Source organism: Melozone crissalis, unplaced genomic scaffold, assembly GCF_028551555.1.
Source record: "Melozone crissalis strain CALT ecotype California unplaced genomic scaffold, PUWL_Pcris_2 ptg000013l_1, whole genome shotgun sequence".
Lineage (NCBI taxonomy): Eukaryota > Metazoa > Chordata > Aves > Passeriformes > Passerellidae > Melozone > Melozone crissalis.
Window position 1 is genome coordinate 19,162,505 of NW_026535791.1, and position 288,358 is coordinate 19,450,862.

Sequence of the window (288,358 nt, forward strand, 5' to 3'; positions counted from 1 at the left end):
CTCTATTTTGTGCACATTGAAAGCAAATGCATACCTCAGAGTCCCAAGAGTTGACAGCTCTCTTGAGCTTTACAGAAGAACAATTTTTTTCTCCCCCACCCCACACTCTGAATAACTCAAATGAAATGATATGCTCTCTTGGGCTTTCATATTTCCTAACTATATATAAATAAAACAGATGCCTTTTTTTTTTTTTTTTTTTTTTAGAGCAGGGTTCCTATCATTCTACATTTGTCTGTAAATCACATCAGTATTTATCTTTGGTGTTATCGAAAAACCTCAAACCTGTGTTATAACTGATAAAGTACAGCAAATAAAAATTATATATTAAAAGAAAAAAAAAAATCTGCAAACTTCAGTCTAGCTTTCCAAGTATCCCCAGCTGTCTCAGGATTACTAAATGTGTTTCTTCTTTCCATGTGTTGTGGTTTAACCTCAGCCAGCAACCAAGCCCCACGGAGCCACTGACTCACTCCCCCACCAGCAGGATCAGGGAGAGAATCAGGAGGGTAAAAGATAGAAAACTCTTGGGTTGAGATAAAGACAATTTAATGGGGAAAGCCACTGCTTCCCATGGTTCAGGAGGTTCCTGTTATGCTGATTCCTGTAACACACAACTCAAATCACGGTTCACAACAACTGAAAGGCACATCCATTTCAATCTCCACCCCTGGCTGTCTTGGGCCCAGTTATCTGGTTTAACATTGCAAAGAACTCTTCCCCTTGTTCCAAACCTGTTTAACAAGGGATTGAAGCTGGAGCCCATCATTAGTACAGTCTGTATCGCAGTCCTCCATGGGCTGCAGGGGCACAGCCTGCCTCACCATGGTTTGCACCACAGGCTGGAAGGGAATCTTTTCTTCCCCTGCTCCACTGTGGGGTCCTGCACTCAGGAGACACTCCTCCTTGAACTCCTCCAACAGGGATCCTTCCCACAGGCTGCACTTCTTCACAAACTGCTCCAGCATGGGTTTCCTGTGAGGTCACAAGTCCTGCCAGCAAACCTGCTCCATCTCAGGCATCTCACAGGTCACATGTCACATTCTCCTTCAGGCATCCACCTGGGATCCTCCACAGGCTGCAGGTGGATCTCTGCCCCCTCATTCACACACCCCAGTCCCTTCATCTCCAGTTCACACTGGAATTTCAGTCTGTCCAGTAGAGCAGCACAGAATTACACACCATGTAAATTACTTGGTTACAGATACTAAATTTACCTCACTCATGATTTTCATACTGTTTTTGTAGCGTTTTTAGTGTCCTGTTTTAAAATCATCTCAACTATTCTTGCAACCATAGCAAGTAGATGGATTTTTTATTTTGAGTCAGATATTTATTTCAGCAGTGTATTTCAGTATCTTCCTGGGATTCATAGGATTTTATGTTTAGCTGTACTATTCAGTTACAAGGATTTCCTTGAGGACTTCTATCTTCAGGCAACAACCCCAGTCTTCCAGTGGTTCCTTACTAGCCTCTGAAAGTGTTAAGAAAGAATTCTACCTGATTTTTAATATTTTCAAGCTCTTCCATGACCATTTTTCCCTCTAGTACATCAGCAAAGGTTACAAGGACGCTGGAATTCAAGTGAAGTTTAACTCAGTTTGCAAGGGACAGTTCGATTTTGCTCTTATACTCACTGGCAGAAGTACCACGTGCTTCTGGACAGGGAAGCGATGTAAGGAGAAACTGTTTGCATTTATAAAGCTTTAGCTGAGTACTATTTCAACCTTTTTCCTGGCAACTCCATAGGATATGAGTATATCCTCACAGGATATTGAATTCAATAAAGCTATTCACAGTCCAGTATGTCCCTGTGATAAGCTGAGAATGAGACTGCTTCTGCCAGTCCAAAACATGACAACAGAACAAAATCTCTCGGTGGCAGGGACCAAACAGCATCATGTATTCTTGAAGTCACATCAAGCATCCTGCCTGCAAAAGGTAATTTAAAATTTAATTTCTAGCTAATAGACACAAAATCAACCTCATAATGTATATTATTCTCTAATAGTGCCTTTTTTTGGTTAGAAATTTCTTCCAGATAGATACCAGTACTTATGTAAGATACACAGAGCATCAAATTTCAGTCTTTATGCAAGTAAAATCAAGAAAGATTTCTGTGTTGGTTAAACATCCAAGTCCAGTCCTTAGGGAGAATGGTGGGGGCAGTCATAACTTCTCCTATATTGACAAATGCTGAGCAGCATAGCTCATAACATATTCTCATCAATATGAGAATCCATCAAGACATGTATTTTGAATTTTTTTCTTAGCCAAGTCCTTTTCTAAACAGCAGATTTGATTTACTCTAATACCCACATCATTTGGTAATTTTTATTTTTTCTGTATTGAACACTATTTCATTCTGGTACTGCCTTGACAAGTAAAAATGTCTGCTATAGCATCATAGAATCATTAAGTTGGAGAAAACCTCTAAAATTATTGAGTCCAACCGTTAACCCAGCACCAACGTGTTCACTAAATCATGCCCCTATGTGCCACACCCCACTGTTGAACACTTCCAGGGATGGCAATTCCACTACTTCTCTGGGCAACAGTCAGTATAACTGCTTTAGGGAGAAGAGAGAAAAATATGTATTTAATCTTGCCTGTAACCTTTTATTTTTCAAGTATTAATATCCCCTGATTTAGGTGATCCTAAGATAAAAAAAATTATCTAGAAATAAAAATGGAGATTGATATCCAAGGACTTGTGTTTGTTATTATGAAGTGAAGTTTGACAGGTTCTGTCATGCTTAGAGTGTTGTTTGACTCTTTGGAGCATTGCTTGACTGAAGGCTGCAACTTTGGATTAATCTGGACATACTAATTAAAGGAAGATGCTTCTTTTATTTGCTGTCAGTATCTGGCAAAGCTGGCTGCATTCCAGCACACGAGTAGATATCAATGTGCATTATCGAACATGGGTGTTTAGATATTTTTCAGGTAACAATAGTTAATTTTCTGCTTGAGGACTGAGGTTCTGTTTTTCAAGCACTGTCCACCAGTTTAGCGTGACAGGTAGAGTGCTCGGCCTCCACCCAAATTTGTGAGCTCTACTTGAGGAGTAATTAGAGTTATTAGGGTAGGTATTTTGGCTTAACTGGTGGTTCTCCAGGGATTGCATGGACCCAGTGTTGGCTCTGAGGTTAATTGTACTCGTGGGGTCCCTGGTCCTTTCCATCACAGGGCTGCCTTGGGGAGATCCAGATGAAGAAGTGCGAGGTTGAACCAAGAGTGGAATGATGAGGAGCCCACTGATGTGCCTTGCTCCTTGGACCTTTTTTATTCCTCTATTTTTATTTCACTCCATTGGCTGAAACTTTTGTGTGTGCTCCTGAGGAGAAGAAAAGAAAGGTACAGACTGTAGCATCTTAGTGACCTTTCCATGAAATACTTTTTGAAGTATTTTTTTGAGAACACAAAGATGGCAAAATGCAGCCTTGCCTATAGAGGTGGGAAGTCTTGAACCAAGCATGCTGACTGAAAAAACCATCAATTCTTGCAAGCAACCAGAACAGGTTATTTACTATATATATTTCTTTTCAAGATTTTCAGATTCCTCCAGCAGGCCACAGGAAAAAAATCCTTACAAAAATCTCATTGATTTGCATTTCCAAATCCTGTTCCCAGAAATAATTTAGGAGTAAAATGACATCAACTGTCAAGGAGACTTATGACTCAAAATGTCTACCCCCTTCTGAAAACGAGGTTTAGCTTCAAAATCTGCTAATTATGGGAAGTCTAGACTGGGCAAAATACAAGACTTTTTTTGAGGAAGAACAGATTATAAAGACTACAATGTGAATGTTTTGATAAATATGGATGGTAAATATCAGAAGGTGTTTTAGTTTTTCTCACAGCTGTCTGTAGAAATGCTTTCATTTCTTGAAAAAGAACATAAAGTAAGTAAGTGTTCATCAGTTAAGTAACAACCCATACTTAGGACCTTTAAATGCTGTAAGGGAAAGTTATCTGATACTGAAAATATTTATCAGCAATTAGTTTGGCCATTTTCCTGCTGTATGTATGTTTTTATTATGGCTTTCAAAATCATACACACCCAGGGCCTATGGAAATAACAATTATTCACCTATTGCAAAGAAGATTTTTTTAAGAGAGGCAAAAAAGGATTATTTTGATTAATTTCTCTTAACTCAAAGGCTTTGTATAAATACAGGGGAGAGATATGTCTCTTCATCTTCTCTGTATACTTGCCAACAGTTTCCAAAATTTTTTCAGACTTTTTAGTGAAAAATGGCATTAGCAACCACAATCTCTGTTCTCCATAACATATTCAGCAACAAAGACTCACAGAGAAAAATCCTTCTTTGTCCTGCATAACCTGTAGTGCGTGCACTGGCACGTCTGTTATCAGTGCAGTGCACTGTGCGACTGCAAACAGTAATACAATCAGGTTTTCATTTATATTAATGTGGCTAAGCTCTGTGTTTGATCATGTTAAAAGATATGCACTTGCTAAATGTAATTCCCATATATTAATATATTACCTACAAAAGGCCATTGTTTACGTAATGTGATTCACATGAAGATTCTGAATGAAAATTTATCAGTGAGATTGGGAAATATTCTCATTTAGTTTTAGGTTAGAAGAATTAAAGAAAAAAAGGATTCACATGAAATTGGTAAATGTACATCAACAGCAGATTTACTATCAGCATATCAAGACAAAACTCATCACCAAATCCCACAGTCCTGTTCAGGAATACATCCATTATTATCAAGTGAAATCTGAACTTTGTATTTCTCTTATAGAGAAATAACCTCCTTCATGCATGAGGAACTTTGGCAAAATAAAATCCAGATTTCAGCACTGTGGCCCAACATGATCCCTATATTGCAATTAGAATTGTACTGGAAATGGATTTTCCAGCAACTGATGTTCATAAGGTTGAAAGTAACAAGCAGCCTTTTCTACAGTAAAACAGGAGTTAAAGAGACATCCTCAAAAGGCATAAAACCTGGCTCAGTGTCTTCCTTGGCTTGGGTGGACTCAAAATCCCATTTCCCAACAGGTCCATCTTGCACTTTTTTTAATTGAGCATGAACAAGAAAAAAAGGCTCAGATGTAGGGATTCACATGCTGAGATGTCCTACTCTCTCATGTCATAATCTTGTGCTTTTCCTCACTGGAAATTTTTTTGTTTAGGTACCAGCACTGTCTTCAAAACCTTTTAAGAAATAGTAGGAATTTATCCAGAGACTAACCATGACCTCAGTAAGTGCACTCCCCACTGAGGTATGAGCAGAAAGGAATATATGCACATACTGTAATGCAGCTCTCCTGAGGACACAGGAAATTGCATTCTTCTGGATACCTCCTTATTACTGCTTTCCACATATAACAGGTGCTTAATTTGTAACAACTGGGGTCCTGTTAGTAAATTGGAGCTCAGTTCCCAGTTACTTCAAAAATATATCTGAAAAGCATTTATATCCATGTTACTTGGCAGAGGATGAAACCATACTGATGTGGTTGGTACTCAGTTCTCTGTGTACCTCCATTTACAGGTAAATATCATCCTGCCTGCCCAGACAGAGTTAAAGATTTTAAGATGTAGAACCAGGAGAGCAGGGAAAGCTATGGGAGATGGAAAAATAATCAGTATTATACCATAAGGGTGTTTTTCTGGACAAGTTAGTTTTTGAGAGTAGTTTAACTAGACTGAGAAATTTTAGTCCGTCTTACTAGACCTAAATTTCGAGGAGATAATGAAGCCCTAATGATGACAGGTTTTAATGGGAATGAAGATTAATGAAGTAGTTACCAACAGGTGGGTAAGAGTCTCTGACGAAGAAAGGAGTGTATAAACTGAAGGAAGTGTATTGAGCTGACTGGAATGTATCAAAGCTTCAGGAAAAATTTTCTTTGAGAGAGGAAGGAAATATCCAGAAAAGGTTATTTTTATTTTTAGCTCTCTTCTCTGCATGTGTGTAACTTTGAAATAGAGAGTGCTTTGTTCTGAAAAAAAAAATTCTGAAAAAAACTGCAGTTGGCTCAGCAGTCACAAATCCCTGAAGGAAGAAGGGCTCACAGATGCCAGATGCACTTGTCATGCTACCAGAGCTGGAGAAATGGGAATGTCTGGCCAGTGATCCATTTCAGATTTCATCTTTTGAGAGAGTGGCCTGGTCACTGAGTACATGGAAGAAAGATGGAAACAGTCCAAAGGGAAAAATCTCCCAGAGACAATAATGCTCAGTGTTGTCCATGACAATTTTTAGCTGGTAACAAAGACAGCTGAAGGAACCCCTGTCCCCAGGCACTTGTTCTGCATCTCACCAGCCCATCAGTTTTACAAACATTGCTTTTACTGGGGCTGCTCTGTAACCTAAAGCATCAAAACCATCAGGCTAAAAAGAAACCACCCAGTATGGACTGGGAACTTCTTTAAATCACAGCTGGTCTTTCTCCTGGCCACTCAGACACACTCAACATCGCAAAGAGGGAAGGAGGCAGCAGCGTTAAGGTCTGAGGGAGCACCTACAGGTGGCAGAGGGGGTTGGCACCCTGTCAGCCCACCCAGACGGTGTGGTTACACCCTGTGGTGCCCGCATTGCTCATGGTGTGCACCAGGTCTGGCCATGTATTGCAAACTGCTGCATGTGTTTAAGTTTCAGCATGTATGGGTTGATGGTTTGCCACGGATTTGGGAAAGCTATGGCCAAATGACCTTGGGATTAATGGAGACGCAGTTTAGCTTTGTCGAGAAAGTGAAGAAATTTCTTTTTCTGAAAGCATATAATACTCCTGATTTTTTGCTTGCATTCCATAAATCACCATTCATTTACAGAAAAGCTCAAAGCAAGAGATCCAATTATCTTGGAGGTAATTAAAATCTTATTCTTATCCATGAGCAGGGCAATAACCTGGGAGGTCCCCTTTTATATTTTATGGAGTACAACATAAAACCACTGAAGCAATATCAGATGACTCTTTGACAACATATTATGTGGTGCTGCCACATTACTGGAAAACTACTGACATTTTTTAAAGGGAAAGTTGTGGTGCACTTTTCCATGAGATACTGATTAATATGCTATTGAGTCTATAAATAAGGTGCCAACCAGCAGCAGTTGTGACAGCATTTCTGCACCTTGCTAGGCTGGGGCTGAGATCAGTAAGTCAGTTCACATAGGCCAGTTATCTACGATGTAACAGTAATGAATGGTGAAAGGCAGGATATGAGTTGCTGTTTAGAGGGAAGGTGTTCAGAAAAATAAGGACAAAATGAGAATTTCTTCATACAACTTTAGCCATGTTACAAACATACTCAGACAGAAAAATGAGAGAAGTGTCTAAGTGCAAAACAAGCAATAAACCTGAAGATAATAAAAAGCAGTGAGTGGCAGTCCAAGGCCATACACTGCATTTTATCATATGTGCCAAAAAAAACCCCAAAACCACAGAAAAATAAGACCCTAAACAACCCTCTTTTCTTCTCTTTAGGCTTGAGGTAGTTAGTCCTGTGGGTCTGTGTCTTTTTTTATTCAGCCTAGTTTTGCTATAGATTTAATGAATTTTGAGTACATAAATAATAGCATAACCTTTTTTTTTTTTCTGTGTTCTGGACAAGATTCTAATTTTGAAATATCTTCAGGTTCCTCTCAGAGGTTTATACTGTGGAAATAGTGAGGCTGCAGTAGAAACATTGGTGGAATGAGAGAAAAAAAATAATGAATGAGGTCCCTGAAATGCTTTGATTTGGGAAAAACTCAAACACATGGTTTGATCAGGCAGCTGTCTGTATGCAGTTTGTCATTTCTAAACTCTGTTTTTCCAGGAGATTAATTAAAGTCCATGCAGTGTTTTTGTCTCAAATAGATGTAATGAAATGGGGGAGATTCCTTAAAATTACAGCATATAGTGGGAAGTCTAAAATGAATGGACACTATAAGAAAAACTAACCTCTCACAAATTATTCATATAGACTGTTGAAATAATAATATTTTCAGTATCCCAGACAGAGGTTTGTTAATAGTGGTGTGTGTTAAGTTTTCTTATGGCAGTTGTGTATCCTAACCAACTCTAGTTTATAGAAAGCCTTATTCACATTTCAACATTCTATATCAACAATTTTTGTGTCATTTCTTTTGCTAAAGTTTTGCCATTGGTCTTCTCCAAGGAAACCATCCTCAGGTTGGTCTGGTGCATTACCACGTCCATGGCACTTCACTGGACTCATTCCAGCACATCTGTGTCAGTATTGCACTGGGGAGCCCAGAACTGCCCAGCATTCCAGAGATGTCCCACTGGGACTAGGCAGGAAGGATCACCTCCCTCTGTCTCCTGCCAGTGCTCTTCTTGCCACAAGGGCCTTCCTTGATTTCTTTCTAACTAAAAGAACAAAATCAAAAACAACCAAAACACACACACACACACACCAAACAAACAAACAAACAAGCCTTCCCCCTTTTTTTACAGGTCTTTAAGAAACATTACATTGTATGCAACTATCAGGAACAATATCTTGTAAACTGCAATGGAATGTAGACACAGCATACAAATTTAGGAATCATCATACTTGAGGATATTGACACTTGACACTCATTGATTTTGGGCTGTGTGTATATTTAAAGAATAATCTGCACCACATAGAAGCTACTACCAAGTGCTTGTAGGATACCAAATGATGGTAGGATATCATCATAAAATATCATATGGTTCCTAATATGTTTTCTCCTTACAGATCAGCCCTGAAACTCTAAATTCCGCCTCTTTATTTTTGTTTGGCATTGCTGCTTGATGTTCTGGCTGGACAATTTTATTAATAGGATTATGTGTAGACTTCCTTTAATTTTGCTGGTTTATTAATCTCAAGAGTGCCCTGTGACAGTCCGTTTAACAGGATGGTCACACTTTTCTGATTTCCCTACTCAATCAAACTGTTCTTTATTCAAATTCGGAGTTGTTGTCTTTTAGTGTGCCTGGATGTCCTTTCAGTCTTATAGGGAAAAGAATGAAGAAGATAGCAATTATTTTCCTCTCCACTATTCATTACTTACATTCCTTATTTCTTGCTTCCCTTGTGATTTAAATGCTTTTGCATTTAAAAGACTGTTTTCTTTTTGAGATTTTCTTTATGAGATTTTTTTTCCTGCATTAATCGTTCTTGTTGTCATAAGGGCTTTGTTTTTGCAAATGATGTCAGCAGAATAATTTTATGGCATTTTAGATTTATGCTTCACGCTTGTATATCAAAGTATATAATCAGTTGTGTCGATGATTGACTGATTACTGTTTTCTGTGTAAACATGCACAGAGGTATTCTTTGTATTTCACCCTGACAGTGAAATTGTAGGATATTTTCCTTTGTTAAAGCATTACAAAATCTGTTTGCCTGCTTTTTGGTATTTCTTACCTTTCCTAAACAAAAATTCCATTCTGTTCTTCGTTATTTCCTTGTTGTTTACCAGAGGGACATCAATTAAAAAGATCAGGCATTATGAAAAGTCATTATTGCTTAAAGACTTTTAAATCCGTGTTTTTGTGACTCCCTTGTTACCTATTTTCATATAAACTCTTCCAAATTTGCTAAGCTGATACGAATTGAGATAAATTAGATCATTTGTAGCCTAGCCTTTACTGCCAAATTTGGATCTGCATTCTGTGTGCTTCCCTGTACAGAACATGGCATTGTGTGCTGGTCCTCTTGGAGGATGAAATCTCAGATTTGCCGTCAGTCCAGACAGCTATTTTGCTTCCCCAGCACAGCTAGCAGTCATTGCTTCCCTCATTTTCTTTCCACAATTGTCAGCAATTACCTCCCATGTGCTTGTTCTCTCCAGTGCTCTCTGTGCCAGCAGTTTGATCATAGCATCCCACACTCTGAGAAATTTTAAGAATACATACTTGAACACACCCCTGCAGATGATGGTAGCAAGAATCCTCTGCTTCATAGTGGTAGCAAGGTGCTTCATTAAGCTCACATTTCCTGTTTACAAGGAAGGTGGGGGTTGATTCATCTTAAGTGACAAACTTGTTGAAACCTTGTTGAAATATTACCTTGACTCATTTTAAGTCAAATAGTAATTCTCAATTTGAAGATCTAATGAGACTCAAACAGGGGAAAATATTTGTACTTGTGTGAACTGTGGTTGATGCAGTATTGAAATAAATGGTTGATTCTGCAGTATTTAGACCTTCATTTGCACTTGATCCACATTTTCTTTTAAGAAATAGTTATATTCTAGAGTTCAGTTCTGTCTGTGGGACTCTTTGAAAGATTGGCATTTCTGTAATGTAAAGTGGAACTTTGCCAATTCTTATCTGAACTTTCCAAACTGCAATGGTTTTGAACAGAGTCTGCTTTCAAAAAAGCTCCCAAGTTTGGCTTTGTAACAGCGGACAAGAGCTTAAACAGGAGAAAAAAAACTGTTGTACATCAAACTGTACCTGTGAAAACCACCAAATGGAGATTTTTGGAAAGCAAGGCTGGAATTACACTAGGAGTCCTGCAAGCTGCTGGGCATTTTTTACTATGGAAAATCAGGTATCTTACTTCTAATTTAAGAATTCATGATAATGACAACACTGCAGTTGTTTACAGAGACCTCATCCCAGGCTGTGTTTGCCCAAGGCTTTGCTGGCCTGCTTAAATTGGTAGGTTTGGTTTTTACTTGCAAGACTCCTGCCTGCTTCCAAACACCACAGGTGCTCCAGGGAATGAATGGATCTTCTGTGGTTTGAAATGTTGTTAAATGTAGATTGATAGAAAATCTTTCATGAGATGCCTTGCAGCATGTGTGTGAGTAGCTGTTTTAAGGTGGGTGGAACATGGCTGAGGCCACAGCTTGGAGGTGGGCGACACTTGAAGGAGTAAAGTGCTGCTGCATTAAGGATTGTCCAGCACCCACACACAAATGAAAAATAAGTATTTAAGCTCAGGATTAGGAATCATGAAAGAACAAGCAAAGGTCATGGAGACCAGATGTTTCACCACAAGCCAGCTGTAGTTCACTAGCCAGATAAGCAGAGTGAGGGAAGAAGGTGAAGGAGGGATTCACATTGTGTTGGAGCTAATCTGACTTACAAAAGCGTTAGCATGGCTGCAGTACTATGTGGCTGTATTCATATAAATAATACACAAAATAAAACTTTATTTTAAAACTTCTTTACAAATAAAATTGTGGTTTTGTGTATTTATTTTTTTTAAAAGCTTTTGATTTGTTTAGGACATGACTCAAACTTGCCTTCATACACAGCAACTGTAAACCTGCTCTCTACTCAAGTTAGGGCTCAAGCAATGAAAAATTACCATAAGTGTTTCAGGACTGTATAGCCCTGTACAGAACAGAGTAATAAAATATCACCTTATGTGATGTAAATTCTCAGCATTAACTTTTCTGGGAATATAAGTATACAGTTGTCATTTATCATCCTGAGTTCAGGAGAAAGTGGATAAACACCTCAATCAAGCCACCTGAAAAACAAAAACAACTCTAAAATCTAGGCAGGGCTGATATTATGGCTAACTTCATCTGAGGAGCTGGTGCACAATTTATGCTTCTGGAAATAAATGAACATACACAAGAAATAGCTAAACCTCATTCTAACCTTTCTTCAGCCTAAAATTGGTTGGACACCAGTCTCTGATAAACTATGAGAATGATCTTAGTCCATTGGAGCATTTGGTGTGCAAAGACTTAAAAGCTCTCTTGTTAAATGTATAGCCAGGCATGCAAGAGAGCTCTTTGCATAGCCGGCAAAAAACCCACTACCCAACAGAAGCAGCAGAGTCCAAAAACAACAGCAACAACAACACAAGAACAAAACAAACAAATAAATAAAAACCCCAAACCCTAACAAAAAAAAAAAAAAAAAAAAGGCAAGAAAAAAAATAGGAAGAAAAAAATAGGAAAGAAAAAATAATAGGAAGAAAAGAAAAAAATAATAGGAAGGCATTCTTTAGTCTTGTGCCCAGGACACCTAGCCAAAGTGACAAAAATCAGGTCAGGTGTTTACATATTACACTTATGTCATACCCTGAAATGAGAAGCAGACCCCAAAATCTCTCTTTCTGTGTAGTGCCCTGAGTTAACTCTGGACTGCCTCTTTATGCCCATGAGCAGATGTGGTGCCTTTTGCTACCCTGGCTGCACAGAATGCCAGCTATGAGACATGCTGAGAACACCCCTCTAGTGACTAAAGCTCTGTGGGATGTTACATTTCCTTCTGTTGAGTCTGAGAACCTCCCCATCCTCTTGAAGTGAGACCTTTGTGCAGAACCTTTGTACTCCTGCCACAGTGCTCTCCTCCCTTTCCTGCAGATAAAGCTCCTGACCCTGAATCCTGGCTGAAGGAGGGAGGAGCACTCAGTCTGCACTGGTCTGACAGCCAGTTTCTCACCATCATCTCTGCTTCCATCTCCCATCCTGCTGTCTTTTCCTGTATTTGCTGTGGGCTGAGCAGTGGGTGGCAGGACTCTGTCTCTCTCTGTGTCCTTGTCCTTTATTTTCTGTGTCTGACACGCCACAGCAGCCAGCAGAGCTGCTGGGCCGGAGGGTGCTGGGAGGACTTCAGAGGTGGAAGGGTAACAATTGGACTCAATGACCTTAGAGGCCTTTTCCAACCTGAATTATCCTATGATTCTATGACTAAGGAGAAGGAGAGATGCGGCTCGACCACCACTGGCAGCAGGGGAACTTCCAGCAAGACTTGGAAAATACAGAAATGGCAATAGCCTAGATTGTGATAGCTTCTATATAATGCTGGCTGCAGCGTTCAGAGAGTTTCAGTGAGATCTTTTCTTCTGTAAAATGATATGCAGGATCAGCATGTGAGTTCTTGCTGCAAGCACACCAGCTTCACTTGGAGGTGCATTGTGCTGTGCTGAGCAGCCCTCACCAGTGACATGGTGGTCAACAGGGAAAAGCTGTATGAAAATTGCTGGCATAAAGGAAATACTGTAAAATAGACTCATCTAGGTTATCCAGAAATAAGAGCATTCTTGCACAGTAGCTGCTGGAAGGGAATGTGATCTGAGCAGTTCTGCTGTGGTAGCAGCACTAGAATGAAGGCAGGACTGGAAGACTTGGTGTCTGTTCACAGCATGTCAGACTGATGCAAACAGACAAAATGGGAAGACTGTCTGACAAGAATTCATGCCTCTGAGGACATAATCAACTGGAGATTTTGAAAATAAAATTAATGGCCAAAAAGACTAAAAATTGAACACTTTGGGGGCAGGGGAGGGGTAAAAAAGGGGGGGAAAAGTCAAAAATCCCCTGTCAAACAGGAGGGAGGTTGGAAGAAGGATAAATCAGATGGCTCTGAGGAAAATGAAGTGCACATGTTGCATTGCTCAGAAAGGATAGAAGAGAGGCATTACCATGAGCCAGTAGAGTGAATGACCTCCACAGCAGATGTGAACTGATATGATCTGTGAAGATGCACTGTCACAGTGCAGAGCTGGACTGAAAACTCCACTCATCGCATATATGTTAGAAAACCTGGTGGTGCATTCTTTCCTCTGTGTAACAAAAAAGGCAAAATGAAAGCATATTACAAGGCAGAGATTGGTTGCCAGAATGAGAATTGAACTGGCATCCTGTTTGCACTCGCAGTGTGAGGACAGTCAGTGCCAGATCAATCACTTGTTCAAGCAGAGTTATGGATCTCCCTGGGTGTAAAATGTAGAGTGTACATCCAGGAGGAGATCTAACCACAAGGCCAATTATTTTTGCCCTCAGAGTAAAAATGACCTAAAGACCAATTTAGACTCGTTGGGAAACAGGATATCACTTCCCCAGTGTTGAGTGGATGGCACTAGGAATAAAAACACATTATTGCTAATTGACTGTGAGTTCCTTCATTTAACAAGGACCCTCTCAGGCTACAAAATGTAATAAATTGGCCAGGCCAGACTGCAGAGGAAGCTGGGGGACTGTTGGAAGGATTGGGCTGGTACAAACACCCTGGAGGTGTTTTTGTCTGTCCTGTGCCCTGTAACATGGTAAATTAGTGAGATAAATTTAGGAAGTGTGTTCATCCTCCTGCTTTGAGGAAGAGCCTGCCCTCCCTAGAGTACCTTGCACTGGTGTTTGTCTAACCTTTTCCTTGAAAATCATTGATGATGGGTGTCATGCCTGGGGAAGAAGGGGGGAGCAGTTAATTATACATTTCCTGATACTTTTCATCTCCAAGAATGACAACTTGCAGCACAATCATCCTGTGCTGGCTCCCTCTAAAGTGTATTCACCAGCTACTGAACCTCTTGAGGGCTCAGATCTCTACACTTTGCCTTAGGATGATCATTTCCACAGAGGCAGTGCTTCCCAGTTTATCATCTCCACCCTGGTTCATCCCATGACATTTGGCTCATCCTGTGAAACTAGGCTGTCTTTGTAATGAAACAAATTACAAGTGTAATTATCCAGTTGTCATATATCAAAGGAATAGATACACAGGCTGAAAGAAACAAGATTATAAGTGAAGTAAAATTCATCTTAACAATGGAACACATCCCTTGTTTCACTGCTGGTCTGAGATGCAGACTGCCTGCTGTTTCTCCTCTTTTTAGCAGAAGACCTCTAGGCTTCAGGATTAGCAGCTTCTCTCCAAAGAAAAGACATTAAAAATCTCCTGGATTTACAGCACTCCATGCACAGTGTATTGCAAAAGTGTTGGTTGTACATTTGTCCAATTGTGTCAGTGCCCTGCAGCATACTCTCACTTATTTGTTATTTAAAAGGTGTACCACAGGAACAGATGATCTCTCATGGATTGTCTCTAAGGTCAGGCTGCTTCTCAGCTACTCTAGTGTGGGGGCACAGTGAGACCACAGCATTTCTGTCATTCCTACTAATTTGGTGATATTCAAATCCACTTTTGCAGAGTTGTGACCTGAGTGAATCTGACCCTGTCTTTTCTTTCAGTGAGTTTGGACAATGGCTGCCTTTAGTCCCTTCATGTGTGTGCATTAGTGTAGGCATAAGAAAATCATAAAGTATATACATACACAATAAGTAGGTATCTGAGTGAATATATCAATAAATACGTCCCAAAATGCAAAAAAAGGGGCAAATTACAATGGTAATTCATTGTTTCAAAATAGGATTTCTTAACAGTACACTATTGTATTAATCAAGCTTTCCACATTTTTATTGTTCTATTAATCCTTTTAAGTATTACTCTTTGTTTTTACTGAATAGCATCATACTTATTTCATACTATGTCCCCAACTTACAGAACAATTTAAGACTTTAATCCTATTATTCCAAATGCTTGCAAGGCCTCATGGTCAGGTACCATCTGTACATTTTCCAAATGTAACCACTCCTGCAACGCAGCCAATTCAAAGTAAACTTGTCATAGAAGTGGACCCATGGTCAATCTCTCAGGATCTGGTTCTCCTGAAAAATGTTCTCCTCATTTTATCAGTGTGTTGCTTAGAGCAGCTCACCTGTGAGGCCTTTTTTGAGCAGATGTGAAGGCACCACATGGCAATTTCACTTAGATAAAATCACATGGGTTTTGGTTATTAAAAAGTAACATAGATTAACATTAGGAACTCTAGTAAAGTCAGACTATCTCAAAAGACATACACCTTCTGATCCATCACATCCTGTCAGAGAATGACGTCTGTCACATCCTGAAGTTTATCCTTCACAGATCTCTGCTGTTGGCTGTCCACCCTAGCCTCAACCTTTAGGCCAGTGTCTGTCAAACTGCACATGGTCCAGGACACCTCTTTCAGTGGGATGGAGTTGGTCCATGATTGGCATCTGGTCCTTAAGGAGCCACACTTTTTGTTGTCCTCTTCCCAGCATCCAGCCTGCCAGGTCTCACCTCAGACCTACCTGCTCTGCTGTGTGAACATGTCTAAGGAGATCATAAGGGTCAGGAATGCTATTCCAGAGCTTGCCAGTTGCTGTGGAGTCATTTGTTCCTGTGTGTCATCATGGATGAAATTTTAACTAATTATTCTTGGTTGTCCAGGCTCTTTTTGTTTAATCAGACAGGGGATATATTTACCTTCCTCTTGATCACTTCAACCTGCCTTGAATCCACAAGTTCTTGAAGACCACAAGGATTACAGAGTTTGTTTTTTCTCAATTCTTGCATACATAAGCAGGCATTTCTTTGAGGAATACTGACAAGAATTCATCCAGACTATTTAAGTGTTATTTCTTTATTCTGTTCTTCTCCTATCTTATGTTTCTGTCTCCTTCTAAAACCATTGTTCTAGGCAGCTGATCACACACAACAGTTTTTATGAAGACTGGTGCAAGAGATTTTTGGACATGAAACTTTTTCTAGTTTCCTTTCATATCCTTTGTTCCTTGTAAAATGGCTTTTCCTGATTTTATCCCTTTCTTCTTCCTTAATAGTGGTATGATCAAATAAAGTAGATCTAGAACTAGAGTTTTACTTATTTCTGCAGCCAAACATGGAAGTCCAGATCTAAAATCCCATCTCTGTGAGATGTTGAAATGGAATCTTCAGCACTGACATTTTCTCTGACCATCACAATGAGTGTGGTCTTTAATGCTTATAGAAAATTGGTTTGGGTCACCTAGAAATTTTTTTTTATTTCCAACTAGTGCAATGTGAACTTATCATATTGTAGTAGAGAGGGGGGAAAAAACCTTTCATGAATAATCTTGAAAAGTTGCCTATTTAAATACCAACTGAAATATTCTTTACATTATAATTGTCTTAGAGCTGCAGTGAGTTTATTACCTTTCCAAAACACACAGCTATAGCACAGCTGACATGTTGCCAACCTGCAGGGAAGGGCAATAGCCAGGTAGGCTGTTGACAAGACAGAGAAAATGTTGGCGAAGGACAATGGGGCAATCCTTTTCATGAGAGAAGTGTCACTCATTCTTTAATGTCCTTGCAGAGCAGACAAGGCCTCATTTTTTACAGTCTCATATTACCATAATGTCTCTCTGTTACACGCTGAGGAGTCGCTAACAAGGCTAGCCCCTGCCCTTTCCTTATAATTACTTCCAGGTTAATGCATCACGTATCATTCAGGTTCATCTGCCCAGCCCATGTTTTTCCCCTTCTGGATTCCCATTCTGGCCTCTTTGTGCCTCAGACATGGACAATGTGAATATCAGTCTTAAAGCAGATTTTTCTGCCTCAGACAACTCTGTAATTTACATTTTGATTTATTTAATTTCACAGACTCTGCAAGTTACAGAGCTGGGAACATTTTGGCCTGCAAAACCTTTTTCAAATAGCTGAAGCTGTATTCTTATCCTCCTTTCAAACCATCGGACACCAGGTGCTGACCCAGTCCCATTAACCAATTATATACACGTCACACAATTAATCTTTCATTGCGATTCGATCAAGTTCATTCCCATCTGCATATTATTCTTTACAATCCCACTGTGTAAAACCTGCACAATTTTGTCACTGTTCATTTTGCCCTGCTCTGTGCTGCTTCAGGCTGGGAAGTGAAGTGACTGTAAATGTAATTTACAGAACCATGGGCTGTATAGAAACTCTTTTCAGCATGACCTGATGCGACAGGTTGTAATCGTTTCTTTGGAACCACTCTGGTTTGTCAAGTAGACAGGCTTCTTTCTTTAAATATCCAAAATAACAGATTTGTTTGAGCAGGATTAGGTAGTATTCAGAGCTCTATTGCTGTCTTGTCCTTTGTCTCTTTTGTTTCACACAAACCCTTTTTCTTGCAGCCTTCTGCTCGTACTGAGCTTTGGAAAGAAAAGGAAAGGAATCCTAGCAGGCAAAACTAGGACTGGAAATTGAAATCTCCACCCCCACCTTCACCTATTTGAACTGAATTCAGTAAAAGCCTTTGCCATATTTGGGGTGCAGCACCACATTCTGCCTCTTGTGACTGAAACAGACCTCTGTTCCCATTTCCCTCCCACATGCCAGGGACAGGGCTCTGCATCAGCATCACATCTGCTGAGAACAGGGCAGTCAAATATTGTGGTTTGGCTCCAGAGAAAGAATAGCAATGTGGGACACACATCTGGGGGTGATTTGCACCAGCAGATCAGCTCAGGTGTCAGACAATTATTCTGACTACCATATCATGAGGGAGGAGGAGGATGAAAGCCCTATTTTCTTAGATGGACAAAAAACATAAGGGGGCAAGAGAGATTGTTTACTTAATCCATCATCCTGCCATATGTCAAGTTCAACTCTAATTATGGAAATCCTGATAGATGATTGACTAAGCAATTATAAGACATACAATGTGAGGACTGTGCATCCTCTGCAGCGAGGGGTGGGTGTGATGGTAGCAGGATGAATGGTGGAATCACTGCCCTTCTCAATATGGCTAGGAATTCTCTTTTATTGTCTGTCTGAAGCACTGTCACTTCAGTTTGTTTGTGACTTTTGTCCTAACCATTAAAGGTTTGAAGAACAGAATAGTCCTGTTTGTGATCATTTTCCCTGCATTATTTTGTCCTTACTCACACCTATGAAACGGCAGCCTTGTGACTGGTTTTCCTTTTCAGCAAAGGCATGCAAGAGAGTTAAAGAGCTTTCCTGAAGCTGTCTCTTGATTGCTTCTCCGCTGAGTATCAGACCAACAATTTTTCTCAGTCTTGATGGATGCATCAGTATTCTTACGAACCAATTTCTTGCTATCTTCTATGTCCTCTATTAATTGAATATCATGTTACATTGCTGCTTTTTTTTCCTTCTGTGTCTTTGAAATTATTTTTGTTTTTGTCATTTGAAACCTGAGTTATGTTTGTCCCATTGTGCAACCTCTATGACTCTCAAATCCAACTTACTCATATTTGTATCTGCTAACATTTTTCTCTACAGATAGCTACCTCTTCCCATCTTTTATGTGCTTCATAGGGATATTTTCTTAGGAAATGCCATCTTTAACACTTATTTACTTTGGATGAAAATCCCAGATGATTTTACCATGCAAACCTCACTATTCACTAAAGTGTCCCCTGGAACCCTAAAGGTTGGTTTGGTATTCTCTTTCTTCTGGTAAGCATTATCCATCTGAATGTGTTACACTGATTCAGTTATGATTTGATCATGCATCTACCTTTCCATCATCTCCTGTTCAGGTACTTGCAGTAGAATACACGAACTGAACTGCTCTGGCCAGTTTAGCATCCTCCTCTATGAACCCTATGGCATATCCTGATTTCCTCCCATTTTTAGGGCAGTCTGTTTATAGAATCATAGAGCAGTTTGGGTTGGAAAGGACCTTTAAAGTTCATCCAGTTCCAACTCTCCTGCAATGAGCAGGGGACACCTTTCACTACATCAGGTTATTCAGAGCCCTGATCCATGTCACCTTGAATGTTTCCTGAGATGGGTTGTCTACCACATCTCTGGGAAACAACTTTCAGTGTTCCATCACCCTTTTCATAAAAAAAAAAATTCTTCCTTGTATCTAGTCTGAATCTACCCTCTTTCAGTTTAAAATGATTACCCTGTGTCTAGGTAAAACAGGCCCTGCTAATAGTTTCTCTCCATCTTATAATCTGCCCTTAAGTGCTGAAAGGCTCAATAAGGCCTCCCCACAGCCTCTCTCCTCCAGGCTGAACTGACTCAGCTCTCAGCCTGTCCTCTCAGGAGAGTTATTCCTGCCCTGTGCTTGCCTCCATGGCCTTCCTCTGGGCCCACTCCAACAGGTCACTGTACTGAGGACCCCAGGGTTGGATGCCATCCTCCAGGATGGGTTTCCATCTTTTCACTATCCTCTATTAAATGCAAACACACTCACTAAGTCACTGTCACAGATATTTTTTCATAGAAATCCTTTCTTTGGGATTTGTCCATCTTCTGGGAAGCTGAGGCCCCAGAAGAAGAATGTAAACAATTGTTATCGGCTGCTGTGAAATGTAGCAGCTGCACCTGTGATTGGCTCATGTTCCATGTTTACAATTAAGGGCCAATCACAGGAGCAAGCTCGGGGACAGATTCCCTGGACACAGAACTTTGTTATTCATTCTTTGCTATGCTATTCTTAGCTTAGCAGCTTCTGCAACTTTTCTCTCTATTCCTTTTAGTATAGTCATAATGTATTATATATCATATATTAATAAATCCAGCCTTCTGATCATGAACCAAGATTCTCGTCCATCTCTCTCACCCTGAGGAACCCTCATCAAGTCGCTGCAATAAGTCACCTTAATCCTTACCCAACTGCTCATTAAGCAACAGCCCATAGATGAGAAACCAGCATTCCAGTGCCACCCTAGAAGTCCATTTCTGCTGTTACTCAAAACATGATTCTTGTTAGGAACAATTGGCACATGACAGGGTTTCCACCCATGCTCCAACTCCTTGTAGTCACTTTTGTTCTGCCATGGTCATTCCTGTCAGCATTATTAATACCATAGGGATGAGCAGCACAGGAGCACTTGGTGTTAGCTTTCCCTGGATGCCATGCCGGGTTGACAGATACATTCCTCTGTTGCCCTCAGGAAAGAGGCAGCAGTCACCACCACTGCTATTTTGCTTCTTGTGGAAATGATGATGAATTGCTGAGCCTTTCGAGTGTGTGGCTTTTCCTGAAGTGCCAGTGAGACTGGTGCTGTACCTGCAATGTGAGGATTGGTGCCAGCACATGGTGTCAGTAGGAGTCAGGCTCAAAATAAACAAAGGGAGATGCCGAGGGGGCAGTAAGAGAGTTGAGTTCCTTGCCAAAGGACGCTGTGCACAGGAGATGTTTACATGACTGGAAAAGCAGCAGAAAGAGAGATCAGATGAGTACTAGACATGTTTACAGAACTGAATCGTTTCCATAGCACATAGCTTCCAACTGCTAGACACAGGTAAGTCCCTGCATTCCCCTTCAGGGAGCAGAGATGGTTTGTTTTTGTTGCTATGTTCCTTTACCACTATTCAATTACCTTTAGAAAATATCATGGTTTCTTTTGTGAGCTTCTGGCATAAAGGTTTCTTTGCCTTCAGTAACACAGCAATCTTTGTTTAGGAATAAAATCTCATTGCTTTTTGTCTTGACACCACATCTGCAGCAGTCTTGGAGGATTGTGCACTTTGCTTTTCCCATTACTTAAAAAAAAAAAGTAAACATATCAACACTAGGTATTTTGCCATCTGATAGCAGCTGTGCCTTTCAGAAGCCCTCTGTGTGAAAGTAGCGCTCTTCACCCTTTTGGAACATGACACAATCCCCCCTCTGCCTTCCCTGAAACAGTGCAAATCTGCGTAAAGCCCGAGGCTTTCAGTGTGCTGCTGCACCTATGGTCTACAAAGCATCTTGGAAAGCTGTAGCAGGGCATTATCCAGTTCTGCATGTTGAAATAATTAGGTGAGATAAAGGTGAAACTGGGAGGTCAGCATTCTGAGATGACCTTGTTTTTGCAAGCTTAATTTATTCTATTTTGTTCACAGGGCTCTCTCAGATAGTCTCTAAAAACATAGACAGCAAGTCCTTTGCTATGTAACACTAAAGCTGTACCTTTTTTGCTTTTATTAAAAACCCTAGAGTCATATTATAAACCTGCAAGATGAAGTTCAAGGAGTTATTCTTGTCATCAAGAGCCTGAGGTGTACATTTTATAATAATATAATAATAATAGCCTATTGTGCATTTTATATATATTATTTTTAAGAGAGAATTTTCACAGCTGCAGGATATGAGATAGAAAACATGTGACTGCATGCAAGTGCAATGCCAGGACATTTGTGGAAGTTGATTATTCCAAAGATACATAGGCTATGACTAGCTGTTGTACCAGTCAAAGTCTGATGCAAAGCACAAAAACACACAGGAGGAAGAACAAAACAAGACACCTTCCTGTCAGGTGATTGCTACAAATTTATGCTGCTGGGAACTTTTGACCTGCAGTGCCTGCTGCTTTGATGGTGGGTTGGTTTTAAGTGGATAGTTGTTTTGCCATAGGCTTAGTGAGTGACTGTTGGTGGGTGGGTCAAAAGTGGGAATTTAATTTCAAGGTCCAAACTGAGCAGAAAATCCATGGGACAACAGGCAACACCACCACAGGGTCTAAAACATGCAGTCTGTGGGATCACGCTGTACATGTAGTAGCCTCCAGCGCATCATCAACTGAAAGGCAGACAGAAGGGCCCTGGGGAAAAGAATTGTCCAGGTACTTGTGTTAGGTTCTGAAGGAAAAAAGTTGTGCTAATACCATTCAATGAGAGAATTTTCCACCAAGAGGACTCAATTCACCTCCTTCTTTTGTGAACATGAGAGACATCTGGTGTCTCAAGCCTGGCAAGAGAGAATAAAGCACATGGAGTTCATGACATGATGCTGAGCAGGGGCTCCATCTTCCTTTTATTCTAGATTTAGGTGGCACACTGGTTTCTCTGATCATTTGCAAATGCTCAGTTATATCTGCCCACACCTGAGCTGGTCCCCTCAGGCTCTCTTTCTAGTTGAAGGAGGCAATAGACATGGCTGCAGACTGCCTTCTCTCTTCCCAACATGTGCAGTTGAAAGAGTTCAAATTGGCCTGTCCTGCATAGGAGGAAAGCTGTGATGAGTGATAAAGAAAAGCTGAGATGAATGATGATCTCTGTTGGGGATTTTAACATCAGCAACATCTAAAGTGAGGTGATATGAAGCCTGCACAAGAGATTGCATATTGTTCCAGGCAAAAAAGAGTTTTCCTTTCACTTTTACTATTAGCAAGAGCAATTTGTATAAAACACATTTCACTCTCCATTATAGCTGGACTGTGCACAGGGAGCTCAGGCTTCAGTGGCAATGCTCCCCTGCAGCCCTCAGCCTGATGCTGCTAACAATAAACATCTTCTTTTGTTCATGACATCTCCCAGGGAAACATGGAAAGGTGTCATATAGCAGACTTCTGGGCCCCATTTTTATATAATTAACTGGTTTGCCACCTATAATGCTGTAATTAAGCTTTCATGTGTAAAGCAGGAACATATGCTACTGTCAAAGGAATGTGAATGAGACATGCAGGCATTTCACGTTAATTTAACTATACCACTATTAACTCTCTTCCACTTGTTAGTGGTGACCAAAGGCAGAGGCTACTGGTGGTGGCTGTTGCTTGCACACAAACCCGGCAGGGCTCTCAGTGATGTGCACTGTGCTGAGCACTAACAACATGACCTACCTTAAAGGTAGGAGTTGTTTCTGTCCAGTGTGACTGTCTCAGTGATGCAGGGAGATTTCCTGTTACGGGCCAATACTGCATGCCTGAGTTAGTTGTGGATGGACAGGACAAGCGTGGTAACAGACTTTGTTTTTATAAGAATACTAGGTTGTGGATTTCAAGTTCACCAAGTCTCTGAGTATAACAGTACTCTTCAAGGAGTCATAGCATGGGCTGAGGCATTGGCCCATTGTCCACCACGTTATATAATTGTAAATCTGTCCCTGAAATAAGTGTGACCTATGCCAATATGCCCATGCAGTTTGTGGGGTGACAAAACAGACAACACAAAGGCTGTGTGTCCTGGGACATGGCCTTCAAAATTGCTTGCCCTTTGCTTTGCTCCCAGTTGGCTCAGCCATTGACTGGAATGCTGCCTTGTAGACCATGTGTTTTCTGCTGTGGGGTCTTTATGATTTTGGCTCATTTAAGGAAAATTAGAATTGTACACAATCCTGACTCCTGCGTGACATAAGAAATCTGATTATAGGATCATTTTTGCTGGTTAAAATTTCAGGCAGTAATTCAACTCTTCTATCCAGCATGATATTTATTGGACTGCAACAAGAAAATTATAATTATACTAAAAAACTGCACAGATTGGAGCTGGAAGCAATGAGACAATAAAGCCCCACAGTATCAGCTGTATAGCTGCCTCCAGGCTAGAACTGCACTTTGAGTCATCCTATTTAGGAGCTGTCTCCAGCACTCACTGAAGTCAACAGGAGCCTTTGATTTCTTCTCAGTAGGTGCTGGATCAGACTGTTACAGTCTCCTTTTAAAGTCTAAGAACAAGGGGGCAAAAGGCAAGCTTCGTGAGCCACATTGCACCAATGAAATAATATCACTTTAAGAAGAAACATGCTCCTTGGAGGAACATAAAATTTGCAGGAGGATGAGAGTTCAGGGCACTGCAATTACTACATAATAGTAAAATTTCATCAGTGAGCAAGGACAAAGCTGAATTTCTGGGGTAATGCTTGATGTGCAGCATGGGAGAGGTTTGTCAAAAACAAAATCCATGGTTGGAAAATAGGCAGCATTTAGAAATAAAAACCACAGCAATTAGCAGTGCAGTTTGCATGCAAGGGGCTTGAAGTTAAAAAAGTATTATATACTCATCTAAAACTTTATGGTGCTTTGAGATGTATCTGCTGTATATATGGTGGAACATGCCAATCATTTGGCAAAAAATTGCCCAAAAGTTCAGTGAATGAATTAGTTAGTTGGAGCATTATCCATTTCTTTCTGAAGGCCAATCACAAAGGGGTCAAGTTGTTCTGCCAGGAAAATGTCCTAAGGGGAATGTTTTATATTTTACCTTTGTCAGCACATTGGAGAGGATTTTGCTCAAGTCACCTTTGTATATTTTATTCATTAGGGCGTGATCCTGAAAGGCTGCACTCACCCTTTGATCAGAGTAATTCCATGCAGCCTGAGGATGACGAATACTTGCGAGGACATGCTGGGGACCTCACAGGATTAGGTTTTGGGCACCTGTGTTCATATACTGGACTTCTGAGCTGAAAATGGGGCAGGTTAATAATTTCAGACAAGGTGCTGAAACTGCTAATCAAAGCACCAGTGCAAAAGGTATAAGATGAACATTGAGTCTTCTTGGTTTTATCTAATTAAAAGCAATTTTAACTTTAATGTAGGTTTGTGTATTTAGTATTAAAGATATTAGAGATGGAAATGAAAGGAATGATTCTGCACAGCCTCTTTCATGAAAGACTTAATTTGTTCTTGCCTGCTGATTTTGATGCTTTACCTAGGTGCTATTCAATTTTAACTGTTTATAAGATAATGGAAAGATTTACTGTATCACAGCCCTTCTGCAAAAAATAAAAACATCTAATGTCTCCTTGGGGATTTGGTAATCAAAGAATAGAAAATTGTATTCTGGAGCCAAAGTTAATGAGAGCTCATTCTGTTCCTTCTGGACAAGAGTGCCCCATGTCCACTGCTGAGGGGACAGGGAGAAAGCTGGCTCTTCCAGCCATTGTCCAGAGGCTTGAGCAATTAATCTGTGGTGTGGGGTTGCAGGCTGGAAGCCATTACATCCCAAGTGAAAAAATTCTCATACTGCCATGGTTACTGTTCCTTCTGATTCTCCACAATGTCAGTGGATTCCAGGATGGAGATGAAGACAGGGGTCTGGTTATCTTGTCATGATGCTGCAGCACAAAAAGGCAAGGTGCCACCTTGCAGGAAAGGTGCCACCTTCCACATGGCAGGAAAGTTTTCCTGTCCAAGTGTTTTTAATGCAGTGCCCTGGCACCTTGGAGATAAATTTGTCCATAATCAATTCCCTCTCATTCTAAAGCGGTGGAAATCTCTCACCCCATTTTTCATTTCAAACCACTTTTTGTGGCTCCTCTGCCTCAGTGGTTGTCTTTCAGGAGCAGTGCTCATGGGTTGTGCTCTGAGATTCATTACTGAAGAAGTCGTGAGTAAAATTGATGGGTCTTACATTCCACTATCAAGGTGACTTGTTTGACTGGACTGCTCTGCTTTTCTATCCATTAGCACAAAGTACCCTTCGTTAGGAAGGAATTTGATCAACAGACTGCATAATTGCCATTTCTGTCTTAGTTAATGGAAAGAGTCGTGTTGCACTCCATGTTTTCAACTATGTGCAACAACCCTCACATTAAAATGATACAAATTAAACAGAGCTTTTACAAAAGCCTCTTTTTAAACTAACAGTTAAAGACTGCAAAGTTAAAAATGGCTTGCTTTGGACAGAAAATTTCAATTAAGGGCTAAACTATATATAAGAAGGCAAAATAATTGAGAATTTAAGCTCCTTCTGTGCAGCTTGCATGGAGTCATTAGACTTGGAGAGTGGGTGTAATAGCTGTCTTTAGGAGGCATAAGGAATATGTGCACATTCTGGTGCTGTTTTGACACCTGAATAATTTAGAAGACTGTCTTTTTTAATTGTACTTAATGTGTGGCTCTAGAACCATGGGGTCTTTTTATGGTGATCCCATGATTTGAGGCCACATTTGCTGGCCATGGTTCCTGTGTCTCTCCACAGTCTGAAACACTGGGAGGGCAGAGTGGCATCTGTGCTGCCTTCACTGTGCCAGCCAGGGCAGCTGCCAAGAGCAGCATTGTCTGGCACAGCCATAGGGAAGGTATGGCCACCATGTGGAATCCTCTCTCTCCTCATGCTCTTCTTTTTGCTACCAAAGTGAAGAGGAGCAGGGCTGGTGCTTGGATTTAAGATGAAAATATTCTCAGGTTTTATGGTAGCTCATATTTATCTCTGCCAGACTTTTCCTTCCTTTGATTCATTTGAGGGCTTCAAGAACTAACAGCCCAACAGCATTGCTTACTCTGAGGATATTCTGATATATGTCTTTGAAAAGACAAGACACCTGTGGCCATACCAACTCTGGATCACCCACCATCATTTCCTTCATGACCTTTATAGATGTCAAATGAGACTGGGTTTTCCCCCCCCTAGTTCTTTCATTCTGCAGTGAATGCAATTTCAGGTCCCAGAAGTGAAATCAGGCAGCACATTAATCAACTCTGCTCCCCAGTCTCTGCACTTCTGTCTTTCCATAGTTTATTTTTTCTGGCTAATGTAACACAGATTTAAAAATAGGGGTACATTATCCTCCCAAAATACATACAATTCTGGTATCAGCAGTGGAATAAGCTCATTTAGATTAAAGGAACCATTTTCTTTCTGTGGAATGAAAGAAATGAAATACCTTATCTGCCTGCTTGGGTTACATTTCAAGTGTTATGCCTCCTACAGCATATAGGGCTGATGTCATATGCAAGTCATCTGCTTAGTGTCCTTCTGGTATGCTGCTAGAAAACATTTCCCTTAACAATTCTTCAGTGTATGCCTTTGCATGGATCACAAAAAAGAAAAAGCTGCATTATGGAAGAAGAAGCACAAAGGAGTTTAAATGTACCCAGCTAACATATGAAACTTAATGGCTACCTCTGCAGCGGGGAGGGAGAGAAAAATTGTGCCTGAACACCTCTTGTTTATTTTGTACTGCTGTCAGAGTGACCAGAATGCTTTATCAAACATGTTTTTACAGTGAAGGGTAGAGCCTTGTTCTAAATACTATACTTCACCTAAAACACACAAGAGTGCAATACAGAAAATGTGTTTGGAAAGGAAGAAAATGTGCTTGCTTCTTGTGTTAAAAAATGCAAACCAAGTTCATTAGTTGGTGCTGTAGTTAATTTAATAGCACATGGTAATTTTAGAATTTCTTAGATATAGGAATCTTGGCATAAAATTAGATTGAAAAATTGATAAAGTGCAATTTGTCTAATTCCTTTTATTTAATAAACTAGACAAACAGTTCCTCAAACTTTCAAGAGAAGCTATTTTTCTGCTGCGGTTCAGTTGTGTAGAACCCATACATCACATTAAAAAAAATTTAGAAAATGGTATAGTAATGCTTTATTTCATTCTGGAGAAAGCAATGTTGTCATGTAATTGCTTTTTTGCTGAGCTCTTTCACTTGACCCTCTTTGCTTATTATAATGTTTTAGGTGCCATAGCTTGGGGTTTATTGACCCCTGTTTGTTGCCCATTTGTTTTATAGTTACTGAGTATTGTAAGGCTTGGAAAGATTAGTGTAAAAATTATAATTTGATCCTATTCATTAGAAATGGTTGTGGAAAAAGTGTTAGCAGTAAATGTCGTCCTTCTCAGCTTTTATTATAAAAGCCTGAAGGGCTGCAACACCTCCAGCTGGTCAGCATTAACTCGCGCAGTTCTGGAGAATTGACTTGGGATGGGTCGGGCTGAGGAATGGTTGTATGAGGGAAAACAAAGAAAACTTTGTGCTGGAGAAATAATATTTGTAGCAACTGCATATGAGACATTTTTTTCCTACATGTGGTCCTTTCAGTCTCCTAAGTAGTAGTGTTGCCATAATAATTGGGAGCTAAAAATAAGTATTTTCAGGTTGCTGGTCCATGCCTCTTCAATGAAGCACCTGATCCAGAGCACTATCACATTCCATGGCAGCCACCAGGTGCTGGCACTGTTGGACTTGTTTGCCATGAAAGCACTTCCTCCACTTTTGCTTCTGGGCTTACACACACTGGGGTATTACCCACAACCTGTGAGTCAGGTGTCAAGCTTGGCTGCTGCAAACACTCCTGCCTTGCTAAGGTCAAAACATTAGAATATTTCATACAAATTTAGACTACCACCACAAACAATACAGTGTCTACAGGAAGTAAAAATTGATGTAGTAATCAAAATTCTTTTACTGAGTGAAATGAAAAGTCATCCAAAATGCATGTGAAGTATCAAAAAGATGTGTTAGACCTTTACAGTTATACTGGCAAGAAAAGTAATGGATTTTTGTGCCTTCTGTCTGCTGCTCAGGTAGGGAAGGAGCCCTGCAAGATAACTTCAAATGCTTTTATCTGAGTAGTCGTGTTTGACTAAATCAGGAAGCTGTTTTTATAAGGACTTAATTTTCAGGTGTGAATTATAGAGAGGGTGTGGCACAGTATGTGAAATCTTTGTCCATTTCTAACAGAAGTGGTTCATGGCTCAATACTTCAGCCGTAGGAGTAGGCTCGATACCTGCTAAAAATGACTAGCACATACCAATAAATGTCTACCCTAAGTATTCTGAGATTGAATTAACTTTAAATTTTAAACTGAATAAATGAATTAATTTTTAAAATTAATTAAAGCAATTTACTCTATATAATTTACAAGCCAAGTTTTATACTTTAATAAAAACATAAAATTATAGAAATCAATGCAGCTATAATACTTTCAAGTTTTTTTTTTCTCTGAACTCATTAGGCAATACTAGCATTTTTCATATCAAAAACATCCTGTGTATAAGTTTGTGTCTAATGGAAATTAAAGAAAGATAAATGTAGAAAGAAAGCCTACTGTGTACTTCAACTGGACGATGTACTTTAACTCTGAATAGATTAAGTTATGATGGTACAAAGAAGCACAGAAGGAGAGAAAAACTGGATAATGTATTTACATGTATTCTAAGAAGTCGCACAGCTTTTTATTTGCCTTGTTACAGAAATAAAACTTCTGCAAATTAACTTGATGACTGCTTGAAAGGATTAATTCAGAAACACAATACCTTAGAAGGACTAAAAGCCCTGAAATACCTTTCTAAAAGCTTCCCAAACTGTAAAAAAATGTAGCTTAAATTCTGTAATTTAAAGGTAAATATTTATTTTAAAGGCTTCTAGCAGCATTTTGTTCATTGCAAAATTCAGTAGATACTTTTGTAACTTTTCTTTGCTTGATCAGCTATGCAGTAGCATCCTGAACTGTCAGTTTTCTGACGTGGAGTTTCACCCATTAATTCAAATGAACAGGTTTACAGAGTTAATGAAAATAATTTTTACTTCCACCTACACTACCATCCTCCAAATGTAGGAGGAACATCCTAATATTTAAGGTATGGCCTCTACTTTTAGCCCTTTTATTTTAGCACATCCCCAGCAACTGAAGAGATCCAGTGTACTGCTAACTTTTATTCCCCTTGAACAGGCATTTTCTTTGTGTTTGAAATGTCATTTTATGTAGTCAATCATATTGGACTTTTTAGATAGCAATTTTTACTGCACCCTGTAAATAGAGGTAGTAAGTGTTAATACTGGAGGTGCAGAAGACCTTAGTAGAACAACTATCAGTCGCTGCAGTTTGAGTTATATATTCAAGACATATTTCAAGTTACCAAAGGTGTCTTTTGTATGACAGCTGTGCCCATTGTTTGCAAGGGGAGCTGAAGAAATGTCTGTCTTACAGGCCTGCTCTGAATCCTTCCCTGAGTTGTGTTTATACCTCTCTTTTTTCAGCAAAGGCGGGAAATGTAATTAGTGCATAATGACAGCTACAACAGTCCCAGAAAGAGGAGATTGATTCCCACCATGGCTGAAAACCCCCCTATGCCATGTGTGTAATCAGGCCCAGTTTTTGAGTTCTAATTAACTTTATTAATGTTTAGTGCAGGAAGTACAAAGGCAACTTAAACAAGGATATAAAAAGCACTGGAGCATTGAAACACGGGTTTCATGTAACTGACTCTTAGTGAAAGACATATTTTTCAGCATTTTGTAAAGAAAAATAAAGTAATTTAGAAGAAAGATATTAGATTCTTAATACACTCTTATATTAAGGAAGCTTTAAATAACAGAGCAAAGAGACTAACAATAGCTCCCTACTTCGTAACACTGGTAGCAGCTCTTTCTGATGTGCAATTAATAAATACGATAGCGAACACGCAACCCTGTACAGTGACAGTGGGATAAAAGAGATGCAATCACTTGCAAGACTCCTGTTATGCCAGCAGTAAGACTTTATGGGCTACTGGAAAATGAGTTTGTGAAAAACCAATTGAAAAAATCTTCTCCATTACATGTTCCTTTTATAGAAACATATTAATTTCGCATGTGGAAAGATAAAATATTACACTGGTAAATAACTGTGAAGACATTTTCCCCCACTAAAGACACAATTGCAAAATCTTGCAATCAAAGCAATTGTATATATTATTTTGATATAATAATCATAATAACCTTTAAAGCAGCGACATATTAATTACACATAAAGTATATTATTTGCATAGATTTTTTGTTTACTGCCCATGGATTACCATTTGGTAAATACATCTATAATTCATCAAGCTTTGGTGCTCTTTGATGAGCTCAAACTGGAATATAGCTGATACTGTATATTACTGTAATTGAAAAGAACACTATAATGATACATTTTTTGGTGCTTTAGCCTCCTAAATATAAAAATTACAGTAGAAAACATAAGAATACCTTTTTTGTTATTTATTGACCCTATTCCCAGGCATGATGATTTAACAATACTTAAAAGATATTCCTATTTTCAGAAGCACTCAAAACAGATGGTTAGCAGCCTGTCCACTAGAAAGATTGTGCTTTGGAACAATTTAGTATTTATCTTTTTCTGATACTTTTCATATGATTATTAAGTAAAAACATATAATAAAAAACAGTCTTGCAGTTATACAAAACTATAGTATTGTTTTGTATAATCTTGCTAACAAAGTTTAGAAGCAGATCCTTCATCCACAGAGAAGTCAGGAAGTCAGAAATATGTAGCGTCAAAAATAGAAAATTATTATTTCTTTAAAGATGTAGTGTAGGCTATTGTTTTTAACTTTAATCTGGTATATGATTACTCTATAGTGCTCGCAGTCTTGCCAAGAGAGCTTCTACTTCTGGAATGGCTTCTCCCCTCGGAGGGGACCCAATACGATCCATTTTCTTTTCTTTGCCACCTTCTCCATGACAGGATTCCTTTCTCCCAACAGCCCTGTTCAACACCTTAGAGCTTGTTTCCACATCATATGTAACTTCTTTGGTGACTGGGCTTCTTGTCGAGTTTAAAGTGATACTGTGGTGTGAACACGGCTTCTCTGGCTGGCCTTTCTGGTTCTCTGCAGAGACAAATCAAACAAACCTTGTTTCATATTAAAACATTCAGTTTCAATATTCTGTAATATAAAAAGACCTCTTGATCAGAAAAATTTTACATGCAGATGATGTACTACAAGGAGTAATGAATGCCAAGGAGGTAAGACAAAATATATTATCCAACTTCAAAAGCAGTGGACTGGGTCCCTTGGAAGTGATACAGACTTTACATGTCTTCATTAAATTAACATCCATATTTCTTACAAAATCACAGATATAGCATGACAGGATCCTCCTTTCTTACTGGAGTCAAAGAGATACCTAGCACGTCTTCCAAGGTTTTACCTCATTAATTACATTTCCTACATACTTTTTAATTGTTCAAATTTTAAAATGTATTTTAAAATCCATTTTAATTTAATTAACCATTGTTATACCTTTTCTTTCCTTGGGGAACTTTTAGGCAAGCTAAATAATTTCAAGAAATTGCATAATTCACTATTTTTTGCTAAACATCACTGGCATTGCCTGTCACACAAAGTTGCACTCAGTTAATATCCAGGCAGGAGTTTTGCAGGTTTGGCATGTATTAATAGACAGATTTCTTTTTCTGTCACTCCCCATCCCCCTTCCAGATCAAGTGACTGTTTTCCAAACCAGCATATGAGTGGCTTCTCTCATAGATCTCAAACTTTTTAAAAACAGGCCTACTCAATATTCATGTAACCTTGAGCAAGGCTTGAAAATGCCTTCAACACACTTGACATGACATTTAAAGTTTTTTGGTTATTCGGTGAAAGATGTTCCATCATCCCAATAGTAATGACTTTGGAGCACAGGCAGTCACTCATGACAGTGTGTTTTATGTGAGTCCTGAAAATTCCTACCGAAAACAGCTTGTACATTAAAAGGCAGCTGCTGAAGATATTTACTGCACTGTCATTCCCTGACCAGGGGCTCTTGGTGATGGATGAGGATTTTACACACTTTCTTGGACAATCTCAACGAATTTTGTAAGTACGATCACCTTTTGGGAGGTGGGAAGAAAATAAATGCCTCCTTTCCATCATCTTCTAAATCAGATAAGCAATTCTTAATTAAAATTTCTTGAGACAAATTTGACACTTAGCTGAAAAACGTAATTTTTTTTTCACTATGGAAAATAATTTGACCTTGAATATGCAGCAGCACAGTGTTCCTGAATCACAGGAGGCCAATGACTGGTTATGAACATAGCTTTATAATTACATGTAATAAACCCGTCACATATAATTAAAATATCCCCTGTATGTGCACTCTTAAATGTCCCATTCTACTTAAATGTTTATGCTTACTGATTCTGAACACAGATTTGCAAGCAGATAAAAGTGTGCTACCTGTGTCAATATACAAACTACCAGCTGCACCACAGACCTTCCTGTTTACATTCAATCTAGGGGCAGCAGGAAAAATAGTTGGTGTTTAAAAATCAACACTTTTAAGTATAAGAAAACCCAATGTCATATCATCATCAGAGGTGAAGCATAATTGTTGGATTTTAAAAAAGTCTAAAAGAAATTAGGCACTGAAAGTAAGCTTCTCAAATGCACCATCAAGGAAATTTTAACTATTTTCCACTTCAGCAGTCTTCACCCAAAAATGTGAGGATGAATTAGGTGTGGTGAATTAGACTGTATAACAGACATGGGGAACTCTTATTAACTGAGGCCTCAAAGTAAAATCCAGCAGTAAAATCCCCCAATTTTGTCATAGTGTACACAGGGCAGAGTAGAGGTGCCTTAGAGTGAGACTCACAACCGCAGCCTAAGCAGGGAATTGCTGCAAGCTAGCTATTAATAAGTAGTAGCTCATGGGATCTGTCTAAACTCCTTCACCACTTTGAAACTCAGTAAGTAATTGAGGCTTTCACTTCAGTGTGTCCCACAAATTGCTGCCTGCAATCTGGAATTGTTGTGTAGGGATAGGAGAGAGTAAAGCTGAAGACAGCTGTGCCTTTTTTTCCCCTTAAAACAACAGCAGTTGTGAATTTCTAGGCACCAACTAATAAGTGCAGCACGTAACTCAAATGACCAGCCTTTCCCTTCACTCTGAAGGGTCCTGAAAAAAATGAAAAATGGCATTAGGAAAGTGCCTTAAACAGTGTTTCGTTTATGTGAGTAGTTTTTGTTTTATCTCCTTGATGATGTCAAGATTCACCAGAAAAATCACAGAGTCACAGTAGTGATTAGCAGCATTCCTTAATAATGAGAACACTTTGGTCTCAGACATGTTACAAATAATATTGAGCAGCTAGAGTAAATGAAAAAAAATAGTGCTTGGACACATATTTTATCTAAATCCAGTATCATCATCTTGAAGTTGTTATTTAGCTGCTTTCTAAATCAGGTGCCATCTTTACTGCTTATGTTCTTCAGTCAAGGAGGAACTTCACAGAGCCTAAGTGCAAGTCCAGTATTAGCAGATGTGGAGGTAGATAGTGCCCTGCTTAGCAAATTGGCTGTTGTGAATTTCATTCAGAAACACTGAAATTTGGCTTGGCTCAGAAAGCATACATACACATTTACTTACAGCCCTAGATTTCACTTCAGTAAGTGTGCATGCAAAGAATTAACTGCTGTATTACTTGAGGTATATGTGCTGCTCGTGGCATTCTTATCAGAGCGAAAGACGACTTTTCTTTAAATCAAAGTGTAAAATTAGTAAAATTACCACTATCACTAATTCCTCAGTTTTTTATTTTAGGACAATAGAAATTAATTTGTGTTAAATTCAAACTCTTAAGCACCCTATACTGCTTCACACACTGATTCAAAACTCGCATGCATTGGTGTTTTGGTACCACATCCATTCCACTGCCTTGACTTGGGATTGTAACCTCACCTTCCTCAAATCCTGTGCTATGGTGGTGAAACCAAAGAAGTTAATTTTCAGCTTGTCAGTGTTGAGGTCAGTGGTTTAAAAAAACCAGTGCATCTTGCATGTGAATTCAGAACTACATGGCCGCAAACTGCTGCAGGTTAGCACACAGCTTTGACCACAACTGTGGAAAAATCAGACTTCCTTAGTCCCGTACGATAAAGACTATAAAGCATATAGTTATTTACTTGCAAAAAAAGCCAGAAGTCAAGATTACCTGACAAAGTAAGTACAAGAATAAACAGCCATTAATTTACTTCTATTAGACATTAAAACCTTGAACCACCAGAGTAATGACGTTTTGGAATTCACATATATACATGTGAAAGCAGGAAACCATAACCAGTCATAAGCATGAATTTGATCTGTTTCTGAAAACAGTATTTGATATGGCTGCCCAAACAGCCAGGACATGTCTTAGTCACATTGGCCACCTAAGCTTCCAGAAAAAGGGAACACACAGAAAATCCACAAACCATACCAGTCTTAACAGACTTTCCTAAAATGTTTTGAACCATTACATCATAGACATACATAAATTCGTTTTCTGCTTTTGACAATAAACTATATTTGAAACAAATTATGTATTTACTCACATGTATTGGTTCAAATACACTTCTAAAGAACTGAATATAATTAAACACACAGAAGGTTAAACAAAAGCTACTCATGAAAAGGCACTTCTGCATGAATTTCTGTTAAGAAGAAAGCTTACATTTCTGGAGATGCACTATTTGTCCACCTACTGTAGCAAGGTGCACCTTCTGGCAGTAGCACGACAAAAAGAAATCAGACATTAAAAATCACTGGAAAAAGGCAGAACTTATTAATTTCCCATATATACTGGAAGTAGTTGAGACAAGTTTCTACTGCTTGGTCACTTTGAACAATCGACATTTGTCATTCACCCATATCATAACAATCACTATGCAGATTTTAAAAAAAAATCAATAATTTTGAATTAATAATTAAGTTTTCTAAATGCTCAGGTGATAATCTATAATAGTTTTGACTTCATTGCTAGTGAATGTTCCCAAGCACGGGTTAGGCAGAGATCATATTGTCTACTACAAAAGTCTCAGTGTCCAGATTCCATGATATTTAAATCTTTTCTTTCCCTTGTTCAATATTGAACTTTTGTGGGTCCTCCAGACCTGTTCAAATGCAGTTTTTGCAGACATTAATTGCTCAAACATTGCTGTAAATCAAAACCATTCCCAAGCCATATTCACAAAACCTAGAGCCAAATAGTTATTATCATATAGACACAAGACTTACAACAGCAATGCTCAGGAAATTCAGATGACAGAGAATTGTGCTTAAAATAGCTGTCCACAGTCGAAATGATGTCCAAACACAGCACAACTTATACAACTTATAACCGTATGCTTATAGCCTATTAAAGGATACATCATATTCAGAAAAAGGAAATTGTGCCCTAGTATCTGAACAAAAAAACCCCAGTAGTATGAGACTTGCCTGCTGTGAACTTGGGGAAAAAAATATGATCGGTTGGAGATTTTAAAATCCTACACAATAGTGTTATATATTACCTTTAATAGAGAACAAAAATGATTGCAAGAGACTCACTAAAGTTGAGATAGATTTTTTTAAAACAACTAATAAATATTTAATATTAAAAAGGATGCTGAAAAGCTTTATTTCATCACAGCATCTCAGTAAATGTCTTGATACTAAGGACATATTTTGGTTTTATGTAAATACTAGTAGACTGATTGAAAAATAAAGTTGCAAATACAATAAAGAGAACAGCACTGCGTGGCATTATATGCTCGTATTACAGTCATACATCTAAATGTAGGGCATGACAAAACTGTAACATAAAAAGAACAATTGCAGTTACAACCTCATTACATCTCTTACCAAGTTAACAGGGAAAAATGCTCAAAAACCCAGTGGAATATTTCTGATCTCGCTGAGTTGTGCCTCACATGCTACTTCATATTCCTGAAGCTATGTCTATGCCAACATTTTCCAAAGCCCACCCATACTGAAAATGCAAATTATTTTTACATTTTCAGTCATGACTTGTCATTTAAGTCATATCCTGGACAATACTCTGAAGGACTGTCCCCATACCAAAGGGCTTTAGCTTGGAAAAGGTAACAGCCTGAGCCATAACTCTTACCACTGGCTCCCCAGTTCGGTGCCATAGTTTGTCTCTCGTTCCTCATCCCTGATGCATGGAACTGAAATTCTCAAATAGCAACACCATGCTGATGCTGTACTCATGTATTTTCCCAGCAAAACATCAGGGGAAAAGATCCTTCTAAAAGCTTGCCTTTTCCCTCAGAACCAGAATTTAGACATAACATGAAAGACTGCTATTAGCTAGGAGGTCCAACTGTAGTACATAAGATCATTCATGAAAAAATAGGATAGCTTCTTTCTGGATGGTTTAATGGAAAATATTTTAAATACTTTTTATTGATTTCATGTTTTTGCAACAATATCTTTGACTGACAAGGGTAGGCTTGAAGAATGTCCCTGGTAAAAGGAGCACTGTGTGTCGCTACGACTTATTTCAGTTTTGAACCTGCAGCTTCAACCCTAATCCATAAAGGAGTGTGAACTGTACTCAAAAGAACTTTGCTTGATAAGCAATTTCTTACACCTCTGTATTTCATACCTAATGCTCACAACTCTACTGATCTTAAGCAGGCAATAACTCATGAGACATGAAAAAGTGTTACTGATATTTGGAACATTTCTTTTTTAAACTATGCACATATCATTTAATATTTGCTGCTGTTCTTGAGTGTTGCATTAAAAAGGTGAGAAACACAAGGAATAAACACTATCAGTAAGCTCAATTTAGATGAGACAGTTTTCAGAAATAGTGAATATAGGGGGTTTATGCACATTTCAAAGGCAAGAAATGAGTACATCAACACACTGTGTGACTAATACGGAGAATTTATAGAAACTAAATTTCAAAGACAGTCAATTACAAACTGTGAGCAAAGAAATCTTTGACAAGAGGAACTATGCTGGACCAGCTCCCTTTTACTTGGCCCCAAAGTAAAGCCTTTAAAAATTATTTTAATCCCTTTCCTCCTTCTATTTTCTCAAAGACTACTTTAAGTTCCTGCTGATCACTCCATTCAAAGTTTTAACTATCTTTTCTGAAGACTCGTTGCAATGAGTTTGAACCAATTTCTCTGTTTAAACTAATATATTCTCGCCTGTGATAAGACAATGACTTTTTTTTACAAGAAATGCAACTTTCATTTACTAGGATTTTAACAAAAGTCTTGAGCACCTGTCAAGATGATAAGAGAACAAGAGTGTGGATCAAGCTGCTGACAGAAATCACCCAAGGTCAGTGAGAGAAGAATCCTCTGCAAGTGTCTTCTAAGACAACTGTTTCAGACTTAGGAGTTTGGCATCCTTCCTATTTCACCCTGAATTACAGTTGATTTTCAGTGTCTTTTAATGCATTTTTCCCCAAAAGAAGGCACATTTGGCAGTTTCTAGGAAAACTGCAAAATGGAAATTTCCAAAACAGAAATCTGCTTTGTGGTCATTAATGATTTTTAGAGCACATGCTTTGAAATATTATTGAAAAACTAAATTCTAAATATCCTTATTTCAAAATGGATAAATCATAACTTTAGTATTAATAACTAATAAATTCATCTTCTTATTTATGTCAGACAAAGGTGGTTAAAAGGTAAATATTGATCTACATGAATACCAAAGGCATGGGGTCTTCAGGCCCCAGAAGGCAGAAACAATCCGCAGCCTAGGTGTTTATAGGATTTCTCTCAAGGTACAAATAGGACAAACATCAACTTTTTCTCTTAAGTCAAAAAGTAGCAGGGAAATGACAATAAAACTGGAAGTTAACATATTTTACAGTATTTTAAAGTCCTGAAATGTGGTTTATTACTTGTTTTATTTTGTTCACAGGTATATTGCAGCTTGCATTCCAAAACTGTCTTTAGAGTTAACAGTCAAAAATGATGAATGTCTAAGTTAGTGACCTGTGACAAGACACACAGAGGTCCATAGTCTAAAGCTACCCTCTTCAGCTGATGATAATTAATGTAGATCACACATACTAAAATGCCTTCGAGCAGCAGACACATTTAGTCTCCAAACCTGTCTGCAAACCAGCTCCCTATAGATGAATACTGCTTTCAAGGTGCACTTCGATAAAAAAACTTCAGGAATATGCATAAAGACTGCTGTCATCAAAGGAAAGCCACTAGCAGATGCAATAGGGAATGATAAGCAACATGCTGATGAAAATAACTGAAATGGAAAAGAAACACAATTTTGTCTTCTTTTACCAACCGTTGAGGAAAAACACAGTAGGAAGCCTCCTTCCTCTGGAAAATAAAACCCACAACAAATCCAAACAACAAAGCAAATCTTAAAGACTGACCTTATATTTATGAGATTCTACTCACTACAGTTCTAAATGTTGTTATTGCTTGTGTTGAGTACATACTATTTAGCATATACATGGAAAAAAAAATGCAGACAAACAAGCAAAACCCATAAAACCCCACAAAAATCATGCCCCATTCCTGGAGAGGTTCAAGGCCAGGCTGTATTGGGTTCTGAGCACCCTGATCTAGTGGGTGGTGTCTATCCCCATAGTGTGGGTGTTGGAATTAGATGACCTTTAAGGCCAATTCTGACCCAAACCACTCTATGATTTTATGTCTTGTCTTGGGTTGGCTATATGATGCTTGTATCCCCAGTGGTCTGTTCTGTTTATGCTGGATATTAAGTTTTGCACCTTAAAGTTTGGTTCGAGAGCGAAGGGGCAGAGAAGAAGCGCACAGTTTGTTTTCAGACACTGCACTCCTTCCTCCACATTCCAGCTCTCGGACTGTGCTGTCTGCAGATGGACAGAGGGACAGAGCTCTCCTTTGCTCCTAGTTAGATTTTAGCTAGCTGAGGCAGAGAAGTTCCCCAGACTGTGGCTTTTTTATTTTTCTTGGAACTGTTCAAACCTGCTCTGGACTGAAAACCCAGAAAAACACCGGGAGCTCACATCTGTGTCCCACCAGGGCCCAGGACGTGGCAGTTTCCAGCACAGGAGGGACTGATAAGAGACTGAGTGAGCCAAGCTGCAGCCCATGACAAGGACTTTCTGAATTTGCCATCTCTTCAGAACAGTGAGAGGTTTTATTGATTCATATTATTCATTTTTCCACATTTGTGAGTACTTTGTTAAATAAACAATTTTTTCCGCTTTTCTGGAAGGAGATTTATGTCTCCAAAACTGGGGGGGGGGCACACTTGAATTTGCTTTCTGGAGGGACCCCTTCGGAAGTTTCCTCCCAAATTTGCCATAAACCAGGACATGTATCTATTTCTAGTAATTGCCTTTAAAGTTTGACACTATTAATATTTCCTATCCACTACTCTTGATATCAAATGATTACAAGATATTCCCTAGCTATTCCAGTTGCTTCTACAAATCCATACAATTTTTATTTCTTATTTTTTATCCCAAACTTCCATTCCCAGGTTTATACCAGTAATGAGAGTACTGGTATATTGAACTGATTTAAGTTTGAATACAAATACTTTGTAATATCAGATCAAACCAATGAGAAAAACCATCTTTCTCTCATCATCTGCTGCTCTTTTCTCCTAAGGAATCAAACTACTTCTGAGCTAAAGGGAGATAAATCCACAGAGTCCTGGAAATACTTTTGGGAATGGCATAAAGAGGAGAGGCTAGGGCTGAAAATAAATTAGGTGGGTATTAGTTTTAACAGTTGAATAGAAACACAGTCTCCTCACATTGCTGTAAGAGGCCCAGGACCAACGTCCTGGGGTAGCTCTTGCCCACACAGGTCACAGTCACAGTGGGCTGTCGTTCACTATTATTCAAAAGATTGCAAGAACAGCATATGGCTCTCAGGCTGCTCTACCTTTAAACGTTTTTAAAAGAGGTCTCTGGAAGAAGAGCAACAGAGAGCACTACATGCTGTTAATGCTATGACAGGGAAGGGTGTAGTGATTTACTAACCTGGACAAGTATTTATGAGAACTCTGAATTCTAATCTGTGCTTCTTTATAGCATGGGTGCTTTTTAAGAGAACAGAAGCAGACCTGACTGTGAAGTTTAACTTGTGTAAACTAACATCCAAGATTGCCTTCATAAATACACTGGATGGAAATGGAATGAAGCCAAATCATCCTAGTTCATGTAACTTTCATATTATTATTATTATGGTTGTTACTTTCCTCTGACAAAGCTCTGCAGAAAATAATTGATAGCATGCTAACGAGCAGACTGTAATCGTGGAGCAGGAAATAGTACATATTCAAGAAGATTTCTGTGCAAAAGTAAATATTGGGAAATAAAGGCAGAAGAAAAGTTATTCATCTCTCCCTCACTCTACTAGATTGCATAAATATATTCCTTTGATAATTCTTCTCTCTTTATATGACGCTCTAATTAATGCTATGTGCTTTTACCTAATTATTCCCTCTCTTTGGGATGGACTAATTTGGCCTTGTTCATGTGTGGCGAGAGATGGAACATAAAACAATGTTTCTACTCTGCACATGATCCAGCCATATGTGTATTTGACACTAACACTGACACTGCAAGTGTGACAAACTGCTCTGAAAAGGGACACTGATTTCAACAGTCTCTGAAAGAGAAATTATTATTTTAAAATGGCTTTTACTGACTCCTCCAAATACCACTGAATTATCACAAGACAAATTCAAGCTACATTATCATGGGTAATTAATCCGGTCAATGTGAATTCAAAATGCTGTGTTTAACATCACTAACGGTATGCACTTTTTATGCAATGAACATATTTACTGCCCTATATTTGACCAGTTAAACTCTTAGCAGCCACTTTGGTATGTTAAAAACAACAGAAGCTAACTGTAGTACTTCCTCCTTCTTTTCCTAATCAATTGCACTCAAATACTATTTAGTAATCACCAGCTAACAAAGGTTAATCTTACCGTGTAGGAGGGTTTTTTTTTTTGAATTTTCAAAAATCTAAAATGCAACACACCTTTGCACGCACAGAAAAAAAAAAATCTTTCTCATGGAGGGACTTAAAATATTACATAGAATATGAAAAACTGAACTACTGAAACCCTGAAGCCTTTATATTCACTGAGAAAACAAGGCAGAAGGCAATAAGACCTCCCAAGCCACGGAAACAGAGTTTTAACATAGACTTAAACATAGACTTGTTTTTCTTTTGTCTGTTTTGACTTATGATGCAGTCTTGCAAATGAGTTTAGCTCAAAAGGTGATATTAAAAACAAATGGTTAGAGATCATCATGGTATATTAATTATGCAAAAGAACCCAAACCGAATTTAATCAGGAGATTCCAAACAGGAAAAATTGTCTCTCTCTTTTTTTTTTTTTTTTTTTTTGACAGAGACGGTTAAGAAAACATTTATGGTAATGCCAGAGCATCTGCTGATTAAAGTCAAAGCTGCAGGATGCCAACATTAAATCACTGAACCATCTTGACAGCTTCTGGGTACTTGAATTTCATTCTAATAATAAATTGCTGTGAAATTTACACAAATCGGAAAATTAGCCAGAAAATGTTTACAAAGACCATAGGTAAGAACATATAAAGCAGATATCAAATTGATTTGTATCTGAAAAAAACAGAGCTAAAAAAAATATTAGGCACTCAGACCTGTCAGAGCTGAATTTAATTGGTAAATCTCTAAAAGACTAAGTGCTTTAAGAACAGAATATAATTTTATCATTCATTTCCTAATGATTTTGACCTATCTCTTTTGTTCGGAATTGTTAGCATGCTTGTTTGTTTAACATAAACACAGATGAGCCATTTGAACGCAGCCTCCAACATTTAAAATCAATTTTTAATTCCTGACACCTGAGGATTCCACACAGAACAATATACCTCATTGTAAAGCTTTAATTGATGCATCTATGTGCTGCAGAGGGTGATTACTTGAATAATAAGTATGAGACTTGTGATCTGGTTGCTAAGCAAATGTGAGAAAGAGGAAAAAGTCCAAGAAACAATGTAACAATGAATCAAGGTGCGATGACAGGATAATTATTCTGTGAACTGTCATGTTGAAGGACTCTCAGAACATTGACCTGCACTTGATCACATATCAGAAGATTGCCTGAGGGGTAATTAAAATAATAATACACAAGCTCAGACATTCACAAAGAAAAAAACCATAAGTTTAACTTATTTCTCTATAGCATGCATGGTCAAATACATTCTCACGTTAAATGTAAATGCTTGAAGAGTGCAAGAATTCAGAGAAAAACATATTACAGCAAAGACCACTGAAGTTTATCTGAATTAGCATGAATGCTTTTCTTTGTTCAATTACTCTGGGCATTCAACTAAATATTATTCATACTATGACACATAAAAGCATAAAATCTGTGAAAGGGTTTTCTGAATGAAGTTGGGAAAAATGTAGTCCTTTTAAGGTATGCTTAAGGTTAGTCTCTTTAAGATATGCAAGGGAACATGTTCAAAAGGAACTTTTCCTCCTTTCCCTGAGATTTTATTGCTGAGCATGACATCATATGGTAGAGAGCATCAGTCAGCCATGTCAGTTATCCCCTTCCGACCTCTTTCCCACCCTGAGCCTCCTGGCTCTGTGTTTTTGTGTGTGGACAGACAGAAAGTCACGATACCATGCAAGCACAGCTCAGCAACAGCTGAAACACTGGTCTGGTGGCATCACCAGTCACTAAGACAAAGCACAGCAGCTTATGAGCTGCCATGGAGAACAAAGAGGCCAACCCTGGCACCCCCAATAAAACCAGAGATGGTGTAACAACTCTATGCCATTGCATATATGAATTTGATGGAAGCTGTTCACATGACAGATTTCAGACTTTAAAGGCAAACTTTTACACAATTCCATTTTTTCCTGTTTAGGCTTTTGTTTAGTTGTTTACTGTATCAGTTTATATTGCCATGCACCCCACTGCAAGCCTAGACTTTAGTTCCAAGCCCATACATGATCATATCTAAGCAATGACAATTTCTTCTTAAATAGTGATGTGGAGAATCTTCACTGCCTTTAAACCAGCCATTGCCAGTCTTGTTTAGGGGTGAGCTTTGCTAATTGTGTGAAATCATTAGTGTTTACTACTTTGCAGCTGTACTGACTATAGATGCCAACCTGGTGTAGACAAAAAACCCTCAACCCATTAAACAACTTATTTCCAGAACCAAATTAGTCTGTGATGGAAATCACTTGACTGCTCAGAAATCTCCTAAATTTTCCTCCCCATTATTCCATACATAGCTAAAGAAACTAGAAGACAGCCATGGGAAGTTCTCTGGATACTCTTCAAAAAATTTAAGACCACTCAAAAAACTTGAAAACATTTTTTTAGGACACAAGATGCACACACAGATTCACGTGTGTATAAATTCATTCAGGCTAGAATGTCTATAGGTTACTCCTAGTTATACACAAGCACAATCACCACACAGTTCTCATAAAGAGAATTTTTTTTCTCCCACCGTGTTCTAAAGAGATGATAAAAACACCTTTTAGGAAACACAATATACCTAATAATTATTAAAATGACACTTATTTCTAGAATAACTATATTGTGTAAACTCATTGCTAGCTCATCAGTTAAATTAGTCACTCATACCAAACACGTTAGAAATATATTCTCAAGTCTTTTCTAGCACCTTCATTAGAGATCATTTCCAGAGAAAAGCTACACCTGAGTAGCTTTAAATGCGAAGGAAAAAAACAAATGGAATTGAAAAATCTCAAAATGTTCAGCCGTTCACTTGTCTAAGGAAAATTTATTAAAATGCAAATTTCATGCATGTTACTATTAATTTTAAAGCAACATCCTATAGAAGAAATATAATTTTCAGTTTTGTGTAATAAAATAATACCATATACAATTGGTATTATTATCTAGATTCTCATTGTTAGTCAGCAGTGTTAAGAATAACAATTCAGCTGACTCCAAGGAGATTTGTAACAATTTTGCAGCAAAAATAGTAGGCTAGATATTTATGTGTTTTTATTTCAGAAACATAACTGAGGAAAACTTTGTGGAAGAGAGTGTGAAGGGAGTCTTAGTCCTCTATGTCTAAGAATTCAGTTATGGCACTCGATAATTTATCTTATGTCTCTTAAAAACCTTTGCTTCTTCTGAGTTTAGTACCAAAACAGATTTCTTCCAGAAATTAAGCTTAAAATCAGGACAGTTTCAATAAGCTGAAGCAGATGTATAAATTTATAACTCTTTGCTTATGTAACACAATACAGCTTAAAGCAAAACGTTCAATTACATTTGTGTAGATGCATTTCCTTTTTCTTTTTGTGTGGTAATGAATACTTTGAAATATTCTCAGTTAAATTTAAAACAATAAACTGCAAATTTAACTGGCCTTATTATAACTACAACTATGAAATAGATATAACTCATTGACTATGGATACATATGTTTTGCAGGTACTGTAACAAACCCGACTCTTCAGTGTTATATAAAATTGTTTGTAACAAGAGCATGCAAAGTCCTGTGCGTCCTTGTGCCTGACCAAAGGCCCTTGATGCAGTGCGAGATTAAGTGGACAGAATGAATTTGTGCTGGTTGCCTCAGGCTCCCTTCACATTCAGCGAGGAGAAACAAGCACTTTCAGACTGTGCTTCATTTCACCCTAATGTAGACATTTTAAACAGGTAAAGGGAGCCCACACTTCAGACATCTAAAAGTAACTTCTCTGTCTGGAAGATTTAGACTTTTGACCACAGCAAAATCTGCATAAAAGGTGCATTTCCTAGTCTGGACCAAGACAAGGGATTGTTGAGATGACACCTCCCCTATGGGGGAGGACAGGGTGCAGATTTGGGGATTTTAAGGACTGATAGAATATGAAGTATACATCTCACCACTTATTTAACAGAAGCTGTAAAATTTCACAAAGCTTTTTCTGGCTACATGAAGAATATAATTTAAAAAGTTACAGTTGCTACAGTGAACACTTTGGATATAAGCAGGGGAACACTCTTTAGTATGCAATATGCTGACAAGAACTGTAGATGTGAGGCACCATTACTGAGCACACTGCTCAGCAATTACCTATCACCATTTTTTCCTTTTTAAATATCCTTCATGTTCACTAACCTATACCTCCAGTAGACGTAGCTATTATAGTTGTTTAGGTTCTTCTCTCTGACAGATTTGGAATACCCAAACTTGTGTATAGCTTGGCAAGTTTCTGACAAGCTTGAAACTTATTCTGGATTTTAAAATCAGCCTATGCAATAAATTATTTCTACTTCTGCATTGGTACACGGAATCCTACCCTTGAGGTGAAAATCATCACTTCTTTAAACTGAAATTGGCTTAGATTTAGTCCTGGTCGTGCAAACTTACAAAACTCTAGTTATACAACTAGAGTTGTATACATCAAAACACAAGAATTTCACATCTACAGAGGATTAAGGGTTTAAGCTTAGTCTTTAGAGATGATACTTCAAAAGGGAAGGCAACCCTGTGATTATTAGATATTACTTCTGGAGTGTATGCATTTTTGTTAAGTAAGATAGATTAGTAGGTGAAAGAATTAAAGTAACAGAGATTTGAATTCCATGAAAATGTTTTATGAATTCTCTCTCTAAAAAACCAAGATAACTCAAAAAACCCAAAACACCCATAGCACCCATATTACAGAATATTTTTCTCTTACTTGTACAACATACTAAATATTATGCTAAATTTGAATTATTCCATAAAGCATAAAGCTAAAGAACTAGCAAAGAAAAGCATTAAGAGTTCAACATGGTAAAAAAATTAAAATGTCAACACACAAAGCTATTTTTGGTATGAAACAAAAACATGCCGTTATTTGAGACTCAATCATTTGAAAAGACTATTTTCAACAATCTTTTCACTGTTTAACAGACTTTGGTATATATTCCATCACTCATTCAGAAAATAATCCAAATGACCTACGCCCATCAGAATTACAACAGAAATACCATTTTCCTCATCAAATTATGCAAAGCTCCATAGTCACTGGTGCATATAGGAAAGACTGTGATACACAAAGATTCAGCTGAAAGGTATTTCAAATTTAGGAGACAACTCATTTATAGGAAAAATCTATTTGTGGGTGGCTGAGGTTGTTTTGTACCGTACTAATTACACAAAATACAGAATTTCTGAGAGCGATACAAAGTGTGGAATGTTATCTATGGATCCTACGTACCCACTAGTGCTGTATTTCACTATAATGAAATCATTGTAGAGCATGGGAGTCCTGGTGCAGAATCATTACGCCTGACTCTGCAGAACAATAATGGCAAAGAGATTGCACTGTCAAGGGACTAGTCAAGGGAAAAAGGCAATCTTCAGAGCACAATTAAAAGCACATACTTTAGGTATCTATTGGCTTCTTTCGATTAGAGACAGAGCCTAGCTTAGATTAGTTTTGAATAGATAGTGAAGGCAAGCAAAACAGATCCCATGTAATTAAGCGGAATATATCTACACCTGAACATAAAGTTTATTTACCAGCTTTACATGTGTCTATACCTGTCTGAGAACTGCCAGCTTTGAACAGTAATTTCTCACCAATAGTATTCAAAGGATGTTTTTTTTTCAAACAGAAGTGGTGTAACTTGGAAAGAGAAGTGCGCTGAAGTAGTTAAATAGAGTATATGAGAGACAGACACCTGTAGGAGCAGCACTGTGGGCAGCTGGATGGCTGCAGAGCGTGCACCGATGTGACTTCCTGGCCAGAAAGACTGGTCAGTCTTGGACTGGGAGTCCTCACCTGCCTTGGGAAGACAATTCTGCTGTTCAGAGAAAAGAGACTCTTGACTGCTTTAGGGGTGACGTGACGTCATTCTTGTCTGAGTTCAGGAACAATGTCTGAGTTCAGTTTCAACTGCAATTCCTTCTTGAGGATTTCATTCTCAAGCAGGTCCTAATGAGATGACAGCTTGCTCTCTAGCCCTGGGACCTTCACTGGTTTAGTTTCTATCAGCTTCTTTCCTTTGTAGTTTCACTTGCTTTTAAGTGACATTTAAGTCTTCTTTAAGAAGACAGATTAGTAAGCTAACGGTAATAAAATTACTGCAAGATACAGTTCATTTTATCGATTTATATAAAACATTGGCTACATGTGAAACTGAATTAGATGAGAAAGCATCTTAGAAAGAACTGAGCACTTAGGATGGATGAGAAAGTTTTGGAAAAACATTTTCAGCTGCACCCAAGAGCGTGTAGGTAAATGAAGGACAGGGAAAGGCAAGACAATCAAATTTCTGATTGTGTAAGTTTAGGACACAGAACAGCACTTGAATTCTGTGCACTTATTTGACTTGGAATATTGAAATACACTGAATAGGAATGCTTAACAACAGGAAGTTACATTAGAATGCTGGGTCCAATTTAAGAAACCAATCATTCACCTGCACTTTCTGAAAAAAAAAGAAAAAAATGTTTGAATTTTTTTTTGAAAAATATAAATCAAGAAATCAGATAACTATAAAATTAGCTCTTAGATGTTTTGTATTTTTTTTAGTGATGATTATTTTTCTTTAAGTTTCATTAAACATCCTTTATTATTACCAAAGAATGATATTTTTTTATTGGATGAAATAATATTAATCCAGATGTAGCACTGGTTAAGCATTTCATTCTCAAAAAGATCAATTACATTTTCTTGTTATATTTACAAAAATATCAAAAATATCAAAAATAGCTATAACACAGTAAAGCAGAAAATTCACTAATGTGCAATCACCATTCCTGAAACTGTTTTTGCTTAAACGTACGAAGTTGAAGGTTAAAAACTACAATTACACATGGGTTATCAAAGAAATATACAGTCTCTATGGAGAAAACCATTCACCTTCTCAGCCAAAATTTAAAGACTTTTTAAATGAAGTCTTTGTGCAAAATGTTTCATTAAGTAATTGCCATAGGATTTCACAAAATAACAATGAAATGCAACAGCTGAGAGAAGATATTGTCACATTTCTTTCTTACAATTTGGAGAAAATTTTATTTTTATCTTTGTAGTTACTTGACTAACAGATTTTACTCCCATAAATCTGAAACATTACATTTGTCCTCATTTGCAAATTTGGTCCTCAACATTTAATATCCTGTGTGTGATAAATTGGAACTCAAATATACAGTATTGTCCCTTCTACTTCAAAAAAGCACTATTTCATAGCACCCTAGCATAATGATTGTGGGACATTTATCACAATGCACTGGTAGCCAGAGTTTTCTAACAAAAGCAATTGAATAGCAGAATAGTGGAATAGTCGATTATTGAAGTCTGTAAGGAATAGCTAAATGGACAGCAGCAATTAATAAGATATGCAGTAGGACACCTTTTAGAAACAGGTGTTAGGAAATATCTAGTGACCAGTATTTGTTAGAGACATAAGACATCTTCTGGAGAAATGAAAAAAATGTCAAAGACACCCCACTCTGCCTGATGTTGTGTAGGAAGAATCTTCAAGTCTTTCAAGATCAGCTTTCACCACGCTGGCCATGAATCAGTTTATTGTAACTACCTCTGCGCTACCTGATGACGAGGGAAAAAATATCATTCTTCTCATTTTCACTGCATTTATTGTTTTGAAGCAGTTAAAAGAAAGGCAATTTTCCAAAATAAACAAACCCATGCATGGCTACTTTCTTTCTCTGAACCTCAAAAAACACCATCAGTACTGCTGCTTAAATAACTGGTCATTTAAAAATGCTTGATTTAGGATTTTTTACTATATATATAACTTTCAGTTTATTTCAGTTAAAAGAAATACCAGACACTTATTAATGGTGCATTGCTAAAATATTAAAATAGGGGCAGTTGAAAAATCCGTCACTTGGTGCAGTTACTGTTTCACAACAGGAGCAGTAATTTCTTGAAGAGTGACGTTTCCTTATGCCACAGCCATTCTTCACTTACAAAAGCTGTTACTTTGAGGGGAGGGGACAAATTCTTGCCATCTATTACTATGCAGTCCATTACAATGGGTTCATTCATATTTATAATACAATCTGTGATGTTGATGCAATCACTTTAGACTTCACTGTTATTTCAAACAAATCCATAACTGAGAAAAAGGCAGGCTGCTGACAGGAGTTAATGTGGGTTTTACTCTGTTTACAATTGCTTTCTAATCTACTAAATGGCTGTGAAAATTGATGCACTGTTAGAAGTGCTTTTATACACTACTACAGATAAAGGGCTGTTATACTGCAGTAATCTCTGTAATGCTAAATTGAATTTTTGACAGTGTTTTTTTCGTTTTTCGAATTTGAATGTGACAAGGTTGGCTACTGCATTTACAGTAAGCTTAATTTCATCAATGCAAAGCATTTTCCCATTTTTATTGAGATGCCTATTATTGCTATGAATAAAAGAAGTTATAGATAAAAACTTGTAACTATTGCAATATGTACTTTAGGGAAAATCTCTTAGTGGCCAAAGTATGAGACAGAGTCACTAAGTTTTGCCATTAAATTTGTGACCTGTTGATGCTGTGCAAGTGAATCCTTAGGAGGTAAAACACAGTAGTACTGCTTCCAGAACTGCTCAGCTTGCCATTGAGGTAAACAGATTCTCCTTAAATATCACAAAATAAAATTTAGGATTAGGTGATTTCCTAAAAGTAACTTTCCAGTGGGATTTTGGGGAGACATGCAAAGATAGTTGCTTAGTCACATGACCAATGGAAACAAAGTTATAAAGAAGTCCAAAGAAGGTATACTTTAGTTTATCAGCCTAAATGCAAAACCACCAATAAAATAATACAGCCTTTTATCTCCCCGATAAAGAGAATGCAAAAATACCAAGGCTCTTGCTGACATGAAACGCAAGTACAGAAGATTTAGGTACTGTAGAATAGGTGCCCTAAAAATTCCTGACACTTATCTGAAATGTCTGGTGCCCCACTAAAACCTGAATATGAGGAATGCAAGACAAATGACTATTTATGTTAATCAAGGAGCTTCTTATTTTTTATATGGATGTGAAAATATTACTAAAAATTAATTATCAGATCTTCTACATGGCACCTGATGGAAACAAGTCCTTTATGATCAAGACATTTGCATATGTCGTAACTTCAAAATGTACTTATATGTTTTAATTCACAAAATTTAATAAAGAGATAGAGCTCTCTCAGATAATGAAAAAGCTTAGGTTGGTGAAGACCTCTATAGAGGTCATCTGGTTCAAACCCAGCTTCAAAGTGAGATACAGTTGTTAAGTCGGATCATAAAATTTTTCAAAGGATAGACTGTTAAAGATTCAAACTTCATAATTTAACCTTGGTGACGTTTAATCACATCACCTGAATTAAGTAGTCAAAGATAACATCAAAAATGTTCATCCATTCCATGTAGGACAGCATGATTAGTCTATGCAGAGCAGTAAGTAAAGTTCACCTCAACAGCCTGTCAACTAATGAACACAAATGTACAGTAACCAAGCTTCATGAACAATACAGCTCACAGAGCAAAATCTTTTGGGGCTTTTTTCCCTATATGACTTATTTCTTTTTTTGAGTGTGTAGTTTTTCTATTGCCATTTTCAAATTAAAAAAAAAGGCTTAGGAATTGAATTCTAGAATTCTTACTGACTCAGTTGACGGAAACCTATTAAATTTAAGTGCTACTGAATATATTGAATAGATTCTGAAACATAAATGAAAGTTTGGGTTGTAAAGGTGATAATTTTAGAAGATTAGAGAGTCATAAGAAGTTACTTCTGGAGCTGCTTGAAAATGTGCTAGGTATGGTCATGTCTTATAAGCAATCTTTCACTGATTGTTCAGAAGAATCATGTTGATTACAGGTCCAAATGTTATTTACTCCCCTATCAAATTTAAGAAAATATTATACAAAGGATTTCTACAGAAAATGGATCATTTTGCTTGACTAGAGCTAAGAAAAAGGGAAATCTGCTGCATACCTGTCATTTTCTAAGATTATTTTCTCAATAGCTAATGCAATGCCTTAGAAACAAAAACATTTCTTCAGATAATTGGTGGACATCCTCTAAATGCTGCTAAGAATCATTTCATCCCTACTTGTAGTTATTTCTGAAACATAACCAAAGAAGTAACCTAATTTAGCACTTCAGCTTACTCCAAATACTGTCACTTTCTGCAGAAGTTGCTCATGTTCAAGTCTACAATTGCAGTTCTGGTCAGCAACATGCTTTGGACAGTGTTGATTTCACATTTTCAAACTACTAAAACTTTCCCTTAAAACTATACTAGAACAAAAAGCCCACAACTTATTATAAAAGCTAGTTTTGTGTTTTGGAAAATTTACAGAAAATCAGTAAATGTATCAAACACAAAGGAAAGGCTGGAGTGTCTCTCCTACAAAGGCTGAGAGAGCTGGGGTTATTCAGTCTGGAGAGGAGAAAGCTTAAGGGAGACCTTAAAGAAGCATTCCACTACCTCAAGAGGGCTTATAAAAACAAGGAGAGGGACTTTTTATGCAAGCAGATATTGACATGGGGCAATGGCTTTAAACTGAAAGACAGCAGATTTAGATTAGATGTTAGGAAGAAATTCTTTACTCAGAGAGTGAAGAAGAATGAACAGGTTGTGCAGAGAGACTGTGCATGTACATCCCTTGAATGTTGAAGACCAGGTTGTATGGGGCTCTGACCAACTTCATCCTAGTGAGCGGCATCTGTGCCCATGGCAGAGGCATTGGGACTTGATGATCTTGAAGGTTCCTTCAAACCCAAACCATTCCATGATTCTATGATTAGTTGTTCATTTAATACTTCAAAACTTTCAGCATGATTCTGGAAGTTTGGATTTCTTATTTAAGTAGAGATGTGAGAACAACTTAATAGAAAATATTACTTCTGTGAAAGCATAAGCACCTCTGCTCTTAGCAGTCTGACATGCATGGGACAGACCACAAATCTGTTTACAGAAACTCTACCTTACCATATACATAGCAGGGAACTTCTTATTGGTAAACTGTTCTAAGTGTAACAAACCTGAGGTACTTGCAGGTTGTGGAAAAGACTTTGAGCAACTTCATGTTACACACAAAGTTTGTATTCTTTGTGTTATACATAAAATTCAACTGGAGCAGAATTTGAGCATATTTAACAAAAACAACCTCAACAATTAGAGAGAGGTTTGACACATATTTCATAAATATAACTACTTTAGAAATAGAACAAGATTATAAATAACTGTAGTTGCAAATAAGTTTTGAATTTTTAGCTAACCTGTCAATATGAAATGGACCTTTTCTTGAACTGCATCATATAAGTGCAAGATCCTGCTTTGTTTGGAGAAGAAGAGATAGGAATATGGCAGCCAGGTCATTTGAAACTTTTTAAAAATTCCTTCTCTTGTACTAGCAAATTACAATTTTACTGCCTGAATGTTGCACCTTTTAATAAATTAATTTCCTGAAATGCTATTCAATGAAAACATACAGGAAATGGTGATTTATGGGCAAATACAATTAAAACCACAATAAGATTTCAGCATGTAATATTGCTAATGTTTAAAGATAAGGACACATACTTTTGTCAATAGCCTTTAGTAAAATTAATTTGTAAAAAATGCTATTTTTAAAATAAATATAGCAAGGTGTTTTTTAAGTACTCATATCTGTTTAAATTTTGGGTTCACACTATTTCAAAAATAAAATATCAGATGAAGCCTGTCCTAAAAACTACGAAGTTTATAATTTAACACATGTGACACTTGCTTTTTCCCTATATATATATATAGCTTATATAAAAGAGAAATTGAAATTAAATGCAGCTTTATAATTTCTATTTCTTGTAATAGTGTCTTAAAGACAGCAAATGGAACCAAAAATCAATCAAAAATGTCAGCAGTGTCTTTTGAGGTACACATTGTTAGTATTACAGAAGCTGTAATTTAAAAGCATACAATTTAAGTCCAGATTGCCTGATTTACTTTACTGACTCCCTGATATAGTTTAGTTGAACACTGAATTTAAATAGAGGAGCTTGAAGTCAGGAGGGACTTATGTATGTGCTTATATGCTGTGCTGAATCAACATCCCACTGCAACAAATCACAAGTACAGTATGTTTAACAAGCAGAACACAGCAAGCATATTTATCTGTTCATAACAAAGCCAGAAATGACACCTTTTCTTTGCATTTTGGTGAGTAAGCAAGCATCAGCAGGCAGGAATAACCTTACTTTTCCTTATCTACTTTACCTTAGAAATAATTATTTAACATAACAAACCAAGAGCAGAGTGTATGTTTTGAAGTTGAAAGGAAAAGGTCCAAACTGGCATGCTTTAGCTGTTTATTAACTGCTTTTCTCCTAATGAATTGCCCTGTTGCTCTGCATCACTCTGACTGCAGTGTAACAGCTTTCATTAGTCATTATAAATATGGCTTTGTGCCACATTATTTACATTCTTATAGTAAATAGCTAGAACTTCACGCTGTAATAATTCAGACTATTTCTGCACTAGCTAAAAAATAATCTGGCAATGCCTAATATACAATTTTACCTTAAAAAACCTGCAGCCCAAATATGAAAGTTTTTGCATTTGTAGGTTTTTTGGATACAATTTTATCACCAGCATAATTCCACTATGGCCAAAATTCTTGCCAATAACAAGGCTAAGGGAATCAGAATTTCATTGCAACTAGACTTTGCAAACTGGGCTTCTCTTCTGGTAGAACTGTCAAAAGAAGAAACTGATATTCAAAGTTTAAAATATTATTATTGCTTGAAAGCACTGTAAATATGTTTAAAAATGAGCTTAAGAAAAATCTGAATCACAAATATGAACGATAGTAAATATTAATCAGTAATAGGATTGTTCTCATAATACACAACTACTTTCTAGGTATTTTGGTAACATTTCATTAAAAAGTTTAATTTTCTTCTTTAACTTGTCAGCATATGAAAAAAAAGAGGACAACAGTTATATGAAATACTGATTAATTGTAGAGATTCTTTGTAAAACAGCTTTCTATTCAACACATTATTTACCCAGGTCAATCTAAAGTCAGTGAATTTCAGACATAACTGACCTATGAATTCTAGTGAGTGATTTAGGTAGACAAGTGAAAAATCTTACAATTTTTTAATGTACTGTTTTTGGAAACCAAACTGTTTCCCTTAAGCTGAAAAAATATAAGCAACTGAACCCGTATTTACATTGAACAACAACTATTACAGAGAATATTTTTCATTACTAACACTCTTGAAAACCCTAATTTTGATACTACTAAAAAATGAATGCCTGATTCTAACAAATATATAATTATTAAATACATATAAAAATGATGATGTCTATAGACATTTTACACATATGCAGATATTATGCATGAATATATATTACATCCAGATTTCTTGACTCAACAGGCTTTAGTAAAACTCTTAATGCCAAGATAAGTTCTGTGAATAATCTACACCAATACTTTGATAGTGACTTTGCAAAATCCCAGCTGTCAGTCTAAGCTCAGTTGCAAAAAGGCACTTCACCTTTAACTAATTTATTCTCAGAAAAAAAGATTTATCAAGTGCATTACAAAGATTCAAAAATAATATTTACATATTATAATGGGAAAAAGTACAAAGACACGAAAAAATGTCTAGAAATTATGTTGAGTCAACAAAAAGGAAAATAAAAGATAAGAGTTCTTTTGAAAATCCATTTTTAACCTTCCTAAAATAAGAAAGCAAACTTCTTTTGTTAAAATATAAAAATCTTCTCAACAAACAAGTTTTATTGTATTTAAAATATTCCTCTCTGTCTAGTTCACTTTATATTAATCTTCTCAAATTCAGGTTGTATTCAATATCTCCCAACCCAGGCTGCTGCTTAAAAAAAACCTTGTTCAGGGTTTTCTCAGCTACTAGTTTTCAGCAAGTAGAAAGCAATTCTAATTTGATGGATGTGATATTAGGTCTATTTAGTTTGTCATCTGGCTGCTTTTCTTCCCAATTACATGTTGGCATCACAATCCTTGAAGGGGATTCTTTCGCCTCATAACGGATTGTGAGCCATACATCACAACTGTGGCATCTACAATGCATCTATGTAATCTCTTTGGCAACACAGCCACTTAATTCCATGGCAGAAGTCATTCTCAAACTGCTTTTATATTCTTTTAAATATCTGAAATATTTATCTGACAAACTCATACATACAATCTACAGACTTCCTCCTGAATGCTGTATCATCTTCCACCCAGTGAAGATGAAAACGAGGGTGTCAGTTCTGGTCAGTATTAGGGTTAGGATTGGAGTGAAAATGGTTAACTGCTCACTTATCAAACTCTCATAAGGTAACTTCAATGAGGAATATTATATCTTCATCTCTAATGAAAATATTGCGCTTTGTACTAAGAGTGAGACCAATTTGACACCACAATGCTTACTCTCTAACATTAGAGGATTACACACAGCTCAGGAAACAAACACCCTGGCAAACAACCTCCTTCTGTCAATGTACTGCAATATTCTACAATACCCAGGACAGTCAGCATAGAAAGGTAGAAAAAACATATGAATAGGGAAATTCTTCACTATATTCAAGAAATAAGTTTTATATGACAAAGATAGCCTTGTAGTATGTCAAAATCAAGGAGAGCTTACCATTTTTGGTGTTCATATAAATCATTAACTAAAATGGCCTCAGACTGAAATCATCTGAAATGTTCTGCATTTCCCAAATGCCACCAAAAATGCAACTTTTTGACACTTTTCTCATTTGATATATTAAAAAACAATTTTTCAGTGTACTATCTACCTTCAATTCTGGTCCAGCTGAAGGCCAAACAGATTGGTATGAACAGCTACCTCAGCCATTTGACATGGGAAATGAGAAAATTTATCAAGAAGAAATCTTACCAGAAAATGGATTTTTAAGTACTCCAAAAATCTGAACTGGTGTCAGACAACCTGTCTATGCTATCTTTTTGATTGCAACTAAGAAATTAAATAAAAAGTAGTTTTCTCTAGAAGAACATATATTTTTTCTGAAAAAAGAAATTTTCAAGCCATTGGATATAGCATTTTGCTCATTCTTAAAGAGGGAAATTATTACTGCTGCTTATTAATATAAATAGGTTGGAACATCAACATTCCAATTTAGATTAATGCTAGAAATAGTTTATATCCTCAAAAGAAATGCCTTGAATCTGGAGAAATAAATACAGGTTTTGTTAGTTTTATTGTAAACGCTGTCCACATTATTTTTTGCATAGAAGGAAGTTCCCACACCAGGAAATACTAGGAATGAGTGGACTCAACAACATTGGCGTGTTTTAACAAAGACAATGTAAAAATATTGAAATCCCATTATCACAACACAGAGAAAGTACAGAAAAAGTAGTAAGAAATCAACTTGAATTCTTACTAAGAATTCACAAAGACTTCAATTATTTGAAATTCAGAAAAGAAAAGCAGAAATCACAGTCTTTGGAGAGAATTAGTAAGGATGAATATATACAATTGCGTAAAGACAAAATAATAGCATCACAAAAATTGGCAAAGAAAGAAAAAAAAAATCACTCTTTAGGTATACTGATAAGGAGGACACCAAATAAAAGACTTGGTTCATCCTCAAAAGGGAAGAAAATCTTCGAGTGGATGAGACCACCAAATTGCAGCTACACTTGAGAAATTTTTTTAGAATAGATTTGATTTAAGAAAATTGAAATAATGTTAAAGCCATGATTCTAATAATAACAAAGGACAGAAGTGTCACAGAATTGCTCAACACAAGTCAAAATATCAGGCTGTTTCTAGGACGTATGAAGAAGAACATCACCTTTCAAAAAACATGAACTATGTCTTAGCTCTCCTGTTCATCAATTTCAGATTTTTGTCTAGTTTTAGACACTGAACTACAAGAAATAAGTTGACTTTTTCCTTTTAGATAGTTGAAAATCCTAATCTACAAGAGCAGACAAGAAAAAAGTATCATGTTGTTATGTCTAGAGACAGCAAAATACCAAGGAAAACATGGGATGATAAAGGTACTTCAGAAGTCCACATAAGTCTCTTATTGCCTTGATCAGTGCTAGCTGTCTTCCTCTGCAGTAAGACACTCAATTCAGTAATTCTTTTTTCTGAATATATATAAAGAAGCAAAAATGAAACAAATATGCAAAAAAAGAAAAAAACATGCTGCTCTTTTTGTCCAGTGTGGATGTGCTTGTCCAATTTTTTCGTAGAAAGCTTCATTGAGAATGGCATTTGTACCCTTGAGCTCACAATGTTAAAGGGAAATAGATTAAATAAACTCTTAACTATCCATTAAGCTTTATGATTCTTAAATGTAGTGAAAGGAAGTAGAGCTATCTGCCATGCGAAAAAGTGATTTTATTATTTCTCCTGAGTAATATAACTATGTTATTTAACTCAGAATTAGGGTAACAAAAACAAGGAGTACAGCAAGAGCAGTAATAAGGTATATATGGATTTGTTGAAAAATCCCCTGCAGCTCATCTGTCACAGTGAACATGAAACTTCATGTAATTCTTGTTGTAGTATCAATGAGAAGATGTGATAGACCATGTGCTAACAGTTAAATTACATCTGTGAACCAGCTTTACAAAATAAACATATTTCTGACATTTATTAACAGAAATTCCACAGTGGTAATAAATAGAGGCAAGAGATACAACTCTAAATTTACTTATATCTCTAAAATAATCAAATAACTTTTAGTTAAAACTCATTTTTCTGGGAAGTTGAACATATATAAAACCAGGACATAAGAACAATCTTGGACTGCAGCATCACAGTGAAAGCCTTAGAATCAATGCAGCCTACATTTTCAATTGTAGAACAGACAGTGATATTCTAAGTATTTATAAATACTACTTGTATTAAATCTACTTGAGTTACATTAAAAAAAAAACTAAACAACTGATTTCATTTGGAAATGGTTGCTATATTAACATTAGAAGTCTGAATTAATTTAAAAAACAAGGAAACCAATTACAATTATGAGAATTTCTACCACAACAAGCTTAAAATGTATTTATATGCAAAAATGAAGTACAGGATGTACTACTGTGCCAGTCATGCCTATCAGAAGCGATAACACCTCTCCTTTTTATCCCTGCAGTTTTCTTCCTGGCTCCTGAATTTCCTTCTAAGTACTATATTTAACCACTTGTGTCATTAATTTAACACCCAGGCATTTAAATCTACAGATCAGACCATGCATTCACTTCTGTTCCCAACTACAATATTTTAATGTATAGTTTCTTAAACAGTTGTTTTTTACATGTCTATGACTGATCCATAGTTTATGATTAGCCATCCTGAATTAAAATTACCCGTCTCAATCAAAAATGACAGATTATTTTCTTAACTACTCAGAATTTCCAACAGGATTATTAGGAATAATTATTATCCCTTTCTGGTAGGTTTTCCCTCAGCTTTTCCCCCTGAAGTAAGACTCTTAACTGTAAAGTCTCCATAGATCAGGTGCCTGAGCACTAGATCACTAATAAACAGCCCTTCCCTCTTTTTTACTATCCATACAGTACATTCAGATCCTTTTCTAGCAACACACAAATACACAGTATATTATTCATAGCAGTTTTGGCAGCACAACCCACAGTACTTTTCTATAACTGTTTCATTTCATTTGGAATACACCTTCACACAGACATGCTTTATATTAACACACTGAAACTGATGTGGAAGCAGATAATGAATTGTAGTCGAATACTTGAAGCATTAACTCACAGGCATCTCAAATTAGAGACGATTTGGCATGGCAAGGGCAGATTTTAAGATATTAATATATTCATAATGCAAAACCTTATGTTTAAGTGTGTGCACCTACACACAGAGGCAGATGAGAAAAGCCCACTGGCCTGGTGAAATAAATGTCTTAGTGTAAAACTCCTGTGATAGGTGATCACCAAGTTGGCCTTTTTAGGCTTGCAAAGTTTCAGTACACAGACTCCTTAAATAATAGTGTGAGAATGGAGAGTCATTGTTTATAGTCTCCTGTTCTTTCAGGAAAACAGAAAAAAAGGTGAAAGGGAAAATTTAAGGAAGATAAAGAATGATGGAGACTGTTTCATATCTCAGGAAGATTCAGCTAGCCATCAGTACCTGATTAAATGTTTTACAGTGCTTCAAAAAGGACACAGCCAACTTAAAAATCACATTTGCCCAACTGCAATTCAAAGAAATAAGATAAAGGAATAATTCTTCCCTATAAGGGAACATTCTGCATTATTTACCTTGCTTAACTTACCCATTTCCCCTTTTCCATTGGACTTTTGCAAAGCAATAATGGACAGAAAAGCATGAAAAATATAATAATGAAACCACAAAAAGTAGAAATGGCATACATAATTACATACAAATGCATGCAATTAAAATTTCAAGCTAAAATATATCCCCAGAAAACTCCAAGTACAAAGTATTAAGCTACAAATATATAATTTACTGCAGTATAATGTGGCCTTACCCTTCAAGTTCAGGAAAGGGGGAGTAAAATTAAGACAATAAAGAACCACTGACAATAAAGATATTTTATAAGGAAGAAATGAAATTTAACCTACAGATTCCCAGACAATATTGCAGAGGCAAACACTGAAAGCTTTCTTTGCTCCCCTCCCCACCAAAGCACCAGTTAAGATGTGGACACCTTGAAGTGATTCTATTTATCTTTACTTATTTCTAGGTAACAGGATTATATAGAAAATAGCTGTAAAGCTTGTTTGTTCACTGCATAGGTGCAGCAACAGCCATTTTGTGAAAAGATCACAGTGGGGGAAAGCTGGTTTACTATCACCTGACAAATGCAAGGCAGCTGAATATGAAGTTTCTGGAGATGGTTTCATTTTGCTTCTTGCTTGCCCAAGTAATCATGCTCAACTTCAGCCAAGTTTCTTAATGCAGAATACAAGGGGATGAAGTAGATGAACTTTTTTTCAGAGGACACTGAGGGCAGGATACAAATGAGTTCTGAAGTTTTTCAGGTCATCCAGCTCACCCACCAGTTTTGATTTTTTGCTACATACATAATTATTTTATTCTTTTTATATTCTTCCACAATGTGAAGATAAATAGGGAGCCTTTAGTGTCTTTTGGTACACTTCTTTCAAAGCTCCCTCTGAATTGCAGTCCCATCATTATATTCTAGCTGAAAAATATGCAAGTTCCTAAGGGCTTTTGACACACAAGCTTCAGAGGCAAGAAGCACCTTGGGAAATCTCAGAGGTGATTTGGTCTCATGCTATATCAAGTCAAAGAACAGTCTGATGAGATACTATGTAAATGTTAATGAAATGCTCTCTGAAATGTTAATGGTCTAATCCAGGTGACCAGAAGGAGAGTTTCTGAATTAGTACACTTAAGAAAAAACAGAAGTTATATATTAGCTTCATAACAAGTTGCTCAAGTAGTGAAATTATGGAAACAAGCTACTCACTTTATCCATCTGTAACTAAGCTCAAACATAGTTTACAGGATATGTTATAGAAAATTTTACCTTTTAATGGTTTAATATCTATTTAATACAGATAATGGTTTCAGAAGAGAGTATTATTATGGCTTATGTCAAACGGTAGTACTTAAAAAAGAATGGGTTCACAGTACCTAAGGAAAGATGAGAAATTTCCAGAATTTCTACCCTTAATGTTAGAGGCTACAGTATTGTTGTTACATTCTAGTGAATTGTTTAAAATTTTGTTAAGAGGACACAGGGGTCTAAAGCAGCACATATAAAATAAAAGAGTACTGGTGGAGAGAAATACAAGTTTAATAACTGAAATGATTTTTTCAGATACTTTTTTAGGGGATGGCAAGAGGTAAAGGTTAGAAACCAATAGTGTAATGAGCATAGCAAGAGTGCAGAGCAGCCACTTTTAACTCTGAGTCTCAGTTAGCCTCCTCAGTGCAGTGCCAGCTCCATAATGAGCCAGCAGTCCACTCAGCCAGGGAACTTAGTGTATTAAAGGAATCATGGCATACAGAAATGCACTGCTTGTGGAAACAAGCATAGAGATCAGCATTAATGATGAAGTGAGGCAGATAAATAGTGAGACAAGGATGCAGACACACTGGTTGAGATACATCATTAAGCACAATCATCTTTGACAGAAGCAGTTTTGATATTTCAGTACTCTGGTTATGTCAAACCCATGAACTTCAGCATGTTGGAAATGTGTCTTAAAGGTTGCAGCTAATTAACCCAGATCATCTTCTGCAAGTTTCAAACTTGTTGTGGTACAGATTTTCAGGGTATTTTACAGCTTAAATTGACTGCATTTACAGCATTACTCTTGAATATAAATATGGCATAAAAGTAGAGCAATCAAATGCATAATTTTCTATGTTATAGTTGTGTAGGGTTTTTACTCAGTATTTCTACATTTAATGCAGTTGCTCAGTAATCTGCAGGAGCAGATTTGTTCTGATGCCTTGCAGTAAATGTACCTAGGTAAAATTTAAGATGATAAACATACTGTATGAAGTGCAAATAATTTAGACTCAAGTTCTTCAGAAAATTTCTTCTCACAGAGATTTTGGGTATCTCTTCCTAGAGTAACACTTAGGAGTTGGAATAGGGAACTCACTACAACTTTTTCCAGTTGTAGAAACGCAAGAACTTCAAGATTATTCCGATATTTCTGCCTCTAATCCTTGTTTCAATGTTTTTTGTCTCTTCAGGCTCCTTGCAGAATTCACTATTCCTTTTGTGTTGTCTTTAAATCTTACCTTTAAGTGTTTTATCTAAACACCCATGTAGTTGAAGTAGCTTTCCATGTCTTATCCACCTGATACTCTCTTTAAACTACAATCTTTTCAGAAACAGTATGAAATGTGACCTCTCTTTACATCCATCAGTTGTCTTTGCTTTCTTCATCCTATCTATAATATTATTCTGCAACTAATATCCATCAGTGTATGAAATAAATATTTTTTGCTTTTCTTTGACTGTGGGGATGTTAACAAAACTGAAAAAAATTAGGAAAGCTATATATATTTAAAAGATCTATCAATATTTGACATCTGGAGTGTAAAGATCTTACAATTTTTTTTCTGTAATACAAACACAACTGATAAACATCTCTTTTTGAGAGATCATTTTATCCAAAAAAGATAAGCCTTTTAAACAAACAGGAATTGACAAGGGAAAAAAAATTGTGTGGAGAAAGTCACAGTTAAAAGATTTAACAGATTCCAGTTCCTTCATTATTTTCAATGATTATGCTAAAATACTTTCACTTGCTGATTAATAGATGGAATTTTAAAATGTCCTCATGTAAATGGGACCAACTACCCAGCCTACTAGAATGCTATTTTCAAAACTGCACTAGTTACTAATCTCCACGTGCTCTTGTGTTTAAGCTGTTAACATTTTTTTCTCCAATATTTACCCTACAAAACATATACAACATATTGTATATTTTTGCATATATATTTACATTGCATGCAGTACAGATCTGTGTGTATTTTACACACACACACATATCTACGTACACATACACTTTCTTCTTGTCTTCCTTTTGTTAGACTAAACAAGCCACACTGTTTCAATCACTTAATTTTAAATAGCCTATTCGTCTGTATTTACCTAGCAGTTATGCTCTACATTAACTCTAGTTGAATTAATTGTTTTTGAACACTATTATCTCACTTTTTATTTGCAAAAATACTTCTCTTGACCCAGACAGAGAATTACTGACTTTTTTGTACAGATGCACAGCAGTGGAATTAAAAATAAGTCTGCTCTTTACACTTACTTAACTGTCCAAGTCCTTCCTAGCTCATGAATCCTCTGTTTATATAAAGTATATGATGCTTTCTTATCTCTCTTATACTTATTTTATGTATATGAGAACTTATCTCAAGTTCTCATATACATAAAATAAGTATCATTACAGAGTTTTGTTTGGGAATCAAGTTTGTATCTAATTGTATCTAATTAATGTTTAAAATAAGGAAAAGGCAGAATGTATCCATAACTTCATATTTCTTAAGATAATTCTCTGCTGTGTGTTTTCCAATTCTATAATCCTTACCCTTTTAGGAAATGGAAAAGAAGACAATCTGTGTTTGTTAATTAACTCAGCTTGCACCACACTTGAAACTGTTCAGAAATTGAAAATTCACAGAGAAATGAGTAAGGTTTTCTGGATACTACATTACAGATTAATTTGGGGTTACCTCAGAATTAAGTCCCCAAAGCTTTATTCAATAGTCCTATTAGGTCTTCAGTAGCCATCATTATTTTATTTCTTTAAAACACAAAACCCAGTCTATTACAGAGGATCAAAGTGTCATAGTGATATTCTACAATCACACTAGGCATAACTGGGACAGATACTATATCAGGGGAAAAGTTTCATCAAAAGACCAAACTGAATGAATTCCTGTAAGCTGTTCTTCAAGGCAAAGAAAAGAGAAAAAGGAAGTCTCTTTACCCATGCAAATCCTTTTAGGTCATAAAACATCTACTAAATTAATACCACAATATAAAATAAGCCCATTTCCAGACTAACCTCAAAACTGCATGCTATCAATAAATTGCTTCCAAGACTGAAAATTCTGATTTATAAAATGTTTTGACAAACATGCACCTTTAAATCATACAACTTGGCCTCTGAGGAGTCATGTCACTTCTTTTTCACATCAATTCTCTGCACTGCTGCATTGCCACGATCTGTGGTGGTCACTGGAGCTCAAGTCAGACAGAGCTATCAAATCAATTATAGCAGCCTGCCACTGTCTTACACCGACAACAAATGATTGATAACAAAACCTGCCTACTTTCAGTTCTCATCTGACAGCAACAAAACAGTCCCTGCCTGCTTTTACTGGCATTTGTCATAAATCAATAGCAATTTCATCACTCAGAAAGGTGCTGTCAACTCTACTCAGTCCATCTGGTTTCACTTTACTGTTATAATTTTTAACGCATAAACTATTCAAGAAGGTTAATGTATAAAACTGGTTTTGTTTAGAATCTCCTATTTACTGACACCAGAGCAACACTTAGAAAAGATAAAGCATCAATTATTTTTAAAGATGGTAGGAGGAACCAAGAGAATCATGCTCTGTAATTTTAACAATTTATTGACACCTAGCTTTGCTGGGAATTTTGTCTTTATTAGGTAACACTATCATCTGATCCAAAAAGAAATTGCTCTTTTGACCTGTTATTATGGCCTTACAGTAATTATACCTGAAAGTTGAACAGTGAATCATTTAAATGAAACTCAAACTTTCCAAGCATGAGATAATAGATAAATTCTGTATTCTTCCTACCATGCTCAGCTAGGATGTTAAATACTAAAAGAGAAGATCTTTAATGTTCTACAAAGATGAAAAATAATAATTATAATATTTTTAAACTATTATACTATTTTAAAACACAAACAGTAGTTAAAAATATAAGTTTGTATTATATTACAGAATTCACTTGTATACTAAGTGGCACAATGAATTGTGTGGCAACAGCAATGCTACATATCTTAACATATGGATCTGCTTCACATCTAAGTTTCCAAGCTGATCTGGAAAGAACTGAATCACTAAATGAATTGCAATCTTCCTTTGCTAAAAGCAGTTGGTGAACGGTTCAGCTCTCTGGTTTGTGTGAAGCTCTAAACCATGGTATGTATCAGGTTACAGTGTATGCTTAAAAAATAAAACTCTGTCACACTCAGTTTTCTAGTAAACCACTGTTCAGATGTTTCTGCAGGGGGATGCTGTTTTAACGTGTCTGTGTTTTGAGATGAAAAACGTTGAATTTCCACTGCAGATAACAATGATATTTCTATAGTGGAACTTAATAGCACTGTTATTATGTACATTGGTAATACTTGCATTGACTAAAATAAATCCTTTTTAAAATCACTTAGAAAATTTATTTCTGATCCATAGTATTAATATTATATAGTTAAATCAGAGAAAATAGTTCCATTAGCACCTAAGTCTTACAGAACAGCGCACTAAAGTATGCACTAGTCTTGGGGAGAATATTAATTGATCAATAGATAATTCCACTTTTCCTTCTGTAAAAAAACCCTCACACTATCACAAGACATTCCCAGGATTCCCTAAGCTAAAGTGTAAAGGATTAATAAAAGAACAAGAAAATCCCCTCAGACTGATTCCTGGCAGTTTTTGGGACATCCAGTTCTACTGAAAAAGCAAACCAACAACATCCACACCAACCAAAATCACACAAATCAGCTGGTGGAAACTCCCTTTCTGATGTTCCCCTGAGTGCTCTGCCACTTTTTTTTTTTTTTTTTTTTTTAAACAAGAGGCTCCTCTCCTACATTATGGAAAGTCAAAAATTTCACCTGCTATCCAATGAACACTTATGCCTACCATGTTATCTCATTGCCAACAATTACTTCAGTCTTTAACATGCAGCAAGTCAAAAAGAGTAGGAGGTTTTGGGTTTTGTTGCTGTTTTTGTTTGTTTGTTTGTTTTAATGTATCACTATGTTAGATGTACCGAACTCTAGGAATGCATTTAGAGAAATGGGTGGGTTGTTGAGGTGATGGAAGATCCTAACATAGCAATGTAAAACCCAAGAAAGAATGAACTGATGTTCTCATAAAATGTAAAGACCAGGAAGGACATGTTCATTTGGGATGAAACCCGAACCTAAATGCTGTCTTATATCCTTCTGTTAGTGTAGGAAAATATGGTAGGGACATGACAAACATACACTGTGCTCTTCAATGCTTATCTTAGCCATAACTAATGGAAAAAAAAAAGGGAAGAAAAAAATAGAAATAGATAAAATATCCAGGAAATTACTGGTTAGTACTTGCACACCAGACCTTAATACATATTGATGATCATTTGACAGAAAAATACAAGAGACATTTCCCTGAAAGTGTAGGAGAATTTATCTTGCTTCTGCCTAAATTGATTCATCATCCTTTTAAAACAATTTCTCCCGTGAAGGCCCCCAGAAAAGGGCAGTGAGGGAGATGATCTGGAAAAATATGAAGCGAAATTAGAACAGCAACTTTTTTCAGAAGTCACTGTGGTAATTTTAATCCTGTTGCAAAAAGAGAAACTCCAAAAGAAAAGAAAGAAAAAAGAGGAAAAAACCATGAAGAAATAGTATTGGTCCTATGATCTTGAGAACTATGTCAAACACAGTAGCTTTTATTCCCAAGGTATTCAGGGAAGGCGCCTTGGGATTCATTTTCTCCAAAGGCAGATAAAAAAATTGCCACTTATTGTGGCATGTTTTCACAGGTTATTACAAAAAGAAGGGTTGTATAAAAGATGTGAAAAGAAAGGCTGCAGGCATGTTTTCTTTTGATTCTACTAGCACATCATCTACAGAGAAAATCCTGTACCTCACACAAAAGGCACATAGATCAATCTATATCTTCTTAGATTTTATACCCTGACCTAAGGGTTATCTAAACTGTAGTAACTGAGGCCATAAACCTTGCAACTTCACCTAAAAAGTAAGCTGATGATCCAATCCAGTGTTTGGATGTCTTGATTAACTCTGTCAAACCCATTTCTCACTGAGACCCAAGTTAGACTTAATCCATTGGGACTGTTCCACTACTCATAGATATTCATGCATGTGATTGGGAAAGAACAGCTAGGCTTTATGGGTAGGTGACTTGTTTATTTCTAGAAAATTCACAAACATTCTCACACAAAGGAACAAAACTGAATCTGTGTTCTCATCTCCTGGCTAAATGATGAAGTAATCTGGGCGTTGAGCAACGGCAGTAACATCCATCTCCTTCTTTCTCAATTGCTTTTCTTTCTTTCTCTCAGAAAAGCAAATATTTCATGCCAAACGGAAAGAAATTTCAGTTTTCAATACAATGCAGAAAAATGCACATTTGGGGTAAAATTTATTTTTTCCCTTTGCCTTAGCAACAGAAAAAAAAAGCAAGAAAAAAAGAGTAGGTATCATAGCTCTACCCCAGACATTTCTCTCAGGCAATACGTTCTCAGACTCCCCATCAAATAACCCATTCCATTACTCCCCCCTTTCCCAAAATACATCTACTGTGTCAGAAGTGTTTCTTGATGGCAGTCAGCCTGCTGTTCAGTGACAGACTCACTTACAGAAGAGTTACCACATTTATTTTCAGCCTAGGATTTCTACTAAATCTTTCTGGGTATCACATTACAACTTTAACAACAATACTCCCCCTTCCTCCCCACCACACAAAAAGCCCTGAAAAATCCCAACCAAGCAAGCAAACATCTCCTGCTCCCAAATTCCCAAACCTAAGCCAAACAAAACCCTCATTTAACAGTCAGTTTCAAATGTTTTCCTGGAGTTCAAGGAAATAATCAAGTGATAGGATTGGATGTTACAAATAGGTATATATGTGCACAGACTGGAAAAAAAAGCAGAAAAACAAACATTCTGCCTTTTAAGCTAGTTGATATGGTACAATGGTGATACAAATCTTGGTCATCTAAAAATACTGTAACCAGTTTTAACTGTGAGCAGTTTTAACCTTCCAGAAACAAACACACATGATGTCCTTCTTTGATGAAATTTTAAAGGTTGAATGTAATTGGCTATTTAAAGGATTCTTTTCTGGTAAGCAAAGACAAGTGTCTTAAAATCTCCATTTAGAGTTAAGTACAACTCACATTTGAAACGACAGAGAATGCCTATTTGTGCAGGAAAAATGAAGTGTGCTACTACTATAGAAATGCATTGTTATGTAATGACCTCTTGACAACAAATAACAGGGACAATATCAGTTTTAAGTTGTTTTCCTGGGAGGCAATTAGAGCGCCTGTGCTATTACTAGTCACCTGTATTTCTAAATAAATAAATTTAAAAAAATCAACTGCATCATGGCAAGTTTCCCTGGAGCAGAACCACTGTTTGTTTTCTATATGTACCTTCTAAGCCCTGCTGCTCTTCACCAACTGCCAGAAAGGAACACCCATGACAGTAAAGCTTTGCTGAATGTGCAACAGCTTTGTAAACCCAGCAGCAGCTTTGTTTCACCCTCCCCTCGGGGAGCCAAGGTGTTTGGCCAGAACAAGGTCTGGGGAGTCTCTAACACTCGTCTGGCAGCTGCAGCCCGGGCAGTGGGAGCTGTGCTCATCCCTCGGTCCTGCCGCCATCGCCATGGCAACCTGGCTTGCCCGGACCATGGGCGGCTGATGCTCCCAACAGCAGCCTTGGGCTCAGGCACCCTTCACGTCCCTCCTCCTTCATTCCTCACTTTGATTCATAACAACCGGGTTTTCTTCATCCTCCCGTTCCCCTTCCTCCCAGTTCATGGCACATCCAGGTCAATTTTAATAAGTAGGAACAGCTGAAATACCTTTACTTGCTCCTTCCCTTACAGAGACATAAAAATACCTGGATTACAGCCAGACAAGCAAACCCAAGAAGTCACTCCAAATATGCTAATTTTTTTCACAGGTGGCTTACATTTCTTTCACAACAGCTGATGGGGAGAAGAAAAGATTTATCCCTAAATAACAGAGCTTCTATAGCAATGGAGTAAAAGCAGCTATAGGGGTGGGCAACAGTCTGCATGGTGAGCCAAGATAAGAGGAAACATAATTTAATTATCCCAAAGCACAGAGAGTTGTTAATTTGAGCTGAATCTGAATTAACTGAAAATACTGTACCAGAAAATAAACCACGTAAATAAAGTGTTTCAGAAGCACTCTTCAAAACTTTTATCCCAAACAAAACAGCGAACTTCAAGCTACTTCTTCCTGTTGGGCCACACATTTAAGTCAGGAAGCTGCTGTGAGTTGTTAAACCTTTGAAAACACCATAGGCTTGTTACTTTTTTATGGTAATGCCTTTGAGTTTATCAAATGCAAACTCCACCCAGAATAATGGTTATAAACAGTTCTTCAGGTGACTCATGCTAACACAGCTGGGCCACTGAACTGGCTAGTAAACAAATACCCATCCCAAGAAATTAGTATATTTCAAGACTTGAAGAATCAGTTTGACTATGATGTCACCTGCCACATTTTTGTACCGTATGTAGGGGAAAAGTAAGGAACGTAGATACTTCACTAATTTCTTTCTGCAAAGGAAGTGCTTTATTTTCTCTTTTTTTTAGCATGGGGAGAACAGCTATTATCAGAGTAGGTTTTAAAAAGTGACTCAGAAGTTAAAACTCATTCTACAAACTAATTTCTAGCACCACTGTTTGAGTGAAATAATTTATTTCCATACTTCTCTTCATATATCAAATTATCAAAGGAATGAGCACAAATGAAACAATTTCTAAAAATTAACAAGAAAAACCTATAAACTTTTCTTTTTCTTTAAACTAATAGACCTCTGCCCCAAGTTTTAGTTCCAATCATTTCTATTGTATTAGAACTGAAACTTTTAGGTAAACTCCAATTGTGATGAAGAAATATGAAAATTTTTATCAAATGTGTCTGTAGTGGCACTTGGGTAATTTTTATACTATCTTGTTGTGCCTCTGGATGATAGTCTTATTAACTTGCTTTAAGGATTAATCAGTTCAACAAATAATATCAGTTAGACTGCAGTACTTCTTGTTTCCTTAAAGTGCTAAAAATGTAATTTGCCAACAAGGAAGAAGTAAGTACTATTAATTGGAAACTTATTTTGAAAAAAAAAAAAATCCCAGAAAAATCACTGCTTCTGTTTGATTGATGCACTGTGATCCAGAGAGTTTCAAGGTTGACTCAATTTTTTGTTAATAATTAATGGGATTTTATTTACAAAAATGTAAAATGGAAAACAAGTACAGATACTTCCCATGAATTCATAATACAACAAAGTATCTCTGGTGCATTGATCAGTAATGAGTTATTATATGCACTCCAATCATAAATCCCAGTGGAAAGTTTAGCTGATAGAAGTTCTATTCTTAGGCTGACTTAATAAGCCTGGACTGATTTACTGAGTAAATTGAAAGATATTTCAGCTTTCTTGGGTGAATTTGTTCACTCCCACATACCACTTCTATGCAAGTTTAAGAACTAAACATCAAACCCAGCACTGCTCAAATACCTCAAAGTTAAGTAACTCCTCAAAGACAACAGGTAAAACATCTGTTAAAGTATGTTACTTTCATCAAACAGGGGAAGGATTTCAATATGTACTGAAAATGGCATCATCTCAAAGCTCAAATTTAATGTCTGTGATGCACCAAATATGAACATGTTAAAAGACATTGAAATACCAATTATGATACTTTTAGTATTATGCAGTGTGAAAATTACCAAACTCTTTTTGTCCAAAGATATGCAGCAGAACTTTATACTGCAGAGAAGCAGCTTCATCACAAGAAAACACTTCAAGAGCAATATATTTTTCTCATCAGTATACCTCATGTAAGTGCAAACAGTATATCATTAGCTCCAAAATCTGAAAATCTTGTTTAGGACAGCAATACTGCAGCACTGTTTTCCAAATACAAAGCACCATGAAGTAAACTTCTCCACTAGCTTGTTCACCATATTCCAAGAAAACGAACAGATTATAAAATTTTATTGCACTCAACTTAGTTTTTGAAGGTAGACAATTTGATGTAAAGAGAATTCTACATTACTAACTAAAAAAATTAAGGCTGAAATCTGCAATTGAAGCCAAGAACATAAGGCAGTGCGGTGCACTCTTTACTAGCAAACACACTGGCAGCTTAAGAAAAGCTTTCCCATTTCTCATATTTTCCTGTTGTTCTCCCTAACTTGTTTAGTTTAGCTTTGAAAAAGCCAGGCGCTGGTAGATAAATTTTAGTCAAACTTTATTTCCATATGAAATACAGCTAGTACTTCTGTTAAAAAGTGTTCTTGACCAAGTAAGTAAGTTTTCTTATCACTTGCAGAAATGTGTTACTGTAATGCAAACATTGAAATAACTTTCACTATGTCAGTGCAGGCTAAGGGCATAAAGATTTTTAAACTAAAAATAAGAAGCAACGCCTGTTTGTTTGGTGACTTTTTTCAAATGGGCTAAATTAAAGCAAAGAGTTACTAAGTATAAGAAAAAAATACCCTGCAACTACTCAATGCTTTGGCATTGTAGAAGTACAGCTGAAGAAAATCTCGTTTGACTGCATGGTGCAACCCCAGAGGTAGATGATCTTAAAGAGCATCTTGTAGCAATATCTGAGCAAAACTGGATTCTGAGTGCCACCCAGTTTTGGAGGGGAGGTCTAAGCACACGATGTTTGAATCCCGCCCCACCACATTTACCTCAGAACTTTAAAAGGATGTAAACTGTATGGCTATTTAATTTTAAAATATTTTATGACTTTTTGACAGCACATTATTATAAGTTATTGCTGACCTGTCTCTCATTTAGCTTTAAGCAGTTAGGACATAATTTTTTTTAATGCATGGCTTTGGACTTTCAGTTACCAGAAAAACAATAAAAGTATATTTTGTGTTACTACTGCTTTCCCAGAAAACATCAACTGGAGGTGTTTTGCAGCCTTTCTGGTTGCTTAGTTCCTTCAACATGCACAATTTCACCAAAGCCTTATTCTTAATGTGATTGCAAAAGACTTCTATAATAAGTAATATTCTCAATTTTAGACCACAGTACATTTTATAGTTTATTGGCACAGGTCGAAAATGTCCTTTTTATTAAGCTAAACCTGCAGTTACAGACAGAAATAGGAGTAAAATGCTTTAGAAACTAGAGTTAAGTGGTTCTGTTGAACGTGCTAATGTTCTATAGGACTGATAAATGAGTAATAAAGATGGGTTAGATAAAGGATGCTACGAGATGTGGTTGGGGACAAGAAAATCTATCATTAGGCATCATTCACATGGTTTCTGATGTGAATAGAAAGGAAGAAAAAAGATCTGCAAAGGAAGATCAGAACCTAAAGCAAGAAATTAGGATATAACCAGTAGTATCTACAATTAAAAAGTCATTAACAGTTTATTTTTTAACTTCTAATATTAAAAATAACCCTTTTTCTATTTGATGGGCATTGGAATGTGGAAAAGGAAGAAATTAATTCCACTTCAGCGTGCTTTGTTTTCTGTCCCATAGGAAGCAACTATTCCAAATAATATAATCCAATCTTAGACTGTAAGATTCCTGTATTTTTGACCCCACTGAAACAAATACAAGATTTTATAATAGCAGATCTCACTACATAACAAGTTTTCAATAAAATGATCTCAGAGCAACTGCTGTTAGGTGGATAAACAGAGACTGGGTAAGCTCAGCGGAGAGTAATTGGCTGTGTCCTGTTTTCAGTCAGCAGCTGGCAACAGAGAAAGAACAGACTTAAAGCACTGGGGTAAGCTCAGAGACTGATTAGTCAGGAAGCTATTGCTAAAGGCAGCAAGGGTAGGAGCTATCCCAGGAGCTCTCTCACAGCAGTTTTCTCTGCCCTGTGAGACACAACTGGAAATCCCTTAATGCACTCTGCCCTTCATTTATTTTTGCTACTGGACATTTGAGAGCATTTAAGAATGTTACTTTTTTGAGTAGTTGCCTGATGATGGATCACACAGAATTAAAATGATTTTATATTTCTTAGAGAAAGGGGAAGACTACCATCTACAGTACAATTATAAAACTAGGGATTACCTGATGGCAAAGTACTTTTTATTCTGTGCTGAATGGCCAAAACAGAGTTTGCAGCTACTCACACATCAGTCCTGACTTACTCTTTACGCTGAAATTAACAACTCACCTCACATTCCAGGAAGGCTGCATAACTTAAAGCCACACTGCTGATCTATTTACTTTTAATTCAGTTAAATAAGTGTAACACAAATTACACAAGCATACTGTATAGTAAAGGAAAAGAGACGAGTATCAAAATACTAGAATTTGGAAGCATAACAAAGTTAGCTATCCAAAGTTAATGTAAATTTTGTGTGCATGCATGTAAGAGAATTAAATGTTTTTTTGCCCCTCAGAAGCACTTGTATCATTCATTGCCTAGGACAGAATATGAACTTAAAGAGCAACTATTCAGCTATTCAAGTTATTGTTTCATTTGCAGTATTGAGTGTGCTGTGTCCTGTTTTATTAACTTCATTAACAGAGACAGAGAACTAAAACATGAACAATCATTATCAGGTCTCTCAGCCTCAAGCAGTTTAAATTGGAGGCATGAAGTCATCAATTATTAACAATTTATATAGCTAACTCCTGTATACGGTGGGTATATGCCTCTCTCTAGCCACTATGAGGAGCCTAAACACTCTAAACTGGGCATCTATTTATGAGGTATTTCATCTCTTCAAGAGACTAAATACATAGATTAATTTTGGAGGTCAGCTCAAAACCCTGATTACTCTGATTTACCAGAGTAATTAACGTTATAAAGCACTTCATGTTTTTAGTGCTTTGATTCTACCTTTCAATGCAATTGTAGATGTCTGTAAAGAGAGCCTGGAGATCTCAGTTTAAGAACCAAATAATGCAAATTGTGACAAATTTCACTCATCTACCAGAAGGGTGGGAAGAAGGATCCTGTAAACTACAGGCCTGGTAGCCTGACTTCGATGCTGGGGAAGGTTACAGAACAGATTATCTTGAGTGCCATCCCATGGCATGTGCAGGACAACCAGGGCATCAGGCCCAGCCAACACAGGTTTAGGAAAGGCAGGTCCTGCTTGACTAACCTGATCACCTTTCATCACCCAGGTGACTGATGAAAGGCTGTAGATGTAGTCTACACAGACTTCAGTAAGTCCTTCAACACTGTCTCCTACACCATTCTCCTGGAGAAGATGACAGACCATGGCTTAGAGAGGGTGCAGTCTTTGCTGCCTGGATGGTCAGGCCCAGAGAGTGGTGGAGAAAGGAACTAAACCCAGCTGGCAGCCAGTTGCTAGCAGGGCTCAGCACGGGGACCAGTCCTGTTTAACACATCCTTAATGATGATCGGGATGAGGGCATCAAGTGCAGCCTCAGTCAGTTTGCAGATGACACTGAGCTGGGCAGGAGTGTTCATCTGCTGCAGGTCAGGAAGGCTCTGCAGAAGGATCTGACCAAGATGGATCAATGGACTGAGGCCAAATGTATGAAGTTCAACAAGGCCAAATGGTGGGTCTTGCACCTGGATAACAACAACCCCTTGCAGCACTACAGGCTGGAGGCAATGTGGGTGGAAAGCCAAGTGGAAAAGGCCCTGGGAGTGATGGTTGACAGCAACTGAACACAATCCAATGTGTGCCCAGGTGGCCAAGAAGGCCAATGGTATCTTGGCCTGTGTCAACAATGGTGAGGCCAGCAGGACCAGGGCACTGATTGTCCCCCTGTATTCAGCACTGGTGAGGCACTCAAGACCTCTGTTTATGGGTCCCTCACTGGGAGAAAGACATTGAGGTGCTGCAGTGTGTGCAGAGAAGGGCAATGGAGCTGGGGTTGTTTATCCTGAGAAAAAGGAAGCTCAGGGTAGACTTTATCTCCCTCTACAACTCTATCACCTTCAGCAAGGTGGAGGCTGGCCTCTTTTCCCAGGCAATTAGCAACATGACAAGAGGATACAGCCTCAAGTTGCACAAGGGTAGCTTTAGGATGGACACCAGGGAGAAAATCTTCACTGAATGGGTGGCAAGGCTTTGACATGGGCTACCCAGGGAGGTGGTAGGGCCACCATCTTTGGTAGTGGTCAAGAGATTACTGGATGTGGCACTCAGTGCCGATCTTCAGTTGACATGGCAGTGCTCGATCAAAGGTTGAACTCAATGTTGTTGGAGGTCTTTTTCAACTTTAATGATTCTATAGAAACCTAAGCAACCTAAAACCAAAGCCACTTCCCACTCACCTCCACAAAGTTTAGGATCAGAGGAAAGGATGGGCCACTCTATTAGTTTCTAGCATTTATTTTGACATAGCTGTCATTTAATGTTATCTCACTTAATAAATACTGACCAAAACAATGTCCTCCACAAACTCCTCCCTCAGCCTAATTGCCTAATTTGGCATTGTGTTCGTATGAGTTAATCAGCAGGTTTGGAAGCATTAGATTGACTCAGACAGCTCTTGAGCTACTGATGGCAGAGTGAAAGATTAGATACCATAAAGTTCACTTTATCATGGAAAAGATGGGTCAAAGGAGATATTTATATAAAAGCATAAGAAAAAAATATATATATTCAGTCTCCCTTGTCTGGTAATGACAGCAATAAAATGCACCCACTGAAATAAGAATATGTCCCCAGACAAATGTTTTTGTGCTTATGCACCAAAAAGAAAGCAATTTCGGCAAGGAATTGAGAGTATTTGGGGATTAGTCTCTGTTTTTGAAAAGAAGGCAACATTAAAAAAAACCACCAAATGTAATTATGACTACAGTGAAAAAAAAAAAAAACAAAATCAGAAAATACCAACCTTATACAAAGCTATAAAAGCAGCAGAAGCCGTTATGTATTAATAGGTTTTATATTCTGATCCCTTCTCTAGAGCCTGGAGAAAACAATGGGAAGATCACCACCTTTAAAACTTATGTTTCTGGCTAATATGTAACTGTAGTAACTCAAACAGCTGCCTTTCAGCTAAGGTACACAACTCTGATATGAATTTCTTCTATTGTAAATAAATTTAGTTACCAAGCTAAAAGACCAGTAAAACTTAGGTGCCAAAGTTAAACTGAGTAATGAAAGCTCTCAATCAGCTGTGTTTAACCCTGGTTCATCAAGATATATTGTTCCCTCAAGAAGAGGATTTAAACCATGTTTTCTATATCCCTGGAAAGTTCCCTTCTGTTCATTAGCCCCTCTGCTCAGAGAGTGCCACTATAAATAACAAATGTTAGTGAGTCTACTGATTCAAATAATCATAATGGATGGGGATGGATGGTAATGATTCCTGCCACATTCTTGGACATGCTTCTGAAACTGCATAGCTCAATTAGGTGTAGTACACACATGTCCAAACATCTTCTGAACCCCCCAAACTGGGCTGTGATATCCAAATTTGTTCTTGACCTAAAAGCTATCCTGCCTCAAGTACACAAAGTAGACTGTCTAGAGCCAATTCAAGTATTTTTATGTGCACTGTATTATAATGTACCATGTACACTCATCTCTTTTCAAATACAAGGAAACAGGCTCAAAGCCTAAGAAAACAGATAAAAAGAAATACCTCTGGAATAATTATTTGTCTGTGCTGAAAATCTGCTGAGATTTCATTCCATTTCCCTGTTTATGACACTCAGTAGTCCCGATGTTATCTTTTCAATTTCTTATTTTATCATTTTGCTATGCTACAAGGAAGGAAAAAAATCAAGAACTGCAAGCTTGAATAGTGTAGAATAAATTGACTCTTAGTTTTCCAAATCCCAGTCTTTAGATTTTTTAACACCTATGGCAAATATGGTCAAGCTTATAGGGTCAGGAAACAACTTTCCTTTTATTTCTCTGGTTTATGGAGTTAGATAATATCAGGAGACAGAAAAAGCATGATGAAAAGTCTTTCTCCCATGGAAATAAAGACCATCACTATTACAATAAAAACTTCTTTTGAAGACATCATGACAAACTATTGTAACAGAAAGACTATGCTACCAACTAGACAGTTACAGTCTCACACAGAAAGAAGCTACATATTAGTTATCCTCCAAGAAGTAAAATCATCTAGGAAATTGCATAGACTTCACACAGTTTTTCTGTTTGGTTAAAACAATTTTGCTTTATAAAGTTGTTGGCTTCTTTTTTAAATCAAAAGATTACCATGCCAAGGATAAGAGCCAAACTACTTCACAGTGCATGCTGAAAGGGAGTAGATTGATTTGCCCAGTATCTTCCAAAATCCAAATGATCTTTCCCTAAATGACTTGAAGTGCAGCTTCCCATCTTGGATTTGTAACATACTCACACTATCCAGATCATTCAGTGGAAGCCTGTCTACCATATTTCCTCCAGCCATTCAAGCAAGAGCTGCATTTGACTCTTGTATTTCCTTCCTTTATCACTCATGATCTCCAGGTCTGAGCCACCAAAAGGCAATCTGAGGATTCAGATTATTTTGCTGGATGATTGATGCAGACATTGCCTTAGGTATGTGTGGTAGAAATACACAAGATTAATCTATTTTTTGTTTGAAACAAGATACTGGATTTATCAAGCAACTTACAGGCACAAGCACTAATTCTGATACAACTGAACTGCCAATTTCCCTTTAGAGTATTCAAAAACTTGAAAGTAAATTTTCCAAGTGTTCCCACCCCAACAAAAGGGAGAAGTTAAAGATACCCTTGTTTTCTCTGTATGTTTGCATCTTTGCAGAGTAACTCCAGTAGTTCTACACAACATTTTTGTTCTGTTACAGCAACCACTTAGGAAAAAAAAAATGAACAAAATTCTCCCAAAGGAGGAAAAAATCCCAGAACATTAATAGAACACATTCACTTACATGGCAAAAATAGATGACTTAAGAAAAGTGCTTGAAGAATTTAATGAAAAATATTTTGTGCTTTCTATAAATCTTTTGAATCCTGACTGACTAAACAATGTTGCATTAATCAGACATCACTGGAGTAACAGAACAGGCTCAGGTCAGGAATCATACTTTGTTAGGATCTCAGATTTTGTCCCCAGTGAAGTCTTTAACCAGAGAAAACCCATTTTTAATGTCTTGCTGATGAAAATTTCCTGCCTTCACTTGTGGTTTATTGGTGGTTTCTTTATGAAAGATAACCCCTTTAAGAAAATATATATGTGTGTATATCTATCTAGCTATTTTTAAAAACCCACAATATAAAGAGCTTTATGGCTGTTGTTTAGCAAATTTGCTACTCAGATGAAATTTCTAAAAGCCTCTGAAGAATGAGGCAGAAGTTTAGATACTATTTGTTCTTAACATTCAGAAAACAGAAGTGAAACAGACTGGTAAATTTATACCTAAAATCTTGTTTAACAAATATGGAAGAGACTTGAAAAGTGCTCTGAGAAGTGACAGAATCTCTTTGCTATACCTATCAACTTGGTAATTGTTTTTGAATGGGAAGTTCTGTGTGACTAAAATATGAAAAGACAAATATGGGTAAATTGCTGGCAATTTACAGCTCCCTTTGCAGATTTAAGATTTTCCACTGATAAATGTTCAGCTGACTGATTTGAATATATAACTTGCCTGCTGTAGCTTTTGGAAATCCGGTTACCTACCTAGGCAATTATGAAGCTGACATTTATGGTATGTGCAATTATGGAATATACTGTGTCACTGCTTTCAAATGTCACCTCTTTGCTACTGTTCTTATCTTGCAGAACGTGTCCTCGCCTCCCTTGAGAGCTGTGATCTTATTCAACTAATACCAATGAACACTGGCAAAATATTTACAGAAGCAATTAGCTCTTCTGAGTGTCTAATTTGACGTCTTCAAAGGGTCACATGATAAGGTCCACCTTGTCTCAGGATAGTACTTAAAATTTTTACTCTGAAAAAAGCTTGGGCTCTCCTTTTTGTCTACATTATGTTCACATATAATGGTATATGATAAGACACAGGGTGCAGGATATGCATGCAACCTCACTCGTAAGAGTTGATAAGGGAAATCTCACAAGACTTTAACAAAATACAGGCATTTTTTATAGGATTACAATTCCTCCTCATCTTTCTAAATACAGGTTGCCAGTGTGTGTTTAGCTTATACAAAGGGCAAGATAGCATTTTTTTCTCTCTAGATGAGTATCTTCACAGTAATAATATGCAATTACTACTAATTGGAAGTACCCTTTTCCACTCTTGGAAGTCTCCAACCATTTTTCAGCATTTGGCACTTTAAAATAAATACATGTTTAAATAAATGAGTGGTTTATACCTCTCCATGTCAGTCTTTATTTCAAAGAACCCTTTTTTTAGAAAAGGCCCCCCCCCCAAAAAATTATCATTTTCCATTCTAAACTCTTCTTGCTGGCTGCCATCCTTTCTGAGTAGGAAATTTTCTTCATTCTAACATTAAATTATGAGTGTGAGAGACTGCTAAAAACTCTGCATCAAAATTAATCTTTTTCCTAGATATTTTGGAATGAAATTCTTCAGGGATATTTTTGTGATGATATGTGTTTTCAACTGCAACAATGCAGAAATACTTCTAATGACAGAAATAAAAATGTGTGAATTCACTTTCCTTGTCCGGATATTATTTTTTCTTTCCCCACATGCAAAATTGACTTTTATGGTCAGTTCCTTTGAACTCTGCAGTATGCTCTAGGAAAAAAACTATTATAAACAGTGTAGATGATTCCAGGGGAATTACTTCTGTTAGAATAAGCAGCAATTTTACTTGACCTATGAAGTCAATATTGAAGTGAAGGTTTGGTCTTAAAATGGCAACATCTGAGAACCATTTTTTAATAGAAATCCTATTAAATGTTTTCCTTTCATAACAGTGCCTACAGTTATTCCATGTCTTCTACTGAGAAAACTTGTCTATTGAGTAAAACTTCACAAAGCTTAACAAAAATTTTCTCCACCAGAGGTACTGATGTTTTGTGATCACATGGCTAAACATGCACAATGCCTTGAAAGCAGTATCTACTGTGAAGGACTGCTAATGCTCAAGAGGGTGCCTTTACTGCTAACATGTTCTGGGGAAAAAGTCATCTTCATGGGTAGCTTCTTCACTGTTAGGTACTTCCTAATGCTCACTACATACAGTTGAGGAAAAGACAACCACATACACAGACTTAAGGAAAAATTAGGTTGAAATGCCAATCATAGCTTGCTGTCACATACAATGATGAAATAAAAATGACCTCTATGTGGTCACATAGTTTCAAGAACTAAGATGAGCTTGAGATCACTGTCAGCTTTGCTTGTCAAAAATAAGGTAGCAGAGACATTAATATGACTATCAGATGACAGTTCTATTATAAATATGAGATGAAAAGAACCAAACACACATGAAAAAAGGGTTTCCTTATGCTTAATTGGGAGAGAATGACTTTACTATATAAGGGTTTTATTTAACAGAAGTCTTTAAAATGCTTCAGACTAGATGTGACATGAAAATTATTCTATTGTGTATAGATTTACTGAACAAAAAGCTGTAATAATTACAATCTCTTACAATGGAAGTTTGATCTCAATATAGAAACAAGACCTTTTTGTCACCTTTAGAAATGTTGTCCACAATGCAATTACTGATTGTGACAGAAAGATTTCTTTCAAGCTCTGCAGTCTCAAAAAGCAATCTGTATTTTTTGCTTGCATTTTATTATAGCTTTTCTTTACTCACAACATTTTTAATATGATCAACTTGTAAAGATAAATTCTTTCTGCTGCATTTGAGGTATGCGTTTACATGCAATCAAAGCTGCATCTCAAATTTGTATTCATGCAATTCAGGTAGCATTAGCTTGGCTAATGCTACAGCAAATAAATGTGTAGCCATAGCAGCAGAGAACTTGATGCAGGCTGCAAAACCTGACCAAAAACTTGGTCACAGAATAATGCAGCTTTCTGTGCTGCAGTGGGCTCTGCCCTGCCTTGGATATGCTGCTGCATGTATCTGGACTTTAGTAGTTTGAAGTAAACATACAAGCTGCAAATATGCCTTGACTCTTGTTGTAAACAACTGAAAAACTCAGATCAGCCACAGCTATTAGCTGCTTGAAATGATCTTCTAATGTGCAACATCCTGATTGCTGAAAATTACGTGCTTTCTTCTGCTTCCTAAATAAAATAAAAGAGCTCCTCTGTTAGATGTTATTGAATCCTAAGCACACCACTAAAACTATACCAATACTTTGCTTGTGTCAAACAGTGCTCTGAATTGGAATTACAGCAAAAGCATGTAACACAATACTTACTGCAGTCCGTGGTCCTTTGCAGTTAAAGCAAACTGTAACATTAACACATAGTTTTGCACATAGATGTAATTCAGTAGGTAATTTAAAAATAAAAACCACTATGAATGGGAATGAAATATACCAATCATATCTATATCCATTAAAATCTAGTGTATCATACTTGCATTCTTAAGGCATTAAAACACTTCTAAGACTTCGCAATTCTTAATGTATATTACTTCTGTTAGTCATGCAGCAGGAATTCTTCTCCACAAGAAATATTGTGACTTGATGGGCCTTGTCACAAGCATTAAAAATACAACTGGTAATTCTGGTCACACAATTAGAGCAGATTTAAACTTGACAAAACCTACATATCATAGAAGCACAAAGTTGGAAGAGCCTTTCAAGATCATTGAGTCCAACCCATACCCTAACACCTCAACTAAACCATAGCACCAAGTGCCACATCCAATCTTTTTTTAAACACGTTTTTTTAAACACATATCAGGTTAGAAAGAGGCAATCTGTTCAAAAACAGAAGAAAGCAGTAGGATTGAAAATAAAATAACACACATTTGGCTACCATGGAATGTAGCATGAGAACAAGCAGTCTTTTTTAACTAGAAGTACAAGCTGAACACTACCAGAGGTTTCAGGGGAGCTCAACAGATCACAAAGAGATAAACAGCCCACACATTAGCCAGCATTTCACTAAATTTATTATTGCTCTTTTTTTTTCCTTAAGTAGTCTATTTAGTTAAAGGAAGCAATTCCAGTTCCCAGTTCTAGACCTGAGCAGTGTTGGCTGGCTCCTCTGTATTATTTTGTTTCACAGGGTTTGGCTAAGCCTGAAAAGCAAATGCTAGTTTGATACCTTGTGTAGCATTGTACTGAGGGTGACACTGGCAATGGTTAGAAAAATTTCCTTCCTGCTTCCATTTATATGACAGCTATGGAGAAAGTGTGCACTCAGGCTGTATTTCTCCCCCTTGTCATGCCTCATGAGACATGGAACCAGTTTCCTGTCTTGTGTTTGTGTGGGATAGATTTAATTCCCTTCCTAGGAGCTGGTACAGTGCTCTGTTTTGAACTGAGTCTATGAAGAATGTTGGTAACATACCAATGTTTTAGTTGTTGCTCAGCAGTGCCTAAGTCAAGAATTTTCAGGATCCCATGCTCTGGGATGTTCACATGCTCTGCACGTGCCCTGCTCAGTGGGCAGAGGCACAATAAACTGGGGGGGAGCACAGCTTGGCCTGAACTAGCCAAAGGGATTCTCCATTCCACATGGCATCAGGCTCAGCGTGCAAACTGAGGAAGTTGGTCAGGACATGTTGATTGCTAGGAAGAGAGTGGCTCAGCATTAGCCCACAGTGGTGAGCAATTGCATTGTGTATCACTTGTTTCTCTTGTGTTTCATTCCTCTCCCTCCCTCTTTTTACTCTTCCTCATTATTATTATTTTTAGTAGTAGTAGTAGTAGTATTCTTATCATTACCCTATTTCAATTATTACACTGTTCTTTTCTCAACCCATGAGCTTTACCTATTTCCATCCCACCAGGGAAGACAGAGTGTGTGGCTGTGAGGCACTTAATTGCCAGCTTGGGGTTATAACACTATTTATGCTTGGATTTGATTTGGTTACCACTTTTTTAAGAGAAATATCTTTAATCAGAAGGATGAAACTAGACTTTTTAAAATTTGGTTGGTTGTGTTTTGAAACAGACAAGATTAGTTAGAACTTGATGGCACCTGCTCAACAGAGATTACTCCACTCTAAAGGATTCAGGACAGCCACTTCAAGTCATGGCTTGTAATTCTTTTTGACTGTATGATGAATCCTAGGTATGAATTTGAAGTGTGCATTAATAGAATATATCTACTATAAATGAATCTGTCAGTCTCAGCAGAATAAACAGTAAACAAACCAGTAACAAGCCAACCCAAACAGCCAAAACCAGTACAGAAGCAAACATGGAAAGTGCTTGAATTGCTACTTAAGGAATTTCAGCAATCTCCCCATATTTTAGCTTTACAGCAAGATGGGGTTTTTTTTTCCTATGATATAAAATTTGGCATCCATTTGAAGTTTTGGGCTGGAAAAAAAAATAGCAAATTAGGAACAACCAAGCCAATACTTCTGTCCAATAATATATCCCAGTTTTTCTGAAGCCACAGACTTCTTGCTTGTATGGTATATACATAATAGACCACTGTATAGAGCATTTATCACTTACTATACACATATAGATAGAAAGAACAAGCTATTGAGCATCAAAGTTCAAGAAAACAATGATACAGAGAACAGTACTGACATACATTGTTGAACTCAGAAAATTAAAGAAACTTTATCATTATAATTCCTATCTTGACTGACCACATTAACTTTTTAAAGGTTATTAATATTATTATTATGCAAAATTGAATTTGACATTCAGAGTCTAGCATTCATTCTAGACAGTAAGTAACTTAAATGACCATATACTTTTACTAAAAAGGAAAAAAAAGGCTCTGAACTCATCATAATCTACACCAGGTTTGGTACTCTATTTGGCTCAAGATAGTAAGATGTAACACAGACATTGTGACAAGTGTCAACAAATCAAAAACATGCTCATTCCTTAAAATCAAGCTCGGATCTGTACTAGCCTGTTTCTCAACCAAAAAGACAAGTAAAAGAAACATTGAATTCATTTTAAAATGTCTTAGAATGAGACTTTCTCAAAATGTTCTATGGAAAAACTGACTTTGGTAAAAACAACAAAAGATCCAAGAGTTTACTTTTACTCTTCTCTCCAAATTAGATATCTGAACTTCAGACTTTAGCACCAAATTATATCCATCTGCTGTACAAATCCATCCATGGTTTAGACTAAGATTTTTCAGCATTAAAATTTTGGTGAGTGTGAGTGGTTTTTTTTGTTGTTTTGTTTTTTAATCTGTAACATGGCCATAATGTTTGACCAAAGGCAGTTAAGTTTGAAAACTGGAAGCTACAAGTCTGTCTACAGACAGCTACCTAGATGGAATGTGCTGATAAGAACAGTAAGAGCAATATCCAATACGAGCAGTACCAACATGAATGCTCTTACAAGCAGAACCACTTAGAGGATAAATTCAGATGTGCTCTATAGTCATTACTTAAATATCGATATGCTATGTGCTAGACAAGTACCTGTCAAATATACTTGATTTCTCTTTGATCCAATTTCAGTAATTATCGACAAACTGTCCTTTCAGCTCTATTTTCTTCAATTTTGTTTTTATTTGCCAAATTGAACAGGTTTGGGATTTTTTTTTGCTACACTTACTTAGAGAAATAAACACTTACATATGAGGTAAAATTAATATAATCAATTCTGCTTCATAAATATAATCAACATCTGCTTCATAAAACCTGCAGTGCATATAAATATTAGAAGAATAGTGCAATCTGCTTTAAAAACTAACAAAGAAGATCTTTTTCGTCCCATTATTCAACTTTCTCTTCAACAGAAGGACTACAGATATAAACTTTTTCCTGACAGCACTAGTCATGAGTAACTGATTCACTCTGGACTCCTCAAGCTTAATTAAAACACAGTCAATATAGCAATATTCTGTAGACTATCTAACAAAGCTAACAGGCACCCACACTGCACTGAAACGTGCAAGAACAAGTCCTACTGATCACAGTGAGATAGTTTAGCAGTTTACAAATAAACATCTACTATATCCTCATTGAGTCAACACTCCTTTTGAATTAATACTGATAAACAATAGCTTAAACCATTCCACCTATAGCACCAAGAAAACCAAGACAAAGAAACACAGAATGAATGCCAAAAGTTCTCAGATTCAGTATAATAGGCACTTATTAACTAACACTTGAAACATTACACAATCTCTGCTTTCTATTACAATTCCATGAAAGCTAAAAAACTTGCATAATGATTCTTAAGGATTTTAAAAGTACTACAATTTAAAAACATAATCAAAATTTAAATAAATAAAAATTCCACAAAAGATAGAAGAGCTTTGCAGAGGAATCAGTAAGTATAGTTTCAGGTTGTAATATTCAGATGATTCTTAAAAAGCAAGTTCCAATATGGTTTAGTACTCCACTAATGCACAAAACTGAAAAAAATAATCACAGCAGTTTTGAAAGCACAGATCAACTACATAAGCTAAGCTAAGAAGTGCATGCAATTCATGAATATGGTTCATTACCATGGTTACAAGCTTTCAGCACAGGCCGCTGTGTGGTTGGACTGAGATTTTGTGGTGTGTCTGCAAAAGCAAAGAAACAATGGAAATGAAACACCTGTTTGAAAGCTACCAGAGTAGCTTTTACAAGATGACAAAGCAGAAGTTTAGGAATTTAACAATTACAAGTTAGGTATTTCTTGAAATAAATGACAGTTATATCCCGGACTCAGACTCACTTATGGAGCAAGATAACTGTCATTTCCCCCATACAACTATTAAACCTAAAAAGTTAAAGTACATTTGGCTGTATTGAAAAGTCTTGTCATAATGATCTGGCTATAAAAAGTTCAGTACATTAATTTCCAGTCTTATTGACATAAGCAACAGTCTGAACATCCCTGAAAATTCATTGTACTAACGAATTAAATCTGACAGTATCTAAATTCCAGAGCACTGAATGCTTTTAACTTTCTCTGGAAAATAAAATCTAAAATAGAATATTCACCTCTGGACCTTGGTGTCCTTTTCCTTCGGTCTCGAAAAGCTGCACCTGACTGCAAGGCCTCCAACAGGCTATCCATCACTCCAGTCTCCTCACCTTCTGCAAAGGAAAAAGAAAGAACCCTCTTGGTTACCATAGCAATATCAAAGCATAAAGAATAACATCAACAAAAACCAATAATAATGGATACCAGTATTATTATTAAAATAAATCATTTCAAACTTTGACCAGTACTTTAATATTTACAAATTGCTCTCTTGCAATTAACTACAATAGATTTGGTTTTCTAGAGACCGAACTAGACCAAATTCTATTCCACTCATTTCACATTCCTCTTTCTCTATATGGAGAGTCAAGCACAGTTTTAAGCAAAATGTCATTTAACTCATATTTTCATTTTAGTACCCTACTACAACTGCAAATAATCAGTCTCATGTCAGCTTTCGAGAGCTGTCCTTTATATGATTTGTTACATCTGACAAAAGACCATTCAGTTATTGTGATAAAAAGTTAAAATTGTTTCTCAGCAGGGAGCAGAGTGAACAGTATTGGACTGGATAGGATATAGTGATATCCATAGGTAGCTTTAATCAAAAGCCATTTTCCGTTCACATTTAATAACCTCTGGCCAATAATAAATAATTGATGTAGTTCAGGAAAATTCTACTCGTCAAATTATATGCTTATAATCCCTAATAATACACACAGGTGCAGAATAACCCCCAAAAGAATTATGAATGTTACTCTGAGATGGTAACCAAATGCAAGTATTAAACACTCTCCTTTTACTTCCGTTAATAAACACATCAGAAAGTGTTCTATTTTTTAACCTTGTTACCCCATTGTATGTGTGCACGGGAGGACAAAGAACAGAGCCCAGGGATTAACTATACAACAAAAAAACCTCCATGGAGGAATAAAGAATTCCATCATAGAAATCTCATTATACCCCACTGGGCAAAACTCCCTAGATCAACACACCTCTTGGATAGAGTCAGCAGTTTTCGCTAAGAGTGAATATGCAAAGCAGGATCTAAACCACCTGCTGCATATAACAAGATGCTGAGTACAGGGGGACAATCACTGCCCTGGTCCTGCTGACACAAACCAGGGTGCCAGTGGCCTTATTGGCCACCTGAGCACATACTGGCTCACTTTCAGCTGCTGTCAATCGACACCCCCAGGGCCTTTTCCACGGGGCAGCTTTTCAGCCACTCTGCCTTCAGCCTGCAGGGGATTGCTGTGACCCACATTCAGGACCCACCAGTGGCTTTGTTGAACCTCATACAGCTGGCCTCAGTCCACTGATCTAGTTTGTTCAGATCGTCCTGCAGAGCCTTTCTGTCCTCCAGCAATTCAACAGCTGTCACCCAGCTTGGTGTCATCTGCAAACTGACTGAGGGGACACTCAATTCCCTCATCCAGATTACTGAAAAATACTAAACAGGACAGGGCCTAACACTGAGCCCTGTGGAGGGCTACTCATGGCCAGCCATCAGCTGGATGTAACTCTACTCACCACCACTCTCTGGGCTCAGCCATCCAGCCAGCTTTTATCCAGGAAACAGTAACCCTTAGTTCTTCTCCTTTCTCTATACTCTGCACTACCAGACTAGCTTTCAATCTTAGACAAAAGTGCTACATACAAAACCAAATAAGTGAAAATTAGCAAATAAATAATAATTTTGCCTAACATTTATATTTATGGCAGGTATAGAATAAACATGAAGACTGAAATATAGAATGTTTTCTATTTTTCTTTGTGTTTGCTATAACATGCTTTATTTATTACACTGGAGTTTGCTCTCTTATGACTAATGGACTATCACACTTATTAGTAGGGCTTGGAACACACCTTATAAAAAATCACTCAGACTATGTCTTTGGCTTCCTATTTTTTTGTTCAAGTTTGGATTTTGTTTTTTTTTGGTTTTGTTTTTGGTTTGGGGTTGATTTTTTGTGGTGTCTTTTTTTCTTGTTGGTTTGGTAGGGGGTTTTTTGTTACTTGTTTAACTTTCTTCATCTGAAGTCATGCAAATCTATAAAATACTAATGTCTAGAATGAATATAGTCAGTGAATAGTTTCAAACCAACATGCCTGAAGAAATTTTGAGCCAAGACATTAGTTACATTAACAAACATGAAAAACATAAATGCTGGAGGAAAGCTTATAAGCATTTTAGGTAATGCCAATTCAAACACTACTGAATAGTATCACAGTCACCAAAATGATACCGTTCATGTCTATGGAAAAGAGTTAATAAGTTTTATTTTAGGAAATAGGAATAACAGAATAGAAATTTCAATGCTATTTCAGCATGTCATCTGTTTCCTCTTAAGTCTGTCCAAGACTACTACAGATTTCATAGTAATTTCAAAAACTTAACAATTTTCAGTATAAAAAACCCTTATAAATATAAAAGGCAAATCAAATAATTTTTTAAAAAATAAGATTTAAAATAATGCAACAGAAATATTGCAAACCCACAACTTCTTGGAGTAAATCTGTAACATTTACATGCACTATCTGTTTTTCACACTTATCAGAAATATTCTGGTAGTCACAAAGTGGATTATAGATTAGTGCTTCCATTGACATGCAAAACAGTATTAGAAGAATAAATTGCATAAGATTGAAACTTGAATGAAAAAAACTCATCTAATAGCTGCTCTGTATACATGGATGTATTGAAACAAGCTAACCACGGCAAATAAAAGCACATACTTAACAATCTCTGTACCCAAAACATGTAGAAAGCATGGTTTTCAAACTTGTACAACTTCAGTAGGCTCCAAATTCTGGTTTCTGATACCTATATAAGCAGCTGACTGTGACAACGGCTGCTAAGTTATGCAGATAACTATCAGTACCCAACTATTAATAATGTTGTCCAAGTGCCTATGATGGGAAGATTAAGAAATGAGTATACCATGCAGTATGTGAGAAATCTTTTAAATTACCTTGGGAGAGCTGTATACAATGTTGCTACCATGCCAGTACAAGAGTCACAAATACTGTTCGATATTAACACTTCCTAAGGGGCCTTTAAATCGGCTTTCACAAGCTGCTGCAGATGACTGGCACCAGTCCCAACCAGCTTCCTAATTAGTCAAGTGCATCAATCTTTTGACACCACAGAACTAGGAATTCTGGTTGGCTTGCAGATAGTTACATAGTCCACAGTAATTCCTTTGAGAAAGATACCCTTTTATGATTTAAATGATCTCTTTTCCCTCAATTGCAGAATAGAAGATTTAAACACTTTTTAATACCATACCTAATTAAAACTCATACAACTGTCTTTTAAATACCATCTAAAGGAGAAGTAAACTTCCCAAAGTAGCCGGTGAGTCTTGCCCTTGACATTTCAGTGCCAAGTCAGATATAAACTACCTAATTTCATAATTACATCTTTAAAAATGTTAAGAATATTAAAGACCCTTCTCTCCTAGTGCAGTATCATTAGCTTTACATGTGCACCTATAATGTCTTATAATGATAGCAACAGATACTGCAGTTAGTAGTGACACCTGCATTTCATGTACTTATAAAGAAGAAATTATATATGCCATAATCCCAGAAGCAGTAGTCCACTGACATGATAGAATCACAAATACCATTAGCAACGTGGTTTTAAAACAAGTGTGTTGTAACAATCTTATTTTGGATGAAAAATGCTTTATTTTTACAGTTCCCTGAACCTGTCCAATATAAAATAAACCACAGAACACCAGGACTCCAAAAGTTCATTTTACCAGGAGAAAACATAATAACATGCCTGTTTCCTTTTTCACAGAATCAAAGCTTTATTCAGCTACTCTTCTCACAAAGGAAAATACCAAGAAGTGTCAGAAAAGCAAACCATGGATTCTTTAGCATGGTTACTGTTGATGTTGCTTACTCAAGCTGTACACTTATGAGATTTAGCTACAGGAATCTTGACTATCATCTTCCACCTGTCTTTATTTATGGCATTGCAACTATGTGCAGCTTTTTGTTATACTGTAGGTAATGAAAAGGACCAGATCCTAAAGCTAAACACTAAGTTTTGTGTGAAAGTAAAACCACACAACTTGGACAAATACTTACATTAAAAAGAGACCTTACAGATTCCATACCTGTAACAGAAGGAAAAGGATGCAAAACCTCAAGGGCTACTCCTGAAGTCAGCTGGATAGCTGAGTTTAATTATCTTCATTTCATCTTTGACATAACTTCCTGGCAGCACTCAAAGCTTCTTATATACCAACAACAAACTTGGAGCGCTGAGGGTATTGGATTTCTTTTCCTCATCTTAAGAATTAAATCCTCTCAATTCAGCAAATACCAGAATTGATGATTTTTTACTCTTGTTTGCTAGAATACACACTGTTTTTTTCCTTTCTCTTCAGCTCAGGACATAATTCAAGTTAGACATACTTCACCCAGTTTTTGACTGACTAAAATGTAAGCCCTTCGCAGCCTACTTCAAGGTTTAGCTCCCTCCTGTCTTATGCATTTACGTACAAAAATTTCAGAGGCAAATGATTCCCAGGCTTGGGACAGTGACAGCTGAGAAGTTTCCAGACTATTTGCACAAGGAAGGAAAAAAGAAAGTTATATCTCTTAACTTTATTATTGTTATACCTTTACTTTAAAGACATCATGAGAAGTCCTTTATATTTGCTTTTACGAGTTAAGGACTGATTTTGATTAATGCAGGCTACAAAGCATTGCTCAGCTGACTAAAGTCCCCCATCTAAATTTGAAGTAACATTCTCTGAAAAAAATCACAAGAGGAAAGCTTTAGGCATGCATCATTTTGAATGACTTAGGCTCCAGGAAGCAGAACAGCAGATCCCAGAGAGAAAGATAATTGAAGCCGTCAGTGCAGCAGTGGGCTCCAATGTTTTGGATGTGGGGTCCATCTTTTCATTCTCAGTGTGTAAGGCAGCCAGATTCTGTGCAGTATTCATAGTGCTGATGTGAACAATTTCTAGATTTTTCAGCCATGTATATGATCAGGGCAGAAGACTTTTTGAAGGCTTTTACATTGTTAGCATAAACATATAAAGCAACCTTAACGTTTCAATGTAACATTGAAACATTTTGGTTGTCATTTAAAATTGACTACCTAAACCCTGAGCCTTCAGTCCAATGAAATTCAGATACAATTTTACAAAGGATTTGTGGGTGGATGATCAGAGCAACTTTGTCAAGAAAATGCACAGGTTATGTAGACTTCAACATGAACTTTTTATAAGGCTTTAATTTTTTTCTGGTAAAGCCATAGCAACAACCAGATAATCTTCATTGACAGGTGAGTTAAGGAATACATGACTATCAGTCTGACTTTCAATAACAGTGCACAAACTAGAGCCATGACCCAGAACACAGGGGTTCCTTTGACACTGATAAAATTTTGGAAGAACCTTGTTACAATACAGTAAGAAAAAGAAAATTTCCAGTGTACAGTTAAAAGCAGAAACAGGTGCCAAGTGTGCCTTGAATGGACTGGCTGAAAGGACAGCTCCTTTTAGATTTAGAAGTATTAAATGAAACTTAAGAAAAGTATCATTATTTGCAGTGACTTCAGGCGAAGGACACATAACAGCCCTTCCAAAAGCAAAACACATGCACACACATACCTCACATTTCAAATCAACACTCTAGTACAGTATCAGAAGAGTTACATTTCTTACTTATGCCCAACACAAAGTAGAAAGCCTTTGATAGTGCTTCAGAGCCCTTGGCAAGTATAATCTAAAAAAATATGATTTCTCCTAATGACTGATGCACCTATTCCATAAATTGAGCTGAGAAGAGTGAGTTTCATGTCATCTTGTTTGCTCCTGATAAACTGGCCCATTGTTGAGCTGTCCTAGGGTGCTTTTATGATTTAGAAATAGATACATTTTGACTCTAATCATAATAACAAAGAGGGCTCCAAGCTCCAGAGAGCTTAAAACAAGTTAAATTCAAAATAAACTCCACCCTTCATGAAGTCTGAAAGACAGCTGTCCCTTTCAAATCAGCTGTTGTAATTAAGGTTGATACTTACACGAATTTAATTTGGGATTGCTCATATGACAAAATCAAAAGGTAATCTGTGGTAAGAGGTGGCTCTATGACACACAAAAATAGTTCAGTGGTGTAAGGTACCAATTCTTGCATCTCAGCTGGACCACAATTTCTCATTTAAATAATAGGACTGAGAGTGAAATCATCTTAATATTGAGCATTTTAATAGAAATGTTAATAAAACATTTCTGATGTTCATTGTGAGTCTGTAAGTCCCTTCTTTCTATGACAACAGAAAAAAAACACTGTAAACTCACACTGAGTTTTCCACAGAGATTATCCAGTTTTATTTATATTGGTGCCAGATACAGTAGAATGACTCTCAAAAAGTGTTTCTGAAAGACATCTAGGTAAACTGAACTTATAAAAGAATTAACAGAAAGCTAAGCCTTTGAAATTGTGTACTCCAGGACTTGATACTGGGGATAATATTTATTATATCTTGTTCATGACATGAATGAAGGAATAGAGTGCAGTCTGATCAAGTTTGCATATTGTGCAAAATTCAAAATAATGGCTGACCCATTCAGAAGAACCTTGAAAAGCTTAACACATAAGCATCCTAATGAACTCCAATAAAAGACCTGCATGTGATGAGGTGAAACCTCATCCAGGAGCACTGATGAGGGGCTAACTAGCTCGAAAGCATCTTTAAAAAAAATAATTGGGGACTCTGGTGGACAACATCCTGATCATGGGTATTGTGGCTCTGTGGCAAAGATGACCAAAGAAAAGCATTGCCAGCAGGTCACAAGAGGGCCTCCTCCCCTCTTCTCAGCACTGGTGAGACATATCTGCAGTGTAGAGCCCAGCTCTGGCACCCTGTACAAGGGAGACACAAACATATCCAAGCGAAGTCAAGGGCCATGAAGATGCTAAAGAGGTTAGAGCATCTCTCATATGAGAACACACTGAGAGAGCTAGGGCTGCTCAGCCTGAAAGGAGGAGGCTCAGAGGGATCTTAAAATATATATAAACACCTGTGGGGAACAGTGTGGGGTGTAAAGGGGACTGTGCCAGACTCATCTTAGAGATGCCCAGAGAGGACAGTAGGCAATGAGCACAAACTGATTACAAAGAGGTTATCTTTTCACTAAGTCCACGGAATTTTGCATACACACCTACTCTTTCACCAACTCAACAATACAGGATAGTCTAGAAATGCATTTTATATTGCATTACCTGCTAATGTTTTTAATAGCCATTTAAAAGTCTCAATCTTTTTATAGCCCTTTTCCTATTCGCTACGGATGCTGTGCCTTTCAGTGGGGAAAAAAGCCTGCTAAATTGAGAACAATGTTAAGTTTCTTTTAGTTTTATTTAACCACTTATAACCAAAACAGATCAGCCTTATGCACTCGTATTATCTACAGCTATGACTTGAAAGGACAGCTAATAGCAAGAAGTGTTGATTCTATTGATTACAGATGAAGAAGTCAGTCAACATGTTTTACTATTAAGGAGTTTCCCATTTTCCTTACACATGACAACTCCAATGACACTGACAAGAATACAACCAATCTGCTTTCCAGATTAGCCAAAAACTGGTATTTTCACTAGTTTTGTTTCACAGGAGGAAAAAAATACAAACATCTATTATTAAGATGAATCTATTACAATTTTATTTAGAAAGCAGGAAGAACAACTATAGAAGCATTATTAATTGAACACAGCTTCTTAAAAGAATATATGGAGCTGGACATAATACACCTGTGTAGGTATGTGTGAATATCTTATTTCTTTTAACACAGGTTACTGTGTGCCTCTGAAGAAGCTTATTGAGACCAGTACTGTTTCCATTTAAATTTATAAACAGGCAATAAATTAGAAAATATACACATTGATTGCTCATACTGAAAGTTGTGTTACAGAGATGAGGGGCTCAAGAAAATGTTCAGGTTAAATATTTTTTCATGGGTGGAGTGATAAAGTTCAGACTGGACTGAGTGACTGAGCTTACTCTAAGGAAAATTTCTGAGGAAAGACCCTTTGGTCTTGGGTTGGGTAGGTGTAAATGCCTAAGAGTACCCAGAAAAATCAGATCAACAGCCCACCTACCCCTGCATCCTTTGTGCACTAGTAGCCAATAGCAAACATTTATATAAAGGACAGGATAAATATATAAGTACATTTCTAGAATGGTCTCTTGGTCTCCAGCTGTTCATGATTCAAAGACTTTGTATTTGATTTTAGTAGTCTTCAATAGGGAGAAGCTGCCAGAGAAATCAAGTCACTTTTGTCAGCAAGCTTCAGAGCAAGAATATTTTGGTATGCAGTAACAAGGCTGTACTTCTGTACAACCATTGAGGTATTGCTGAGTGAAGATAAGCGTCCTAGCAAACAGCATAGTAATAGAAGCAGCAGCAGACTCAGTTTGAAGGAAGAGTCAGAGACATGACCTTCCCATCAGCTAGCTTTCCAACAATTACTGAGCAGGTTCTTGGCTCTTTTACAACCTTGAACTGAGGAAAGTAAAAATAAAGCATATCCTCCAATGCTTTGGTAAGGATATTTATTCCTCCCTTCCTCTGCAACTTGAGAAAAGAAACTTTTGATGATACAGAAAAAAAACAGAAAGAATAAAAGCATCATATATAGCAGGAGTGAGACTCTAGAGGACTCTGATGCCTACTTCCTTACAGAGGAGATGTGAGGCAGTATTTGGATTAGGAAATGCCTACTTAAATCAAAACCTACTATCTGTACAAACATTAGAGCTGTTAGAGCCCTTAATCCCAAAGATGTCTCCAGAGATTGTAATTGTTTTTCATGGTAATGCCATTTTAAGTTTGCAGCATTGTTTTCACATTTGTTGAGAAATTTTACCGCTATAACATAAATGGCAAGCCTTATGAGAACATTCATCTACAGACATTTCTTTATTGACCCTTAATTTTTTTTAACAGTTCTGTTTGTTCTAATTATTTTTCTGTCTTCCAAATACAGCTGTTATTTATTTTCCCTTGGGCTTTGTGTAAACCTCAGTTTCACAAATGCTTTTCAGCTGCTATCTCCAAAGATTCCACTTCTAAGTAAAATTTTCAGAAGGAAAATAATTGTTTCTTCTAAACAACTTGCTCTTTTGGAGCTTCTACATAGTACAAACTAACAGCAGTTGCTGCATTCTGAGCCCATGGGCTGCAAATAAGTGCATGAACCTCCATGTTCCAGAAGACTTAACACCTTTGACATCTTGTTAGAGCACAAGCTGTGACTATTAGTTGTTGATTAGATTAATGTACATTCACATCAGTTCAATTTTCTTGCACTAAAAACATCAAATTCTGTGAACAGATAAGGTTTGCTGTATCTCATCTTTTGCTGTGGCTTCTGCAGATGTTTTACATCAGATGTATCACATTGAGTCTCTTAGATTTTTTTTGATTAAACATACCTGTATTTTACCATTCTCTGGAACCTTTTTCAAGCATGTATGTGCCAATTATTCTTGAGGGAACATCTGGATGTTCTTGCTAATTTACCCAGATTTATACTTTACTGTCAAAACAATGCAATTGTAGCTGAAAAATAACCTCCATACTTAGGGAAGTATCAAGTGATAACTCCTTTCTGGTGGATTTGTGGCCAACGTCTGTCACATCTCCTTCCTCGTATGTATGACTTTCTTTTTGTTCTTTTTTCTTTTTGTAAACAGACATTATGCAAAAATTAGATCTACTCTACCAACTGTCCAGTAAATATTAACATGAGCAAATACTGAGTAAGCAACTCTGAAAGGTCTCAGAGTTCTTTCTGCTTCTGCCACTGTAATTTAACATAAGAGGAAGAGCTTACACTCCTCACAGTTATGGAAAAGAGTTATTTCCCACTGGCTTCCTAATAAAAGTGACTCTTAAGAATGAATTCAAATAACAGATTCCTGACCTCAGGAATCCTCTTGGTGAAGAGGGCCCAATTTGAGGATAAGTGGAGGCAATCAGGGAACAAGAGGAAAAAGTTAGCAGCACCAGGGAGGGACCAACTTCAGTGGAGCACTTGAAATTCCAAAAGGGGAAACTACCTGAAGAAAATAACTTATACCAAATGCTTGTAGGATATTAGGACTTCTTCTTAAATATCATTGTCAGATCTTATATCCCCTTTACAATTAAATTTACTAATTTAGTTGAATTAAACATATTCCTAAATTTCCAAAAGCTAGTAATATACATACTGTTGTCCAAAAATCTGTATTTTTTCAGGATATTACCCCAGTAGAAATTTTGAAAAAACAAATTGCCAACATATGTTAGAAACTAATGATGTCATTTCAATGACTTTTGCAGTCCTTCACTCCCCTCAGAGGAAAGGAGTACTCTTGAGGAGTATTGAATCTCTTACTCTAGTGAGAACAAATTAATAAAATGGAGGCCTTACGAACTTGAGCTAAGCAGGTAAAGTAAGGTCTTTGAGGGTACCTACTAATATAAATAGCTTTGGGGATTTTCAATTTATTTTAAAGGCAAGCATTTTATCTGTTGGAACCTGAACTTTAATTACCTAATTACATTTACTACTTTCATTTTTTAAACTATCAGTGCTGGCATCCATGGTGTCCTTTTGTTTTGCAAAACACTACAGAACTAATGAAAATATTCATATTGCTCAACTTCGCAGACAGTAATAAAGCAGTAAATATTTGAAGAACCAAAGCCTAAAATGCTCTTAGCAAGTTTGTGAGACAGGAATGTGTTTTGTTTTGTTTTTTTCCAAAACGAGATAAACAATATAAAACCTCTGCAAAAATAAATGCTGCAAAATTGACTGCAAATAAGGTCATAACTGTTTAAATGAACTAAAACTTATTTAAAACTAGATCATGATGATAAAAACGAAACTGAATGACACAACTGAGAACAAACTAATATGCTATATTGGAAATCAGATATTCCATTTTGGCATTACTTCACTGCTTTTATGCAAGAAAAGGGCAATCTTTGTAAATAACCACTGATAATAGTGGCTTGTTACTTAAATAGCATTCAAAGTAAGACACAATGAAGATGCCACAATGATGGAGTTCTCAATTATATTGCAATAAATTTAGCTGCTATTATCTCAGCTATAGAATTCTTTACATTCTGATAAGATCAAAATAATTGATTGGTGCGCTTCTACTAAGAATCTGAACAGCATGAGAAAGTATGTATCTGAATGTTAATAGTATGCAGACAAGTGGCATTTACATAAAGATCCCCTTTCACTGGATATTTACCTTTGGAAGAGTAGTGTGTGATAGTTTGATTTGGCTTCACAAAAGCAAGTAAAGTATCTCACAATGAGTATAATTTTGTAGTCTAGAGAGTATTTAGTGGACAGATTTTATTAACATAAATTTCAAAATGCTAAGTATCACTCATTACTTAGTCAAAATGTTTACTGAATTCCACTTACTTTTCAAGTTAGGATGGAGCTGAAAGGAAAATATGAAGCTGATACTTTTACTATGTAAAACGAAGACTCACAGCCCTCTTTATCAGTGAACTATTTGAGCTGTGACCACTAGGACATGAAGGTGTTGCTAAGATGTAAAGTAGAGATAGAGACTTTTAGCAAACTACACTTTAGAGGTGTGTAAATCTGACACTTGCTGCAGGTCCAAATCTCAAAAACAATTTGCAAGAGGGCAAATGAAACTATTCCATATAATAACAGAAATCTGTGGTCTTATTAGCAGAAGTTAAAATTTATATTGTAAAGACTATCTAAAATGTTTCAGGTTTTCCTAAAACATGCTGTACTGCATATTCATAAAACACTACACACTTCACAAACTATAAAATATTAACACATGTATATCTGAGATATATAAAAAAAAATTAAACTTCACAAAGACTTATCACCAAGTGCACATGTTTATCTAATTTGAGAAAATGACCATATCAACACTGATACGGTGCAACAGTATGGCAAAAGAAGCCTGATATAGAAGCATGGATGACAGAGCATACCTGGGATCTAGATGGCTCAGTTGTCACCTGCGTATCAAAGGCACAACACAGGCTAAGAAAGATTATTATAGTTTGTGAAAAGGCCAATTACAGGACTACCTTGGAACTCATATTTGTCACAAATGTCTATTACTACTAACAAAATTATTGTTTTCATCCTGAAGAAATTAGTTTAAACTAAAATTGAGGAGTTACCTTTAATCCAGATTGGGGGTTTTTTTGGATTAATACGACCTTTGTAGTCTTCATTATTTTTTGTTGTAGTTCATACAAAACTGGTATAAATACAGTCCTAATATGCTGTATGCAAATTAATGACTCAAGTCACATACTGGGTATATTTTAATAAAATTTATATTTTGTAACATATTACTTTACGATGTCAGTGTCCCTGCACATGGCAGAGGGGTTGGGGGTTTATTTTCCATTCCAACCCCCTAGCATTCTATGACTCTATATTAAGTTTTTGTCAATGAAAAAAAGTCAGCAAATAACCTCACATAACTAAAAACTTTTGCAGTATTACATAGATTACTTTTATGCAAAATTAGTTTGCTCCACCTCATGCAGCCAAAGGTAGCATGACAGGCAACAATCCCTCCTCTTCAAATAGCTTCCAAAAGCAGATGAAAGATGAAGAAACCCAAAGAAAAGGACTTCAAGAACAAAGCAGAATCTGGGGAAAGTTAGATATCTGTGCAGTAAACAAGACCAGTGGTAAACAATGCAAGCTTAGGATGATGATACAAATCCTGTTTAAGCACTGGATGGCACCTCCGGTCTTGAAAGGTATGAAGTATAGGCTGAAAGAGAAGTTCTAGAATCATAAAGTAGTCACTAATGGCTAATTAACAGTCACTGAATAAAAGTACAACCTCAAGCACTGAAAGATTGCTTTTACCTCAAGAAAAGGAGCAGCAGCTAAGCAAGGGAAAATCAAAGGAATTGTTGTGGCCTGGGGAGCTAATCAACAAGAGGATTTGAACCATCTAGAAATTAAACCATTTTATAAAAGAATAAAGTCCAAAACTGTGCCTAGAGAAGGAAAGTGAGATAGTAGAGTAGGAAAAAAATTCCATTTCAGTTCTAGCTTCCCTTGTAGAAAACCTCTGAAATTTCAGTATGTCATCTTGTCAACTAGAAACATCATTGGTAGGCATGATCACCAACACTACAGTATCAACTCCATGGGATTTTATCCTGACATTAAATTTTGGACACTGTGAAGCTGTGAAGAGGTAGTGATTGATAGGTACTAAGAACACATTATAGTGACAAGGGTAAGATAATAGCACAACCAGTGCTGCTAATGACCGTCAGCCCAGTAAAATGGGATTGGATTAATTTTTTATTGTTTTTTGCTGTCACTGCTTCTTAGAGTATTTAAATGAAGTTTAAGAGAAACAATTAAGAAATCATGAAGCAGCACATAGTACAGGGATTCACAGCCATTCCTAATCATCAAATCATTTTCAGCTAAAACGCCATGTTACTCAAAAAAAAAAAAAAAGAGCTGAGGTGTAGAATACACTATGATCCATCCACTGAGAAAAAAAAACATTGAAGAACTATTTAGTATATATGCTCCCATATTTTCTCTTTTACCAAGTATGCACCTCTTTGAAACCCCAAAAATAACTTCTGGGTTGGTTACATCAATGATTTTTACTCGAGCAATATTTGAAATAATGTTCTTACAAATCTAACATGTGATCTAGTCACCATATAAAGAAATAACAGGCAGCAAAAATCAGTTACTCCACAGTCACACTTCAGGTAAGAGTGTTTTGATATTTGGACAGACAGAGGACCTGGTTATGAATTTTTTAGCAGATCAGACATGACTGATTTACAGATTCTTAATGAGAAGACAGCCTTTAAATGAACAAATCATAGCTAGGAAAAAAAAGGGAAAAAGGAAAAAAAAACCAGGTTTTTTTTTCATTGGCTATGTAACTCCAAAAAATCAGAGCTTCATTATGCCTCCAATTAAATACTGTAAGCATAATTTTGGTAAGACTGTCAAAATAATAATAATTTTCATCATTAAAAACCAAAACAAACAACCCCATTTTTCACACATTTGTTGTTGTCCTCCCTGACAAACAAATCTACCACATGTCCTTTCCTTCCCACTCCCAAAATTCAAGTTTTCTAGTAGACCTGAAAATATGTTGCAAAAAGGCACAAGAAACCTTATAACTCATCAATGGCCAATTTATTCAATATCAGGCTCAAGATATTTATAGCTTGAAGTGGTATAACACCATCTTCTACTATCTGCTGTTTAGATCAGCCATTTCAAACTGAACCTTCCATGACTCACAGGAGAAGAAACATCTTTCTGTACATTTGTATGATATCAAAACCCCAAGCTACTTAAAGACAAGTAGAGGACAAGTACTTAGTTCCCTGCCACATCAGCTGACGTGGAAAGGTCCACTGTCAGAGGCCTACATACACATATGTGTATAACACATAAGTCTCCAATGTTGGCACCTGTATTCTGGGAAGATTGAACATGGCATTGTGAAAAACAGGACTTGAGAACAGCTTTAACTTGGACTAAAAGACTATCAATTTTTCATCCAACATACTATCAGTCATACATACTAAGAGAAATCTGAGAGAAATGTCTGAGAGAAATCTTGTGTGAAACATTTCCAACCACGCATAAATACATACACCACTTTTACCCCTTCCTAGTCTTCTGCAGCCTCCTCTATCTTCGGTGAACATTGAAAAGATTGTCACTGGTGGTTTTCTGATTGGGTCTTGAATTGTACTTAGAATTTCTGTGTCCAGAGAGCAGCTGCCTGATTTCCCACAAGAACTCACAACTCAAAACATGGACAGGCTTATAAAAATGAATCAAAGACTTTTGGTCTGAAACATCTCTGAAACTAAGCACACCTACTCTGGCTATTAGTGAAAACTGGAAGAGACAGATAATCATTTATGCCAAAGGTGCCAACCAGGCTTTAAGTAGAGAACTGTTTAACAAGACCTGCTCAGGAAAAGAAAAAGAGAAGCTCATGGCAATTTACACCGTAAGTCGTGTATCATTCTGAAGGACTACAGAAGCTCAGCCTAGGATAAAATACAGGCATACTGAGGACCATCAAACACCTCTTTCAGTAACAGAAAACTCACAGCATCTGGCATCTCTTTTGGTACAAAAGACAATATAGCACCAGTAACTTTTAAAATGCATGGCTGAAGGGGTTTTTGAGGTGTTTCAGTAGGGACCTGTTAAAATAACAATTGACATACTCAAAGAAAAATACCAAGTAATTTAGGAAGAGCTTAGTCTTATAAAAGAACAAAAATGAGTATGTAACCTTAGTTAAAGAAAATGGCTTTGTGATTTGGAAAATGTCTTTTCTCAAGTAACATAAAGTATTTTGAGCATAACTGAACTCACACGTGGTCACACAAGGTTCAATATATTCCAAGGGAAAAATAAAAGGCAGCAATTTGAGTTATTTTATAACTCCAGGCGATTAGGAAAGCTCATTAAAAAAACCCAAAATTTAAACACCTCTTTGCTGAAAACTTTGATCAATGAAAAAGCATTCATCTATTTTTTTTTTCTCATAGCACATTCAGATAATGAAAAAATAGAAGATTTATTTCCAGTAAAATGCTTGGTCAAATGTATTTTCTACATCACTTACCTGTTTTCATTTCTAACAAGCGTTTTTTCTTTTGTTGTCTCTCCAGTTTTTCTTTTTCTGCCTTCTCCTTAGCTATTTTAGCACGTCTCTGTTTTTCTTCTGCTTCCCTTCTCCTCATATTTTCTTTTACTGCTTGCTATGAAAAAATGTAATACAGTTCCATTAAAATGGAAGTCTTAGCAAAAACAAAGCTGAACTTTAAAAACAAAGAAAAAAGCTTTCAAACTGTAACCCCTAACTAACCTTAATTTATCAAATCAAGTAAGTATTTCACATTCCATATTTAGAATATTTCATTCAGAAGAGTAAACATATTCAGAATAAATGCATTAAAAGCATACTAATTGCTCCCAAATGAGGATTATAAATTCAGCAAGAAATGTATCTTAAGAATACACATGTAGGAAGAATTCAAAATATCTAAACCACCTTGTTCTACAAAAATGTATGTTACAATTTGTATTTCTAAAACAATTTCAACATTTTCGTCTTTCTCATGCTGCCACTACACCAAGCAAAACAAGGCTGCCTGTGTAACAGTGTTGCATTTTTCTTATTCTTATCAACATTTGCATTATTTCGCTAGGTTTAAAAATTCTGGTTAATATCTGCACAATATTGTTTATTTAGAATTATAAGCATATACTCTAAAACTTCCAGTGAAGCTAAAACAGAACAATGAGTTTCAGAGTTTTGAAATAAAAACATTTTACATATTCAGACACTAAGCAAAAGAACTCTGTTACATTCAATACATTTTTAACAAAAGTATTTTGGGATTACCTTTTCATTATTTTAACATCAGCTACGTACACTGGTAAACTCTCAGTGCTCTAAGAATCTACATTTGCATAAGTGCACCTATTCTTCATTGCAGAAAGTAGTTTTATTCAGAACAGCTACATAGAACCCTGACTCTGATAATATATTAAAGTGTCCCCTCTTACAAAATGGCAAACATCTTCACAAGGTCTGAGGCAAAAACTGCAATTTTGCAGCTCATTTGTTTTTAGTGGGAAACATCCAGACTGCACTCAGGAAAGAAAACAATGGGCTGCCAAGTATTACATAGTACAGACAAATGGGGATTACAGCAATACTTGCACAGGCACACAGAGACTGTTTGCAGCACCACTGCCATAGAGAGTGACCAAAAGAAGGGGGAAAAAACTATCACATAAAGTTTGTGAAGAAATGCTTGTGTTGGATAACTGAAGAAGAAGAAGCTTTCCATCATGAAAAACGGCAATGGAATGGATTTTTTATACAGAGCAAAACTGTACTTTCACAGTGACTCCTCCAAAGTCACCTCTGTCAAATTTCTTGATTCAGGGAGAAGAGGGTAGATGCTTGCTAATAAATGCTAAAATTTTTGATTAAAATAATTTTGACAAATTATTTGCTGATTTTCAGACTGAGCATTCCATAGAATAAAATACTGGATAAACTACTGGATAAAATTCAAATGGGACTTGCTACTTGACAAGTACAATACTGGCAGAAATTACACACTTTTCTTATAGAGTGACAAAGGAAATTTCTACTTTGCACCTACTTTTCCCCAAAAAAAATATCAGCAGGACTCAGCCTCAGACTTCAGTCATTCAAATGCAGATATGTATTCTTTTTAACCACACTGCACAGGTGGGCCTGACTTAATAGCTTATACCTTCATATACAGTGCAAATTGGATGCTTTGGAGTATCACACCTTGCCCTCAGTCCTTCTCTAACAAGAAACCAATTTTCCACAAATTCCATGTTAAAGCTTGAAATTTCAGGCTGATGATGACTTGAGTACTATTTAAGATGCTTCTCCAGGATACCAGGTACTTCTGTTGTTACATCTCCTTTGAGACATCAGGTAGACAGCTTTCCAAATTCCACTAAATTAATGAAGTATGCATCTCCTTTGACTAAAACACAAGATAACATACTCAAAAAAATATGCCCTAAGGCCAAATTCTATTCAGCATGTCCCATGTGTTTTCAACATGAAATGTAAGTGGAATGCCAAGACCTTGATTTTCCAAACTGGAGGCATTCTTGGGTTCTCTCTTGCAACTTCCAGGGTAATTTCTAATTTTTATTTAAATATTTGCTTCATATAAAGAAAAAACAGAGTCTAGGGTACACTGTTACTGTACCCTAGACTCTGTTGCTCTTCTTCTGGTTCTTGAAGGTATGTCTCTGCTGAAGAGTAACCTAGTGCCAACAGGAGCAAGGGGTTTCTGTACCCTATGATTAGCCTGATGAGCCTAGTCTTGGACAGAAGATCTGTTACCTCAAGGTGTGTTGGCTCCCTCTCCTACAACTGGAGGAAAATTCTAACCATTAGACAATTTCTTCATCATGAAAGCTATCTTTCCCAGGAAAGGAATGAGCTTGTTAGCAGCACCCATGACGCTGTGAAACTACACAGAGAGGTTAACAGGGATATCTGATACCCAAGATGTTCCACTAAGTGTACCAGTAATTTAGCTGTAGAAGCTAAAGCTCTGAAGGCAAGATGCTTCACCCCTTTTTTTGGACCTGGCCAAGTAACTGTACCCTAGATTTGGTGCTCACAGAGTGCAAATAATAGTTGCCACAGCTACCAAATAACACTGAAATACAAAGTGCATATCAAAGTTAGCTATGAAACACAAGTCTAGGGCTCCAGATGTAAACACAGAGATTTTAAAATCTTTTTAATAAATTTTCATTAATTAAGAAAAAAAATATAAGTAGGAAAATACTTCATGTAAATCATCAACTTTGCATGACAACAACTTGACTGAACTGCACTCTCCCATACCTACTGGTGACGAGTCATCTTTTAGTTTGGGCTTCAAAATCACCCAATAATTTTTTAGCACCAAATTTACAAGTCTTCTGAACTAAATTTTCTAAGATAACCATCACCCAATACTAAACAATCGTGAAAATCAGCTCATTTGTCTCATGTTAGGCATCTCAAAAATCTTTTCTGAAAAGTCTCAAAACTGAGCAGCTACTCAAGATTTTGATTAGTGTCATTGAATGATAGGAGGTTTCATGCCTTATCTACACTTCTTTTTCTTATAGCCTTCAAACTGCTCTGCAAGACAAAATTATTAATTTTCCTCAAGGTTTCTTCTATCATGCTCATCAATAATACCTAACTGTTTTGAAGCGGTAATTAATCTATCTTTATGAAACTGCTGTGAAGTAGAGGCTAGAATCAGTGCTAATTTTAAAGACACAAAGAAGAAATATGAGAAAATTAATGCAAAGCACAACCACTTTCTTAGAGCCTTCAACTCAACATGAACCTAAGCTTTTAAAATTCCACAACACTTGCATCGGAGGTACGGTTTAAACATCAGAAATTAAAGTAATGTACCTGTTTTATAATATTTATTAATTCTGAAATCAGACTACTGAGCTTCATATTAGGCACTGATAAAGTTAGGAAAACACAATCAATGCCCCCATTCCCAAAAATCTGACATATGTAACTTGTCAAGCACAATTATTGCAATTGAATAGTATCTTGGTTTTTAGTTGTGAAACTCTGAAGCAGCAGAGGCTTAGTAATCATTACATGTTCCAAATGGTTGCTAAATACTGGTTCCAGTTTAAGAGCGTTCCTCAAAACTGGTGGATATGAATTATATGAATTTCAAACTGTTTTTCAATACCTGTGAAAGAAGTAATTTTTTCCACCTATATCTTCAGACTGTTTGAAATCATTAAAAAACCACACTATCCAAGTAAAACCAAACAAGACTGGGAAACATGCAAGCAACCTAAATATATGTGTTGCAATGCTAAGTTGTAATGACTAGGCTGCAATGAGGAGTAGGTGGCAGAATGACTAAGTGAATCTTTCAATCTTTCTTTTGATCTATAGGCATTAGCTGGATCTTCCACCAGATTTTGTCATGAAACTCATGCTCGTACAATATTCCTGCAGGAGCGTAGTCAGTAAATTAAGCTATGTAATAAGAAGCCAGATGTGACACAAATCAGCTTATTATCCAAACTCATACATATAGATAAGGCTACAAAATATAAATTCTAAGAAACATTAGATATAAAATAAACATATTGTACCATGAACATCATCCTGAAGTTGTTTAAGTCCGTTAAAAACTCTTCCACCGAAACTTTCTTCAGGTCAATGGCAAAATACCCCATCACATTCTGATAGAGTTTTTCCATGTTCTCGTGCATCCGTGAAAGTTTCTGAAAATCTTCTTTGGCATGAACTAGGAAGCTGTACACTGCTGTTAAGGCTTCAAGAATACTCAGTGAATCCAATCAAAAACACTGCTTTCATTTAACATTGATTTGTATGTCGTACCAATTTCTTATTTCCTCAAATAAGCACCAAAAGAATTCCTTTCATGTTGTACATGCTTCCTGGTATTTGCTGTGTATACTAAGCCTATGAATAAATTCAGGGACATTCATCAAAATACCTAACCACTTTAAATATAAAGATTATTCAATTACTACATAATTTCTTATGAAATGAAATGTATGTAACTAATCTAACTTCAAGCACCCATGTACTTTATTTAGTATCATTGTCTTCTTATTGAAGCTAAATGCTTAGGCATATAAATTACAATATCCTAGGAATTTAGGTACAGATACCAATAATTTACCTGAATATTTTATCAATAAATACTACAGTCCCTAATAAAATTAGAGTAAAAACAGAAATATTGATAAACAGTATTAAAAGTAAAAATCATGAAAGATAAAAAGCTTCATTGTAACAGCAATGCATTTATGTCTGTTCCTGAAGGCCGCATTAGGTATTTATGCTTTTTCTAAGGCTATTTGCAATGTCAACACAACTTAATTAAATTAGAGGTGAAAACAATAAAACTACTTCTATAAAAGATAAGCAATTTATAAACAGCATCAAAATATTGCATATAAAATAAAAACACCTATGTTTATTCAGGACTTCCAATAACGTAGCTTTCCAAAGAAGCTCAAAGACAAAATATTCTACACAGCCATTTCTCTATGTTGGGCAACTTCAGGAAGTGTGTACTTTAATGGAAGGGTAGATAAACAAATATTTATGTTCCATTATCTTTCTGCTGCAGTGAATGCTACAAAAGACAAGAAACAGCCATTTTATTTTTACTCTAAATTGCCCACCTCTACTGCAAAAGAGAATTTACTGTGTTTGCACACTTTCTACTACAGAATAAATACACTATGGTTACTATATAAAGTGCAGAATTTTTATTCAAGCGCATGAAAATCTAGACCAACAGAATAGCACAGAACCTGGCATTTTTTCTTAATGATCTCATACCACCGGCCTCAGTCCATCGTCCCAGGCTGCACAGATCCCTCTGCAGAGCCTTCCCACCTCCAGCAGATCAACAGTCCCACCCAATTTGGTGTTGTTAGCAAACTTGCTTGAGGGTGAGCTCAAGCCTGTAGAGCAGATCATCAATAAAGATGTTGAACAGGACTGGCCCCAATACCAAGTCCTGGGGAACTCCACTAGTGACCAGTACATATTAATGTTTTACAGCTGGATGACTGTTTTCATTCTTCAGGTTTTTTGCAATGCACTCCTTTTTTAGTTTAATTTTGTTTAGAAGCTGAATTCCATTTCAGTTGCACTATTAAGGGTCCTTCTGGTTTGTTAAGGTTGCTTTAAAAATAACAAGTACGAAGTTCCTGGGGGTTTTTTTTGTGATTTAGAATCCAGGCCAGAAATTCACACAATAGTGATCTCAGATATGTGCAGGAAGGGAGAAATAATGCACTTTCACAATATTCTAGTTAGTCACTAATGGCTACTAGCTGTTTATGTAAGTGCAGAACAACCTCCCCTACGACAGTCTTGTGAAAAAGGACTAACTAAAGTCAGGATTCAAGAATTTTAAAAGATACATCTTCCATCACCCATCAACCACCTAATTTCAGTCTTTCTCAATGTGGCTCTTTTGCCTGTACAAGCTTCTTTTCATGCTTTTAGTAACTTCACAAGATGCAGCTCGTAAGCAGCTCCAGACTGCCTGTGCTGACTGGCTGGCAACAGATCAAAGAGAACTGATGCTGCCAGCCCTCTTTTCTTCTACATCAATTTGAATCTCCTTTACTCAGCTCCCAAGATGAGCATAGCGCACAGGAAACTGATCTTTACACTTGAGATTCTTAAAAAATTATTCAGACTCTTAAAAAGCTATTGGTACAAAAGCAAAGAAAGTTGATGAGAGGTTTGTCTATAAAGGCTGCCCAAGGACTAAATAAAAAAGCATCATGTGAAACAAGACATGACAAAACAAGCTAAGACCATCAAAAGAAATGTCACCAGTTCACGAAAACACAAACAAACCAAAACAACAAAAAAGAGTGAAACTAGAAAAAATAATTCCTACATCTAGTTAAATTTTGATCCTAAAATTTAGGATACTTATTATTTGTGATTCTTTGACTATTAACGGTTCTTATGAAAAATTGTATGTAGTTTTTTGCAATTGTGAGGGTGTTTATTTCCACAGAGTGAAGGGTAAAGGAAAAATAAATAAATTAGTTTTGCTGCCTCTCTACATAAATGCCAGATATTAAACACTCCAGTATTTTTCATTTTCTAGGAAGCAAAACAAAAAAAGCGTTGAAATTATCAGTCAAATATAGACTTCATCTTGTAAATTACAAAAAATATCCTGAAAAGAAAACCTGGGGAGTGGAGGAAGTGAGAGAAAATTTCTGTGCTATTCTTCAAGACACAGCCAAAATTACAGCTATGTTAATAGAGTCCATACAAGATGGTTGATTTTTTACTGTTGAAAACTGACTCCCCTTGAATATCTGATGCATAATTTTAAACACAAAATAACAGTATTCTGGCAGGATGTTTTGCTATCTAATACTTCAATGCCAGACATGATGAATCCTGAGATTTTCATTTTCCATCTGGTGCATTATGGGATACCTCTAAGCTCTTGGCATTCTACTGAGACTGTGCTTCAATTTAGGTACTTTTAATAACTCCTCTTCCTTTTCTCCTTAAATATGGCTTTTGTTAGCCAACTCTAGCTAAACTGGAAACAACAGGGAATACTACTGAGTACAGCAATCCCAACTGTAATTATCATGAACAGGTTGATACATACACATTATCAACTACACAATTCATTGGTTTTGGATGAATGAAGACAGAAGTACAGCTGAGCTGCAACACAGGTGGGAAGAAAAAAAAATCAAGTAGTTTGGTATTTGTTAACTTTTTCTGAAATGGCTTTACTTCATGGACTGCCTTTTTGGAATCACTGGACTACAGATCATTCTGCTAATTAATGTATGTTTGGTCTTACATATTCTGGCAGGTCTTTTCACATTGAATTGCTCGTCAATAATTTATATGGATTTTAATACATTGTGTATATAAAATACTAACATAGTGCAGCATATCAAGCTAAGTAAAAACAGCTGTTACCCTAGAAAAGATGATGAATAACTTTAATCTCTACTAAACACTTTCTTAAAAGACGCCAGTATTCACCCCTTGTATTTTAGAAGAATCTTCAAAAGGGAACTGAGACTGCCACTATACTGGATGACAACAGCCTCCACAAAACATGGCAAACTTTTTGAAGACTGGCGCAAAACACTTTGTGGTCACTTCAAACCATTTCAACAAATGATTTTCTACTAAAAGCAAACAGTGTGAATGCTGTAGGACTGTTAAGGATTTCTCACATTTTGGGAAAATAATTGCAATTATCTGAAAAATACGTGTCAGAGAGAATTCTTTTTATATGCATATACCAAGGTTCAAGAGAAAAATTTGCATCTGAAAATAATAGTTCAAGAAGCATAGAAATGTTTCAATTTTTAAATCAGTACCTTCTGAAGAGTACTTGTCAAATAATACCTTCTCTTTGATTCACTCCTACTTATCTCTAGGTTATAATACTAAAACAAATTGGCAGGTATTTGTATCAAACAAAGCTGCTGCATCCACTGTGTATGTATCACACATATTACAAGTAAAACCATTGCTAGCTATAATATATGCCTTAAGTCCAGAGCAGATATTAAAAGAATTATAGACTTAAATTAAATTTACATTGGTTGCCAAAGCCCTATCTCATTACCTGTCCACACAGTTGACATCTTGACCTTCTACCAAAGAGCAACACACAACATTTTTTTACCTGAAGAGTTTAGGTTCTGTAATCCACAAATCTGTAGTCCTTAGGATGCAAGGACATCTTACAGATTCATTTATGTTGCACGGGGGAACTTCAAACTATGAGGTCAATTAAGTAACCAAGAGTTTGGAGGCAGCAAGTCTCTTCCTGCAGCTGAAATGGGTTTCTTTTACCTCATTTGGTAGAGAAGGCTCTGACTCATTTAAGTGCTGTTTCTTCCTCCCCTTTCTGCAATGTCAACAAATCAAATTAAATGGCAAAGGAACAGCTAATTGATCAAAATAAAGGATTTTTTTCCTAGCTGAAAAGCAGCAATCAGCTGATTGTCTATCAAGTATTAGTTCCATAAGTTTCTGTAAAAGAACACCATCAACACCACTTTTATCAGTAAGCTCAAACTTTCTCAGCTGCTGCTTGGAAAATCAGAAGATGGAAGCTGTTCTGATAAACAGCATGTTGACTAAATCACTTAATTAAACTTTTAATATGCAATTTAAATACTCTTCCTAAACCCACTAAATTTTTATTTTGAACGTACAAATGTATTTTGTTCACTGTGCTTTTTATGGAACATTTCACTCGATGGATTTAATACGTTAGATCGATATCAATTCAATATTCTTTGACTTTCCTAATTAAAGGAAACAGAAGAATTGAGATAATAACTATTTCTTTTCAGCTAGCATACACACGATGGCTCACAAATTAACGCAATCTAATATATAGGAGAAATATTCATAATTACAGACTTTGTCAATAAACGAGTGAACCAACTGTGCATGTCTCTGACTTCCCAAAGAAACAAGAATGCTAATCAGTTCATTAGGGGGCCTTGGGTTGTGATATTTAGCGACAGGATGTAATGGCCTGCTTGTCCATGGAGCTTAATTGTACTCAGGATGAAAAATTATTTTCTACAAAGCACTATACTTCTTTTTTAAGACTTCCTGCTGGTTTCTTTTTATGAGCTGCATGCTTTTCAAGACATCATCACCATTCAAATTTCCTTGTCATAGGAATAAAAGTAAAAACAGGTCCAGGTTCCATCATGCTGCGCAGGATTATCTAACCTTTACATCAAACCTTTTCTGCTTCGTAATTTATTGAAGTTCCTGTTTTCCTAAAAGTGAGCTGGTTTAATTAGTGTGTTCACAGACATGACTAGAAACCATAGGCAATTATGCTGTTTAGAAATTGCTGTCTGTCTGCTGGGTCAGGTAGTAGGTGAGGGTAAACTGCTTCTGTTTATAATATTTACTATTCAAAATATTGTATTTGAATAGTCTAATACAATGAAATATGTAGTATGGCTGGTGTAAGGGCTTAAAGAGCACAGTTGCCTGTCTCAAGCACCCTTCAGGCCACAGAAGAACATTACCATGAGATAAGCACAGAGAGAGTGACAGGATGTTTCTAACCTGGCAGAGGTGAGATCTGGGTAGCAAATCCTGGTCAATGCATCCAGACAACAATTCCCTCTGTGGAAATCTGTGTAAAGAATCAACTGCAAACACAAATATCACTGGTCAAACAAAGATCATCCCAAGTTATGGGATAGACGGGCAACAGTGACTACTGAAGAATATGCCTCCAAATATGAGGGACTAGAAATTAAAACACTGTGATAGGAACTTTAGATAAGATAAAGGTGATACTGTTGTTGGGGTGCTATCGCAGACCTAGGGGAAGGTAACAAAGCTGGAGGTGAAGAATAGATCACTGACAATGGACACAAAGAATATAGAATTTCTAGTCCAGAAGGAAAGCCAATTCAGTAACTGTGCTGAAATCAGCTCCAGCTGGGTAGAAGGTAATTCTGGCAGGGAAGATCACAACCCACTGAACAAAAATGAAGAGAAAGACTGAGCACAGGACTAACAGTAAGAGAGGTGTGTAGCCAGTGAGCATTAATTTATTTGTTTGCTAAACTATATAAATAGTGAAAAGCTTTGAACCACCTCAGGACATACCATCACCAAGAAGCCTAAGGTGAAGAAAGACTAACAGCATACCATTGGATCCACAAGTGGGGACTATCTCTTGCTTCAGATGTCTCTTCCTTTCCCCCTACCCAGCCCCATTTACTGTTAAATAAAATGTGTATTATTGACTTCATCATATGGTCTCAGGACTAATCAGATCTTAAGAGTTGGTTTTACCTGTACTGGTTTATTCTAAGACCAAATATTTATTTTGCCAGTTTCTGACAGCAGTCAATACCCAACAATTAGGGAAAACAAGGAGGAAACAAAACTTGGCAAATGTAGCATGACAATTCAAGTGATGTAGTATTCAGTTTCTAGCAATCTGTATGTTAGTCATTCTTCTGAACTAAAGCTGCCTCTAGGCTACTGTTTAGCCACCTATCTAGGCCTTATATGAAATTCATTCATATTTTCAATTTAATTGTCTGCTGTCCATGAAAACATTTCTGTTAGTGTGTTGTAACCGGCTGGACAGTATTTCACATGAGATGAACCCATGGTTATTTAAAGACACAAAGAATATATTCCTCTCTTTCCTTCTGCATGAGACACAAAATTACTAGTATTTTTACTGTATTTTCTTAACTTTTTTGATTTTCCATCATCAGAGTATTACTCTATTAAAACATTCCTTCTTTATAACCTATTGCTAGTTGCTGCTCATTGCCACCATTCTCTGCCACATCAGTAGATACATACTCCACTTTTTGAGATGTAGTAATGGAAGAACTGATGATGTAAGAGTCTTGCTGGTTTTTACAGTATCTTGCTGTTTATGTTTTCTCCTTGTTCTCAACTGGATTTGTTCCCGATTGTCCTAATAGAGTGTTTCTCCTTCAGATCTATCAGTCTATAATCACTGAAGTTCACTTGTTGCTTTGTCAGCAGCTATCAGCATCTCCCTTTGATGTAAGGATTTTTTTTTCAAACATATTAATTAAAAAAAAAGTAATGAAACCACTTTTTAACCTAAGAAAATTCTTTCCTTATAAGTCTTTGTGAAAACACCTTGTTGAAACGTGAATGGAAATTCAGTTATGTTCTATTGACTTCTTACCTTTATCTGCATGCTGCAACAGACCTGCAAAGGATGGTTTCTCCTAACAAAATACACAGTGACTCTCTTCCATCACATTTTACTTCCAGTTAATACATGTCCATTTCATAATTAGTCTTCATCAGTTTTCTTGGTAGCAAAGCCTGACTTGAAAATCCTCCTCGTAGCCCTTCTAAAAAACTTGTGGGCTTCTTTTCAGCTTTGACCTGATCTCATGAAAGGTGTTCTGCCCACAGCAGAGAGGTTGAAACCAGATGATCCTTGAGATTCCTTCCAACCCAAATTATTCTACAAATCCTCAGTTGCATGAGAAAATTTCTGCCTCCAGCTAGCTTAGTGCATGTAAGAGTCTGTAGTCCATTAAGTTTATATTTGAGTTAATTTTGAATTTTGTTCAAGTGTTTTGTGACCACTGTTTACTCCTGGGGATTTATTGCTACTTATTTTATGTTAAGAAAAAGAATTCTACTGATTCCTTTAACAACATCCTTCCATCTAAAATATTACACAGTAGGGTGAACTGAAATTCTCCCTAGAGAAAACTGATGCAAAGAACAAATTTAACTTCATGGCTATGACTTATCTTCTTGACAGACATTGATAATCCTCATCTTCTCTAGCAGGATTAGAGATTTTGAGATGCCTGAAAAAGAGAATTGTAGATCCTCCTTTGCATTTCCTAAGATGATCACTATCCTTTTTAAGCAATCAGTAATCTGCTCCAATGGTGTTCATATATGGGGAGGGAATTTCAATCCTGGAAAAAGTTTATGCTTCTTATCAACAAGGTCTACCTGCTTACTCTGTCTTAAATACAACTGATAACTTTTTATCACAGTATTCCACTCACTTCTGCCAGGAAGTTTCATAAATGCCCAAAATGTTAGTAACACAAAGGGAAATGAGGCATCCTACATAATTATTTTCGGATATTAGATGTTTGGTATTAGCATATAATGTACATAAACTACATCTTTATTTATCCACTTTTCTTTTGCTCTCCTTAGATTTTTGGGAGGATGCACTCATTCTCAACTGAATTTTGCTAATTTAATTCTTATCTTTTTTTACAAATACATACCCAAGGAAAGCTGTATACTAACTGTTCCTTCAAAATTTAGTCATTAGGAAAAAAAAAAAGTTAGAAGGTATTTGAAGAGCCTGCATCATGACTATTTCAGATTAGGTGATTGTTGTAGGTCCTTTCCAACTGAAATAGTCTATTATATTTTAACAGATAAAGAAGGGTCTGTCCTTTTTTCATAGTTTAGATTTTTTAACAAGTGCTTCTCATTCCTAACTTGTTAGACTACATATAATTTTCCAAACAAAGTATAGACTTTTTAAGTCCTAGCAATATTCTCCAAAATCTCTCATGGATATATTTTCCTCTAACTTCCTAGCAATATTTTATCTCTTGCCTTCAGGACCCATCTCCTAGTTCTCCTATCATGCTGTCAGTTTCTTCAGGATCAAACTGATGCTTCATACTATAGAGACACCTTGCTAGTGGGCTGCAACATATCTCCCAAAACCACATTGAGCTGGGAAGAAAAGGCATCACCACCAACATTAAACAGAACAAACTCAACAACAAAATATCCAACCTTACAAAATATTAGTAATGACACTGGAAGGTTAAGATAACCCACAGCAGCCACAGAAGGCCTGAAGCTAAGTTGCAAACACTTGGGTGCAGTGCATCTAACAAAGACAGAACTGGCCCTCACACAGGAAGAGCCAAGTGCACCCACCTGGCCTCGGGGTCATTTGCCAAGCTTGTGTAATAGGATGAGATGAATAAAGAGGACTGTGTCCTGAGTCCTCCAGCCTTGGTACATAACAAAGCAGTCTTCCAGCTAGGCAACAACCTAACTATGCCTGCAGAGCAAATTTCAACCTGTCTGCTCGTATTTCTGCTTCCAGATTCGTTTTGGTGCCAAGCATATATGGCCAACATTTGCTAGAGAGGTTTAAGTAAAAGAATTTATTTTTTTTCCCAGTTTAATTAATTATCTTCATGTCACAAGGTGTTCTTATGAAAGACAGGCAGTGAAGTTGGCTGCATGATTTGGAACAAATAGTGAGAAAAAGAATTTTGGCAAAAATAACACCAGAAAACAGTTTTCATGAGCTATGAATCTCATTTCTGAAATAACAGAAATTTTCTGGTTCTGTGGTTGCATGTACAAAAACATTTACAATGGTAATGCATACACTAGAAAAAAAAGAGACACAGGGTGACAGACATATTTTTCTAAGAGACTCTGACATAAAAATACCATGTAACACTAGAGTGCTTAACATTCCTATTATAACTTCTCTTTACTAAGTTAAGAAACTCATATACTGTCAGTAAGCATTTTCCCTCATTCATTCCACTTCAGGGGAATCCTTTAATTGGACTGTTCATATATGTAGTTTTTGAGAGGAAAAATAAGTCATATTTTTCAAAAATACATGGAACAAACTAAACAGAAGTTATGCAAATAAATTTAAAATTTAAAGCAATGCAGTAAAATTACTTAGGGATTTTGGATTTGCAGAGTGCCTCAAAGGATATTGACATTTTCGCTACAAACTTATCGTGCTTATCTTCAGGAACTGGAAAAGTCTGCAAATCCTTCTCAAGCTGTTGAAGCTGCCTCTCCATATGCTTGAGGCTCTTCTCCAGGTTTTCTGCTGAGACTAAAACACAGAACATACATTCTGTTAACACACTAAATAAAAACCATTGTTTCCAAAATGCAAGAGTTAAAACCTTACCCAAGTCAGCATGTTACATTGTTAATTCTGAAATAAAAGCACACTGAACAAATTAGAATGCAAGATGAGGAGGTCGCTCTACAGTGTTCAGCTCTCTCCTCTTACACAGATTCCTTATTCTCACTAGATGTATGCTGTTTGAAAGCTGTATTTTCATCTGTTTTTATGCCCGAGGTTTTGCATTCCAATCAACACTGTTTTAGGGAAACTGAGATATACATATGCCAGTCTGTCTCCTCTGATTAACCAAAGTACAAGTTTTCAAGATATTCTAAGAAACCACAAAGCTTTTCTCCATCTCATTCTGTTAAAACAGAAAATACAAACATTTTTATGAATGACCATAAAGAAAATCAGATTCTCAAACACATGGGCTATTAAACACCTATGCATAAAACCTAAACCTCAGTTCTCTAGTTTAAAAGCACTATGTACAGTAAAAAACACAACAGAATTTTTTGGAGCAAAAGTGCTGGCCAAGCATTTGAGAAGATACAACAAAGCAACACAGGGACTTAGGAAAAAGAAAGGAGTGGAGCTGAAACATCAGGGATTTATAGAAGGACATATGACAGAAGGATGAAGAAAAAGTGCAAATTTTCTTTGCCAGGAAAAGAGAGATACAACTTTCATCTATTTGAAGCATTGCATGTAAAGTTGAATGCTTTATCTGTAAACAGTTGATTGAAATATCAAGGTGACCAGAGTAATCTTAGGATGATTAACAAGTGTTCTTTCTTAGATCTATATTATTGCCATCGGTTAAAACTTATTTTCAATTATTTATGAAGGCAACCAAGCATTTATTCAAGTTTCATAGGAGCAAGATATAAAGATGTAAGAACACACTGTGAATTCTAGTCCAAAGACTTTTTTTTTTCTTTTTAATGACTTATTTCGTTCATAATATAGCGTAAATATCTGTAAAGGTATAGTTATCTTCATCTTAAAAAAAACACCTCCTCCAGGAACAAACCTCCTCCAGACTTTCTCCTTGGAGAAAGTCTGTATCCCTATGATGTTACTACACTGTGTAGTGGATACCTAATTTCATCCACCAAATAGTTATGTGAGAGAAAATATAAAATACATAGAATAAACACATCCTTCTCTGAAAAAAGCCTGACAGAATCCCCAAATTACCACAGTAAAATGCTGCATAGCAACTACAATCCCATTCATAGCAGAAAGGTTAAGACAACTATAAAATGATCCATTGCAATGTGACAAATTGCTTTATAATCACCATTTTAAAAAGCCTCTGGTTACTTAAAAAATAGTTTTTCAATTGTATCTTAGACTTGCACGTTTTGACTCGGCAATTGGTAAGCCAAAATCACCCCCAGTTAGGTCAGTTGGCTTCCGTAGTTAAAAAATTGTTTTGTTTGGGGAGCACAGCTAAAATTAGAAGCTGACAATGTTGACTAAGACATGTTTCAGTCTTCACCAGCCCCAGAAACAAACCTGATTTTAATAGAAAGTCATACTTCTGCTGTCATGAGAAGCATCTGAGGGTTAGGCACACACCATTTTATGTCATTGATGCCAAGAAACACAGAAAACAACAACTTGTGCCTAATCTAACTATTGCTTGGACTCTTCACAAGACCGTTTATCTTGCATAAAGAGTTCATAGTATAAATTAATGTGACATACACACATAGTACGTATAGTATATAATATCAAAATTATGAGTGCTGGCAAGGAACACCAATTTAAAAACCTTACAAAAGTCCAACACACCAAAAAATCCTCTACACCAGTTGCAGGTAGCAGCTGAGTGACAGCTACACTCTTTTATCCAGATGAGAAACTCAGCAAAATAACTCAGTGCCTAGAGCTGATTAACACATTCTATACAAGAGATTTGCAAGCTCTTGCTTCCAGCAAAGCCAGTTTTTCACTCTAGTTCTTCAGGTTTTTGACATTGAACATTTACATGTTTGATCAAGAATCTTTATATCTCTATTTTGTCCTGAAGATGTTTTTTGCCTCTGTCATGATCTAAGGTTGTTCCTGAACTTAAGATTTCAGCATGCCTTTGATTTCAGCAGTGTATATTAGATATATTTTCCTTTAAGACTATATTTCTGATGATAGCCTCAAATTAAGGCTAGTTCACAATATGCTGCTATTAAGTTTGGTACCATTGTCTTTGCAGCTTTCAAATTAGTGAAAACATTAAAAAAAACCAAAACAAACCTGTAAATATAACCAGCTCTTCCAAAAAAGACCATATAAAATAATTGCCAATCTTTTCTTGTGTGACTCTGAAAGCCATGGTATAAAATGTGAAGGGACATAGAAGAATGGCAGAAAATGAAAAAAAAAACCCCTCCTTAACTTTAACCCCTAATCCTGGAAGGATTCAGAAATAAACCCAAACCAAACTGAAGTACACAACTCAAATGCTAGTTAAAAAACAAAGTCAAACCCTGGGGTTCTGAATGTCAGTGAGCCCACAAAGCCAAGTTGTTTGCTGAATACAATGCATGTGTGCCTAAACAATCTCCTACTTACACCTGCTCATACCCCCCAAGCTCTCACAGTCCTCTTCCAGAATGGCTCCTGCTATTTTTGTAAGCAATAATTAGATTTCCCACCATCTGTTTTTCATGGTTAAAACAACTTCGTTCTTAGGGCTTCTGAATCTGGTTTTCTAATATCACAATTATACCAGAAGCCTCTTCACCTGCTTCTGTTTTCAAATATTTCTGCAGCATTTCAGGTGATGACTCACCAGCCCTTTAATTCTTGCATTACAATTTCTCCAGTTATTCTGGGAATACCTTATCTGATTAACTTACAATAAAATATCCTCTTTTTTTTTTGACCAAAGCCCTTATTACAGTATCAAAAATGCATGATCTTGTACTTCATGCTATTGATTTTCATTTCTTTTATTCTGCTTCCTCAGGATCACTCAGTGATGACAACCTGATTCTCCTCTCATCTGGCAAACTATCTAACCCTGTGTTAGACATGCTCATTGGTGCAATATCACAATTTTTTTTTAACCATGTTCCTTTTAAGACAGTCTTTTGTTTCTTGTCATTTTTATTCTAATGAATATTCTCCCATTGTACATAATATCAAGTGCTTTACTAAAGTGAACAGAGATTTTATGGGATTGAAAAAAATAAATTAAAAGCTACCAATAAATTCATTTTTATTTCATGCTACTCTCATTAACCTCTCTCTGCGTTGGATTATTCTTTCCTTTATAAATCTTCATATCGATAAAGTCAGATAAAGAGACATGAAATTGCTCAAATCATTATTTTTCGGATTCTTAAATAATCTGTAGTAGCAAAAACATTACTATAGCCACAACAAAACTTGATAAAAAATGTACTTACTAAACTTCTAGTTTCATCTCAATTATCTCAGGATGCAGAATATGAAACTGGTATTTACAGTATGAAAATACAGCACTCTGAATTTTTTTCTTTCAAAAAATTTCTATGAAGGATTTTCACTCCCATCTCTCCCATCCCCAGATCATTATTCTTGCTTAAAAATAAAACAATATTTAATCTAGCTTTGAAACCATACCTGTTTAATCTTAAATAGCAGAAGTAATTCCCCAAAGTGAAGCAATACTTGCATGGTCTCTCATTTTTATTGCTGCAAACCTTTTGCTACTTTTTGCATCAGTCAGTATTTCAGACATCATGCCCACACTCTATGACAATTTGCTTGGACGTTGCCATCTCCTAATCATGATTTTCATCCTCTTGTCTACCAGTATTTTGCTTCCCTTGTGCTATTATGGCCCCTTTATTCTAAGAGAGTGACAGTGACAAACTGACCTCTAGCCTGATACAAAAAATTATACCATATTATTTAAAAATATTCTGGAAATGTACTATTAGTTTTGCCAAGTGAAAATCACACTGGACTGACTAAGTTACTGAAAAATTCTCCAAAATTGTCATCATATTATAAATGCGGGATTGAAAAGAAAACTTAAATGACAAAACATAAAAAAAATCCTCACCCATATTTTCAGGTGGATTTAGAACAACTAACAAAGAAATATTGCAGAGGAAAAGTATTGAGTGTTTCTGTGAACACCAGTAAAGGTCTGAAATATCCATTAAAAGTAGCAAAAGATCTACTTGGATATACTCAGTGTCACATGGCACTGAAAATATAAAAATTATACTTTTTTTCTCAAAAAATAATGACTTCCCTTGTCTCTACAGCCACTTTCTGGCTTTCTTGCCTTTTCTCTCCCCTTTCTTCTTTGTGTGTGTGTGCCTAAGGTGCATACAACACTCTTTTTGAGATCTTTTTTTTTCCCAAAGCTCTGACAATGCCACTGGCTCTTTAGCACTCAGACTTTCCCTTCTGCAGCCAGAGTAGATGTTAGCTTCACACACGAAAAAAAACACCTAAGTAGGATTTTAGTCTCCTATTTTTAATTCAAATACAAGCATGCCAGTGTAGTGTAACTGGTAAACAATGTGGAAGCATTTGTGTGCCCAGTTCACCAGCACTATCATCAGTAGTATTAGGCTCAGATCTTACAGCAACTATGCCCTATACTACCTCCACAAGAACCCTGGCCTGCTGGACTTGTTATAAACTTCAAAAGCCTCCTGGGAGAAATGCAGTCTGACACCACATCTTTTTTTTTAATGGTCAGTTTAAGCTCAGAAAGTCTTAATATGGGAAAGAGCTGAAAACAGAAACAACTGAATGACAATTCACTGATTGTCAGCTATTCATCCCTGAGCTGCTACTGAAAGAAAGAAGCAGCTGCTAAGGCAAGCAGGGAAAAATGGCCAAGCAACAGGATGTGGCACCAGCCCTGAGCACAGGGACCAAGGTCCCCCAGTGTTACACAGCACACAGTGATATGGTACAGTGGTGGACCACGATCTGTCAAGAGACAAAACCATCTTATAACAGAAGAAATTAATTTCAGAGGAGGGAGCACAAAGAAAACCCTTGCATCAGTGGCAGCTTCCCTTGCTGAAGAATTCTTGAGCCTCACCACCTGCTTCCTGGGCACCACAAAGTGCTCAGCTGACTGCAGTGTGTTGTATACTTGCAGATAATTTATGGTAAGATTGTTAATAACTAACTGTTTTGAATATGGAGTGAGAGTGGTTAATAATGATTCCAAATGTACTATTAGCATGGAATGGCAATGACTATCAGTCCAGTAGAGTTAAAAATAAAAGTTTAAAAGTGGCCACATTTATCAATCTTCTATCCAATATTGTCACTCCAACATCAAACTCCCTGAGGTATATAGGTTGCAAGACACACAAGTCTACATGTACATCTAAATGCAACTTCAGCACCCTCCTACTCATCAAAATTAAGCTTTCTCACTTTTAAGGGTCCATACATCTGCACAATGCATTCAACTTTTTTAATTGCCTTTTTCACCATTTTAAGGTACCTCTTGCAATCGATTTCTGCATAACCCATTTGATATTTTTTGTATTTTAGCAGATATCCACATTTTTTCCCTACAGAGTATGTAACCCTGATGGCCTGAAAACAAGAGCCTGTGAATTTGTGACCCAAATCAAAACCCAAGAAATGCATAGAATAAATATACTATTTTGTTATCATTACCTCAGAAATTCTCTAGTAAGAAAAACACCCTTTCCTTATGATGTTTAGAATTCTTACGGCAGATATATTACTATTTTTCTCTCATGCTGCCCTGAGTCCTTAAGTTTTATAGGTGGAGGTGCCCTATTTTTCATTGATATAGTTTAAACTTCACATTTTTAATTTTTTAATTGAAAAAGCTTTTAATTTAATTCTAATTTCAAAAGCTTTTTTAATTTTGAAGTGAAATTAATTGTCTATAAAAAAAAAAAGAAGTTTCAAAAAAGAGAAAAAGGATATGTTACTTGTAAAGCTGTGATGAGTAAATGTCTTTTGGAGAAAGGAAAATCCGCAGCTTTACAGTGTTAGTACAATATGAAAGACTCAATACACTGTTACCTGTAAGGTCTGAGTAAATTAGAGTCAATCAAGTAAAACTGCAGCCTGCATAAATGCAATATAAAACTTCATAATACCATAAAATAAGAATTAGTAAATTGTACTGAATTACCAAAATATTTCTTGTGTGGAATACTAACAGAAAAGCAGGGAAGTAATTATGGTTAAAAGAAAGGACAGCTTTAATTATAGAAATCTTCAGGAACTGTCATATCTGTAAGCTCATTAGCTGCAATGAAAGTTCCTCCTGCTGATCTAAGAGCACTTAAAAAACAGGATTTGTTACACTTCAAAGTAAAAAAGGTATCTTTAATTCATGTACTGTAACAGTGAATTAAATCTTCTAGTATTACAGAAGTAAAAACTAAAACTTTAGCATACAATGGAAAGAAACCAAAACCACAAATTAAATACCTTAAATACCCTGAAGCAAACTTCAATTGCACAGGTCATAGGTCCCCTACTGTTTGCCTCTCAAAATTAGATTTTAAAAAATATTTTTCCTGCAACAATTATTTACATACTGTCAATATTTACTAATTTATAAAATACAATAGTGTCGCCATTAACTTGGTGCAGTCACTTGACACTGCTCTTGAAGTCTTACAAGCCATTTTAACACTGTATGATCACTGGACAATGTTTAATGAAATTAAAGAAGCATTAATGTTTCTTCTGGAAAGTATAAAAAGTAAACGAGTTGCTGAACAGTGTAATGTTCTAATGTTCACCATTTTGCATAGGAAATAACTTGAAAGAGAAGTTTTAAGAATGAGCAAGCATAAACCAAAAAAATCCAAGGCATGCTACAAATAGGCTGGCTGACACAATGACAGTCATGTCAAGGAAGAATTCTACAAAAAAGCTTCTTTAAGACACTTGTTTTGAGAAACATGTGGAAGACTCAACAATGACTCAAAGATGATTGAGCCAAAACTAACAAGTGCACAGTATAGGTCTATTTTTATGTATAAATATATGTGCAACTTCAAGTTTTCTGTTAATGTTGTTCAAATGGCATTTACACATCTTTCTACCACAATAATTTTGATGTATAATTTAAAGAACAGCTGCAAATAATTCTTTTATGCCAGATAAAAATGTGAAATTATTGTATCTGAAGACATGAATATGCAGACAGGTAATAAAACCAGCTCAATAAGAAACAGCTTGTAACAAACATATAGGAGAATAGAATATTCTTATCCAACTTCATTGATTTATAATTGGAAAATATTTTTAAGAATTGCTTCAGAAAACAAAGTTCAGTAAAACCATGAAGGGAATTAAATTCTGCCACCTGTACAAGGCCCTAACCTTTGCCAGAACAAAAGCTACAGAAGAGGATTTAAAAGCAAGTACTGGAAGAAAATGCTACCTCTATGGTTCAGGGGAAAATTGAACAATATATTAATATGACACAAAAGCAGAAAAGAGCAATGTTGTCTCTTCACCCAACAACTTTGAGGAACAAAGCAGCATATGTGTGAATAGAACCTTTCTATTGGATGACAGGAAAAACCAAGGGTGACTTCCTCCCTGCTGGGCTATCAGCAGCCTGTAACCCTTAGACATAACATTTGGACCCATTGGTTTTCCAAATTTACTGGAAGTGTAAATTGCCTCCCAGGAATGCAAATCAGGATGGATTATTTCTACTAAACCCTCAATTACAATATCTTAGAATGGAGGAAATTCTCTAAGCCCTCAGTACCAAAGCTCTGTTCTACCACAAATTGTTGTTTTTTTTTTTTTTTTTCTGGAATGCACATATCTGACTATAGAAAAGATTTTTGATTACTTCCCCTCTATCACTGCTCCTAGCAGCCATAATGATGGCTTGTAATATCTGCTATGATTTTCCAGCTCTCTTGGTCAACTTGTTAGACTTCATCAGCATATCAGTAATACATGAGACCATTACAGTAGATGTGACTGAACAGATTCATAGACTTCCTTTATAACTGACCTTCTGCTAAGCTCAAGCAAAAATAGCCATTTCATTAAAAATTTACTGTACAAAAGTCGGTGCATATTAAATCAACTTGCTTCATAAAAATGTACTTTTGCAGAAGTACCAAAAGGTTTATAAAAACTCCATGAGTTACAGTTTTTTGTGATCTGCTGGGTTTTCCAAAATTCCAGTGCAGCAGGAGTCTTTGAAAAACAGAATGGAGTTTTGCAGGGAGGGAAATTAATGTAAACAAACACACTGATACCCTAATCTGTTAAAGACATCCTAAGCTTTTGTCTTCTTCACACAGGAAAACTGAAATGCAAAATGCATCTCAGAATACGCTGTAGTAAATTCAATATATGAACTTGAAAACATGATCATTGATTTCCATCCTACCTCATACGGAGTGAGATCAAAGACTGCTAGTTATTACCAGATGCCTAGAACAGAACAAAAAGCCTGGGCTAACTGATCATTTTACTGGCTACTCTTTGAATGGTCAGTGATCTAGATCTCAGAAATTTTCCAGAAAACAGTCAGCAGTGTCATATAAGACAACCGTCTACACTGAAAATACTGCCTTCTATTAAGGATAAAAATAAACTCAACCACAATGCATACAATAACATATTAGTGATGAAAAAAAAAAATCAGTGACCAGTTAACACTGAAAATAATGCCAAACACACCAAATTAATATACAGCAGAAACTGTTTCTATTACCAGTACAAACAGCTAGGTGATAGGCTTGAAGCACTTGACAGCTATTTAAAAATAATTGAAATTTTTCAGGGTTATAATACACCAAGTAAAACTGGAAATTTTAAGAAGCAGAAAGTGAACTCTATGTAAGTGACCACTATCTCAAGTCCTCTATCAGAGGCAGCTTTTGCAAAATTGTAATTTGTGGCAGGGGGACTGACTGAGGTATGAGAGTGACACTCTACAAAAACATTATAGATAAACTTTGATATTTTCCAAACTGACATAAACTAAAATATTTTTAACTGAGCCCATCCAATCACTTTTTCCTGCCAGAGAAGGACAGTGCTAAGGTACCATCAATTTCTACCCATATGCTTTGCCTGTTTAAATTACTTAAACTTATAAAACGCGGAAAAGGAACTTTTAATTAAGAAGTTAATTTCAAAAAACTCGGCTGGTGCTTATACAGATTCTATATTGCATGATGAAACTACACATTTTTACAGACTTCCAATGCTACTGTTGCATGAAAAAGATACATGTAGGGAAGATACAACTGCTCCATGTTTAGAAAAAAATAAAATAAAATAAAGCGATGCCAGGACAGCCTTTCTACATGTCTGAATTAGAAGACGGTGAGTGATACTCTTACTGTATAAAAGATCAAAGATTGGAATTAAGATCTGGTAACAGAAAAGAACTTTTAAAAGAAATCCAGTATGGAAAATGGTTCTAGAAAATATGTTAGAGGAACTGTAATGGGAAGTCCTGTAATAAGTGTTAGAGGACCAAACAATTCAAGACCATTCGCAGCAGCTTAAACTACTGATCTGAGATATTGATTATTAATATCTATTTTTTCAATATTGTTAGTAAAAAAAAAAGCATCATCTTATACGCAAGACATTGAAATGTGTCAAAATCAAAACTTTTAGTTAGTTACACAAACCTTTACTAGCTTTATCCAAATGCTGAAAATCCTCAACAAAGTTCAGGACATCCTGATAGCTTTCTTCACACACTTCTACAAGAAAATGAAGCAATGTTGTTTTCTGGTCTGCTGACTTTGTGTCCTTCAGCTGGGAAGGGGGAAAAAAAGAAATGGAAAAATACTGAGAAAAATTTTATTTCTGGCCATTTTAATAATTGATATGCATTAGTAATTATTCATCTGAGAAAGGGAAGAGCAAACTATTAGAACAGTACATATTTTTAAAGACAGTAATGGGCTGTTTAATTTCCCCCCTTGCTAAAAATCCCTAGAAAGATCGGACTCAGTATTTTTTCATTTCACGCAATTTTTGTGTTCATATTCAAAAACAGTATACATATTTCTTTTTTAAATGTAATTATTTCAACAATACAGGGATATTTACAAAACTGTGAATAAGCGCATGAAAGTACAAAAAAGAAAAATTAAAGTTAAATCAACAAAATCTAACTATACATAATGCACGTATATCCACCGATGACATGATTTCCTTCTTTATGTATAAAATTAACTCTAACCTAAAAATATTTATGTAGTGGAAGCTGCACAAGCTCAACATGCACAAGTTCCTGTTATGAATTCTCAATACAGTAAATAAGAGCTCGTAGGTCTTATTGTTTAAAAATACTGACTTAAAGATTCTTAAATGTAAAGCTTTCTTTCTAGACTCTTTACACATATAAAATTATTTTCAAGCCTGGCCAATCTAAATCTTGCAGCTACTTGAGTAAAAATACTAACAATTGACAACTGACAAACTTCTGTTGCAGTCTTTCAAATGAGATGTTCTTTCAAATCAAAGACATTTTTATAAATAGAAAATGGCATCACATATGAAAGTGTTAATTCACTACTTAAGAACTATTTCTGCATAAAAAAAAAATTACAAAAAGTATAGAAGCATGTAGGCACAAAGTAAACAGGAGTATAAAAAGGGCTGCCACAATTACACAAAGACTTGTCCATCTGAATATCACGGCACCAAGTCCTTAACACAGTATTGATTTTTCATAATTAACTCTAAAAAGTCAGTTTATTTCCAAAGATCAAAATGCTACTGTGCTGAGATATACTCTCCCAGAGCATGCATGTTTCCCTCCAGAAAAGTGGATTAGTAACACAGTTTTCCAAATAAACAGGAAATGGAACACATATATATCAAAACTCAAAAATATATTCTAGGAGCCTTACTGTATGCAATGTTATAAAACATGATACTTCTATTGTATTGGGAATCTCACTGAAAGATGTCTCAATAACACCACGAAAAACTACTACAATGTGACACTGCGGTGCACGTAATACACTGTGATACATAACAATAGTTAGCTATAAATACAAACCTGTGTTATAAACATGCATATATTTTAATACATCAATAATTAATGAATGATTGAGTATTAGCATATCAATATTGTATCTCCTGTTCTCTTATGTAGAAGAACTAATACAGTCATTCATTCCATACTTTCATTATCTATATACATCAATCCCCTCTCCTATTTCTAGTACTCCATGGTTATCTTCAAAATCTTCATATTCTAAATCTTAATAAATTATTTCTCCAAGATAAATTCTGACTTTTGATCCCGCTCTTATTCTTTTCATAATATATTTTTGTCTTGTGCATTAAAATTACAGAGAATATAACCAGACATAGGACAGATTCTTTTAAAATCATACTTAAGTAAATGCACCTAAAGAATAAAGAACCTTTACTTTCTTCCTTCTGAATATGTTCCTCAGCAAGTTGTCTTTTTAACTCAATCACTTCATCTGCAATGTGTTAACTCCAGGTGGATGACTCATGCTTAATGCTTACTTTAGACTAGGGAAAGAATATAAGTTATTCTTTATGAATATTTATGTCATAGGCATCACATTCAACACTCAGTGAAAGAATTCTTCTGAAATATGGCAGAATAAAGATGATCAGTTTCATGAATGTAGAAGTTAACATATTGTGTTTTCTCTTGAGCAAAAAGATAAAGAAACAGAAAGACAAAGAGTACATACAAAGTTTCAAATAATTCCTTCCTTGTAAGAACTACATGTGCACTCTGAAGATTATTCAGCAATCTCCCAGGGAACATAGGAAAAAAACAACACTAAATATGGGAAAGGTAACTAGCATTAGAATGGATTATAAATTAACACCCAGAAAAGTACAGACATTTTCTTCTTTATACCTTATACAAAAGTTGAAAGAGTGAAAATTGAAGAAAAAGCAGAAGAAGCAAGAAACTGATGAAACTGAGCAACATAAGAGAATCACATAAGGAGTAAATTCATGTCCAAAAGAAAACATAACTGTATTAAAACATACTAAAATGTAATAGATGTCTTAGAAGTGCTCAGACCTGTTAAAATTACAAAACTACTATGATCACAGTGATTGGATCCTTATACAACCTTATTTAGTTTGGGTTTTTTATTATTCCCTCAAAATAAAATCACTTAAAAGTGATTAAATGCAAGCCAGTTTTAAGATGACTATTCATGGATCAACTGTACTTTTCAAACTATCAACTAATGCAAATAATAAGGAAAAAAATAGTAAGCAAATAATTAACTGCAGGAAAAACATCAAAACTATTTATGCAGTATATGGACATTTCAAAACTCACTTTACATAGCGAGCTGAGATTATATCCAAAGGTCTGTGCATTCCGAGAACCTGCATTCATGTAGTTTCCCATTAACAATACTAGTTCCAGTAGCTTGCTAAAGCTTTTGCTCTTCTTTATCTCTTCACAGGCAGCGCTGACAGCCATGATGTCAGGTTTGATGTTGTTCACCTGCTCCTCAAACTGAAGCTTAAAAAGAATAGCACTGAGCCGTGGCCGTAGTCTCTTCACGTTGCTCATCTGATTGAAAAGAAAATTTCCTTTAAAATTCATGGTACAGTTTGGCACTGTACAAATGCATACGCTCTGAAATGATTTATTGGTGTGACAGGCTTGAAGAAGCAATATATCTGCTATAACTGATAGCAAATAAATGAATGAATGAGAGACAGTTGGGTAAGCAACTGAAATCCCATCTTGTGGTTAATAGGAACTGCCCCCATCCTTTCCAAATAACTAGTATGTGTAAGCAATAAAAGATAAAGTGTCATCATATATCACATCTGTCAACTCATATACCAAATTCCATAAAACTAATCCAAGTTTATGACCCAGCAGTTGCAAAGGAATGAAAGTAGTTCACAAATTTTGTATAACTCTGGATGTACCAAAACAAGACAAATCTCATTTTCTGGTGCAAATATTTGAAAGCTGACGTCAATAAGAGCCTATGATAAACTTGCAGTAAAATAACAGTTTTGAAAAAATCTTTGAAACACTCAATATAGTATACACTAATATATACCAATACTCATACCCCCTACACTCCTGTATACTAACCTAATACAGTTCATTAGTTGCAGCTGAATGCTTCCAGGAAAACAGCTTCTGTTGATCACATACAAAAGCCTTGGCTTTTTCTATGGCTTGCTGATCATGTATTTTCAACAGAAATTGACCTCTTATATACTAGGTCACCAAATTCTCACTCCAGACACACTTTGCACATTGTTTACTACATCCACACAAGGAACACTAAAACATTATTCAATAAGCTGCTTATCTTCTTTTTCCTATCCCTGTTTTCTCATCAATTTCATTAATTCCATAAGATCTTCTTTCTCATGCTTGTCTTCTTCTTTCTCAAGACATGGTTCAAGACAATAATTTCTTTACAATTCTCAAAATCTTAAACTAAGTTTTTACTTTTTTTTACTTTTTCTCTTAAGAAGGAACACATTGTTTCCAGCTATCAGTACTTCTCAATGCAAGAAAGAAGCAATAATATTGGTACTTCTCCTACAAAGCAGTAGGCTTCATACAATGGCCTTAAACTTTTGCCTTTAAATTGGACATATCCCCCTCCAAACCACAGTGATACCTCAGGGTTTTACAGACTATTTCTCAACACAGATCTAGTCTACCAATGTGAAAATTCCTGTGACAGCGCAGCATTCATAAGTCATATGGCACTGATTATCCCCAGAGACTCAGTGTAAAGGATAATGGTGACACTCCATCCATTTTCAGTGTAAAGTGAAACTGAAGGCTGTCTCATCCAAAGGGTTTGATATAGAGGCAGAAGAGGATGGAATTTACAATCTATTTTATTGGTTTTACTGTGACAGTAGAAGAAAATAAAATCAGGTAGAGTTAACGTTTTATGTCACTAGGCCATTTCAGAAATGCCTGAATAGCTGTGCAGCCACATGATGATATCTCATTGAAGTAAACACACCATTTGGATTTTAGTTCAGGTAAAAAATCATGATGTAAAATAAGAAATAATTTCCACTAACCGTACCTTGGTTTTCATCATAGAGCACATCACATAATCAGATGTCTTTCAGATTAAACTAGGTTGAAAATCAACTGTTGTACTTTAGTTGACTGATTGCCTCCAGCCTGGTCGTCAAGTAAAACACTTAAAATGTACTCTTTGAACATTATTAGCTCAGTACCAACTGTAGACAGATATTCTGTTCTTATACTACATGAAATAGGATCCACCAAGTGTGGTAAAATTCTTCTTAAGAATGGATAAATAAGGATAATGGCACTTGAATTTGAACAGGGCATTTCACAGCAAAATAGAAACAGAAATACCTGAATTCCACATGAAATTAAGACAGTACTCTAACAACTTTATACCTAATTTAAGAATAACTACATAAAAGAATGTTAAGGTAGTAGGCAGAAGCAAGTGTCATAAATTCATTCCACAAGTTCTGTCAGGAAGAATCACTATTAACTCCTTCTCCTCAATTATCTTACTAAATTTGTACTACTACTACTCAGCATCTTGAGAACATGTTTTTAGTTATAAGTTTTGTCCTAAAGTTAGCCGGAAAAAAATTGGGACTAGACTAGGAAAAAAACCCCCCATCATTCCATTGAAATTATCAAGATTTTTACTATTTAATACCATACTCAGGGTACAATAGAGATGACCATTAATATTAAACCATAGAAATTACAAAAATTCACTGTAAGTTGCATTGATTTTAAATGATACTGAATTCAAGATACTACTGAATCACCAGAGGATCTATCATTTGTTGATGCTTGGCTTTTCAGACAGGCAGATCCTCAAAACTGAAATATTCACGTACTTTAGACCACAGAGATGTGTTGCACAAACATGAGCATGCACATCTGCATAAAAAGTGCAAAGTTTTCATCAGAACCACTTGAAATACAAGAAATTTCGATGTCCAGTACATAAGTATGCAATTCTTAAAGTTGAATGCAGAAATATGTAATCTTAAAAATTAGAAACAGGAACACATGCCAGAAACACAACAAAACTGCCACTGGGATTGTTATTATTGCTATTACTAGTATTATTGTTGTTGTTGAAAATGCTCTGAAATCCATGCACAATGCATGTTGTTGGTATTATTTCTTTACTTGTTTGCTAAGTCAAAAATTGAGAAGAGTTTCTTTAGTAACATATGGCTTTTTTGTGACATGTAGTTCAGTTATATTTAAACTGTAAAATCCATACACCCTACCACAAGAGGTGCTAAGAATCTAAGTGTTGCAATGCTGACCATCTTATGTTAACATCCCTTATTTTTTTATAATCCGAGTATAAGGACATAAGTTTACGTCAGTTTTGATAGTGGAATTCCAAAAACAAACAATCCAAATAACTAAAACAGGAAGTTGAATTAGAAACCTATACATGTCAGAGAACTCAGTGCACAGGTAATGAATTGTACTACTTTTTAAGTAATAGTCCACAAAAAGAGTTTCACTACAAGCAAGTACAAACGGGAGCTGACTTAGGGGTTGAGATACCCAGTAGCAGCACTCACAGATCTCTCATCCAACAGCAAAGACAGGTTCTCCTCTCAAATACAGCATAAATCACAAGGCAACTACAAGAATGTGCAATCTGATATATGTGTACTCTCACTATCTTTTTCTGTTGATGTCAAGCAAAGGAAAGCATCTCAGAAGTTCCACTGACACTACATTTTGATCACTGAAGGGGTTTCATTCCTGTCACAAGCTCATAGAAAAAAACACTGCAAGCACTTCAGTTTCATGCCTTCTTTAAAAGGAGTACCAGTGCTGAGGCTGTCAGACCACCTGAAAATGTTCTCATTCAAAAGGTAAAATAACAGTTACAGCCAAGCTGACTCAAGAGAGCAAACTGGAACACCATTCCCTGTGGAAAATGTATGGCTTTCACCTCTGCAGCATCAGTGAACTCCTAAGAGTGCAGAGGTAAAAATGACACTTATCTTGAAAAACAGGAAAAAAAAATCAGATAGGGAAGGACTGATACCTTAACAGGTACTTTATCACGTTTAAAGAAGATAAAAGAACATCCTGCTCAATTTGAAAAGGACAGCCAACATGCCTAAATCTTAGTGAAAACCAGCAGCATTCTGGAAAGATCAAACATTATTTCACACTATGGGAAGTCAATTTGCGATAAAAACCAGTATTTTTGTTGAAATGTTTTTATGTATAGTGGAAATAGTACCTCTTTCTTCACCTTTGACATACTCTTTTTCCTCAAGGAAATACTAATAAAGTCAAGAACTGCCAATACAAAATTAAAATTACTTAAGAGAAATTGAGTACACATATAAACATATATATATATATATATATATATACACATACCCACATATTTATATGTATGTATTCATGCAAACAATTGAACTAATGACTTTTCAGCCTCATTAGCAATGATGGAGAGCATGTCATGTTACTCTGCTTCTCCAGCCTGAATTATAAACAGCTTGAATCACTAAGTAAGTTTTTTGCAAATCAAATATTTTCCTAAAGGATATTCAGAGCAGAATAGAAGGCAGTGTACTGTAAGTGACACGGGGACAACACCTATCAATTACCTCCTAGCTGCACACAGGCAGCCTTCTTTGTCTTGTGGATGACAGTGCACTGATTCACAGTGCAGAAAATCCCTGGTACTGTTTTGGATTGCATTATGTTCAACAAAGATGGCCCAGCAAGGTCAGTGAGCACATCTCAGAATTGCCCATGGGGGCTACACAGCTGTCAAAATAAGCTGAGCTTACAACCTTCAGGCTGAAATTCACAGGAAGGTAAGTTCTGTGAAAAGAAAGTAGCCCTTTTCTTTTGTCTTATCCAAAAAAATACAATTAGATGTACTGACATCTTGATCAGTATGAAATGCAGACCGCTTTTGTTTCTCCAAGTTGAAACCAGACAATATTTTCCTAAAAACGAAACTTCCAAGAAGGAGAGGGTCCAAATTTCCAAAATTCTTCTATTTTTAGCTGGCCTAACAGATGTCTGAAAGGCTATTTTCATTAAAAGACACATATGGAGCAGATGCTATCAGACTGAAAAGGTTGCCTCATGGGAAACCAAGTCAAGAGCTTAATATAGGTAAAAATCCTCTGTAAAACCTCTAATTCATACAGGTAGCAAGAATAAATAAAGTAACACCAGAAGTCAAGGGCAGATGTCATTGAGGAATTCAAAAGCAAATATTATAGCATCAAACCAAATGGAGAAAAGTTTCTGAAACTGTATTCCAGATCGAAAAATCTGGTAAGCCTGACTTTAAAATAAAGCCTCATTTTCTGTCTGGCTATTACTAGGAATCCACCTCGTAATGAAAAGTCTACTATAAGGAATATCCCAACACAGAGGTCATGAAGACACATGATCAAGGTCTGGATGAGAATGTCTCAAAATCATGACAGCAAGTTTAGTACTTCCCATCAGGTTCAACCATCATAACAATTCCCACATAATAGTGGAATTTGATGTTACATAGCTTGCAGCTGATTTTGATGTCTTTGATGTGACAGACAAGACCCACTTCAAAACAGTTCAGGCCTCCAACCATTTGCATCATCTTCTCTACTGACCCAACAAGGTGTGTCCCAGTTAATTTTCTCAGAAGGAAGATATGTGTCTATGATCATGACAGTACTGCTAAGGAAAAAACACTCTACTGTAGAGCTTCTGTAGCCCTCTCAATAGTGAATTCAGTAATGACTGGGGAATTTTTATCCAATGGTTAGTTGGGGTATTTGGAACCACAGTTAATCTGTGGCAAAAACAGTCTGACATGTCACATAAGTGAATGCTGCAGATGACAGTTTGCATGACTTGGAGAGTTTCTCAGTTCTACAAAATGATCACAGGGAAAGCAAATCCTACAGCACCTGGAGCTCCACTGGGCTCTAATGTCTGAAGCAGGAAAGGCGAAATATCTGCATATTAATTTCAGGCTCTAGGGATTTAATAAGTACTGATCAGCCTCATGGTTCTTTCAGCACAGCTGCCCTACACTAGCCAGTCATTTGGATACCTAACTCAATTTAGGTGGCTAAATTCCAAGAAATCCTTGAATTTGCTGAGTTAAAATGGCAGGATCATGGTCCCTACCACACACAAAAGTGTCTCCTTATGATACGTAATGCATGACATGATCATTAGAGGGTTGCTTACATTACTAGTGAAGAAAAACATCAAATCGGATCCAGGACAGGCTCTTGATAGAATGTGCAAAGTGAATGGCTGGAAGCAAAAGATGAGGACCCTTCAGAGATATAACATTCCTGCTCTGAAGCTGCAGCAATATCTGCCAAGAAGAGAACTGAGATAGCCTGTGTGTGGGCTAGAACAAATAACAAGCATCCACTTAGCCATCTGAATTAATATCAGGCAGTAAGACAATTTTTTTTAAATTGTTCTTTAGATTAACTACACAAAATGGTTTTACCAGAACTAAACAAGAGATAAGAGTCAGGCTTGCTTCTACTGAAGCATTTACAGGAGCACTCATCTGTAATATGGCATCACAAAGGAATTAATACAAGCCAATCCAATGGCAATTGCAAACAGTCAGATTATTGCAGATCATTCATGATGGCCATTTTCAGAAGGTATTCTGGAGCCTTGCTCTCCACCCTTACCTAGGTTCAAGGTTTGAAAAACATCAACATTACAGGAGTTAAGGATGTTCTGCTTCGCAACAGCATAGATAACTTGACTGCAATTTGTCATAAAGATTCTTTAACTCTCACAGATGGCATATAAAAGAAAGTTAATTTTTGGCAACACTCCTGGAAAGGCTGGAAATACCGATAAAGAACACTGACAAGGCAGAGCAGCAGATACACATGACATCTAGAAGACACAGAAGATAAGGTTTGCAGATAGAAATTAACACAATCAAAATATCTCACAGCCCAGATGCACGTCAGCACTTCAGAATTTTAAACAGACTGAAATGTCACTAGGTATGGCTCTGTCCAAGCATCAAGTCTTATGAAAGGCAGAGTACGCTTCTGCAGACACAGTGATAGTATGATATTTTCCAGACAACAGTGAAAAAACATTAATACATTTTGAGTTATCCTCAACGAGAATATACAGGTGAAACTATCAGCTGAATATGGAATTGATCAATTTAAGTGTCTTCTGAATTATGTAAGACAAACTAGCCTTCATCAGGCCTCACTCTAATCTTCAATTTACTCTAGTGAAATCTTTTCCTTTGGTACGAACTCATTAAAAACACATCCATCAGTGAACAAGCTGTGAAGCCACATGAGGATTGCTTGCCAAATTCTATTTGGGTTAGCTGTCAGTGAATTTCACAAGGTCTGAACATTAATTATTTCTGAAACAATATTTTGTAATTCCCTCAATTTTGTCTTTGAGCAAATATAAGTGATCAAGGAAAAATCTGTTTCTTTTTTTTTTTCACTACCAGACAATATGGGATCTTTCTGAATGTCTCAGATTACAAGAAAAGAAAGACAGCAGGAGCTATCACATGTGGCTCTTGAGACAGTATTCTCATATGTAAAAATGCTAGTACACTTGCATACACCTGAGGTCAAATGTCTACTAATAGCATCCTGTGAAGTATCAGAAACTTTTTACATTAGAAGTGTTTATAAACAACATCAAAACTTTGATTTGTTAAATGGAATTGCATTTATAGATTTCAAACCACATAATAAATTTAATATGGACCACGACCATTTTATACCACTAAGGATTACAGGCACTGATGAGGCTACATAAAATCCTAGAATTTTTTTGTGTTGGAAGGAATCTTAAAAATCATCTAGTTCCAACTCCCCTGCCGTGGATAGGGACACCCTCCACCAGACCAGGTTGCTCTGAGCCTCATTCAACCTAGCTTTGAAAATTTCCAGGGATGGGACATCCACATTCCCTGGGCAACCTGTTCCAGTTGTCTCATGTTGGAATTTACTACTGGATTCAGCTATATGCATGGAGCATTATCAATTCAGAACTACTTTTTGGAATGGTTCCTAGTGCAACAAACAGCTAAAATATGTTGTCATGGGTAGGCCTGAAGCCTTAGCACTGCTTTGTGGACAAGAGAGGGAGGAGAGGCAGATGAGTGGTGCTATAAAGTTGGGAACTGCAGTTACAGGATACTGAGGGGAGGGGAGGTGCAGCAAAGATCTGGAACCATCTGATATGGGACTAAACATTGCCATGCACCTCTGTGCCTCGATAAGTGCCCTGAAATGTCAGACCTAGAGGCACAGGGATCCCTGATAAAGAGCATCAAACTGTGATTTCTTAAATGGAATTGCATTCATGGATATCAAAGCATATAATAAATTTGAAATAGTCTAGGACTATTTTACAACACAAAGAATTACAGCCACAGTAAATAAACAAGTGTACCTCAAATCACAGAATGGAATTCTATGAGAATTCAGAACATTCAAGCTCTGAACAGCTAGAAGATGCTTGTGCCCAACTTCCTAATAAATAAGATGTTAACCAGCGGTATGGTAATAGTTCAGTAAAAATCCATTAAACCGATTACTGCACTCAAAGTATCAGTCATGATCAATAAATCTAACTAGTAGTTATTACATCAACTTCACTGAAAACAAATTAGATTAATATTTACTAAATTATCTACTCCTTAAACATTTCTTTGATATGATGACAGACACTACACCAAAAATTATGAAAAAATACTCTCTAAAAAAATACCTTTTTCTTAGTAGGAAAGAACTACCTGCAAAACAAATCAGCACTGCTAAAAATCCTAAAGCAACAAAATATTTATACTGTCCATTGAAGAAGAAGAACCAGGTACAAAAAGTAAAAACCTCCAAAATACAATCTCTCTCAACAGTTACCAAGATGAACATCTAGATGAAACCTCATTCATCTCCAGTGGGTTTCGTATTGCACAAAGATAATCTTCACCATTATCAAGTTTTATTCAAGATTCAGCATGCTGCTAGTAAAGACGAGGTTGTGAGTTTGATCCCTGTAAGGGCTATGCCCTTAAGAGCTGGACTCAATGATCCCTGTGGATCCCTTCCAACTGAGAATACTCTGTAATTCTGTGGTAATTAATGAAATTACCAAGAAAACAATATGAAGGCTAGGGAAGTTTTTAAGAAGTTTTGGAGAAGTTGATTGCAGTAAGTAAAACCAAGTACAAAACAAGAACCATGGTAAAACAAGATGCAATTGAGTATTTATGTTTCATCAAGCACAAGTTTGATGAAAACCTCATCATGAATTTGAAATACCCCATGAATTTGAGCAAGAAAATACAACATTCAATATAACATCAAGTTAAGGTAATAATAGCAAACTAAATTTTTAGTAAGATGAACAGAATTAATGCAGTTGTCATGAAATAGTTAATGAATCTGTACAAGCCCCTCCCTGTCCCCTTCCCACCCCCAAAAAAACCCCACAATTCTAAACCAAAAACAAAGCTCCACAGTAAAACATGATAATATCTGTGCTCTGAGACATTGGCCTGGAGTAAGTGAAAGAAAGAACCTAGTGGAAAATAGTTTATCTAAAGAAAACCCAAAGTCTGGAAGAGAAGATAAGGGCTATAAAGGATTTATTTTATACTTACTGCTGAATGAACAGAAAATATAAAAATGATAAATAACTGAAAAAAGAGAAGGCAGAAACCACAAAAGCAACTCATAGGGTCAATTCAAAGAAAACAAATCCTCACAACCGTAAGACAAAACCCCAAACAAAAACCCAAAACCACAAGCAACACTCATGAAGGAAACCTGAACTGTTTAGAATCATGCTCTCAAGGTCTTTAAGCCAACAACAAAATTTAATTGACTTTTCTTGAAACATACAATACTGTAACAGTCACTGCCAGCCAATATCTCACTAAGTGTCTCGCTGTTGGTTTCAGAGTATCGAATCCTGACTTTCAATTCAAAGCCTGAAAGATAATGGGTTTCCATGATGAAAAAAAATTTATCACACAAGTAGTAATTAGCCATTTATTCACTATTTAGATTCTTCCTTAGGAGTCAAATAGTTTAATTGTTCCTTTAATCACAACTTCAGAGAAAATTAACATGGAATCTCCTAATTCTCTAAAAAAACATAACTATAAAACACTACTCATCTAAAAGACTTCAAGCCTTGCATTGTGTATTCAAGTTTGATTCTCCCCATTTAAAACAGACAGCAAAAATTAAGACATAAACCAATATTTAAGGAAAAACAAACAAAACCAACAAAATCAGCAATAATGTGAAGATTCACATCAGCATTATCAGTGGCATCCTAAGAAATGGGAAGAATTTCTCAGCCCACTCCGTGGACAGCAATAACAGAAAATATCCAGGAGTGCCAGATGGAGCTTGAAGAACTTTGATGAAAAGTAAATGGATAGGATTCCGTATTCAGACTAAAAGAAAGTGACTTATTCAAATTTTCTCCCATTGGAACAGAAATGAAAAATGTTTCATGTAATAAACATTGTCACTTGTTCTCTCAAATCCCCTCTACTACATGCATAGAAGCTGTGACATGACAGAAACTGTTCCTGATGATGGGGTTTGGTCTTGTTTGTGGACTTTGTTTTTTGATGTTTTGCATAGAAAACCAGGAAAAGCAAGGACTTGCACTTTTCAGTTAGTGGGAATCTGGCTGTTCCTTCAGAAAATAAGCTCCAGAAATTTTTGAGATATAAGAACTCTTATCATTTTGTCCATTTATTTTATTTTTCTGAGTTATCACATTGCCTCAACTTTTAAACACAAATTTATCAGAAAAGTTGGGCCAGATGCAACAAAACTCTACCTACACTGTTACTGGTCTAGCTCTTCTCATCAACTGACAGTTCCATCTAACTGAGTAAGGATTATTCCCTCATGGGGAATTCCCTCAGATAAGGTAATCTTAGGAATAACCACCTTAGGTTTAAGCTCCAGGAATGGACAAGAAAAATCAAAGCCTTGTACAGATTTATGCACCAGGAAACTACATAGCATTACTCTGTGTTTGTCTGGATGAAGTAATGACCAACTACGAATTATGAGCTATAGAGAAATTAGATGCAAACTGTATTTCCACAAAAAGCATCAACTGCCAGCTCTGAAAGTAGCATTTTCTTTTTTTCACTTCCAGTCTTCCTTTGTGAATTCAACCTGGAAGATACTACAAACCTATCTTTCCAGAGGGAAGGGAAAAAGTGATTAGGGATGCTCTTTACAGGACATGGTATAAAACAGAGGCGGCAGGAGGAAGAATAGGTCAGCATGATCACTATGACATTATGTTCTTCTCATTTACATAGAGAATAGAAACAAAAATGTAAGTGTAGAAAACCTCAGTTAAAAAAGTTCAGATTTTTTAATGCAAACAAAAGTAAGGCCAAACTATTTTAGCTATGAAAATTCAAAAATAGCTCTGTATCTCCCAGTGAAACTTTGCCACAGAAAATAACAAAGTTTTTATCATTTTGGTTTGGTTTCTTTTGCAAATACAAATAACTTGTTTAAACAAAGAGACTTCAAAATCATTCCAGAAGTAATGTTTCAATAATCAGGCCTTTCACCTCCATGGATATGTCCAACAAAAGTCCAGTTGAATGGCAGCACCTGTAATCTTCTCCCAGTCTGGAACCCCTTCACTTTTAGGAAGAAGCAACTGTTTTGGTTTTTTTCTATAATATTATATTAACACTGTATTTCCAGAAAGGACAAAAAAAAAAAAACCAACCAGTGATAATAAAACAGAACTCACCACAACACCAAACTGCTCTGGCTCAGACAAATTGTTATACTCATTCTTGAACTTGGACAATGCATTCAATTGCTCTTGTTCAGGGAGGTGTTTTATTAAATTCTGTAAAGGAAAATAAAATAGGCTTAAAAATCTCAGATTCAATGTTGCTTCTATTATGGTAAACAAACAGGTTTACACATGCATTACTGCCATACAGTCCAAAGACAACACTCTTTCCTGAAGACAGCAGAATGTACATAGCAACACACAAATTAAAGTAACTGAGAGTGTAAAAGATAAGTGATGCAATACTGCCAGCAATACTGCAATACTGACACTGATTCTACACACTTTTGTAGCATTTTTTTAAAAGAGTTTTTAAAGAAGGAATGTGCTTGATAGGCATGATGGAAACAGAACACTTCAAAGCAAACAAAACAGGAACTTTAAGTATAACATAACCACCCAAAGTCTGGCAAGAATTACTAATGCTAGATAAAAAGTATTTTGGAAAAGAATAATTAATTTTCTAGCATTTCAAAACAAAAGTTTAAACCCATTACACTTATTTACTTACTTACACTACTACTTAGCATGACAACTTGCTAAAAGTAGTAAATCAGAGGTGAAATTCAGCTTCAGCTGAATTCTGAACTCAATATGGGGAGGTTGGACACATATAAAGTGAATGTCTCACAGGTAAGGGAATCAAACATTTCACCTTCATCTGTTCCCCCGAAGAATCCTCTGACTCCCTGAAGCTTCTTGAACACTTAGACACATATTATCTACAAAAAGACACTCACAATTGGGCACCTGAACCCCACTCTAATTAGCTTCTGCTAGGCTGGCTAAAAATGGCTTTTTGGATATTCTGGAAATAGAAAGCTTCTCATACACTTAATTGTGGTATAAAATTTGAATCAGTAGCTCAATTCTGTCCCTTCCCAAGCTGACTGCTGCAACTACCAGGCAATAGCCAGAGTCCCTAAGGCCTGCTGTGTCTCTCAGATCATGACTCTTGTGTTTCTGGTTGCACATTGGTTAAGCTTCTGTCACAGTGGGAAAAACACCAGAAAGATTTTCCTTTCTTAAAACACTCTTTGGTCTACTGGTAAGCTCACTCTCCTGAACTTAAGATTCAATCCTTTCAACACTGAAGCCAATCTAGGATACACAGCCACTCCACTACTATTACCATATTTCAAGAAAGAAACAAGACAAACTTCCCCATTACTTGACGGAAAAGGCAGACATTTTGGTTGCCAACATTTGTTTTATTACCTCTCAAGTAAATAGCTTTGGTGATATACAATGAGCAAAAAAGAATTTGTTTCAGTTAGTGAGCCAAATCTCCATCTGAAAGTCTTAAAAAACACTAATTTTACCCACTAAAGATTCTGATTCCTTCATAAACAGGAAACTTAGCCAGTTAAGATATAAAAATTACCTCTCTGGGGCCAGGCAGATAAAAAGTCATACCTGTGCTTTGCTTAACACACTTCTTTAGTTTAAGAAGAACAAATTTTACTCTTTTCAGTAGTAGCTGAAAAATATCCCTAAATCAGTAGACTGATTCAACAGAATGTCCATACTCAAATAAGGATTTTGGTAAGAAAAGACAAAACTATTAAAAATGCAGGAACGAAGATGCTTGAAACAATAATGTAAATTTAAATTTTAGGAGCTTGATTTAGATATGATCAAACTGAATTTTAGTGGAACAGCAGTCATACATATCCTTACTACTCTCACATTTGGAAAATATTTTTGTAAAACAGACTACACTTATTAATTATGGATGAAGATGTCTGGCAATAAATCAGTAACACTGAGCAAAAATGAAAGGGTACAAAGTGTAAAAGATACATTTTAAATTAGAAATTCATAACACACCTATTTCTTTTTTTGATACCCAGCATTCCCAAACACAGCTCTAAATATAATACAATTCCTTAATATGTACTGAAATTAAAATGCTATTCTTTGATGCAGAAATAGTTTTCATATGAAGAAAAACTGCCCACAAAACTTTCAAAAACCAAAAACAGTCAAGTGTTAGATGAATATTTTCAACGTTGAGCATCAGAATATAAAAAAAAGCAACCAAAACAGAAGGAGCAGCTGATATCAAAGCAGGTTTTATGGTGTTCAGATAAAGCTTTTGAGCAGCTACAGATGAAACACATTTTGAATATCAAACAAGGAATAAGCAGGAGAAAGAATTTTGACTGTGTCACGGGAAATATTTCAATAATTAGTCAATGAGTCTTTGGATTACAACATGGCTTTTGGAGTTTTTACATTTTGAAGTGCTAGATTTAATTTCTAACTGAAGCGAGGAATGGAGACAGATGGAGAGAAAATACATTTTATTTCTTAAGCATAACAAGAGCTGGATTAAGAACAAATTTCCAACTTCAGAAACAGTGATTATTAGGACCCACTGAACAAAACAGTTACAACTAAACAAAAATATCTGCTGAAAGGAAGAAATTTCTGAAAAGGAGAAGTACCATACTCTCTAAGGTAACCTGTATGAATGAAGAAAATTAGCCATATATGGCTGTAAAATTAGCCATATATGGCCATATTTCCCTCTTCTCAGAATGATGAAATACATGGAACATATTTTCATAGCATGGTCATAATGCATACTTGAATAGTATGTGGAAGGTAGAAATAGAGACATAGAGCTCAATACTTAAAGTTATTTAAAAGTATATATGAAGGTGCATACCAACTTTTTGAAGCAATGGGGCACATTGTTTTACCACTTTCAAAGACAGATGGGTGTTTTAAGTCCTTTTTCAAGTTCAAACTTAGTCCATTTTTCAAAGTTATTATAGGGTTGTTTTACTCAGAAACAAGCAATTTGGATGAACCCATTTGATAAATATTGTTACATCTAAACTTGGAAACTAAATTTGAAGCCTAAGTTCTACTGAATTTTCCACCTGATTTAGGTCTTCAAGGGATTAATCACTTGGCAAAAAAATGCAGCCTATGTTCTTGAGTGATTTATATGACTGTGTTCATACAGGATATTGTGCACATGATCACTTGTATTCCATTCCACTGACTTTTACACAATCACAGCAGCTGCTAATATCACTGTACTCTTGTAGGATATAATTTCTCACTTTTGGCTCTTCATCTTCTCTTACCCTTTTCTTAAATAAAATTGTTCACTCCCCTCCAAAAGCAAACACGAAAGGGCTCAACCACTGTTGAAACCACTTTGGACTCAATTTTGATGCCAACTGCATAAAGAGGTTACTGTATACACTGAATTTCAACATAATTTACTGCCAATACCAATTAATAGAGCCACAAGATTATCAGTATAGTGTCAAAGAATTATATCCTATTATATTTTTAGCTATGCCTACTGCAAAGCTCCAGTGGGGATAGAGTGTGCTAGATGTTCTAAATATACAGAAAATTAGGCATTCTTTATCCCAAGGCATACACAATTATAATGAAAATAATAGTCCACAGAAGAAATTAAAAATAATGATACAAAAGCAAAAAAATTATCCATGAAAATAAATTTTCTCTTCTTAGATTACTGCATCTTCACATAGAAGTATGCCATTAATTAACCACCCATTATTGGTTTGATTATTTTCTTTACCAGAGTCTAAATGCAAAAATAAATTTTGCCTTCTTTAGATAACACACATAGAAATTATCAAAATAACAGTTTTTTATATTTTTGATATACAGTACTTATTTATACAGGTTGCTTCATTTAATTGTTGCCTAATTTTTCTAACAAGCTAAATGTTAACTGTTGAAAAACAGTGCTAAGATCAAATAGCATGAGAGAGTCTCAGAGCAAGGATGGACTACCTGAGACAGATTTTAAGCAGAGCATAACAGAAGAGCATATTCCATCTCTCAGTTTTTCATGCTACCATAGAGAATTTCCACTGCTATACCAAATAAAATAAGATAAAGATACACATCATGCTGCCATTGAGCATGAAGAAAACCTTAAAAAAGTGATCTAAGTGCAAATTAGACAAAAAAAAATTTTGTAAGTGTAAACTATGTTCATCCTAATAACCTTAAAGTAATAGTTTTAGTGCCAATATTAACTGCATCCCTGAAGAAAAGAATGAGAATTATACAATGATTATATACACTGTCACTGGAGATAATGGTTCATGCTTGCTCCTTCAAATATTTAAGAGAAACATCTCATTCTTCAATGAAGAAGGGAAAGTGAAGTCCAAATAGCTGAAGAGAAATTAAACGTCTTTGAAATCCAAGTCACGGGAAGTGAGGGCAAAATTGCATGCAGGAAGAAAAGCATGCTGAGCATTGCACAGCCTCCTGTGCGATAAGACAGGATGTTATTTTGATATTCCGATATGGTGGAAATTCATTTTGCAGGAAAACCACAGAAATACAGATTTGTCCTGTTTTCCCATCTGAATACAAGTTCCTGTGTTGCAGTAGAAGCCACACCTGAATTTCAGTGAGCCTTAATGTAACAACTAATTTTATGACCCTGATACCTGTACTTGTTTTAACTAATCAACATTCCTGTAAATAGATTATGTTTCTAAAAAACCAATCTACCTTCACCTTTCTTTCACGTTTCAGTAGGGACTGGCACCCAAGTCTGCAACACACTTTAAAGTATGCTGAAGAGATTAGCTATCTAAAATCTATACCACATTACTAGTAGATAGACAGTAATTATCAATTATTGCTATATTATGTTTTGACATTTATGAGCCATAATAGGAATAATTTGAAGTTCATCACAGTACGCCAGAGTCCTGTCCAAAAAAAAGATAATTTTTCAAAAGACAGATGTTTTCAAATTTACTGATGCCCATCAAGACGACTCAAGAATATGGCACATGACAGGCAAGGACAGACTCAGAGAAGTCACTCTGTTGAACTCTGGGAAAGCCTCATGGGCCCTTCTTGGATGCAGATACCCAATTAAGTGGTACAAAGAAGGTGTAACTAAGCTGTTCTTGGAGTTGTGCAATAGAAGAACAAAGACCACAAGTTATCACAATTAAGATTCCAGTTAGATAAACAAAGAAACATTTTCTACTACAAGTATTCAACACTGAAAAATGTTTCCAGAAAAGCCAATGGGGTCTCCAGACTCAGAGATACTAAAAATTTGATGGGAAAGGCTCTGATCAAAGTGCTCTAGTTGACCTGGTTTTGAGAGCCTTGGCTCAAATGACTTCAAGACACCCCCTCCAAATTATTTTTCCCATGTTTCTAAAATGATTCTCTTGTGTTTATTTCATTAAATTCTTCAGCTTTTCAACCCTTAAATATCACTGTATATAGAAGAACTTCCAGTTTATTTTGGCTCCACATAGAGTCATACTGACTTTGTTTTTTAAAAAAGTAATATTGAAAGAGAAGACACTACCTAAATAAACTCCATGGAAGAGAAATGGTGAATGCTGTAAATGCTCTAGGGCAAGATACTGGATTGTTACAGCTCTAACAAACAACAAAAAACCCAAACTAAACAACCAAAATAGAGATTTGTGCAGATAAGACAGAGATAAAGCAAAGCAAAGAAAAATTTGGTAAGTAGGGAAGAAACAAAACATCATATGTACACAAGACAAAGTCTCTATTTAGGTGTGGACAATATGGAAAAATTCAGCTGTGTCATACTTTAATCCCATCCAGCAACCAAGCCCCAAGCAGCCCCTCACTCACTCTACCCACAGTGGGATAAGGATGAGGTTGGAAGGGTTAAAGTCAGAAAACTCACAGGATGAGATAAAACCGTGCACACAAGCAAAGCAAAGCAAGGAATTCATTCACTGGTTCCCATGGGCTGGGAGATGTTTACTGCCATCTTCAGGAGAGCAGGGCTCCATCAAATGTAATGGTGACTTGACAAACATCACCACTCCATCTCCCTTCTTTTTTCTCCCTCCCACTTTACATACTGACCATGATGTCCTACGGTCTGGAATGTCTCCTTGGACATTTGGGGTCACCTGTCCTGGCTGTGTCCCCTCCCAACCTCCCATACACACCCAGCCCCCTTGCCAGCGTGGCAGTACCAACAAAAAAGGCCTTGGCTCTGTGCAAGCCCTGCTCAGCAATAACAAAAACATCTCTGTATTATCAACCCTGTGTTCAGCACAAATGCAAACATAGCCCCATATCAGCCACCATGAAGACAATTAACTTAGTCCCAGCCAAAAACAACACAAGCTGCTTTCATAAAAATATTAGCATTACAAATTAAAAAAAAATCTGCTGTTCACAGGAAAAGAACATTCTTGCAGTTAATTATTAGCCTAAAGTTTACATTAAGGGGTGTTTTTAGCTATGCATTTCTATTTACTGAGAAGCTTCTCTTGAAATACTGGGATTTTAAGTGCTATTTTTGTTACCTGAATCATGGACTCTGAGAGCTGTGTTTCATCTACTTCCAATATCATCATTTTGATCTCTTCATAAGGCACTCGGAAAGATCCAAGGAAAATTGCTAAAACAGAGATTCCACAAATAATGAAGAAAGCAAGACAAGAACTATCTTGCTTCTATTTAAAAAACAGCAGCAAAACAGGTCATAGCATCTCCAGATTAACAAACACTATGCCAAATAATATAGGTAAGATAACAATTTTTAATGCATTTTTAATTACTGTTTTCTTTCAATTCCAGCCTTCTCCATATCCATTTGTTATATACAACATCCAGCATCACACAAGACTTCCATAAACAGTCTACTCTTCAGAAGAATCACTGCTATTACAGTATTTTGTGCTAAGGTGACAACTGTAATTTTTTCAATAGTCTTGTCAGAACCTTCTCTGAAAGAAGCACCATGACAAACCAAAACCAAGCCCCAGAAACAGAACATGTTGTTAAATGTTCTTATAAGCACTCTTTGTTTAGTCACCATAATACAGTTATTTCTTATTTAATCTCTGCTGGCATTTAGGAACCCATTCTTCCTAGAACTCCTCTCCATCAAAACTTTCTTTTCTTTGTATATTATTCCATAATACTGAGTATCACCTAATTTCTACAAAGTTCATGAGATGGGCAGACACGCTGCAGTCATTTTCATCCTTTTGTTGACAAGGGGCAGGGACATGCAGGAGAAGGGGGTATCCAGTATTCCTTGATGGATATATTGAAAATACAGATGGATTAGATACATAGCTGTGTGCTTGCACTTCAGTACATACAGTCTTGAACAAGGAATAATCTTTAACTACTTCTCGGGTCTTTTTAAGTGTTTCAGTTGTGTAAACTCATATTTGTGCTTAAAACAATATGCACATCTTTAAACACATTTTAAACAATAAGTGGTTACCAGGTAATCGCACAAGACAGAAAGGCATTTTTATGGAAGATTTATACATTACTCTGAGGAAAAAAAAAAAAAATAACCAACAGAATCTACTTACACAGATTCTGTGCAATCTTAGGATCCAAAACTTTTAATTCTTTGATGCGTTTCTTAATGGATTTCTTTTCTTCAAAATCTTCTTCCTCTCTTTTTACTGCCAGATTAATCACAAATACAATCATGGTTAATTCTTAATATTTAAAGGAAACATTCATGAATTCAGAAAGCATATTTGCTATCAAGCATAGTCAATTCACAGAGAAAAGATCATAAAACACACAGACAAAAAATTGAGAGGTTTTGCATGTTTTGTTATATTTCAATACTTTTGCTCTTCAGTCAAATTTGTCAGCTTGTTAGCCTTCTAGATTTATTTTTTTTAATATATAGGGCCTGAATAAACATGCTAATGTTAATTGTACAAATTGAATCATATTTAAAATATCATGCAACATGCTCCAGTACCCTGACCAGGCTAGGATTATGAATTAGATTTTAACAATAACAGATCTTAAAAAACATGGCAGTATGTCTCAACACTGAGACATCTATCTATTTATGTGATTGCTTTTGTCTAACTATATGCACCAAAATTATCAAAGATCACCAGCTTATTAAAAAATAACATTAGCTTAGAATACAGCTGAGTTGTTATATACCTATATAGCATGTAGGTATATATATGTGTATCTCTTTTTTCTTGCCCTCCTCAAAAAGATGTATTTTTAAATATATGATGTAATCACATTATTACAAAATACCACAAAGAAAAAGTGATTGTATAAACATATATTAACATTGCTGGAGATTTTGGCTTATTCTTTCTTTTAATAATTCATACAAATAGAAAATAATTAATACAAATAGGATCTCCCAAATACATTGTGTAAGCTGAATTTCTTTCTCATTATTCACACACTGTCATAAGAATTTCACTTAAAATAACAACATAGGCTTGATAAAATATTAGTAGGAATTATTATGCAAACAAACTAAAAAGCTAAAACCACACAAAATCTTTCCTTAAATATGATCTGTTATTGTATTATTTTACAATAACACATGATACAAAATACTCTTTTTTTTTAACTTTTCCTTCTTCCTTCCCGCAGCACAAATCTTCACTGTCAAATGCTATTTACCAAATACATTGCTACTGTTTAGCTAATTCTGTATATTATTTCACAAATGAGATTAGTTTCATAGCTTTACAGTATGATTGTTCCAAATTAAGTTATACATGCTTCAAATATTTGAGAGAAGAAAATATGCTACAATAGTATAACGTGCTACTGACTTCCAAAGGAGATACGCATAGATGAGAAGTCCTGCCAAGGAGACATAGGATTAAAATTTCTAGCTCAGTGATGATCCTTGACAAAACTCAACATAAGCATGAATTATCAAGAGGGTTTTCCTAAGCTGAAATCAATTCCAAAAATGGTAAGAGAGCTATTTAAGAGCTACATAATTCTTAAAAAATGTTTTCAAAAGCACGATGAATTTTGCCAAGGATTGGGACACAGACTAAATGACCTGTTGAGGTCTTTGATCTTTGTTGTCTAGGATACAACCAAAGAGATAAGGAATTCAAGACCTCACACAGAGATTGAAGGAACCAGATTCAAGTCCCTTCCAAGTAGGTGGAGAGAGAAATTTGAATCATCTCCTAAATCACTTTTAATGCTCTACACCTGCTAGGCAGCACAATGCTCCTGAGAACATGCCACAGTGCAGAAAAGAACCTGTATTCTGCAAAAATGAAATCACTAAGCTAAGACATAAAGCAGTCCTTAGAAGAAGGACTGATAACTAGCATCCTGGAAAACGGGTTACAAAGCCACAATCCTCCTCTTTTGTCTGTTCCCAGTCTACCCACAAAATTCACTTGGCCTTGAATTTCTTTTAGCACATTGAACAGAATGTTTAGCACTCTCCTGTACCAGGAAAAGCTACACACCCTGCTTACTACACATGTGAAAGCAAAAGTAGGTTTTCACCAGCAATATGAGAACTCTATAGCTCAGGCACCAAAGGAATTGAATGACATTAAAGCTACTGGATAAAAAAAAGGTTACCACTACAAGTTCACTTTTTCTGATTATGCTTGAAGAAGAGCCCTTACTGAACCCAGAAGGGTATGTCAAGGGGCTGCAGATCCCAGAATCACATGACTGTTTTCTCTTGCAGTTATACACTTTAACAGACCTCTCAAATTTCTTAACTTGTTCAACTACACACTGAAAACTGTGACTCTTAAAAACATGACTTTTGAGTTGCCTCAAAGTCTTATCAATGCTAGAATTGCAGATTCTCCTAGAAGACCTGTACATCCCTGCAGGACAGGTTCCAAGCAATTTTCATGCCTTAATGAAAATACCATAAAATTCTTCATGGCTACCTTGGAACTTTGCAAAGAAACCTGGAACTTTACAAGAAACAAAATAATTTCCTTTGTAGTCAGAACAAAAAGTAGTTAAATTATCTAAATTTACTCATTTCCTTAAGTGTGCCCTTACAGCCTCAAACTGGATGCTAAAAGGGCAGAAAAAAAAAAAAAGAAAAAAAAAGTTTGCCTCTTTCAGCACTAGAAAGCAAACTTTATTCATTATGAGTCTTATAACTGAGATAATACAAACATGCAAAAAGAATTAACAGTAAACATGCACTACTTAATTCCCTACTTCCAAATCAAGAAACAATGAATTGGCTAATAGCTTCAGGAATTTTCACCCAGGAGGGGGTTATACACAATGTTACAGCACTACTTAAGGCATCACAACACTAAGGAAAAACATTTAAGCATAGAGGGTGTCTACTCTAGCCAACTCATGCAGGAATGGTATGCAGAGTTCTACAATTATGCAATAAACTAAATTACTGCAAACTTACATGATACTTCTTTAGTAGACTTCAGGTCACGTCCTTATGTAGTTGGCAGCAATAAGAAGCAGAGGACATGTATTACTTTTCTTGCTGGTTTGAAATATTGCACTTCCCACTGAAAACTCTGATACCTCCTAACGCCTCTAGAAATTTTCGCCTCCTTTACCAATGTCCTGGTTTTGGACAAGGACAGGGGTTATGTGGAACCATGTGGGCATGGCAAGACACAGTGCAATTCAATCCCATGTCACCTCATGGCCAGGGAGGAGAGAAATGGGTCTCTCTCTTGCTTCCTGGAAAAGAAGGGGAAGGAGGAGGGATTCCTTTGCCAGGGAACCAAGCGACAAATGCAGTGGTGGGGTAACACTGGTCCCGACCAGATGATCTGTCTGCCATTTTTTTCATTGTGTTGGGCTTGGGGACAAAACATGGAGGCAGATGGTCTGTCCATCATTTTGTTCACTGTCCCTGTCAGTGAGCAATTCCCTGCAAATCACTCTCTTTTTGTAAACTTTTGTTATTAATATTGTTGCTGTTACTGTTCTTATCTCATTGCTGTTTCCAGTAAATTGCTTTTATCTCAACCCATGATCTCTGCCTTTTTTATCTCCCATTGAAGGTTGTAAGGGGCAATGAACGAGGGAGTGCCGCTCCTAAACCATAACAAGTGGCAAAAAAAAAAAAAAAAGCCCCCAAAATCCCAAGAAACATAACTATTCTCTATTTGCAACAAGTAAAAAGAGAAAGAAATCCCACAGTTGGAGGGAATGAATAGAAATACCTGAACAGGTTAAGTAAGAATCTAGACTAAAAGGAAATCAAAGAAAATATGCAGTTAAATTTTCATTTGCGGAGAGCACTGGAATAGAAGGGAAAGTATACACAAGAAAGAAAATGGGAACATCTGCTTACAGTGGAAAAAAAATAAAGCAGGCTAGTGGGAGTGGGCAGCTGCTGCAGAAAGGATGTGACTATTTGAAGGAACTGGAGATGTGAGATGTTACCATGCTAATAAGAGAAGAAACCAGGGGATCACAAAATACAGACAGTTCTCGCAGCTCCAGAAGTTTGATCTTACTAAGCATGAAGTTTTTCAAAATTACTTTTCTTTTCAGCTATTATACAATAGAAAACTACACACCCTTTAAAGTTCTGTCTATACACTAAATCTATCCCACTGTGGGACACACACACGGCCCCCGCATTTGAGCTATGTATTTTCAGTAGTACCACCTCTGATGCTCCTGCTCTGCCCTCTCAGGCTGAGAAACAAAGCGCTACAGCACTTTGAACCACACAAGAATGCGCCTCCCACCCTTCGCAGTTCCTCTTATCTTCACACCCTACATCCTTATTAAAAAGACTCTAAAATTAACAGATGTGGTTGCCAACACAACCACACACCAACACCTCAAAGGAGTTTTGGATACTGGACAGATTGCTTTTACTGTCTCCTTCATATTCAGATCCATATACACATTCAAATGTAGTCAACTACCTCCATCTGTGGGAATGACCTGACTGAAATTAGGGTCCTGAAAAGAGTGGTGACAGGACTGTGTCATAAATACTTGGAAGTATTGGAAGCCTGCAGAGCAGCACTTCATAAAATTTTGGACTGGATCCTAGGGAGCTACTCTGTAAAACTCTGAAACAATTTCATTCTTGGTAGGTGCCACTGAAATAATCTACATTCATGAATTGCAATACACATTTCTATTTCTGCCACAGGTCTTGATATAATCTGCCACTCACAATCTTTGTAAGAAAAATCATGTCTGTGCATCTGTATGCTAAAGGAAAAAAAATCTTCTAAAACACATCATCCTAGTGGAAAAATACAAAACAAAATACCTTTGAAATACAAGATTCAAAAGGAATCTATCTGAACATTTAGACATGAGCATTTATTTTTAAAAAGTCTGAATTCCTATTTCAGATGAAACTTGAAAACTACATTACACAGAACACTCACTGGAGTCATTTTGTCACTAAGAAGAGTTATTTTGTCACTAAATAAAAGAGCATACAGAAGATTACACGTGACCTTACACTTTTCCTGGCCTCTTAGCTAAGACTACAGTCATCTTGCATTCTCTCTTCATTGAAGAATGAAAGAACTTGCCTGGGGTCATGGACTCAAAGGATGTACCTATACAGGTGTCATTATGAAAGCAGATGCCTACTTCATCTGTATAGAAGTCTAATTCTTAAAAGTAAATGATATCTTATGTCCCATATAGCAGGATATTCAATGGGAAGACCTGCAGTTCATCTCCTAAAAGTTATGTGGAATCAAAAGAACAGATCTTTAATAGAAAATGAGGTTCTAAGTAAATAACAAATCCTTCAGAACTTCTTAGTTATTCAGAACTTCTTAGTTATTCAAAGCTAAAATGTGGAGTACCTTGGTATCAACCAATATTGAGGTTGGAAGTGACTTCTGGAGGTCATTTGGTCCAATCCCCTTACTCACACAAGGCTATTCCCTTACTCACACAAGGTGCCAACGACTGCATTCAGGCAGCTTTTGAATATCCCCAAGGCTGGAGGTAGAGTCCAAAACCTCCCTGGGCACTCTGTGCCAGTGCTCAGTCTCCCTCAAAGTAATAAAAAAGTGGCTTGTGATGTTAGGAGGAACCTGTGTTTCAGTTTGTGCCCATTGCCTCTTGTCCTGTCACTGGGCACTACTGAGCAGTGTCTGGCTCAATCCTCCTTGCACTCTCCCTTCAGGTATTTATGCAAACTGGCAAGACCCTCCTGGAGTGTCCCCTTGCCCATGTTAAATATTCATGGCTCTCTCAGCCTTTCCACACAGGAGGGCAGCTTCAGTCCCTTCACCATCTTCATGACCCTTAGTTGGCCCTCCCCACTGGGTCCATGTCTCTCTTTCACTGGGGCGCCTCGAGCTGGACAGAGTATTCCAGTTGTGGCCCTGCCAGTGCTGAAATCAAAATCCAGGCAGGGAATATGTGCCTTTTGACTGACAGGACAGAAACTTTTGAAGACTTGGATTGCTTTTACGGCTGCATGACCACTGTCCTATAATATGACATGCAAAAAAACAAAACAAACCTTTAGTCTCAAAAGAAAAAATAAAAAGGCACCACCGAGCCTATTACCTAGACCATGACACTACACAGGTGCCATCAGATCCACTTATTTCATATTGAGCTGTTCACCAGCAGTTATTTGTGACAATTTACTTTAAAATACAAAAGAAATTATGAACTAGATCTAAGTAGTTTTACAACAGTCTTGAAAATAGCTTTCTTTTTTTTTTTTTATGAAGACAAGGCTAAAATACGGTTTCTAGGCATAGCTCACAGAAGTAGGAAGAATGCCTGAATGCTGAAATACCAGGAAGCTGATAAATATTGTGCTTTCCAAACTAAGCAACCTAAGGTTGCATCAACACAATTGGGATTTCTCATCACTAAAAGATCTGTTTTAAATTATAGTTTATTCTAAACCAAGAACATTAAACTCTCACATTTTTCAACAGTAGCTGACAAAATTCTGAAGGAAAAAAAAAAAAAAAACCAATCCTGAAGTCTTATTTGTTAGGAAGTAACTAAAATGCTCACAGAAATACAGCATGCAAAATCAGAACAATCATTCTCTTAGTTACAATCTGAACACTTGCTGGGCTCCCCACTAGAACTGAAAGTTTTAACCAAGAGTGATTCAACTCCTGGAAAGATCTGAAACTTCATTAATTCTTGTCTGAGGGGAAAGATAAAAGGGGAGGCTGAAATGAGCTTTCAGCTACAATGGAATTTGCTGGACAGGGAAAAGCAAAGCATACTGCTGTTCCCAGTAGAACAGAGTCTAGTACCAGTAGACACATAATTCTACAGTTTCCAGATCTCCCCATTCTAAGATATATTCCTACCATCAAGATTTAGCTGTTTGGGCCTTACAAAGCTGATCCATCACTTGCCAAAGGCATCAAAAGCTGAATAACAGCTCTGAGTGCACTTGAACCCAAAGGGAGCATAGCTGATTCAAGAAACACCATAACAGTATTGATTGTAAATTGGAATGGCAAGTGTTCCCCTCCACTGTTTGGTGTTCAACAGTTGCCTTTCAGACATTGTTGAATTCCAGAGCAAAATCTTTTCATTTAATAATCCCTGACAGATTGTTCTCGCATTACATTTGTGTAATTCCTCTTTAACCCTAATAAATTTTGAACTTTAAGTCCTTCAGCACAGAGTTCCAATTCTTAATTGTGCATTGTGCAAAGAAAGACATCATTTTTTATAATCTTGATCCATTTCACTGTACCTCTACTATACTTCTTATTAGTAAGAAGAAAGGAAACCACAAAAAATGTGCAGAATGTGGGCACAGTTTGAACTTTTATAATGAAACTTCAACTGATGACTTTGTTTTCCTTTATTAACAGCTCCCAAAACCCTTTTTTGCCAGTATATCAGTAATTTATTGATTGTATCAATTGGTATCAACTTTGGCAATGGTAGATATTCAAGCCTTTTTTAAAACTGTCACCTTGCTTCCTTTCTTCTGATGTTGGCATAAATTCAAGCGATAGTTTACACGGCACAGTTCATAGCTCAGCTGTTTCATCCTTCAGTTCCCTTAGAAGTCCAGGGTGAATACCAGCTGGTCTTAGCAATCTGTTACTGTCCACTTTATTGACCTATTCTAAAACTCACTCTACTGACCGTGGGAGTTATGTTTCTTGCGCTAATGTGGTATTCTCCCCAAGTCCAGCTTGGAGATAAGTTCATTATTATCAAACAGAAATAATTCAGAGCTTCAGCATTTGGAGGCAGGAAAAAAGTGTGTTACTCTTTTTTTTTCCTTTGGAAGGCAGATATGACACACTAAATCATACTTTTGCATAGCATTTTTATTATATCTTTATCCATGCTTAAAATTCAATAGTATGAAAATTTTAAACCTTAGCTCTAAATCGCAAAGCAGTTACAATCAGAAACCTACTGAAGTCCTCACCATTAAAATACAAGCGCATACTCCTAAGCAAAATCTGCATGAAAAAGAGACACTCAAAGATGTGGCTTTTGCTGCTTACAGATTATATGTAGCATCTGTTAAATATGCTTAATATGCTGCAGTCTCTGTATTTCCTTAACTATGCTCTGAGGCTTTTTTAGGTGAGTCTACAAGTTAAATACTTTTTTTATCTTTTAATGAAGAATTCATTACTTTGTTTGACATCAAAACTCTTTAAACTTCACTAAATAGCTTCTAGAAGCATGACTTGGCCTATTTCTAGACCAAAGTCCAACACACAAGCTAATTTCAGTTCTTACTGTCAAGTTTTGAAAATGTTGGTATTTATCATTTATTCACAAAAAAAAGTAGAAGCATCTTTTTGGTTTTTATATCTTAATTTACTACCTGGGAAAAATTGCTTCATCATAACCTTAACTTTCAATTTAATACAGATGTTTCCAGCCTTGAGTTTTAATGACTACAAGTCTTTGAACATGTAGTAATTTAAGTGTTTTCATCTTTGCAGAAGGACGTAGGGGTGCTGGTGGATGAATGACTGGACATGACCTGACAATGTGCACTTGTGGCCCAGAAATCTATTCCATCCTGCACTGCATCAAAAGCAGCCTGGCCAAGAGATCAAAGGAGGTGATTCTGCCCCTCTACTCCACTCTGGTGAAACCCAACGTGGAGTGCTGCATCGAGCTCTGGGGCCCCCACCACAGGAAGGACATGAACCTCTTGGCTCAGGTCCAGAGGAAGGCCACAAAAACAATCAGAGAGCTGCAGCACTTCTACAAAGACAGGCTGAGAGAGCTGGGTTTGTTTATCTTGGAGAAGAGAAGCCTTCAGGGAGACCTTGAAGCTCTTGAATATTTCAAGGGAGCTTATACAAATCAGTGTCTTGTGACAGGACAAGGGTTTTAGCCTAAAAACCGCTGATTTAGACTAGATATATAGGTAACATTTTTTACAGTGCAGGTGAGGAAACGCTGGAACAGGTTGCCTGGAGAAGTTGTGGATGCATCACTCCTGAAAACATTCGAAGGCAGGCCAGATGTGGCTCTGAGCAATTTGATGTCATGGACAATGTCCCTGCCCACTGCAGATGAGTTTGACTAGATGGCCTTTAAATGTCCCTTCCAATCCCAACTATTCTACGATTCCAAAAGCCACAGTATGGAGACACAGCTGAGCATTTCTGGAAATATATGGGAGTCCATTGCTTCCCCTACACACACACACTCTGCTTTTGTCCTGCTTGCATAGTCCTAGAATTTATGAAAAGGGAAACATGATAATCAATGTACTTTAACAACTTCAACTCACAAAAACGACCAAAAAATTAACAGGGACAGGGGGAAGTGTGACATTAAAGTAGCAAGTTCAATCAGCCTGCGGAGTAATCAAATGAGCACCAAAGAGAGGCAGACCATGTAACGAGAAGCAGGGCAGAAGACATCAGTCAGGCCTCTTCAACTGAGCATCAATGAACTGACATGCGCTCTGTTGTTCAAAGAGCACCATCCTGTGACCCCAGCAGAGCAGAAGTTTGCAATGCATCTGAAGGAAGCTATTCACTATTTTCCTATTTTTATCTGTATAGTGAATTCCAGAACTTAGCTTTCAGTTGTGCCACTTGCCTGCACAGGCATATAAACACTATCAAACAAGAAAAAGAATTGGACTCCCCCCATCTAGCAGCACCAGATTTGCCTGCCACTGAAATGGCACAGAACAAATTCATGAAATTTGCTATAGTAAATTATAAAGAAAAATTACACATTTTTAATTAACCATTTGTTTTTAAGGATAATTGCTCTCAGAATAGTACACTGTAACTGATTAGAGAGGCATTTTTCATAATTGATTTGATCTTTGTTATTGTAAGATTTAAAGTTAACAAGTACCATCTGAGTATACATATAGGTTGAAGATATTTTCTGACAGAAAAATTATTCCATCAAGACCTCCTCTCCTTCCTTTAAACTATGGGGTTCATTTCACTTGTGTAAAATATTGTTGTAAAATCTTACCAGCAACCAGTCTCAAAATCAGTTTAACTAAATATCCTTATTGATGAACAACACCTCAATTCACAAGAAAGACAATTTTTATTAGTTATTATGTAGCAGTAATTTCATTGCAGAACACTGTAGTACAATATAGTGCATATTGCAATATATGTTATTCATCTGTAAGTAATTTTGCTGAACAATTTTGCTGAATACTTTATAAAAAACATTCTCTCTGTTCTGATGTTATTTTTAATTCTGTTATTAACGTCTGATATTAACTTAAAACAATTCAAAATATTTCCAGGAGAAAAACACTGGATTAGGCTTTCAAGCAAATTCTTTGAGTGACTACACAAAAACACCCCAAGACATGGAACTAGAATAGATGAGGTAGTGCAAGGGCAGGAATGAATGATCTGACATAAGAGGGACAAAAAACTTACTAAGCTACCACTGTCACCTCATAGCACTGTCAGTGCCTCACAAGCCACAAAGGCAGGGGCAGTACCAACCTGACAAAGGACTGATCATTAACTTGTGACAAGAAACAGCAGTACATGGGACTCCAAACTAAAAGGGCAAATGGACAAGAATAGCAAACTGGAATTATTAGGGAGGAGCTGGTGTATTCTGCCTGAAATGGAATGAAGAGCCGTGGCCAGCAGTGAACTACCAAATTACAAAGGCAGCAGGAAATCAAGGGTATCAGAGATAATAAAGAGCACTCCCACACTAGCACCTAAAGTACATCAAAGCACCTGAAGCATATCTGGAGATCAGGATGGGACACTTCTATCAGCCTAAGACATGAAATGCTGGTATATAGCCAGCCAGTGCGACTAGATCTCCAGGATGATGGCATTAGCTGAGCAGCAGCCTGAAAGTAGTGGCCTTGCAGGTCAGATGACTGGGTTTGAACCTTCAGAGTGAGACTGCTTACCCCTTGTTACAATCCCTGAGAGCTCTGAAATCTGGGAGGCAAGCCAAAAAAAAGACAAATCACCGTGGATCTCCCATCCTGCAACGTGCAACCCACCCTCTTCCTCACGCACCACTGATAAACCTGCTGCTTACAAAAGTGTACCTTTTGTGGTGTATGGGAGCAGGAGAGACAACATAAAGGAATGCAAATCTATCCCTTACTTGTAAAGTTTTGCAACAATTAATAGTAACTACTGCGTCATCTAATAAATGTAAAATAGGAACTCACAGTCCAAAGTTCAGGTCACTCCTAAAACAAAGCACAGCAGATATATTTTTCATAATTTTGTTAGGTCTATTTTTAAAATATTGAGGTCTTTTTCTTAAAGAGGCATTCCCAAGGCAAGTGTGCCTGAATCTCTCTGAACTACTTGTCTGGAACCAATCTGCAGTTCAATTTATTCATGACTAGTTTTTACTTATTTCTTGCAGTTTAAACAGTTCTTTTCCCTTTCTAATGCTCTTCTTAAAGAATGTCAAAATATCTTAGCACTACAACATGATCTTTGATATTTTTAATTAAATAGTTCAAATCCATTTAATCTCTTCACCTGACGATACCAGAAGCTTCTACGCATCTGTGATTTAATCTGCCTTGAGTCTGGGACAGTAGAACTGAAAGCCACATTACAAAGCGTGACTTGTAAACATATTAATGACAATGCTTCCCTACTGGAAACATTTCTGTGAAATCCAGGATTTGTTCTGCTCTCCTTCCCTTACCTTCATTTCCTTTTTTTTGTAAACAACCAATACATATATATATCTAAAAATACCCATATGTACATAAACTGAAGTAAAAAATCACAGATTCTAGTGCTAACCTAAAATTTGTGTTCACAGTATTAAATTTCAGGCATGAGCATCTCCACTAAGTTCTGATTCCCTGACCACAAGGGAAGGCAAGGGAACTGTGCCATGGTCTTAGACAATATCAAATCCATCCAAATGGACTGGAGAGGTGTGAGCTTGTTTCAGACTGATTCTTTCTCACGTGTTTAATTCCCAGGTTTCTTTGCTTTCTTGTGCAATACCTATACTCACACTCACACTCTCCATTCTCAAACACAACCAATACTCTGCCACCTTTAAGTAGTCAGTCAGCTACCAGAGGTCTCCATAATCCATTATTAGCAAAAGAATGCCAGCAAGGCCACGCAAAGCCAGTAACAAACTTTTTAGAGACTGCTACCTATCTTCCTGTCCCGCTTTCTGTACTGGCCCCCGCAGCCATCAGGTACATGCTGGGGTCTCAACAGCATACTGGTAAATATGAGGTAGGCAAATGCAGTGGCATTTAGCAATGTGAAAAAGGGATTAAACATGTTAAAATTTCTTTGCTATGTGAGAAAAGTTCTGCTTCAAATCAACAAGTGAAGCTACAGTTAAAGGCTTTGTATAAAAGAAGTCCTGCAGTTTCGGTTTTGTAGCTCCTACATGTAGTAAAACTACCATGAGATTACTTGAAATCCACTTGAACAGAGCAAGCTCTTTCAGAACTAACAGGACTTAAAAGTAACATAAAATTTGCCAATCATACTTAAGTATTTGGCCTTGTTCTCAAATTTGTCTTTCTTCTACTCATCCAGCTTCTGTAACATCCTACCCTTCTTGAATCTGAAAATGCTTCCAAACTCTGCTATCACCAAGTTCAGCCTTTTTTTAACATACGCAACAGATCATTGAGACTATTTAGTAAATAATTATTCCCAAAAGTGATCCTTCAAAAACTCTACTAACAGCCTCATAGTCCAATGCAGCCTTTTTCAATATTCCCCACATCCTCTTAAACGTACCTGTTTTACAAGTCTGCAGCTAATCCCACTTTTCATTAATACTGGTACAATGGCAGTTCTACTGCAATCCAGAGTTTAAACAGATCATATTTGCTTTGCTTAGAAAAACTGTCATCTTCTCAAAAAACTAAAATGTTATCTACTGCCTAGAATAATTTACTTTTCATATGCTCAATCTGACACACACTTCACTCTCCTTTTTTTTTTAATCTACCACTGTGTCTTTGATTGTAATTTGTAGAAAAACTGTTCAGTGTTTCTGCGTATCATTGATAATGAATCTATGAAATAGTCCTCAGACATGTTTGAATATAACTTCTAGAAAAGGTGCTGTCTTTTTTTCCCAGTAAAAATAAATAAAACCCCCCTCAGTATTCCCTTGCTATAACTACTAAATGATGCATGATTCCCTTGCAATCATCACTAAATATCATACACAGTTTCTAATAAAAGCAGTGAAATGGATTTGCATAATTGAATAAAGAAAAAAACAATAATGGTCTACAGTGTAAGTTAAATTCAAGTGCACAAGCACTTCAATTTTATGTGCACAAGCACTTGAAGGATTATGCTGAAACAAAATATGAATTTAGCCTACATTTTTTATTGCTAAAGAAAGAGCTGTCAATCAGCACATTTGTTTGCACAGTCTCATTAGAGTACATTGCCTCAATCTCAACAGTCATAGTGAAGAATGTTGAGAGCATAACTGAGCATAACTGTATCTACTTAACAAGCATTCATGCACCCTCATTAATTTTTTTCATCTCACTTTGAAGCATGACATGGCTCATACCAGAACAATAACTTGGTGATAATTGTTTGAGACAACAACTGGACAGGAACAGTGCAGAGGTGAACTTTCTTATAGATTATAGTGTGCCTCAGTGAATTACAATTAGCTTTAAAAGTCATCTGTCCTGTTCAGCAGCTTTCAAGATATTTCATTAGCAACTAAAGAAATCTTAACATATTTTAGGCTGTAATGACCCAGTTGCATTATATTTCTAAGATAGAAATTTCTCCAGAACACATGACAAATATCACAATATGTGAGCTCACAACTCTATAGCATTTATAAAATTGTCACACGATATAAACTGAAGCTCAGCTTGTCAGTTATCAATTTAAATGCTAATAAAATAACAAGAATAATTTATACAACTCCCAGATCACAAACCACCTTTACAAAACTATGGTTATAAGTTTCCTGTACTCCTCTGCAAGATAAGTGTCATATTTACGAATATATCAAAACAATTCAGATCTAGTACAAATCACTAAGGAAAACAACTGTATATAGAGCTGTATAATTGTATTCCGCAACAAGCTAAAGGAAAATAGACTATATATCTGCCTAATCTATGGTTATTATAATGTACTGATACAAAAATAAAAAATAAAAACCAAAAACCCACACCACAAAACCTAACAAGATTACTTATAAATTATATTTAAACAATTTTTCAGATTTTTAACTCTTTTAATACACTCCTATGTGCTGATAGTGTTCCCTGTCTCTTCTAGAAGAATCACTTCAATGCTGCATTAATTGTAGCTTTTGCTGCCCCAAAACTCAGCCTTTTTTGAAGTCAGAGGATGTCATCTACATTTATCTGTAGTTTCCCAGGAAATTGTAAAAATCAAGGTGTTCCATTTCAGCAACAGAAAAATCTCCGTATCTAGAAAAACATTATTTCTTTAAAATTATTCATAGTAAGACGCCTGACTTCATAATAAAAATGGGCTTTGTTTGTATTGTTATTATTAAGTGACAGATATCTGTAGAAATTATTCAGTCTTTTTACTAGGATAAAAAGAAAATCTTGGTGATGAAAGAAGAGCTATAAAAATGAAAGCAGATTTTCAACAGAAAGTCTGACTTTAGATGCAGAAAAAAAACTGCATTGAAGATCCATTGGAAACCTACATCCTGACCAAATTCTTCAATTTGAAACTAGTAAATGGGCCTCCAGCAACAGACACTGATGCCAATTTACACAGAAGGCAATTGTGTAGGGAAAAAATAATTTCAACTTAAAAAAGGAACAGACTTAAATTAAAATTTTCCACTGCCTTAGGAAAAGACCACACAAAATGACGACATAGAGACAGACCACTGCATCTATTCATAACAGAAATCTGGACAAGCATAATTACAAATGAAAGAATGAAAGAACGAAAGAACGAAAGAACGAAAAGTGCAAGACTTATTTTTCTGCAGCAAACAAGTCTTCAGGAATCAGGAAAGATTTCAGGTACAGTTTAAAACCAGTTGTTAATCAATTAATTGTTTTCTGTAGCACCTACCTCCCAAAGGCAGCACTGAGAACAAATGCACTTATAGTTTCCAGTGTAAGGGCACAAGTCTTTGAGTCACTGGTATTTCTTAAAGCACACTTTTTAGTCATCATGGTCTTCCCCAAAACTGGGAATGTTCCCATACAAACACGGGGCAGGATCTTTACTTTCAACCTCATATGTTCAAAGTAGAAAAAGTTACATCTGTACACGTGGATAACATGTCTCAATGAAATCCAATCACTGACAGGCAAACCCTCTCTCTCTCTAACAGCTGTGCAACTCTCTCCTGTGCGCTACTCACACACCATCCATTACCTGGAACAGCATCCTGGAGTTAACAGAATAAATATCACCCTTTTAAAAGCAATATGATGCTTAGAGATATCAGCAAGAGAACAGCTGGTAAAATCATAAATGCACTTGAAGCAACCAACAACCACATTATTATCATAAAGCTCTCTCCATACAGCAATCAATGCTTATTCATCCTAAATCCCACCCATTCACTCCCCTTATAACAATGTCTGGTGCATCTGCAAATGAAGTCTTTTGGAGCCTCTATACAATACAGATTTTGACACACTTACAACAGATGGGATGCAAACATGATGCTTTGTTTTGGTTTAACTATACCAGTGCAAGTCAAGAATGGAGAGAAAGCTGTTGGAACTGTTGGTTGTATTTCTCCTATGGTGCTTTTTTTTGGGGGGGTGGGGGGGAGTGGGGAGGGGAGGGCTTGTGGACAGGTGGTGACAGGTTTGTTTTCCCAAATACTTAAGCATTGTTTGTCTATAGTTATCACACTTTGAACACTTACTCTGGAAAGAGTAAGTTCAAAAAGCTCTTCCCACACGTACTCTGGAAAATGGGATTAAGAACAGATCAAAGCTAACAGTGCTTTATGGAAGGACCTTATGGAAAGAGAAGGCAGATAGAATTCTATCTACCCGTTTATTTTCTCTGCTAAGGCTCCAGTGCATCCAAAGACTCATACCCACCAAAACTTCAGATGGATGAACTTTTGGAAGGAAAATTCATCCAAAAATCTACAGCAGAAAAAAATCCTCACCTAAAAATAAATAAATATATATCCAGTATGTCTGCATTCTGGATGGATAAACCTTTCTGTAAAGAAAAAGACCAAAATTTCTTCACATGTAAAAACAAAAACAAGTGTCATGGCAGCATTGATATAGCAGTTTAATTTTACCCAAAATGAAGTACAAGAATGGGAAAATGCCATATAGTCATAGGGAGCATTTTTTGATTTCCGCCTTCAGAAATCAAGACTTCTAAACATTATGCAGTCACCATTGAAGGTTCTTTGTCAGCTAGGCTCCTGCCCTTCTCTCCTTCTTTTCCCCTACCAGAAGTACAAACACTGAACACCTCCAGGATAGGAAGTGGTCTGAACTCTGTCCATAGTCAAATACAATGATCTGCCTTCATTATGCAGGATTTAGATGATCATAGTTCAATTCATGAACCTCTGAAGAAAATGTTGGGGTTTTTTTTTTTTCATTTCCTTTCTTATACCACACTTTACAAAACTTGGTTTAGTGATTTTAAATTTAGGATAAGAAAAGAAAAAGAGATACCGTGTCATAACAACATGTTCATAATGTCATGTTTTATAATTGAGGTGGTGGGTTTAAGAAGAATTGATCTGATCAATATTCAAAATCAGGACAGTAATTCCAACTTTTGTCTTTTTTATCCACTCTAAAAAATTAAGCCTTTGTTCCTCAGAAAGAAAATAGGAAGCTGTTGTCTCTTTGAAAGCACTCAGCAGTTGAATCCAAAATGCCTTTTACCCAGTCAGCCTGAAGGAAAATGTGGCTGTATTTGCATTGCTCTATAAGAGGAAGAAGGGAGGTTATACAGCAGTTTCCCACTTCCAAGTAGAGCCTTCAATTTTTCATGACTACTTTAAAACTGTCCGTACTAACACCATAGATAACCAGGACTGTATTAGACAATGAAAAAATGCAAAATTCTTATTCCAAAGCTTTCCAGACCCTTTTAGCTGTATTTCTTTCCATGCTGCTTCAAATATTTCAAATAGTAAACCAAATAAATCAAAAAGATTCCATAATATTTCAAAAGTTAGGTCCCCAAATACTGAGTCTGTACTGTTCCAATGTTCCAAATAACTATTCAGTACCATCTAAAACCAAACAGCAATGTTTCTCTACGCTATCCACTTGCAAAAATATGACACTGAGATTAGAAATACACAAACTTACACTAGCTCTGTAATGTTGATATCTTTATTGTTGTTGATCAAAAGTACTAACATAATTGATTCATTATTCAGTGATTGGAACATGCACTCGACAGCTACAATTTCCCTTACTATCATCCAGGTTTTCAGCAGCAGACACTGAGACTCTGCACAGTAATTCTACTTCTAAAGCTATCTCACCACAAAAATGATCCAGAGTTGCCTTCTTGCATTTATTTTGTAAGAAAAATGCAACCACATAAGCTACAAATCAAAAAACAATAACAGACCTGTTTAACTTTTAAAATACTCTTTTCTCTGTCCACTTAACTTCAAACCAACACATAGATCAAAACTTGACTATACATGGCACTCAGAGACATCATTTTAATTCTGTCAATAAGTACGCAAAGCTATTGTTGCTTACATTTACATTTAAATATATACATATCTAGAAGCATAATTGATTCTAAGCTATGACCTGCATTTTCCCTGAACTTTGGTAGAAAAAAATTCCTTTGATGTATATTAGAGAAATTTACAAAATATCACTTTATGATTTTATCTTGAAACATATCGTGATGAAAGCCTTCTCCAAGAAAAACTGAAACTTTGGTATAAGATGACATTTCTTCATTAGAAACTATAAAGGTAGCATTGTTTTAAATCTCTCTGGGTATATTTAAAGCTACAAGTTAAATATAATAGAAAGCACATTTTAAAAAACTGCTGCTGTTTCAGACTGGGGAAAAAAGAATAAATACATAAAGCTGCATAGCCATAATTTTAAATGCATACTAAAAATCATAGTTTCAACCAAATATTTTTTAAAAACACAGTTCTAAAGTGCAACAAAAATGAAAGAAAAAATAAGGCTGCTTTGCTTCCTAATCTAAAACCATAGCATACATATCTATTTAAAAAGCAGAGGTTGCAAGCCTTACAGAGAAGCAATTTATCCAATATGATGTTAAGATACATTTTTAATATGAATGTTCAATGAGTAAAGTTTGGAATCTTTTTTACATGTAGAAAGGCAAAAGTAATATAAGACATAATACAGGCTGAAAAAAGATTCAAGAATATAGTTGCTATGGTGAAGGCAGGAGGCAGTAGAAAGTCAAAAAGACATGCATAAGTAGTTTATAAAAATATTTGGATACATAACAATAAGATGTGGTACAAGAATGTAGCATAAGACATTACACTGATTTCACATATTATATGCAAAATTAAAGAAAAATATACAAAGATAGAAACATACACTGGAAGCCTACTGATAAATCTAAGCAGTGCAGAACCAGAAATTTAATAGATCTTTACTATTTCTACTAGAAAATAAAAGTGGAAACTATAATTCTTGATAATTTTTAAGTTTTTTGTTAGAATAATCTTGTTGATTACAAAAAGACTGTTTACATAATTTTTTTAAATCATATTATTTTGTCATAATCATTACTCATTATTGAGTGTCTGATTTAGTTTAAGATCTAAGCTAACAGAAATGTCTATTTAATTTAAATTATCTCAGCCATTAAAACAGCAGGCAGATTTAAACATGCCAAAACTCAGAAAATTTATCATCTTATACTTAAGCAACTAAACTATCATCTTTAAACATTAGTTTCACATCGAACAACAACAGTAATAGCAACAGTAATAGCAACAGCTATAATTCCGATCTACCTATTCTTACAAGTATACGTAAAGACCTCAAAGTAAAGACTAAGGTTTAAAATTACCCAGAATTAAGGAAATGAAGATGAACAATAGAAGTTACAGTTATAAGAATGTTTAGTTTGCTCTACTAAGGAAACGTCCATATCTCACATATCTGTCTCCCCACAAGAAAGTCACATTCCACCTCAACTAAACTACAGTCCTTAGCACTGTAGAAACAGAGGGTATGAACAGGAGCGAGCACACAGTCGGCAGTGTAGATGCCAAAAGTGCATTGCTATTGTGCTATGTGCATCTTAGAGATTTACTCTTGAATGTCCAAGAAATAGGAGAAGATATTTTCTCTCTGAAACACAGAGAAAAATGTTGCATGCATGTACAGTTTTCTGGGAAAAGTCTCTGTGAAGGAACTCAACCTGACATTTGAAGCTTAATATTTTTGTAGCAAACATGTTACAGGTGAGCAAGCTCTCAGTTGCACATGGGAACATTCCACTTGATAAAAATATGTCAAAATAGTTTCTGAGAAAAATCCGAATGAACCAGATTATTTACTTACTGAAAGCAGCATAAATGTATCTTTCAAACTTAAAGCAGCAAGTAACAAAGTAATCCCCTTTTAAGTGTAATAAACAAATTGTACTGAACAGCAAATCTCCAGAGCACAAGGGAGTACTGGCATGATAAACAAGTTACAGAGGTCTATAACTAAAGCCAACGTCAATCAAGGTCACACAAAGTCACATCTCCATGTGGCTCAACTTGCCTTATTTAATAAATAAATCCAGCTATTATCAACAGCATTAACTTGTTAATAGATGAATACTAACAACATAGTCCACGTTCTGCAGAAAATGTTAATGAAGAATAAAGAACTACTGTGTATAATAAGTCTGCACTGCACCTCCTCAATAAGATAGATAATTATTAGCCTTACATATTCTGCAGTAGGAGTTCATGAACTATCACAAATACTATGCTTTCAGTCATACAATGCACACCAAAAATAGCTTTCTGACAACAGTCCAAGAACTTCAGACCAAACACTAACAATTAGTTTATGAGATGTTCTTTAAATTCAAGGGGTCACTCATACTGAAAAGTATGCTGAACCTTAGCAGAAAAAGATGAGGGAATGCAGTCACCTAAACCTTATTTCCCACCTTGACCTCCACACTCATTCCAGTGTGTTAACATTGCTAAGAGTAATTTTTTTTAAATGTTTTTAAAATTAAATACCAGCTCATACAATTAATGCTGGCTTCAGCTCATAAACCACAGAAATTACTCTTAAGTATTTCTGTAATAATTTTTGCTAAAAAGTCTGATAAACAATTTCAACTTACTTCCTAAATACACCTTTAAAAATGTTGGAAAATTATAGAAAATTAACTAGTGAAAAGAAATTAAGTGTTTCAGAGCACAAGCAAAGGCAGGCCATTTAGGGAGTGGGAGGGTGGAAGGGGGTGGTGTAGTATTTTCTTTTTCTTGGAGGGGGATGTTTAACAGCCAAGAAACCATAGCCATTTCTGAGTCTTCTATAGGCCAAGAGATCTGACTGACCCCATATATTCAAGCTGGATACAACTGGATTCTATCAAGATATTCTAGATTACGTTTCTAACTAACACCGTACAGTTTACATCAAATTGTAAGACCACTTTAAGGGTTGCCCAGTATATTAGGAGCAGCTAAAGTAAATGAGGTTTTGGAAGCTTCAATGCACTGTGTGTCAAGCAAAAGATTACACTGTTACAGGGTACTCCCTCTAAGCTCGTGAGTTACACTGCTAAGCATCTGTGCTCATCATACTGAACTCTCATAGTCTCAAGCCATAATGAGACTGCAAATAAAGGTAAATGGAGCATACCTTTATTTAGATTATATGCTTTAATATACCCTGTAATAAGCAAATTATTCAAGTCTGTTCAGAAGAGTGCCCATTTAAGCTATTGATTTTGGACAGATCTGACACAGGAAAAATCTAATAAAAAGTACTAAGAAAAACATATAAAATGAGGCAATGATAATTTAGCTAATTTTATGACTTTATACACTGTTGATTAAAGTTTTGATTCTGTTGAAATAAGCCTTGAAAGACAAGAACACTAACAAGGCTAAACAAGAGGGAAAGGATCATATAGGAACTCTATCCACAAGTCATTTTATCAGAAACAAATAAAATTGCTCTATTCATAACATACTCACGAAGGTATCTATGGCACAAGAGAATTGCATCACATACCTATAGACACCAGATTATTCAGCTACCAGAGTATTTTCTTTCCTTAGGGATACAAGGACTCTTACATAAAATACTCAGTAAATAAGACATAGCTTTGTATTGTAAAAGATTTATTTAATACCATTAACCAGTATTTTTCAATAGCAATCTATAAGAAAAGCAAGCCATTAGAACTACCATGATTGACTCCTATCAATACACTTATCAATGTATATCCAAACATATAACAGAGAGGGGGTTTTAGCTTGATCTGGTTAATTACTGTAAATAACAACATCTGTTCTTTCCAGATTATAAAAATAATAAAATGAAATTGGGGAAAGTAATGTAGTTTTCTCAGTGCTGCTTCTGATAGTGATGCACCTATCCAACTTTTTGAAAGATACAAGCAGTTTACATCTTTTTTTTCTCCAAATAAATAAGTTTGAAATATTGGTTATATACTAAAACCAATAAAACTTCCTTGATTATTTTAAGTCTGCTATACTGCAGTGCCAGAACTAAGATATTGAAACAAAAGCATGTATTTCATTCCCAAAAGAAGTTTAACCTAGCAGTGCCATTATACATCCACAGGCTGATTTTGTGCAAATAGTCCTTACTTCCGACTGTCACTTCCCAGAAAGTTACATTAAAAAACTTTATAATCGATACCAGTTAATATGATTTTCTCAGCTACTACTTATCTTCGCTTGTATTCAACAGTACAAAGCTACCTGGTAAAAATACTTCCAAGAAACTTCATTGTTTTTCATATTTGCATTTGTACAGCACTTGCTCCTTGCATAAATTTCCTCATATTTTAAAGTGTATTTTTTGTGATTGCACTTAACAGTTAGAGCCACACAAACTCTGCAAAAAGGTACATGTTATTTATTTGTAGTCAGCGGCATGAGATGTGCAGTAAAATACAGTGTGAAGAGTTACATAGTTCTCAAGTCCGAAACAGGATATGAGGATTTCTTTTAAATCATAAACATAATCCATTTTAATGCTCAGTTATGACATATACAATATTTAGAAAGTGACAAAAAAAGTTCCAGTTTCTGTAGGAAAGTAAACAGGATGCATATCAAATGTGTAAATCACCTTAACCTTTTCCTCAGAAGTGGAGAGTATAACTGAAGACTATATAATAATCTGCAGCACCATTTTCCAACAACACGTAAGTGTTCTAATCTTAGAACAGTTTTTCACAATTTGCACATTAAAAGCTTTTAATCATTACTATAAAAAATACAAAGAGTGAACTAAATTTTATAATTTAGGTGAATCCACATGATTTCGAATCCACAAAAGAACCTTTTCCATTAATTCACAAGCTAAGTGCTTAGCAATATTTAAATAGACTCAAAGATTTAACATTCAGTGTACTATTCCATATAAATAGCAAAGAAAATGCTTCAATTTTCTTAAAATTAAAATATTCTGTTAAAAGCTCTCTCTAATATGACAGAGAAATATGAAAAATATGACAGAAACAGCAATCAATGAAGCATTTGGATTCTGGGTTACAAGACAACAAGTATCTATTTCCCTGAAAATAAATCTTGCAGAAAATAACACTGACTTCACTTTTCCAAAAAGTGCAAAAAAGTTTTCTAGTTAAAACCATCGCTGTGCATCTTCCAATTACAGAATCACATTTCTTATGCATTATTACAGATGTACAACTGACATTACTTCTAACATCTGTATTAGGGTTTTCTCTCCTCTTTCACCAAACCTATAATAACTATTCAGTAATACAGATCATTTACTGTACTATGAGACACTCTTGTGGTACATTAAGGAATGAAGTGATGAGCCAATCATAAACACAAAGATTCAAACTCAGAAAGCAATCATTACAAGCAAGCTTTAAGAATATTCACCATTTTAGAATATTTTTTTAAAAAGCAAGCTGGAGAGGTCTGCAGCATTCGTTCTCACTGAAATGCTGTTCTATCTGACACACTATTTGACAGAGGCCAAACAACAGAAATGCTGGAATTGCAAGTGAATTCTTGTATTTGTTGGCTGGAGAACGCATTAATATCACATCACACTCTAAAAGTGAATGTAACTTCGTATGTTACATATCTTTATGTTAAAGAGGGTATGTATTTCTGCAACAAAAATAGATATTTGATAATCTAATGTATCAACCTATGTTGGAATATCAGACAAATATACTGTAAATATAGTTTTAGGCTAATTCTAATTTGCAAGTTTTAAAGCCTCTGTCCAGAAAACTTCTTATTCCTCCAGCAATTCAGGCAAACAATATTTGTATAATGACAGCTACTTGAAGTCCTGCTCCTCAAAGTCTGTGCAAGAGTTTTATGAGACTGAAGATGATGTAGTCTCTTTTACAGAGTGTCGTGGTTTGACCGGAAATGGGACATCTGGGATATTTTGTTTTGCTGTGATTACCAATGGGTAATTGGAATTTAAGATGGGCACTTAGTTTGACCAGTGGGACATTTGGATCCGCCTCTTGAGACTACGAACTCAAGGGGTTAAAAGCAGGGCTCTTGGCCTTCGGAGCCCTCTTGGGATTTCCGGCGTGAAGAAGTCTCTCCCCCGGCCCAGTTTCTGGCTGGGCTGGGGGAGGGGAGAGCCACGTGGGCCATCTACGGTAGGCCCGGGTTCGGAGGAAGGGTGGCAGACCCTTGAGCGACCAGTTTATTCCCCCCCCCAGAGAATGCAGCCCGTGCTCGAACTGTATATCTTGAAACTTGATATCATGTGCCGGCAGGCAGCACGGCTGGGAGGAGAAAGGGGGGGGGCAGCGGGCAGTCCGGCCGCCTGGGAGACCTTTTAACCCTTTGGGGAATGAAGGCTTCACAGAACATTGCCTTTCCTGGGAAAGGGACAGGAGTGGAAGATGAAGGAAGAAAATTAGGCCAGTAAGGAGGGTCTGGCAAAGGGAGAAGAGAGATGTTGAAGGAATGGAGGAAGATGGAGTGGCAGTTTTTGCTGGACTCTTTTTTGTTGTATTTCCATGGACTGTTTCCTGGTGAGGCAGAGGCTGTATTGCAGGGGGAAGCGGAGGCTCGGCGTCAAGAGAGTTTGGTTTTGAGACCCCTCGGCCCCAGGGGGTATAGAAGACATGGGGGGGACAGAGGTCCCAGGATTGTGACTGTACTCTGCTTGGAACGAGACGAGGCATTCTTAAAAGGCCCTGAAGGCAGGCCCCTGCCCCATCCCATGCCAGGTGGTGAGAGCACCTCGGCATGGAAAGGAGATGTCACGAGGTAGCAAGATACCGGGCGGATTGCTGATTGTGACAAGAAGTCCGTGGCACAAGGAAGGACTCCGTCTATCCCTTATGAGCTGAAGATTTGATTTTTTTTTTCCAAAGGGTGGTGCCAGACCGAGTGTGGATAATTTTTTGGGAAATGTAAATGTGTTTGGGAATTTGGTGGGAGGAGGATAAGGAAGTGTTTCTGTGTAGTTCTCATTCTCCTTGTTTTTTTCCCTGTGTGTGTGTAGGTTAGTAATTGTGTGTGTAGTTTAGTAATTGTGTGTGTAGTTTAGTTAATAAACTTCTCTTTATGTTTAAGTTGGAGCCTGCTTTGCTTATTTCCTGGCCACATCTCACAGCAGATATCAGGTAAAAGGTATATTTATGGGGGCCTTGGCTTTGCCAGGCCTTAAACTATAACACAGAGATTCTGTATAATTAGTCTAGTATGCAGATTTGGTTATTGCACACGTCTTTTGTGAAGAAAAATATAGTTTATCATATGAGAGCAATAGTAGTATTTCTATACTATCTCTTCACACATCTTTGCACTAGCCACAAATTTGTAAATGCTGGAAAAAGACAAAAAGGGAAAAATGAATCTATTTTGCACCAGCTGGAGTCTTTTTCGTATTGTTTAGTTGGCATCTCTAAACGCTGGGCAATAGGATTTTATCCCTCTCTTCCTGTTACATTCAAGTATGCATAACAGTTGACTACCTAGTCACTAGACCTTACATATATTGAGGAATTAGTCTAATTTTAGATGCATAAAAATTAGTTAACAGTTCTACTAGTAACAACATACTCATTTTGTTTGACCTAAATAACATTATATGTAAATGTAGTTCCTGCAGCAGCATTATAATTTGATTAAATCTATATGACTTCCCTCCCCCTCAAAAGGTGGAATACAAACATTACCCTGAGTAAACAGAAAACTTCAGCTGGTGATCAAAGAATAAGCCTTAGTTAGCTTCAGAGCCTGGAATGGCATAAGTACCAAGAGCTATACTGACAATCCAAAACAAACAAAAATCCTACAAATTAACAACCTGTGTTATTATTTTTAAGAAAGTTAAGCATAATGCAATTTACATTTCATCTTAAAGGCAAGCATGAGCTCTAAGAGAATGAATTTTCTTGACAAATCAGAGGCACATTAGCTCCTTCACACAAGGAATGCTTTGTCCTTAATTTCTCCTATTCTTTTCATACTGACTTATTTTTGCCACTGCAGTTTCAGGAGGGCTTTAATATAGTTCCAAATATGTTTCCTACTTTGAGTTTCAGTCTATACTCCCAGGTTCTCAGCAACAGAAACCTGGAGATCAGAACTGTCTATTTCCAGTACATATGAGCATCCTGTTCTCAAAAACCCTATTTTTGTTGAAGTGCTTGAGATTCTTTTTGTTTATTATAAAGCATGCATCTGCACAGCTCAGCTTATGTCACCATTTGTTCCCACTTCATCACTACCTCTTCCTTATTCTGCTGAATAAGGAACAATCCCAGGTACATTCAGAGAGTCAACTGCTAGCAGTAAATGGATTTTATCTTCCCCTTTTTAAAGTTTGAACATGTCCATTTATCACTACTGCTTCTCTTCTATAGAGCATTAAAACAGCAGTTCACAGAACAGTAGTTCACAGAACAGTAGTTCACACTGCTAGATTAGTACTGAAAATAAACTTTCTCTTTTGGCTTTTTGAAGTTAAGGTGATCTAACCTGCTTTGGTTTTAGCTACATCTATCCAGGTTTGTTTCTTTTCATAGCAACATTACAGATTATTTTCACAGCAACATTACAGATGCCAAGATTTTTGCAGCAATGTGCAACCATTCCTTGAATCTAAGTTTCTCTTCCAGCATTCCAGCCACAGCTACCTTCCATGCTGTCAGCTTTGGTAGCAGCTGTTATTCAAACAATCTTGCTGAACACCGATTTCATTTTTTCATCCTCCCACTGCTTCCAACAGATGACCCAGTATTTCTCAAGACCTTACACTGATATGCCAGCCACAAAAACCATAATTCTGTTTCATATATATCAAGTCCATTGCAGCCAAATTTTAAGTGCCCCAAGACACTACACCACGCAGTCTAGGAACGGCAAAGATAAGCAGTCACCCTAAAGCAGGCTCCTTCTAGCTTCTTATCCTTGCCAGCAAAACATATGCATTTACAATTTTAGAAAAAGCCATTTCTATATCAAAGGACAAGTCAGATTGCACAGCAGGAAACATTTAGTCTTTACAACTGTTAAGCTGAGTAATGCAGCAGATGAAATTTCTAAGTGTCATTACTCAGTAACTGATGTTAGAGGTGAGTAAGGTTGAAGAACTATCTTGTGAGTTAAAAAAGTAGAGTTTCAGTAACTTGTAAGAATAGGAAGAGTGGAGCAGCAAAGCCATAAAACAGAAATATGAAGATGTTAAAATCGACAGGATATGTCGTCCATGCCCTCATTCTCTTAAATTTAAATGACACTGAATGCAACAAACTCATCCAGAAGAAGAATGTATCTGAAAACACAACTATTTCACTGTAAATATTCAACTATTGTGCCAGCCAACAACTACAGTGCAAACAGTGCAAACACATCCTGCCCTATTACAAAAGTTTTCAGAATGTGGAACTAGATTATATCCTATGTAAAAGAATATTTTGTTAAAGCTCTGATTTAACCCCAAAAAAATCCAATTATTTCAGATCAAATAAATTCTCTCAATTCTTACATAACCTTCAGAACCTGATTGCTTTTAATGGGAGGGGTACATCATGTACAGAACATTTACAAAAGTGCTTCATGGTGATGTTTATTTCATAAAAAATATTGAAAGAGCCCTGTTAAAATATCTGTCAGCAAATTATCGGGGCAAGATAGAGACTAGAAAAATCTATTTAGAATGAGAAAATTGTATGATAAATTTATGATGTTGAGATCATGCAGAGAACAGCAGCCCACAATGGAAGCCTCTTTCACAAAAATTCATATGAAGTACTCAACTTACTGTTTTTTTAATTAAGAACTCAATTTAATTAAGAAAATAAATTATGCATTAGATAAGGCCAGGCCGTATTTATACAAAGTTAGTAGATAATGAAGAGTATGTAATCCTAGTGGGTAAGAAAAGAAAATGTCTATAGCCATACATATGAATAGCTTAAAATATTGTTCCAGCTGAACCTGATCAAATGCAAACAGAACCAAAGACTGCCAAATATAATACTGCTCAAGTCTGCACGGCATGCCAGTACCCAAGTACTGTCTAACAGCTGCCTAATTGGACATCACTGCTCCATTAATGCATAATCTCCTTGATTTTTTTGTTGTTTTTCAAAATGAATTGTCCTTGAAATGAATTTCTTCTGAAACAAGCCATTCACTGAAAAACTAAATGATAGATTTTCTAAAGGACAAAAAACTAGTGCTCATGGAAATTTAAATGCTAATAATTTTCATCAACAGTGACTTTGAAGGTTTGCCAAATAAGGTTTGTTAAACTTTTCTTGCATGTAAATTATTTTTCTCAGTTCACAATGAAAAAAGGCTGCAATAAAAGCAGCAGTGTAATGAAGATTTTATTACACGCAAATATAAGTGCTACCTTTAGTCAGACGTAAATGTTTGCAACATTAGATCGGAAATTCATCAAAAGCATTTAGTGCATAAACATGTAGCAAAGCCAAATAGGAGGTAAAAACCCATGAAAATAGGTTTGTACCAGGCATAGAGTTTTATAACTCCTGTGTGATACAAATATTAGCAAATTAATTCATGCAGAATCCTCGCCAGTATAGTGACAATTATATTGACGTTCTTCAAGTGAGTATTTTGCATTAAATAAACAAAATTATTAGACTGAGCAGGGCACTGGGATGACTTTCCATAACTTGCATTTTAGGATCCAAGCTCATTTTTCTATTCTGTTGGTATTTATAGTTTTGGCTTTATGAAATTGAGTAGACCTTTTTTGATTTCTGGACACATGAAAATACTATCTACCTCCTCTAAGATCTTACTTGTTCACACTATGGAAATGTTTTCTAGTAGAAGTCAATAAAGGAATGCTTTTATTGCTTCTAAAACATGAAAACCTCAAAGGCTTTTCCTACCACAGTGTTGGGAAATGGGAGTGTAGTGCTTTTGTTACCCTGAATATACTGTCATATTTTCATCAAACATAAAGTGACTGCAGACCGATATTGTATTTTGTGTGGAAATCAACTATTAAAAAAAAAAGAATCAATTGTTTGAAAGCAAAAGCTAAAGGTGAACTAAAGGAACTACTCTGTCCAGGCACTTCACTGAGCAGAAAAGGCTAGCACTCAACTCAATCTGGTTTGAAGCTGACAGCAAATAATAGTCTGTGGGTAGAAGGTAAGAAATACTCATTTAATTACAGCACATACTACTACTCTGTCAAAAAGAAAAAGAAAAAGGTAAAATAAATTAAAATTAAGGTATGGTTAATACTGTGCTTAGGTAGATGCTTACAAATGCTGTAACAAGCTTTTCAATAATATATTTTCACTATCTGACAAAGTAGTTCCTAACTGAAAATACAAATCAAAGTACCTTATCTAATAAGAGGTTTTTTTAATCCTATTTACAATATATGCTGACACACCCTTTCCTACAGTCCTAGTAGAAGAATGATCTGTTGTTACTCATGATTTTGACATAGATTAGAACACTGATGACACAGACATTCAATAATTAATTAATTCAAGGGAGAATTCATCCTAAGAAATTGTCAAAGAAGGAGAATAAATTGGAAAACATGTCACAATTTTAGCTTCAAAAAAATCAATCTACAAAAAAAAAGTTATTGTTAGGCTATTTTAACCACTGCTATGCTAATGGTTTTTTTCAGGTTTTCTATTTTCTGTTTGCCACACATTCACAGAATTATCTGGATATCAAAGTCAGGTTTTAAGAGTTCATTCATATCCCACTTCTTTAAATGCATTTAACAGTCTGAACAACTGAATGTTTCTCCTATCCATGACAGGACAACAGAAAAAATAAATTGAGTTGGATTACTTTTCCCTCCATTGGATCTGTTCCACCATGACACTAATCAGTAACAAGCTTTTGTATTTTATCAGAGAGCAGGTGGGTGGGCATCTGCCAGCCAGCCAAGCTCAGTGCACCACAGAAGTACATTTACTCACTGATTCTTATGCATAACAAATATATGATTCTCTACATAACAAATATGATTTGCTACAAATTTTAAAAAGGAAAAGAGCAGATATCATTCTATTTGCTAAGAATATGAACAATTAATATAGTTTATTTATATAATATTATTAATATGTCATAAGCAACACTAAATATACCATTCAGTGTCTCAATGTGAAGATGACACACTCGAGTTGCAAGATACCACTGACATTTCAATGCGTTAGTTGCTGTTCCTTGCAAATGCTTGTAACTTACTCCTGCCTTCTTCAGAAATAACCTGGCTTTCCTTATTTCATTTTATATGCACAAATCTTTCTGAATAATTGTGCTTTCAGGATAGTTAGTATAATACTGAAAGGCAGCCAAACAAATGCATAGCAGGCTTTAATTACTTCTACTTGTACAGTTACATTAAAAGGCAACTCGGGTTACTCAGTGCTGTATTATAGCAGAAGTTACTAAACTGTATTGTTGGCAGTCTTACAGGTTTGTAATAATAAGATTCTACAAGAAGTACAGTTTGAAACTATCTCTGATAAATCCTCTGGAGGAGGAAGAAAATACCAGGTTATTGGGCTCCACCTAATCTTTCAGATGGATGACAGCATGTTCTCTTGCTTATGCAAGGTAAGCTGTGGTGTGTTAAACATGGCACTAAACTGATTTATATTGCTAATTTGACCTTCTTGGTAGCATTTACTCTCTTTTCTGATTTAAAAAAATTGAGACTTAATTGGCACTATAGCACCTTAGGTCTTGATTTTTCTTACAGAGTATACAGGGGGAAAAAAAATTATAACTATATTGACCTTTTCAAGTCAAGTGCCAACAGAGATAGTGCTCCCACAGAAGTGCTTTATTTCTGAATAATCAAGTCTGGCAGGAGCTCTGGTGTGATGGGATCAGACACTGCCATTTCCAATAAGATTAGGATGAAAATCTGTCCCAGTTGATAAAAAAAAAAATGAGAGAGATCATGCAATCTTTCTCTCTCGAGTTTCCAAGATTAATTCCCTTTGATATTCACAAAAGAAAGAAGAGAACATTTCTAATTTTTTCATGCCATCTCCCATTAGCTGCAGTTATCTGCATATTGCTAAAAATAATGAAGAATTTACAAGTGATTTCTTGTATGTTTGATGTGCAATTTCTAATCTTCATTTGGACTTTACCACTTTAAACATAAGAGTCTTTGGATCAAGCTAAATCAACTTATTGGTAGGATATTTATAAATACAATCCATTAATTATAAAGCCCATATTTCATGAAACTACTGGCTTTCTTATATTTTGCATACATGAGATTTCCAGCTTGTCATTTTGGACTGAAATGCTTCAAGATTTCTTTTTTGGTTAGAGGTTGCCTTCTTGTGTACTCTACTCAACCTCCTAAGTCTTGGAACCACCTTGGCAAACCACTTCAACGGCCCAAAGGATTCCTGTAAGGAATTTGCAGTTGGTTCTCTCTTGTTATCCTGAACATGTATCTCACATTATGCCTAACTACTACATCTCACTACCTTAATTACACTTACTCACTGACTTCAGCAACTTACTGCTATAATCTTCTCCACACCAGAACTCTTCAAAGTAACTACACAAACACAGTGTTTGCATTTTAAATTTACCTTATTGTAAAGGTAAGTATTCTAAGTCTTAAACATAGTAGTTTGAAGCCACTCCAAGCAAGGTGGCAGTCCTATCAATGATTTAAAAACAAGAACTTCAATAAGACAGGTTCATAGAAAAGACATTATGCCAGCCTTACCACTTCTTATAATCCATTCTCCTCACTCAGCAAAAGAGAAAGTTCCCTCTTACAAATGTAACCCTTCCTATTTCTTTTGGACCATTTTTCCCTGAATTTTTCTAATGTTCTTTGAACCTACTGAACTTTTGAAGTTGCCTCCAAGGGGTACCACCAATTCCTTAGCTAGCTTAATCTACAAAAAATTAAATACATATTTCAAAATTAGCTGAAGGCTAATTAGGCTAATTAGCAAAGGCTTCCTTTGCAAGAAATTCAAGATTCACAATGAATATATGAAAAGGATCCTGTTTATATTTATCTAGATACACTAAATGAGTTTTCCCATTATCTTCACACTTTTACATTTTTAATGCTAACTTTTTTCTTGCAATACTATCTTGAACTTCCCTATCAAGACACATGCAGTTTTTTACCCCACAGCTTTAGCTGCTGGCAATTTTTCTGTATTACAACATAAAGTTTACTCAATCTTGTATATAGTTAAACATCTCACTTTATAATGACAAAATATCCAGCTTCGCTAATCTTAACATTTTCTCATCATATACATGATGTGATCCAAGAGCTAATATTACAATAAATTATTATAGAAGGAATTTCCATTCCCAAGGCTTTGCACAGGAGATTTCTTTTACCCCACAAGATTTCCATGATTCTAGAGCACATGCTATCTTTTATGGAAAATATCACTCCCCTGCCTGTACATCTAGTAATTCCAGCAAAGTTAGCAGCATGTTAGCTTTACAGACCAGTGATTATTCTTCCATCAGGCTTCCAGTGTATTACAAAGCAGCTGACATTCAATAATGAGCATTTGTGTTTGTTCATCTTATCTCTTAGGATTAAATAACATAAAAGCACATATAAGCTCCAGCTCTGCTATTCAATATTTCACATATCAATTGACTTTAAGTCACACATTTAATTCAATGTTCTCCAAAAATCATAGTAAGAGATTCCTTTAAAATCATTGTTGCCAGAAAGGGTTTACACAGAATTTCTTCATTGGTCTGAGATCATGAGGATAACCCTGGCGGCTAATTCTTAGTCTCTTGATTTTTCATTTCTTTCTCTTTCATGTCTCTTCCAACCACTCTTCATACTAATCCTTCTTTTTCCCATTAAAATGTATCACATAACCAAAGACCACCCATGCAAACCATTCGCATTCATCACTTTATTTTCAGAACTTGTCAATTATTTTTCTTTCCTCCCAGCCAGAGAATAGTCATGGAACTATCAGAGGTACACAAAACCAACTCTACTCAGGTAACCTACTCACAACCAAAACCAATGACCAAAACAAACCCACAACAAGGGTAACCACAATGATAATCCAGTGACATTTCACAGGTAATAGATTCACTGTATCAGTCAGGGATATCACCACAACAAGCACAGGAACAATGACCTCAAGTACACACTCAAGCACTGACACACATGGAGCCCTCTCACTCAGGCTTTTATGACAAAGGAGTTGGTTTGCCATTATGCCCTTGACTAAATTCTAAATCAATGAAAAAAAATTGCATTTCACCTTCAGTAAGTTGCTACGAGAATACCATCAACAACTGGTGCTTTGATACTTCTCAGTGTATCAAACAATATAACAATATTCCTTCAATAACAATAAAACCTTCTCAAGGTTTTATTGTTATAAAACATGTTGCTTTCACAAAATTATTTAACTTTCAAAAAGTGACAAAACCATCTGTATAAAACACAAAAGAAAATACCCTATATCATCCATAGTCTGTATGGACTTTCCACAACCACCATCAGCAAGCAGCACAGTGAAAACATTTCCTCCAGTAAAGTACCAAGACTGCTGTCACCAACAAGTCAAAGAAGTGGTTATTTCCCTCTACTCCCCTTCTCAGGGAGACACTTCCCCACTCTCAGAGAGAAGTATCTAGAGTATTTTGTATGGGTTTCTCCACTTGAAAAAAAGTATAGGTACTTTGGAATGAGTAGAGCAGAAAATTATCAATATGATTTTAGGGCTGAAACAAAAAGATGCAGATAGAAAAGTTGAAAAAGTCATCGGTCTTGAGAAGGATAATAAAGAACAAGGGAAAACTTACTGATGACAAAAAAAAATAACCTGACAGAAGGCTGGAAATAAGAGGGAACCAGAATTCTTGGAGGTGCACAACAGCAAGAGGAAATAGGCACAAGTTACAACAAAAGACATCCCAAAAGAGAGTATGAAAAAAAATTCACCACAATGACAAACATGGGAACAGGCTATCCATCCCTACATCTCCATCTGGAGAAATACCTCAAACTCAGTTGGAGAAAGTCCTGAACAAGATAAACTAGACTGGTTCCTTTACGAAAAGTTGTTAGACTTTCAGATGACCTTCAGGGGTTTCTTCTGTGGTTCATGTCTCCAAAATATCCCTGGATATACTCAACAAAAGTTCCCTAGAGTCTGAAGCTAGGCCCTCCTTACTTCTTTATTCTTGCAACAGTATTTCTTTCATAGCTCCATAACATCTTCAGTTTTTCAATTGCTTCAATGCCCCTTCAGAATCAACATATTTTATAACTCCTGTACAAACATCTGCTGAATCTTCAAATCTATTCTATACTGTTCTGTATTCTTTTTTCTAGTGAAAATTCTTCAGTGGATTATTTACATAGACATAAGACTTCCTTTTCTAGATCAATGCTGATATACTTTTGGCATATTAGCTGGCAAAATGCACCAACTGAATATTTGAGTACCTCAATTTGATTTTACTTAATGATAATAAAGTTCACTTGAAGCATCATTGAACATTCTGATCCCCACTTCCTCTACCAGATACTTCTTCTTATGCAAAGATTTTAATGAAAAGAGTGCATAAGCAGACCCTTCAGCAGAATGGAAACCAGCTCATTCTCTGCATGCCATCATTTGGCTACAGAATCATTTTCAATTTCTCTTCTTTCTGGTTATAGACACAAAGCTTTAGAAATAGTTAAGGACTGTTCCCAATTTGAGAGTAGTGAATAGCTTGCTGATTCTACTTTAAAGATCCTGTTGTTAAATCTCCTCAAGATTGTGAAGAAGACTGTATGTCTCTAATTTCTTTGGTAAGTTTTGTTGTAATCAGTAAATTAAGTATAAGCTACAAAGAAGTATGCCCTCTCTCCGTGGTCATGAGAACAAAAGCAGTTGCTTTTCTGTCCTCTGTCCTGGAATTCATGCAGTCAACAAGGGACCTTGAGATCTGGTCCTGCCTACTAACACACTTAAGCTTTCACTTAAAGTGCTGTAAACCACTCACTTGAACAAAGATTAAATTTAGTTCCATGTTGCCCTTTAAATACCTACTTGCTGCTCTAAATAAAATCTTTAGTGTCTTCACTTCATTTGAAAAATTAAGACGATGGCACACTTATATCACCCATGTGGGATGAGAGAGATTTCAAAACTTAAAACTAAAATTATTAGGCAGTAAGCCTCACTTGTAAAAAAGAAATAAATTTGCCACTGGGGACTACAGCCTTTAAATTGCCGCACACACACACATTTGGTATAAAAGTGTACTTCACTGACTTTCCAACTGTAGATCCAGTAACTCTCTTCTATTGGGTTTTGTCAAAACAATGTATTCAGTCCATTCTGTTAAATATTCAGGGATGTTAATCTTGTTAACTCTAATGTTCTTGCTGTCTGTGGAGACTCACGATCCTCTTCTGAGGCATTAAAATGTTTGGCCTGAACATCATCTTGTCTCTCAAATTTTACTGTTTAATTACACATAGGAAATTATTTCCTCCAGTGGCTTTTAAAACTTCCAACCTATTAATTCAAGGAATATTCTTGGGAATTCTCCTAACATTCTAAAGGTACCATAATTAGCTTCTAGACTTATTTTAATAGATTCAAGCAAATATGTCTATGGTGAGGTTTTCTTGCCTTTTTATCTTTGTGCAACATTCTTAATATTATTAGGTATCAGCAGCAACAAGCTATAATACTTAAATCAGAAACACTGCTAAGGCATAAAAATCATTCTTTGACAAGAGTGGAATAAAGTTCTTGGTTATGGTAAAAAAAATATTAGATTATACACACTAAAGCATACCCCTAAAAAAGGAAAAATTTGAGAATGCCATGTCATTTAATTAATAAAAATATCAAAATAGAATTTTTAAAACAAAATAAAAATACAATAGCCCCTGTTTAATTTGCAAAGAAATCACAAGCCTTTGACTGCTCTAAAATACTACATCTCTGATTCCAAAAAAAGAGGTAGAAAAAAATGTGTCAGGAAGTAACGGGCATTTTATATATGAGACAGAATAACCTAAACTACTACTAAAACAACTTACTGCCACAGAAAGGAGAAAAGTTTTAAAGTCAGGAATACTTTCAAATCTTCTGTTGCTTCACAATGCCTTAAAAGCTAAAGAAGCTAGGCAAATATCAAAGGAGATCTATGTTCCTACAGGTTTATCAGGAAGTTAAAAAAAAAAAAATCACTGAAAGACTATCGTCTGTCACGGATCCAACACACATCAATTATCATATCAATTCTGAGGGTAAACACATCACCTCCTGGGCTCCGGATTAGATTTCAGTAATTAATGAAGGTATTCTGATAAAATATTATCATTTTTTTAATGTGATAAATAAAATCTGTATTACCCAGAAGAACTTCTTGGGGTTTTTTTCTGTGAGGGTTTCCTACAGGTCACACAATTATTGTCATGCTTACGTAAAATAGTTCAATATTACTGCTTTAAGCGTTCTAGGATTTTCTGACATTTTTCTTCATACATCCCACTTAGAAATAAGAACATTAATATCATACTCTGAAGGGTTTTTCATATATTTATTTAAGTCCTAAGAATGTTAAAGGTATCTCCAAAAGCTGAAAATTAAATCCATCAGCTACTTACCCCTTTTTTGACAACAAAATGTAAGTTCCAATTTGCAAAGCATGTCAGCATTCTCATACTTGTGTTCTTCTGCCTTAACCCAAAAACAGGATTCTGTCATCTCCTGAGGTCTGATCTACAAGCAAGAGACAAAATAAAATTTTATTCATTATTTTAATACTATGCAGAAACTGTGCTCTGTAAAGTCTAAAGCACATTGAACTTTTAAGAGCTCTGTAAAACATGTTAATTTTTAGTACACAATTCATCTTCAGAGCTGTTAATATATTTCTCATTAAAAATAATAATATTTAAAATAAGTGAGTTTGGAAAAAAAACTGATTCTAACATGCAGACCACACACTCTGTTATCCAAGATCTACAAGGAGCAAATTAGCTTTGGTCTAGAGGTAAAATTTGGGCAAACTTCAAATAATCTCTGAAGACAATTGGTTTAGCTAGATACGAAGTACCTTACTTTTCAGAATTTAGCTTTGATTACTTCATTAATTGTGAAAATCTCTTTACTGACTTATTTTTGGTCTAGATAATTATAGTTTCCAAACTCAGTAGCAGACTGCTATACTTAATCTTATCACAATGGAGAAGGAGAAAAAAAACAAAACCAAAACCAACCAAACTCCAAATTCAGTCTGTATTTTGTCAGTCATTAAATTTATGGAAGTACATTGAAGTACTACAGACAAATGGAGAGTAGCACTCCCTATTTCCAGCCCAGGCTAGATAGATTCAAGACTTGTTTGGAAACTATATAGCTATCAGTATAGTTCAGTGACTGATCTGATATGAGGAGTCTGCTGAAAAACAAGGTGTAATAGGAAGCATAGGAAGCATCCTGCTATCAAGGTTGTTTTATTTTAGACCAGAACTGACTTTTCCAGGCATCTCATAAAGTCAACAGATACTTGCCCAGATGATTCATGGGTTAATGAAACACAGTTTTCAAAAAACAATGAAAAGCTAAAGACAGAAAGTATTCATATCTTACATAATTTTAACTAATGTATAAATTGCTTGTCTAGTCTTACTTCTGACAATCTATTTTCCCCAAGTTCAATGACAGATTTCACATCAAGTATTTGTCATTAATCAACACTACCTTAGACCAGTTGAGTCTTTTCATGGTAACCTCAGGTTTGAATTCTTTTTTAGGCTTCATTCCAAATGGCAAAGCACACGAAGGCGGGGACCACTGTATTCCAGGCAGGCCTGGCAGAGGTGGTGGTGGGGGAGCACCAGCAAAACCCAGAGGAGCTCCCAAGCTATTCAGAAGTGGTGGAGGAGGTGGGGGAGGCGGTGGTGGTGGAATTGCTCCATTAGAAGGCAGCGGTGGTGGAGGAGGAGGGGGTGGAAATTGATGTGGTCCTGCACCTTTCCGTGGAACAACAGATGCATCTCCATGAGTTGATGGCAGAAAACCAGGCGGCAGAGAGCCATACTGATAAGGAAAATAGTCTTATTCAGCTTCACTGTTTTGTCAACAAAATGCTCCAACAATCATAGTTTATAGATTAAATACAGAAAGCCAGTTGAAAGTCAATGCCATTTGCCTTGTATAAAACAGTCAAACAAGAATGATAACTTTCTTAATCAAAATCATGAAATCAAAAGCCCAATGTGCTTTTGATTTCATGTTTGGATGTGTCAATATTTTGAAGCGGACATTCAGACCTGTGGGGTGCACACCAAAAATGACAAACTGAAATGGTGTTTCCCACTTTTTACATTTCACTGACCATGAGCTAAAAAGGGTATGATAGATATCCTGAGACCTTACCTAGATTACCATGGTTTAGCTCAAATAAAAAAAAAAGTAACATCCTAGTCTCTGTTGTTTTCATCCTACAGATGACAGAGAAACATTCCAAGTACATAACAGCAAAATCTGAAGAGATAAATAATTCTATTGAAAAACAGGTATCTTCCAGTGTAGGAGCATTCTCATTCTACAGAATTGAAAACATGAAGCAATAATGAAAAAATATCCATCCAAAAATTAGTGTTCCTTACACACTAGCTTCTTATTCCATATAGAAATGACATCTATAATGTATCAAAATAGGATTAGAACTTCAGTAAGTCTAATAAAATTACTACTACTATTTGAAAAACTCTATCATAGGCCTGCAAACATAAATGCGAAAGTATCTGAGAAAAATAAAAGAATAAATAAGAAATATTTATCTACTGTGATAGCACTAATTACCTCCTCAACTAACTATGAGCTGAAAATGATTATTTTAGAAAATTAAAGGAAATACAATATGCAAAAGATTTTAAATTTCTAAAAGGAAATAGCTGAATATCAATGAATACAAATAAATGCTAGCACAACAGCATGATAATGTTTTGAATTTCTGAGCATAAGCATTGTTTACACTGAACAGTTGGGCTCCAGAAGTGAAAGAAATACATCAATATATACCAGTTGCAAGAGAGTAAAGGAATGAGACCAGAGAAAAAAATAGTATTAGAGGCAGAACTCGACATGCTAAGTAGCAATTGATGCCATACAGAAGGCAAAGATTAAAAGTACTAAGTTGCAGTAATCAATTACCTGACATTTACAAAACTTTTCATGTATCCCATTAACAACAGTGGGATAATTCATGGTATGATAATTAGTGAGCAGAATCATATGTTATGCTCTGTCTGCGTATAAAAATATTTATATTTCATACAGTGAATAACAGAAAAAGTAAAAAAGGGAGGAAACCAATTTCACTTACAAAAAGTATTTAAGTATGACTTCAAGATACACACAGAAAAGTACTTTCTTAATGAATTGTGTGCCACTCTTACTATAGAGTGCAACAATTTTTTGCTTTTGTTAAATGTTTGACTTTGACATTAACAATTAATTTTGACCAGAAACATGAATGAGAATGATATTTCTAAATAGACCAAAGGAGAGCTAAATTAATTTTCCTCACTAAGAAAATTAAAGAAGCCAATAAATATTTTTAAAAAATCCTCAGAAGTATTAAAATAAACCCCTAGAAAGCATGTCTTTCTGATGTTTTTTTCTTCAGGCATTTTTAGACTGTTCTTCCTATTCCCAGACACAGGAAATATCATTTGGTCACACAGTCTCCTTACATAGATTTAAGAGTTGAAGCACTTACAAGTAACTCAAGTATTACTCTCAAAAAATCTGCACTATTCCTCTCCATCACATATTTATGCTTGAAAATTGAAAAATTATCAGGAAATGTTCTTATCCAGCCACAGGTTATTTCTTTCACTGCTGGATATCCATGGTAAGGCCTCAGCATAGCAAACTGCATAATAAGCAATTTCCTGTGCAGGGATAAAGATCACAATGATGAATGCTAATCTAAAAGCATAAGACTTATTACCCTATGTGCTTAATTACTTTGGAAATGTATGACTCTGAAAGCAAAACCCAAATGAAACCTAAGAAACTAGTTTAATTAACTGAGCTCAGGCATAAAAAGGATCATCTGGGAACTCACAGTTAATTATTGTCACATTACAATTATTTATATAAAACAGAAATAAAGGAAACTAACATTCAATAATAATCGATAAAAAAGATTCTTTGAAAAACCTCTCAACCATACTATCAGACTCTGAAGAAGATGCAAAAGGAGTCCCTTTCAAAAAGAGTATTTCATACATTCACTTATACTGTCTTTTACCTGTGATTTAAAAGCTTGTAATTCTTTTTCAAGTTCATTGATTCTTTCCTCTTTTTTTTGAAGCAGGGCCTGGGTCTCCTGATGAACTACAAAATCTTTTTCAAACTAAGAGAAGAGAAGTAAAAAGAAAATTGTTGGTACCAGTCAGTTCTGCATAGTTTCTTTAAATTCCACCGTTTCCTTTTGTGCTTTTTAAAACATACATGATAACAATACCAAGGACACATGTCTGCTATTCCAACTTCCATGTGTCTAATGAGCGGAAGAATCATCTGAATCGCCACAACAGGTCTTCACTATACAAAATGGCATAACGTATACTTAACGTATATTAAGTATATAACGTATATACTTAACGTATGTTAACGTATATTAATGTAATATACTTAACGTATATTAAGTTAGTATTACACAGAGGACCTTTAAAGCCATGGATGTACACTAATACAGTCTGTAGATATGAAGGAGTCTCTTTTTATTCTCCCACTGTTTATTTTGTTAGGGAAACTGATAACTGCTGAAATAAAGTTGCTTTTTGGAAGAGTTGTAGATGAAAACTTAAATAGTAGAAAGATTCTCAGTTAAGGTTAACTACTTCATACCTCTCTGCTTCCTAATCTACAAGAATACCTAAATTCCCACTTTAATACAGAACTAATAGTAAGTAAAAATTAAGACTATTCCATGGTTCAGTTATGCCATTCATTATTCTATTAAGTAATCCCATGTCCATTCTTTGATCACATGATGATGTGATGAAGAATGACTTACTTTTCTGGAAAGTTCAGAAGCCCTCTCTTCACATTCTTCTAATCTTGCTCTATCTACACAAACATCTGGAAAAAAACCAACAAGCACACTTACACATATGTAGGGAACACAAGATTCTTAGTCAGCTATTCAGTTTCATATAAGGAAGTATGATGCTGTAATCATTTCCAAGCATGGTACTTACCTAGTAAGTGGCTGAAATTGATATCTAATCTCTTACGATACGTGAAATCTGGGTCTGTTCCACTTCGATGTAACACTATCTGTGATACACACTCTTCAATTAGTTTGAAATACTGTGGACTAAAGAGAAAAATGAGCTATTTTACAGATATTTATTAATCAATCTACATTTAAAATCTTGTCTGTGAACAAAGTCAAAAGCTTCGGGCTGATTTTTTTCCACAGAAAGGTAAAAGTTTCAAAGGAAAGTTACATATGGCAGTTTATTACACAAAAAGAGTTTACAAAAAGTCTGAAAAAACAGTGGCCCTAAAGATAAATAATTCTTGTATTATAAAATCTACATCTGCCTCCCTGCAGAAATATAGGAAGGAAAGATCTCCTGCTTCCTCTCAGTAAAGAAAACGCTCTTCCTTCAGCTTGATTCCACTAGTTTTGTGACTTTTGTAAGTACAAGTGCATTGCAGCCCTGCTTCAGTACAAGGAATGAAAAACACCTTGTTCTAAAATGCCAGGGGGTATGACAGCTGGGTCACTTGCCCAGAACATGCAAGCTGTGAATTTAAACCTTTTCAGGTGGAAGAGGTCTAGCACAGATGTACCATAGCAGGTAAGCACCCTTAACCTTTAAATATACATCTGTGCTAGACCTTGCCTGAAATGCAAGGTTATGCAGAATGTTGTGCAGAAAACAGATGGCCCTTGCTCAGTTCACACCTCATTCCTCCAGTGTTTCCTCAAAGACAACACAAGAGTTTTGGAAGGAAAGTATTTGTCAGTTTGAAACACTAAAGTTTTATTAACTGTTTCCCCTTAATTTACCTGATGAATTTTCCAGGAGACACAAACATGTCTACACTGACCTATAATATATACTGAAAATACTCAATTCCAACCCAAAAGTTAATCTTAATTAGGCATATATTCAGATTTCTGTACATAGTGCATTTCTTTGCATACTCGGTTTTGTCCTTTGACTCAAAGACACCACAAAATTATAATGCCATGATTTATGACTGATTAAGACATCTCTCCTGATCACTTATATTTGCAATCAAAAAGGCCCAGCTCTTAACAAAAATAGTTTTCTATGTTCATAAAATAAAATTATGTACTAAGCAGAAGAGATAAAAACATATAGATGGCATTATTGATTCCAAGTGGATTCTTTTGAACATGAGCTCACAAATTACAATTCGCACAGAAAGACTAAAACCTATCATTGGATTTATGGAAGAAATATTCTATTAATGACTGCATAATAAAAAAAATTCCATAATTAACATTTAAAACAGCATTAAACATACCGGATAAAATAATCATTTCTTATCAGCAAAAGATGTTGGAGAATAGAAAGAAAATATCCTTCAGCACTAGTGTCCTTAACTGTATTCCACACCATGTTGTAAACATCATTTACTTCAGTGAAAGTGTTAAGGAGAATAATAACAAAGAATCAAAAAATTTCAGTCAAATGTTTACTGATAACTTCTTTAAACAGAAATTATAGCAAAAAAATACCCATTAAATGCTTTATTTTGTTCATGTTTGTCCTGTTGATATAATTAAATCATTTATGTTGGAATAGACCTCTTAGAAGATGATAAAGTCCAACTATTAGCCAAGCACTGCCAAGTCCATCATTCAGCCATGCCACTACATGTCTCATCTAGAAATCTTTTTAAGTATCTTCAGGGATGGGGACTCCATCATTTCCCTGAGCAGCCTATTCCAGTGCTTGACAACCCTTTCTCTGAGAAATTTTTCCTATTATCCAATCTCAACCTCATACAGCACACCTTGAGGCCCTTTCCTCCCATTCAGTCACTTGTTAATCGGGAGAATTGGCTGACCCCACCTCACTATAACCTCCTTTCATTGAGAGCTACAAGGCCCCCCTGAGCATCCTTCTCCAGAATAACCCCAGCTCTCTCAGCTGCTCCTCACAGGACTTGTGCTCCAGAGCCCTCTCCGGACACGCTCCAGCCCCTCCATGTCCTTCTTGTGGGTGAGGGGCCCAAAATTGAGCAGCAAATTCAAGGTGCAGCCTCACCAGTGCCTAATACTGGGGAATGGTCAGTGTCCTGCTCCTGCTGGCCACACTGTTTCTGACACAAGCAAAGATCATATCACCCTCAAAAGGATATTCTAGTTCAGATCTAATATCTTCTAAACGATGAGAGAATTCAATCATGTCTTCTTCTTTATGCTCATTGAACACTTTCAGCTGAATATCTAGTGCTTCATTCTTTATATATTGTAGTTGCTGCAATGAGAAACAGCACAAAGACTTGCAAAATTAGTATTTCCATATGTAAATAAATGTATCTTTTTTGTATGTATCATAAATTCCATATGTTTATATTAGTTAAAAGCTTAAAATTACAACAACACATGAGTTAAGTTAAATATTCAAAAGGTAAATGTAACTTCAGGCTGGCTTAAAATTTTTGAAAAACAGAGTATCACGTGTTCTTAAGCAAAGTCATAAAATGCTGAGGAATCAGAATAAAATCAGAATAAAACTCAGAAAGCACATTTCACCTCTTAATTTTTATTTTAAGGCTGATTCTTGTCCCTTACTGCTCTTTCCCAAACTTAATAAAATGCCTTTGAAGATAATTTATTAGAACTTGTTCTCCCATTCCCGCTCTCAGTCTCAAATAATTAAAAAATTTAAACAGTAATGCAAAGAGAGAAGACAAGACGCTTACTGGCAATAACTCTTTCAATCCACTGCGCATAAATTCATTTCTGATGTGAAGTCTAAAATCCAAGTCATCAGGAGATGTAACAAGAGCATTGATGAGCTGCATGCAAGCTACCTGCAATAGAGTAAATAATAATCTTATTTCTAAGATTTCAATATGCATCACAATCAAGAAGATACAACAAACTAATAATTAGACATTACATAATTTCTAATTATTAAACTACTGTAATCTTATAAACTACTTAAATTCCTCATCAGCCACATGAGCTATAAATATCAAGTTCTAGTTCACAAATTTCCATTACAATTAAATATTTTTCCACTCCATTGAATTTTGTCATTTTATACAAATATCAAGTTCCTTTAGCCAATGAACTTTAGCAGACAAAGCATAATAATGGACATATAAAAATCATTGCAAATGTACATTTATCTATACATATATATAAGAAGTTAGAAACAGAATGCTGTCTGTGTACAGTAAAACATATCTTTTCTTTAAAATGCTGAGTAAATTAAACTGAGCCTGAAAAACAGAATGGGGTTTTTTCCCGCTTGTTTTTTGAAATAGTCATTCTTTAAACATACTGAGTATTATAGAATACTTCATGGGAATCACTCCTTCAGCTCAAAAGAAAGAATCAGGCCAACTACTGAGCAGACCCTCTTCTGAAAAATTAAGAGACTCATCTTGAAAACCCACAGCCAGGAGCAGCAGGAATTCACTGTCTGGATTCACGAGCCTTTAGAACGATGGCAACTTACTGTTTATCTCTAATACAGATTAAAAGAGACATTATTTCCCTTTTTTACCCTCTTTATTGTTTGCACATTTTGCTTCAATTTGCAAAAAATATGTTATTCAAGTAATTCCAGCATTTTAAGGGCTTTTTAAAAGCACCAGACCATTAGAATTCTATTTGGACCTTACATACTATGTCAACAATTAAAGCAATCTGGTTCAAATACTTTGCTGTAAAGCCTTTTATAGTTTAAAAAATGATGAAGCATTATGCCATAGGCAAAAGGTGATACCAGAAAGATGCTTTCCCAGTCATCTCCAAAGTATGCATAATTCCAAGTACTGAATTTACTTACATATGGCCACAAGAACAACTATGTACAAAGATGTACAAGCTACTTTGATACAGACTGTGAAAAACAATAACACCCATTAGGTTTCCAAAAGGAACATGCTAAGATTACATAATTGCACAGACCACAACCATTATCTCACTTTTACCCTACTGCAAAGTATGTAAGCATGAGAGTAGCTTTATATATCATTTCAGCTGAACTGTTGTGGAGGTGAATGGCAATTAGCATAATTTAGGCCTGTTTGACTGCAGTGTTAGTCTATGTAGATGAACTTACTGGCTAACACTCTAGAAGAGAACAGCTTAGTTATGAGAACAGAGATGTAACAAATGTAAACAATCTGTTAATGTGAGAGCAATGAACCTGCTGATAAAATCAAGCAGACTGTGAGCTACAACAGGTTTATAGGGACCAAGGGTTAGAATGACCCAATTAAGCATGAGGTATTCTTCACCCAAACCCATAAATGAGGGTATTTGGAGTCACATGAAAAGAGAATCTCGAGGGCCCCATAACTCTGGATTAGGAGTTGGGACCATCTTTTCAACTTCTGGAGATGTCTGAAAGGACAAGAATGCTCAAGGGAGAATGCCATGGTTGGAACCACTGTACTAACCCATCCAATACCTCTCCTGGATAAAAGCTGTCACAACAGCAATTATTCTTAGATTACCCTGTCATACTACATACCTTGCCTCAACAATAATTTCAAAATAGTTATAGATGAAACAAGCTTTGCTCCTTCTTCTTACTTGAAGAAAGAGCTGAAATTAATTTCTGTTCCCTCAGAACTTTTATGGAATTCAGTACATGCAAATATCTATATTTGCATAATAATAGAAAAGTATTGGTTTTATTTTATTGACATAAATAAGGAAAATCACACTAAATTAAAGGTATAAAATCATAGAATGTCCTGAGTGGGAAGGGATTCAAAAGGATCATCAAGTCCAACTCCCAGTCCTGCACAGGGAAGTCCTGAGAACCACACCTTGTGCCTCACAGCATTGTCCAAATCCTTCTTGAACTCCGACAGGCTTAGTGCTGTGACCACTGCCATGGGGAGCTGCTCCAGTGCCCAATCACCCTCTGGGTGAAAAATTGGCACCCAATCCCAGCATCTAACTTAAATATCCCCTGACACAGCTTCAGGCTGAAAGGACCCTTGGGTCCTGTCACAGGTCACCACAAAGAAGAGATTAGGGTCTGCCCCTCCTCTTCCCCTCACGAGGAAGCAGCAGATTGCAAGGAGGTCTCCCCTCAGTTTCCTCTTCTCTTGGCTAAACAAACCAAGTGACCTCAATTGCTCCTCATACAGCTTCCCCTCAAGGACCTTCACCATCCTCATTGCCCTCCTTTGCACACATTCTAACAGTCTTATGTCCTTCTTATATTGTGGGACCCAAAACTGCACACAGGACTCAAAAGGATTATTTAAATCAACTGCATGAGTGTTAAGATAGACTTCTGTAAATTACCCCAGTGTTAGACAATAATCAAGCTACAACACCTAAACAAAATAATTCAACACCAGTGGAGGGGAGGAGGAATCAAAACTAACCAATCAAATTTGAAAACGTAATAAAAGAGACAGAGAACTTTGAAGGACAATTTGCAAAAAGCCTCTATGACTAACACATCTAATTCCTCAAAGACAGCAAAAGAAGGAAGACAACAGAATCTGTAGAGTCAGTAAAAGACCATGGTGTCATGAAGTGACCAAAGAAAACAAAGCAACACAAATAGCAACACTTTGTCATTCTGGCATGTGAGAGGAGATCACAAAATAGAACAGAGACAAAACAGTTCCAAAGTGGCAGAAGAACTCAGAGAACTAAGCCAACATGCGAAGTAACAAAAGAGTATTCACTCTTCAAACATTCAAAGCTTTAAAAAAAATTGAAGACAAAATAATCCAAGTTTATACTGAAATGTATCTTGACACTGAAGAAAATAAAGATGGCGAAATTGTATTGACATTTAAAAGGCCACTTTCAGGAAGATCTGGACAACTACAGATTGGCAAGTTTGACTTCTACAGTAGAAATATATTTTTTATAGCTGAGAACAAAATTAATGAATAATACAAAAAATGCAATATCAATAAAGAGACAGTATAAATAAATGGCTTTGCAAAGCAAAGTCCTATTTCATGAATAAATGAGAGCTGTTTGAAAGGCCCAAGGAACAGGCAAGAATGTTCCAATCTAAGTCTGGACTTTAAAAATTTAAACAAGTTTGACAAATACCAAAACAATTCAGAAAAATGTAGAAAACAGCATGCTAAGTAGACAAAATCAAAAATTCTACTAGCAATAAGTAATATTGAATTTGATGTTTAAAAGTCTGCTTTTTGAAAAGTTTCTATGGCTCAAAAATTATGCCATATTAAATTCCGGTCAAGTAATGTTTCCTAATGCTTTTCCCCCTGCCTCACTGTAAGTCTGCCTTCGTATGTTTTTGTTAGCAAAGTGTTTAACAGACTTGGCAAGGCAATGAACGCCTGTTCCTGTCCCTTCTCCATATTCTTTACAGTGAGGGCAATTAGATCATCACCTGATGAGAAAAAGTAAATAACCTCACATATCCAAGAGGAATATACTTACAGTGTGTTTTCTTTCAAAAAGGTACTGGCATCCCATTAGTAGCACTCATCTTTAAAAGAGCTCAGGTAAATAGGAATATAGCTAACAATACCACAACACAGACTGTTTTGCCTTATAGAAAGCATGTTTCCTGGAGAAAGATCTTCCTGATTTGGGGCTTCTTTGAAGTTATAAATAAGAAAAGACCCTTGGTTATTCTTCTCTTCTTATAAAGCTGCTAAATAGATAACAATTCGAGCCTTTAACTCTCACAGTGGATTTTTCATCTTTGTAGTGCCTGTCAGAACAGTTCTTATGATACTTCTCCTCCCCGAAATGTGTTATTGCCCTCATTTTATACAATTTGCTTCTGTATCTATGTCTACAGTATTTTAGAAACATAGGGGAAAATAGGAGTTTGCTAACTTATCAATTATTTTCTTCAAATTCAAACAAAACCTCTGTATTACTCTTCAAGCCTGTTTCTGCACAAGTACTTTTTCCAGAGAGTTACTCTAATGTTTGTTACTGCCAAAGCATCACTCCACACTAGGTAACAAAGAAGGGTGATAACCCCAGCAAAGGAAACTACAACAACCAAAAGATAAATACAAAAATATAATTCTCTTACATCCAAATGCTGACACTACAATATCCAAAATTTTGAAACCAGCTAAGGTGCCCAGTCCACTTTTCAAAAGTAGACTGAAAAAAATCTTCCAGAAGTTGTCTCGACAGCAACCAACAGAGATGAAAGGTTCTGCTGCATAACCAAGAACTTTGAACAAAAAAAAAGCTCCTCATATTGAATATTTGTCTGTACTCCTCTACAGTCTTGTTCAGGACACATGGCCTTGTAGCCCACTTATTTTTGCCAGTAACAGGCTACAGGCTTTGTATGAAACTAACACTGCATGCTTCCAGACCTCTCAGGCTTCACCAAGACTTGGCTTGCCTGTCTGGAGCTCAGTTTTGGCTTATTTAGTTGCAACAGCATTTGTCGAGTAACAGAATCACTATCACCCCACTAGGTGTACATTTTTCTCAGCTTTGTACAAGTCTCTGGAATAAAGTTTACCATTACATACATTTCTGTAATTAGTGGATAGAATATGACCACAAATGAAATGCAGCATAGAAATGTATAGGCATGGGATGGGGTGGAGAAGTGTTAGCACTACTGAGAGCAATTTTATTAGACCACTAACACATCACTTAGACTAAAAATTAAGTCCTTGGCTTTGAATACCAGGTGTATTTTTTAGGCCCACAAACTGCACAAGTTACAATGTCACAACAGAAGAATTTGGACGTCACAAGTGGTTTAAAATGCAAGCAATCAAACCAGTTAGATTTACTGCAATCAACCCTTAAAGAATATATTGTCTTATTATCTGAGTATGGGCTTTATTTTTAAAGCTTTTTGTATTTGTTTTGGTATGGGTCCACTTTATGAGTATTTGTCCTCCCCTTCAACAGTCAAGATGAAAATTTTTACTTCCTCTAATTTTGATCTTATTTAGTTGAAACAAGTTATATCATCTCCAATTCATCTCTCTGGAGTACAAAATCTTTCATTCAATTGCATTTTCTGGATTCAATTAGTTGTGCCATTCAAAACCAGTAATTCAGTGCACTGACAGCTGCCACCAACACCTGCTCTCCTGTTAACATCAGGGAGGCATTTCAATCATTGTAGACTTCACTACCACAGAGTCAGTACCGAAGTACGGTACTACAAGGTTACATTTACATTTCAACTCCATGCTGTCTGATTATATACAATTTGGAATCTTTGTCATTGTTATGACAGCAGTTTAAAACACAGTATGTTTCCCTGCAAAACACTATGTGAACGGACTGTTAAGCAAGCAAACAGCATTTATCACAGATGATTTAAACTATCAGTGAGGAGTCAATCAGAGACTGAAAAAGTACTACTATGAAAATCCTGATCAAGAGCAAACTATAGCTTTATCTTTGAGATAGTAGGGCAATTTCAATGAAAGGATATCTACAGATGTAATTGTACTAAAAAAATATTATTTTGTTTAAATTTGCCAAATCAACACAATACATGTGCACATATGTTACTCAAACAGAGCCATGATACAATGATGAAAAGCAATAAATTAATCAGTAAGATGTACTGCTATTCAAGTATTTCTAGTCAAATTCGATCAAGTGGGAATTAAATTGCAGCTCAGAACAAGAATATACTTTAGCCTTCCTGGAATAAACAAGACAAAGATCCATTGGATAATATTAGCTAACTATTTATTTGTGTAGGAATACAAAGTAATAGTGAAAGTCCCAAACATAAGCCTACAAAAAGCAGAATGGGAAAAAGTTACACAAGAGGAAAAAAAAACAAGTCTAAGCAAGACACAATGCTTACACATCTAGATTTGAGTAAATTAGATCACAAATTCTTTTTTCTAAGTTTAAAAACTTTTTAAAGGACTAATGATAAAGGCAATAGCAGGAACCTGATAGTAGATCACAAACATTTAAATCATATTCCAAGTGAAACTAATTCAATACCTAGGGGTTAGCATAAACTACTTAAATCACACAAGACCACAATAATTTGAAATTAGTTTCCGCAGTCTTGACATTTAGGCAAGGTAAGCTTTGTTCTGATTGACCCTATTACAGAAGCAGTTATGGGAAGGACCTCATTAGCACAGAGCAACCAAGAATCACCAAGTTATTCAGCAAACCAAAATGTTACAGCCATCTCACATCCTTATAGTATTAAATGATAAAGATAAAATGGTATTCCCTGACAATTGAAAACCCTGGGAGGATAAGGCTATTGATGAATACCTAGGATCTTTTACTTTCTCACAAAAAGGCTTCTCCTAGGATATGCATGAACCTGCATGTTTCCACAGGGATGAGGAGTATTCATTTTTCAGGAACTTATCCAGGAAAGGAAAAACTGCACCTTTGCTTCACCACTGTTCCTCTTCTCAGTCCTAACTGGAAAACTAGAAGGAGCTGTCATCTGCAAGTAGATCTGCATGGAAGAATAGCACTCTCCTGTTAGTTAAACCACCTGCTTGAGAAGCAGTGGTGAAAGTTGATGATTACAGAGTATAAGCACTCATTTGATTCTCCTAGAAGAATGAGAAGTAGGCAACAAACAAGTTGTTGTTGTTATTTTCTTAACTTTCTTACATATCAAAATGGGTTGTGTCAGAAGGGCTGTATTTCCTGCCTCCATGACTTGAACAAGCAAAATATTAGACTTTTAAGTCGTCATCATAAATACACAAGGTACCAGATTGCCCTATTGGCATTTTAGGCTTAAGATGTTAAACTACATTTACTTTAACAAAACCACAAACTTGATATTACTCCTGGCTGTAGTTATATTTTCAGAATAGGACTACTAATCTTGTCTTGAACCAAAATCAACTAAGTATGCCTTCATAATTTTGGATTTTATGAAAGATAAAACATCTTTTGCATTCAACAAATGCAAAAAATAGATAGACAGAGCTTCCACTAAAAATACAAAAATCACCCTACTGAGGCCTTTTATGTATTCAGTCTTCTAGTAACAGAAATGTTAAGTCAATTCAAAATTGAAAAGGTCAGTTGTTAGTGTCAAATTGAACTGCCACAAAGCAAGCATATATACATCAAGCAGACAATCAAGGCAAGTATGCCGAGTAACTGACAACTGTAAACTTCTGTCTCATTAAAACCCTGTCAAATTAACCGCCAGGTCAATGTCATTGTTAGAAAAGTTTACAGCTGATTCACACGAGAAGGCTTGATTTTTCTGGTCTTAAAAAATAGAAATCTAGCAACCATTTATGAAGTCTGAAAAAGTAAATATCAAAAAGCCTTTTAGCAGAAGGAACATACTTTAATGAAAGTTTAACTAAAAAAAAATAAACAGAAAAGAACTTTTAATGAGTTTCCATGTCTACACAAGATATAGCAAACTAAATGGCAAAGCATTATCTATTTGCAGGAACTTGAGGCTAACACTCTCATCAAAGCCAAATGAATCCATTTAGCATAAGTATTTTAGCAGAAGTATTGCAACAGTAACATTTAGAGTAAATTCTCATTTTTAACAATGCTTCTATCTTCTGTATTAGAGGATGACAAAATACCAGATGGAGGTATAGCCCAACTGAGATAGAAGGCAGAACTAGTAGAAACAAACTTTTTAATATCTGAATAGTAGTCCCAGAAAAATTAAAATTGCTGCTGCATAGGTAATTCAGCTGAAGTTTTCTGCACTGAATTGGTTATCTCACCAGTGGTATCTTGCTCATGGAGCTGAGCACCCCTGCAAACAGTGGGTGCCCATCATGGGTAAAACGAGAGATACCAAGGATTAACTTAACTTGCCTGGTGGCTCCAATAGAGTAACAGCCTGCTTTAAAGGGAGTTTCACATGCATTTTCAACGATAAAGAAAAGGAAGTTACACATGGTAACTTTTGTCTGTATTAAATCTACAGTAGTTTTTTTTTCCTTCATCAAATCTACACAGATGCAAATATACACAAGCCCTGAAAATTCAGCATTACACTCAAAACAACATCCTCCTAATTTCAACTTGGTAGACCTCAAATCCTTACATGCTCTAAAGACTCTTGAATTCTCTTAACTTACATACAACATCCTGGAATTGAAAAAAAGAATTTTTGTGATATAAAGTATTGAATCAATGAATCAAATAACGATGAATGAATCATTAATATTTACATTTAATATTTTTTAAAATCAAAATATTTTAATTTTTTTTTATATCCCAGAGAAAATTTGATATCTCAGAATTTTTTTGAAAGTCCATAAAATTCATGGATAGCCCAGGGAAACTGTGGATGCCCCATCCCTGGAAGTGTTCAAGATGAAACTGAACTAGGCCTTGAGCAACCTGGTCTGGTGAAAAGATTCCCCCTCAAGGTAGCTGAGTTGGAAACACATGGCCTTTAAAGGGCCTTCCAACCCAAAACAGTCTATGATTAGAAGAGAGAAGGGGTAAGAAAGAAGGCACAATTTTTCAAAAGAGAATTCCATCAGTACTGGAAAAATTGAACTACAAACAATTCTCCACCTGCAAATATTCCTTTATGGTTAGCTTTTCTGTGAGACAAATGAAACAAACAGCAACTTTTATTGTCAGACATGAACTATTTAATATAAAAGCTGAGTAATGCAAGCATTTCTTTCAAACTTAAATCTTTTACTATTTTTGTAATAGTAACAAAGAATTAATGTGGGAAATGCAAGCACAGAGAGCTACCAAGGCCTCAAACACACAAGCTCAGAGATAGAGATGGATACAGTGTTTGACCCAAGACCTTGGAGAAGGCTTGAAGCTTTAGAATAGAATAGTGAAATAGACATGAAATAAGAATCAAGATTTGTAGTTTAAGCTGAAATATGCTTTAAGCAAGTAGAAATATGTCTCATGTAAGCAAATAAATATGTTAAGCAAGATAGTAGAAGATTTTAAAGATCTTAAATTTTGAACAGCTCTCAGTTCAACCTGATTACACGAATATCAATGAGTTCATATCTACACTCACAGACCAATGATTCATAATGATCATTCAAACAAAGTGAATACTTTGTGCCTTCCTGCAGTAAACTCCACATCCAACTGAGGCAAATTGAAAATAAGGTGCAAGTTTTCTTTCCTCAGACCTTCTGAGTGCAATTTTATGATATCATAAAGTGACCATGAGACACAGACCTCTCAATGATTTAAAACATTAATTATAAAATGCTGTTGCCTAAAAATTTGGTTTTTTACTATAATCAATAGTCAATTTGAACAAATATTTCCAGAAGTGATATGATCTTTTTGCATCCAAACATATGATTTATCCTTTATTTTAAATATATATTGTCTTTTGACTCACAAAGCTAAGATCTCAGTGGAAAATCAAGAAATTGACTTGGAACACCCCCATGTTTCCAGGCCAAATCTTCCCATGCCACACCTTAAAAGACAAAATTATAAACAATATTCCAAAATTTGACCCCAACTTGAAACAGTATTCCTACTCCCTTTTATTGTAATGACTTGTTCATTACTTGTTCAGTCCAGAAAATCATGTAATTTTATTTTCACTTGTTAGAGTGATTAAATAAAATTACTTACTTGCAGCTGAACTGAGTTATCCTGAAGACCTTCTACAATAGGAGAGAATCTATCAACATTCCTCTCCTCTGCTGCTGCTGTTACAGCTTCCAATATTTTTTCAAGGCTGTGAGAAAAGAAAATAATTTCACTCAGGAGAGATATTTAAACTTGTTTATTTGCTATCTTAAAAGCCATGTTGCCAAATTATTCACCTGCCTCAATTTCTTGTAAATAAATTTAGGAGGTTTAAGCAATACTTGTTGCCTTGTAACCAAAGAATGACTTACTGGATTACAAGGGTTATTAAAAGTACAAGAAGAAATAGTAAGCAAAAGAATTGCTGTATAACTATTTCCATCTAACCAGTACATCCAGATGTGAAAAAGAAAACTCACTGATATGGCCATGATAAAAAAACACACAAAGGTATGCTGAAAACTGACAATATAATACAGATACTACTTTCAAACCTAAATTGAAAATTTTGTAATTTCATTCAGATAAAATTTGGGATATTGTAAAATTACCTTATATTTCTTGCTTAAATACAGTACTTACATGTTTTCCTCCCCAACAATGCACATTGCAGATAAGAGTTTAACTATATCAGTCATCATGTTAGTTTGCTTGGGATCAATTGCTTTGGCCAGCAACAAAAGGCTCCTCTCTTCTCCCAAAATTCGTTCCAACCCATACTAAACAACAGAAGAACATTTGTAAGGAAGGGAATCCAAATGACCATCAAGTATCTAATTAATGACATCAATATTTCCCCTCAAATAAGTATTTCAAATGACATTTTAGTCTGTGAACTAATCAAAACAAAACAAAAAAATAAAAAAGAGAGAAAAAGTCCCAAATAGGTCCCTTATTCTGTAAGAAGGGCATATAACAGCACCAAAAGCTTGCATTAGTTTCTTGCAATATTTCTGCAGAGAGAAAGTGGCAGACAGAAAGAACTTCAAACCACAACTGACCAACCCACCACTTCACCAAACTGCATATGGACTTATACTCATCAGGTACTTTATCTAATTGAACTATAGTAATTTTGTTTCTAGAATAAATAAAATCCCATACCTTATTATTCATGAAGGCTTTCAAACACTGTATAACTTTATGCTGACTCCTTTTCACAAGTCTGTCCTGACTGAATAAATCAAAATTTTAGTGTAAATAAATGCTCTTTAAATATTAAGAAAAGCTAACTTTACATTAAGACAATTCTATACATAATTAGATATTATATATAATTTATATTATATTTATATTTAGAAACGCTAATTTTATACTAAATACTTACTTTTTTGTCTCAACCAATCGTTCCAAAATATCCAGCAGCAGTCCCAGACCTTCTTGGCCAAAGTTTACAACCCAGCTAGGAGGGAGAAAAAAGACATTTTAAAAAATTGACATTTTGAAGACTAATCAGAGTGAAAGAAAATTGTCACCATAAATAAAAGCACGCATAATTGGGTGGTGTTAAACACAAAATATCTCCAAAAGATAAATATCTCCAACACAATAAAAAATTAAAATTTCAGCTACTACGAAAGGCATCTTTTAATGAGGTTAAACCCTTGGCCAGTTGTTTCTTCATATGACAGATGCCTCATGGTCCTGTTTACTATTGCTCAAAACCCCTTGATATCAAATACAAGTAATGCCACACTGACAGTAGCACTAACAATTACAGGAAGAGAAAATCAGATATTTCTATATTTTTTTCTTCTAAAAGTAAATACATTATGAAAATAGATTCTCTCTCTTTCTTGGATGGGTGTTTTATTCTGAAACAGATTAGGCAAATAACTGGAAACTATTTTTGTCAGATCTGGCCCATATCTGTCCTAAAGATAATCCGACAAGATTCACTTATTGGAACATTTTGTATTAGCAGAATTATGAGCAGCCACTTTGCTGCACATCCAACAGCTGGGGATGACAGACTAATGTACTGATGCATTCTTACTGCCTTTACCTCTGCTTCCACAAGAGAACAAAAACTACTTACACTACCCAAAGAAAACACTCAGCTTTTTGTCATTATGACAAAATACTAAGTTATCAGTGCCGCTATTTTCAATGTATTTATCAAAAAGGTCCTCCTAATGAAATTCAACCTGTTGTAACTATTACACAAAAGGGGAAGAAATAGTTGCGGATAACTAGCTATCTGCAATAATATGTACAGCTAGATCACTTGAACCACTTTTAATGAACTGTGATAGCAACTATGAGGTCAAAACACCTAAATTATTTACCTGAATATTACTGACCAAGATTGTCCTTTTAGAAGCTTACTTTTTATAGTGATGGGAAAAAAATACAGCTTTTTGCAGTAAACCATTGATTTCAATATTTGTTTCTAAGTACCAGAGATCAAACAAATCAGTAACACTTGATTTAGATTTTCTCTGTGAACTAAAAATACAATTTACAAAAAAGACTAATTGAAAACCCTTTGTCAGAATAACTCAGGCTACTGTAAAGCAAGTTTCCTTCCTCATAAAACATTACATATTGTAAATAAGACAACTCAATTCAGAAACAAAATAATAGAAAGAAAGCAGCAAATACCCATAGAGAAGACCCATATCAGCAACTCTGCCAAGTCAGACACAGAGAAAAGAAAGTTGTGCAATCCTTTTCTAATCATGTCCCAACATTTCATTTGCATTATTTTAAACTACAACCTAAACAGTTTCCCCAAATCATGTTTCCCCAAATATAGTTTCCCCAAACCACTGTCTTAAAAGGTAACCCTAAACAAAAGGATTTAAATAGAATAGAATAGAATAGAATAGAAAAAAATATAATTTAATGAAATAAAATCAGCATTCAGAAATCAAGCTGCATGAAACAAATCAAAATTAAGTCTTATCAATGGTCACTGAAGAGTTAAACCTTCCTTCAATAAAGCAGGTAAACAAAGGTTGTGCTTTCTTCTGAATAGATAAACCCTACAGGTACAGAAAAAAATACCAGAAGGAAGGAAGGATGAAAGCCTGAAGTACACTGGACAGAAGCAGCAGGACACATTTAGAAATATATATGTTTTCTGGTGAACAAGCTTACACCAAGGTGCCTAACTCCCATTATTGATTACCCTGACAAAAATAAGTTAGAAGATCAAAGACTTAGAAAATATTTCAAAAATTAAAATGAAAAACAACTGACTACTTAGCACTAGAAAACAAAGGGAATTGCTTCTGCACCACATTTAATTTACCTTCTCTTAGTATTACCTTGTACAGATCAGCCAACTCTATTAAAAATAACAGACCTACAGAGGATACATAATCAATGAAACAGAAAGAAGTTAAAATCACTCACTAATGCACACATACTCATTAACCAGAAAACCTTCTACATATCCATTAATTTTAATCCATTAAGAAATTAGAATATGATTAATCTCTTCAACATGTGCTAATGATGTTACCTGACAGGATTACTGGTCAAGGACACACGGAGAGATTCTAAGCAAGTGACTAGTCTTTCATCCGTTGACCCAGATTTTAAATCCTGAATAAATTCTTGGGGAGAAATCTTCCTACTGTTCTTGAGACTTCCCTGAAACACAGAAAATACAGTTGTTCTTTATTTGATGCATATAGAACTTAAACAGATTATTAATGGCTAAGTTTCATTTCTGTTCCTTGAATAATATATAATGTAGACCTGCAAACCTATAACTGATGCCTATCTACTATTTGCCAAACGCTGACTAAATTTGGTCATTTTGTGAATAAATTCATTACCAGCAGACAAAAACAACAGGCATGAAATGTACAAATTTATCACACATGCTCAGTGAAATAAAGTTTTTGTATTGAATGGATTCTGTTTATGCATTGCAAAGATCTTAATAAGTCAATAGTCAACAGAAGAAAAGATCAATTATGAGGTCCTCTGAAGAGATCACAGGGCACATGTCCAGAAGGGTAAGTGCACTCACATAAGCATACAGAGCAAAAAAGCAGCATACCATGTATTTTCTACAGTACATATCTAAATACAAAAAAGCAGGCATACAATGGTGCATAAAACTTAGATTTGACTTAATTCATTGCAAGACTCCTTTATTTGAAAATAGAAGTACAACTGTCATGTTGCACAAAGAGACTTACTAAATACCTCTTGATTAACTAGTGGCTTAAGTCAGTAATTGAAGAGAATTAGACTTGCAGTGCAATAATAACTTGAAATTATTAAATGTAAATGGTAAGGTAGTCTCATTATATTATTATAGCTAGTTTCATACAGGTGGTGTTTTCTCCCTTTGTTAGATCCTCAGGAAATACTGAGAAGTAATCTTTTTTTCTATGAAGTAGATGATCAAACAGTTTCTAGCAAAGAAATGAAGTTAAAATCTGGGAAGTGTATACAGACAGACCAGGCTGCTGAGCTGCCATCGAGAGGAACATCAACAGACAGGTAAAATGGGAAGAGGAATTTCAGGAAGTTCCACAACAGAAAACTGTAAATCTTGAACCTGAGGAGGAATAAACCCATGCACCAACGTGTGCTGAAGCTACCAGCTGGAATGTAGGCTTGTAGGAAAATAGGGGTTGTGATGAATGACAAGCTGAGCACTGGTGAGTGCATCACCAGCTGGTTGGGGGAGATGACTCTTCCCCTCAGCTCAGAAGTGGTGAGACATCTGGAGAATTCTGTCCAGTTGCTGACTCTCCAGCATGACAGACACGGACATATTGGAATGAATCCAGAAAGGGCTGTGGGCACAATTACAAGAGAATCTGTAGTACATGGAGAGGCTGGTAGAACTGAGATTGTTTAGCCCCAAGAAGAGAAGGCTCAGGGGAACCCTATCAGTGAAAGGACAAGAAGAACAAATTGAAATACAGGAAATTGGTTAAACATAAGACAACCACAAACTTTCCCCCTCCTCCCTCTGTTTTCTTAAGCACAAGGCTGGTGAAGCACTGGAACAGGTTGCTCAGGCACACTGTGTAGTCTCCCCTGTCAGAGATATTAAAATTGGAATAGATAAGAAGTTGGATGCAACTATCTCCAGGGTCTCTTCCAGTCTAATTCTAAACACCTGCTGCCAGCAATCCTCCCAAAAATATAGCATCTCATGTTATATTTTGAAACATCATGTGTAATACATGGAATGTCATTCCAAACATGATCCTGAATTGATAGATATCCCTACTTGCTTAAGTATGAGGGTAACTTCCAATAACTATGCTCCACAAAAAAAAGTCGATGAGATGTACAGCAAAGGTTGAGGTGAGAATCTGGAAGACAGATGTAGGAAACCCATAGAAAATTTTTAAAAATCAGGAACAATAAATGTTCCCGCAAACAAAATGAAACTCAGTAGTTTCACTGACTTCGGCTTTCTTTCATGGCTCTTTCCAGCTGGACTCTGCATAGATAAGATAAGAGACTGACTAGAGACAAAATGACCAAACTCCCAGCAGACAAAGTATTTAACTAAATGTTACAAGAGAGTTGGAAATTTCAAGACGTCTCAGAAATTCTGCTGGCAGCTCCTGATGTGCATACACTACTTGATAAGCACTACTTGTATGCCTAAGCATAAGGATTAATATCCTGTGTGGAGAATCTGTCATTTCCAGTGACTTCTCCCAGCAGTTCTTGCTGTAAAATTGACAAAACTGATGTAACCAAAATACTTGTAAGTTGTCAGTAAAATTTCTTTCTTTTGATGCACAGTCATATAGGACAGTCATATGAATAGGACATACAGTTAAGATGGTTAGAAGATATTTTGGAAGGACTTTAATATAATCAATAGCAAATGTGTGCAGTACAAAGGTCACATGGGACAGGAGCCCAGTCAGACTAGAAGAAAGCACTAGAATGACATTTCAGAAAGCCTCATGTGACCCATCTGAAAACAGTGCCACACGCAGTGGAGACTCACATCAACATCCAGAGAGCAACCAGTCATCCCATTTCAGACTCAGTTCCCCACTGGAACATCACCCTATGCAAAAGAACCCGTAAACATGTCTGTACAACAAACTACCACAGTGCTAAGTACCACTTATTCATATTATGCCAAAGTTCTGCAACATAATAAGAATATGATACATCTGCAGTGCTTAAATAAAATGAGAGCTGCATTTGGTGTCAATTGTGAAACAGATTATATTAGCTGTATTTCAGCATGAGAAAAGCTGCTTAAGTTCAAAATGTTCAAGTTTACTGAGAGACAGGAAATATCTTGAGGCATCAGTGCCTCTAGAAACTTAATTGCTCAACTGAAGAACAACTGGTCTGTGAGCAGATGCAGCATGAAGTCAGCATTAATTAATCTAGTTAAAACATCACAAGGGCACAATGCGAACAACAAAAACAAAATACTAAGAAGAAAATTCACTTTAAAAACCCAGTTTGTGTGTTTTGCACGTATAAAACAGCAAAAACAATGGTTGAGTAACATGAGAGTAATGCATTTTATTTCCCCTTGAATATTAACTCCATAACATGAAATTTTATTTTCAAAACTTTTCTGCAGGTATTACTATGCAAAGAGGCGTGCTTTGTGATTATTGGAAAGGAGCTGTGCACTTCTGAGAAACAGAAACCCTGACACTGCGGTCAATAATAAAGCTTTGATTACAGTAGAGCCCACTTTGATCACCAGAGGCTGTTTCATTTTCATTGATTCATTAGAGGTGCAGTCTCTGTTCTTCATTTTAATAGTTCTTCAAATGATAATTGCTTTAAATGAAACATGCTCAGTACTCTCCATAATATTTGTGAATGAGGATATCTTTCCCAAGGCGAAATATCTTAGTACCTATCTCCTTAAAGTTCAAGAAGTATGAAAAGAAGTACGAGCCACCAAAAGAAGTTACTGCACTATCACTCATAGAAGGAGAGGCCCAATATGGGATTAGTTGCACACAATAGTCAGGAGCTACGTGGCATTTCACCTGTTCCAGAAAAGTATGACACTTTCACAAAGTCAAGGTACACCAAAAGTTAACCAAGTGCTCTTGGGGTGCAGTGCACTATTCTCTCTAGACTCAGAAGGCACTCAGTCCAACTAACTCAAGGAAAGAAAGAGCATGCCTAGAAGAAAGAGTTTTCAATTGCAAGGGGAAGGAATTTCCCATCCCAATAGCTCCAGCACTAATCTGAAATCATCTGCAGCACAACTGGATTGAAGTACTGAATCTGTGCCTCACTGAAACAGCTTCTCCCAGTACACAACAGGTGAATGTCACTTCCAGTAAAGACACAACAGCAGAAAGAGAGTTCAGGAAAGAAGTTTGCCTGCACAGATTGCTCTTTAGTCATCTCCCACCATAGAGAAGGGAATACATGGTCTGGCAGCAGAGGAAGAAAAGAGAAGGGAATAGAAAAAAGAAAATGCTGTTGGGAGCCTTAGGAAAACACACAAGACAACAGTGTGTGATAGCAAATCATTGTCCTGGGGGAGGAAACAGACCTGTCCTTTTCCAGAAAGCACCTTATACAGCTCCTCTGGGCATAGTGCAAGAAGTTTCCATTGCCAAAACAAAAGTGTGACAACATCCAAAGAAAAGAGGAAAATTGTGAATGGCACTCGGAAAGAAGGACCAATGAGACATACTCTGTGGCGAAGAAGCAAAGACCTGAAAATCTTTCTCTTGACAAGAGAGTCTTAACATCACCACCATCAGCATGCTATGATTTCAGCAACAGATGTGAATGCAACAACTCTGCACAGCCAGTCATGTTCTATTACAACATTACTTTTTAGATCAAAAAACTGAGGTCTTAAAATACATATAGAGGCCAGGGGTGCCCATGATATATAAACCCTTACATACTATTTTGGGTAGATAAATTTCAAGAATGTTGTAAGATCTATTAGTCTGAAGTTTCTTGATTTCCCATGCAATATGTCTAAAAAAAGAAAAACAAGCTAGACCTAATCTTCTGGTATTAAGGACCTGTTAAGCTATAGACAAGACTAGTAGCTTTGATAAACTCATCTTAAAAAATGTAATCTCCAGGCAGTTAGGTCCTGCACTAGGCATACCTACCTTACTAAAAGTGCTAAAGCATAACACTAATAATATACATCATGTGAAGTAGACAGTAAAATACATATCTCACTTAAATTACTATATTTAATGTTTTAGTTTCTCAGTAACTAGTTATAATTACATCCAGATTATTTTTACTGATATCTCTAGTTACATACAGCAGTGAGAGCTGAAGATTCAAACACATGAATTCTAAAACAATCAGAATATCTGAGGACAGGATTAGCTATGCAGCATTTAGCACAGGAGTCAGTTCTCACTCTGCAAAAACTAAGCCTTCTTCTTATGCCAAGTGAATCCTTAATTTGGCCTTTATACACAACTCCTTGCACTGCTTTAGAGCAATCAATCATTATAGGTAAAAAATGGACAATAATTGATTTTGTGCACAACACTTTCATTATCAGCTATTCCATAACATCAAACATGAACTCTGTTTTAAGTCAGGCATGAAAAAGGCTCATCAGCTGAGGAATTATTTTTAAACAATGCTAGAAAAGAAAAAGGTTCACACCAAACTTTTGCAAGAAGTTTTTGCAGAATCTTTCCATCTCTACTCTTAGCCATATCTTTACCAAAAAGAAATGCTGGTTTCTGTATAGAAGACACATTCTAAGTACAAGTGACTATCTGCCACTGTAACTTGTAAAACAGCAAGACAGACACAAACATTTTCAAAGAGCACTATGAGAAACAGAAGTTAGTCAAAGGAATGTAATATGCATGCATCACTTTTTCTGACCAACAGGAAATAATGTAAGCTTTTAGTCATTTACTTACAGACTTGGAAGCACTGCTGATATATTGCATCACCATTTCTTTTTTGGTATGAAAATCCTTTTCTCTCAATGGCATCTTCTTGTCTTCATTTAAATTCATATCCTCCTAGAATGGGATAGGAAAAAAAAGAAAGAACAGTCTTAAATACCATACATCAACAGAATTATTTTAATATAAGAGACTGACTTAAATAAATAAAGATACAAAAATACAAACTCATACAAGTGAAAGCTGTTATAAAAACAACTTTTCATAAGATGTTAATCAAAACCATAAAAATCCTTATCCATATCCCTCTGAACTCACACTGAAAAAAACAAAACCAGTCAACTATACTAGGATTAACAAGTGCATCACAACCAATTTTATTACACTCTTTTCTTAGGAAAGATCCACAGTTTCACACATGTATGCACCAAACTACAGAAGAGCATTATTTAATACTTCCCAAAACATTTATAAATGTACTCAAACCAGTATTTTACATATTTTTAATTTTTAATTTATTCCATAACTTTCTTCCTCTGTTCCCAAATGGTCCATCTTGGCAGCAGAATGTGGTTTGCACTGAAACAATTTCACAAATTAATAATCACCTTTGCAATAAGCAAGGCCAAAATTCTTAAGGATTAAATCAAAACATCCAACCATTATCAAAACCCCATCATAATTCCTTCACCCCAATATAAATCCAGAGGTCAAAAAGAGCAGAGAGACCTACACTGAAAACCACACAAGTGACACTTCTGAATGTCACTAGCATCTATGACACAGGGAGTTCTACTGCTCCAGCCTACACATGCTCTGATCATTGTAATCAGTTGCACATCTGTGAGAAATGGCATTTCTCATCATGGTGTAAGTTAATAAATAAAAGGGAAAAGAGAAAAAAAAATAAAATAAAAGTTATCAGGAAGAATTAACAATTTTGGCTCATGCATATAAAGCACATACAGCATGTGATTTACTATGTGCATTGCTCAAGCTTAGCAAGAATTACTGCAGTTATTTTCAGCTGAGACTCATGAGGTGAATCCTCATCAGCTTTGGCAGGAGCAATGCTACAAAATCAGTGAGTAACCATCTTGATATCAAAGTTATTTCACCTAGTCAGAAATCAAAGATAAACAGTACAGACAATCCTTAGAATTTGTACTACACCAAAACTCAAGTTTCTTTGTCCTTCAATAGCTGAGTAGAAGAGAATGAAGCACAGTTCCTAGAAACATTTACACTTTTGTATAAATCCAAGCTTTGAGAAGTTATTGCAGAAAATGCTTGACCCCTGTCCTGGTTTCAGCTGGGACAGGATTAATTTTGAACTTAACTTGAACTAAAAAAAAACCCTTTTCACGTTATCATGTAGCTATTGTAAAGATCATTCTTCTATTTAAAATAGTTTCTTTCAGACTTACTTTTTCATGTTTTCTGAAAAGTAGTTTCTAAACTTAAAGTATCTAACTTCTAAACACAAAAAAAACCCCAAGTATTAAGAAACCTGTCAACATAAACTGTATTCCATAAGCCTAGGTATAACAGCAGGTTAATTTATGGGAAATATTCTGTCTGTGTGTGCATTAAAAAGTAATTTCTTTGTTCTTGTTTTTAACAAATGAAACATCATTGAGACAATTAATTTATACAGACTAGAGTGATACAAGGGGCACAACAGATATTGCTTAGTTAATAAAATACTTCATCTCCATCCTTTATCTCCTAAATAACTGAAATATATTCTACAGGTAAGCAGTACCTCTTTGGAAAAGAAGAATATATCATTTCACATGGATATTTTCCTAATAGGACTAACAGAAACTAAAGGACGTAAATGACAATTATTATCTTTATTATCTGGTTTTATGAGCTCTTTCATAATTTTTGCCATGAAAACCACACAAGATGCCACTGGATAAAATAAAGGGAGAAGGAAGCCATATGCATCCAGGAAAACCCCAAGGTAAGACATTCAGTAAACCCTAAGAATTGAAAAACTTCTCCCTTCAGTACTAACACATTGACTATTTTTTCCATGCAAAATTATTTCTAAAAGCCTGGCTACAACAAACTGTTCAAATTGTTCACCAATCCACCCCTCCAAATCACTTAATTTGATCAGAACAGCAAACTAGAGGCTACAATATATAATTAGCTATGTAATCTACTGTGACTAAACTAGCTTTATTCCAGCCCATTCAAATGTGGATAATCTGAAAAATCCTTTCTGTAGTGCATGTTATAGATAAAACAACACTGATAAAGTAGCTTAATACAAGTTTAAGTGCTTTGTTATTCAATGAAACTAGGAAAGTATTCAAATTATCCAGATGTCATCACTACTTTATATTTTGCAAAGTAGTTTTAAAACTGGAATTAATTATTCCAGGATCCATGGATATAAGCATCTATATTTATCTAGACATGCAGTAGTAGGTTTCTGAGGATTTATTGAAAGTTTCTATTTATTTATGGCACAGTACAACATCACAGTCTACTCTATACCAGAATGTCTTTAGGATGGTAGAGAAATACAATCTAAATGCAAGGGGTGTTTTTGAAGGCACACCTTCAATTTTATTAAAAAGAACTCTCCCATTTTCTGAGCAATTATGTGTTACAGCGAAATCTTTAAGAGAAGCAAGACATCAAAGAAAAATGAACCATTTGGCAATAAGTACAAATAGAGAAGTTGGTAACAGTTAATTATTCCTTTCCCTCACCAGTTTAACCATGAAAAACCTGCATGTTATCCTTCAGTTACAGTTCTCAAGAGTTCTACAAAAGCTTCTTCAAAACTAAGCTATTATCACTGAGTACTAGGAAGTACAAATTCCACGAAGGTACTTCTCTCATTGCACATTGCATTTTCTCCACATGCCAGTCCCTGGCAGTCCCTTTGTATTTCAAGAGTTACTTGTTACTTGCTGTGAGGCAGAGAAAGAAATAATAATCTGGGCATCATTCTCCTTGTTAGTGTTCTCTTGTGCTCTTCAGATTTCAGTCACTCTTTTCTCATGGCCATTCGTGTTTAGTTTTCAATTGCCCAAAATGTCATCATCACGACAAAAAGCTCAACCTACTGAGGTGCTACCAGTGCCACATGGTCTTTGTGACTGCTCTTTTGTAGTGCACTAACAATGACAACTAAGGAAAGAAGCAAATTTGCAGACAAATGCTGCTTTGGAGGCAAGTCTTTCTTTTTGTGCAAGAGTGACATGGCATATAAATTGAGAACTAAATGTGACCGTGACATTTGAAGGCATAAAATCTCTTTGTAAAAGTTTCAGATCATCTTAAAAGGAAGAAAGATCCCCCATTTCTTGTTCCTCCTCAAAACATGTTGCATAATCTCATTTCTAATTTGTTTAAATATACTTGGACCAAAATTTTGCAAAAATAATCCAATACTTTATTTCCTGAGAAGCATCCTAATAAATACACAATTACAACTCACAACAACAATTATATCAATAATTCAGGTAAAGATTAGAACACATGCACAGAAGAATACCTGTTCCACCTATCACTTAGCCATGTTGTCATTCTTTAAGTAAAAGAAACTGTAAGACTCTTACCATCATTTTTTCAAACAGTGCTATGATTTCCCTTTCCGACAGTGGTTTTGTAGCAAAACCCTCCAGGTCCATGGGTGTGGATGACCAATCTGTGGAGTGTGACTGCTTCATATGTGGCAGAGGAGGTCTTTCTTTTTTACTTCTTGGAATTCTTATACTGGCAAATCTATCCAACTGAAAATATAAAAGATGTAACATATTACGTACTGCTTCCATTCTGGGTAACTCTAATTAACGCGGATGTTCTTGGAAGTTGAAAATCCTTATTTTCTGTGGTAGCTTACCTATTCTTTAACTGCCTTATTCTAAAGGCTTTTCCTAAAGATACATATGATGGTCAGTTGCCTAGCACTGGAGTTAACCAACCAGAATCCCATTACATTAGAAAGAAATCATGCAGAACATCAGAATTTCACAGAAAGTTTGGAGGAATAGATATCTACAAAACCAATTTATGAAGAATTCTTTCCAAGCGTTACATGTAGAATATGAGAAAGCAGGCTGATTTACCAAAAGCATAGTTTTAAAGTGGTTTTAGTTACCCAGAAATAGCTGTATTCCTAACATGGCTACAGAATATATAGACAAGCAAAGAAACTACTTTTTATTAAAAGACAAGTTAGCATAACTAAGACACGGTTCTATTTATTTTCTTTATATTTCTATTTCTTTTTGCATCATGTAATACAAAATTTAGTGCCTTTGTTCCAATTATTTAAAAACTAATTTTGGAGAAACCATTGACTCCCCTATTAAAGCTACATAGAGTATGTTTATGATTCCATGAATGCTCCTTATGACTAATCCCCAGCACACATCAATCACTCTGGCTTTATTAACCCTTCCAAGAGCCAAAAACCTTCTTTAGAAAAGTGGTTTGGGTTGTGGGATTTTAAACCGGTTAGATATTTACCAACTTTTTGATCAAGAGTTACTAAATGAAGCTTTACACATTTTCCATGCTAGAGCCTGTGTTTTAAGGCACATGGGGGCAGAAGGCAAAAGCAGAGGACACCTAATGAGATGTGCTACATCATCATCTTTGTAACACTCTTTTGAACAGATACGAACAGCAACATCACATTCCTCAACACAAAAGAAAGTTACGGAAACATTTGATGCATAAGAGATTTTGGACAAGATTTCAACCGTATCAACTGACTTCTGTCTTGGAATGCTATGCAAAAATATTCTGAGGCTTCAATATATCTTTAAGATAAGTATCTTGAGACCAGTACATCAGTTACCAAACTAAATGACAAGTAAAATTATTATAGCATCTGTGGAATTAGGATCAGAGAGAGCAAAGAAATCAGTAGCAAAAATTGGGTACAAGTGTTCCACTCTAGTCAGAGCAAGAATTGACTATCAGATATCCATGAAGAGATGTTTAGAGGAAAAATATAAAGACTTTAATTCTTCCAGTTCAAAATTGAAAAGAAACAGTTCTTGGAACACAGAAATAGATTATAAGCTACTCACAGATGGTTGTAGAACATGCAAAAGCAGAAAATTAATATAGCATAAACATAAAAGAGCTCAGCATGGATGATGGGGCCCTTCTGTGTCACATCAAACCAGCAGGCAATGAGGAAGAGCATACTCTACAGGAATAATTACATAGGCAAGGCCCAGGAAGACAAAGAAGGCAACAAAAGCAAAAGGGAGGCTAACATCACTGGAAGTGAAGTAGCAGTCATCAGTAACAAAAACCATCTTACATCTTGACTGGGAAGCAATTTCCCTTCCTGCTTTTACAATCAGAAGTCTATGGTAAGCATGGGGAGATGAAGCCAGACTTCAAACTGAAGTGACTAGACTGGAATTGTAAAAAAATCCTATTATATGATACTTTTCTTTTCAAGCAATGTCTTTCATAAGTACTGATAAAAGGCAGCGTGCCTGCTCCAAAAATTGAGTTAGCCAGTAGCTTCTCCATGCCCCCATATCTTCACTATAAAGTGCATAACCTAAGATACAAGCCATTTTATTTGTAGATGGTTCACGTACAGACTTGAAACAGGTGTAGAGGGAAGACACTTTGGCTAAATAATGGATTTCAGCCCATGAATCAGTGAACAGAGAACAAATTATATTTAAGACAGCTGTGCCCTAAATTTCTTTTCCAGTATCTCCTGAAAAATCTCAGTCCTTTCTTTGCTGTCTGTGCTCCCCAAGTGTCTCCTCTTCCTTCTGCTGCACACAGCAGCAGCAACAGAAGTTGTGGCCAGGCAGAACTGCATGCAGTGCCAGAGGTCTCTAGAAACACAGCCCTTATTCAGGGAGAAGGGCCTATTCCTCCTTGAAAAGAGATATTTCACTGGTTCCCAGTTTTAGTTTATGTTTTGGTTTTAATCTTCTCTTGAATGTCTAGTAGATGTTTTGCATCATTATACATTATGCCATAACCTTTATATTCCCCATATTCACCAAATCCTATACCACTCATCCTAGAGGAGGAAAGCACATCTTGGAATATATTTGATCAGACAGAACATTTAAGATAAATTGAGATAATAGGATTATTAATACATTTAAAAATGTGTCAAACTAATTATTTTAAATAATTTAAAACAATGCAATCTAAAAAGAAAATTCCCATACATTAATAAAAGGGAATTCATAACAAGATTTGCACAGCAGTAGAGTGTGGATATTCTACGTATACTTCCCTTTTGAATTATACATTGATAGTGCTTCAGAAAAGTTAATACTTCTCAGTATTCCACACAGGCAAATAATTTCACGGTCCACAGAAATCACTATACAGAAAGAATAGAAATTTCATTGCTTGGGTGTAATGAAATCTACCACTGATGCTACTGGCGATCCAAGTGCATAGAGAAGGAAACGGCAAAAAAAAAGTTCAATAATCTTCCATGTTACACCAAAACATTTTAAATCAGGCTAACCAACAGGCTATAGCTAAGCTTAGCTTTGATACAGAGTCACTAGAGTTTAAAGCAGGTTTGACCTTGCATCTTTTCTATTTTTTGGTATTTATTTTATCAATGGATACATATAGATGCATTCAGCAACAGTGCTCTAGAAAAGTCAGAAAAATATCTGTATGAGCCAAAATCAAGCAACCATCAAGGATGAATGGCAAGGTTTTATTGGCTTATTTCATAGGCTGACTATTATTCCACTGAGAGCCCATGAAATAAGAAAGTGATTTTATGCCCACACCATGGTCCTGAAAAGTCAAAGTTACACAGATACCCACAATACAAACTTTCTGACTCATCACACTTTCTAATAAGGTTCCTAGAAAGTAAAATTTTTTGTGCTCTGATTTTGATCTTAGTGATGACTTCTTAAACCTTTCTCCATAAGAAAATAGCATGTATTGAACTTACACATTTGATAACGCAGGAATCAATGGATCAGTTACTGCTAGAATAATTTTTGGCACTACAGCTTATCAAGACATCACCCATTAATAAAGTTGCTATGCGTGCAGGAATGAAAGGTGTTAATTCAGTGCCACCCTGCCTCCCTCATCTCTCCCTTAATTAACACATCAAAACACCTATTCTTATATTAAGAAATTCCTCAAAAATGAAATCCAGCACATGCATGTAAAAAAAACACATTATCACTGTAAGTGATGGCCTTAGCAACAGCACTGAAAATGGCCCTTGTGATAGCCCTGCTTCTTCCTCCTCTCCACCCTCTCCAACCTCCTTGTTCTCCTTGACTGCTTTTGCTAAATCTTTTTTGAAAGGTTACCTTCATATACATTTCTTCTGCTTGTGTACAGGGGCAAGTGACACCAGCACATGTTGTTTCTCTGCTTCAGTGGCACTGTTTGTCATCAGGCGTGAACTAACCACAGTGTCTGTCACGGTGACTAGAACAGCTGCGGGCCTGGTGTCTCACTGTCAGATTCAGAGACCTTCTCTCTCTCCCGAGGGCACTGGGCAGTGCTGGGCACGGCTCAGTAGGCCTGGGCCAGGCCCCAGCACATTGCAGGGGTTTGGATCCTCCTGCATTGCCAGGGTGGCAGAATATCTTTTCCAAGGCCAAAACTTTTACTGGTTTTTCTGGATTATGCACTTGCTAGGGGTAAAGTGCAAACGCAGACCACTACCCTAGACACTGGCCCATACAGTGCCACACACTCCTCTGCTCCAAATTATCCAGCTTTTGGGAAAATGTCTGGGTGATGTTCTAGATCTTAAACAAGACCTGAACCATATGTAATAATATACTGGCTCCAAGAGAAAGATCAGGTTCGTTTCAAGGATACTCAAAATCTTTAAAATTCTCAAAGGCTACTGTAATCAGTCTGGAGGAGAAGGAATGAAAGGGGGAGGGAAGAAAGATGTAGGAAGGTATTGTTACGGGTTCAGGAGAATGCCTGCGCACAAAAAACTCAAGATGCAGTCAGAACAGCAAAGCAAGTCAATTTTATTAGCTGTGTTTGCAATAAATACATACCGACCCCTGGATGTTGGAGAAGCTGCCGAGCAGAAGGAGATAAGAGCACGGCTCCTGAGTGGGAGGGGCAGGAGGTGACACACCTTCAGCGTGTTCCCTGCTGAAAACCGTGTGCATCATGTCATCCTCTCTCCTCCACCCTTACATCTCCTCCTCAGGAGTGGCCAGTTTCAACATCGTCTCACATGGGGCCCAGTGCATGAGATGAGGTCACAACAGCCCATGATCACATCTCCATGCCAACAACAGCTTTATCATTCCCCTTTCACAGGATGAATTCCACTGATACATAGTTTCATTTCTGAAGGTTAGTCCTGCCAACTAACAATACGTTCTTCTTCTACATTATCTTGTTGACGTGCACAATCACAGACCAAATACAATTAGGCCTTAGACTCGTCTTCGGTCCCTGACACAGGTATCTTCCCCATAGGTTGTCTTTCTGAGGACACAACTTCTGATACCTCATTATGAAGACAGAGCATTACAGAATTATTATGGTTTAACCTAAAATACCTTACTAGAAGCATTGAAGAATCTTCTTTCTTTCACTTGCATTCTCATGAAGAGACATACACATTCACATTATATATAAAAAATATATTCATATATACATGGACCATTAAGACACTGATGGCGATCACTAAGCTCAGTCTTTTAGAAGAGTTCTGATATAAAATATCTACAGGTACAAAATATTCCTTTCCTGAGTGAAAGCATAAAACCAAGATATTGCTTATAGCTTTTGCTCTTTTACTGGGGGTTCCTCTCACTCTGCCTTACAGATATGTAGGACAAAAAGTACCGCCACCCTTTATTTTCAAGTTCACATTTTTGACTGCTTGCTATTTATGTACTCAGTAAACACATTTTCACATCTGAAAAATCTGCTCAAGCACTACAGAATAACTCAGTCTCACAGACATTTTGCCAGTCATTTTAGTCACAGAAGCCAACAGCTCAGTCATGAAAGTCTGCTGTAAAACCCTGATGCTGACAGATAACAAAAGCTTAGGGGAACATTAACAACATAGGAAGGAACAAAAGGAGAATACAAAGTGGAACAAATCCTGTGTCTTGACTTGAAATAATTATTATTCCTACTGGATAGGCAACCAACACGATGAACTGGGTTGCAACAATTTATTTCAGTATCTTCAGAACTTAAAGTAACCCACTTACCAGCAGAAATACTTCTCAAAAGATCAAAGAAGTTACTTCCAATGACTCTAAGTCAAAGACCTCTTAACATATTTTTCCTGCTTGAAGCTCCAGAGGATTAAAAAAGTATATTCTTTCTTTGACAGCCAAATTACTCTACAAGATTAACTTCTTAGTATGTGAGAAATTCCACAGCCAGCAGTAGAGCTTTTAGGAAGAGCAGGACTTGCATAAACCAAGATACACAGAAGAATCCCTTTGATAAAATGACTTCTTATTCCTAATAAACTCAATCTCAGAGATTATTTTACCAATCTTAAATTTATATAATTTAGACTTGTGCACAATCACATCCTAAATGCGTAGACAATATTTCACTCTGAATCTTATTTCTCTATATACTGGAAATTATACAGCCTTTCTAATCTTTAAAGCAGTTGCTATGAAATCAGTATAATTTGATGCTCTAAGGAATTTCAGTATGTTTTTCTTTTTTGTCTACATAAGATACCTTTTAATAAAATCCTGTTAATATGGAGGTTTTTTAATCTTTCTGAGTCTTACTGTCTCTCTCTCTCTGCCAACACTGAGACAGGCATGCCAGCAAACTGCATCTCAGGAAGTGGAAGATCCTCACCCCCAACAGGCAGGAGGGGACCTAAGAGACAGGGAGAATGGATGTAGGTCCTTGCTTGGGGTGCCAGGTGAATCCCCTCCCAACCTACCAAGGGAGCTGTCCCAATACATCTTTGCGAGCAGAGAAGGACTAGTGGGTGATACGGGGTGCATGGTGGCCATTTTGGGCACAGGAAGTACAACATTGATAAAGTTCTCAATTCTGAATAAAGTAAGGATGGGCACCAGAAGAATTGCTACTTTGGGCTTCAGGCAGGCAGATTTTGGCCTTTTTAGGACATGGACTGACAAAGCCCCTTGGAATCAATTCTGAAGAGTAAAGAAGTCCAGGAAGGGTGAAGATACTTTAATAAGGAAAATTTTAAAGATACAGAAGCAGGCAGTCCCTATATGCCATAAGAAAATCCAGTGGAGAAAAAGACCAGCCTGACTAAACAGAGAACTTTAGGTTGAAACTCAGGGCTCAGGGGAGGAAAAAGGAAAAACAAGTGTATCACTTCTGGAAGGAGGGTCAGATAACTTGGGGGGGACTACAAGAATGTTGTAAGGTTATGTAAGGTGAAAAAGTAGAAGAGTCAAAGCCAAACTGGAACCTGGTCACTGTTGTTACAGACAACAAAAGTTTCAATGAATACATTACCAGCAAAGTACAGCTATGGAGAGTCGCCATTCTTTGCTGCTTGCAGATGGTAGCATAGTGTCCAAGGATGACAAAAAGACTGAGGTATTTAATGCCTTCTTCACCTCAGTCTTTAATACCAAAACCAGTTGTGCTCAGCAAACCCAACTCCCAGAGATGAAAGTTAGGGATAGGAAGCCAAGTGAAGCCCCCATAATCCAGGAGGAAATGGCTAGTGATCTGCTATGCAAGTTAAACACCCACAAGTCTATGAGCCCGGATAGGATGTACCAGGGAATAATGAGGGAGCTGGTAAAAGAGCTCGCCAATCTACTTTCAAACATTTACCAGCAGTCCTGATTATCTGGAGAACTTCCAGTTGACTGTAAATTAGCAAATATATAAAGAAGTGTTGGAAAGATGATCCAAGGAACCACAGGCCTGTCAAACTAATCTAGGTACCAGGGGAAGTCTTGGAACAGATCATCCTGAGTGTCACTATACAGAATGTACAGAACAATTAGGACATCAGGCCCAGCCAGCATGGGTTTGGGAAAGGCAGGTCCTGCGTGACCAACCTGATCTCCTTCTATAATCATTTGACCTAGTCAGTGGATAAGGAAAAGGCTGTGGATGGTGCTTCCCTAGACTTCACTGAGGCATTTCACACCATTTCCCACAGCATTCTCATGGAGAAACTGACTGCTCATGGCATGGGCAGGTACGTTCTTTGCTGGGCGAAAAACTGTTTGGATGGCTGAATCCAGGGAGTGGTAGTGAATGGTGCCACACCAAGCTGGTATCTGGGCACAAGTGAGGTTCCCCAAGGCTCAGTATTGGGGCCATCTTGTAAATATCTTCATCAGTGATCTGGACTAAGGGGTTAAGTGCTCTCTCAGTTAGTGTGCAGATGACACCACACTGGTTGACAAGTGTTGATCTCTTGGAAGGCAGGAAGGCTCTGCAGAGGAATCTGAACAGGTTGGATCAATGGACTGAGGACAGCAGCCTGATGTTCAAATAAATCCAAGTGCCATATCCTGAATCTGGGTCACACAAAACCCCTTGCAGAGCTACAGGCTGAGGTCAGAGTGGCTGGAACATGGCTGAGCAGAAAAGGACCTGGAGGTGCTGGTTGACAGTGGCTGAACATGAGCCAGCATGTGCCTAGGTAGCCAAGAAGGCAAATGGCATCCTGGCCTGTATCAGAAATAGTGTGGCCAGCAGGACCAGGACAGTGACCATCTTGCTGGTGATGCTCTGGTGAGGCTTCACTTCCAATCCTGGTTCAGTTTTGGGCCCCTCACTACAAAAAAGGCATTGAGGTGCTGGAGTGTGTCCAGAAAAGGGCAATGCAGCTGGTGAAAGAAGGGTCTAGAAAGCAAGTCCTATGAGGAGCAGCTGAGGGAGCTGGGGATGTTTATGTTGGAGTAGAAGAGGTTCAAGGGGGATCCCACTGCTCTGTACAAATACCTGAAAGAAGGTCTTAGCAAGGTGGGATGTGGCCTCTTCTGCCATCTCAAGTGAAAGGATGGGAAGAAATGGCTTTAAGTTGCACCCAGGGAGGTTCAGATTGGACATTAGGGAAAAAAAATTACTGGTAGAGTGGTTAGGTATTGGAATGAGTTGCCCAGGAGCATGATGGAGTAACCATCTCTGGAACTGCTCACAAGACACCTGGAGGTGGCACTTGATATAGTTTAGGGGTGATTATGGTGGTGCAATGTTGACAGTAGAACTACATGATCTTGAAGGTATCTTTAAACATTGATGATTCTGTGGTAGTTGGAATATGGAGCACTTGAGAGAGATAATTTGATACCTCAGCTACCTGCTTTCCGTTCCTCTGTGGAGCAAGAACGCAATTGCCATCTTTGCAGATAGCAAACAATCAGGGTAAAAGAAGCACATGTGTAAAAACCAAGGTTTTTGAACTTAATGAGGATTTATCACTAAAAGTAGACAATTCATCAGCATCTCACAAATAATGCAATTTAGATATTGAAAAACAGCCTGCATTTTTAGATTCTCAACATGCTGCTAACACACCTGAATTTAAAAACAAAAGAAGTTCCTGGTCACTAACATACAACTGTATTTGTAAGAAATGGGTTCAGAAATATAAATATTTCATAAAGCATACTGAAGCAGTAAGTTAACATGCAAGTTTACTTACTTGCCCATGAGAAGAAAGGAAATCTATTATTTCATTGAAAGCTACAAAATCAAGTTATCTTAAACCTTCAATTTCTTTACCTTCTCTTACTACTAATTTTGTTCTTGTCCCAGAATCACACACAGAAAGATTAAACCAACAGAAAACTGAAATAGAGGAATAAAAAGTGTCCATTTGAAAGCGTACCCTCATTCCAAGATGATGCTGCAAGTAAACAGAATATCCCCCCTTACGTGTATTTAAAAGTTCTCAAATGTTGTGGTGCTGTAATTTATTTCACTGTTAGCCTTTTACTAAATAGCTGTCATTCCCCTTTTCAAAAATATATATTCGTATGAATAATTTGGTACTACCCTGCAAATGAGATTTCATTCCTCTGTGAAGGGGCCTTTTTCATGCTCTGAGAAATTTAAGGAGTTGGGGAAAAGTTTGGTTACTACAGAGATGACAGACTTTTTGTTCTTATTCCCAAAATGAACAATAAACCTGCCAATTTTTTGAGGCTACGATTACAAGCTGGACAAGTCCAATAAGCTTTGTAAAATGCAAAAATGCAGCAGTCTAGCCGCTTTAAAAGGAAAAAAATGCACCTCACAAAAACAAACAGCAAGATCTCATGTATCCCGACTACAACACTTACATGGCACTATTCAAAACTTGTTTTCTAGTTACCAAAAAATAATTTTGCTTTCAGAAAGTTGATAGTATTTTCTTAGCCTTCCAAGATAAACACAAGTTTATACAATCAAACTTGCATTATCAGCCAGTCAAACTCAAATTTCTTAATCATGATTTCCATCCAATGAAATTCTGCTAAAGAAATAGAAACAGATGATTTAAGTAAAACTAAGACTGACAGACATAAATCTCTCTGCACTTCAGCTCCTAGCTACACACAGAAGTACTTTAGCGAGAACTCTGTATAGCACTGAAGTCATAACAGCTGATCTTCAGGTGATGACAAAACATTACTTCCTAGGCAAATTCAAAGGCTTTGTAAAATTATGTATCTTAAGAAAAAAATATTATGCACAAAAGAATAGTACAGGAAGTGAAATAGGTAACTTCAAGAGCAAGAAAAAAATCTGGTTTGTGGTTAGATACAGAACTCATCTCTGATCATATTTGAGAAACAGCATTAAACATGACACTGAATATACTTAAGGTGGTTTGAGCAAGCAATAATGAGTTTCACAAGCAAATGTTACTTTGTTAAACATGTTATTTTAAGCTAGCCATGCAGCCTAAGTAACTTTGATATTAAACATGCAATCACACATATCTTAACTATACTGCATGTAGATCGGCACAATTACCTGTGTCAGGCTCATTTAGCTGTGATTAGAGCATACTTCAAAGCCATCCACACATTTTTGCTACTCATACTGATTATGTTACAGCTAATTACCAGTGCAGTGAGACTTTGCCAATTAACTAAATTATCCTCAAAGTTAAGATAGTTTCCTGTATTAGTAAGGTTATTTTTATTGCATTAGCAGTAAGGTTATTTGCTTAGCCCAGCCAAAGCAAAACTGAAGTTGTCTTACCACATCATCTGTCAGTGTCTTGATATTTAAGTGCTGTAAATCAAACAGGAAAGCAGTCACATCAAAATTGTTCAGTAAAAAAAAAAAAAAATTTAAGCTTAGTTATAGTTACTTTAATTCAAAATCGCATGCAAGTTAAATAGTGTTGAATCCTGATGCCTGAAATGAACTAAGTTTCTTGGCAAGTTGTACCTTGCTGGTTTACAATGCACAGCAAGTTATAGATTTTAAAAATCTTCAATTTGATCCTCCAACAGAATATCAAAAGACTGTGAACCAAACACAGCTTGAAAGAAGTTGTGTTTTATGATATTTCATAACCAAATTATGCTTTATAGCTAAATATACAGACAACCTGCACATTCAAAATTCAGATACAAGACATGCGTCTTCTCAAGATGGCTGTGGGGACACTGACAACAAATAATCCAGAGATTTCAAACTCAATAAAGAACACAGAGCTCCTCAAGAGTTCAAAACTATCCATCAAGCTGCAACACTCAAACTACTCACATTGTTGAAAAGTCTCAAGTAATGCCTCTGTGTAATGTGAGCAATGCGAGCAGAACATGAACTTGTGAGCAGAAACTGAACTAAGCATTTACTAATAGCAGCATCCAAAAAAAATCTATAGATCACTCAAAACAGTAGTTTCTGAACCAGTATTTGCTCTCCACTGCATATTTACAAACACACCAAGTGTCAGGATGTACAGCTCTTACACAGAACCCAAGAGCAGCACAGAACATTGGCAACGGATGAGTCAATATTGCAGGGATCCCATGTATCATTTTTATGAGGAGGCTGAGAACAGACTAAGCAGGAAAATATCAAGAATGTGAAGTCAGATACTTACTGAGGTAGACTCTTACCCTTCTCTTAGATTCCCCTCTCTGCCTAGTGTACACAGCTTGGCCACAGCTACAGCAACTGCCAACAACTACATCCTAATTAACAGATTTGGAAACTCTTCACCAAGACAACAATAATTGACTACAACCTGAAAGGAGGTTTTTGCAAGGTAAGGAACAGTCTCTTCCCTCAGTTAACACGCAATAGAGCAAGAGAAAATGGTGTCAAGTTAAACCACTGGAGGTTAGCTTAGATATTAGGAAAAATTTATTCACTGAAAAGGTAGTCAGGCATTGGAGCAGGCTGCCCAGGGAAATGTGGAATCAACATCCCTGGAAGTGGTCAAAAGGCAGACAGAGACGTAACACTTGAGTTTGGCAGCAAAAGTAGCGGTGCTAGGTTAATGATGATGATCTCAGAGGCTTTCAACTTTAATGGTTCTATGATTGTGACCATTACTTCTGATATCTTCTTTGGCTCATCCCTCAGAATTAAAGAACAATATGTGTTAAGTCAAATATAATCACACAATAGGTCTAGTCTGAAAAGTGTCAAGAAACTGAGGAAGAAGTGTCTGATGAATGGTTATGGAGTTAAAAATAAAAGACAAATAAGGTGCAAAGAAGCACAGTATTCAGTGACACACTATGTTCTACAAACAAAAAAAATTGCTTAAAAAGGTGCTAGGTCACTACTGAACCTTTATGATAATTCCATTCCATGTTCTAACAGGTGAGGATTTGAAATAAATGAAAAGAAATATTCCAATCCAACCAGGAGACTGAGGATCTGTATCCCAGTCTTCTTACTGGTGCTCTCCTGCCACAGGGGTAGATCAGACTTTTGCCTCACACACTGCTATAGAACTGGGGTTTATTACTTGTTTTTCCCATTCTGCTAATTATCTGCAAAGACAGTAAAAGTGTTAACTGATGTCACTTGCAAAAGCTCATGACTTTTCATTTACCAAGGTTTGGTATAATACTTCTATCCTTAAGTGAGCAAAACTGCAAGAGAAAACACTAACATATGGTCTGACAGTGCAACTAGGGAGAGAAGAACATGAAAATTTATTCCTTTTTCATACAGATGACTTAAATCACTAAGCCTTAAGCAATGCACAAATACCATCATGGAGCTCCTCTAGCATGGCAGGAGATTACCTAATCTGTTTAGAATGAAAACCACCTGAATTCTATGCTTTGAGTGGAAATTCAAGATTCACATCAAACTCAGGTACACAGGAAAGCAACAACATTAGGTTTATTTCCACTTAAGAACAGATGTTGGATGTTTTGCAATTGCTCTATACAAGACACCATCATCTTGTAGGTAACCAGGCAATTTCAGATTCAGGTTTTGTTCTTTGAAAAAGAAGTTAGTGGGATAATTCAAGCCAGTATTTTATGTTTCATTTAAGTAATGAAATTCAGCAGTGCAATTTAGTATGGTAACGAGTGAAAATCTTCCCATTTTGTATATCAGAACACCTCACTGACCCAAGTCATCTGAGTAATTAGTGAAAAAAGACTACCACACAAACAAGTAAGAGCACCAAAACAGTATAACAAATTCAACATACAGATATGAGCCTCCTCTCAAAGTCTACATCTTACTGTATACCTAGAGTACAGAAGTCTAAAAATATCAGCATTTCTTTCATAAAAAGTTGTGGAGCCCAGTTTGAAGGCAAGTGCAAAAAGCAGGTTAAGTAAGAATCTACTTAACCAGCATCAAATATCAACACTGGTGACATATTTAGAGACTTTACAGAGGAGAAGAAATGCCATGCAAACTACACCCTAATGTTCAGCTCTTTCAGAATTCAAAACGCTGAATGACTTACTGTAAAACATCTCTAAAGACTTATTTAGTAAACTTTATGTTATAATGATTCTCAGTCAGAGGAGTTGGTTAAAACAGAACTGGGGGATCTCTTTTTCCCCACTTCCTCACCAAGTCCTTCTCTACTGAGAAGGCTGTGAAAGGTAAAATCAATTGACAGCTTTACTGGTCTCCTACAGCATTCAAGGATACAGATACGTGGAACACTGCATGTGGTCTTAACAACAAAAACCACAACAAACAAACGTACCACACTGGATCTTTTAATGGCATTGCATATAGAGGAGTGCTGTGGCTCAAGAACAAAAGCATATTTTTACTCTTGACAGCCAAAGAAAACATATTTCTAGTAAGGGTACAAATAACTAGACTAGGAGTCAGGTGAATACCAGGTAGAGGCTGGAGTGCTTTATTACCACAGGGACATATTTCTATTTTCAGGCTCAGATATATCAGCTCACAAAAGACATTCTGCTCAAGTGAACAGGTTGCCTTAAACACAGGCCTGCAAGTAAATAAATATGACTTAAGTAATATTCAGTCACTGGCAAAAACATTAAATAATTTTACAGAATACTGCTTCAATGCTACAATGGAGGAAAATATTTCTATGCTATTCTGAGCCTTCCATGAACTACTCCACAATAACAAAATTATTGATTTGAAGGCATAGGAGCTATGTACAAGTGTTCCTCCAGTCTGTTTATCATGTAGAAAGTAGATATGCAAAACTGAAAGACAAATTATCAATATTTTAAATATGCTGACATTGTGTTTTCTAGTCAGAGATATACAAAAGCACTAAGAGATTAAAGAGTTACGTAGGACAGTTCAGAAGGAGAGATTTGTCAGCTGCACCTACAGTTAGAAAAGCAGAAGTAACACCATTGCTTAGTCTTCAGATATACAAACACTTTTATAAACTAAATTTTAAAATTACACTCCTCAGTGTACCTTAGTTTTAGTCTAGGACATAGAGGAAGAGGTCATTTTGTTTTGCAATTGAGTAGAAGCAGTTCTCTTGAAGCTAAGTCCAATGACAAAGAAATGCACGGGTATATCATTTTTGAAGAAAGCAAGCAATCTGACAGAATTAGCCCTTATGGGAGATGATGTCCCTCAGGAATACTGTTAAATAACCAGTGTCATAAGACAGAGGATATACACACACATGCACCATGTGATACTGTGTTCTTGATGAGCTGGCAAAACTCCAAAGATAGTGAGAGTCTTAAACAGGAGCTGAAAGGTACAGCAGGATACAAGGGCTGAGTTTCACAACAAAAGCAAAGCAACAAGATGACTGCTCCTGAGACAGAAAGAGTACTGTGCCTCTTGAAAAGGTCACACATGATGAAGACAGGTGTGAGGCAACTTTCACACCACCCAGCTAAAGGAAGCCAAACACTATTAAGCTTCATATACATCCACAGTAAAGAATCTTATTGTCATACTTATGCCTGAAAACTAGGCAAGAAAAGTGTACTCCACAGAATAAGGCCTACGGAGCAGGTAGTTTTTTATTCAGCGCCAGGAGTGAGTGGTGAGGGATAGCTCCACCACAAACTCACTCTTCCATTCTTTGCACCGTATAAGCTTTTATACTTTTTCTACTTAATGCGCATATTACACTTTCCTAACCTTCACATTGTAACATACTTTCTAATTACATATGTTCTAATTATCATATTCTAATTTCTAATTCCATATTTTCTAATGATTACATAAGCTCTTGTAGCACATACGTGGTTTCTGAACAAGGTGGTCATCAGCCTCCTGGTGGTCGTTTTGGATGAAGGCTCAGAAGTCTTCCTCGGGTGTGAACTTTTCACCTCTGTCTCTGCACATGCTCTATAAGCTTGTCTGCTCAAACAGCCAGTGGTTAGCTTTTCGCAGTTAGCTTGTTCTGCTAAATCTGCTGATTCCTAAAAAATGCTTCTTTCACACACTCTGTTACAAAGTAACTACTTCTTTCCGCATAGCTACAGCTTTTTGCACAGCTCCAGCATTATCTGCTGCCTCGGCATCAAAAGCAAGGAAGGGAGGAGGGGCGAACCAGGGAGGGTGATGGGGCAACATTACCTTGTTGCCCAGGTATCAATACACAAGATGATGATGATCTTATCTTGCACATCCAAACAGCAGTACACACTTGAAGTTCATAGTATATACATATAGATACAATGTAATAGATAGATAGATAATATATAGAGAGAATGTAATTACTTGAGGGATTGCCTATATAATTACCGCAGTCAAATCCAGGTAGAGACAGTGAAGCAAAGCAAAGACAAATCCTACTTAATTGGATCAACAGTACTAGTCCAATCTTTTGTGTCATTACATCTATTTCCCTGCCTTTACATATGCATATTTATGGACAAAATTCTTTCTAGGTGTGGTACAAGCAGTTCAAGCAAACAGGATCAGAATTCAGGATAATGACATCTCACATTGGACTCTGATCCCATGTCTTCAGCTTTTCCACCAGCACTACAGAGCAGTGTGGCCTGGAACCAGTGAAGACCAGCCTAGTACAATACTGAGTATAGTCTGTATCATCTAAGAGTTTTGGCACTCCACCAAAAGGAGCAGCATCTACATTCTCCACAAGTGGTCTTTTCACTGTGGCACAAGCACAAAGTGATGTGGCTCATCTAACTTTCTGAATGTAAGCAGATAGTTTAAACACAGATTGTTTGGTACTTAAACTCAGATCATGCCTGGCAGGGATGGGCATTGCTAGTATAACAGAAAGACCAACAAAATATGAACACTGAAACCGGACAAATGAAGACTAGGGATGTTCATATAATCACAACCCTCTGCATCTTTGTAAATTCTAAGTGAGCAAGAATGCATTGCCATTAATATTATCACCAAAAAGAGATTCAACATTAGCTGGTATTTTCCCCCAAATGATATTCTCCAGCAGAAACACAAGTAGAAGACCAAATCAAGGACTGAAGGAAACCTGTAGACTCAGAGAAAAGTTAATTGGATGATTACAGAAAAGGCTATCACTTTAGGATCTCCTTTGTAACAATATTCCCTCAGTAATTTTGCTACCTCAGTCTGAAAATGCAATTTACAAACTGCACACCATTTCTTGCTTTTAATTTCCAATATACTACTTCAGCATTTAGATAATGGCTTTATCACACACTCTGTCTCTGCTGCTTGAAAAGCAGTCTGAAAAGCAATCAGGAGCAAAACTACCTTAACATGACAGGTTCTACACAGTGATATTCTTTAGGCATTGATGAGTTAAACTCAAAATTGGTGCTTACAGGTAAAATCATATAACAAAGTGCTAGAACACAGCACTAAAATTTAGTATCATAACCCACAGTGTTAATTCATGCCAACAAAAATAACAGCATGAAGAATTTACAATTTTACAAAGCTGCGATAAAGTGTTTTAGGTAACATCTGTTCAGCAATCATTTCTTTAAAAGAGTAATTTAGATTCAAGGTCTTACACTGCAGCATAACTGCAGCAATAATTCAGTCACTTTGTAATTAAAGATATTGACACAGATTGGTCTTACCTTTCTACTCTATGCCAGAGAAATGGAAGTGCTTTTCCTCTTAACTACATCTTTCTTTGATTTATAGACACTGTTAAAAGCAACTGTTAATTTGTCTATTTTTAACAGATTGGTGTAAACAAACCCTTCTTGACTCATAAATTTCATAAAGAACTTAATCAAAAACATAACCTGAAAGGCACTGAAGTCAGCTCAACACTAGACTGAAATTAATAGAAACACCTCTAATTTGAGCTAAAAATTGAAGTTGATCTCTTGAGGACCACTGTCTACAATACGTAGTATTTGTAAAGTGCAGTTGGAAGTCGCATAATACAGCACGCACTGTAATGTTTTTCAAACATTACTAAGGTGGGGGAGCAGGGCGAAAATCAAGGAGAGCAAGTGGCAAACAACTGCTTTTTGCCCCACCTTGCCCTAGCAGATTTCATTAGTTTCTTGCTCAATCAATGTATACATAGACAACAGGTGAAATATCTGCCATCCTTCTGTAGATTTCCTCTTTTCACAAGATCCTAAACCACAAGGGGTTTAGGGATGAGCTTTCAATAAGCTGAAGTATACCACAGTACCACAGAAATTCTTTTAGCCTTTTAGAAGTCCCACTCCTCTAAAAACTTGGACCTGTTGAAAAAAGTCATGCTGGTATGTGCCTCAAAATGAACCATCGCTCTTCCAAAAAAAGTATCTAAAATTATTCTGCAAAAGAACGAAGACAACTGAGACTTGAAACTCATTCACTTCTTTTGAGAAGTTTATTCAAAAAGAGCCCATCAAGGCCTGATTTGACAGGGCTAAACAGTTATAGTGGCTGATTCCAATGCCTCTTTCTCCCCCCTCCACCCCTCATATGCAGTGGGTTTTTAAAAACTGTATTTTCCCCACTTAAAAAAAGAATTTTCTTTAGAAGGGAGAATAAAGACAAGATGCATGTTAATGATGTCACCTTTGTCAATAAGCAATCCAATTTACCTCAAGGTTTGTCAGGGAATCAAATTATTTTCCAGATTAGCATATCTGCTATGACAGATCAATATGTTGCATTGACTGGAAGGGCCCAACCTGGAACTTATTTTCAAGCCTTGAAAACTGAGAAATATTACATTCACATAATCTGTATTACTTGAGGTCAATAAATCTAACAGCTACTTTAATCTGACAAATGTACACAGATAGAAATAAAACTGAGGTAACGTGAGGTATGGCACTCTAAATACCCCAGACAGAGAAAAGGGCATAAGCTAAATCTAAAACTCGATTACAGAGAGCCCAAAGGCATGAGAGCCAGGCTTTACACATTTGGACACAAAACTAATTTAACTACTAAAATTATATTGAAGATGTATTACAGAAAGAGTTAGATGAAAAGAAGTCAAGTTGGAAAATACCTCTAAGATCATCAAGTCCCAGCCATAAACCAAACACTGCCAAGTCCATCACTAAACCAGATCCTAAAGTGCCACATCTATGCAACACCTTATGAGATGGTGACTCAACCGCTTCCCTGGGCAGCCTCTTCCAGTGCCTGACCACCCTTTCAGTGAAGAAAGTTTACTTAATACCCAATCTAAACCTACTCTGGTGCAACTTGAGGCCCTTTCCTCTTGTTCTGTCACTTGTTATTAAGGAGAGGACACTGACCTCCACCTCACTACAGACTCCTTCCAGGCAGTTGTAGAGAGCAATAAGGTCAGCCAGTGAGTTTATGGCACACCTAGAATACATTCCATGTTCAATCCATACTTCTGCAGTCCCTATCAGCATCCAAGGATAAAATCTTTGCTTTCAGACATTATTTAAAGATGAAAATAGGACTATCATTAGAACTATGGTGCTTTTGAAAATTGCAGCTTGGCAAAGCATTCTCATGAATTAAGGGCATTCTCATCTATCCCTGCTTAAAAAAAAACTGGGCAGGGGAACAGGAAGAGGCAAAAAAAAATTATCAAAATTCACACCTACCTACAAGATTATTATATACCCTATAAACCTGAGTCAGAACCCCAAATTCAACCTCCTTTATTTTCTGTAGCTGTGACCTCAACACCATGACCTTAAAAAAACAGTCAGCTGATACCTATATTGAAACATTATCAAAATCACCCTTGCATAGACTGGAAGTCCTAGACATATACCCAACAAACTCACCTGCACCAGAGAAAAGGCCTGCTTTCACTGAAAAGACGAGATTTCATCTAAGAAAAAGTCTCAGTGGCTTTTATCACATATTTATCCACGTTCTTCTCCCTATAAACAATTGCACTGCCATTTTAACACATGATTAGCAAAACTGAATGTGATGGCAACACACTACTTCTGTTTTAGCACATAATTATAGGAAAACATGAAAACCATTGTGATAACTGCATAAGAACTTGGCAGTTAAAGTACTGGTAGTAAGTGAAACCTCTTGACCCAGAGCTCTTGTCAGTCAAACACACAAAAATCCATGACTCTCACAAAAGGAATAATCCAACCCTCAGCTCATACAGCAACAACACCATCCAATCTTTTACAGTGGCCAGACCACATGGCTTTCTCCTCACAGATCATATACTAAAGCATATTTTGAGAGACTAGGAAGATCTGGTGTCACAAGACATTCTGGGGTACGTGTGTGTGGGGCAAGGGGCTGCTTGGGCCTTGCCTTGGTGAGGGGATGCCCTGCTCTGCACACACACCCCCACTCCTGGGGTATCCCAGCCCCACAGCGGCTGCCAATCCCCGGCCCAGAGGAGGCAATGCTCCACACCCGGCCTCTGGAGCCCCTCACCCAGCTCCTGAGCGGCCAAACAAACAGAAGTCCCACCTGGCGGAGGGGCCCCAGAAGGCCAAGGGGTATTTAAAGCTGAACACAAGGCAAGCACATGTCTTCACCCTATCTCCTCTTGGAACTTCTGCCAGCTGAGCACTGCTGGAACCCAGCAGCTGGTAGCTATACATGTCCTTTTTTATATCTTTTTTTGTCTTCCCCTCCTTTTTCTTCTAATTCCCACTTCTTAGAATTTCTGAGTAATTTAAAAGGGCTTGAAGTCTGCCAAGTCAAATGGGCTAAGTTAATGCTTAGAGATGAATTTTCTGTTGATTGAATGTTGCACTAAACCTTTTGCCAAAGATCTTTGATTGTCTTGAGTCTAAAGTCTTTTTTGGTGTTTTGACCTCTTGAGAATATCTTGCTACTATTTCTCCTGTACATCTAACTCAGAATACAGGAACAATCATGAGCCCTTTTGAAAGCCTCATCAAGCGAGGGGCCATGTTACCTGCTTGACTAAAACACACGTGTCCCCAGTGGATAGATACACAGCCACATACGAAGCCAAGCAAATACCTCTTGGTCAGTTTCATTTACGCCCATATAGCTCTTGGTCTGTTTCATTTATGCCCATACTCACATGCAGAAAAAGGCACAGGGGCATGGTTCAAACAGCAGTCTCTGCAGCCACAGGACAAAAAGATTGCAGCAAACAGGAATATTCCAGGAGCGCGCTGTGACCCTCCAGAACAGGTCTGGCCAGCCTGTTTGATACCATTTATTGGCTAACTTTTTTGAACCTGTACACAAGTGCCAGGCACTCAAGTACTGAACATTTCATAAATACACCTTAGAATCAAGAGTCTAATATAAACGTTATGGTATCTCTTTTGTAATTATGTAACAAATACAGTTTAGAGCAGGTGGGATCAGGGACTGCTGAACAAAGATCAACATGCATCACCTAAATATGAGCACAGAGTGCATTTCCTCTGCATGCAGCAGATACTCTCTGAAAGGAGGTTGTATCCAGGTGGGTTCAGCCCCTTCTCCCTGGCAACCAGCGACAGGATAAGAGGACACAGTCTCAAAGTACACCACAGGATGCTTAGGCTGGACATAATGAGGAATTTCTTCACAGAAAGGGTGATGAGACACTGGAATGGGCTGCCCTGGGAGGTGGTGGAGTCACCATCCCTGAAAGTGTTTAAGGAAAGACTCAACACAGCACTTGGGGCCACGGTCAAGTTGACAGGGTGTTGGTCAGTTACAGATTAGATTTGATGATTTCAGAGGTGTTTTCCAACCCAATTGATTGCGTGGATACAAGGCCTGTAGAATATACGTTGGTCCCAACTCTAATGCTTGGAATTTTCATCATGTCCAAACAAAAACTGGTTATTTCTGGGTACGCTTTGGTTAGACCACATCTTGCAGACACATGATCTCGTGACAAGCCACCTTGAGTTTCCCAGTTTCTTGGTGTGCTAGCCAAAAGCTTGTAAAAGCAGGCCTACGGAAGAGAACTTCACTAAGTCCTTTAAATTCAAAGACAGCTTTTACACTGCAGAGTTTATATCACTCAAGTTAAGAAAAAAAAAAAAACCAACACAAAAAACCCACCAAAGAACCACAACAAATCAAACTCCACAGCCCTATTAGAAGTAACACCGTTTAAGAGCTGGAAGTCTGTCCTATTCCCCTCGCAACCAGGGCTATCACGCAGCAAGCAAAGGCAATGAACCTTTGTGATGAAGCTCTCGGGAGAGAGCTGAAAACTTCCTGCACCCTTTTAGAGGGGCGAGCAAGATGCGAGCTGGACTAGGCGGGATCAGCCTTGGAAGCCCAGCTGAACTTGACTGTGCCACGTACTCCCACTCAGTGCCCGGTGTCGGCGGGCCCCGGGCAGTGACTGGCCCCGGAGGGACGGACACGGGGGTGTCACCACCCGCCCGGCCGGGCCCCCCCTGCACAGGCCCGCCAGGCCCCACTCCCCGGGCACCCCCGCCGCGGCACCGGCTCGTACTTACGAATTTGGGCTTCCTGCTGTCCGCCGCCTCCTCGGGACCCCCGGCGCTCCCGGTGCCCGGCGGGCCCTTCCGGGGACGGAGCCCCTTGTTCTCCCGCCCGCCGCGACTCGGCGGCGGGGACGGGGCGCAGTAACGCGGCCGCGGCGGCTCCATGGCCGCGCACGAGCGAGGAAGGGACACGGGCAGGGGGGAGCGCCGTCCGCGATCGGGCCCAGGCCCGGCGGCCCCGGCCGAGCTGGGCGCCCGCGATTAGCGCGGCTTAGCTGGGCTCGGCCAGCAGGGAGCCGCGGGGGGAGGAGCGGGGCTGAGCGCTAAAGCCGCGGCCTCAGCGCAGCGCAGGATTTAGCCGGGAGAAGCTCTAATCCCGCCACGCCCGCGCCGCGCGCTCCCAACGGCCGCGGCTGGCGGAGCGCGGCAACGTCCGCGCCGTCCGAACCGTCCCGCCACCGCGGGCCCCGCCCCCGCCAGCCCACTCCGGCCAATCCGCGCCCGCGGCGGCGCCTCCCGGTTGGCGGGAGCTGCGCCCGTGCGCGGTGAGTCAGCCGCTCGCGCCGGGCCCCGCCGGGCACCGCGCGTGCTCCCGCCGGGAATGGGAGCGGCCCGCGGGGTGCGGTAACGGCGCCTCCGGGGTGCGCGCACGGACACACGGAGGAGGGGAGAGCTTGTGTCCTCATCGTGCAAATCCTGTCTTCTCTGCAGCCTGGATGCTCGGGATCTGATCACGGGGCCGGTCCCTCAACTCTTTGGCCTAGGATGCTGATTACCACAAGTGGCTTTGTTAAAAACTCCGATTCCTTACCTCAAGCCGCTGTTTAACAGGTGAAAAGTGGTTCATCTATTTCTATATAACCTTTTTATATAATTAGAACACTGGCTTTTATATGTAAATATACATTATTATACAGAATCGTAGAATCATCGTGTTTGGAAGAGACCTTTACAATCATCCAGTCCAAAAATCCAAACCACCTCTTAAAACACCCCCAGGGACGGGGACTCCATCACCTCCCCAAGCAACCTATTCCTACACTTGCCCTTCTGAACAGTGAAAATAATTTTCTAATACCTGATCTGTGTTGTCATCATATTGCAAAAGTCCGATACCTTCTTGGTGGTTTCTCATGGTCATCTCCTTGCAGCACTGACTCCTTCTTCTTCACAGTACAGCCAACGAACCCCCAGCTCCCTTCACAGCACAACCAACAAACTCCAACAACTACTCACCCACCTAACCCACTCTTTTGTAGCACTGGTCTTCTTATTGGACACAGCTGTGGCCTATTAAGGGCAGGCCTGTTCCTAATCTTTGGTGATTAGTGCAGCTGCAACTCCTCAAGGGTGAGATTGCCTTCTGCACTATTCTCCTACATTCCATCCCTCCACAGATCTCAATCTCCCCTGTCTCAGTTTTAGGCCTTTTCCTCTGGTCTTGTCACTGCAGTCACAATAGAGACTGGCCCCCACTTGCATGAGAACCTCTTCTCTGGTAGCTGTAGAGAGCAATACATACAGAGATATACATACATACCTATATATATTATATATTATTAATGCTTCTCATTTTACTTTTATACCAGCCTGGAGGTATTGGGTTAAGAAGGCAGAATGACACAGAAGAGACACAGTCCCTATCCAAAGCAGTGGCAGTGTTTCCATCATCCTCCTGCGTCTGAGTTTCTGTTTTGTGATGGACACAGTCTGTGTGGAGGAGCTGCTAACTGTTCTGCCAAGGCCAAAAGAACAGGTGTACCTACAGTCTGCATTTGTTTAATGCAATCTGTTGTTTTCCATCACTGAAAGACCTGCAAGACACTGGTTTACGGGGAAATACATAAATAGAGATTTCATTATGCTGTAAACTAGCAAATTGCATATGGTTTACAAGGCAATTGAATTCTCATTACTACAATCAATACCTTGCATTTATCTTTATTTTAAATTAAAAGTAGTTAGAATAATGATGCAAACTGGAGACTTATGTAGGAGAAAATCTATTTCCAAATCTCAGTGTTAGGGATCATTAAGAAAATGCTAATACTCAGCATTTGTACCGCTAGAGTACTTCCTAAACAGAAGAATTTCTTTTCCGTCATTCAGTCCTTCACCATGACTTACACAGGCAGTGACCTACAAAATGTAACATCTGCCAGTACACAGAGTTCTGGTGAAACACAGCAGAATTCAGCTCCAGACTCTGCCTTTGCAGGGCAAGGAGCTGTGGGGCCACGCAGAGTAGATGCCGTAATTATTTGTATAAGTTAAACTGTTTCATCCTTTGGCACCTTTCTATAGATGTTTTGTAAATTTATATTGGAATTCTTTGTGGAGAGTATAATTAGCAGAACAGTGTTTAATGTCATGGTTAATGATTTCCTGGAACATTTGATTAGAAAATTAATCAAGCTATGTGTGCATATGATAAAGCTGTTTAAATGGACCTCCTAATTGCACTGTGGTAGAACACAATGGCTTGTGCCAATAAATCACTTTCAAGGTACTGTGTTGCAATAACAGAGAAACACTGAAGGGAATAATTTATCAGACGGTTTTACTAAGCCAAAAGTAAATGTTAGTACTTTTGATCTATTATTATTATTATTTTATACTGCCCCTCTTGTGCTCATTAGGTGTTTCACAGAACAAATACACTGTTGCAACAGCTCAGTTTACTAAGATTAATCATGACTGAGGAAAAAATTCTGAGAAAGAAATGCATCACTAATACTAAAATTGTGCAGAGATTCTATGTAGTCATACCATGCAGATTGTCCAGGGCATGCAAATAGCTTGGCTATTTTGCATTATTTTTGTTCTGGAATGAGAATTTTTCAAATATGAAAGTCCGAGACAAAGTAAGCGCATAAAGTTAACCATGCACATTTGCAGAAGTGGTCCTTTAGACTGATGGATTCATTTAGGCTTTTAGCATTCTGTTCCATCTCTTTTATTTTTTTTTAATATACTGTGACTCATGACTTAAAAAAAAAAAAAAAAGAAAAGAATACTCTCCTAATATTCATTGTTCTAGAGAGGCAGTTTTCCAAATATATTGCTGTACAAAGTATTTCAAAGGCAGCCTTTCCTGTGTTTAGGCAGTTGTCCACATTTCATTTGGAGACACCTAGTTCTTTCCCATAAGAAGAAGATAAAACAGTCAATTAACTGTTCTTTTGTGAGATTCATCCTTTTGACCTGTCGCATAAAAGTTATGAAGGATTTTTTCAGCAGTGTTATTCTTCTTTTTACAAAGCAAGCAACAAGTTGTTTTCACAAGCAAGCAACTTGTTTTTACTAGTTTATTACTACTCTAATAAAGTATGCTAACAAGGAAAGCATTCCTAGCCACAGCTCCTGTGGCTTGGCAGAGACAAGCAAATGGCAAACGTCTTTTCAGGAAAATGTCTTCTTTCTCCCATGGAAAGCCCCAAACAGGCAATTCTTGCCCAAATCTCTCAAACTTGCATAGTTATTTGTAAGTTGTACCAGTTGAATATGTATCTTATACCTTTCCTGCCATCTTATTCAAGAAGTTAATACTGGACTTACAAAAACATATGTGATTGTTAACTCACAAGGCCAATAAAAATTACATTAGAAAAACATGGCCCGTCCTCATGTCTTATAGAGGCAATTGATTTTTGTTTTATCTAAGAAAGTCTTTAACAGTTGTATTTTTATATTGAAACAACACTCATTAGTATTTTAAATTTATTGCAATGTAATATCCTTAAATGTAACCCGTGGATAAGATCTTACTTAATTTTCACAGCATGGGTGGCTCGCAAAACATATTATTTCATTATTAGGATAATGGGAAGATAAAATCTCAAATTGTTCATCTAGTCTAGCCTATTAAGTTTACTGAGGAACATGGCTGTAAGTTTATCATACTAATAAATTAACAAATTTATGGTACAGCTATGAGAAAATTCATACTCTGTTCAAATAATAAAGTTTTATTGACAAAAATTTGGTTTTAGTTTTATTTCCTGTAAAACAAACAATTATTTTGGCTTTTTTGCACATAATTTGATTCTTCTTTAGCCAGTGTCACTGCCCCTGTAGTAGTATGTGTCATCTTTACATTCTGTTTCTAGCATAGACTGGGAAAAATTAAAATCCATAGCTAAACCTATCCTTGAAGATCATGATAATCAGAAAAAGGAAAGAACTGAAAATTTGCCAACTAATATAACACTAACCTTAAGTTCTTACAAGAGAAAAATGTATTAGGCATTTTCTGATATATGATTATGGTTATGATCTTAGTTGTAAAAGCTTACAGAATTGTAAATCTACTAAAATGTGACAAAAAGGTTTTGGTTTTAATCGTTCTTCATAAAGGATTGAATTTTTCTTTTGCTTAAGCTCATGATCAGGATAACTTATGTTTGTTATGAATCTATTTGAAGAGATTCTGAGAACTGAGTTCAGGCTAAAAGCTTGTAGTGCGTAACACAGAATGTTATCATATTCCATATCTGTCTCTGCCCCAAACTTGTTACTGTCTTTCTCAGACCCAGCACGGCAAGATCTGGCATTTTAGGGCAGCTGGGAGGTGCCGGTCCCCGGGTGCCTTTACAAAGCTGGGGCACCTGAGCCAGCCTGCGCTTGCGCCTGGCAGTGCTGCTGCAGGTGCAGGCTCTGCTTCAGAGGGCTTGTTTTGGGCAGTTGGCTTTTTGCCTGCTGGGCATTTTGTTTGTTTTTCTGGGCTTGAAACAGTATCCACTCAAAAAAATTGCATTTCGCCACCACAAGCAGCTTCGCAGTGAGTTTCGCCCAGCGAGCGGGTTCCCGGGCTGGGGCGGCCGGCGCTGGTGCCCGCAGAGCGCTCCGCTCCAGCCCCAGCCGAGCCCTGGGCAGCAGGAGGAGCCGCCCGAGCTGACCCAGCCAGCCAGCGCCTCTCACCGGCCACTAGAGCTCCTGCACCAGCTCCTGCCTCACTGGGAGAGATCTGGCCACCCCCTTGTCCCTTTGTTTCCCAGACCACACCGTCACCCGTGGCCGGCTGTCCGAGACTGGAAAAGCCGTCTGTTTCAGGGCATCTCGGGAAGCTCGGAATGTGTGGTAGGGCGTGGGTCAAAGCTGGCTCTGGTGAGGGGTGCTGTGCCCCCGATACCCCCCAGCCCCTCAGTGTCTGTCAGCCAGAGCAGGATGGAACAGCCCCAGTGTTGCCTGACCCAGCCCCTGGGTGACCAAGACCCGCAGGTCCCACCTGGGTCCAGGATTTTAAAAAGCCCAACCACAGGAGGAGCCTGTTGTCTTTTAGCCCTGCTAAAACCTCTTGGGGTTTGACACCGCTGCAACCCATGAGTTGGGAGCTATGACTGTTTTTCTATGCCTCTCCTGCCTTTCTGGTTTTCTCCCTTTCTTCTTCTAACTCTCTTCTCCCATAACGTTTAAACTCACTTGGTGTTATGTTTTCTCTGGGCTAAGTCTTTTCTGTGTTAAGTGATGTTATGTTGCATTTACTCTTTTGCCAATGTTCCTTTATTTCATGAGGTTTGCCAGTAAACTTTTCTGGTTTTTGCCTTTTAAGAATATCTGGTTGGGATTGTCTGCTTTGTGTCTACCCAGAGCAAAAAAATCTTGGTTAAACCCTGGAATTAGGTAACTTGGGTGTCACATGGGCACCCTTGGAAAGGGTCTGACACCATTCTCCCTTTGTCTCCCTACACATGGTCAGCAGATTTGGGAACATTTTGGATGTTTCTTTGTTCCTCTGGAGTTGGTGAGATTTAGCAATTTTCTATCTAGCGATTACTCACTGCTATATATTGCCTCTTGCTGCTTTGCTTGTTAGCAAATAGTTATTTTTTCACTTATACCTACTCATATTCATTCCTTATTGTGGAAAGAAATTGGTAGAAACTGAGGGGAGGTAACTCATTTTAGAGAATCCACTTGTTTAAATTGTCTTAAACCAAGACAGTGCTAAAAAATAATAATTCTCTTTGATATTCCCTTGGCTCTTCTTTGGTAATAAGATCATTTTTCTCATGTGATGCTTTAAGAACATATGATGGCACTTGTCTTATGATGCGTCTCTTTTAAAGCCCTGGTACTGCTCTCATCTGTCTTGACTGCCCAGCATGCTATGTACAGTTAGCAGTACTCAAAACAATTGTTTGCCATCATTCACTGGCACCCTGGAAGACAAGTAGTGTGTTTTAGTTAATATTTGTATAATAGTTTAGGCAGAAGTAGAGGGGGACTTATGGCAGGACAGATAACTAAAGAAAAAATAAAGAAAATGCTGTCTTGCCTGGCAAATAGTCTGTAAAAACAAGCAGCTTTGAGATATTTCAATCACAGTGTTGGTAAAGCTGAACTCATCAGACCTCTTGGCACATATATTTCTTGTTTCTTAAAAATATCTGAACTAGAGTCTTCAGAAAACAGCTCTTTTCTTCCCTTTCTTATATAAAAAGTATTATAGTTGTATTTCAGGAAAGTCATATTATGGTCATATTTCTTGCAATTCATTTCTGTTACCAGTAGAAATACTTTTGGAAACCAGAATATCCCCGATTGCCATCCTTATCATTAGGAGTCTTGGACTGTCACACTTGCACGATGGTATCAGAGCTAAGTGTCAATCGAATGTGTGTCTTGCAACAGTTATAGAAAATACTTGAATTTTAGAGAAGCACAAAGGACTTCAGGCCTAATCTTGGTGTATGCATGGCAGTATTTTCCACTTTGAAGATCTAATTAAATGACTCAAGCTTAAATAAAATTTCCATTGAGAGTTGTGCCTAAAATACTACAACACCTTTTTTTATAGGATAAAAGTTTTTACTGAAGAAAACAACAAAGCAAGATCCTGCAGGTTTTAGTAGAGTCTGCAGGTATTGCCATCCTTACTCCAGAATGGACAGGCAAGAAAGGCATTCCTGAGGACAGCATATGCCACAGTCCTGTTATTGATATATCAGTCATACTCTTTTGAAATTCCAAACAAAGTTTAACATGCAATGGATTCATTTTTTGTCTTTTCTAGTTAGAATTTAAGGACTTTCAGAAATATTTGTAGTCTGAATAGCACCACTCTTCTTCTTGAAGCTTTCAAAGTCACCTTGTAAAAGATGAGGATATAAGAAGAAGGAAAGCAGTTTGCTTCATCAATTTATTGTGGATTACATGTTGCTAATAATTTCTCACAAAATATTTTAGGCTAGCCTCTCATTCAGCTGAGGAAATCTAATATACCTCCTTCAAGATACTGCCTAGATGGGAAAAACCCAGTAAAGAAGTCCATTATACAGTTCATCAAATGGATCTTTACGAGGATATTTAAGATGTGATTTGTGGCACTATTTAGGATACGTTGCATACTACATTATTATAAAGTTCAGATTTGTAATTTAATTATAGACCAAATTATCTTCAGTTCTAACTTTAGTTGAAGTGACTAGGCCAAGTCTGACAGGTGATATAAATTGTAAATGGTCTGAGTGTCATGGGCTGCAATAAAGGCTGTGTTACTTAATTTTATACTTCATGTGGGATTTTCAGAGCTGCCTAAAGAATTAAATGATCTGCTCAAACCTTGCCTATTCTATAGTTATGCTCCTAGTAAAATTATTGCAAACGTTCAATTTTTGTCTTAAAAAAAAAAAAAATCAGAGATAAAATCATGCTTGTTGTCATCTTATTGCAAAGCTCTCATACCTTCTTGGTGATTTCTCATCGTCTCATGGGCATCTCCTCACAGCACTGACTGCTTCTTCTTCACAGCACAGGCAGAAAATACCAACCCCCTTCTCAACCAGCTTCCCCCTCTTTTATAGCACTGAACCTTATTGGACACAGCTGTGGCCTGTTAAGGGCAGGCCTGCTCCTAATCTTTGGTAATTAGTACAGCTGCAACTCCTCAGGGGCCAGATTACCTTCTGCACTATCTTTGTTTTCTTACATTCTATGCCCCCACACATGCTGAAGGTTTTTATTGTGAATATAAGGGTCCATGGAAGTGTGATCTAGCTTAGTGATTTTTTCAGGGCATTCACTGCAAAGATTTCAAGCCTTCTGTCAGACTTCTGGGGTGCAATTATCTTCCATTACTTCTGATAACTCTCCAAATTCCTCATAACTTTCCTTTTTTTAATATACTTCTGTATTTTTTTATTATTCACTTTCCAAATTTCCTTCTAAGATTCTGTCTTTCATTTTTCTTTGTGATAATTTATATTACTTTCTACTAGGGCATGATACAGTTTGCTTTCAGAAATCCCTTATTTTCTTTTGACAGATGTATCTTTTAAAGAGAGAGAGGGAGGGAGGGAAAGAGAGATAAACACATATATGTATGTGCATATATAATGCTTTTTATGTGTTAGTTATGTATTGCAGAAGTCTCAAAATTGACTATAATTTGTTTATGTAGCTTTTATTTCTCTCTGACTGATTTTCTTATTCTAATCCATCTTTAAGTTTCTCAGTCTACTTTTTCCTCTTGCCAGAGTAGTGGATATTATCATATTATGGTTACTGCAACTTAATATTCAGTTACAGTAAGCACTGTACATGTAGATTAAGAAAAAGGCATCCTCTTTTCTTAAAAAACTAATATATATCATTTGGGGAAGTTCCTGAAATACATTGTATATGAAACATAATCAGCAACTTTGTGGGTAATGCAAGTCACCTGTTGCTATCCAAACTGCATATTATTTTTCTGATGCTCTGTTCCTTGGCAAGTTTCAATGGACAACCTGATTTTTAATGGCTTTTTAACACATAGTCATAAATTTCTACAGAGTGCAATGCACTGTCTTTCTTATGCTAAATAGTAGCTTCATCTCTTGTCATAGGATGATGAAGAGTGTAATTGGAGGGTGTACTTTGCATCACAAGTAGTGTTCCAGTGCAGCACAGCTAAGCTTAGGGTTTTTTCCTAGGAAGTTTCCTAAGTGGCAGTTTTATGACAGTGTGAATCAGAACAAACTTCATAAGTTTCCATCTTCCTTCACCTATGTTATAATAAATGAAAGCTCTTGGTTAAGAAAAGTGAGCACTTTAACTTATTTTCACAAAGTATTTCTGCAGAAATGGAGATATGATTGTATTGGATTGTGATATCCTGTAGGACTTAGAGATGCAATTAGCTGTCAGATGTGTGTTTGAGGGGAGGGAGGCAAGTGAAAGAAATTTTATTGTAGCAATTACAGAATTGCCCCTCAGCTGGCCATAGGCAATAGGTCTCAAAATGCTTTTGGTTCATTGTATGACAGCCCAACCAGAATGGACACTTATAAAACCAAGGTGTATTTGCCAGAAAAGTAAAAGCCAATTGACATTGTTCCTGTACCTTATAAATGGAAAATTTAGAGAGAGCAGAATCGCAGCCTCAGTTTAGGTGTCAGGGCATGGTGAACACCAGCTTTCCCTAAGGGATGTGGTGCTGAGGGAGATACCATGGCCAGCAGGACAAGGGCCCTTGCTGGCCAGGACCCATCCCACTGACCCCAGCCATAGGAAAGAAAGACCAGCCCAGAGGTGATAGCCCAGAGGTTTATCCAGTAGTCCAGACTGTCAGGCGACTTCAGGATGATGAAGCAAGTCTGAGGAAGTCAGGCCAAAGATCATGTAGGGGGATAGAATATAAGAAAATAAAGATAGTGTAGAAAGTAATCTTACCCCTAAGGGGCTGCAGCTGGGCCAGTTATCAAAGATGAGGAACAGACCTGACTTGAACAGGCCGCAGCTGTGACCAATGAGAAGAAGAGTGCTATAAAAGGGTGGGTGGCTGGGTGAGAAGGGAACTGGAGTTGGTTGGCTACTCTGTGAGGATGAAGGAGTCAGTGTGCTGAGGAGATGTCCATGAGAAAAACCAAGAAGGTATGAAACTTTTGCAACAGGAGACACTAGTATGGAATGCCTGCAATGGGATGGCAACAAGACCAGGGTTGGAGTAGTTCCAGTGACTGTGACAAGGGTCTGGAAATGATTGTGTGTATCCACAGTGGTGAAACACAAGAAGCTTGGGAGTCCCATACTGTGTGGAATCAACAGGGTTCCTATCTGGCAGAGTGAATGTCTGTCTTTTCTGTCATGTGATACGTATAGGAATCCATCATGTATGGATGATGAGTAACTCATGAGGCTCAAGAGCTTTGTTTGTTACTTCTACAGCCATCCTTAATATGAGAGAAAAAAAAAATCCAGTATTGTAAGTGTGCCTATTAGTCTCTGAAAAGTAATGTAGTTCGTTATACACATCTGTCTACAAAACTCTATTTGTTTTCATTGATGAGTTCATTTCCCCTTGTATGGAACATTGGTGCTGGTTCCAATGAAGAGGAAGTCTCCTTGAAGGAGTAAGGGAAGTCTTTGACAAGATTTTACATCAAGCAGGAGGTCATCAAGAAGTCAATCATTATACCCCAGTAAGTGCTCATAAAATTGTTATTTACTGTATGTTTTGTGAGCTTCAAATCTGGACATCAAATAGATGCAGGTTTTCCATTTACAAAGGCACCAACCAAGACGTCTTTTTGTCTCACTGAAAGAAAGGGAATATGAAGATCTGTCTGCACAGGCTTGCAGGATGCTGGGAGATTAATAAGGCAGCCAAGGTGTAATAATCCAGATACAGCATTGGGTGCATGACACATACTTTCAAGCAGCTTTCTTTATATGAACTACAACATGGAAAAAGGAAGAATGTTGCCCCAAAGATGGTTCAAAATAGACATAATTAAAAGCAATACAGTGGTCAACTCTTTTTCATTCTTTGCTGGAAATAGGATACCAAAAACGAGTATTTTTGGAAGAACAGCATGCCCAGAAGCAAGAGCAGGGCAAAGAGCTCACAGCAAAAGCAGCAGGCAGGCTTATGTATGGAATGTTGCTGAGAAATGAGTGCTGGAATGTATCGATCCCAAATAAACTGCATTGCTTCAGCATATCATGAGCTTGACTCATCCACCCTCCACCCCCCCACAATGGTGTTACTCATTCTGAGACTCCTTGTCCCTGTAATGATCACTCCAAGTTCTGCTTAGGTGATGTGACTTCCCTGTGGCCCTTCGTGTCACAAGTCAGTAATAATACTGGGAACAAGTGACAATATAACTGAAATGAGAGTATTTCAAAGTAGTATGGTTCTGTAAAACAAAATATGTGGCAGTTTTGTAGCATTTATGTGTAGGAGAGGTCCATATTCTCTGGCTAAGGACAATTGAATCAGTAAAGAACTAAGCTAGGCTCTTTCTATGATTAAGGAATTAACACTTAATTGAAGTTCTCACTTTTATATAGTGAAGAAAAACTAACATCTACAAAAATCAGTTCATCCACGCTTAAAATATGAATTTAGAACAAATGGAAAAAAGAACTTCTGGAGATCCTTCTGTGTCTTCACTGACTATAGAAGATGCTTTGATATCTGGTTTAGACCAGGAGAGTATATTTAAATGCTGAAAGCAGGTGAGGTAAATCTCATTTTCTCAAACTGTTCTGGGGATTTTAGTGATTTTCAGTCAATAAATTCACTCCCTTTCAATAGATTTTATTACACATATTCATATTAATTCAGAATCACAGATATAGCTAAATAGCAATGCTAATGACTCCTTGGAATTAACAATAAAATTCTTTTGTGATCCTCAGAGAATAAAATCTCGAATAATCACAATTCCAAGGTAATCTGCACATCTTTGAAAATAGGTTTTGATAGTCTGAAAACTGAAGACATATTTTTTTTCCCTGAAAGGTTTAATGACTAGTTCCCTTACTCCTTTTGCTGCAGGCTGTTATCATTATGGATATTAAACTACTTCAAAAACTGTGCAAAGTGTTAAGTTGCAAATGCACTCTCTTGTTGTACAGAATTACTTGGATGGTGATTAAAAGAATTAATGCTGCTACTAACCTAAGTGTTCTAAAACATGTTCTTGGCAAAATCTATTCTAGTTTTCTGTTTTGTCTTTTTTCTTCTTTTCTGCTACAATATATTGGGGTTTTTTCTCACTTGCAGAACTTTGCACTCAACTTGGTAAACTTTTGCAAGATTAAGAAATTAACTCCCTAATAGGTACACGACAGCAGTGCTATCATGAAGATGTTAGTTTTCTAAACAGGTACCTTTGTGTCTTCTCCCCAGATGGCATTCAGTGTATGAAGAAGTCCTATGTAAGCATCTGCAAACAACTTAATTGTTTTAATCTTTCTTTAGTATTCTCCATTGCCAATCTGCCCACAGAAGAGAAGAATTAAATACAGCCTCTCTCATTGTGATGTATTGCTCCTGGTTTAGTCTTCATCTCCTTCCTGTCTGTCTTGCACAAAGAGACAGCAAGCTTTTGGGGCATTTCTTTTTTTCCCCCATTCTAAACAGCTCTGGCATTTTACAATAATAAATGTCCTGATAAATACACAGAGCTTGATACTTGTGTTACACGCCAGTAAAACTACAACACCTGAACTCTGTTTGATTTCTAGATTTTTCTGTTAGTTTCTGCTGGTGTTTACATGAGAAAATTCACCAGAACAGATATTTCAGAATAAACAATGCTTGCTTCTCATACTTAACTTTCCAGTCTTTGACTAGTATTACAAGTAACTAAGTACCCGTTCTAATTTCTAAATGTTTGCCATATTTAGTAAATAATCCATACTTTATAATTGACATTGTTCAACACAGTTTTCAGACTTGTGGTATTTTCTAGCTTTGAGCTATGCAAGTGCTCAATCTCATAATTGAATGTTTTATGCCCATGTCTATTAGTATGGCTTCTGAGAGGGAGGTGGGGATGGATATAATTATCCATTTATGTTTTAGGTGGAAATAGAGGAAAATGATCTGTGTATCTAGAATCAAAGTTGTCGTTGTATAACCATTTATTTTAAACTGGGAGATTATACAAGCTATATTCATTCAGATTCAGTCTTATGTAAATCATGGCTTTGCAATCATTTAGTTGTATCACATTAATCTACAGTGACAGTGTTCAACAGAGTCTAGAAAGTCGTTTGATTTCGCACTCTGTAAATGACAGTTCCTGATTTTCTGTAATATTTTGGATCAAAACCTTGTTTCAGTAACTGCATGTTAGCTGGATGGTTACAGCTGAAATGCAGAACTGTTGTGGTTGGGTGAGATGATCAACATTCATCACAAGCTAATAACGGTGATTCTGAACATCTTAATTGGAGATCACACAACTCTGTGTAGTGTGAAATAAGATGTCTGGGCGATTGCAAAGATTTTGACTGGTCCTTGTGCTGATAGCCTGCAGAATATTTTAATACTCTGCAGTCACACCAGATGGGCAATCTGTTGCAGTATATATCTTGGTTCAGTTTTAAGCTGCAAGGGTTTTGTATCTGATGTCACCTCAAGGAAAAAATAATAAACAGCTGAACTAATGACATTTTTAATCTCACTACTCTTGATTTACCTAGCCTTTGACTGATGAAATATTCAGTTTAGGGAAACTGTACAAAGACCTTCTACAATACCAAGAAAATGGACCAGAAATGGAACCGGAAAAAAAGGAGTACCCATTATTAACTGCTCAATGCATGCCTTCTAATCCTATGTGCAAAATTTAACATGTTGTTGCAAAATAGGTTTGAGAAAGTATACAGATATGAGGAAAAATGGCAGAGAAAAGTGTACAGGAGAACTGATAATATTTTGATTAATTTTTATAGCTGAAGGAAATATAGTCAGTTTTCTGGATCAGTGGAGTTATTTATTTGGGTAGTGAGTAGATAGAATATCAGCTCTCCTCTACTCCAAGGTTTTGCTTGATACATTCTTTCATAGAATATTCCATGAAAACAACTTGAGTTCTGCAGCTTGTCACTGCAGCTCCCACAACTGGACTTTTGTCTACTTTGGTACAGGACAACTCAAAGCTTTGGGTACTTTGTAGTCTTGTGCATCTCTTTCAGTGTGGAATTTTAGCACAACTCATCATCTGGGTAACCTGATCAGTAGGTTATGCAATTAATATGAAATGGGGAACACAGTCAACTTTTTAAATATTTTAAATAAATTGTTTTGGACTACAGCAAATATGTCATGTTAAAAGAGAGAAAGAAATGTGAGGAATCTACTGTTATAATAACTGGGTTTGAATTAGAGAGCCAAAGAATGAACTACATGTATGTTCTATTATGCAGAAACATTTGGCACTTGTCACCGAATAAATAAGATATCATCCAAGTGCTTTGCCCTGATGTGGCTACTGAACACAAGTATTGTGAGTAAATGGTAGAGGAAAAAAATCCAAGCTGAAAAATAGGACATGTAAAAGACTACTAGAATTTTCACCTGGATTGTCAAAGTCAAACAAAAAATTTAAGTAACTCTTACATTTGCCATCTAAGCAATGAATGAGAAGGAAGACAATCGTGATGTCCTTAACTTATATCTGGTTCTGTCACTTGTTATGCTTCATAGTTTTTAATTAACTTAAGCTAATTGTTAAGTAACTTCATCATGTCAATACACTATGAAGCTGGACAGAGGGTGGGGCCTCTCACACAAATGTGAAATGCATGAAGGATGAATGTAAAAAAAGTCTGAAAATATGTAAGAATCTGTTAGTGATACAGAAGCCAAATATGTAATGCCAGGAAAAAGGAGACATTTGATAAAAATCCTGATTGAAATTAGAAACTGGAATACACAGCTGAAGATTCAGAACTAATGTATAGAAGTGTGACGTAGCTAGCATTTCCTGAGAACTGAATTCAGAAGATCCAATTTATGCTTAAGAAGCCTACAATGCTCTGAAACTTAAAGGACAAGAAAGATAATAGGCATATGATAGAGACATGCATGGGTTGAAATTTTGATACAGACCTGGTCATACTATGGTAACCAATTACTAACATGCTGAGTAAGAAGCAAAATAGACCCCACTGCTCTACAGAAATTACAAGTGATGACATAGAAAGAGATTGTGCCAGTCCCATCACTGGTTCTTGTTAGTCCATCAGTCCAGCAATATATAAAGTTCTCTAGAGCACTGGGACATTCAGTTTGTCTTTTTCACTTTTCTAGGGAGTTGTGCTATATCAAAACCTGACACTGGGAGAAGCTGGAAATTGCTGGAAAGCCACTTGGTAGTTCCAGGAAATTTAATATACACTGGGTCTAGGAGACTAAGCCCCTAACATTTTTCAAAGTCAGAACAATATGCTGAGAAAGCTTGATACCACTTGAAATTTTTAGGAAAAGTTCTTTCACATTCCATCTCTGTCATTAAAAACCCTTTTGGCTTGACTTTCTTAGAGAATTGGAGAGGACAAGATAGAAGGAAATTACACGAGACTCTACTCCAGCACATGATAGGATAACTTATACTTGACTTGCCCTGAATGAGGTGAAAATCCAGGTAGGTGGAGGGATTTGTTTCAAAAGTGTGATTTGCTGAAAAATGTCTTGCCTTTGTTTGAAAGACCACAAATAAAACAATTATGCTAATTCTGAAGAAGATTGTGTCCTAATGTTGAACTTGAAGACAACATATCCAAAGTGGATTATGATAGGCATAGCTGCTTTATGCCTGAGGCCTGCTCAAGAACAAGAAATGTCCTCCACTGCTCACCTCTGAAGTACTGATTAGTGAACAAAACCCTTTCCAGAAGAAAGGGTCTAAATGTCCCCATTCTCAAGAGAGTTTGCATTTTTTTCATTGAGATGCACAGTACAATAGAGTGAATTACAGTAATTTTCATTTCTGTAGCTGAATGTCATTGCCTTTAAATGAGATCCTGGCAGTTAGATGGTTCTGATTGCTGCCAGCTGTCAGTACCCCTAAGGAAAGCAGAGATACTTCTACAGTGGAAGATGAACAAGAAGCCTGCTGATCAGACACCTCACAAGTTGTGTCAGAGGATTAGCAAGTTAAATAAAATAGATGTGTGTTTACACTCTTCTCGTCATAAACAAGCTGTGTATGAGTTCTCTTTTTCCTTTTTTTTTCCTTGGAGAGAACACTTCAAACTCCAGTATGTGAACTGGTTTTTGTAGTTCCTGTTCTTGCTTTATGGAATACTTGTCTCTAGATAGAGAAGAAAGGAGATAAAACAGCCATTGTCCTGTTGTCCAAATGTCTGTCTATTTCACTTGGATAAGTATCATTTAAATAGACAACAAGAGTAAAAGTGGTTTACTCATTACTGTTACTTGTAGCAAATGGATACATGGGCTAAATTTTCAAAACTAGACACTCAAAACTTGAAATATGCAGTTCATTAATCAAATGCCTGCTTTGCAGTACAAGCCAGGTATTAGTGTTGCGCACAGTCTGTTACCTTGTATTAGTTTCTGCATGCATAATTTGGACATACACACCAGATTATGCCCAATTTTGTAAAATGTAGTCCATATGTTTTGTGAGTCCTCTTCTGTTTCTTATTACACCTGATTACTGTTAGTGTTCAGCAGAAAATTAGCTGAAAGCAGTAAAAGTGGAAATGAAGACTAGCAATGCAGTTTTAAAAAGTCTAAGAACAATTTCAACAAGTTTAAATCTGTCTATTCCCTGTCAAGTGGCTGAGAATATAAAATGGTTTTTTGGATTGGTTTATTCTCCTTTACAGCCTTCAATGTTAGCCAAGTGACATGTTTTAAAAGATTAGTGTTGGGTGTAGATGTATAATCTCAGCAGAGATATCTCCTGGGAGGACATGTCCAACCTTAACAATCTTAATAAAGTAACAAATAGTATTCAATTATATTACATGGTAAGGGAATGTGAAGTTTTTGTATGTTTTACTCCTTAAAGAAAAGAAAAGCATTTTTTCTTTCTTGACAAAGAGCTACATTTAATGGAAATTAGCATAAATCAATATGGGAATTGAATGAACACCAAGGTGTCTGAAGTCTGCCGAAATTCTTAATAAATCTCATTGTGCCTTCTGGGACACCAACCACTGCAAAGGTTTTTTTTTTTCCTGAGTTTATTAAAAGCTTCTGAGACACTTTTAATGACAGGTAGTCATTAGGTAGCAGCCACAGTAGGGAGTCCTGTAGTATTATACATCTTATTTGTCAGTTATCTTCCTACTTGGAGAGATGCACTGGCTAAGTAAGGAGGCTAATCACCAAGGCCCCCTGTCCTTTCATGAGGCAGTTCTTAAATTTCTTTCAAGAGGAAGATAAATCACAAACTGAAAAGCAGAGACCAGACTGAACAGTCAACCAGCAGCAGTCATGTAAGAAGGGATCTAGAGAGGGGTTAAAAGCCAAACCTATCAGGTGTGTATCTGAAGGGAAGGAGGGAGGGAGGGCATCAAGAGGCTCTTCTCAGGGCTGCCAGGCAATAGGGGGAAGAGGCAATGAGCAGAAAGTTCCACCTGAATATGAGTTAAAACTTTTTTTTACTGTGCAGGTGGCCGAGCACTGGAACAAATAGCCCATAGAGGCTGGGGACTCTCCCTCATGGGGATAGGCAAGAATCGTCTAGACACAGCCCTGAGTAACAAGCTCTAGGGGACCCTGCCTGAGCAGGAAGGTTGGACTAGATGACCTCCCATGGGCCCTTTCCAACACTAACCATTCTATGGTTCTTTGATTTTGTGTGATCTCATATTCTTCACAGGCAGGAGGTCTATGTGCTTTGCTCAGTGATCCTAATTTAGGCTTTGCGATGTGCTAAGGCACAAGAAATCAAGGCAATATAGACTAAGAATAGAAGTTCTTGGAAGTATTTTGTTTTATTAGTTTTTCTAAACGTGAAGGATATGAATACATTACTGGAATGGGATATAGGACCCAGTTCTGTTTTTGCTCAGCTACAGATCCATGGTGACTCTGAAAAAGCCAGCTGAGGCTGTAAAAGTCAGTCACAAAGGCTCTGTTTACATCTCTCTAGTGTGATTAATTTCAATATCATTCCTAGCTTTCTAAATAAGGGAACAACTGAAATGTTCTGTGTCTGTCTTCCCCAAATGCACATTCCTTTTCTGTGAATACCCAGAGGTAGATGGAGGGTTGGTCTGTGTGTGCAGTCCAGCCATGGTAGTCAGTGAATGCCTGGACCAGGAAAGGCTTCTCACTATACATGTAGTGGATGAAATTTCCCTAACAAGTAATGACACATTGCATAAATTGCCTTCTAAGCATCATGAAGGTTGATTCTCTTTTACCTCCACGATGTCCTGATAATGTGGGCACCTGACTGAGGCTGGGTGAAAGGAATTCCCTCCTCCTCTTTTGTGCTTTGAACTCCTTCAGTGAGGGGCCCTTTTTAATCTTCCCTGTTCCTTTCTTTTGCTTTGAAGGGAGATTTTGTTCCATATATTCATCAAGGTATTCTCTTTTTTTTTTTTTAGGCCTTATTATTTAAATGTCTGACAACCTTAAACTTGAGTGCTCTGATCTTTAGAACAGCACAGCGAAGTAGGAGGGCTCACCACCGCCTTGGAGAAAAAGAACTGAGGACTAAAGTAGCTCAAATGACTTCTCAGAAGCCACACACTGAATCTGTGGATAAGTAGAGACTCCAGTTCTAAGTGCCATACCTGCCCCAAACCAGGTGTATGTGCAGGGGGTGTGCACTCCCCAGCAAACTCCAAGCTGAACCGGCTGGGAAGTGGGAGGCCCTGGGTCCAGGCAGGGTTATCAGGTGGGCAGAAGGCCTGTGCTGGTACTTAGGGGAACCTCTAAGTGTGGGACACCTGTGGGACAAGTGTGTGAGTGCTGGATGTGTGCAGTGAGCACACACAGCACTGGGACCATACACATTGCTCCACTGGGACCAGCCAGCCAGTCAGGGGCCTGTGGGATGAGTAAGGGGAACAAGATGTGGGAAGGGTTCCAGGTGGGCAGAGGGGCCATGCAAGTGCTCAGGGGATCTGTAAATGTGTGTGTGCTTGTGCACAGCTCTGGAAGTGTGGATTTGGGGAGAGGACAGTGACGGGATTGGGAAGTGGCTGAATGGTAGGTCTCAGTGATCAGTGACACCAAGGCCTAGCAGCGAGCCTCAGTGGTCAGCACTGGGCCCAGTCCTGTTCAACATATTCATTAAAGACTTGGATGAAGGGACAGAGCACACTGTCAGCAAGTCTGCAGATGATATAGACCTGGGGCGACCTTTCTGACACAGCAGAAAGCTGTTCTGCCGTTCAGTGGGACCTGGACAGGCTGGAGAGTTGGGCAGAGAAGAAACCAATGGAGTCCAGCAGAGGCAAGTTCAGGGCCCTGCACATGGGGAGGAATTACCCCATGTCCCAGTGTGGGCTGGGGGCTGATGTGCTGGAAGGCAGCTCTGTGGAGAAAGACCTGGGGGCCCAGGCAGACAATAATCTGTCCATGGGTCAGCAGTGTGTCCTTGTGGTCAAGAAGGCAAATAGTATCCTAGACTGTATTAGGAACAGCTTTGCCAGCAGGTCAAAGGAGGTGATCCTGCCCCTCTACTCAGCCCTGGTGAGGCCACATCTGGAGTGCTGTGTCCAGTTCTGGGCTCCTCAGTACAAGAGAGACCAGAGAGGGTGCTGTGGCAGATGATTAATATGATTAAGGGACTGGAACTTCTCTCTACTGAGAGAGCTGGCATTGTTTAGCCTGGAGAAAAGATGACTAGGGGCAGATTTTACCAATGTATATAAATATTTTAGGGAAAGGTGTAAGGAGGACAGAGCCAAGCTCTTTTGAGTGGTTGCCAGCAACAAAACAAGGAGCAATAGAAAGAAACTGAAACACAGAAAGTTCTGAATATGAGGAAAAACTTTTTTACTGTGAGGGTGGCAGAGCACCGGAACGTGGTGCCCAAAGAGGTTGTGGAGTTCTCCTTGTCCAGATATTCAAAACCTGCCTGGACATGATCCTGTGCCACCTGCTGTAAGGTGCCCCTGCTTTAGCAGATCTCCAGATGTCCCTTCCAACTCTAACCACTCTGTGATTCCAAGAACCTGGGCAGTGTGATGTATGTCCTGTACCAGTGACCTTCTGCATCTGCAGCCCAAGAGGAGGAGGAGGTGTGTCCCTGTGTCCCTGTGTCCCTGTATCCCCGTGTCCCTGTGCCTGCTGTGAGTCCTGAATGTGGGGCTGCTGGGGCAGCACCTTGTCTGTCTGTGGCTGTCTGTGTGACCAGCTCTGTGTCCTCTGTGAATGTGTGCATCCACGTGTGTCTGTGTGCCTCTGGGGTATGTAGTTAGTTTTGCTGCTGGTTGAACCTGTAAAGAAGAAAGTGTCAGCCATGTCCCTCAGCCTGGACAGAGACCCTGGGTTCCCTGGGCTGTGCTCCAGTGGCCAGGCAGGAGGAATCCCCAGGCCTGGAGCTGCTGGAGCTGGTAACAGTTTAAGATTATGCCTAACACTGCTTTAGCTGGGTACTCCCCAAATCTAACTTTTTTTTTCCCCCCTGACATTGTCCTTAAAGTCACAAAGGTATTATAATTATGGAGACACTGACCACCAAGATTAAGAGGAATATTTTCTGTGACTAGTTTTTTGGGTTCCTCCACTTTAAGGAAGAAAAGGTTTGTCATAAATTACTTTCATTGGGTTTGAATCTTGTCATAATGTTGTAGTTAATAAAGCTGGAGGCCCCCTAGGGCACATGAGGGCCTTAGTGCCCTGTAAATAAGGAATTTTAAAAACGAGGGATGAAAAATTATTTGACATTTTTTAAAACTTGGCTTCTGATGTGGTTAATATTACAGAGCAGATGTAACATGCCACAGAGGTCACAACTTACTGCCTGAGGTGACCTAACTGAGCAGAAATCACAAAGAGAGATTATACCCACAGAAACAGTTTATTACAGAGAGCTGAAGATCATTGGCTGTGAATAAGCTAGAGAAATTTATGCTGTGGTTTGGCCATCACTTTAAACTCCTGAAGGTGACAAAAGAGACGTTCACCCTTTCCTGGATTACTTTTCTTGCTGCTGTGCCCACACAAACAGCTGTGCTGGACAAAGACAGCTGATGGTGGAGGAGCAAGCAAAATAAATGTTCAATTTTTAACTTGGACAAGTTTTTCTGCCTAGTTTACTGCCTGAAAAACACAAACTTTTATGTTGGCACAAGTGAGCAGTTAATAAAAGGATGGGAATGAAAGGCTGGACAAGGGAACCGTAATGGATCTCTTTATTTAGCTGGCCTATGCTACATGAAAATTTCTGCAGAATTATGCCATTGTAATTGCTTTGTGGATAAATAAGAAACTGGGTTTCCTAATAGTTCATAGCATAATTCAGAAAAAACTTCTGAGGGTTAGCTAGCCCCAGCTCCTGATAATAGCAGAGCACTTCCATGGTCATTGAAGTGACTCATAGCCTTCACAGTTGGGTTTTGAATGTTTCCATGGTGGAAATGGTACAACCCCTTTGGACAGGCTGTTTCCAACTCTTAAGCCACCTTTGGAAACAATTTTTTCCTTACGTCCTGTTGGAGTTTATTTTGACAACATATCTCATCTGGGGGAGCCCTGACCTGATCACTGCATTTCAAATGCAGCCTCCATAGTGCTGACTAAAGAGGAATAATCAGCTTTTTTGACCTGCTGGCTAAGCTTTTGCTGGTGCAGCCCAGTATGTGGTTAACCTTTGTCACAACAGGGTACATGGCTGTCTCACATTGAACTTACAGGCCACCAAGGTAGCTTTCCTGCTGGTCCTTCTCTGCAGAGCTGTTTGCAGCCCTGTCTGTCCTGTTGCATGGAGTTTTTTCTCTTACTTTGCAGATTACTAGCATGTGATTATGTTGGATGAAAATAGCAAAGTGTTTCAGAAAATTTTGAAACAAGCCCACACTGAATTTCCTGTTTTCTAGAGTGGTGTCCTAGTCTTTTGAGGTCCTCAAAAATCTGCAGTTTGTTGTCTTTCCATACCTTGCTCTCAGTCTACTGAGGTTAACCTTGCCACATTTGCTTTCTACACGTCCTCCCCTTTGGAAGTTAAGAGTAAACATAGTAACGATAGTAACAGCAAGACTTCTAAAAGTTGAGAATGAAGATGAGAAAGGAAAAGGACAAAGTAGGAACATGGGATGCTTGGCTTTGCAATTATTAGGACCCTGCCACACATAATAGATTGCATAAACAATCACAACAGAGACTATGAAACTAGCATATGTTACTAACATTAGAATAGTGCTGCCATGTCAGATAAAGCTCTTTTAAAAGTATATTTTCTTCCCTTTGTAATGATTTTGCTTTTGAATTTGCTCTGTATGAAACTGTGTTTAATCATTACAAGTGTGACTATCCCTGCACTGTTCAAATGCCTTCTCCTACTTCATTTTATTTCTTATCAGGAACAGCACTCCAAACACTTGTCTCAGTGTTCATATCAAAGAAGACAAAATCCAGACCTCTGAAGGACTGAATTGCTTTATGCATTTCTGTTCATCACAGAGAACAATCCCAATACTTTCAAGTGCCCTAGGTGTACTTGTAGTGCCTTGCCAATTGCAAGGAAATTTTTTCTACTTTTAACGTTCTGCTTTGCTCATTCTTTCCTCCATTGTTGTAACTGAATTCATAAAACAGTTCTTTTTTTGTTGTTTGTTTTATAAATGGAATATTCTTCAGGAAGAGAGCAAGAATGTGTGCACAGAAATCATTGAAGACTCACCTGTATTTTAAAAAAAACCCTTATTTTCAATAATGAAAAATAATAAATTGTGAAATTACATGAAAAGGTAAATTTATTGTTTACTCACCTCAAAAATACCATTTCACCAAGCAAAGGAATTTAGGAGTAATTTATGTCATATTCTTTTACTTTTATAATTATTTAGAGACAAACCTAATTAATATATCATTTTAAGGCTGAAGAAAATGTGATGATAAGGTTCAAGAGTGTAGGTTAGATTCAGTAGGTGCTCTTTATCCTACAATTCAGTAGCTCTGAGAAAAAATGTATTGTGTTCCTTTTTTCAAGTTCTTGCAGAAGGTTCTGAGGGTATTTTGCTATTATTTCCATCTCAAACATGCCAAGAGACTGCTTTGTCGTTATATCCACCCCAAATAGCAGATTATTAGACCTGGATTTAACAGGGTGAGACTGAGCTGCAGCAGTTTGAGAAATGGTAACAGTTAGAAAAGTTTCTGTGTCTGGGGTTCTTTGGCTGTGAAGACCTCCTACCCGTTTTGTTCCCAGGTTTTCTTTCCAGCTATATAGAGTAAAATGTGAAAAATAATAAATGCAAAAATTTTCAGAATAAGTATAACCTGTTTCGTGAATAATTCATTTCTGTCTTGTATGACTTCATTATGTCATGTATAACTAGCACTTTGTACTGTCAGGCTGAAAAGCTACAAAAAGTGTTTAACAATGCAGCATAAATTCATAACTTGTAATTTGAAAAGTGACATGATATTGCACAAGTCCCTGCATTCTCAAACATGCTTTCCCAGATAACTTATTTAAGATTTTAGAAATACAAGACTTAGAGGTTGGTTTTTGGGTTTTTTTTAGTCATAGAGGTCTGTTTTCATTAAAAAAATCATATATTTAATAATATTCATTGGCCTAACAGCTCTCATAAAGGAAGGACTTTCAGGTATTGATCTTAATTCTGCAAGATAGCTAAAGCCATAGCTAAATATTTCATCAATTATGTAAGATACCTGATACATCATAGTATACCCATTTTATAAGTGAGGAAACTCTGGCACTACTCACAAAAATATTGTTCCCTAATTGCCTAAAGGAGTCAGTAGCACAGCTGTGAGTTTGCTGTTTGGTTTGAAACCCAAAGAGTGACATGGTCCATCTGGTGCCTGCACATTTGGTTAGTTGGTTGGTTGTTCCAGTGCAAAGAAGATAAAAGTTTTGTTCAAGAGCACAAAGGTTTTGTATTTGCAGCTGCAACTGTTTGACTGTGTTTATATTAATACTCTTTCATGCAGTTTCATAGGTGCTCACCAGAGAATGTGTTTCAGTAGAAAATGTTTCTAGGTGGATTGTAAATAAGCATATGGGTCAGTTTGTCTTAGGATGTCCTCCTACAGAAAAATCTTAATCTCTCAAACTATGCAAATGAGTCACAAGCTCTTCCCATCAATACAGTTGTAATCATAAAATTGTTTATACCGGAAAAGATCCTAAAGATCGAGTCCCATCAAGCACTGCCAAGTCCACTGCTAAATCATGGCCCTTAGCAGCTACACACCTTTTAAAGGCCTCCAGGGATGGGAACTCAACCCCTTCCTTGGCCTTTATACTCCCAGTAGAGTCCCCAGGGCTGTAATGACAAAGGGCTTTCTTTCTCACCCAAACAGTAGGGGGAAAAAAAAGCCAAGGTAAAGAAGGATAAGGGTGTCTGCACTTAGACGCCAGAATTAGGTGCCTGAAATTTGCCTGTAGAAGTTTTTTGAAGGTCACACTTCTCTCCATTGAATAGAGAGAGAACCTGAGGATTTACTTTAATATTGCTTCATTCTAATTTTTGCATTTGTGGCAGGTACAGAGTAAATCTCATACTTTGTTTTTATTTTTAACAGTGTGAAATATGTTTTTCTAAGATTTCTATTCATCGTTACTAACAGTTGCTCCTCTGCACTGTTTAGAAATACCTGCATTCAGGGTCAACAATTTCATTACCTAGTCATAAATTCAGGTAAGAGCTGCATGTACAGATCCTCACTGACTTGACAGTATGTCCAAAAAGGAGAAGAATCAGGATCAATTGTCTTACCACTCTAGTGTCCTTCAATCTCAGTGCTCCAAGCAAACTTAAAAAAACTTTCTGGTTTTGTTTTAATTGCCTCATTTTTTTCATTACAATCTGGAGGCGAGGAGAATCATAGGCATTGATATGAATTTCTTTTTCTGGTAAATAGGATTTGTTTTGCATTTTAAACTGTTGAACAGGGTCTTTTTCTTTCAAGCACGTGTTTTTTCCCTTTAAGCATACCATTATGTATATATCTCACGAATGCAGAGAAAAGATCACTACGCAGAAATGGGACATGAATGACATTTTGCTATCCTATATCATCGTGGTTTTAAAAATAATATGTTTGTTCAGATTTTTCTCTTCACAAACTGTGATCCAAGAGCAAGGCGACCTCATGACAACCAACAATTACAGGCAGAACATCTCAGAAACAGTCTTTAAAGGATGAAGCCTCAGGCAAGTTCTGTTTCCTATAATGTCAGAAGAAAAGTTAATACAAAGTGAGTCTTCAAATGAAAAGAAACTAATTTGATACTTGGCAGTAGCTAAGGAAAAGCTTATTTCTTCTTTAACTTTTTGTTTTGCTTTTCCTCTTCCCACAGAGAGATTTTGTAGTTTTCCATACTCCTTTATCAAACCTTTAAGGCAGAAGAGTCTAGATAAGACAAGTGATTCATTGAGTCAGACTTCCCAGGTGAAAAGAGTATGTTAAAACTACATATGAAGAATGCAGATAGGAATTTTATATTCACCTATTCCCTACAACAGCCTGGTGTGTGAGATTATGCAGGGATGCAAATTTGCTCTCTAAATTCCATTTTCACAGTCTTTGAACCAGCAGTAATACTGGGAATGCAACTACTGCTCTTCCCCGTTCAGTATGCAGGTCACTATAAAATTGCTGGTTCAGAACCTCCTCATCTGACCTGCCATCACCTCTTCATGTCAAAAAAAGTTGCTAAAGACATCAGTTCTAAACCCAAAGAGGACAAATAGATGACTGCCATCATCCCTTTGTGTAGGGGTTAGCACAATGCTTCCTTAGAACACCTGACCTTGCAATGTCATTGCAACAAATTAATTCTGGCCTATAGGTAACTTATTTGTGTAGAAGTTGGCAGAAATTGGATGATTTATCAATCTCATCCTTCATTTGCAATTGTAAATAGAGTATTGAGTAGGCAAGTTCTATTTTCATCATACAAATTGACTGTCTGGTACAGAATTATTCAAATACTAATCCTAATTTGCACCCAGTGCAATACCATTCAAGTCAAAGGGTAAAGCTGATTTTTTGACCTCACACAGCAATTGACCCATTTATTTTTCATTGTGTTCTCTTTGAAGCTTTATTTATTAGAAAGTAAAGACTGCAGATAGCCTGCACTTGTAATCCCAAAGACAAAGAAGAAAATTTGAAGTCCTTTTCCAAGGTGGTGTTCTACAGTTGAGTTCTGTGATCTTCATTGCTGAGGTGTGGTTGTCACCCACTAATTGATCTTACTCCTAGACCAAGTTTTAAAGCAATGTAAATTTCACATGGTCAACGTAGATCTTGGAGCCTTTTTCATCCTTCTGTGTTGCTGGAAGGATCTCTGGCTTTAAAGATGTAGATGCATAAAAGAAAGAGTTTGGAATTGACTACCTTGGTTTTTTAAGCAAATATATTTAATATTTTACTGCATCTTCTTTTTTATCACCTTAGTTATTCTCCTTCAGAGATTTCTTCTAATCTGTAATGATGCATAGATTCATTATTTACTTGAAAAGTTTTCAAAAAAGCACCTTATGTTTTCTCTACTTAATCCCTCTAGAAGGGATTTTTCTAGGTAACATTTGCAAATTCAGATCACTAACATTCCTTAATTCCTACAGAGACTTATTTCTTTTACTGCGAAGTCTACAAATTTGTGAAAACTGTTGGACAGTTTGTATTTTAGAACCTTGCTGGTTTGGTTGATGAAAATTGTTTCAATAGTTTCACATTTTTCATGCAACAAACTGCCCATATCATAGTATCATAAAATGGTTTGGGTTGGAAGTTACCTTAAAGACCATTTAGTTCCAACCCCTCAGCCATGGGCAGGGATACCAACCACTAGACCAGGCTGTTCATAGTGCCATCAACCTGGGGCATCCACGGCTTCTCTGGGCAGCCTGCTCCTGTGCCTCACCACCATCACAGTAGAGAATGCCCTCCTAACATTTAATCTAAATCTCTCCTCTTTTAGTTTAAAACATTTCCCCCTTGTCCTATCACTGTCTGTGTGAAAAGTTGCTCTCCACCTTTTTTATAAGCCCCTGTAAGTACTGAAAAGCTGCAGTGAGGTCTTTCGAGTGTCTTCTCCAGATTGAACAACCTCAACTGAACTCTCTCAGCCTGGCTTCATAGGAGAGGTTCTTCATGCCTCTCCTCTGGTTCTGCTTCAACAGGTCCTTGTCCTTCCTCTGCCCCAGTCTTCAACATGGTTCTCCAGGTGGGGCTCCATGAGGATGTAGCAGAGGGGCAGAATCACCTCCTTTGACCTGCTGGCCACCCTCCTTTAGGTGAGGCCCAGGGTGTGGTTGGCTTTCTGGGCAGCAAATGCACACTGCTGACTTCTGTCCAGCTTTTTATCCACCAGCAGCCCATGTCTCTTAAAGCTTTACATGACATTTTCCTCTGGATTTTTTGGTTTAATAATTTTCAATACTGCCTTTCCCAGTGTGATAATCTGTGACACTGTATAATAATGACTTAGGAAAACACAATGCCATGTGGCTGGGTTTTATTATGCAAACAACACAGCTGGCTAATCTTGTTCTTTTTACATGATTTTCACATGCAATAGGTAAAAAAAAAAAAAGGTTGATTTTATGCATTCAAAGTTCAAAGATTAATCCTTACCCCAGCAGTCAAATACAAGTCAATAAGATGAAGGAAGACAGAAATAAAATGGCAAAGGTGAAGTCTGGCACCTGACTTCCATTTTTTCTTCTTCCTCACTTTATCTGGTGCCTCTTACATCATGTCCCCTAAAAGATGTCCCACTCCCCCACTTTTTTCCCTCTGTCTCCATTATGGGTTTTGATTTGAACTGTAATATACATGGACTCACTGCCATAAAGCAAATAAATGGAATGTTATAGAGAACTTGCCTACCACTTCACAGCTTTTCTTGTTCGTGAATTTGTATCTTAAATTTATTGTTTTAATATCTCAAAGTCCAACAGCTTATTAACTGCTCTGACACTCAGAATACACTTTTTTTGATCATGTGTCACTCATTCTAATGACTTTGTTTTTTGAAGGACCACTAAATCTTATAAGCAGAGGTTTAATTTCCTCCTTTGAAAGAAAAGGAAAAAAATGACTAAAGTACTTGATGTTGGCTCTATAGCAATGAGGTATTCATCTCTATTTCTGTCTGCTGAGATGCTTTTCAGGCTAATAATTGGGAATTGATCATTGTAAAAATCTATATTACAGCAACAAAAATGACATATGCATTGCACTGATAGGATTTTAATATTGAAATCAATTTTTCATAATAATATTGCATAGGGATGCATGAACTTTTCACACTAAAAATGTATTTTGAGAGTTTCAAGAATAGTTAATATTTCTAATTATTTCACGTAAATTTCAATTCTCCCACTTGAATTGTTTAGTTAATAAGTGCTGGAATTTTAAAATTACATTCTCTCACATTTTCTTCATTATTATGATGAGAATTTTATCTTCTTTGGGCATTTATATTTCTGTAGGTAATAAGCACAGTCAGTTGCTGCAAATCTCCTGATTCTGAGCTGGTTTCTGCAGTATCTCATACTCTAAAATTAATTACAAAAGTTCAGTAGTAGAGCAGTTGGTAAGAATCAGGTAGGGGCGAGGGGCAGAACTGAGAAATTCAAAATGTGGAGAATTAATTGAGGGAGAAAGAACCCGAAGAAGACCAGAGCCACAGAGATTGGAAAGCTATTTCCTGTAGTCCCAGGTGTAAAAGTGTCTCAGGTTCAGCAGGAGAACAGGGTAAGGTGGCCTTTGTGGTAGGCTGGTCTCCATCAGATGGAGCTCTTACCTCTGCTCTGCTAGGGTTCATTTCCACCAGAAGTTTGCAACAACTAGGAAAAAACTGTCTAAGTCTTGATTTTCTCCTGCAGTAAGTGTGGTGGCAAACAGGCTAGCAGCAGCCCTGGCAAAGCATGGCTAGAGCAGAGAGCAGAGAAGTGCAGAGAAGTCTGGGTCTGCACCGTAGCTCTCTGTGGAGGCAGAGCCATCCTCACTGGCTGAAAAGCACTAGAGGGGGTGCTGCTCTCCACAGGATAGAACTCATCTGGTCTATATTTCATTCCAAGTCGACTCTTGCTACATGTGGACCTTTGGAATCAGCCTGGAGCATCTGCTGCTCTTCAGTTTCTGTGAACCAAAGCTGTGTTTCTACCTCAGTTTGTATAGAAGTGTTGAAACAAGAAGATAAATTCAACCCTCCCTAAAGTTTTGATGCTCAAGAAAAAGAGGTAGAGCGAGGATGACCCTCCTAGAAGGGTATTTTGAGGAGTGGACTCTGAATCTATGTGAGGCAGGCTTTACATTTTCAATCTCTCTTCTGTTGTTCTTATGTCTGTACTATTAGACACCGTGGATCCTACTGGGAATGGGAGCTGGGAGACTGATTCTGTTCTTTACACTTGAGTGCCTGTCACAAACACTGGTGACAATGTGTACTGGGTGTCCTTGGTGGCAGCAGGAGCTGCAGGGCAGCCACTGCAAGGAGTGTCCAGGGCTGCCCCATGCTGGACACAGCCAGTTTTGGGCCCTGCAGCCACGGGAGTGGCGTCTCAGAGAAAAGGTGTTTTAAAACAGGCCAAACTCTGCACATGCAGTGAGGACTGGGAGGAAAACATGAGAGAAATGTCAGCCCTGAAGACACCAAAATGAGAGAGGGAGGAGAGAAAAAAGAGGTGCCCCAGGGCAGGAACATAGGTTCTCCTGAAACCCCTGGAGGAGACCATGGTGGGACATGGGAAAAGTGTGAGGGGGAAGGAGGGATGCCGTGGAGCTCTTAGGGACTGACTCCAACCCCCCACTCACATCACTCTGCATCATTCAAGGAGGAGAAGGGAAAGGTGCTGGGAATAAAGGACTGATGTGGAACTTGAGAAAAAAGCATGTTTTGGGGGGGCAGGGGGGCAGCAGGGGATTTACTTTTTAAAAGCGTTTTTACTTTTGTGCTTGTTTCTTACCATTCTGTTCAATTGTTAAAACATTAAATTAATTTTCCACAAGTCAAATCCATTTTGCCTGTGAGAGTAACTGGGGGACAATTTTCCTGTCCTCATCTCAACCCATGAGCCTTCTTATCATATTTTCTCCCCTGTCCAGATGAGCAGGGGGCTGACTAAGCAGGTGGGTGGGAGTTTGGCTGTTAACCACTGCTGACCCACCTACAAGACAGAATTAGACATGGTCTCTAGTTCTGTCACTGACTGACTATCCATAACTCTTTCCTCTGTCTAAAAGAGATGCAAAGATCCTTCCACTGCAGCTGCGCCACAGGCTTTAAGTATCCATAGCCTGTAAAGTGGCACCTCCTTATTACTCTTCATTATTATGCAGTAAGTAGAATGTAGTGAGTGTAATAGGTAGTGAGTTGAAGGTATTTCATTTAACAATCAGCAATATCACAAGTACAGACTTCAGGAAGAAAATATTTCAAGTAAAAATGTGCCAGAATATGCCCCTTGGTTAATGTGTTTGACTATTGACAAAATGATTAGCCACTTAAGAGCAGTGCATTTTTTATTAATAAGAATTAATACAAGCTATTGATACTAATTAATGATGCCATTGCAATTCAGATGACCCCCTCTTCCTTTTTAGTGTTCAACTGAGCCATGATTCCCAAGGCATTTCAAGACACTCACAAGATTAATTGTTTATAAGTGCAATTGCTGTTTGCTCTGACTAGCAATGGCCTATTGACTTTCTGAGACAATGACATAAGATCAATGAGGATTTGGAGCAGATGAGTAAAATAAGCCCACAAACACTGATGTCTTGAGTGACATAAATATTGCCACCTTTGCTACTTTGCTTTATGCAGCCAGAATGAGACAAAAGCTGTTACTGGTCACTGTTGTCTTAAAAGCTTCTGTGAAACAAAGCAGGCGGAGCTCAGCCTACTTCAAAGACACTGCTTGATTAGTATCAGGTCAACCTGTTCTACTGCCACTGAAAAGAGACTGAGGGTAGATTTTTCGTGGAGGCAGAAGCTGCTCCAGTCCCTTCTATTCATGTGATTGGAAAAAGCATACACAGACAGCTGAAATGCCAGGGCAACATATTTCCTGTTCCAGTATGTATTTCTGCACCTAGTGTTTATGGCACATCCCATGCTGATGTGGGTTTTGGCACTGGCACCTGTGCTGAAGTTCTGTGACAAAGAATCTAGAAAATATTCCTTTATTTGGGATTCTTTTTCTTTCCACTATCTCTTGCTTTTAAGAAGCAGAATTGTGTACTCCTTCAGTGTGAAAAAATACTGCCCATTAGCTGTGACTGCAATGGGGGTTTCGACACTGACTACAGGAAAGTGATGTTGCTGACAGAATGTAGCCTCCAATATTGTGAGTCCTCACAGGAGGAAGCTTTCCAGTATTTCTATCATTACACAAGGTTAGTTATATTTGAAAAGCTTCAAATCATGTTTCCTTAGAGCAGTGCAAATTGGTCAGCTGCTTCAGTATATAGGTGTGGTCTTGGGTATGTAAAATGGAGAGTTACTAAAGCCAAAGGAATTGTAGACATCAAATGTGGAATTTGATGTGAACTTATTGACATGGGGTTTTGGTAAGTTTTAGGAAGTAGCAACATAGGAACTGTGCTTCTTTTCCTTTCTTTTTTTCTTTTTGAAATAGTACATTCGAGGAGGACGTGCTGTTGGAGAGCCTGTAAAAGAAGCACAGTGAAGGCACGCAAATGACAAATGACAAAGACAGGGAACAGGATGGTGCTTAGAAGGCAGTGGTTGAAGCTAGGGACATAGTGCAAAAAGAAAATGCCAAAGCAGCCCAGGTTTCATTACAGTCACAATTTCACTCCTAAGTCTGAAAGGATTCCTAACATCCATGTGTTTCTTCTGTATCACCTGTTTGCACAGCTTGGGATACAGCTTATCCCTGCCCACTGCTGTTCAATTCCCTTGTCCACAGCCCTTCCTTGCTCTGCTGCCTGCAGGTCCCTGAGAAAATTCCTCTTTCCTGTCTCTTAACCTATGAATCCTTTTTCAGGATGTGCCTCTCAGCATCAGGAAGGTAGTCTGAGAGGTGCTAGATCCCATTCTGAGTGAAAAAAAACAGGGAAACAGGGAGCTTGTAGAGCTCCTGTGTCTACTACAGAGGAACTGCTTATTTAAAGCAGTGATGCTGTGCTAGCAAGTCACTTGCCTTAGCCTTGTTTTGAGCTACCTTAGGACTCTCTGTTGGCTGCTGCTCTGTGTAATCTGGGCATGCCCTGTCTAATCCCTCAGCTGAGCACAGGCAGAGTCTCAGTGTGCCATACACACACTGTGCAATGTGTGCCATGATTGCACAGTTCTGCTGTCAGCAAGTGGTTCTTCCTCATCCTAGCTGAGTGAAGAGAGACAACAACAAGCTGTTTGAATTTGCACAATTCTCTCCTAGATGTAAAAATGTATTTGGTGTGTCTGTTAACTGCAGGGTTCAAATGTATTTGCTATTTGGCATGTGGACAAAAAAATAGCAAAGCCAAAAAGGAAATATGAATTTTTTTTCTGAAGCAAAGTTATCCTCTTAGCCACCTGTAATTATGTATCTAATTAATATTTCAAACAATAATAGGCTTAGTTTTCAGAATTCTATAAAGGTTATTTGTAAAGAAAAATATTTATAAACATTGTGGTTTTAGAAGTGTGAATGTATTTAAATGAAAGGTATGCTCTTACAGTCTCAATACCATTAAAGTTTGCTGCGTAGGAATAAATATCCAGTTGCAATGTGTCAAGAACATAAATGAGAAGGATTGTCATGCATGTGAAAAAACTGCATTGTTCTGCTGTTTCTGAAGTAAATGACAAAAATCACAGAGTAATTTGCATAACTTGGAGATTAGAAATGTATCTCTTTATTCTTATTAATATATTTGCCCTTCTTAATTATAAAGATTTGAATCTTATTTTAAAATAATTTCCTACAAAATATTCTTGGGGATAGAAGCTGCATGTTAATTCTGAATGGATTATTTGCCTAACCTTACAAAAGAGATAAATTACTTCTGTTTGATAATAGCCAATTTAAAAAAAAAAAAAGGATTTAGGATATCTGTCAAAAATACTGATGCCTATATGAGAAAAGGGGACTCATGTCTAATTTAATTGGTTTTATCTGTCATGCATATACTTTTACACACAAGATTTGCATTTCTGTTGGTGCCATTTACAATTTACTGTATTATAAAAAAAGATAGAAAACTTAGAATTTCAGATACTTTTCCCATAAATTTGTAAAACTCTTAATTTAGTTCGGCGTCAGTTCTCCTGTGAGTTTGTAACACAGGGATCTTGACTGATTCACAGAGTCACAGAATAGTTTGGGTAGGAAGGGACCTCTGGACATCATCCAGTTCAATCACCAGCTCAGGGTAGGGGCAGCTACAGAAAGTTGCCCAGATCTGTGTCCAGGCACAGTGTAAAGATCTGCTCAGATGGAAACCTCAGAACTTCTCTTGGCCACCTGTGCCAGTGCTTGATCACCCTTACAGTAAAAAATGGTTGTTTTGTGTTCCAGTGTAATTTCACGTGTTTCATCTTGTGCCATTGCTTCTTCTTAGTCACTAATTAGTGACAGCCTCTCATCTTCATTCCTGTCCATCAGATATTTAAATATATTGGTAACACCCCTCTGATCCTTCTCTTCTCTGGGCTGAGCAGTCCTGTCTCTCCCAACATATCCTCATCTGAAAGATGCTCCAGTCCCTTAAAAGTATTTGTTTTCTTTTACTGAACTCATTGCAGCAAATCCCTGTCTTGCACTGGGAATCTCAATGGTCCAGATGTGGTCTCACCAGGGTTGAGTTGCAGGTACAATATATTCACTGGTAGATTTGTCTGATGAATTCCAACATGTTGCAGATAGCTGGGGACAGCATCTCTGATTTGGGAGGAAACTTTAATGCTGTTTTTAGAGAAGAAAGTTAATGCTTTGAATGGGTGGAAGCAGGACACATCCAGACATCAGTGCAACAAAATAGGATGAACGTGCCCATACAATGAAGGAAATGAGTGGCAAAGCTTCTAAAGAGACCTCCATGCTCCCAGAAAGCCCTGTCTTCCACACAAGGAAAGCCATTTTATATGTCTAGATGGCCAATAGAAACAAGACATGGGGTGTGTCACAACAAGTATCTACAGGTAAATGTTGCCACGGTGTAGAAGACAGTCTGCCCTTTAAATATCACAATTTCTGCTTTGTTCCCTACACAGGGGTCTGTGAGTATTGCACTCAACTAATTTTTTTCTATGAACTATGATGACATTAAAATAAAACCAGACTTTCTTTACAGTCTTGAGCTCAATACTTCCCATCGGGGTAGTATGTTTATTCATGATAGTGTCTCTGAATCCCAGCAAAGCAGAAAACTGGGGCTGAAGAAACTTCATCCTTCTCCTGGCAAGGGACAATTGGTTGTACATGTAGACTGCTGTAATAGATGAAAAGTAATTGTAAGAACCCTAACAAAATATGAAGTACAGGCTAGAAATAAAAATGAGTAACTACTAAATTTGTCATTCTTAGGGGAAAAAATTCAAGTACACAACATTTGCAAGCAGCAGTTTTATTCAGAATCCCCAAGGTACAGTAGTACTATTGAAAATGTCTCACTTAGGCAAGCTTCACTGCTTTTAAAAGGCAGAAAAAGTCAGTGAACATCTGGCTGAGATCTATTATCAACATAATCCTTACACTGCTTTTGTCCCCTCATTCAGTTATCCGGAGGCTCCATCTTCTTAGCAGTATCTCTTTATCTTTGGTCTCCATAGGCTTTTCCATATTCTGGTGACAAAGAGGACCTGGCTTCAAATGCCAGTATTTAACAATAAAAACTAAGTGTGGGTATATGTCCTTGAATTTCAATGTGGCTGATGGTTAGAAATTGGAATATCAGAAATAACGATGGGAACAGGGATATTAGCAGTAATATAATTGAATTGATTTTATGATCTTAACTTACCCAGGATTTACAGAGCCAGCTATGTGCCAATGATTAAATAGATCTCTTTGCTGTTTTATGAAAGTATTTACTTTGTATTTACAGATAGTGTCTACTTAGTATGGGGGTTTGTATCTGATAAGTCTTCATATTTTTCTTTCAAACAATCCTTCCTTTACTAAAGAATGTAATCATGATCTAATGGTGTCTGCATGATCAAATTTTAATCTAGTTAGTTTTGTTTATTCAGCTATTATAGCCTATCGAAATGAGAACTGGAGTACAGCAATTATTCTGAAGGAAGAGTGTCTAGCTTTTAAAAGCTGATATTGCATATATTCTACTTGTTATTTGGAATTTTTATTAGCTTGGGCATCTGCCTGGACTTGACAAGCACGATCATGAATCAAATGACACAATAAATAATATTGCTATTTGATGGAGATGAGAAAAACAAAATAGCCATAATTAATTCCTAAAGAACAATAACAATTTGTAGTGTTTTTCCCTGTGGGGTGTGTGTATGTGTGTGTAAATAGCTCCTTCTTCTGCAGTCATTTGCACTCACAGTTTGAGATTATTTGGGATTACTGGGAAGCACTGATTCAGAATGAGCCAATATGGTGGTGATTGTATTAGCTGTGCCCCATGCTGCCAGTCCCTTGCTGGCCATGCTGGCCTGGTGCTGCCAAGGCTGCCTGATAGCACCCTCTACTTGCTGCTCTTCCATGAGAAGAACCACGCAGATAATTGTGTTTAGAACAGAACATTTAAAAAGAAGCCCTTCACCTAATTGTTCTAATTTTTCTTATGTGTAGGAGCATAAAACAGTCAAACTATTTCTGCAAGTAGGGAAATTTTTTAAAAAGTATTTTAAGTGTTTAGGATGTTGGACACAGTGATGGCAGATGCCACAGAATTACACGGGTGCATGAGGTGAAATAAAATGCATGTAAAAATGAGCAATGGACAGCAGTATGGATTTTGGATCTTTCACTTCCAGACGTTGCCTTTCACAGTTTTTCTCCAGTAAAGTCATTAGATAAATTTACCCTGAATTTGCATTCCTAATGATGATGAAGTTTTTTGTTGACTGCTCATGCCTATCTGTGGTAAGTTGTTTTTTTTTTCCTCTGCTTTAAAGAAAGCAAATCCTGGTTAATAGCATCTGCCAAGTCTTAAGATTTTTTATGCTATTGGAAAAATCCTGTAGGGATTAAGATATGAAAACTTTTATTTGAACTCTTTTTCTCTGCTGGATTTTGTCACTCATCTCTCCCTACTGCATCACTATTTTGTGTGATGTATAACAGCATTGCTTTCCCTCACAAAGCAAAAGAAATCAAAACTGAGGAAAACAGCAAATATGTCACATCCTTGAGGCAGAGCTGAAGAAAAACCTTTCAGAAACAAGTTGGCAGCATGTAATTATTCTAGGTCCTTCAAGATAAAATCCATCATATTTTTATGTTCTGAGGTTATGAATGTCTATTTGTTGAGTGCACATGAAAAGAAAGCTTTTGGATTTAGCATGAAAGGACAGAGATTTAAGAATGTCCTGATCAATGTGCTGAGATTGTTTGATGCAAGCCCAGAAAAAACATCAGCTGTACGATTGATGCAGCCTATACAATGACTGGTGAGACAAATTGTTCTGCTGGCCAAAGAGAAGTTTGGGTCAGAAAGGTCTACCTCTGACATATTTTCTTATGATATTTCATTTTCAGCTTTGCCAACCACTTGACAAGTTAAACTCCCTTTGTACTGTTATAAAATAGTGAGTTTAAAATGAAGATCTGGAGCCATAGGCAGATTTGGGCCATTATTTAAAGTATTACAAACTTGCAGTATTATAGACTATTATAACATATTGAGGTCAAATAATTTTCATGAGGACAAATTACACACTGGACATGGGTAGGTGCCACAATTTTCAATTCTAGATAACATCTGTAAAAATATTTTGTACTGTAACGTATTGTTTGGGTGAATTCCAGTTGGGGAAAATTGAAGTCAGCTAAAAGCAGTTACAGTATAATTGTAAATAGAATTTGTACTTTGTGGTAAGTACTCTTAGTGTACTTCCCGGCGTCTTGTCTCCTGGTGTTGTTTATCAGATACAAATTTTGAGAGAACAGAGACCTCTTCTCCCACATCACAGGATGGCTACATGAGCCTTCCTGTCTCTTTGTATTTGTGGGTGAAAACTGTTTTACCTTCTGAGCTGTGTTTTGTTACCTTTCCTTTGCCACATGGAAAACAGTGAGTAAGCAGAAAAAAGGTTGTAGCTGACTGGTCCTAATTCAAAGATCTCCTACCCTGACTCTACTCAAGAAGGCAAGTTGTCTCCTGTAGACTTTCAGTTTCTTAGGGTTTGCTTAATTATTATGACATCTGACACTTTTGTCATCAAGTTTAGATTTCCTTTCTACACATTCAGGGACTTTCATACCCTCCTTTGCATATACTCATTGGCTTTTATGCTACTTTTTAAGCCTCTGCCTTTGCCATAGCCATTTTTTTACTTTCCTCTCAGCCTAACTGCATGCCAAATCCCATGTCCTTCACAGTATACAGAATAACTCTTTTAAAACTGGGTCAGAAGGCTCTGATGACCTTCTCTTCCTACAGTTCAGTTCCTTCATGGGTCATACCAAAAATCAGTAGATATCTAATGACTAGACACAACAGCATTTAGAAGAATATCTAATTCATTATGTTAAGAAAAGCAACAGAAAAATGTTTTTTCATAATTTACATTTGTCCGTTAAGTTTTGGTTCTTGGTTGCTGCTGCAGAGATGTCCTGTCCTCTGTTTGGTGCCTACTGCACATTGAAGTCTCTTGTGAGCCCCCAAATGGCAGAGCAGTCCAGTGCTTCCCTGTGTGCCTATCTCCATGCTGGCGCAGCAGTGAGAGATGTGGCAGCTCATCTCTCAGAGAGAATGTCTCTGACTCTTAGCACCTTGCAATTTAAAACCATTTTAGAATTACCTTGCACTGAAAGGTGGAGCACCTCCTCTGACCTATGAATCTCTGTGTGAAAATTGCCTTGTCAGAGAGTACACGTGTTGAACTCAGGTGCTTCCTGCTCTTTATGCTGGGTTGGCCTGACAAGGTCCAGCAATGAGGAATTGTGGATGGAAGAGTGATTTTTTTTTCTGTTTATGCTATTTCTGTAATAGAGCTTAGTTAATAGGCTTTGCAGTGACAAGGTTTATGAAGGTAAGGCAGGGAAGTGTGACATTGCTGTGGCTCTGCAGTGTCATTTGAGATCTGTAGGATGCTGCTCTAATGCCAGTTGCTATTACGAATCCCTACTGCAATTGAGGATCTCCTGTGAGTTCTGTATCACATCTGCTAACCTTTGGCTGATGTCTTTGAGAGCTTAGGGCATCCATCTGAAATGAAGCTTAGCAGCTTTCCATGGGTACCAAGTCAACCTTTGTTATCCGAAGTGAGACCTTGTGTGTCCTGTGCATAGGTGGTCACCCCTATTTTGGTATCTATAGTCTGGACCTGAATCCTGCTCCATATGTCTTGTAGCTAATTTACACGTCAACTTAGTGGCTACTTGGAGAAATTATACTGTCTGAATATGAGTCCCACATCCAGAAGGCTCAATATAAGACAGTGAAGCCAAGGGAGAGAAGCAGGAGCAAGAGCAGTTGAGAGATCTGACCACACGGACTGGCCCACTCCAGCTGGCTTCTCTCCGTGCAGCTGGGTGAAAGCTGAGCCCTAAGGCAATGCTGGTGCACATGAAGGTGGGCAGTGCTGTAAACAAGTGACAGTATATATGTCTTGGAGCTACAAAGCCCCTAAACCATTGGAAAGTGTGGGAATGGTTGTGCCTTCTTCCAGTACAACTATCTTGGCTTCTTGATAGGACTTCAACAGGGTATTTGGCTAATTCTTCCCACTCTCCCCTGGGGCAAACAGATGTGATGTCACATCTGCTTGAATAAACAAACTTTCAGTAAGACAACCAAATAGTTAGAAATGGAGAGGTTATTTGGGTCATTTTGTTGTTTTGTTTTGGTTTTTTTTTTCTTGTTTAAGGACATACAAAAAAAATACAAGCTCATAAAGTATATTTAATTGCCAATTTGAACTGTACAACACAGTTCTAATCCATAGCTAGTCCTACCATGCGTTTCTTTAGGCTGACTTTTCCAGGTAATTGCTCGCTACCCACCCTTCTGCCACCAAACCACTGGCTGTATTTCAGTATTTAGTGTTTTCTTTATATATAACACTGTGACTTAATGACTGAAACACCACTGTTTTTTCCATGCTTATAGGCTGCTGAAAACACAGATTATTCTTCAGCATGAGCTCTGATCATTCTTCTAGACAGTACGTTTTCAGATGCCATCTTTAATTTGTGATATTAATACTGAACCTGATCACTGTTCAGTGGTTGTACTGAAGTATTTACATATAGATTGGTGAAGTATTTTCTTCTAGAGTATTGAAAGCTTTCCAGGCCAAATTGGAATCATAAACTTAACCACAGTATCTGTATGACATGCATATGATTTTTGCTTATGAAATTGCCTTGGAGGTTTACTTTCAAAGCAAATTGAGTGCATTTCCTCGGCTTCATACATTTAGCTCTGAACTACGTGGGGAATGACTCGGCAAGTGAGTGTTTTGAATGAGCAGCAGTGAGTGTATTCTGAGAATTGTTTTTTCCACATCAGCACCCTTTTAAGAAAGATGAACTATTTCAGTGAGTATTACCAAAACATTACATTTTAAAATGATGAAATAATTAGTTGAGACCTGCATTACCTTAATATGGAAAAAGAAACCTTTCCCAGAGTAATAGCTTAGTTACATAAGGTACCCTTTCATTTTATATTAAAGTGGAAAGATTCACCTGTTATACAAAACTTGGACCACTACTATTAATTATCTGATTTCAAGATCACCTCTGGCTGTTAAAAAGATTTATATTAATCTGTACTTGATGGATTCAGAAGGATTAAAGGAGTGAAGGAGAGTGAGTAAAAAGAGAATGTCTTCCCGTCTTCATTGTTATATGACCTTGTGCCATGGTACGTTTAAATTGCTTACTTCCTATAACTCTATAAAGTTCTGTGTTTTCATTTCTGGATTAGATTGAAGTGTCAACTGTTTTTGATGAATTACACTAGTAATATATGTTCATGTTCTTCTTTGCTCTTTTTTAGTTATATATGTCCAGTATAATTTAGTTCATCTAAAAAAGCTTTTAGGAAAGATTTTTTTTTTAATTACAGTTTTAGCAAAGTGGTTTTTTTCAAGTGCCTTTATTGTTGTTCTGATTAAATAAAGTGTATATTCAGCTGTTTAAAAAAACTCAAATGAAAAGTTTATGTCAAATGTCCCGGTTTTCCACGTTCTGAAATTCAGAATATTTTGTAGAAAAAAAGAGAGTTGTGCAAAAAAAAAAAAAGAAAAAAAAAAAAGACAAGTCATTGCAGTTAGTAATTTAAACCTTTACCCTTTAACTTGATCTGTGTGAAACTACTGAAATAAGTAGTTTTTTTGCTAGAACAGTAGTTTCTTTGCTAGAACAAAGGGTTAGCCTTACCTTCAGTACTGGGGTCTTATTTATTTATTGCTGAAAAGTGGAGAGGGGAGCAGAGAGCTTTAAATGCTTTACTTTCATTATTGAAGATTCTCACTGATGCAGAACTTGAAAGCAAATAAAATCAAGACACATTTATATAGAGCATGTGTGCCACTGACTGGAATTATAAAGGGCAAGCCATACATACACTGGTTTATAGACTCACATCAGAAGGGACAGAGGTATCTCTAGTCAAGTGCATTCTGTGCTGATTAAGTGAGCTTAATAGAGTTAAGTCATACAATTAAATCTGTATATTTTTCATGCAAAAGTTGTATAAAGAGCAACAGCTTCTCTATACATTAGATAGCCCTGATATCTTCAACTGCAATGAATGTTTTATGTGTAACCAAAAGAACAAAGTAATTTAGTATAATCATCTATAAAGGACAAGTTTGTATTTTTTTAACTCTGAGATTTTTAAGGAAGATAGTTGTGTTGTTTTCAGGATTTGTTTTGTCTTAAAAATTCTAATCTGAGATAAATGCTTATTTTTCTGAAAAAACAGAGTGAACTCAGAGATGTCTGAGCACAGGAAATCTGTGTTTGCAACTTTGATATAATGAAAAATACTAAAAAACTCTGATAAAAGCCTTCAAATATTTTATATATATTTTACATATTTCCTCATTTTAGGAGCTGTCATGAGGGAATTAACTGTGCTATACCATTCAAGGGAGGTGGTACCATATGATATCTGGTGTATATGGTTCTCAGCTTTTTCCCCAGTAGCTCACAGGAGTGTGAGCACATGCTACAGTGAGAATAAAAACAACCATAAGTTATAAAGCATTAAGTATCAGAAGAAGTTTTATATCAGTGCTTACTGAATCTCATGAATATCAAGAGCTTTTTGTATCTTTGTCAAACCAGTCCACGCTTTCTCTTGTGGCTTTAAGCAGCTTCTCTGACTATTGTATTTCTGTATCCCACTGAGTGCTGTGTGCACATCTCAAATAGAACTGGAGCTGCAGCTGTAGTTCCACTACAAATGTTGATAAGGAAGTACCTGCCCTCCTATCTGTTGTTTCCAAATACAGCATTTGATTGGCTGGACAAGTTCCTCAAACTGTACAGCATTTCTCCACTGGCCAGCTGTCATTTAACATTGTTGTTACTGGCTTTGGCTGTGTTGTATTTTTCCTTCCAAAACAATAGAGAATCTTGAATGAAAAAAAATGCAATAAAATTTGCTCACAAAATGAGACATCTACACAGAAGTAATTAAAGTAACAACACTGTCCTATGCAGTTTATTACTGTGGTTCAAATACAGGAGTAAATGAAGAGACACAGTGTTCTGCTTTTAGCAAAAGATTTTCTGGTGTGGACTTCACTAATTAATATTAGAGGTAGTGTGCTTTTACTGGCTATTTGTCCATTGTTTTGTTTCTTCCAATTGTTTTTAAATTACAACCCTATCTTTCTGACAGAAACATGTTGCCATGGAGAAAAAACATAGGAAGGGTAGGCTCTAAGAGCACCACTTTAGGCAGCTCAAAAACCAATTGCTCCATTCCTAAGAAAGGAGTTTATAAAGTCCTGTGAAACTCTACCAAGTAGATGTGAAAGATGGGAGTTGCTAATGCTGTAAGCTATAATGCTGCCAAGATAGTATGAGTCCTCTGACCTGAACCACCTTGTCTTATTCTGGTAGTATGAGCTTAAATTGTTTTAGCTGGGGGATGGAGAAGGGAAGAGGCCAAGGACTGGCTTGGGAAGGAAGATCTGCAAAGATTTCCTCAGTTCTTAGTGAAAGGACAGAAAAAGTGTCCTTAAAAGGATGTTCTTCACAACGACCCGTATCAACTGTGTGAAGAAATAGAGAGGAGCACTCTCTGGTGTGGTAGCTTATCTGTAGGTAGTTATCATTTTTCAGGATGCTTCTTGGGATGTTTTTGGCTCAGGCAAACTGCCTATCCAAAAATTACACCCCAAATTACATTCAAGCTATGTTTGCCATCGTACTGCTCCAACTGGCCTGAAGGTACAAAAGAATCCTTCTAGAACTGTAAATATATCTTCAAACCCACTGCCTCTTATAATTTCTAGTTTCCAGCTAGTGAAAAAGAGAGGTGGAAGGCAGTGAAAGAAGCAAGTGCCCAAGCATCTTGCAGTGTCTGCTAAGGATGATATGTGGTTACCTTTCACATTACCTGCAATGAACAGGGGAAGGTGGCTGTGAGACAGTGATAGAACGATTGCCCTTCTTCCAGAGTCTAGTAAATGGAGAAAACTTTGTCTAAAAACAAATGTTTCCAATTGTTTTATTGTTTTCAACCTTTCAGGAATGGCAAATTCAGCCATGACGAATAGAGCTTGAACCAATGCATGTTATCATGCTGCTTTTATTTCACCCTGAAAACCTTCTGCTCTCTGTGCAGAGTTTATGTTACATCTTCTAGGGATGTACTCTGATATTAGTGTACTTCTGATTTAATGTAATTATCTGCTTGCACTTTTTGTATCCTTGTGTTCATTTATCTTAAATTAATTGTATCAATTTTCTGTTCTCCCTCTGCACCTGAAATTTTACACTGCTTATGTATCCTTTTTATTTATCTCTCAATATCTTTTTCAATCCTGTTTTTATTTGCTATGTTTTTTTCTCACTGTAGTGCACATATTGTTGGATAATACAAACCACCCTTGGATATGCTGTAATTGCTTTCTGAACAGTTTCCATTTCCTCCGTGTCCTTCCCTCCTCCCACACCTCCCATTAGGTGCTTAACCCACTGGATTGCCTCCAGCACTTCCCCATTCTTCTGTGTTCAAAGTCCTTGGGGGTTTTTTATTCCTCTTGCAGGTTCAGTCTGCAGTAATGAATCCAACTGGATTATGGTCATTAGTGAGTCCTCCACCTCTGTCTCCTAACAGCTGCACAGTTGAAAGTCAGAACTTTGGTCTTTTTTGCCACCTTTTAATACATTGAGGATATAGTACATGACTGTTGCTTGATTTATTTCTCTCATTGTGTCCCTGTTCCTGTGTGTCTGGGTAGCTGAAATCTCCTCTTATTAGTTGTGACATTTTTCTGTGTCTCATATGCTTCTTGTTCTTTCTGATCCTACTTTTTTCTGGTTTATATCCAGTCTGCGCCGCCACCCTATTGCCTCGAATTTTGAGCTATGATGATCCTTTCAAACAGCTGCAAAAACTTTTGGCTTCTTCAAAGTTTTTGCCTGTTGGAAAGAAAGAGTTTTGAACCAAGCCATTCCTACCTGAGTGGTGCCTGCCTTAGCAGGGCACACTCCCCTGCCTGCAGCTCCCTCTCACGGCGTTCTCAGGGCTCTGGCCCCAAATCAGACAATTAAGCACATGCTCAAGTTCAATCGTGTGAGGAGCAGCATTAACCCACCAGGACTACTTATGTGCTCAAGGCTGGCAGAGGACTAAACTCTTTGCTAAATCAAAAGGTTGGAGCTGTGATTTTCATGCAGCTTGGATAATGAAGGCTGTACGTCCTGGCAAGTGAAAGGTGCACAGTGACTCATTCTGGTAGACATTTGAGTGTGGAGGCAGAGAATCCTGTCCCACATCTATGTCTTAATAGTGAGCATGTCTGTGTGCATTTGTGCACACACACAACTGCAGGGAGCACAGCACTGTGTTTGAGAACATCAAGCACATTGTAAAAGCAAATGTAAAGAATCTAGGCCTTGCCTGTAGATGCAGTAAAAAATTCCCATTGACTTTAGTAGGCACAGTTTAGGAACTAAGATCAACACTGCAACAGCATTTATCAAACAGCTCCATACCATGGACATATCTCTTACTGCAGCCTGACTCTACCATGCCTCACACTGTACGTACAAACTTACAGAGAGTGGTAGGTTGACTTAGTTTCCTTCTTCTGGGTTATGTTAATGCCTGAAAAAATATTTAATTAAGCATTTATAAATCATCTAATTTTTCTAACCTTTATCCTATCTCCCGCTCAGAGTCTTTAAACATTACAGTGATAATCCTACTGAGCATTTAGATAATTATGTACCAACGCTTTCTGTCATAGATGACTTAGCAAATAGTGGGTTTTCCTATTGTATCTTAGTTGAAGGGTGAGCACTGTCAAAATTAATACCCATATGAGACAAGGATATTTATTCTAATCCATGTCTTGTAGTTTTCAATAATGCTTTAAAGAAAATTAAATCACCTCTGAAAACTGAATTCTCAGGGTGAAATTGCATATTGTCATAGCCTGATGTGTCACATTCATTTTGTTACAAATGAATATATCAGCTTAGATTTATTTTAGCATGGCTTATGCTTTCCAAATTCAAGTTTTAAAGGTTCACTCTGAATAGTCTTTCAGCAAAATGCATCTGGAGAGACAGTTGGATCTCATTTATAAGCCTCTCTCCCTTTCTGCCTTATGCCATAATAAACGTTCTCAACTATCAGATTTTAGATGAGATCAATTGTACTTCCCGCTTATCCCCTTTTCTACTGGCAATTTAAAAAAAAAAATTATTTCTTTTTCACAGCTTTTAAAAAGGGAGGACTTACTTGATTCATTTTAAAAGTAGATAATTTAATAATCTCAAATTACTGCTTGAATTCCATCTGTAGGGTGGCATTTCTTACAACAAGCAAAACTTAGAGGACTGCTCACATCACAGCTTCTTTCTTTCACTGCCAAGAACTATTTGCCATATCAAACAAATTTTCTTCCAAGCTTTTCTTTTTTAATATGTTGTAGTTTTTAATAGTTACCTTTGACAGGTGATTGCACAAATTGAAGTCCTAAAATGAGTGAAGAGCTCTAGATTCAAAGTATTCATTTTTTAATACTTCTAGATTGGGGAAAACTTTTAAATGTTTATCTTTGGATTAAATTTCTTAAAATATATACTATTCTTTTTAAAGTGAAGTAATTTACATCTCATGGCACAGTGAATAAGAAAATCCTGATGCAGACATTTCATGTTTGCCAGCCCTTATAAGGTTGTAAGAAAGAGGAGGAAACGTCAGATCTTTTGGGACACGCCATAAGAGATTTCATGTCCAGAGAGGTCACTAAGAAGGTCCCTGCAGTGTGTCTGACTGGGATGGAGTTAATGTTCTTGCAGCAGCCTGTAGGGCCCTGTGCTCTGCAGCTGAGCACACACCAGTGTGCTGGCTATGGCTGAGAAGGGCTCCTGCAGCAGCAAGGCCCTCTGTTGCTCCTTGTCTCTCAGCTCCTCCCCATTTCCCCAAAGGTGAGGAGGCTGAGGCTGGGCAGGAGGCTGGGAAGGGACACAGATCAGGAACAGCCAACCCCAACCGACCAAACTGACCAAACCAAAATGGAAAACTATGAAAGCCTAACATTTTTCTGTGATTCCTGTGTATTCCCACAAAAACTTGTGGAAGTGTTGTAACAAAACAAAATAGCCTAGAATGGAAGGTGGCATAAAAAGCAGACAGATATCCACAAGATTTTCTTTGCTGTTCAAGTGCCAATGCCCTGTGTATATATTTCTCAACTTACAATATTGTCACTATGTGATAAGATGTATCAATAAAGTGTGCAATGCTAACAAAGTAATGAAAGATTTTATAAAGGAGATCCAAAAATATATCCCCCAATGGCAACAATGTCTGTTCTTAGTATGTCAGTGTCTGTTCTTAGCCATCACTGACTGATCATGCTTTTTAAATCAATAGTTAACCATGACTCAGCAAATAAGCACATAACTTATTCTCTACAAGAAAACTGGAGGGGGAAAATCTCTATTATATGACCACAAGGTTCATTTTCTCAGGCCTTCAGCAGTCTGAATGCTCTTTAGCCCTTCTAGCAAATATCCACAATTCTGTTTGCACATTCATTCCAGGAGGACTCTGCCCAAGCAAGTGAGGCTCCTGAAAGAAAGTGATTTTGTCAAGTTCTGACAAAATGTTAGCTAAGAGTTAGTGTGCAGTGCCACTTTATGATGAATTAGGAGGTGACAGCAGCTTTCTAAGGGAAAGTCTGAGGTTTAGCTACACAATGAGCTTTCTGAGATATACAGACATACAGCATAGCAATGGCAGGAGGGGACAATCAAATTCCTTCATTCCTAGGTCAAAGCACTTTCCCTCTGCTCGTATAAATAAAGAATCTCTCTCTTGTAGTTGAGTACCATAATGGAAAAACAGCTCAGTGTTTTTCCCTAATCCCATAAATCAGTATAATATACATCCCCCTTGGCTGAAATGTCAACTCTCTGCAAAATCAAATCCATTTCATGTTTCTGATCATAATACAAAATTAATTGAATTTCATGTCAATGAGACTGCAGGTGTGGAATTACTCCCATCTAAATAGAACCACAGTCACAGTTTCTGAGGCAGATTCATCAGAAATCAATGTCATAGAGGTAATGGTGGTGTAATAACATCCAGCAGGTGGCCTAGAGAAGGAGGTGCAAGGCATGGGGGAAACTACTAAATTGCCATCCTCTTCAATAAGAAGAAAAGGTGAAGAGGAAACAGGGAAGAGGAATCTTGCAGTAAGTGTCTTTCTGTTGAAAAACTACTTCCAGCAGTTCTATTAAATTTTGCTACCAGTAGTTGCAGTAAATGCAAGCGCTAGAGAGACCATGGGGGGGTGGGGGGTGGGGGAAACTGTTTGTTAAAGAAATACCTTACATTTAAGTGATGTTAAATATAATTTAGTGTAAGAAGGTGTAGAAGCAGTTTCTGCTGAGCAGATCAGGAAAATACTCCTTGATAAAATCTTAGAACACATTTCCCTAATTTCCCTCCATGCAAGGAGGGAAATGACTTGGCATCTCTTGATAAAAAGATGAATGAATGTGAGCGTTGAGTGTTCACAAGGTCATTAGTCATTTTTAAGGAAAGATTCAAATATGGTTTATTTGTTAAGAGAAGGTAGAAACACTTATGCCACTTCTGCCTGGAGTTTGCATGCAACTGATATGCTTAATGCTCAGGGGGTTAAGTGGGTGAGTGTCCAGCTGGGGGGTTATTCCCACAGGGAGAGAGAGCAGGGCACAGGAGCTGGCTCTGTGCAGAGGCTCTCTTCAGACAGAGCATTGCATGATCACAACTGCACTGCTTCCAGGGTCAGCACTAGTAAGTCAAAAGCAGTTTTAGCTACTTCTCCATGGCTGATTGATCAATTCATGACTCCTACAAGCCCGAGCCTGCTCTTTAGAGTGAACCGAGAGTCCTGGGGTGCCTGTTTCAGAGGCAATTAACTGTCCCTCAGCAGAATCAGCCGGGCTCATTTGCTCTGGCTCAGTCCCAGCACCCCGCTGAGCACCACAGAGCCAACCTCACGGCTTTGCATCATTCCTCCCAGGGCACTGAATTCCAGGAGGCTTATTAACTCCCTCAGCAGCACTTTGGGAGCAGACAGAGCCAGCTCAGATCCGCGGCCGTGTGCCAGAAACCATTGATCAGAGGGTGCTACAGGGCACAGCAAGGAGTCTGAGTCTCTTCTGTTCTCAGCTCCATCTCATGCTGAATGCTGGCTGACTTTAGTGGTGCTTATTCAGTATTCCAGCACTGTATTTCCTACTAATCATATTTTGGGGGATCGGCATTAGTGTGTCTTGATTTACCGCAGATAAAAGAGAATTCCGCTGTAATATTTTCGGAGCTTACCTCATTGGCAGATGGAAGAGAGAATTTTTCCAAGGGTGGTTGTTGGGTGACTTTGTGACCCTATAGTGATCTCAGCCCTAAAGCCTATCAAGTGGGAAATATGACTGGGTTGTGTTACCTGTACATAGGCCATACAGCCCACTATTAAGGCTGTGCTATTTATTCTGATATTTAGGAAGCCTGCTGCTATTATCAGAGACTGCATATGAGAATCACCTCCAGGAGAGATCAAAGGCACATGTGAGGTGGACACAGAGCAGATAAAAGGATTGTCCCACCTTCCTTTTTGATTCTTCACTGTCTGAGCTGGGTGACAGATGGCAATTCTGCTTTCCATTAGGTGGATACAGGTGTTAAAAAAATTAAGCAAGGTACTGTATCAGCTATTCTATGCATCCCCTGCTTACATCAAAGATCTGTAGGCCAAGAAGTAAAAGTGTATCCTTCTATTGCTTTTTTTTTTTCCTGCCTTGTGTTAAGGGAATAATCCTTTTGTGTCCTGCCAGCTCATGAAAGCACAAAGAATGAATTTATGTGCTTGTGAAAAAAACCCTTCTGATAATACTTTCTGAAACCTTAAAATGAGCTCCCAAATTGGTCTTTTATGTGAGTAAGTGCTGTCAAAGTTACAGAAGTGCTTTCTGGAGCAACTGTTGTGTAGAAATCTGTCGTAGTAAACACTCTCTTATTTCTGTTGCTTAGTTTTTATGTTGTTATGTGCAATAGGGAAGGTAATAAGAAAAGCAAAAGAATAGCTACTAGAACAATTATGACATTTAAGAAAAGGGAAAACAGCAGTGAAAATGTAGCTAAGGAAGCCTATTTGTTCACTGTACTTCCTAGAAAATATCCAGTCTATGCATTACTCTGTGAAAGCAGTCACGACAGTTGAATCATTGTCAGAAAATCCTTTTTACTATGGAAAAAAATGGGAACCAAATAGTTGTATTAAACTGAGACACAAACCAAATTTCTTTCCCAATACAGGACTAGAAAAAAAGATCCCTTTTTTTTTTGTCTCAACCACACAGCAGGGTTTGACTCATAGTTGGAAATAATTTGATAATCTAAATCAAATAACCATCATCTTGCTGATTTATTTGCAACAGTATTTTTAATTTGTTTGTTGCATTATCTCAGTTTTAGTTTAATAAGTAATGGTCTTTACGTCTTAATGTGTTTATTAAATCTTTATATTGCAATCTAAATTTCTTCTAATTTACAATAAGGAAAACTGTAGAGAGTCATTTGTTCTTTCAAGCTGTATCTGTTTCAACATGTCAGGACTGAAATATATCAGCTATAGTATTTGTGTACCCATTATTTCTCATCCTTATAATGAAAATGTTCAAAAAGAAAGGAACTGAGAGAAAGGAATTCTCAGTCTGGGGAGAAGAGAAAAAGTTTTCAGTGAAAAATAAGATATCAGCAGACAAAAGTTAACTCAGATGGCTTTGGGGAAAATCTCCTCTCACAGAAAATAGACAGTGTATTGGAGTTGCTGAGATGACAGTGTTTGATTTGATAGGGTACATAGAACCAGAATCACAGAATGATAGAACAGTTTGGGTTGGAAAGGGAACCTTAAGGATGCCATGGGCAGGGGCACCTTCCAACAAATCAGGTTTCTCAGGCATAAATCCAACCTGGCCTTGAACACTTTCAGGGTTGGGGCATCCATAGCTTCCCTGGCCAGCCTGTTCCACTGCCTCATCACCCTCACAGTAGAGAATTTGTTCTTCACATCTAATCACAATCCCTCTTATTTTAGTTTTAAACCACTAAAACCATTTCCCCTTGTCCCATCAATACCTGCCCATGTCAAAACTCACTTTCCCTCTTTTTCAGAGTACCCTTCAGGCACTGGAAGGTGCTATAAGGTCTCCTCAGAGCATTCTCTTCTCTGGGCTGAACAGCCTCAGCTCTCTCAGCCTGTACTCACAGTAAAGATACTCCACCCTTCTGACAACCTTTGTGGCCTTCCTGTGAGCCCTCTCTAACAGATCCATGTCTTTTTGTACTGAGGAATCCAGATTTGGACAAGGTATTCCAGGAGGGGTTCTTGCCAAGGGCAGAGCAGATATTTCAGCAAAGTTGCACAGAAAACATAGATGTAGAAATGGACTTTTCCCAACAGCTGGTAGGAGTTTGTTACCATTAACTTAAGTATTAATGAAAGGATGCATGTTACTGACCAGCAGTGGATATCTCTGAGAAACGTGCCTTCATGTACTGTGTGCAAGGTGTGGCACAGGTGTGTGTGATTCCTGCAGTTAGTGCCAGCTGGCTGATGGCTCTGTGTGTGCTGGGGCATCAGGAGTGACCTCTCATGATCTGGATAATGGACTGGGTTTTAGAGAATTGCCCCCAGGCTTCTCAGTGCCAGTCCTTATTACTGACAAGTGAATGTGCTACAAGTGAATCAGCTGTTAGCCAGGCTTTTTTTGTTGTTGTTGTTTTTTTGTTTTGTTTTGTTTTTGTTTGCTTGTTTTTGTTGTTGTTGGTTTTGGTTTTGGTTTGTTTTTTTTTTTTTGTGGAGGGGGTGGCGGGAGAATGGTTTTTACACTTCAGGCATTGCTGGAGCTAAAAAAAAAATAAATTCCACAGATGTCCAATATTGGAGAGCATCAAACATATTTCAGCATTGGCTATTTCAGTAGGCTGAAGAATGATTTAAAGAGGGACATAACTAAGTGAAGAGAAAGTCAGGAGAAGGTCGTTCAAGGAATGACCACAAGGAAATCTCTTACCTTTTCTGAAGATGTGTTTCTAGAACTTGTTTCTCTGGTAGAGTGTTTTTGTTTGTTTTCTCTCAGCAGGGCTAAAGGTAGATCAGTTGATAATCTCCGCAGAAGCTTTACCTGTCTTCACCTTCCTCTAAACCAAGACTATTTTAATAATGTTTCTGATAGTAGTTTCTTAGTATACAGGAGTGGTTAGTCAGTTGTTATTACAGACCAAATAAATGTAATTAAAGTCAAACTGAAGCAAAGGAAAAGCTGAAAGTTGAGTGCTGCAGTAACCTGCCATGCTAGCCCAGATCCAGAATGCAATCTTAAAATTAAAAAGTATCATTTGTCTGGCTGCAATGATATTTGACTAATAGCAGAAAATTTTCTTGGTCTCATTCATTTTGGATTATCCCTATTTGTAAAATGAGAAATTGAAAGGACCTTGTTCAAGGAGTATTTTTAAATTGTTTGCTTTTTAATGAGAGAAGAAAGATCAAACAGTAAGCTAGCTGTACCTCAGAGAAATGAATCTGTTAAGGGAGTGCAATTATTAGGGAGATTTTATCTGTGGAGAGAAGAGAAATCTGAAACTGCTCATTCAGATTCCAGTCTACTTCATTTTGCCACTTAGTGAGGCAAAAGCTTGACTTTAAATTTGTACACAGTAGAAAATCTGCATTAATATAAGCTGACTAAAAGTGGGGGAATTTTCTGTTTTCTTTATTGTTCATTATAAATTTTGTTTGGGTTAGATTTAATAAATTGTTCCTGTGCAAACAGCTAGGACATATGTTCAGATAAAAAGAGCAGAATATTCTCAGTGTTTCACTGACAAGTGCAGTTAGGTGGCCCATTAGAACTTTTATCATGTGAGTGATAAAAGAGCTGTGTTAGGTCAAAATGCAGATTTCACCCTTTGATGCTCCCATGGCAGAGCATCAAATGGTGAAATCTGCATTTTGACCTAACAGGGCTCTGAGTCACTCACCCCAAGAGAGTGCTCTGTATTCCCCTCAACCACTCTTGCACATGTCTTCAGTATCACTCCTCTCCATAGCACACTGGTACTGTATGTTATATTTTATGAGTAAATCTTCCAGCCATGGGAATTTACAATGAAAATAATCTTCACGTTGAGGACATTTCTGGTACTAGCTCTGTCCCTCATTATCCTACTTCTCTTTAAGCCTCTTAGATGTGAAACTGAAATGGTTAGTTATACGTGGTAAAACAAGGAAAAATCTATTTTTATTTTCAAATGATGAAACTTTCTGGTACATTGGCTGGGACTAAACTTGAGGGTGGTAAATTTTCAGCATGGTATGTAGGGAGTTAGCTACACGACTCATTAACATTAATTCCCATCTGTAAATAATTTTGAAATACTTTAACCAGCAGGGGAGCTATTTCATCTTTTATACTTAGCTGATTGTAAAAATGTATGCTGAAACCATCTGGCCTTAGTGCTTTGTTGGACTTCAAGCTTTTAATAGCCAGTCTGATTTCTTTCGCTGAATTGGGGTTTTCTAATCCCTGGCTCAATTCTCCTTCCAAACTAGGCAATACTGTGTTGCTATTTGTTTGTCAATCAATCCCTATCTCACCAATTGAGATGAATAACAGAGTTGGTATAAAAACTTAGGAAGGCTTTGGGCCTAATTCTCATTCATGCTAAAGTTACTTTACACTACTCTGGTTGCTCATTTACTGGGTGTAAATGCAATTTACTGCCTGAGCAATATAAAGCGACTGTAACATAAATGAAAATCAGGTCCCCTATGTTCAGAGCAGCTAACAAATTCAAATTGCTGAGTACTATTTTCCCACAGGAGCCAGTGTACTAGAATTTCAATGCATATAAAGAATGCAACAAGCCAATTAAAAATGAAGATATTAAACGAGAAATTGAATGGTTATTTCTAAGGTCTGTTTAGAGACAGCTGATCCAAACAATGTGACTGACTTAGGCTGGCTGTTTCAAATATGTCAACTTCATCTAAAGTTCAGCCCTGCGTGGTGCTTGGAGATTTGCCACAGTACATGGAACAGACTATTTTTATTATTTAGAGAAGGAAGACTACATTTCAGAGGTGCATGCAGGGCTTCCTAAATTACCTGATAGCGTTTCCCTCCCAGGGACTGTCACTGAGATTCAACTGTTGTTAACTACTGATGCACAACAGTGTGTTTTGGTAATGGCTGAATGAGGGGATAGTGGCAGAAGTATCTTGAAACTGCGCATACAACAAATGCCAAAGCTGACATTGCTCCCTCACTGCTTTCCCCATTTCCGAAGTCATGGTTTTTATTGCCTAAAATCTTTCAAAAATGGGCTTCCTTATAGTGCTCTGTAATGATGGTGATGATCTGAGCCAATGCTGGTGGTCCACAGGAAGGAAGATATCTGATGGCATGTAGAGTGGAGTGGGCTACTCCAGTTTAGACAGAGGTCATCCCCATGTTCTCCTTACACCTCTTACCCCTCTCTTACACCTGCGTATTCATATCAGCGTAAACATCCACTTTGATGTGAAGTTCACATTCCTGTCCTTCTCCTCCCTTTCTTTCAGTCTGCTGAAGACTCTTAGTAACCCCTTAGTAAGGAGTTGTTCTATTGAGAAAATCACAGGCACAAGAAGACTGATTTGTGATTTGCTAATACATGAATCCGTATATGCCATAATTGCCCTCTTTGTTCTGTTCAGTACTTCAGACCTATAAATCTGTGCCTATTCTTCTCCCACCAGCTGCTAACCAGCTGATTTCAATCCTACCTTCGCCTTGCTGAAGAGCACAGGGGATGTAGTGTATGTATCATCTTATACCAAGGTTAATAGCCTTCTGTGGTTGCTAAATAACAGCCTGGTTGTCTAACCTGGGGCTGTGTTGTGGTGTGCACACCACAGTCCAGATCCTTCCTCTGCTTCAGCAGCACTCTCAGATACCACCCTGTTTTTGCAGTGCTCCTCGTGATGAGCAGGTCCTGAGGCTGGATCCTGTTAAGGAAAACCCAGGTTGTTCCTGTCCTGAAGTAGCAGGTGTGTTCCTGTTGCACAAATAAATATCGACCAGCTTTGTCCATTTAAGAGTGACTTTTGTACTTTCCTAAGGACGACCTTAGAAAAGGTCTAAAATTGTGCCTGAAATTACTTCACTCATTTTTAAATGAAATGTAAAATTCAGCCTATTGCTCCCATAGTAGACAACAGGCTTTGTGTTTATGGCTGCTAATTAACAGAAACCTCTTAATCTTTGACACTGAGTGTTGTGATTTACACCATTGTAATTGATAGGGGAATATTTTCCTAGTTCTCAGTTCAGATAAATCAGTGTAAGAAGTAAAATATTTTGAGATGTTGCTCCTTCTATCGTAACTTTCCATTTTACTGTAAGAAAAAAAAATCTATGTAAGTGTTTTAGAGCTAAGTTGATCATCATATATTACTTAGGCAGTCATGATTAGTTTCGCAAATGTTAAAATGCTATAACATTATTTAATGTTATCGTGAATATAGGAATTTGTAGTGCCATCTATTGTTGGAAGATGTAGACTTGTAAAAGTTGATTTGCATATTCTATGGTAAAGGAGCATTAAAAATTTAATGTTTTACTGAGTTTTATTGCAAAATGAAATTGTTTATGTAATTATGTATTTGGAATGTTTGTA

General features: G+C 37.0%; 1 protein-coding gene across 1 annotated transcript; it reads right to left on the reverse strand.

Moving 5' to 3' along the window:
• Window positions 1-30,103: 30,103 nt before the first annotated feature.
• DIAPH3 (diaphanous related formin 3) lies at window positions 30,104-234,090 on the reverse strand. Its single transcript, XM_054271625.1, has 27 exons — window positions 233,938-234,090; window positions 212,323-212,496; window positions 208,751-208,855; window positions 203,377-203,507; window positions 201,235-201,309; window positions 201,012-201,081; window positions 200,490-200,626; window positions 199,950-200,055; window positions 190,130-190,240; window positions 189,563-189,681; window positions 188,723-188,839; window positions 187,417-187,535; window positions 187,233-187,297; window positions 186,462-186,566; window positions 183,899-184,237; window positions 182,800-182,914; window positions 146,648-146,743; window positions 145,622-145,716; window positions 139,239-139,340; window positions 127,755-127,994; window positions 125,086-125,215; window positions 115,299-115,423; window positions 105,612-105,776; window positions 101,536-101,671; window positions 85,850-85,945; window positions 85,366-85,425; window positions 30,104-31,556 (listed from the first exon to the last, which is right to left on the reverse strand). The coding sequence occupies exons 1-27, from the start codon at window positions 234,088-234,090 to the stop codon at window positions 31,300-31,302; spliced, it is 3,543 nt and encodes a 1,180-aa protein (XP_054127600.1). The 3' UTR covers window positions 30,104-31,299.
• Between the last annotated feature and the right edge of the window lie 54,268 nt (window positions 234,091-288,358).

Excerpts from the sequence above, each read along its gene's own strand:
- DIAPH3 (XM_054271625.1), bottom strand. The coding sequence starts at position 234,090 with ATGGAGCCGCCGCGGCCGCGTTACTGCGCCCCGTCCCCGCCGCCGAGT. Across the intron at positions 203,508-208,750 it reads TCAGCAGTGCTTCCAAGTCT|GGAAGTCTCAAGAACAGTAG; the intron begins GTAAGTAAATGA and ends TCTGTGTTTCAG. Across the intron at positions 139,341-145,621 it reads TCTCAGAGTCCATGATTCAG|AATTTAATAAAACACCTCCC; the intron begins GTAACAAAAATA and ends TTTCCTTTACAG.